The sequence below is a fragment of the Oreochromis niloticus genome, linkage group LG1 (genome assembly GCF_001858045.2).
Source record: "Oreochromis niloticus isolate F11D_XX linkage group LG1, O_niloticus_UMD_NMBU, whole genome shotgun sequence".
NCBI lineage: Eukaryota > Metazoa > Chordata > Actinopteri > Cichliformes > Cichlidae > Oreochromis > Oreochromis niloticus.
Genome location: NC_031965.2, coordinates 5365822 through 5581375, shown reverse-complemented (window position 1 = coordinate 5581375; position 215554 = coordinate 5365822). Strand labels below are relative to the sequence as shown.

Here is a 215554-nt window from a genome sequence, read left to right as displayed (position 1 = left end):
AATATGAACCCTGTAAGGAATATTACTGATAAAATAATGCTGTAAACCATGTTATTAATACATTCATCATAAGGCAGATTATATCGTAGCAATAAAAGAATCTCTGAATCCTAACATTCCCTCTTTTGACATTCCAACAAGGAATGTCACCACACTTCATGTTGTATCACTCCCTGCCCCACTCTATGGGTTCTAGGTTCATCTGGTAGATACCCTCAACCCAGCCAGGGTTCGCGACCCTCGCCATTATCTTTACCAACAATCCTCTGACACAAGGAATGATACAACAACCACCAATGACCAGCATTCCCAAAAGTACACCCAAGGAAAACATCACTGACATAACCACGCCTTTCCATTGTCCAAACACAGATGTCCTCCAGGATTCCAGCGGGTTTTCGATACCTGAGTGCTCATGCATGGTTTTAGACAAAGTTTTCAGGCCCTCCAGAGCTCGGGTTACTGAGCCATCTGGGGCAGTATTATCGGGAATAAAGGTGCAGCACGTCTCCGAACATGGCGCACACACCTCCCTTTTCTGCCAACAACATGTCAAGGGCCATTCGATTTTGCACGCCCATCGGCGAACTCAGACCCAATTGTTCTGCGAGCCCCATCATGGCGTCCCTGGTTAGGTTAGAGAGTCTCAGCAGGTTGCAATGAACATAGTTAATGCGATCAACATTCTTATTAGGTGTTACCCAAAGAAATATACTCTCAAATCCTACAGCTATCGGATTTACCAGCTTGTACTCGTCTGGAACTCCCCTGGGCACTCCTATGGAGTCTATCCAGGTCGGAGAGTTTAACCTAGGGTCATATGCATGTGTACCCTGGGTCCCTCTTTTGGCCAAAATATGTCTCTTACGTCTGGCGGCTAAGGTACGTGTGTTGTGTTGTGGAATAGCCTTTACCTGGTTCCCAATAAGCATGAGTGGAGCTCCCAATCGCACCATCGCACATGTCCCTACGCTTCCCATAGGAACATGAACTAACAGAGTGTTTTCCCCACAATAATAATAGAGCCCACTTCTTACCCATGTTCCAATTACCGTGTTTGGGTCGCTTACATTATTGGTGGTTTGTCCCTGGAGTGTGACAGCACACCAAGTTGGGTCGATCTCTCCCACCTTGTACTTTTCATTATCTGTAGAGAACTTGAAACATGTATAGTTATCTTGTTTTGACATAAATGGTCCCACTGTCGTCTGCTTTGAAACGGGAGGGAAAAGTCTGGACAACAAAGTACAGTTGCCAGTAGTCACTGCATTTCTTGTTAGCTGCAACATACAATCATAGCCCCACTCATCCTCTAAATGCAATGGTGCGGGCTCTGTAAACAAACGTGGCCTAGCTGAAGCACAGGCAACACAGTCAGATACATGTTGTTCTCTAGCATTTTGAGCCACCCAATCAAGCCAAAGATTACTGTCCTTGAAACCGGTGGCACGCTCGATCAAATCCTGCGGCTTCACTCTAAAGTAATCTGTTGTCAGAAGTAATCTCTCTTTTGGTTCCTGTTCCTGTTCCTCAGAAGTTACCGTCTGATCAGTCAGAATGGTGATTAAGCTTTCTGCGAGCGGCTTAGACTTTTATCAACTAGATTTACCCTGAGCATATCATGGGGTGATTGCAGACCTGTACATCATACGCTCTCCAGCTACTACTAGCTCCTGTACACTTAATGACGTCACACAAATCAAACGTGAATGAGCTGGTAGACCCTTTAACATAGTTCAACTCTATGCCATTATTCATGCTGAGACACTCATCACCTTTACCTGACACCTCGTGCTTTTGTCTTTTTACCGATCCCGTTTTAGCAACTACAGTCTCAGGAAGTGCTGGGCTGGACTAGGCCTCCGTGTTCAGACAAGGGGTCCGGAGTGCCCTGCAAAATATAGACAATAAACAACACAGCCATAGTTAATATCATTGCATACAATGAACATGTAGTTGTAAGGAACATTTTAATAAGTTTCTTCTCATTACGTGTCTCTGATTCGTGTGTTTGCATCATGTTATATAAACTTCGTATCCTGGAATGAAACTCCCCTGCTTTTGTGGAGTCCTCAACTTGTCACCGCTCCTTTCTGCTGGCGTGGCGACCTTCTGAGCTGCTGCTCTTCTTTCTTCGACCTTCCAGGTAGACTACTGGTTGGCCCGTTGCACAGGTGAGAGGATTTATTCTGCCTCTGCTCGTTACCACCTGTGTTGGGTGTAGAGGAGTTTTCCTCTACCAAACTCTCATGTGCTGGCGCACACTGCGACCAATGATACCAGGTATCGCCTTTCCCTTTTAGTTGAACTGCTGTAGTTGTTCTGGCAATGACCTCGTAAGGACCCGTCCAGCGTGGCTCCTTCCACTGCTGGAGTTCCACGTGGGCTCAAATTCAGTTCCTTGTTTGAAGACTATAGCATAGCCTGCTTTCGATCCTTCTTCATCACGATGACAGCAGCCATCTATGAACCAATCCTCAGCTCCAGGAATAGGTTCTGCTTTTAAATCTTCCCTGACTTTCCCTTCAACTTCTGCTTCTTAGTACAATCATGAGGTTCTCCTGATCCCATTAAATCTGCCATATTGATTCCTTCATGTGTAAATGTCAGATTTGGAGCATCTAAAACTTTACTCAGTCTCTGTTGTGCTAATGATGTCATAGTGAACGCTTGCGAGTTCACATATGCCACCACACTGTGTGTAGTCAAAACTTTTAGTGGGTGTTCTCTCATTACCTGTGCTGTTTTCTACATTATTCTATCTACCCCTGCTGCATGCTGGGTGCCTTGCTTCTGTTGGGCTCAACCTTATGCTGACATACATAAGTACCTGTCTTTCTTTATTCAATGATCTTCCAGAAGAGAGAGACCTCTGCACAGCTCAGATGCCAGTTGCAAGAGCTCTCTAACATTAGAATCATCAGCTGTAACTTATATGGTGTTATTTCGGTACTTTACACGTCACACAGTCTCGAACATTGCTTATATGGAAAATTCCTCTTTTCTGTGTCTTGATTTATTAATATGCCTTGTGCACTAAAACTTCCTGTTTTTCAGTCCGGCTGAGCACTTGTTTGTGAGTCAAAGGTGGCCTTGCTCTACAAGCCTTCATTATTAAAGTACATAAAACAAGATAATGAGCAGATACACATTAAAAATATTTCTTTTATTCCTAACACCAGTCCCCCTTTTTCATTTCTCACTTGAGAAATGAACTAATTCCTAATTTATCACATTTAAGTTTACTTCAATCCAATCCAATTGAATTTTATTTATATAGCGCCAAATCACAACAAAAGTTGCCTCAAGGCGCTTCATAGATACAGAGAAAAACCCAACCATCATGTGACCCCCTATTGAGCAAGCACTTTGGCAACAGTGGGAAGGAAAAACTCCCTTTTTAACAGGAAGAAACCTCCGGCAGATAACTTAAGCTGTGTGACAGCACCTTGCGTTTACGCCAGGCTGTGAGCTGCCCTAAATCTACTTGCTACACCCCCTTTTCACCTAGTTTAATTTTTTCAATCCTAATTTAAACTATTCCTGACTTCCCTCAGTGCACACTGTAAAGTGTAAAAGATACAATTAGCTTTCTCCTGGTGAAAGGTCCTACATTATTTTCTCAACCTTTGGAAACATCCTCTATAGAGTTAATCCATTTCATCTTTAAAACTTAGGCCTGATTTCTTCGCCCCCTTTAACGGGTAGCGCATATCCGGTCTGAACTCTGTGTTTGTACGATTTACGAATTGTTGCAGGATTTTTATGTTATGTAAAGTCCCTCTCATCACTTTTATGCTCCCATTATAACCTATGTCTAACACGCTTTTGATCTTCTTTGCAATGTAAACAACTAGGTGTCTTTGTGCTCTATTCTTCTCCTTTCTCTGGTTGGTTCCGTTCGGTCTGGAAATAGACCCTAGAAATAAATCTATGTAATATCTTGACAGGGGATTTCTTCAAATCACACCGTAGCTGAGGTTCCCCTTTTCTAAGTCTGTATGTTCTAGAAAAGAGGAAGCTGCTAGTCGGTAAACAAGTTTATCATCACAAAAACTTTTTTGTCACATAGACATTTGCTTAGTGATCCTAAAAGAGCACATTTCATGTAGCTGATCACATATACACGATTTTCCTTTGACATATCTGTATGTGCAAGCCTAAAGTATAACCTCTTATTCTAGAAATCAAAAAGAACCTGAAAATAACAATTTCTGCCTCAGTTTTACCATATCTAAATTATCAAAAACCCCAAACGTCATCAAGTAATCCTAAAACCCATTTCAAATTAAACCTTAAATCCTGTAACCCCCCCCTTTTGTGACACATCTTATGTGTTACAAACTCAAAATCCTTCACTCGAGCTTAGGAAATTAAAAGAAAAAGGTTAGTCATATCATATTAGGTATACATGCTCCGGCCCTTCAAACCTGTGTTTAAGGAATGAAATCAAACTAATCATCATGTCAAATCTTTTCTTGGCTCCATCCACAGCCTGCATCCTTGGAACTTCCTAGAAACAAAAACCTGTATGTTAACCTCAACTTCACATTTCATACTCTGTTTTTCCTCACTTATGATCCAACCTGTGTTATAAGAAAGGAAACTTAAAACAGAACAGTTATCAGTCATGTGTCCAACCTTAGTCCAGTCTTTATCTCAGTGTCCAGTCGGTCCAACCTATGGTCTGCCTCGTCCGTCCATTCACCGTCCATTTACACACATTCACTCACATGCATTAACATCAGGTATTGCTAATAGTGGAGACTCCCGCACAAAAAATCAGATTCTCCACTCTCAGCAAAATCAACTCATTTATTTTCTTTTTACTTTTTCTAGGAAAATAGTTCTTTCTGCTTTTGGACTGGATTGGCTCGCGGCAATCCTTTTAGACAGAAACTTAGCCTTCTCCTCCGCCCATTGTAATCTGGAGAAGGTCGCCTTATGTTTGTTCTCCCGAGACTTTTGTCAGCGCTGTTATTCACTCTTTTGCAGGCCTGCTTAGAACAAAACTGAGAAGAAGAGAGCTGATTATTAGCTCATCAAAACACAAAACAAAATCACCTGACAGGTTTTTTTCTAAGTGCACTCTTACAAAAATAATGGGCCCAATTCTAGACATGTCCATGTTCAATAAAACTCCCTCTATTAAAATAAGAAAACAACACAAATCTAACCGATAGAAGTAACCCATCACTACAACAACAACCTCAACAATCTTAAACACAGAACATTTTGCCACAAGTTCTTCAGGGTCCTGACACTCTCAGGTCAACTAACATCATCTCACCTGCTCAAAACACAGAAAATCTCGTTAAACGCCACACAACTTGCACACCATCAACACTAAATTCTAAATTTTCTCTTCTAAAAACTACTACACACTAAGCGAGTTGGACAAGATGATAAACAGACTCCTATGCTAAACCTGCTATCTGATCTTCATGAACTCTTTTGTATTTTAAGGTTAATGCATTTTCTATTTGTGTGTGTGATTGTGTGTATGTTTCTTTTTGTGGTTTTTTCAGACTCCTTTACAATTTTCCACTTAAACAGTCAGTTTTCTCTTTCCCAAATTTGCTAACCCCAATTTTGATTTCCCACCTTAAATAACAGCATTCTTTGTCCTCAGGCAGAAGTTAGGGCCCACTTGTCAGGTTTATGCAGACATGGCGCTGTGAACAATTCAACCAGAAAGAGAGGGAGTGTTTTCTCTCTTTGGCTCATCACTGGTCATTGTTAATGACATTTCCCCCTCCGCCTCAGCCCAGCGGCTTTACCCTTAAAGTCCCGTCTCCACCAGTGACTCCGAGCTCACAGGGACTTAGGTTCGAGCAATCGTGACTGTGCCTGCCTTAGGTTGTCCCAGGGTTTCGAGGTGGGATCTTACCCATCATGGGCTATCCAGCCTTCCATACTCGCCTGATACGGGGGCCAAGTGGGCAGGGGTGCTATGAGGGGAGGCTCTGGAAATTTTCTTTGTTTCATCCAAAATTTGTCGAGATGAAAATGGCTTGCCCACTCTCCAACAGAGAGTCTACACTTTTATCGTACTGCTCAAAATCTCATTGTGGATCCCTGTTTTTGAAATAAATCAGATGTAAAATGCTCACTTTTTACTTTTTGTTGTTGTTTTGTTTTTTGTTTTTTAAAATAGCATGCTTCTTATCATCTGCAGTGTGACAATTTTTTATTTTTTATTTATTTTTTACAGGCTAATCAACCTCTTATTTTCTGTATTTACAATCTACAAACCCTCTTTAGTTCTACTAAATCTTGATCTAAAAACAATACACCCTTATTCCACGCACACACTTTTCTCTCAGACTTCCTCTGTTCACACACTCTCCTATGTGTTATTATTACTTGTTTATTATTTTGTACAAATCACACAGAATCATTCAAATCAAGTACTCACAACATTCACACACTTAGAATCACTCGAAATACGCTTTCCTAAGAGTATTTTATCAGACATACTTTTGAGACTCAGAAAGAGGAAGTAGACAGCACTCAGTAACTGCGTCTGTCCTCTTAAAAGAGAAGAGAAATAAACACATATGGGACAATTCTCCCCATCTTAGACAAAATGTGACCTTAAATGTCCTTTTCTAAGTCATGTTCTTCTCTACACATGACTCTTGGCCTCCAGGGTATAAAACTTTGAACAAAATCTTTTACTTTACCAGAACTAGTACTTTACCAGAACCCTCATACTAAGACTAAGAATGTGCAATTCTTTCTTTGACAAAGTTGTATTTTGTATTTTCTTACTCGGATGTATATAGTGTTGGTATTCTATTTTTATTCTATTGTATATATCATTCTATTCTACTTTTTTATTTTATTGCATTCCAGTGTTTTCTAATTTTTGCTGCATAACTTTGCACTTTTGCTGTAACCAAAACAAATTTCCCACCTGTGGGACTAATAAAGGTCATCTTTATCTATAACTAGCCCTAATCTAAATCCTGTCTCATCCACTGCTGAAATTCTAGTTCAATGAACACATGTGTTGCAGTTTAAAATTAAAAGAGGAAGTAACTCACACCTAAGAACTTTGTGTGTGTGTTAATGTCTGTGTCCCTTTAAATGAAAAAAGGTGAACATATATGGTGAGTCCCCCTCAATTTACACAAAATATGACATTAAATATCCTTTTCTAATTCCTGTTCTTCTTTAAACACAATGAATGACCTCCAGGTCATAACCTTTGGACTTGTAACTCTGATATAAGTCCACACAGCGCACCAAGCAGAGAGAAAATTCAACTTCAGTTCTTCAGAATTTTCCTCAAAATTCAGAAACTGTTTCTGTCATTTATCTGCCCAAGAACTTCATCATATGGACCTCGCCGGGTCCAGTAATCTTCAGCACATGTACCTCACTGGGGCCAGTGCTGATTTGAAAACAGTTTCTTGTCTCAGTTTACCCAGTATTAACTTATCAGATCGACCGCAGCCGATCCATCAATCTCAGCACAATTGTGTGTCCACATGTACACAACTTAACTCAAGGCCACAGCTGACTCGATTCTCTGAAATCCTGAGTCAGTTAAACACCTTGCTCAACTCAAGGTGTCCTTTTCTCGGACTCCCTCGTCCGAGCTCACTCTTTTTACCCCGTCATCTCCACCGGAATGTTACGAGATCTTCATAGACCCAAAAGTAAGCATATTATTTCCCTAGTCAAAAGTCAAGCTGTTCCTCACACAGTAATTCTTAATCCAACAGCCTTTGTGTTTTGAAACTAAAAAGAGGAAGGAAAAGCGCCCAATTTTAACTGTGCATGTTGTCACTGAACAACACACACACACAGACACAGACCCAGGGCAATTCTTCCTGGATCATTTATCAACATTCAAACCAACACAGTCCGCATTGATTATTCTACTGGACCTCAGCGGATCCACCAAAATTCATGTATATATATCAACCATTCACCGATTTATTTCTTTTCCTCAGACCACCGGATCTGTTAGTTCAGCACAATAAACACTGATTTTCCTTCAAAATCAGTTTACCAAGAGCCACAAAACCATTTCTGACTCTATTTCCTGAAATTCTGAGTCACTTAAACATCCTGACAGCACCAGGTGTTTTCTGTCGGACTTCCTCGTCCGAAATTACACATTTTATTCACAAATAAGTGTCTCCCAAAATGATCCTCTTGATCATAACCAATTTTAAAACCAAGGTCCCAAGTCTTGGTAGATGGTCAATCTCCAGTCCCGCATGCCGACGGACCCTAATAGACGTCTCTAATAGGGAGGGGGTCTGCACCCCTGAACTTGACACTTATTAAACCATAAACTGACCAATAAACTCTTATATTCTCTTATTCTTAAACATGCATTGGTCTCTTTTTCTCTCTTACCATGAAAATACCATGTAACCTTTTAACTCAGTACTGTCTGTTTCTCAAAGTTTCATTATCCTTGCTTCAAAGCTTCTCATTACTTCCAAGTTACTCATTCATTACTTCGACGTTTTACTTTATTCTTGAGAATTCAGTTTTACAGTTCAGATCATCTACTCAGCGAACAGATAATTTAAAATTCAGCCAATTTGCACAAATTTGCTTATTGAACAGGTTTGTGCTTACCTTTTTAATCTTTTTAGACCGGTCCTCTGTTCGCCTCATATCAGATCCAACCTTCGGCCACATTTGTTCTTCTCTAATCTAATCTAAAAACTTCACCGTAGTGAACTTTTATCATGGTGAGCACCTGTTCTAATGTTTCTGGTTTCTCTTCCTGTTGTTGGGGAGGTGAATTTACCTCTTGAGCTTGAGCTTGAGGCTCATCCTCTTTCATCCAAACTGAGATCCCTTTACATATTATGATCCATCTGCAAAGCTTTGCATGGTTTTCTTTTACAAGTTTTATTTCTGCTCTGGTATGTCTGTTTATTGCATGCGTTAATGTTTCCTGCTGCAATTGTTGTAATCTTTTTTCACAATTTTCCCTTTCTTGTTCAAAAATTAGATGAAGAGGTTTTCTGTCTTGTAAAGTTTTTTTTTTTTTTTAAACATGCACAATGTCAAGAAACAATTCTCTGCTCTTTCTGCTTAAAGTCAAAATCACACTGTTAAGCAAAATGAGATGTTTTAAATCAGTGCTTACTCTAACAGAGGCCTACAGTGCGTATTTTTCTACTTGTAAAAGAGGAAGTTGACCGCACCCAGTCGCTTTTTAGCTGTTTGACTCGCTCTCATAAAGGGCGACAAGACGTTTGACTAAATCTGAACAACCCCACAGAAACGGGGAAATCTGTGGGTCAGCTAGAGCTGCCTGTACACCCAACTGATGGTCTGTATCTTTCCAGGCACCTAAATGTAATGAAACAACGGCACAAAAAGCTATATAACTCTGGTTCTGGCCGTCTTATTTCTGCAGTGACTGTAAAACCATAACGGTTCTCTAGCGTTTCAGCACAACAAATGCATTTCATATAAATAGAATCCCCTGTACGTGAATATTCAATTTGACATGATCCAGAAATGAGCATGCCTTTTTATCTACCCCTCATTTAATCAATGTGTCTGTTCTTTGTTAAAATTAAAAGGGGAAGTGACCGCACCCAAATTTTAACTGCGCACTTTCCCCCCCCCAATAATACTGTAAACCATGTTATTAATGCATTCATCATAAGGCAGATTATATCGTAGCAATAAAAGAATCTCTGAATCCCAACACTGTCCACTGTCGTGACCACTATGCATGAAAGGGTTAATATTGTGCTAAACGCTAATTACTTCAGCTATCTTCACAACAGAAAAATGACACAGACAAGCCTCCTTTGTTAGTGGATGGGACTGGGGTCAAACTAAAACATTATCCATTATTTTGGTTTAATTAGTCTCCTTTCTCATAAGTTTACTACTAACTTAATACTTCAGTGGTCATTTCCATGGAATTTTAAAATCTCTAACCAGTAAAACAGGGATGTTACTGTATTGAATAAATACCAACATTTAATGGCCATAAGAAAACTAAACTGTCCCAGGTCAGGGATGAGTTCCTGCCCCAAGCCAAGGAGTTTAAGTATCTCTGGGTCTTGTTCATGAGTGACGGGAGAAGGGAGCATGAGATCAGCAGATGGATCGGTGCTGCGGCTGCAGTGATGCGGACGCTGTACCGGTCTATCGTGGTGAAGAGAGAGCTGAGTGTAAAAGCTAAGCTCTCAATTTACCGGTCGATCTACGTCACTACCCTCACCTATGGTCACAAGTTGTGGGTAGGGACCGAAAATATTAGTCTGTGGATACTAGCAGCGGAAATGGGCTTCCTCCGAAGGGTAGCTGGTGTCTCCCTTACAGATAGGGTGAGGAGTTTGGAGATCCGGGAGGAGCTCAGAGTAGAGCCGCTGCTCCTCCACATCAAAAGGAACCAGTTGAGGTGGTTCGGGCATCTGACAAGGATGCCTCCTGGGTGAGGTGTTCCGGGCATGTCTCACCAGGAGGCCCCGGGGCAGACCCAGGACACGATCACAGTATTCTGTTTGCATCTGGAAATAAATATTTTTATGTTCTGTATCTCTTTGTGCTTTGTCTGTGTCATTTTCTGTTGAGAAAATAGCCGATACTTGTTTGCGTCTCGCTGTACTTTCAATTTCATTTATAAATGCTTTAAAAAGCAAAAATAGTCCTCACTTTAGATGAGGTCACACAACATACTTAACAACTAGTAATCGTCTGAATTAAGCATGAATTAGACTTTGAAGTAAGCATTTATAAAAGCTCCATTAACATATACATAAATGTTCATCGAAGTACTTTGTTAATCGTATATTTAAACTTTATAACCCTTTATAACCCTTCTAGACATTCTAGACGGCTGTTTTACTGCCAAAACAACTGTGACCCATCAAGTCATGGAGTCCACTGGATCCTTGAAGATATGCTGTGGTATCTGGCACCAAGATGTTAGCAACAGATTCTTTAAGTCCTATAAGTTGTGAGGTAGGGCCTCCATGGATTGAACTTCCTTATCCAGCAAATCCAAAAGTTGCTTAACTGGATTGAATTTGAAATTGTTTTCAATTATTCTCAAGTCTTTTTTTTTTTCATAGCAAGATGCATTATCTTGCTGAAAGATGCCGAAGCCATGAAGAATCACACTGCCTCCGCCGGCTTCCCTTCTTCCCATAGTGCCATGTGTTCCCCAGGTGTGCGACACACAAGCACCTAGCCATTCATGTGAAGTAAAAGAAAATGTGATTCATCAGCCCAGGCCTCAATGCTCAGACCACGGTCCAGTCCTGATGCTCGTGTGCCCATTGTTGCCACTTTCTACAGTGGATATTTCGGCACAGGCACCCTGACTGGTCTGCGGCTCTACAGCCCCATAGACAACAAACTCCCGTGCACGGTGTGTTCTGACACCTTTTCATTAAAACCAGCATAACTTTTCTGCACTTTCAGTCAGAGCAGTTCATCGATTGAATTGGACCAGCCTTTGCTCCTCACATGCATAAAAAAGCTTTATGCCACCACTGTTCCTTTTTTGGACCACCTTTTAAAAAGCTACTGACTGGCAACACAAGAGCTGCAGGTTTGGAAGCCCAGTCATGTAGCTGATGACCTAGGCTCAAAGGTCACACAGACCTAACCATTACAATGTGGCCATCGTCAAACCCGCTCAAATTTTTTTGCTTGCCCATTTTTCCTGTTTCTAACGTATCTCTGAGGGCAAAATGTTCACTGCTCCCTAACATATCCTGCCCACTAACACTCCCTATGATGAAGAGATGATCAGTAGTATTCACGTCACCTGTCAGTGGCCATAATGTTATACCTGACTGCTGTAAGACGTCACAGTACAATAAAAAACTACAATAAATAAAGTAAAATCCAAAAAGGTTTTTGACTGGTGCGCTTTATTAAGATGAATCCATAACTTAAGATATAGACACAATTGTACAATTTATCAATCTGTACAAAACAAAACCGTTCATTTTGACCCGTTCTCATATTTAACGCTCCAAATTCATTGAAATGACATAATTTCTCACTTACGTGTTTACACTGAAATTACAGTCAGTTATAGAATTCAATAGTTAAAAAAAAGAAATCAAAACACATATTAAAAAAACAAAGAAACACACACACACACATACACACATACACACACAAGGGAAAAATGAAGACAACAAAGGTACATGAAACAAGAAATCATATTGTCAGAAGAAAGAAATTACTTTGTCCACAGATTTCCTGCTGTCAAGTCTGGAGAGGCCCAGTCGACAGTGCCGTCTGTTCGATAAAACGCCATTGGCACGGCCAGCTAAAGCTCACACATTCTGGAGTTACCCATTTACCCTCAGCTGCTAGACACATACACCAAGGTCGGGCTTTGTATATGTCTGCTATAACCTGAAATTTCAGCTTGAAGGCTTTTAGCAGGAGCCTGCCAGTTAGCAGATTAAACTGAGCTAACTCGTTAAGCATGTTGTATTAGTTAGCCAAGCCTAACCAACCATCAAGATTTCATAAACGGTAATGACAATGTTAGCTACATAAGGCGATACAATGTGGAGGTGCAGTCGTACACAAAGCCATGCATTGTGTTGAAGTCAGAGGCAGCTTGGTGTGCGTAGGCTTTATGTGACAGGGGCAACATGGCTGTCCTCCTCCTCGAGAGACACACAAAGCTTGGTTAATGAGGAGGCGGACACAACGGTGAGCTGTTAGTGAGTGTATGAGAAGCGGTCTCCACAGGTCGAGGAGGCATTCGTAAGTTGGCCAGAAGCTTAAGCCACTGATTTTTGTTGTTTGCCAGAGAAGCAACTTCACACATTAATTAGGTTTTTGAGATTCAGACTCCACGTCACTTTTTGGTTCTTAAACGGACCGGGTGTCCCAAACTGGCAAAAGAGGTCCAAATTTTGTATGTGCAGCAAAAGTCTAATCCTAAACAAGTAAGCATGTTTACTAGATCAGCTCTTATACTTAAGTGCATGATTTATTAAGCAAATCAAACCTTGAAAAACATCTTCCTACTTTCTCAGTGTGTCTTAACTACAGTACTGTGGTTACATGCAAAGCAGAATTGGCTAGACAACAGGAAACTTCACATTATAAGATTACTGACTATAATAGGAATGTCATACAAGACTGCTATCAGCTACTTTACTCATACTTCTTTTTCCTTCACTTGCTATAGAAGTCGCATTAGAGGAAAAAACCCAAACAGCCATGTGCTAGTTTCTGCATAGTGGTCAAATATGTTGGAAATTAATGCATGTTTTCTTAATGCTGAGCAAAAAAGCCTGATAGATTTATTGTGTATTCAGTCCCGTTCAACGTGAGCATGAGTAACTCGGTATGCAGCCACTTAAAATAGAACATGATAATTCAAATGCACAGGCTTCCTGTTCAGGGTTCCTAAAATGATGATAGTGTTCCACATTTAGTCCAGTTCAAGTCAACCACCTGGACGTCAGAGGTCCATCTTCAGCATGCTGTCACGGACCCGTCACCTGCTGCAAATGCAGCGACGATGCCGACAAAGTTTACCAGGCTGCGCGCCACATGCTAGCTACACCCCCCTGGCCTTCCGGCTAACTGAAGCTCAACAAATGTAAAAGAGTCCGGCGTCATATTCACAGAAATCACATCAAACAGCATGACACTACCAGAGCAAACGTCCGCACTGTGCTCGATACATCCACGTAGTTTCCAAAACAGTACATTGCACTAAAGAGGAGGTGAGGGGCGCTAAAATAACAGAGGCAAAGCTTGGATATAGGAATACACTTCAGCAACTTTGATGTGCTTTAAATTCAGATTTAGTAGCAGATATATGATACAAGACATTAAAAAAAGGTGGAGAAATCAACTGGAGCACTGAGCTTGAGAAGAAGAAAACAAATCACATTCATATATTAAGACATTTTTGTGACATGTCAGCGCATCTGCAGTAATGAAATCTAACGTGATATGAAATGCCTGCTGCTTGCTGTCCTGCAGTAGTCTAAAGACAACGGGGCTCTGCTTAGGGAGGGCCACCCCACATGGGTTCATCCTAAACTGGGATAATATTTACCTGGGGAAGGGGAAGAATAGGGTTAGCAGGAGGAGGTAGGTGCAGAGATCAGATCACAGCTTCGAAGCTGTGGCTCATTCCCCACACGCCAAACAGTATGTAGAGGCAGTCTATTATCCAAGGGCGGGGCTTAAGGATGATGGGGATCAAGGGAGGAAAGGAGGGGGAGAAATGGGGGAATCGGGGGGAGAGATAGTAGCGGATCTGAGGCTGGGCTAGATGTTCTGACAGCACTGCATCTTTGGTTTGTTCTCAGTGGGCTGCACCTGGATATTAACCACGTTGTTGCTGGGAGACATGTCGCTCTCCTGGCGCTCCGACATCTGCTTCTGGGAGACGATACGGTAAATCTCTGATGGGAGGACGAGGAGGAGAAGAGAAGTAATGCGTCAAGTTTATAGATGATAGACAAAACAAAATTATTCTTATGGAAGGAGTGTAATTCCTCCATGCAGGTGCCAGCTGACTAACAGGAAGCACGGCAGCCGAATGTAAAACAATGGCCGACTTTTCTCATCATGTCAGTCACTACTACAACTATCACCAAAAGAGACTTTTTTAAAACTTTCATAACATCCCCTAAGTGTCTAGCTCAGGGGTCTGCAACCTTTAACACCCAAAGAGCCACTTGGACCCGGTTTCCACGCAAAAGAAAACACTGGGAGCCGCAAATACTTTTTGACATCTAAAATGAAGATAACACTGTATATACTGTTTTTTTACCTTTATGCTTTGTGTGGACAACTAAAGTAAGTAAGTAAAGTTTATTTTTTAAGCGCTTTTCACAGACAGGCAGTCACAAAGCGCTGTACACAAATGTTAAAATAAACAAAACAATCAATAGATATTATACACAATGTAAAAGATCAAATGTAAATAATGTAAAGAATATAAAATACGTAGATCAACAAAAGGCTTGTTTGAACAGAAAAGTTTTTAACTGCTTTTTAAAAGAATCCACAGAGAAACTAAGGTGTGTTGCTTATGAAATCCATGAAGTGCTACAGAGAAAATTACATTTTATTTATGTAATTAACACATTTTGAACTCTTAAAGAAATATAACAAAAGCAAAGACACCCAGCTGAACTAAAATGATCCATGTAGCAAACAAAAACTGTTGTGAGCCGCCTCCCTTATATCGCCTTTGGGCTTTTGGAGCCTTGACCTGACTTTAAAAAAATAATTGGTAAAAAGCACTATGCTGCTGAAAAATGAAAAATAGATATTTGCAAAATTCTGCCTAAATATCTATTTTACCTTGTTAATGTGTGTGGCGGGGCGTGGTCTGCAGTGCCGCTGCAGGGGAGTCGGACGCACCTGAGCGGCACCCGCAATCACGCCTCGCCGCCTTAAAGTCTGTGCTCTCTCTGCTGTTGTGTTGTCGGGCTGTGAGCTGAAAAGCTACAGCCGGCTGTATGCGTACAGCAACCGTGTGTGAAAAGTGCTCAATAAAGAGATGCTGAAAAGCATGTCCATGTAAACATCAGCGGGTCTGCCGTGATATGTTTACAATGAGACTTCTGGTCCCAAACCTCTGCGCACAGCGTCTGCAAATCGGGGCTTTCATCTTTACGCAGGACTGTAGCTGTCATCTGTGAGGCGTGAGCGGTGTTTGTTTTTAACATAGTTCATGGTGGAGAACAGCTGCTGACATAATGTGGATCCGAAGATCAATAATTGGCCTACCTGGGGTTGAAAGTCTCGCTAAATGCACGGCGTTTCGGCGGGTATACCAGCTTCCACGAGTGTGACGCTTATTTTGAGCGATGAAAAATAATAAAATAATTGTATTTTTATATTTCAATATCACAATAATCTTCCAATTTAGAACTACAAATTAAAAAAAGAACTAAACACAAATAAAATACACTTCAGCTAAATACTTCTAATTATTTTCCCAAACCACCCGGAGCCGCAGTATAAGGACTAAAGAGCCGCATGCAGCTCCGGAGCCGCAGGTTGCCGACCCCTGGTCTAGCTGAACATCAATCAAGCTTTAAATCTTAGGTCTGCCTCTTCCAAGTACTATCGTCCTGTGACCAGGATGTAGATCACACCTACTTTCTGTCATCACACAGTGTTATCTAACAAATACCGTGCATGCATTTTATTCCCCAGTGTCACATGTTATTAAAAACACTGTGCAAATATGTTCCTGCAGAAAAGTAGTTAGCTGCAACCTGCAAATCTGGGGAGAATTAAAAGGCAAACATTAAACAGTAAGGCGAAACAGTATTTAATCAGAGTATGCATTTTTTTGTTGGCTTAAAGTAAAGTGTGATTGGATTCTAGCAGAGAGCACTGAGTGTCATTTTGCTCGGTAGTCTATGGAGAGAAAAAATCTAAAACCCAAGTATCACATTTGTTGTTTACTTTAAGTACAATTACACATTTAAAGTATAAACACAACCAAAGAGCAATCTCCAGTGGAAAACTGCAGTTACTCTAATGGCCACTTGAAACTGATGCCTAAAGAGAGTCAAATCTAAATTAAAGTGGTCAACTTTACAACAGAAATATGTTTAGAGTAGGGTTGGGCGATTGGACGAATATATCGATGATTGTTTTTACACAGGCGATTTATTTATTTATTTGCCCATGAATACGTTTGCTAATAATGATGGCGCTAATAGAAGCAGTCAACAGCAAAAAAAAATAGCGCTGTTTTAACAGCACCCTCTTTCATCTGCGAGCAAATGCCCCCTCCTCAGAGTGCGCCCAGATGCTTGTTGATGGAGCTGCAGAAGCTGGTGATAGCCTAGCATACTCAGCCGGATGGTGGACACGTGCATGCTCATGCAAGTTAGTGTGAGTACTTTGCTCACACTATACGTCTGCACAAGCAGCACAACGCTTTGGTTACATCCTTAGGCTTACCTCTTTCATCCCAAATTGGCGACTTTATATTTTTTTAGTGCTGTCAGCGTTAACGCGCCGTCACCACGACTAACGCGATTTACAATTAACCTATCTGCAGCGCAGACTGAGTCAAATGTCTCTGTCAACGCATTTCGGCAGCTTCTCCAAACTTTGTTCATTCTGCGCTCCAGATGCGTTGAGCTCGTTAAAAATTTTAATCTTGTTAATCGTGATGACCACGTTAATGCCGATAGGCCTAATTTTGGGGGGGAAATTAGTTTGTCCATGTTTGGAACTCTTCTGTGTTGTAAACGTGCAGTCTGTGCATGATTACATTGCTCCGCCCATCAAAAAGTTTGCGCATGCGTTAATATATCGCCCATCAGCGATTATTGGACTGACAATTGTCGGTTGGAAAATTTTTACATATCGCCCAACAAGGGCTGGGCGATATGACCCAAAATTCATATCTCGATATTTTGTAGCTGGATGGCGATATAAGACATATATATCTCGATATTTTTTTAAAGCCATAAAGTAAGAACAAAAAGAGAGTTCTTAGTCAAAGCTGTGTCCCAGATGTCACACAGGCACTTTTATTAACATACAGCGCAGATGTACCTGAAAAAAACCACTCAAAAATAAATTATGAGCATTTATTAAATAATAATACTCCATAAATAAAAGAAAACAATGATGTTCTTGTGCATAACAAAAAGCTCACAATTGTGCAGTCAAAATGTAAACTAACAGACGCTGAGCATAATAACAGACAGATTTCACAGCTGCTCTGTTCCCAACTTCTACTGCGTGACTGACAGCCTGGAGTTTGAAATCCGCTTCGTAACCATGTCTCTGAACAGGTGCCATTTATGGTCCTTATACACACACAATACTACCTTGTGTGTGTATTACCTTGGTAATATTACGCTGAAGCACAGTACGTATCACTCCGCGAGGCTCCTCGGTAGCCGTAATGCTCCAACAATCCATCAAGCGGTGCAGCTCCGTAGCTTACCAAAGTCGTATTAAAACATTTTTTGACGTATTGCTGAGCGCTGTGTATCACATAAAATCGGTTCGCGGTCATCAAGCACAACCAGAATTCATACATAAGGCGCGCTGTCAACTTTTGAGAGAATGAAAGGATTTTAGGCCGTGCAGTTAGCGTGGTTAGCTCGTTAGCGTGGTTAGCTCGTTAACACGTTGACGTCGTCCAGCCCCACGCACGGGGGGATGCGCAGTAACTCGTTAACGGAGATTTGCCGTGTCCATCTTGTTGCTGCCTGCAGGTGAAGCGATGGGGGAGGAGGGGGAGTTGTGTTCAGTGAAGGAGAGGCGAGGTCGAGTAACGTTGCATAGAGACAAAAGTGGACGAAAGAGAGGCAAACTTGCGGCTCCACAAGTATAATTATAACGTAACATAAACTATATCGATATAAAGGATATTGTCACATCTTATACCTCGTATAAAAATATATCGATATTTTTTAAAAACTCGATATATCGCCCAGCCCTACGCCCAACCCTAGTTTACAGTCTGACACACACACACAGACACTAAAACAAAATATTTGCCTGGATAATCCCCATAAAAACTGTAAACAACCCACTATGACATAATGTGACTCGAGAATGGCTGTGGGGTAAACTCTGTTTAGACGACTCCCAGCAGCAGAAGTTCACTTGGCACCTAACTTCCTCACACTGTAACCGGCCTCATAAAAGTGACAGCTCTTGATAACAAAGACACCTGTTCAACTGGGCAGCATTTCCTCAAATATCAGTGACCAACAGTGTGTTAGTTGATGGGTATTTTTTGCCTTATGGTGACCTGTGAAAGGTACAGGAGTCTAAAGGTGCACACACATCACAGACCTGTCAGAATGGTCTGGAAGGCCGTCTCTACATTGGTGGAGTCCAAAGCCGATGTCTCCAGAAAAGATAAGCCATTCTTCTCTGCAGGGCAAAGCGGAACAATCATTATTAACATATTATATATGTAGCATTTTCACAAACCATGTGTCAATCTGAGCCATTACACAGGTTTATCTGAATGTGTGCACCACACACAGCTACACAGAATTACTTCACTGTGTAGCACAGCAACTGAAAGATAGGTCTTATTATTAGTATCACTAATGCATTAATCCTCAGAGCATAGTTCTAATATTTAGAATTTGTATAAGATTTCAGGCTCTAGAATTGCCATTTAGGGTAATCTATCATGAGATTTCTGTGTAATTGTGATACTTAATAGACACTTTATTCCACAGGGTAACAGAAAAGGATGTCTCACCAGCAAAAGCCCGGGCCTCATCAGTGGGAACAGCCCTGAGGTGGCGCAGGTCACTCTTGTTGCCCACCAGCATGATAACAATGTTGCTGTCAGCGTGATCCCTCAGCTCCTTCAGCCAGCGCTCCACATTCTCATAAGTTAAATGCTTGGCAATGTCATAGACCAGGAGAGCACCAACGGCCCCACGGTAGTATCTGCATCAGAGCCACGTGCACATCGACACACTCGTTATCACACCGTCACATGAGAGCTGAAACATACCTAAACACTGTGTGTACAGGTGCTGAGGAGTATGTTGGAGGGCTGTGGCCTCAGGGTTGACCGGTTGATTATTTGGTCAATATTAGCTATGGTCATGATTTTCCAACAATTGAACAGTCAATGAACTACATTTAGCCCACAACACATAATCTTCTCAACAAACTGTAAGATTTTTACATCAGCTCAACTTATTGACTTTCTTTTTTTGAGTAAAAAATTATTAATATTCCAGGTAATGTACTTGGTTTTTGAGAGTGGAGAACTGTGGATGTTTTTTGGATAACAATTTTCCCATGAAATATCCACCTCATCTGATGAAATTATTACATAAGTAACACTGGTGATTATTAACCTAATAAAATAAATTCAATGACATATAACAAGAGATCTAGACGTGAAGCCTCCTCTGGCATTCGCTGCTATGATACTCACGCTGAGGTTATGGCTCGGTAACGCTCCTGACCCGCTGTGTCCCATATCTGGGCCTTCACCGTCTTGCCATCCACCTGGATACTCCGCGTGGCAAACTCGACTCCAATGGTGCTCTTGCTCTCCAGATTGAACTCATTGCGGGTGAAGCGGGACAACAGGTTACTCTTTCCCACACCCGAATCCCCAATAAGGACCACTGAATCACACAATGGAGAAAGTGCAATGTAACTGAATCTGGGCAGTAAAACTGTAAAACATGGTCAATATAAAGTCCACAGAACTTATTCCATCCATGTTTTGACTGATAACATGAAAGGCCAATGACAACGAGAACGGTGTAAATATACATTATAAAAAGCATGTTTTACACACACACACACACACAGTGGTCCCTCGCTATAACGCGGTTGGCTGTAGTCCATTGTCAATCAATCTCGTGCCGTGTCTCCTGTACAGTACAGAATATGTTCAGTTTGTCACATTTACATAAATCTTCGATCCCAGCAGTGTGACTCTGAAGGTCTGTACTGTATGTTTGTAAGTTTTCTCCCCAACAAACAACAATGTCGACTAAACGTCGTCACCTGCGGGAGCCTTTGGCTTAATCCTATAATACTGGACTTATTTTTCTACGAAGGTTTGAACTTTGAGAGTTTAAACAAGAGAGAAAAGTGTGAAAATGTTCACGCCTGTCTGAGAAAAGTGTATAAAGTGTGTAGTGAGGAGTTTTACTTAAAACATCTATAACAACTGATAATAACTAAAAATAAAGTTGGCTACTTCGCGGATTTCACCTATCGTGGGTTATTTTAAACAAGGGACCGCTGTATACACACACACAAAGGTATATAAACCAACAATATAATAACCAATCTAAATCTTATATACAGAAAATACGGGATTACAGAAATGAAATGAATACCACAAAATGTACATAAGGTGTAGCTGCAGTCTAGCAGTGTGAAAGTTCAACTGTTTAGGAGGGAGATGGTGAAGAAACTGTTATACTGTTAAAATGTACTTATTTAAAATAAACAATATATATAATTTTGCAGTACATGTTTGACTTCTGTCACAAAAGAAATAATATTTAAGTCAAAATGAACCTTATATTTTTCACATTAAAATGAAACCTTTCCCAGCAATAATTGCAATGCAGCCTCTAGATAAAATAACACAATCATCAGAAATATTCCTGGAGCTCATCTCATCAGCTAAATACAGCTCACAATGTAAACGTTTCTAAAATTCTTTAAATTGCTAGGCCTAACTTAGCATTACTACTCTTGTGTGATATTCTTTAATAATATCCACGCCTAACATCATATCCATTTTCTACAAACTAGTTAGTATCAGTGTTTTCTGGTGATGCAGGCAGGCTTAGAGCCTACTGCAGCAGAAATTTGACAATAAGCAAGTACACTACAGATAAAAGGCCTAACACAGACACACACAAATTCCAAAAAACCCATCTGCAGCCGTTTTTAAATTTGCAGCTATTCATTTTCAGTCTTTGGGAGCATGATAGGCCCACACTCTGCCCATAGATTAGAAAAACAACAATTTTCAAAAAGCCTAGCCATGTTTCTACTGTAAGAGAACAAAGCAGTTCGTGTTTTATGAAATTCTGGGATGTTATGAGGATGTTTTCCCACTGCAGGACCTTTATGGTGGCCTTCACCGTTAATCATGTTCCAACCACAGGAACATAAAAGAAAAATGCAACGACTGTTGGGTAGGTACTTTGGACTGATCCCAGACATGTGCGGATATATAACCTCACACAATATTTAAATATGTCCAGTTTAAAACGCTGTAATGTGCAGCCGTCACCTTAGAAGTCAACAGCACTGAGAGTGCACTCAGTGTTAAAGTTAACTTGATATGTTTATTTTACTACTCTGTGCGTTAAATCACACAGTTAGCTATTTTCTTTAGAATTATCCATCTTATTTGCACAAATGATGCATTTTACTGTTGTATTTTATATGTTCTTCATAGCTTTTTAATCACTATTTTATCATCATCTGATAATATTTTGAGTAGCATAGGCAGCAAACTCGGGGATCCTTTTCTACCCAAAAGAATCATATAACCTACAAAACACCCATTTTTATGTGAGCATGCACAGATCCTGAAGCAGAAAGCCCGGTCTAACAGAAAGCTGATAATCAACTCTGTGATTCCCGTCATCTTCAATGAGGGGAAGGCATGAGGTCACCCGCCTCAAAACTTCAATGAGGTTTTGTTGAACAAGCAAAGGCAGAGAAAGCCTGTCTGTCTTGAACTATGTTAGTAGTATATCTGTCAGTAGTCATCATATCAAAGTATCATACTTTGATACTGCAATGAATACAGAAAAAACAACTCATAAAGCGTGGTAATAATTTTGTGACAGCTTCAACTGGGGACTCAAAAGCACACAACAGAATAAGGCAAATTTTATAAAAAAGGAATGTGTGAGACCAAAATGAGGAGAGTGCTGGGATCCCAAATATTTAAAGTGAATTTTGCCATATGTGAAAGTCTCATAGGTTGTTGGTTGTTCAAAAAAGCCACTAAATCTCTTAAAAACAAAAAAAAGAAAGAACTGTCCAGTTTGCCTATCACAGAAACTAGTGTGGGTACAAATATATAACTTAGCACAGAAAGTAAGGAAATTAGTGTTCGGTTGATTATTTCTTTGTTGGAAGAATGTTGCCTGGCAATAAATCTTAAACCATTAAAGAACCTGTTTATTTCCGCTTAAACGCTGCCTGATGGTGAAAGAAAAATAGAGTTGTGGGTTAAGTAGCAAAGGTGAGTATGTGGGTTACACCAATAAAAACTTGCCAAAACTTCCAATGCCAAACACATTCTGCTACTGACTCGTTTGTCATTTATTGGATTGGATGGGAAGTGTGAAGAAACAAGACACACCGGCAATTTCACAATTTATTCATTTAACAGGGACTTCAGTAGCATGTGGAAGAACCAAACACAGCCACGACAGCCTCATCTCCTCCTCATGCTTGGCCACACACTGCTGTGGGACTGCATCCTATTCTTCAACCAATATTTATTACAAAGCAGCCAGTGTGGTTGTGTTGGTTACTCTGGCAGGACAACCCCCCTTCATGCTGATGCTACAAGCATTCAGCTGGGTTGACATCAGGACTGCTGGCAGATCATTCCATGCTCTCCACACCTATATTCTGGATTTAATCTCTGATAAACTCCACTCTGTGTGGGTTAAGCGTCTTGGAGGACAGAGATTGTTCCCAGACTGTGGAGATATGGATTGCCACTGGTTACAGAAACTCATCTTGATATCTAGCTCCACTGAGATTACCTCCAGTGATGAGAAGCTTTGTTTTTTCCATTGAGAGATGCTGCTCTTCACCGTCACACTGCCTCCACCAAAAGCTTTCACCGTATCGGTGCATCAATCAGCACAGGGTTCTCCACATCCTCTCCATACTCTGACACTTGACACTATGAGCCAACTGCAGTAAGCACAATCTGGACTCGTTGCTGAACGTAACATTCCTGTACACATTCAGGGTTCAATTGCACCCGTTATTAACACAAATGAACCTAACAGTGAAGGGCAGTCACAGCAGGCCTCCTGACACACTTTGTGCAGTCTGTTCCAGGTTGTCTGGGTACAAAACCATAAGAAATATTGTCCTCCAAACTTTGATTGCAAATCTGTAGAAGACTGAGCACTGCACTGACAGTGTGTTTGTGATGTCGTCTTGTTGGGACACCCACTTCACAGCCTGTCTCTGATATCCACCCTCATATGGGACCTGGCCTTCAATTTGGAGATGGCACTAGGACTCATTCAAAATAATGCTGAAACTTAGTCTTGCACATCACCAGCTTGAGGTTGCCCTATGACATGGATCTCATCCAGATTAGTCAAACATGTTGACTGATCAGGTTCATGCCCTGCTAATCAGACATCAGATTGTCCATACCCGGCGTACCAGAAGCTCAAAACAAGAGTAGATAGTTGTTTGACATTGGCATAGTTCTTCATTTGTGCAACCCAAACATGCGATACCATTTAAGGAGAAATAGAAAGGCATTCCAACAGTACAAGACTTATTACCAAGAAGCATTGTTATGACACAAAAATAGTAAAGCAGACACAATCTTCCTGACTTTTTAAGCAAAGTTTATACATTCACAGTAATAAAAATACTTTAAAAATAATATAATGGCGAAAAGAATGATTTGGGTCATTGTTTAAAATTGTGGTCACGTGTTCATGAAGCAGCTCTTAACGCATTCTTTCCAATCCTCACACAAGTTTCTGTAGCTTGTCAAGCTGGACCTAAGATAACGTGATAACGGTTAACGCTAGGCGTGTCCGCGCCCACTATCAACAAGCTAACAGAAGCTAATAGCTAGTGTTCTTTTCTTTTCAGACGCCCCACTTAAATACACCGTACGTAAAGAAAATAGCACTTTAACGCCAACCCTCAAGTGAAGGCCGTTTAGAGGTATACACCCTTATATCAACTTCCCTACAATTTCCTGAAAGCTCGGTGAAAATCAACCACAGCACAAAGGTTGACGATGGCTTAGTTAGCCTGACAGCTGACCAGCTGGCCTGTTTAGCTTATCGGCTAAAGCTACGACACTAACGAGAAATTCACATCTTTACCTTTGAATAAATAATCGTATTCATCGTCTCTAGTGCCCATCGTCTTATTGAGACTGAATATTTAGTCCAAGATATGCTTCGTTTCAAAGCAAATACGGCAATCTGCAGTATTTTACTCTTCCAACGGGAATGTGTTTGGGAGCCGTACTTCCGTATTTTCTTCTTCTCCTTCGCTGCCGCAGAAAACCGGCATAATTCTGACATCAGACATCTAGTGGTCAAAAAATATACTTCCCAACTATCAACTTTTCCGTTAGGGCCGATTTATGGAAGTAAATACGATGCAAAATGCGAGAGCTTGTCAAATAAAAAGAGATAATGTGTAGAAAGAATTTGAACTTGTATTTTCACTTGCGTTTTAAATGTATGGTTACAGAGAAAATATAAATAAATGTGTAAATTAATGTTTGTAATTCAACTTTTACTCATTTATTTATTTATTTACTTTTTTAACTGCTTACAACTACACCTCTGTGGTTACAACCTCTCAAATCAGTGAATACAAGTGCTCAACTGCACCCTCAGAAGTCCCAAATTCATGAATTCTGCGCTTCAGGGGCAGCAGCAAAAACCACTTTAGCTAATAGTAAATGTGCTCGCTAACTAGCTATCCGGCATGGTCATGGGTGATTGCATTTAACATTTTACATATTTAAAATCTATCAACACCAATTTATAAATGCCCCTCCCCCAACCTTCTGTTTAATGCCAGGAGACATGAACCCTCCATCAAAAATGGTGTGCTTACTGTGGTCAGTGAAGATGAAGATTAAAGTTTGAAATTAAAAAAATATATAAAATTTAAATTTTATCATATTTAAAAAATGTTTAAATAACAAGCTAAAGTAATGGAAATATGCTTGTTTATTATTCAGCAGAAAAGTGTCCAGCTGACATATTTTTTGGTATTTTTTTTGTATTTGAAAATAAATGTTGTGCTGATTTAACTGCATTTGTATTGAGTGTTTTTAATTAATATTTTTAAATCATATTTACATGGAGTATTTATATCGATTAAGTAATCCTTTCTGTTTTGGTTAGTCTAGCTTTCCCAGTGTCTTTATTTCTGTTCCACATTTGTTACTGCCCATTTTAGTTTGTAGAGCTAGATGTCTCCTCTGTTTTGCATTTAGTTTTGCTTCCTTGTCTCATTTTTAACTATGTTTTAGGTGTATCTTGTCACCCTCCTGCGTCCATTTCACTTGAGTCCATTGTGTAGAACTTGTAATTCAGGCTGAGGGGACAGTTACCTGTACAGCACTGCTACAGTCAACATGAGGAAGGGCATCAAACAGGCCAAGGAGGTTTACAGGAGGAGGATAGAGGGCTTCCTAACTGATAACAACCTCCACCAGGTGTGGAGAGGCATCCAAGCCCTCACCAACTACAAATGTGCTGACCAACTGGGGGGATCCTCACCAGGCTCTTCAACCTCTCCCTGACTCATGCCACTGTTCCCACCTGTCTGAAGGCCTCCACTACCGTTCTCATCCCCAAAATGTCTGGTATACACAGGCTCAATGACTACAGACCGATAGCCCTACCGTCTGTAGTCATGAAGTGCTTCGAGCGGATAGTGTCGAGCAGATAGTGTCTCACCACATCAGGGACTGTCTACCCTCATCCCTTGACCCATCTGTAGAGCGCTGACCCATCTTGAGAACAGGAAGAGCTACATAAGGATGCTCTTCATGGACTACAGCTCAGAATTCAGCACTATAATCTCAGACATCCTGAATCCAAATTGGACCACCTCCACATCCCCCCTGCCACCTGCTCCTCGATCAAAGAGTTCCTCACAGGACTACGCTCTCAGCGCCTACTGTGTGCCCTATACATCTATGACTGTACCCCAAGCCACCCAACCAACATCTCCGTCCACCCCCCTGGACCCACAACACCAACGTAAAGAAGGCCCAGCACTGGCTGTACTTCCTCCGTGTCTTGAGAAAGAATAACCTAGAAGCTGCTTTCTGCCTTCTACTGCTCCTCAGTGAAGATTGTGTTCTCCTGCTGCCTTGGTGTTTGGTACACGCTACTGAGAACAGCAATGCTGCGCATAGGGTAGCTAACAATGCCCCAACAAATCATTGGCTGCCCCTGCGTTCCTGGAAGCAATCACAGGTGACTCCTTGCACCCCACCCACCACATATTTGACCTGCTGCCCTCTGGTTGGTCAATCAGGTCCCACACCTCCAGAAGCACAAACAGCTTCTTCTCCTGGGCTATTCGGACAGTCAACAAACACTATCCCCCCCACACCCAACCCCTGCCCACCCACCTCACTGATCTGAGCCATGGTCTGAATGACATCCGTCACTCAGGACACTCACACACGGACTCCATTCAACTCTTTGCACTGCTTTAAGCACTTTGCAACTATTTTGTCCTCTGATTTTTGTATATATCTATCTTGTTTGCTATTTATTCCTGCTGACACCTATTTATATTTTATTTTAGCACAGTTGGTGTGGAGCACTCACAATTTTGTTGTACATGTACAATGAGAATAGAGCCCTATTCTGTTCTAAACATTTAAGCTCTGCCTTTTTGTTGTTGTTGTTGTTGCCCAGCGTCTGTTGTCATTCCTGTATATTCCTGCTCATTTCTGAGTGGATTTAATTACCCTTTTCTCTTCAGGGACCTTGAGAGTCTGAGATTATGTTAATTTTCTTTCTGAAACAGAAAACGAGGAGTTTCTTTCAACTCAGGGTTAACAAACTCAGATGTTCCTGGAATAGTGCCCAGGATGTATCAACATGCAGTTTGAAGGAGATCCACTTGTGAGGGTGTTGTTAGATACTTTGCCATGTATTCCAACTCAACAGTGGGTTAGAGAAACCTCACATCTGACTAACAAGAAAGCAAAGAGAACAAGAAAACACGTATGACATGTTCTCCAACTTATCCCATATCATCTCAGTTGAGTTCAGGTTGCCGTGATCAGATATAGCAGCCCATGACACTGCTTCTTGGTTATCATGTCGGATCTTCCAGTCAAAGCCTGTAATTGTGTCATTTGGTAAGAAGATGCTGAACAGACAGTCTCCCCATGCATCTATTAGCATGTAAATATGTGAGCTACTTATTCAGCTCTGTGGCTTGTTGGTCGCTAAGCATGCTGCATGACCATGACAAAAACAGATATGGCGACGTCTTTAAAATGCCAAATAGCATTTTTCCCTTTTTGGACTTGTCCTCAGACTCCCTGCCAAGACTTTAGAGAGCAGTTTTTTAGTGCTCTACACCATTTGAAAGGCGCTCCTCTCTAAACACCACAGGAGAACTTGATACAGACTTGAATTTGACAGTTTAATCAAACTACACAAATAATAATCAACAAAAAACAGGTTTCAGTGATCCACTGTAGAAAGATGTGAACTTTTATAACTACAGTGGAAAAAACCCATTCAATTCAGTTTTATTTTCTTCATATAGCACAATATTACAGTGATGACTGTCAAAAAGCAATTTATATTACACAGTGAAAGACCCAACATTAACCTATGAGCAAGCACTTGAAGCAGGTTAGAGAAAACTCACATCTGCCACAACTTTTTGAACTGATGAGAAAGAGAAAAATCAAAGTTATGACAAACAACAAATAAAATATGGAAAATATGGATATTATCAGTAATATATGAGATGAATGGTCATCTTACAAATTAAATAATTAGTAACTGGCATAAATCTAATTCCAGACAGCACAAAAAATGACCAAGAGATCAGTTCAGTGATTCCAACAAGTGAATGTAAGACAGAGTGTTAATCGGCTGCATTTTTCAGTATCATGGTGCCTGTAAACCATTTACATAAAAAACAATAATTAAAGATAGTTAAAGAATTGAGACCTGCAGATAGCTAGTAGCTATAGCTACCTGTGTTAGCACACTTTATTATTTATTTTTTACTGACTAACTAACTTCTTTTTAAAATCACCCACTGTAGGATTTGGAGTTTTGTTGATTTTGCACTGGCTTCACTTTTTACCCTGCTGTTTGTCAGTTTACTTTACCTAAAACCACAATCTTTTCCCTAAACCTATTATTGCTGGTGTGAGTGGGTCAAGACACTGATGCCAAAGGACACGTAGAAAAATAACAACAGGAGCATTTCTAAGCTCTTCAAAGTACTGGGTGTACTTAGGTATGGTTGTCTCATCTCGTACTGCAGCACAGTTGCCCTTAATGATCCAGGGCCGAGTACGTATCAGTTTGTTTCAGCATCTTGGCTCCTTTCTTGGAGCGGATACACTTTTGAAAAATGTTGTCTCTTCATTGGTTAGGAAGTGGCATACTGTTTTCACATATTTGTTATTTAAACTCAGATAGCCAAGTTTACTATGTCAATATGTCTATTTACTCTGGAGAAGGCTGTAAAACTGAGAAATCTGTCCAAGATGGGTGGATCTATCAGTAGAGCTCACTTCTATCCGATCACAATACTGAATTGAGTTGCTCAGGATATCCTGAATCTTTCTGTCAGTAAGCACTGCCGTTTTGTTGCTGTTAGCTGGCATTCATAAAACTTTGATCTAACATTGTTTGACTCCGACACCTAGAAAATTAATCCTGACATGATGTGACTAGTGATGTGGTTAGCCCATAACCAGCAGCCTCATTGTCAGTTGGTCTTTACTTTACTTTATTGATTTAAATAGCACTCTACACAGGATAAAAACCACAAAGTGCTTCACAATAATGGTCGGAGACAAAGGAGACCACTTGTCTAATCTGCTGACAATAACTCATTGTAATAAATTGTGAGTAAATAAGAATATTTATAAACGTTTTTGTGTGTTACAGCCCTGAGTTTGGTTTAAGAGATCAGGTTTGATTTGAGGATGAAGATTCAAAGGATCTGATGATGTGAGTTAAAACAGGGCTAAGATCAAGACCTAACGTAATGATTTCAAACCTTTTGCCCATTTGAATCCATGGCAGCAGTGCTGAGATTCTTGTCAACAATAAAATGCAAGTATTTAACAGAAGGTGCTACAGATGAGACTTTGTTCATATCCAAGGACCCAACCTCAGGCAAAACCAATCCATTTTGAAAACATTTGTGATTGGCCTTCAGTCCCAAAAAAGCTTCGTCTGTCCAGGTCAGGGTTTTTGTAGCTTTGATTTTCTTAATCTTACCTATGTGTAAAATAGGATTTTTTTAAGCCTCCTATCTTGACTTTATCGCTATCCCTAAGTCACTCACAGCACACAGTCATCTGCATATTAGAACAAATAACCGGAGGAGGCAATGTTCATCTCATTTATATTAAGTAAGGAGGTTCTCCACAACTGATTTTGCATTTATTTCTTCTTATAGTCGGGTAGGAATTTCTTCCACTTCATATTCTGCAGAACATAAGAAAAGTTCACATATGAATATATTGCTGCTTACAGTAAGAACTGAAATACATGCTATTCTTTCAGACTTACACTTTTACTCCAGGTGGACTTTGACTTCTTGGTCTTCATGTCATCCAGTGTCTCATAAGTGTTGCCTTGAACAGTGGCTGCCTCACCAGGGATCTGCTCGTAGGTGTCATCTCGCAGCCTAGCAGGAGTTGTCGCCGGAGGAACCTCAGCATACATGTCATCTCCTTGCTGGGTTGAATGGCTTTCAGACCCCTCAGAGGTCTGGTACAGAGGGTTGGATCTTGATATTTCCTGATCACCTTCCTCTGACCTGATCACGCTTTCATGGGGTGCATGGAGAGAATAGGTTTGGCAGGTAACCTTCTTTACTGGGACAGGCGATGTCAGAGATAGGCTGCTGAGCTGGTTGGAGTACTCCTCCTCTGTGGTGTTGTTGTCCAGTTGTGGTAGGGATTTGCTCCTGCTCTCTACCTGTGTCGACTGAGAGGTTGTGATGCCAGGAAAAAGATCACCAGGATACATTGTGTCAGTTGCATCAACTGAGTCTTTGTTAGACATTACTGCTGAATTTGTGTTTGCCATGATTCCGTCTGCTCTGTATGCGTCCATCTGGGATTTCATTGGATGTGAAGTTGTATCAGGCAAGGAACCACTCAGGGTAAATCCTAGAGGAATCCCTCTTTTTGGTCCTGGAGGCATACCCTTAATAAAAATGAGAGTGACAAAGCTGTCCAATTACACAATTCACTAGCATTTTTTTAAATTCAATAAATTTCATTACATTACATTTTTTTTTAGCACCAGTTCATGACAATATTTCCGTAATATTTGAGAGAAAAGCCCAAGAATCACATGATCTACTTTGACCAAGCACATGGCCACAGTGGGTAAGAAACTGACTGGACTTTGAGTAATTTTCACAGAAAATTTTGGCTTTAGTCTTTTGAATGAAAAGACCAACAACCAGTGTTGGGGAGTAACGGAATACATGTACCGCCGTTACGTATTTAAAATACAAAATATGAGTAACTGTATTCCGTTACAGTTACCGTTTAAAAAGGTGGTATTTAGAATACAGTTACTTTGTTGAAATAAATGGATTACACGGCGGTACTTTCCTGTTTCATACTGTGGCGGGTCAGGACTGTTTGGGTTTGTTTGACAGCTATGTTCTGTTGTTCCAGGCAGCAGCGTTACGGTTGCCATGGTTACAGGGTGACGCGCTCTCTCTGCGACTGTGTGTTTCCTGGGTGAGAGAGCGCCTTTTTGTTGTTGTTGTTGTGCAAAGCTAATAGGCAGAATGCTACAGGCATAGCTCTAAAGAATGTAGCACCATGGGCAGTGTAGTCCGTGCTGCAGGGAGAATGGACTGCCATACCCGTTATGTGTCTGTGAGCAAGAGGAGGGAGAAAAAGACAGTAGAAAAGTCCGAGCTGTCATCGAGCAGAAACGGCAGATGGAAGTATGTAAATATAATAATAACCACTGCAGCCAAGAAGAGTGCCTGACGAGCCCAGTTGTAAGTACGCTATTAAGACTCGACTGTACACTGTGTTCGTGTTTTCCTCCGAAACAATAAGTTCCGTTGGAGCAGCCTTTCAACGCCTCTCTCTGTCTCTCGCAAGCAAAGTTGACCCAAACAACAAAGTAAAGCTATTTTTCGGCTATGAGCCCGACACGGAACCCGACGCGTTAGCCAGAGGTCCCTTTACTACGGTTCGGAGCCGCGGACCTTCAGTAACAGTAATAAATCACACAGCAATAGTACATTCATGTAGTTGTAAAAAGCATGATAATATATTAAGTAATCCAAAGTATTCAGAATACATTACTCTCATTGAGTAACGTAACGGAATACGTTACAAAATACATTTTGGGGCATGTAATCTGTAATCTGTATTGGAATACATTTTAAAAGTAACCTTCCCAACACTGCCAACAACAATGAATTTTAGCCATAATGTAGGCAAAGCATATTATTTTCCATGAAATCAAATGTTCATCAAACGTTCAATTGTTGAGATTTTGTTGTATTTTTATTAGTGCTGTCAGTGTTAATCTCGTTAAAATGACGTTAACGCCATAACCGCATTAACGCGGCAAATCTCCGTTAGCGAGTTAGCGCCCAGTGCGTGGGGCTGCACGGCATCAACGCGTTAGCGCAGTTAATGCATTAGCGCGTTAGTATGGGCTCAAAATGTGGTCATAAATATTTTGTACTTGTAAATCAGTTTTGTACTTGTAAATCAGGATTTGTATGTGTAAAAAGAATTGTGCGTGCGTAAAAAAGATTTGTATGTGTAAAAAAGATTTGTGTGTGTGTAAAAAAGATTTGTATGTGTAAAAAGAATTTGTGCGTGCGTAAAAAAGATTTGTATGTGTAAAAAAGATTTGTGTGTGTGTAAAAAAGATTTGTATGTGTAAAAAGAATTTGTGCGTGCGTAAAAAAGATTTGTATGTGTAAAAAAGATTTGTGTGTGTGTAAAAAAGATTTGTATGTGTAAAAAGAATTGTGCGTGTGTAAAAAAGATTTGTATGTGTAAAAAAGATTTGTGTGTGGACTTAGCCAAAAACCCCCCTGCAAGTTACAAGTACGAATTTTGACCCTATTTTTCTTCCTGTCATCTGATTGGTCAATGTCATGTCAATCACAAATGTAACAATCCAATCAGAGAACAGATGAGTTTGGCTGTCGGAGGGGCACTTTTTTGAACTGCAGGTCCTTGAAGGGTAATACAGTTTGAAGCTGGAGGATCTCTATATAAATATCCGATAGCAGCTAGGTACCCTTACTTTCAACAGCTGCTGAAAGGATAAAGTTGTGGTATGTCAGTGGTTAGAAATACCATTATTACTTTAGGATTAGTTTAACACAAAGTCAGGGCTGACCCGGGACCATTGCTGTGAGTCACAGTGCGCAGCATAAAGGTCCTTTCACATCGGACGCAGGATGTGCTGCTAATGCTAACTGCTAACTAAAAGCAAAGGATCCAGAATTTGTTGTGCTGGCTGCTGAGCTCTGTGGGTTTTTGCAGCAGCTCTACCTGTACTAGATGCACCTGCTCCTTGTCGTTTCTATCTCTGACTTTATGTCCTCTACAACAGTTTCTGGTTTTTTTGCTAGTTCTTCAAATGTTCAATAAAAACATGTATGCTAATTCATAACGAAGAAAGCTTTGTAATGAAGACTGTCATTTCCAAAACACTGCCCCCCCGCGGTCCGCAGCGCTGTTGAAAAGGCTGTGGAAGTCCCTGTATAAAGCACGTAGACCTGTGACACAAAAATCACCAAACTCGGACGACCACAGACTGTTTTCCTTCGTGGTGATGAAGGAAAACGCTGAGTTGGCATGTAAAAGGGCATTTATTCCCTTCAAGGACCTGCAGTTCAAAAAAGTGCCCCTCCGACAGCCAAACCCATCTGTTCTCTGATTGGATTGTTACATTTGTGATTGACATGACATTGACCAATCAGATGACAGGAAGAAAAATAGGGTCAAAATTCGTACTTGTAACTTGCAGGGGGGGTTTTGGCTAAGTCCACACACAAATCTTTTTTACGCACGCACAAATTCTTTTTACACATACAAATCTTTTTTACGCACGCACAAATTCTTTTTACACATACAAATCCTGATTCACAAGTACAAAATATTTATGACCACATTTTGAGCCCATACGCTAGCACCGTGCAGCCTCACGCACAGGGCGCTAACTCGCTAACGGAGATTTGCCGCGTTAATGCGGTTATGGCGTTAACGTCATTTTAACGAGATTAACGCTGACAGCACATTGGGTAAATCAATGTGTGTGAAATTTTAGCAAACAAAGACATTACTTCTGATTGAATCACTTCCAAACTCGTGTCACGTTTATGCTCAGCTTACATTTTTATGATTCGGTCTCATCTCTCCAGAATATTTTCATCTAATTTTTATTCGCTTGAATACATCAGTCAGTGCATTTCACCATAGTTTTATCCTTCTGCATTAATTTTTATTTTAGTCATCATTTTGCTTTCATCAGAAAAAAATGGTCAACAAAATTAACAGTGGATCTGCCAGATGGCAGTACAGCATACTGGAACTATGGATATTACAGAACATATTTAATGTATCTTCTACACTTTAATTTCATTCCATCTATTGAGCTAGTATTATCTATAGGCGAAACTGAAACACTAAGTCTGAGATTTTATTCTCAATAAAATTGAGTAGATTTAAACACCACCTCAGAACAGGCAAGACTTTCTGATATAATTGTGATTTTAGCAAAAATGATATGCAGGTGCATTGTCCTGCTGAAAGTGGCCATCAAGTAATTCTATGGCCATGAAAGGCTGTTCAAGGGGTTCCAAAAAAATAGGTGCTTTCAGCTGGCAGCGATCAGACTGTAGCGCGCTCTTATTAGGCTGTATATCACATATGCAGGAAGCTGCAAAACACCGTTCTGTGTCATATATAAAATTGTGGTTGTTTTGCACGTGTGTGGAGTCGAGTAAGGAAACACATTTTCCACACATTAGTAAACCTTTGTACTTGTTTGTTGAAGTTAATTAAAGCACACCAAACCAGATTCTGTGTACTTCATACTAGAGCTGGGCGATATAAGATTTTTTCATATCACGATATGTTTTTTTTCATTTCAGGCGATAACGATATATATCACGATATAAGCCAAATAACTATATTTGAAATAATCAGCAGCTTGTTTTGATTTAAATATTTATTTCCCATAATAAGTTCAACGGGGTAGATGTACTTAAGGAACATGAGACTTTTTCAGATAAATAAAGGCAAATATTGCAAACTATACAAAAGGCAGCCGCTAAAACGTTTAAGTTTCAAAATAGAACAAACAAAACAGACTAAATTGTCAATTCCACTTAGAAACAAAATATTAATTCTAAAAATAAATCTTAGGTCGTTTTAGAGAAGAACAGACAAAACTGACTAACTTTTGTCAATATCAAATAAACTGAGAACTAAAAGGAAATTCTCAATCTCTCCTTGTTGTATAGTTTAGCTTTTCAAACAGTTTTAACAGTTACTTTAGTCTGACAAAAGCCGAATGACGAATCAGCGCTTTCAGTCAGAGATTGAGCATGCACCGCTTTATTGTATTTCCAGACTTGCTTTCGGCACAATTTACAGTGCGCGCTACTCTGTTTTTTGTCAGACTTGAAATAGCCGAAATACCTTCACACTACGAAACTTCTATGGCCCTTCTGTTCGACAGTCTCTCCGGTATTGGAACCATCATTGTTTTTTTCTTCAATAACCTTCGGTCACGCTCTCGGTTGATTTTTCTCTAGTCAGCACACTCATTTCCTTCATTACCTGGGCAGCCCGGCTGGCTGCTTCCCAAACAAATGCACACGTGCGGCTTGGCACTTGTGCTGTACATAACAAGTCACGTGACGTGACGCTGCGGCTGTGATTGGTTCGGCTCTGCGGTACTTAATTTGGATTGGCTGTTCTTTTTTTTTTTAAGAGCGCAAGAGAGATGAGGCCTATCGCAATAGTTTAATTTTTCTATCGAGAAAAAGTTATTTCTCAATACATATCGTTATCGTTCTATCGCCCAGCTCTACTTCATACACAGTGGCTAAACAGAAAATTCAAGACCACTGTTACCCTGGCCCAACAAAGATCTCTTCAACAGCAAGGCATGTAATAGAGTACATATATATATATATATATATACATATTTTTTTTAATATATTTTTTTTTACTTCTATAGCGCTTTTCTAGGCACCCAAAGCGCTTTACAATTCCACTATTCATTCACTCTCACATTCACACACTGGTGGAGGCAGCTACAGTTGTAGCCACAGCTGCCCTGGGGCAGACTGACAGAAGCGAGGCTGCCATATCGCGCCATCGGCCCCTCTGGCCAACACCAGTAGGCGGTAGGGTAAAGTGTCTTGCCCAAAGACACAACGACCAGGACAGAGAGAGCAGGGGGATCAAACCAGCAACCTTCCGGTTACAGATGAGCTTTCCAATCCCCTGAGTACGGTAACCTAAATACAGGCCTCTCTCATACTGGATGGCAAGACTGTAAGGTGAAAGCATAGCTCCCATCACTGACAAACCAATAAGTTCTAAATGTTATCAGAAAATTCTACAGTAAAATATCAGGCAAGTGGTTCATGCCATAAACGTGTAACAGCTCTCAGGTCCAGAGTTGACAAACAGCGCAGTAACTGTTTAGTTGCAGTTCTTGCTGCTCAAAAGGATCAGACCTGATACTGAAAGGTTCACAGTTTTCTCTTACAGAAATGTAACACTGGATCATTTTTCTCTCTTTTTGGATCAGTGCTTTATTTGTCTGCATTACGGGTTATGTCACATTTTAGGTCATATTTATGCAGGTTTCACAAATTTTCAGTATTACTGTATTTTTTTTTTGGTCCATAATGGTGCTTGTATTGCGGTTCTCATCATATACATATGAAATATAGCTCTCATATTATGTTACTTTGCAATCTTTGTTGTGTTGATGCACAAAATGAGCTTTAACTGTAAAGTTGGATTAAACTGATTTTGTTGTTGGATGCTGCCACTGAAAGCAAACATTTAATTATTGTGAAAACTGTGTGGCATACCTGCATACATTAGCATAATTTGTATATAAGTATGCACGTGCAGTGTTTTACACAAACTTTCTCCTACATGATTCTTGAGCTACTGAATAAAATTAAATATAAAATTGTAATTCCCTAAGAAGTATTTTGAATATAAAGCTTTGTATGAGGTGAGATGCACACTTTTAATTACATGTTATGTAATTACAGCACTTATAATTCTGTATTCTTCAAAAAGGACACTTCAAGCGTCCAGCTTACCTGGGAAAGAGACATTGCATCCACAGACACCGTCCCCGTCAGCTTTCTGGCTGTGGATTTGGGTGGTAGTATGGGTGGCTGCACTGCAGGAGGGTCATTTTGCTGCTGAATCCTTTGATTAGTACCCATATGGCTGTGATGATCACTTTTCTGATCCCACAGAGTCCGCAGTGCCTGCACGCTCACCCCAGACATCTGTTTGGTGTTATAGTTCACCACATCATACAGTTCATTTGTGTCCACCTGAAAATCATAAGCAACATTATTGTCTAATAATAGCTTCAACAAACAAAACCAGACAGATGTGGAACTGACATCAAATTCAGTCACATGTTAAGGTATGATTAGCTTGTGGAGACCAGACCGCTGTATTTAAGGTTTAGACATTAGACAAGATTAAGGTTTAAGAATGAATTTGCTATTATGGAACTAAACATGCAAAAAATTACAAGAACTTGACTGATGCAGTAGGAATGAACATCTGGACCTTTGCTAGCAACAAGAACTTTTGAACCAAGCTTTACATATCCAGGGATGGAGCCATGTGACCAGTGTTATGATTTTTCATAAACTTGGTGGAATAAAAAATAGCAAGCCATTCTGTTTATCAAACAGTGTTTGGAAGACTCTGTTGCACTAATATGGTCTCAGAAAAAAGAAGCATTTGGGAATGTGTTCCTGTCCAGTCAACAAAATAAACTGAGAAGCACCCGGTAGTTTTTATTAATGCTAACAATTTTCAGTGTTGTTGAAGATGTAACTAAAATGGCCAACTACTTCAGGGCATTAACACTGAATCACTGGAAGCCATTTACAAATACTGTTCTAAAAGTGTAACAGTTTTGTAATGTGTTATTTTCATATCCTACATTTTTTGTTCTCTTCCTGTAAAAACAGATGTCTTATTATTATTGAATGGAGCTTTATGCATTTAGTTGCTGAAAGGTAACAAAACATAGAGTTGTGAAACAGTAAAGGAAAAAGGGAGTAAACACCTAGTTTAGTTTCACCTAAAAATGGCAACTTGCAATTTTTATGTTGCTAATAGTTTTTAATGGACTTTTCTTTTATTGATTAAAGTTTCTTCAGCTCTTGTTCTGTGACAGTTATGAGTTAAACTTCTATACACAACAAAATCCGTCAGTTTAGGCTGAAGTGTTCTTTGGCTAGAAGCTGCTGTGAAAGTGTCTCAAAATGTCAAAGTGTACATTCATGATGGCTTGCAGGTGGCAGCAAGTGCTCTAAAAACTGAAGTGACGAAAGACTAGGCTACACAGAAAATGGACAACATACAAGCTTCATCAGTGAGTAATGAGGACAATAATGAACAAAGCTTGCTTCAAAATGCAAGTGAACAAAGAAGGAGGGTATAAAGCAAACAACTGATAACAAGTAAAAATGCTGACATATCTGCAGTCTAACATCCAAAGCACTACAGATGAATCTTGCTGCTCTGAACACAACAGAATGTCAACAGAAAAAATTCTTACTAACATCAAGGGAGAAGTTTTAAAAAACAAATCAAAAAAAGACGTATCACCTTATCACCAAGAGAAAAGCTGAAGTCAGACATAACCGAAACATACTCGTCATCACTTGCAGACAATTTAAAGGAAAAGAAAAGGGAAGGATGACACTGACATTATGAAACTCTATGCTGACATAAGAAGTTACGTGGATTTGAGACAGAAGCATTGATGCATGTAAGGCAGTAACTGTTTTTTCAAAATCATATATAAAAGGCTAACAGGTGCTGATGGAGATATCAGTGCAGATATCAATGGTTCCACTGCAGCACAATATCATGCTGCAGTGGATCCATATATTGCATCAAAACAAGTCAAACTGTGCAAAAGAAAAGAAAGCAAAGGGAAATATTACAAACTCTGGAAGAAGAGCATAAGAAAGAAGCTTATAACGGAGAAAGACTGCAGGTTGGTCGTATCCAGTCAGCTAAGAGCGCACCACACCCATGTGACAGATCCATGGGATCTCCATCTCCTGCTGTTGCTCTACTAGCACAAACTGTTCAGGACAGTATAACGCTGAGCAGACTACCCACACCGGAACCAACAGTGTTCAGTGGTGAGCCAATCCAATAGAAAACCTCCTTAATGTTACTGATAGACCAAAAGGGCATCTCTGCTGCTGATAAAATACATTTTAAAAAATCCATTGGTGCACTGTAAAAAAAAATCCTAATATAAAAGTATTTTACTGTGTATTTTACAGTTTTGTTCTGTTCTTCTAGAATATCATTAAATTTACATAAATAGACTGTGATTTCACATTTCAAATGTAAATTAACGTAAAATCACTGTAATGTAATAAAACATAATTTTCTTGTTTTTAAATGTATTTGTCTGTACATATGCATATTTAGATTGTTAAAATACATTCACAAATGTATCATGATTTCACAAATATGTGTCCGTTATTTGAAAGATTGAACTGTTAAATTCAAATGTAATGCTATGGAAAAATATATAAAATGATTCTCATAAACTGTTTTTACATCAAATAATTAGGGCCCGAGCACTGAGAGTGCGAAGGCCCTATTGTATCTGCTCTGTTTATTATTATTATTATCATTATTATTATTATTATTATTATTGTTATTATTTTATTTTATTTTATTTTATTTTCATTGAAATGAATTGCCTTTTTGAGGGCTTTAACATGCTCAAAAACTCATGAAATTTTGCACACATGCCAGGTCTGGTGAAAAATTTTGTATTTTAATGGTTTTACATATGAGCACTGGGAAATGGCTCTAGAGCGCCACCTAATGGGAACAGGAAATGTCATGTTTTACACTTTGGGGTACAGTATAGTGATGGGTGACATCTGCAGCCTCAAATTTCTCCAGGAAAGCCTTAAGGAGTTGGTCTTGGGTTACAGTGAAAACTGTGAGTTTTCACAAAAGGGTGTGACCTCAGCAGCATGGCGAACATTGATGTCTCGCCATGAAGAAACAAATTAGTATAACTCAATGAAATCCAGTCTGATCAGTACCAGACTTTACAGGCATGATGTCAGACCCTCCCTGAAAAGATTGATGTGCCCATTGTCAGGAATACGCAGAGCGCCACCTAGTGGCAACAGGAAATGTCATGTCTTTAATTTTGTTGTACTGATTTTCACAGGTTCATTGTGGCCACCTCAAAAGCGGTGAATATCACCATCAGTCCCTCATGATGCTTCAGTGTGAGAATTGTGACTTTAAACCGAACGGCGCACCCTGGTGGCAACACGGTTCACCATGAACAATTAAGTGGCTTTTGAGGAGCTTGGAAAGTTTAAAAAGTCTTGAAATTTGGCGCACACCTCCAATGTGATGAGGGCTATCTTATTATGTGATCATTTTCCTTGAATAGCGCAAAATGGCTCCACAGCGCCCCCTACAAAATTTCAAAACATCAGCCCCTGCTCTGTGTTTTATGTATGAGTCTGAAACCTGGTAAGCTTATAGAAGATATCAAGATGTACAAAAAAGTCTCTTGGAGCAATATCCCAAATACAACAGGAAGTCAGCCATTTTAAAATTAATGTGTAATGTTGGCGTCATTTTCCCCTCTTTTCAGGCACCGTACTTTGACGAACTCCTCCAAGGGATTTCATCAGATTGACACGATCTCCTGTGTGTGGAATCTAAAGACCTTTGTGATCTTAAATTGCGAAGCTTTTTACGTTCAGGGAAACGGGGTGGTCATGGCGGCACGTGGAGTTTAAATCACTCGCCAAAAAGCAGTAATCTGCTATCACTCAAAAACACAATGTCCAATCTCTCCCAAAGGTCGCAGGTATGATGAGACTCGAGCTCGGAAATGTTTGTTATGCCATTTGTCAGTAATGGTTAGAGCGCCACCTAGTGGGACGACTATAATCATGATTCAATGAGATGAAATGTTATCTGGTGGTTAAATGCATGAATTCCATCAATGTGACATCAGATTGGACGTGCTGGTTTTAGGTGTTGGGCGTGGCTCGATGCGGGGGGGATGCGAGGGCCCTCATAACGCTGCTTGCAGCTTTAATTATTATTATTACTGCTGTTTAGGGCGATCGTGGCTCAAGAGTTGGCAGTTCGCCTTGTAATCAGAAGGTTGCTGGTTCGAGCCCCGGCTCGGACACTCTTGGTCGTTGTGTCCTTGGTCGAGACTCTTCACCTACTGGTGATGGCCGGAGGGGCTGATCGTGTGATATGGCAGCCTCGCCTCTGTCAGTCTGTCCCAGGGCATGAAATCCATTATTATTTAAACCAACTGTTAACTCTATATTTCTGTACATTTAAGCATTATTATTCATATTGCCACATTCATTGACCTTGTTTATAGGTAATTTCATTGTTTAATCACATTAACATGTTCCTAATTTAATGTTTAAAAGCACTTGAAAAAGGCAAAATCCCATGTAAAATTAGAGCAACAAACTGTATTGTCATTACTGAAAATAACCGTATTTTTATGAGAAAGTAATTTTCTGTTATTTTCTGGTATTATTTTGGCGCCCCAGCTGCCAGAATATTACTGTTTTTCTAGGATTCTTTTTTTTTTAACAGTGTGGCCCCACTCGTAATGTCTACAAGGCATGTTCTGGAAAACCATAATCAACAATACGGTCAGGCATTTGTTTTTCAAAGAGCATTTAGAGAGAAGCTATCAAACCTGCCGAAAATGCAGACGAAAGATCCCAAAGGAACTTTACAGACTCCATAAATGTTAGCAATGCCTCGTGTAAAGGGCCTGGAAATATTGAATGACAGTGAGAAAATAACTGCCTGTTACAAAAGCTTTAATGGAAGTGGAGAGTTTCCCAGTTTCAGTGACGTAGTGTCATTCCTGTTGTTGAAAGCGTCTGGAACCCAATTACCTTCATCTCTGCTCTTTGCCCAAGTCACGCAGCGACAGTGAGAATCTAAAGGACATTAAAAGGACCAAGCACCAAAACAAATGTACACTGTGAGAAGACATCAACCAGATCACATGGGGAACACCAAACTCACATCAGCTTCACAACTGCCCAAACCTCATAAAAGGTCTCTAGAAGACAGAAGGACATATTTGAGGACTAATAAGCTGTGTTATGGTTTTTTGACCTCCTAAGACCCGAACTCTTTCATGGCATGCATTTTTAATTTCTCTTTGCTATTTGGGCTGATTTGGACCTGATGAATGTAAAAACAAAGAATTACTTGATTTTAATTTTTTTTACTACCTGATTTTCATTTCTGAGAAAAAATCCACATGAGGACATTCGTTTTAAATTTCGATAGAACAGTGGCAGTATAATATAAATGGTGGATATCAGGCCCTTGTACAGCAAAATTTTGTATCTTGGTCTAGACATCCCAAAACGTGATGTCCACATATGTGGACGCCAGGTCCTAGGAGGTTAAAGCAAGGTCAGGTGTGAAGGATTGTCAACACTGTGACATTTCTGTGAGAAAGCACAGTAAAACACTATCTGGTCTCCATGTGAGGGGTTACACCTCTGCAGCACACATCCACCTCCCTCCTGCCTATCACCAACCACAGATTAACCCCTCAATAGTGAAATAGGTCTCCTGATTGGCTACAACTGCCCCAGAGCACTAGCACCCAGACGAGTGATACTTTGCAAAGACGATGAGGGTTACACTATTCAAACATTTAGGGCGGAACATAGTTGTTGGTTTATCATCTTCCTTCAAGACAGACATGGTGAAGACCTTCTCCCATCATGTTGGTATATAAGAGATCCCTCAATGACCTGTAACACAGTGTGGAATACTGTCCACTATTGCATCCAAATACAACCCACTGGGATGTATTACCACCCATCTTCTCAGTAGAAAAAGAATCCTGCAAGAGATGTCAAAGCACAGGATGGGATGACCCATTGCCCGAACATCTGAAACTATGGTTGGAGCAATGGAGAGAGGACCTTGCCAATCTAGAGATAGAAGGATAGCCAGATGTTGAAAACTTTGGACAGGTGATGAAAAAGGAACTGCATCCTTTTTAGATGCAAGCACCATTAGGTACAGTCAGTGATTTTATCTGAATGTTAAGAATGAGGATGGAGATGTTCACCGTGCTTTCATCATGAGAAAATCTCATGTTTCTCCTACAAAGATGACCTCTATCCCAAGGTCAGAATTGGCAGCAGCAGCTGTCTCAGTCACATGGAGTAACATGCTCAGATAAGAGCTGTGTTACAGCAATGTGGAAGCACTGTTCTGGACAAGCTCTAAAGCTGTGCAGAGCTTCATTATACATAAATAATGAAGTACACCGTTTTCGCACATTGGTTGTAAATAGCACGCAGAAGATACACAATAGCACAACACTGCAACAGTGGTTTTATATGGTTTTATGTCCCCTCCAGTGATATACCATCAATGAAATCTGGCTACCGGCTCCCAAGATTAAGTCAACTGGTTTCATCCTACACCTGTCAGTGTGTGGTCTGTTGGAGACCAAGTAAACCTGTGGAAGATAAAAGAATGAGCAATCTCCCTACAGAACGAATGGAATCCTTCCCACCCGCCGCTCATTGTGGTGCCACCTTTGAGTTTTTGTGGTGTAGATTGATTGGCCCATTCATGACCAAACAGGGATGCAAGGAACACAAGAAATACGCCATGCTGTTTACATGCTTTAGCTCTTGTGCTGTTTATGTTGAACTGTTATGAAATCTGTCGACTATTGCTCTCGTCAGTGGTTTGCATTGCTTTTTTGCACTATGGCGCTCAGTCAAACAAATTAAGTGTGACCAAGGAATCAGTTTTATATGTGCCAGAATGAAATGAATGCAGCTCTGGTGACGTTCCTCATAGAAAACCAATGTAACTTTGCTTCTCTAGGAACTCTATTGTATGAACCCACGGTAATCATAAACAGCACACAATCTGAATCATCCAAATTGCTTGGAACACTCACTAACAGTGATGATACAGTGTTCTGTAAAAAACTGTTTCAAGTTACAATGTATGTACAATATTAAATGATATAGTTGGGAGTGTAAATTGCCTCCAATGCAGTGTGCTGTAAAGGTTTGTAAGTTTTGAAATGCGGTTATTTCTTATTTAAATGTTTAGAGCCTTCCTATAATAACAAATGTCTTATTTTGAATGGAGCTTTACACTCATAAATGCAGAAAGGTAATAAAAAAGTCTAAAACAGCAAAGGAAGCTAAAGGTTACTGAGAGAGAACAATGAAATAAGGAGAAACAGGGAGAGTAAACAAGGAGTTCAGCTTCATCTAACATGGCAGCAAGGTTAAATATGTCTGCTACATGTGTTTAATAATTTTGGTTTTTTGTATCTAGAGGACTTGCTAATTTTCTTTTGTTGTTGACATGTATGCTGGTCTGTGATAGTATGAAGCTAAGCTGCAGAAATAAACAGAGTTCAGGCTTAAGTTTTCTTCAGCTGGAGTCTATAGTATGAGACTGAACATGGTGACATAGGCTACCAGAAGTTGGTTCAGCCTGGCAGTGTGCTAAAAAGAATACGGGAACAGAGAACAGAATTTCATTTTTGAGGAGAAAGGCAACGACATTCCAGATATTTCAGATCTGCTCTCAGATGCAGAATGGAAGGCAGATCTCGCATTTGCTGGTGATTTGCTTTTCTACCTCAGACACTGAACTTGATTTCATACACTCATTTCTTTCTCACAGAACAGGAAAGCAAGAACTGAAAAGAATTTGTGTTTTTATTACGCATAATTGTAACCTCTTTTTAAGATTATAAAAAGACAAGACAAAAAGGCAACAATCCCAGTTTCTCATGTGGCCCCATGAGGAAATTAGTTGTGCAGCCCTGGTTTACATCTTAAAGAGGTTGTCTAAGGTCACAGTGAAGTACCCATTAATTTCAAGCTCCATATTACTTTGGGGAGGTGGGTGGTTCAGGTTAAATTCATCTTTTTACTGGGCCTCTCAGTTCATTGTGTGGTAGTGTAATAGATATCTCTTGGGTTATTTCCTGTGTCATATAGTTCATACTTCCCAGTGTTTTCCTAATTCTGAGATGACTGCTTTTGGGCTTCTTTTTTCTGCACCAGCCTAATCAAATGGTTTGCTGTTTGGTTCATTCAATCTGCCTTCTGTGTCTTGTGCTTGGGTTCCACTTCTATAAACCCTGACAGCCTCACCTCATTACAGCTGGAGGTCAGATATTCTCCAAAGGGCTGGATGGCGCTGACCTTGTAGTGTTGGATCAGCTCGGTGAGACTGCCGTATGTCTGAGAGTCTCCTGATATGATAAAATGTCCATCTTGATTTTGGGTGATAACAAAATGGCGGCACCGGTCATTACCCCTTGGGAGAAGGCAGAGAGAGGAATGAGGAAGAATACTGAAACAGTTTAACAAGGTTCAGTTGACATGATTTGCCTTACTTGTAGGACAGGATGTAGCCAAAGGCTTTATCACTGAGACGAATGAGAAAACATCCCATAGTTTTATCCCTCAGTAGATCCTCTGCTTCCCTGCAGCGGAGAACAAAACAGATCCAACTGAACAAACCGGCAGTCAAACTGGATTTGAAAATCTCGCTGCCACGTCATGAAACTATTCATTTCACTCTTACATCACCCAGAAAAGAAAGCTCTATTGATGCTGAATACAGAGGTAACATTTTTCACGCTCTAAGCAAAATCCCTTGGAACCAGGGACACTCATCTTCTGCTCTGTTCCTTTCATCAAGAACCTTTTGGTCATTAATGTCAACAGACTTGTAGCTAATGCACTATAACTTATAACTGAGTCACTTTGGATTCATAGCTCTCGACTCGTTTTTATGTTGAATGGCAGTTTTTAAGAAGGAGCTTTAATCTAAATAGTATGACATGAACAAAGACAATCCATATTTTACCTCATTTTTGGCTGTGATATTAATTAATATGGAACAGAATATTGGCTGTTTTTTATTTTCTGAATAAAACTAAAGCTAAACTTTTGCTTTGAAAAAGTCATTGAGGTAAAAATGTGGGTGCTTTCAGCAAAACATATTTAAGTATAAGAAAAAAAACCTCTTAGTGCATGTACTGCTGCTACATCACTATCTAAATCCCTATTTTTATCCCAATCATTACCAGTGAAAAGTAATTAAAAATGGATTCTATCAATCCTAAAATAAATCAGCGATACAAATACATAATATGTTCACCTATATGTTTTTCCCTCGTCTAACACCAAGTCAGCAGTCCTAATGTGAGGTATAAGGTAGCATGGAATGAAAATGATATTCAAACACTGCGTTTCCTCAGTAGCTAGCCATAAACACGGACAGTAAAACCACAATAGTGATGGGAGATATTTACAGTAGCCTTTAAATAAGTATTCAAATGAAATCCCAAGTAAGTACTACGTGATGAAGCCCCAGTAAAGCAGAAATTCTTAAACTTCCTATGAAAAAAGCGTAGTTTCTTTTCATGTGCTGATGCATGCTCAGTCATCTAGATAAGGAAACCCCAGAAAGTTGATTCTGTTTATCTGGACGTGGTGTTCTCAGTGGGAGAAATGTTTGGTCAGTCATCAAAGTGACTTCTTCACTACGTCCAGATGAACAGAATCAGCTTTCTGGGGTATCTTCTCTTCACTATTCTCTACATGTCCTGCAGCAAAGGTCTTTTGTATGTTGCTTACTTTCTTGTAGCAAGACCTTGAAACCAGTCAGGGAAGTTTCCATTGTGCTGGATGAGCGGTGCCTGTGTCTCAGTAAACCATCGAAGCACCAGCTCCTTCAGGCCCCCTCCTTCCTGTGGTTCCATATTCAGCTCAACACCCGACCTCTTCTCCATCCACATCCATATGTGAGCTGCTGACAGAGCACAGGTGATACAGTGTGCATACTCTCTGCTCTGATGTAATATTTCTAAAGGAAGGAGCGGTGCCTCATTTGACTACTTCTGTCTCTCATCTGAATCGGGGTATTGTTTCAGTTTATCTAGTTCATCTGCCACCAGCTTTTCTGCCTCACATTGCACAACCACTTTCATTTTACTATCTGTGTTCCTTGTTCCAGATTGAACTTTAACAGCTTGGCCCAAAGTAAATATTTCATTTGGTTTGTACCTTGGATTAACAGATCTATACAAAAACACATATAGCTTTACAAGACTTTTTTTCCCCATGTTCCTTTTTATGGTTTCCAAGTACACCCAGTCTCACTCTGTCCCACTCAGCCTATATAAAACTACTAATGTCACAACTTAAAGTACATTATGTGCACTGCATGCAAAGTATAGAAGTCAAATAGCTACACTGTGTGTGTGCTATGGTCAACAATGATAAAACTTTAAAGACTATTAGCGAAAAGCAAATGCAGCAAAGGGAGAAAATAAGAGAATCGGTAAAAAAAAAAAAAAAAAACATACAGGAGGATATTACTGAACATACAATACAATACAAGACCTACTGGAAAGCCTGACTATTAAGATTTCAAAAACATTTTCGCAAGGGGGAGCTTAATAACTACAGTTAGACTCTAATTGACTTGTCATTTTGGAGCAGACTGAAGGGTAAAAGGCTAGGAAAAACAAAAAGTAACACTGATAACAGGGATTACAAAATAAAACAGGAAAAGAAAGACTAACAACATACCTACCCAACGCCTCCTCCTTACCTCTGTTCTGTTTACCTATAACAGACTCAACAGTGTTTTTACTTTATAAAATTTATATATTCTACTGCTTATTGAAAACAGAACAGAAATATGAGATTAAAAAAAAAGCAAGTACTGATACTGCAGAAAGAGAGAATTAAAAATCTGGGTAGAATAACAATTATATCCCACAACTGATGCTGTAATTTCCTAACATTTATTATTTATTACCAATCTACCAACCCATCACATGTCAACCTGGCCCTAGCAGGTTATAGGTGACATGGTGAATGATGAAGGTAAAGATGTAGCTACAGCTTAATGAACAGTTCTTACTTTAACTACACCTATCTATCTACAGTATAACCATAACTACAGTATGGTTTGTGCCTTCTTTCTACACATAATATTTACACATATTTTTTCTCCTTTCCTTTAAAACTGCTTGATAGCTTACCTCTTGTTCTATTATTACCTGCATTGCATTGTAAGTATATATTTCAGAAGTATTATTAGTATTTGGAGGAAAATTACACGTGTTATTTAGAGAAGTTACTTGGGAAATTGCACCATACGTTACTAACTGCATTATGAAGAGCTATCAAATCTTGCTAAAACAGTCCACTCATAAACGTGAAATAGGACTACTGTGTATTTGTTTTCATATGTTACATGTGTGACAACATGTGTTAGAGATTCAGGCAGACCGAACAGGTAGTTCACTTAAGAGAAGACGATGGAATGAAAAAGCTCTTTGTCAGCCTGATATATTAGTTCGTGTCTGATTCAACAAACTGATTCAACAAATTCGATGTTAGCATCTCAGTTTTTACTGGTTCGTTTTTCTTTAACACGAGCTCACCATTTTTATCACGTTAATCTTACCCAACGCAAATATATCGTTCAGATGCTGTAACTGAGCACAGTGTTTCTCTGAATACAAGTTGTATCGATATATAACGACGACATTTATTTCCAACTATAGGAATTTTGTGACATAAGTTCCGAGACTTTTCTGTCTGACTTCGTGATCTGTGCAGACCGCTGCAGCCACAGACACAGGGACACGGGGACACAGACACAGGGACACGGGGACACAGACACAGGGCATGACGAGGAGGACGTGAAGTCCACGAGCACAGAGTTACGTATGTTTTAAAAACGCGGACACATTTTACATTATCGTTGTGTAGCGTCTGTCTAGCATGACACGCTGGAGTTTCTGTCATCTGTATTTCCAGATGACACAGGAAACTGCGTTGGTTATTTTCGGGGACAGGCTTGCTTCAAAATCTTTTTGCCCTTTATTATTTGTAGATGGTTTTTTAAACTTGGACCATGTTGTTTAAATAAAGCGCGCAATTTTTACGTGTTATTTAAATGTCATTTCAGGACAGACAGAAATACAAATATCAAACTCGGGACTGCAGCAGTAATGGATCTATTCAAGCAACAGAAAGTGGAAGATTTCTATGAAATTGGTGAAGAGCTTGGCAGGTACAGACGTGCACGGTTTTTGCATCTGTTTTAAATGTAGTTTAATGAGTAACTGCGGCTTGTTTAATGTAAATCAGAATGCAGATAGTGAGACTGATGGATTGAGAACAGCAGCATATTAACTACAAACTCAACCACCAACCAGAACACCAACTACTTCAACGTGTATTCTCGTGTTCATTTAACTGCTCAGCACTGGTAGTCCTGGTGTAGAAAATACAAGGCATGTTTGCAGAGTAGACACCTACACAAAGTACACTGGGATATTTTTCCAACTTGACTTACATTGCTGAACGGCATTAGCTAATTAGTTACTCTTCCACAGAGTTATGTCTGTGCTCTAACAGTATGGAAATGACACTGGGTCATTAACTGCACCAGTGAAAAGTCTTTTATTTGTCTTTGGCTGCACACAGCTTCCTTTTTAGCTGATGATGCTGACACACACTCTCTAAATATCAGGTGGTTTCTAAAAGTGATCAGCTCTATTTCTGAGAGAAGTGAGAAACAAAGTTGCATGTGTGGCTTTGCTTTTGTTGCTGTGTGTTGTGAGAGTGAGACAAATGTCATGCACATCAAACTGCTTTTTAAAGGACTTGTTTATATTTAGCAGAGGTTATATTTGCTCTTAGCCTGGCTGCGGAGCAGGAAGTGGAGTGTCAGCTTACAAACCATTGAAGTGAACCAGGAAAAAAATAGATGGAGCTGCACGGTCATATAAGTGAATTTGAATGTTAAATACTGTACATGACCTGTGGTGTAACTGTGCAGTTTGTTATAGAAAATGTTCGTCATTTTCAATATAGATGAGGAAATTTGTGGGGTGCATTTTAATTAGTAAGGAGTCAAACAAATAACTAAATTACTCATTGGTGTATTTTAACATAACTCTAATTTTGCGCAGTCAATAAAGAGACCTACAAATGTTGTAGTTTCCATAAACTTAGTAGTGCGCCAGTCTTTGCCAAATATTTATGACGGTTATATGCAGTCAATAGGACTGCACCCTTGTTTCCATCTAAACCTGCAGATATGTTCATGGTTCTGCATGGTAGTTAATAAGTGATTTTTTCAATGATCTTCATTTGATTGTGTGATTTCCTCTCTGTGTTTGAGTGGGCAGTTTGCCATTGTGAAGCAATGTCGAGAGAAAACTACAGGTTTGGAATTTGCTGCCAAGTTTATCAAAAAACGGCAGAGCATGGCCAGCTCTCGTGGAGTGCGGCGAGAGGAAATAGAGCGAGAGGTAAACATCCTCCAGCAGATTCAGCACCCCAACATCGTCATGCTGCACGACGTTTATGAGAACCGCACTGATGTGGTGCTTATCCTGGAGCTGTGAGTAGCTAATTATAACTACTATAATTACTCAAAGATTATTACGGAACTAGACTCACTTTAGGTTAAAAAAAAAGTGACAATTCATTTAGATTATCAGCTTCAAGAGACAGAAGAAAATAATTAGCTTCTCTAAAATACAGTGCGGTGGAAAGTCTTCATGTATATTCTATATTTTGCAAGACATGCATGTTATAGCAAACTCAGAGTTGGTGGTAACAAGTGTGAAAGTCAATATTTGATATGAGATTTCATGAATAGAATAGGAAGGTCATTTCAACACTATTTATTGGATATCGGCTTTCTTTTGTTCTGTTCTCTGTCAAGATCATCCCGCAGTGCTTCAGTAATGTTAAGCTACAGTTTCTGCAGAGCCCATTTCTTATGAGGCTGCAGAAGGATCACCTGCAGGACCATAAGACAGTTTTTTGCTGGATTTTTCTGAAGGACATGACTTTCAGATACTGCTCGTCTGCTGTATATAGTTTTTTAAGCCCATCATTTCTTCTTTTCTGCTCTACTTGTCCAGTTTTCTCAAATGTTTTTTTTAAAGAAAACACTGCATGCTAGGCTGAGATACAGTGTTGTGAAAAAGCATTTGACACCTTCTTGATTTCTTTTTATCATGTCTGCTAAAGTTGCATGTTTTAGATCAATATTAGACAAGGATAACTGGAGTCAATGTAAAACAGTTTTGAAATTATGTTTTCATTTATTAATGGAAAATAACTACCATTACCTAAGTACCTACCTAAAAATTAGTTGATTGTATTAATTTTGTCCCACCCTTGGGAACACGCAAGTCCAGACTTTAACTAACATCCACAAACGGACAATTAGACGTTCTCCTTCAGGATTTTTTGGTATAGAGTAGAATTCATGGCTCCATTACTGATAACAGGTTGTCTGGATCCGGAAGCATCAAAGCAGCCCCGGTACATCACACTACCACCACCATGTTTGCTGATAGTCTTTTATGACTTGCTGTTTTAGTTTTATGTGAGATGTAACAGGATGCAAACCTTACAAAAAGTAAAACATCTGTCTTTTTAGTCCATAGAATATGTTCCTCCAAAATTTTTAGGGTCATCAAGATGTTTCTTGGCAAATGAGATGAGCCCTTGTGTTCTTTTCCATCAGCAATGGTTTTCACCATTGCTGATGGAAATCTACCTTTTTTTTCCCCATTTCTTATTACTGAATCATGAACACTGATCATAGGTGAGACAAGTAAGGCCTGCCGTTCTTTAGATGTGGTTGTGATGTTGAAACATGTCCTTATAATATATGTTGCCTAGAGGTGACTACTGAAGTTAAATTGGTACTGTATAAGTGAACATCATGAAAGCAAGACTATCAAAATAAAACAGGAAGTAACACACACACTGAGACCCAGACTAAGACACGTTAACTTGATAAAGGGGCTGGAGAAAGACAGGGAGACATGACTGACTGGGAAGAAAAAAGGACGAAACACAGAGAGACTATTAACATGAAGAGAAACTCAGGGACCAGAACTAGAGACATTAACTAGCCATGCCAGGGAAACCAGGAACCTGCAGAGACAGGACATGGAGAAACCAGACAGACACAGGGACATGACCGGGGAGAAAAAAGGTTACAAAACATGGAGAAGAAAAAAATCTTTAAAAAGAAATCATTTGATATATGAAGCTATACACTATATTATATATTTTAGATATTAAGTATATTCACTACATTGCCAAAAATATTCACTCGCCCATCCATGCAATTGAATTCAGGTGTTTCTGTCACTTCCGTGGCCACAGATGTACAGAATCAAGCACCTCGGAATGCAGACTGCTTCTATAAGCATTTGTCAAAGAGCAAGTCGGTCTCAGGAGCTCAGTCAATTCCAGCGTCCGACTGTGATAGCATGGCACTTGCCCAGACATAACATTTTCTGGCTACCAAATATTCACAATTTTAACTGTGTGTGAAAAGTTTGGAGATGGTCCTCTGTGTTCCAATATGAACTCAGTGATTCCTGAGATTAGGGACAAAACAGGTTTTAATTTTCTAAAATATATTTTTTGATTTTTCAAAAACATATTTACATATAATTGTTACACAAAGTTTTGGCTGTCTGCCAGTCTCCCAGGTGTAACATTTTTTAATCATTTATGTTTTTGCTGGAGAAGTGCAAGGTTTTTGTCAACACCGTCAGACACAAAGAAACGCAAAAATATATATTTTAAATTAAGTTGTTTCGGCTATTTTGACTATTAGCAGCTTCTCTGTTCTACTGTTTATGCACATATGTTTTCAAACTAATTATACCACGTTTAAAAGTAAGATTGTTTTGACTTTTTATTATTAGAGTTACAGTCATACATGTTTTCAGAAGCTTGTATTTAATCTCTATAAGAAACAATCATATTTAGCAGCGTGCAAATTACACATTTATTGAGAAAATTATGTATTTTTATTGGAAGATCATGAGGGAGGAAAATATATGGTTCTCCAAAAGAGAAAAATAAACCAAAACTCCATATTATGGAGTTGACAAGGTGCTGACGGTGGTGACACACTAGTAGAAAACAAGATATTATTTCTTTCAAAATGACCATTAAACCTTAACAACTTACGTAATATCACAAGACACATCATAACAATTCTGTTTTTGCACATGTCAAGTTCTACATCTTAATAGTTCACCAGCAAGTAGCTGCCTGCTCCTCCTTGATTCCTAAAGTTCTCTGTGGTTGCGTGATCCTGCTGGACTTTCTCTCCTCATGTTTCTCTGTGCTTGTTTCCAAAACCTTCTCTTCTGCCTTTTTTCTCTTCCTTTCAGATCACTGATGTTCTTTATTTTTCCCTCTTTCACTCTGTTTCTCCATCTTTCCCTTTATGAGAAACTCTTTCTTCAACTCAGGCTGGCTGTTAATTTTTTTCTCCTTTTTTAATCCTCCCCATTCCTTCTCTTCCGTTCCTCTACTGACAGGTTCCCCTTTGCCATTCTAGCCTGAAATGTACCATCTTGTAATTACTATAATTTTTCTGAACCATATGCATTTATACAGATTAAGGATGAATATTCACAACACAATTATGTATTAAGCAATAGAAATGCTATCCGGTCTTTAAGTCTGCTGTCATTAGCCATTTCCAGGTCCAAACTCCGCTGCAGATCCGAAAGTCAAAGGAACTCTGCAGCATCACTGAGAGTTACAAACTGTCTAAATTATTTCATCTTTAATGAAATGATCAGTGTGGCTGAGTTAGAAGTTAGCTCGCTGGTTTCCACCTACATTCCAACATAAATGAAGACAGAAAACTAAACAGCAGTGACTTTTGTCGGGTTACTGAAGTTGGGCTAGCTGGTATATAATGATGTGCTAGGTGATCACTAGCGACACAGCTATGTTAGCATAACATAAACACGGTGAAGCTGAAGGATGAATGCTAACTTTTTTCCACCTGATAAAAGTTAATGCAAGAGTTTCTGATGCTTAGGCCAACAGTGATCACTGACTGTTTTTAGGGGCTTGTTCAGATTGAATAGAACAAGATAAAAACCATTAAAACATTTTAACAACACAACAGGCTTAATAAACACAGAGTAGTTTGGGCCTGGAAGCAGGATTCATACATCATCACTTAAAGACCAGCTCTCGGGGCACAGCTAGCTCAGTAGATGCCACATGATCGGAAGGTTGGGCATTCACATCCAACGAACAGCGGCTATCCTGGATTTGTAGCTGCCCACTGCATCACTGAGTGAATGGGTTAAATGCAGAGGACTCAGAGGATTCAAGATAAGGCAAATATTCGACACATCTGTAAAGCAGAAATATCAGTAAAATACACAGGAAGTAATATGACTGAAATATTAATAAAAATAACTTAATATAATTGATGAATAGCACACTTTTGTGGCATTTGTCAACACCATTAGAAAAAGGGTCAACACCGTCAGACAAAAATCCTGATGGTGCTGACATCTGATGGTGCTGACAAAATACCCTACTTTCTCTCATAACACATGTTTTTCTGACAGAAGCCATCTTGTTTTTCATCATTTGCTTATGGCTTCTACAATCTACCTAAATGAAGCTCTTTTTACAAAAAAAAATCATTAACTCTTGCATTACATCGACTTTGGTGTTGACGCAGTATGGTTGTGACACAGAGTTTTATCAGAAAGGTATGCAATAAATTAAATTTAAAATTTTTTTTTATCACAGCAGTGACCTCATGGCATGTGTATCACAGGAAGTGGTAAAGGGGTCCTCAGAGCGTAAGCTACCCACAATAATTCCTGATTTTTTTGTACTTTTAAAACAATCTGATGGTGTTGACAAAAACTCTGGACACGATTTTAATCACTTAAAAAATATGTAAAAATAAATTTTCAATTGCATATTTTGATATTATATAAGGTATTGACTTAAATACTTAGTGACAAGAGCCATGATGTTTAATTTTACATTACTTTTAATTTTTTTTCTGTATTTTAATTACACCTGCTTCTGGACAATGGATTTTTAAGGTACTGGTAATGTATTGTACTATTTAAAGTAAATATATATATGTATAAAAAATGCAAAATCATAGTTTTCTTGTATAAACATTGCCTTGGTTTGTCTTTTAGTCAGTTGGGTTAACATTTGTATGCATATTTTTAACCCCAAAATTGGGTTTTATCTGGCGGACATGTTTTGTCCGCCAGATAAAACCCAAGAATCACTGAACTGACAGAAGAGCGGCGACTGCAAGACAGGCCTACTTGTCCGGCATCAGTGGGCGAGTAGGCGTGCTCATTGAATGTGTGAAAGGTTGTCGGACAGTATGCTCCTGAAGCTATTCAGTGGGAAATGAAGGAGAAAAGTATAAAAAGAGATAAACCGGCATTTTTTACAGTGATTTTTTAACCCTTTCAGAGTCTCTGGTGGTGAGCTGTTTGATTTCCTGGCCCAGAAGGAGTCTCTGAGTGAGGAGGAGGCTACTCAGTTCATCAAGCAAATCCTTGAGGGGGTGAACTACCTTCACGCCAGAAAGATAGCCCACTTTGATCTTAAGGTTTGTCCAAACAAGATATGTCACAGTCTCTTTTTTTCACCACAGATAAGATGTTTGTGGTGGTGGGTTGTGTCTTGAGACTCAGCTGCCAGGGAGCAGCGGTGCAGTGGGTTCAGGGGGCAGCGCCAGGGGAGGCTCACTGGCACAGTTGGCAGTGGTAATCTTATTAGGTGTCTCCTATATGTAGTGATCCAAACCACCCAATAGCCGCCCAAAGGCCTCTATACTACTTGTACAAACTTTCAGACACAGAGCTCTTACAGGAACGAGCCCAAAATAAACAGGACAAAGGGATCAATATCAGCTAGGTGTCACGGGTTGCCAGGGCAAGCCGTGTGGGAATTATTTAGGACCAAAATGCGGCAGCTCTAGTGCAAGTGAGTTTATTAAACAGAAGTAGATACAAACAGAAATGGCAAGGGTGAGCATGGAGCTAAGAAAACCTAAACTGGGCGAAACTAACTAAACCAACCAGAAACGAAGATGCAGGGAGGCACAGGAAAACACACGGGAAAACGGACGGAGAGAGGCAGACGAACCAGCAACGAGGACGAGGTAACACACACCATAAATACACACACCAGGAATCAAGGGATGGGAAACAGGAGGGGAACACACCTGGAAGACATCACAGCTGACGAGGCAGGGGAAACGTAAACAGAACGCACTGACATCAGACAAAGACCTTCAAAGTAAACAGGAAACACATACATGTAATGACACAGACTCAGAAACGCAGACTCGACACAGGAATACACGGGCAGAAAAGAATAAACACTAAACTGAGGAAGAACAGAACCAAAATCACAATAATAGAAAACAAAACGCTGTGTCAAAAGGACCCAGGATCATGACACCAGGATACATTAAAGTTTATTATTTTAAAAGAAAAAAAACAAAAAGGGTTTGCAATAAAACCAAAACATCACAATAAAAGGTCACCAACGACCAACAGTGTACCTTTAATGGTGCAACCTGCCAGCAATGTAACGATCACCTGGTAGCTTGCTCTCACCAGAAGAAAACAGGTGCTTTAAAATAAAATAAAAAATATGACCCCACGGGAACACTTATCCCATGTACTAATAATTGGTATCACTGCAATCTATTTATCTTAAAACACAGCAAATCCATCCACCATGAGCCCTATGAAAGACCTGATTTTCATGAGATGCGAGCTCCAGCTCAGCAATTGCACATAGCCTGGCTAATCTTGCACCAGCCCAGTTAACATGAAAGCAAACCCAGAAAATTTAAAAAAAAATCAGTTTTAAAATGTGACGCTTGCCTTTCCAGATCACAATTGCTCACAGCCACTCATCAGGCAAGGAGCGAAGAGCACCTGCTACTACTTCCTCTTTTATACCCTCCCTGTGATCCCCTGGGTCCGAAAGCCTTCCCCACTACATATAGTTTATGAAGTAGTGCGCTTAAATGGGATGTGGAGAGCAAAGGCTGAACTGACGGCAGGCTAACTGGAGCTGTCCAGGAAAGAAGCCCAACAGTAATCAAAGTATGTACAATAAAGGATTTTGTTTTAGATTCTGAGCTGCAGGAATCAACTGACGTTTGACTATTTGGACTCGGAGCCCAAAGGAGGAGGGGGGCCTAATCTGAATAGTCACTTTGAAAGACAGTTCAGGTTATTGTGTTAAACAGAATTACACAGTGGCAGCAACACAAGGGCTGTTAAACAATATTTGTTTACAATTTGAAAAATCAATTATTAACTGTTTGCTGTGTACCAGTGGAAATACTGACAACTATCACTGGATTACTTTAATCGTGAAGAAATCCTTTAAACCAGTGGTCCCCAACCTTTTTTGCACCACGGACCAGTTTATGCCCGACAATATTTTCACGGATCGGCCTTTAAGGTGTCGCGGATAAATACAACAAAATAAAACTAGTACCGGTACCGAAAAAAAGAAGATTTATTCATAACACACGTGAAAAGACCCAGGAAAACCGAGTTAACGATAAAAACGATAACAAAATAACGTTGAAAATCGATAAAAAACCCTGAAAACCCATACATTTCACACCTGAGCCTCAACTCTCGCGGCCCGGTACCAAACGACTCACGGACCGGTACCGGTCCGAGGCCCGGGGGTTGGGGACCGCTGCTTTAAACCACATTCTAAGGCAGATTTTGAAACCTCTGCACTGCTGTCCCATTAGTCTGTTATACAATAATATAAACCTTTTTCATTCAAAAAAAATCATCATTTGAATTATAAAATATATTTCAAACTCTATATTATTGTTGAGGCATTTAACTGTACACCACAACTGGAGCTAATTCACTGTAGCTGAATCATACCATTATTTATTATTGGATTTTTTTATATTTATCTAATTCTACAAATAGGATTAGAGTTCATAATGAAATATTTGCCTTTGTATAATTATTTTTTATTTACTAAAAGAAAAAATCAGTAGGTGTCCTCAATGTCTTCAGTGTTGCTTTCTGGTAGTGCTATCCCCTGAGTTCTGACTAACTTCCCTCTCTGTTACCATCCAACTACACTTCTCCAGTTCAAATGACATTATAAAAGTACACGACACACATTATGATTGTGCTCACTATTATTGCATCTTATTTGTTGTGAAGTCAGGGAACACAGTCCGTTCCAGTCCAGCCCTCTCCATCCCCACTTGACTTGCCTTCACTATATAGAGAAATGGAAAGAGACACCATCATCAGTCAATCGCCACCACCTATGGGTCATGTGCCTCCTGGTACCGCCTCCTTGAGCTCACTGCACCACTCCTCCCCTGCAGCTGAGCCAGGGACCACACCTCCACCACACACACCCACTGCCAAACTGAGGTTGGGTAGCCGTCTGGCCTAATCTAAAGTCCACTGGACCAGATCTGGAGCACCCTTGCAGGTGAGATCCGTCAAGTGGCTGGTCAGCTCCTCAAACCCCTGCACGACATGGTGGTAGTAACCTGCCAGCCCTAGAAACCATCTCACCTCCTTCCACCTGTGGACGCACCTGCCCGCCCCCCCAAGTGGTACTACAGATACTGTACCTCCCTCCATCCAACCGCACAATTCTTCGGGTTGGCCGTGAGCCCCGCCTGCCTCAGGGACTCCAGGACCGCAGCCATCTGCTGCACATGCCCAGGTGTCACTATGGATGATCATGTCATCCAGGTAGGTGGCAGCATATGCAGGGTGCGGATGCAGCTCCCGGTCCATGAGGCGCTGAAAGGTGGCTGGGGCGCCGAACAAGCCGAACCGAAGGGTAACAAACTGGTACAAACCATACGGAGTGGAGAAGGACGTTTTTTCCTTGGACTCGGCAGACAAGGGAATCTGCCAGTAGCCCTTGGTTAAATCCGGTGTCATTAAAAAAACGGGACGTGCCCAACCTGTCCAGGAGCTCGTTGACCCGGGGCATGGGATAAGCATGAAAGTGTGACACTTCATTCACCTTGCGATAGTTGACACCGAACCGTATAGACCCATCTTTCTTCACCATGAGAACAATGAGGCTACACCAGGCTGTGTGACTCTTCTATTACTCCCATTTTCAGCATTTCGGCTAACTCCCTCTGAACAATTTGCCTTTTATGTTCAGGAACCCTGTAGGGCCGTGAACGCACCGTCACGCCAGACTGCGTTTCAAAATGATGCTCAATGAGAGATGTTCGGCCGGGCAGGGGGATGGTCATCACAATGGCGGGAGGCGGGAATGAGGGACTTTGGCTCCTCCGGCCCCAACTCATCTCTCTCCTTGACCAGGCTCACCAGAGCAGCAGTTTCAGCTTCAAGCTTTCAGGAGGTTGAGGTGATAAATCTGCGTGGCCCCTCCCCTGTCCGACCACGCAACCTCATAGTCAACGCCCCCCACTCGCCATGTGACCACGAGGGGTCCTTGCCACTTGGCAAGTAACTTTGAGGTAGAAGAAGGGAGTAATACAAGCACTTTGTTTCCCAGAGAAAATTGCCTGAGTCTTGCCCCTCTGTTATACAGGCGTTGCTGACACTGCTGGGCCTGGAGCAAATTCTCCCGTGATAACCTTCCCAAAGTGTGGAGTTTCGCTCTCAGGTCCAGGACGTATTGAATCTCATTCTCTGCGGGGCTTGGACCTTCCTCCCAGCTTTCTTTAATCAGGTCGAGCACCCCATGCGGCTTCCGGCCGAACAGCAGCTCAAAGGGTGAAAATCCCGTGGAGGCCTGGGGCACCTCTGCAACCTCAAATAACTGAGGGTCTAACCAGCGATCCCAATGGCATTCATCCTCGTGAATGAACTTACAAATCGTGGACTTCAAAGTCTTTCTCAGCCACTCCATCAGCCCGTCAGTTTGAGAGTGGTAGACGCTGATCCGAACAGATTTAATGCCCAACAATTTGGACAGTTCCCGCAGTGTGGGAGACAGTCTATTTTTTTTTCAGGATACCGACTCGGGAGATGACCTGAAACAGTGCCTGTGCCCCACACTTTGTAGAGATGTCGCGCAGTGGCACTGCTTCTGGGTATCCCATTGCATAATCCACCAGAACTAACGCAAAGCGATAGCCACATGCACTATGGTGAAATGGCCCTATGAGAACCATGCCAATGCGCTTAAACGGAACCTCCATTAGTGGGAGCGGGCGCAAAGGCGCTTTTCAAATGGCTGGCTGATTAACAAGCTGGCATTCTGGGCAGGATGCGCACCAGCAGCGAACATCCACCCAGATGCCCGGCCAATAAAACTGGGCCATTATTCGCTCCAGAGTTTTGTCATATCACATATGCCCTGCCATGGGGTTATAATTTCCCCACGGCCTTGTGGCACCAACAACTGGCTTTGTGTCTCCTCCGTGCCAGCGTCACATCTCACTCAATATAACCTGTCTTTTAATAACACGAACATGAAGCGCGGGTAGGTCCGCACAGCTTCAGGGCGCACCACGTGACCATCAATCTCAATCACTTGGTCAAAGGCTGAGCGCAGAGTGTCATCACGAGAATGCTCCAGTGGGAAATCTCCTGTGGGGGTAATTTCCAGGTGGCGGGGGGTGGCGCATCCTCCCTTGCTTTCGCAGTCAGGTGATCCTCCACCAGCGTGACCGCCACATCCACCTAGCTGATGATCTGAAGTGAATATCAAACAGTATTGGAATCAGCCGCGGGCCTACTCTGCTTGTGGCCACTGGCACGCCTCTGCTGTTGCACGGAATGCCTCCTAAAAAACCTGAAGATCATCATCGTCCCCCATCGTGTGCATCACTACTGACAGAGACAGGGGCTTTGACGGCGCAGGACCCCCAACTAGCTGTTCAAAGACCCTGGTCTGCTGGTCTGAGTGTTCCTGCAGCTTATTCAGATGCTCCCACTGGGCCACCGCCTGATCTTGACACATCGTTGCCAACTCCACCAGCATCTGTGCCAACAAGTGTGCAGGCTGGGAAGGTGGTGCATCGTGTGGGTCAGACATCCCACTCCTGGGTTTTGGCACCATTTGTAAAAGTACATGACACACACAATGATTGTGCTCACTATTATTGCGTTTTATTGACAGTTGTGAAGTCAGGGAACACAGTCGTTCCAGTCCAGCTCTCTCCGTCCCCGCTTGACTCTGCCTTCACTATATAGAGAAACGGAAAGAGACACTGTCATCAGTCAGTCACCACCACCTGTGGCTCAGCTGCCTCCCGGTACCACCCCCTTGAGCTCACTGCACCACTCCTCCCCTGCAGCTGAGCCAGGGACCACACCTCCGCCACCATATATCATTGCTGTAGATCCTAGTGGTGTGGATCAATGTTCACTCCTTGGTCAATCCCACACTTGATGGTGACTTGTGAGAGTTGACTTCTAGTGTGTTGCATTGGGTTCATGATGAAGGCTCTTAGGGGTCTGTTGAATTGTAGGCTTTCTTGTTGTCAATCCAGGTGGTGCACTGGTTTGTCAGTTTGAATTCAATTCAATTCAATTTTATTTATACAGCGCCAAATCACAACAAAAGTCGCCTCATGGCGCTTTATATTGTACAGTAGATCGCACAATAATAAATACAGAGAAAAACCCAACAATCATATGACCCCCTATGAGCAAGCACTTTGGCGACAGTGGGAAGGAAAAACTCCCTTTTAACAGGAAGAAACCTCCGGCAGAACCAGGCTCAGGGAGGGGCGGGGCCATCTGCTGCGACCGGTTGGGGTGAAAGAAGGAAAACAGGATGAAAGACATGCTGTGGAAGAGAGACAGAGATTAATAACAGATATGATTCGATGCAGAGAGGTCTATTAACACATAGTGAGTGAGAAAGGTGACTGGAAAGGAAAAACTCAATGCATCATGGGAATCCCCGGCAGCCTACGTCTATTGCAGCATAACTAAGGGAGGATTCAGGGTCACCTGGTCCAGCCCTAACTATATGCTTTAGCAAAAAGGAAAGTTTTAAGCCTAATCTTGAAAGTAGAGATAGTGTCTGTCTCCCGAATCCAAACTGGAAGCTGGTTCCACAGAAGAGGGGCCTGAAAACTGAAGGCTCTGCCTCCCATTCTACTTTTAAATACTCTAGGAACAACAAGTAAGCCTGCAGTGCGAGAGCGAAGTGCTCTAATAGGGTGATATGGTACTACAAGGTCATTAAGATAAGATGGGGCCTGATTATTTAAGACCTTGTATGTGAGGAGCAGGATTTTGAATTCAATTCTGGATTTAACAGGAAGCCAATGAAGGGAAGCCAAAAGAGGAGAAATCTGCTCTCTCTTTCTAGTCCCTGTCAGGACCCTTGCTGCAGCATTTTGGATCAGCTGAAGGCTTTTCAGCGAGTTTTTAGGACATCCTGATAATAAAGAATTACAGTAGTCCAGCCTGGAAGTAATAAATGCATGAACTAGTTTTTCAGCGTCACTCTGAGACAGGATATTTCTAATTTTAGAGATGTTGCGCAAATGGAAGAAAGCAGTCTTACATATTTGTTTAATATGTGCATTGAAGGACATGTCCTGGTCAAAAATGACTCCAAGGTTCCTCACAGCTTTACTGGAGGCCAAGGTAATGCCATCCAGAGTAAGAATCTGGTTAGATACCATATTTCTAAGATTTTCAGGGCCGAGTACAATAACCTCAGTTTTATCTGAATTAAGAAGCAGAAAGTTAGCGGCCATCCAGGTCTTTATGTCTTTAAGACATTCCTGCAGTTTAACTAATTGGTCTGTGATACCTGGCTTCATGGACAGATAGAGCTGCGTGTCATCTGCATAGCAGTGAAAATTTATGCTATGTCTTCTAATGATGCTGCCTAAGGGAAGCATGTATAATGTAAATAGAATTGGTCCTAGCACCGAACCCTGTGGAACACCATAATTGACCTTAGTGTGTGAAGAGGACTCTCCATTTACATGTACAAATTGGAGTCTATTAGATAGATATGATACAAACCACTGCAGTGCAGTACCTGTAATACCTACAGCATGTTCTAATCGCTCTAATAGGATATTATGATCAACAGTATCGAACGCAGCACTAAGGTCTAGCAGGACAAGCACAGAGATGAGTCCACTGTCAGAGGCCATAAGAAGATCATTTGTAACCTTCACTAAAGCTGTTTCTGTGCTGTGATGAGCTCTGAAACCTGACTGAAACTCTTCAAATAAGCCATTCCTCTGCAGATGATCTGTTAGCTGTTTGACAACTACTCTTTCAAGGATGTTTGATATGAAAGGAAGGTTGGAGATTGGCCTATAATTAGCTAAGACAGCTGGGTCTAGAGATGCTTTTTAAGTAAAGGTTTAACTACAGCCAGCTTGAAGGCCTGTGGTACATAGCCGATTATTAGAGATAGGTTGATCAGATTTAAGATTGAAGAATTAATTAATGGCAGGACTTCTTTGAGCAGTTTTGTAGGAATGGGGTCTAAAAGACACGTTGATGGTTTGGAGGAATTAATTATTGAAGTTAACTCAGAAAGATCAATTGGAGAAAAAGAGTCTAACTTAACATCAATGGTACTAAAAGTAGCTGTAGATAATATTACATCTGTGGGATGATTATTGGTAATTTTTTCTCTAATGATAAAAATTTTATTTGTGAAGAAGTTCATGAAGTCATTACTAGTTAACGTTAAAGGGATTGTTGGCTCAGTAGAGCTCTGACTGTTTGTCAGCCTGGCTACAGTGCTGAAGAGAAACCTGGGGTTGTTCTTATTTTCTTCAATCAGTGATGAATAGTAAGATGTTCTGGCTTTGCGGAGGGCTTTCTTATAAAGCAGCAAACTATTTCTCCAGGCTAAATGATGATCCTCTAAATTTGTGACACGCCATTTCCTCTCCAGCTTACGGGTTATCTGCTTTAGGCTACGTGTTTGAGAATTATACCACGGAGTCAGGGACTTTGGATTTGAGGCCTTAGTTTTCACAGGAGCTACAGTATCCAGAGTCGTACGTAGTGAGGAGGTAAAATTATTAACAAGATAATCGACCTCTGTTGGAGTAGCGTTCAGATAGCTGCTCTGCTCTATGTTGGTACAGGGCATTGAAGATGATAACAGTGGGTGGATTATATTCTTAAACTTAGTTACAGCACTTTCAGAAAGACATCTACTGTGATAAAGTCTACTCTCCACTGCTGTGTAATCAATTATTGTAAATGTAAATGTTATCAGGAAATGATCAGACAGCAGAGGGTTTTCAGGAAACACTGTTAAATGTTCAGTTTCTATGCCATACGTTAAAACAAGATGTAGAGTGTGATTAAAGTGGTGGGTGGGTTCTTTTACATTTTGAGAGAAGCCAATTGAGTCTAATAACAGATTAAATGCCATGTTGAGGCTGTCATTTTTAGCATCTACATGGATGTTAAAATCACCCACAATAATTATTTTATCTGAGCTGAGCACTAAATCAGATAAAAAGTCTGAGAAATCAGAGAGAAACTCTGTGTAAGGCCCAGGTGGACGATAGATGATAACAAGTAAGACTGGTTTCTGAGTTTTACAGCTGGGTTGGACAAGGCTAAGCATCAGGCTTTCAAATGAATTAAAAGTCTGTCTTGGTCTTTCGTTAATTGATAGACTGGTGTGAAAAATTGCTGCCACACCGCCCCCTCGGCCTGTGCTTCGAGGTTTCTGGTAGTTAGAATGACTCGGGGGTGTTGATTCATTTAAACTAACATACTCATCCTGCTGCAACCAGGTTTCTGTAAGGCAGAGTAAATCGATTTGTTGATCAATTATTAAGTCATGTACTAACAGAGACTTGGAGGAGAGAGACCTAATATTTAATAATCCACATTTCACTGTTTTACTCTTTGGTTCAGATGTGGATACTGTATTGTTCTTTCTTTGTGATTTTTTATGTTCAAGTTGTTTTTTGCTGGTTTTTAGTTTGTTTTTTGTCTGTTTGGGAGCTGACACAGTCTCAGTGGAGATGGGTTTTTGGGGGGTAGCAAGAGGAGAGAAGCTGCAGAGAGGCGTGTAAGACTGCAACTCTGCTTCCTGGTCCCAACTCTGGATAGTCATATTTTGGGGGGTTTAATAAATTGGTCCATATTTCTAGAAATGAGAGCTGCTCCATCCAAAGTGGGATGGATGCCGTCTCTCCTAACAAGACCAGGTTTCCTCCAGAAGGTTTGCCAATTATCTATGAAGCCCACATCGTTTCTGGGACACCACTCAGACAGCCAGCAATTTAAGGAGAACATGCGGCTAAACATGTCACTCCTGGTCTGATTGGGGAGGGGACCAGAGAAAACTACAGAGTCCCACATTGTTTTGGCAAACTTACACACCGATTCAATATTGATTTTAGTGACCTCCGATTGGCGTAACCGGGTGTCATTACTGCCGACGTGAATTATGATTTTACTGTATTTACGTTTACCCCTAGCCAGCAGTTTTAAATTTCCTTCAATGTCGCCTGCTCTGGCCTCTGGAAGACAATTGACTATGGTTGCCGGTGTCTCTAGCTTCACGTGTCTGAGAACAGAATCACCAATTACCAGAGTTTGACCCCCGGCGGGTGTGTCGCCGAGTGGGGAAAAACGGTTAGACACATGAACAGGTTGGTGGTGTACCTGGGGCTTCTGTTTAAGACTATGCTTCCTCCTCATCGTCACCCAGCCGCCCTCTTTCCCCAGCTGCTTGGGGTCTGCCGGGGAACAGCTAGCAGGGCCTACGCTATCTTCGGCTGCACCAGCTACAGGGGCCTGGCTAGCTACGGGTGAATGAAGGGTGCGAAGCCGAGTCTCCAATTCAGTAATCCTGGCCTCCAGAGCTGCAAATATGCTACATTTGTTACAGGTATCATTACTGCTAAAGGAGGCTGAGGTGTAGCTAAACATCTGACACAATGAGCAGGAAAGTGCAGGAGTTTGGTCTTATAGTCTCAAGTGACTGCTCTATCTGCCAGTAGTTAATGTTGTACCCATTCCCTTCAGGTTCCTCCTCATGTATTGATCAATGTGCCATCTTAGCTGCTGTGATACCTGACAGGAGCTTCCATGTTGTGCTGAGGCCAGTATTGACCAGTAGTTTGATGGAACAAGTCCCTTCTGAGGGGTTATGACGAACAGAGCCAACTTACAAAAACAGTTGCCTCAAGGCGCTTTATATTGTAAGGTAAATAATACTAAGAAAACTGAAAAACCCCAACAATCATATGACCCCCTATGAGCAAGTGCTTTGGCGACAGTGAGAAGGAAAAACTCCCTTTTAACAGAAAGAAACCTCCGGCAGAACCAGGCTCAGGGAGGGGCGGGGCCATCTGCTGCGACCAGTTGGGGTGAGGTGATCAAGACAGGACAAAGACACACTGTGGATGAGAACCATTGCATTTAAAAATAATTAAATGCAAAGCGGTGTATAAACAGATAATGAGTGAAAAAGTATGTTTGAAGAAGAAACACTCAATGCATCATGGGAATCCCCAGCAGTCTAGACCTATTGCATCATAGCTAAGGGAGGGATTCAAAGAGGTCACATGGTCCAGCATTAACTATATGCTGTACCAAAAAGGAAAGTGTTAAGCCTAATCTTAAATGTGGAATGGGTGTCTGTCTCCCAAATCCAAACTGGAAGCTGGTTCCACAGTTGAGGGGCCTGAAAGCTGAAGGCTCTGCCTCCCATTCTACTTTTAACTAGTCTAGAATCCAAAAGTAGGCCCAGAGTCTGAGAGCAAAGTGCTCTAATGGGGTGACTAGATCATTAAGATAAGATGGGGCCTGATTTTCAAGACATTGTATGTGGAAAATGACTCCAAGATTCCTCAGTATTATTGGAGGCCGAAGTAATGCCATCCAGATGCCATATTTCTTAGATTTTTAGTGCAACAACCTCAGTTTTATCAGAATTTAGAAGCAGAAAATTCGAGGTCACTCAGGACTTTATGTCTTTAAGACATTCCTGCAGTTACAAAGCTGCTTTTGTATTTCTAAACTGAATCTAACAATCTAACTCAAGAAAACAATCAATGTCTTATCTTATCTTATCTTAAAACTAATGCAGCGTTTCAGACATGCACCTGGTGCTCTCCTGGAAGAAACATCACTCCATATGGTTTGAACTAGGCTGGATGTGGGATAAGTTAGAGATCAAAGTAAAGAAAACGGAGAACAACTGAAGAAGTGAAAAGAATAAAGAGTGTGAAACAGTTAACACGTTAACACGTTAACATGTTCTTTGTTTCAAACATCAGTATGTGTTATTTCACACACTGTAAAAAAAAAAAAGAATAAGACCAGGTGTGTCCAAAATGATTGACTGGTGTTCATATGTAACAACACATCTGAATGTGCTAAGTGAAAAAAAACATTGTAACAACATTTTCCTGACATTTATAAACAATCACTTATCTGACAATGTATGTAGATGATGTTCAAAGTTGTAAAGTGTTCAAAGTTGCTTAGTACATGTTCTTGTCTTCTGCAGCCTGAAAACATAATGCTTTTGGATAAGAACACGCCCTTGCCAAGAATAAAACTGATTGATTTTGGTCTTGCCCATAAGATTGAAGCTGGAGCTGAGTTCAAGAACATCTTTGGAACTCCTGAGTTTGTAGGTAAGATTATTATTTATAAACTGGAGTAGCAAAGAGCTCATATTCTTTCACTGTTGGTAAATGGAGTGGTTCTTATATAGTGCTTTTCTGCTCTACCTGGGGACTCTCATTGCTTTATACAACATGCCTCATTCACACCAGCACTTTTTTCTTTTTCGATTAGTAGATGACCAAGCTCTATCTCCTGAGCTACCGTCACCCAATCTTTTTCATTCCATTTTTAAAATCGCTTGCCAATCTGTCTCAGATTTAATTTTTGAAGTCTTCTCAGGAAATTAAACTGATTCTCAAACCTCTCAGCTGTTATGAAGTCAAAACTAAGCAGCATAAAAAGACACCTTTCAATAACTGCATCCAAAAACTCTGGCAGCCTGAAGATTTAGGGAATGTAGATCTATCCACAAAATCACAACTCTCAGCTTTGCTTAACTGATCACAAAAAATAATCTGGACAAAGACTAAGGTAAACAAAAATAATGAAAAAATATCCACAAAATAATAGAAATAAGAATAGCTAGAAAAAAGCATTGTTTACTGCTAGCAGTTCTACAACGCATTGGACATTTTATAGGAGTTTGGTCCCAGTTATCCAGTTAGCAATCTGGTTTTGAACTGCCATGTCTTAAATAGAAACGCATTAAAGAGTTTGCAATATTAGGTCTAAGTACAAGGAAATGTTTACCTTTCTGTTTTATGTATATATTTATTTATTTTTTTATTGGCTGCCTATAAAGCTCCAGAGATTGTCAACTATGAGCCCCTTGGATTGGAAGCAGACATGTGGAGCATTGGTGTCATCACTTACATTCTGCAAGTGATCCTCGACCAATATTAATGTGGCATCTCCTACAATATCATATACATAATAATGCAGCAGTATAATAAACTGCACTTTGTTATTGTTTTATTCCAGGCTGAGTGGTGCCTCTCCTTTCCTGGGGGACACGAAACAGGACACACTGGGGAACATTTCAGCCATAAATTATGAGTTTGATGAAGAGTTCTTCTGTCACACCAGTAAGCTGGCCAAGAACTTCATCAGCCAGCTACTCGAGAAAGATAAGAAGTAAGAGCTCAGGGATAGCTTAGTGAAGGATACTTGTGCCACAGCAGGAGAGTAAAATGCACATTAATTCTGGAGAGCTCATTATAGTCACATCACCACTTTTACATAATGAAAGTTAGCAAGATTTTTTTTTGTCTCACAGGAAAAGATTAACAATTCAAGATGCCCTCAATCACCCATGGATCAAGGTAATGTTTCTATGAAAGCCATCTCAGTTCCCAGAGCAATGCATGGCTATCAGAGAGCTTTATAGAGAAATGATGCCTCAGAAACCACTTAGGGCTCTTCGCTTTTTAAAAACTTCACTGTGTTACAAATTCAGTTTCAAACTACAGAGAAATTTACAGAGCATGAAAAACTGAAGTCTCTTATTTAGGAATATATTCAGACTTAATGTAGAGTTGCTCTGAAATGACCTGATCAAGGAGACTTTACGCGATTCACACTGCACATTAGGACAAAAACTGAATTGTGAAGTCCAAGAGCTCTTTGTAGATAAAACAAAACATTATGACTTTGTCCACATTAGCCCAGATAAATTTGAAAATGTTGTTTTCGTATGAAAACGCTCCGCGTCCACACTATCGTTTTCAGTTGTTTTCACAGAGTTGTGCGTCCACATTGAAACGGCTGGAAACGCTTACGTTCCAGTCCTGCGCATGCGCGAAACGCAAGACGATTCGACCTGCCTCATTTCTGTCTGCCGCTTATTTACTTTCCAGCTCTTTGAAACGTCGTGGCAAAATGTTGAGGAAAAGCACCGAGTTTTTTAAATGGACTAACAATGAGGTGGAGTTGCTGCTGCGAGTAACACAAAAGTACAAAGTTGCCAAAGCGAGTCAGAATTAAAGAATTTGAAGAAAAGCTATCTGGAGCATGTACAGACTGATATTAATCTTTAATAGGCTGTCAAACCTGAGAGCAAACAAAACAACTGCTGTATAATGCACTCCACTATCTTAGTTTAATTGGTCACATGACTGTATCACATGACTAAAATGTGTCATCGTTTTTGAAAAAGGTTCCAGGTTCGCTGTCCACACTGCGACGCGAAAATGGTGTTTTCAAATGTATCCGCTTTGGAGAGAGCGTTTTCAAAACGCTGCGTTTTCCTTGACTGAAAACGCCGTCTCAGTGTGGACGGGAGGCCAAAACAGAGAGAAAAAGATGCGCTTTCAAACGAAAACGTATTAGTGTGGACATGGCCTGTAACTTCTGATTCGTGAAGGAGAGGAATGAGGAACAACACACATAGTGTGGGATATCACACCCCCACATGCCCTGGCTGAACACACCTTTGTTTTTAAGGCAGATGACCTTTGATGACATTTGACGCCTGCACATATGTAACCTCATCATCACAGTCATCCATCAGTTTATTCCACAAGCCAAGCTGAGTGGTGAGGCAATCTGGTGTTGTATCATATTCCTCTGTTTCAGGGAACAAAAGATATAGTCAAAATGTTTCGTGCCGTTTCAGTTAGTTCACTTGTTGCAATACAATATGGGAGATGTATACGTGCTGCAGAGTGACCGACTAACCAAAATTAGACCACCAGCATCCGAGTGGATGGTAGACCCAAGAGAAAGGACACAATGAACCACCAAAGGGCCTGTGTGTGAAGATGATAGCCTCTGTTAGACAAGGCTTTACCTCTGGCCATTTTTTTAAAAAGCATGGCAATAGGATGCACCTGGTGTCAGCCTGTCAAAGCCAATATGATGAGCCTCTTTCCCCCAGACAGAGGGACTGATCCCAAGTTCAGATGGCCAGGAACATGAGTGGCTCAAACTGACAGAAAACAGACACTGCACCATAACAGAGAGTTTGTTTTGTTTTGGTTGAGATGACATGATACAATCTAGTAAGAGTGGTTAGTTGCTGAACTCATGAAATTCACAAGATCACACGAGATTTCAAACTGCAGGAAAATCACTGGGGTTATGAGAGGCAGACAACTACACACACACCACATGTATGCTTTTGCTATTTATTGTGGTTTAACCTGTCAACGACAAAAATGTACAGAAAATTCTGCATCAAGCCTTGAAATCATAGCTTCCCTACTTTTGTCTAGCCTGGGTCGACAGCTCGGTGGCGTGGTGGTTAGTGCTGTTACCTCACAACAGGAAAGTCCTGGTTTCAAATCCACAATCTGGCTAGTTTGCAATGGGTTCTTTCTGGGTATTCTGGTTTCCTCCCCCAGTTATTAGAGTTGGGTTAATTGGTGATTCTAAATTACCCATAGGTGTGAATGTGAGTGCAAATGGTTGTTTGTCTCTATGTGATAGACTGGCGAGCTGTCCTGAGTGTACCCTGCCTCATACCCTATCACTTCTGGGTTATGGCCCAGCCCCTCTGCAATCCGGATAAAGATAGAAGGATGGAAGTCGTAGTAAAACCATTTGATTTTTATGTAAACCAGACTCTAGACTTTGTTGAGCATTATGTAATAGAAGACAACATGTAGTATTTAAGTGACCAAATAGTATTGGGGTAAAAGTTATTGAATAGTTTTGGAAGAAAGTGACAAAATTGTGAAGGATTAAAATATTCCAAGAGCTCAACTTACTTCATTTAAACATGTTTCAATCACATTTTATCAACATAAAATGCACAGGCTTATTGACTATGAATAAGTTGTGTTGATTTAACTCAGTTGTTTAAGTTTCTGCCAAAGCAAAACAATTGTGCGCAACCAATGTCCACTATTGAATTAAGTAAATCCAACATGTTCTTTTTTCAGTGTAGCAGTCCGAGTGGCAATAACAGAAGCCACCATGCCCAAAAACTGTAAAATCATCTCCAAACATGGTATCAAGCCCAACTAAACTGAGTTAGACAGGAATAAAACGGCCCCTGTGTGCTCCAACGAACGGGCACAGCTGGAAAGCAAGCATTGATACAACTGATACATTTGACACTGGAAGAAGACACATGTTATTTTGGTTATGTGATTTATGGCAGTTGGCGTGTTCATTTATTTGGAATGACAGGGAGAACTCTTATCCGAAAGAAAGCACAATTATTACCGGTGGACAGCTCAAAGCTGTCACTGCTCTGTCCTGTAACTGTTTACTCCGTCCTCGCACTGGATATTTAGATCCAGCCTCATTTTGTATTTATGCAACTGGCACAGTGACAATATTTTCTTTAACACAGAGATGGCACAGTATCAGACTGGGAATAATGTTTTGTGTTCTTCTACACATCGTACAGGTCAGCTGTTACATTCAGATTTCAGGGTTATATGGTGCAATACTGTAATAATGCAGCTTTCCTGCCCTGGAGATCAAATGGCAACATTCTGCTCTCATTGGCACATTTTTGCAAATGCAGCATCGTAGTAATTTGCCCCGAAGCTTTCAATCATAAAGCTGGCATTGCACTGTTTAATACCAGAAGAGGGTTATTGTGCTGACGCAGACCACTGGGTTTGTCTTAATTTCTTTCCTTGCATGAAATGTTTAAAGTGACAACTAGGTGTATATTATATTTGCTCTTATGGAAAAATTGGCAGTGTCACTCTGGTTTTCCATCAGGATTAAACATCTGCTCATACTAAAAGACACTGCAAAAAAACACTGCACAGAAGACAGTGGTGGTTAATAATAACAGAGGCTGTTAAACTAATTAGACCAGACCATTTTTAAAGACTTGGTTTGGATTTTTCTTTCTTACATTTTAAAAGTCATTTTGAGTCTCACATTTTAAAAATGTGAGACTCAAATCATCATCATAACGACCCAGCCCTAGCCCCAAAAATTCACGTATTTTATTTTCATTGTGCCTTGACTGCCGAGTCTGTGAAATACAAGTCATAAAAAACACAAAGGTACATATAAGGTACTGATAATATTAGTTAGGCTCATCACAGATATGCCATCTGTGAGGTTTTAATGACTGTTTGCTAAACACACAGCTGCACACTGAACATCACTGCTGTAATAAAAACTACTAGTTGAGTTGTTGCCTTGCATGAAAAACTTTATATATAGATTTATATAAACCAGGAGCTATATTAACTGATCAGAGTGTGATTATGCTTCTCTAAAATTTAGTTAGTAAGATTTGTTGTTGTATTGCAGGTTTTAGGATTATCTTAAATTCATTTTTACTCCAGGTCAGCAGAGATTATCAGGATACCGTGTGTGAAAATCCAACATGCAGAGGCAGGTGGGGGTAAAACAAAAGGCGAGCCCTTTATTGAGTTAAAATAAAAACCACATGAAGCAAAACAAAGAACAAATGCAAATTATAAAAGTCACTAGGGAGCTGAGACACTAGAGGATAAAGAATAACACCAGGAAATCAGGAATAATGAGGCAAGGGAAATTAAACTATACACAACACACATCACACAAGAGACTATCACAATAAAACAGGAAACGTAACTGAGACTTGACAAGGGGACTGAAGATATACACAGAGACCAGAGAAATGCAGGAACCTGACTGACCTGAACAAAGGGATCACAAAAGATAATAACTAAATATTACAAGACAAACAAGAAGAACCAGAATATAAACAGAGTCTACCGAGGATCTAAGACATGCTAAAGAAAAGTGTTACTTATATCAGTACATACAGAAAGACAAACAAAACATAAGTGTCAATGGAAAATTGTACTTAGTAGTCAGTATAATCTTTTAATGATATAAGTTTCCATATATGCTTAGAGGTGTATAATCGATTGTGTAGTGATAGGATGTGTGATCTTTAGTAGGCTTTGTGTGATTCCAGGGTGTTCTGGTATTCAAACCCACATCCTGGGAGCATGGGAGAGGTCGTACCTTGTTTTATTGTTTTACGGTAGGATAAACGTATCTATGTCTGTTTTAGGCTAAGTGCATTTTGTTTAGATGAACTGCTGGACTTCCAGACCAGCAGGTTTAGGGAAGTCGTTTATGGGGTCACACACACACACACACACATACACACACCCACACCTAAACATCCACATTCCAATGTAAGGAACAAACACCCACTGATGTATAAATAAAGGCCAGGGCAGTCTCAGAGCGCGTGTCACAGAGCCCTGCTCTGTGCTGCCCTTGTATACAAGTAAAACTGTGTTTCTCCTCTCTGATTCTCAACTGAAGAAGTGCTTTAGAATAAATCTCCTGACAATAAGAGATTCTCAGAAACTAAAGAATCACAAAACACAAAATTACTTCCCCAAAGCGCCGGGTCCAAACCCCAGGGATCCTAACAAGGATCCACAAGCAGCCACAGAAATCCTGAACAGGGAGGAGGAAAACCAAATCATTTCATTTTTTCACTTCCATGAAAAGCTATAAATTTTTGTTTTATCTACTTACTGTACTCCGTCTGGGAATAATTAGGTAACAGGATTCATCTGGCCATGAAACTGCTTGTCAGTCAGTTCTCCAGTTGTTTTTGAGCCTCTGAAATTTTTAATGCAATATTTTTATTTTAAAGAATCAAAATGACAAAAAAAACCCCAAAAACTATCATTGTCCAACATTTGCAGACCTAACCGTATGTTCCCAGTCCTTTTAGCTTCTTATATTTAAGCCAAAAAATATTTTATATAATAAATATAAAATATAATCTCTGAAGTTTTCTTAAAAACCTGAGCATACTATCCTTTCTTTTCACATTTTAATATGCTAGCTCTCAAACTTTTGATGTTGATTTAATGTTTAATTCTTTGAATAAAAAGCATGTTGACAGTGTTTTTGAAAGGTTCTTTAAAAATAAAGTTACTACTACTTATAATAATAATAAATTGGATTTGTAGAGCACCTTTCAAGAATCCCAAGATTATTCTTTAAAACATAGTTAATCTCTCTCTGTGTTTGAAATTCTTTAGTCCAATGAGAACAAGGAAGAAAATAAAGCCAGGGGGCCAAAGAAAAGTGAGCGGCGCCAGTTAAAGACCAAGCGCCTGAGGGAGTACACTATCAAGTCCCACTCAAGCATGCCACCCAACAACACCTACGTGAACTTTGAGCGCTTTGCCCAGGTTGTGGAGGACATTGACCAGATGGAGAGCTCGTTCATTAGCCTGACAGCAGCCCACGACTCTCTGCAGGAAAATATAGATGCCATGGTCTCTATTTATAATGAAAAGGAAGCCTGCTACAAGGAGGAGAATGAGGCCATGCGCCACGAGCTCTCACAAATCCGCTACGAGTTCCGTAAGGTGGAGGCCTTGAAAAGGAGCCTGCAGGATGACATCCAAGCCTTCAGCTGCAGCCTCGGCGCCATCAGCAACCGCTTCCAGGAGAGACAGAGCCGGTTTGATGCCCTGGCCCTGGAACTAAGCAACGAGGTGAAGTGGGTACAGGAGGTCATGGGGTCATTTCATACAGGTGAAGGTAGAAGATACCCCAACTGCAGCTTCTCCTCAGCTTTCAACAACGTGAATGAAACTCTGAAAGAGCTTTTAAACCGATCCTGTGAAGGAGAACTGCTCTCTGGGATCAACCTGGACTTTAGTGAAACTGGACAACAAAAATGATTTAAAATACTAAATCACATAGAAAACATTTAAAAGCAGCTAGCAGGATTGTACTGTAGCATGCCCAAATATTTATTACACAAAGATATAGACACACTAAACTGTTTGTTTTATATGTAAATAACAGATTGCATACTTCCATACTGAAACTTTTTTTCATATGAACAAAATCTTCTGTTCTAAAATACTATTAAATGTTAAGCAAAGGCCTCGCTGTAACAATCAACATTCATTTGTTGTGCTGTATGTTGGAAATAAGTACAGAGATTTTTTAAAAATGCCTTTTCTACTTGTTGTTTCTCATTAAGTCTAAAAGAAAGATTTGCTATTTTGTTATTCTGCCTTAACACACTGCCTGGCAAAAAAGTCGCCACCAAATTAAAAGGTCACACACTCTAATATTTCGTTGGTCCGCCTTCAGCTTTGGGGCATTCACTGTGGCATTGTTTCAGTAAGCTTCTGCAATGTCAGAGGATTTATTTCCATCCAGTGTTGCATTAATTTTTCACCAAGATCTTGAATTGATGATGGTAGAGTCTGACCACTGTGCAAAGCCTTCTCCAGCACAGCCCAAAGATTCTCAATGGGGTTAAGGTCTGGACTCTATGGTGGCCAATCCATGTGTGAAAATGATGTCTCATGCTTACAGAACCACTAATTCACAATTTGAGCCCGATGAATCCTGGCACTGTCATCTCGGAATAGGCCCATGCCATCAGGAGAGAAAAAACCCATTCATGGAATAACCTGGTCATTCAGTATAGTCAGGTTGATTCAAAGATTCAAAGTGTTTATTGTCATGTGTCAGGAGGGAAAAGGCATTTCTCTGTGCAATGAAATTCTTTCTTTGCTGTCCACCCACAGATACAGATTAATATATACAATAGAAATAGAACATATAGCTGGTCAGTGTGCTCTCCACACTGAGGTCAACTGCCCCCACATTCTTGGAGCACATACTGTTGCTGAACCTAGACCCAACCAACTGCAGCAACCCCAGATCATAGCACTGCCCCCACAGGCTTGTACAGTAGGCACTAGGCATGATGGGTGCATCACTTCATCTGCCTCTCTTCTTACCCTGATGCGCCCATCACTCTGCAACAGGGTAAATCTGGACTCATCAGACCACATAACCTTCTTCCATTGCTCCAGAGTCCAATCTTTATGCTCCCTAGCAAACTGAAGCCTTTTTTTTCCGGTTTGCCTCACTGCTTAGTGATTTTTTTTACGGCTACGCAGCTGTTCAGTCCCAATCCTTTCACTTCCCTTCATATTGTGTGTGTGGAAATGCTCTTACTTTCACTTCTTGATGCATTCTCAATCATCCAGGAAAGTAAATCTCCAAAAGTTGAATCTGTTCATCTGGACGTAGCGTTTTGTGGGAGAAACGTTTCGTCACTCATCCAAGTGACTTCTTCAGTCTCAGCTGACTGCAGGTTTCCCCAAACCTTATAAACAGTACATTTGCATAATGACTGAAACCAGCCCACTGAAGGAACAATGGGCTGTGAGGTCAGTTCCTTAATCATAATTATGCAAATTCCCATGACCATTGATCAACAATCACTGACCAAAACCCACTGATCAAAGAACACTGATCAATGGCCATGAGTACCATTCACAGAGAGTTGGGGAATGGCTGCAATCACAGCATTGTAAGATGGCGAAAGATGTACCCTTAGGCCCCCTCCTCGATTCAGAGATGGTCTTTCCTCCTGGCACTTAACAGCGTACACTATGTTACTCTGTTTGTGTCGGGGAAACCTGCAGTCAGCTGAGACTGAAGAAGTCACTTGGATGAGTGACGAAACGTTTCTCCCACAAAACGCTACGTCCAGATGAACAGATTCAACTTTTGGAGTCTCACTTTCACTATTAAACATAGCCCTGAGTCCTACTGTTGTTTTTCTTCAATTTGATTTCACCAAACATTTAAGTGATTGCCGATCATGATTATTCAGAATTTTGTTCCGGCCACATTTCTTCCTCCAAGACGATGAGTCCCCACTGTCCTTCCACTTTTTAATAATGCGCTGGCCAGTCCTTAACCCAATTTTAGTAGTTTCTGCAATCTCCTTACATGTCTTCTCTGCTTGATGGAGCCCAATGATTTGACCCTTCTCAAACACACCAACATCTTTTCCATGACCACAAGTTGTGTCTCTCGACATGGTTGTTTATGAAATGAGAAGCAACTCATTGCACCAGTTGGGGTTAAATAAGTTGTTGCCAGCTGAAAGGTAATTGCAATGCAGTAATTGTCCAACAGGTGGCGACTTTTTTTCGGCCAGGCAGTGTATAATGTTCAGGGTCATTTTTAAATGCATCAGATTGTGTTTGCTCGAAATGCTATTTGTTTCCATAAAGGTCCCAAAGAGATCTGTTCCCAAATTAGTACAGTATGTCAGTACTTGATCTGTCTTAAAATTGACACTTTGTGATGTGATGTCTGTGAGCAGCTCTCTGTGCAGTCTTCATCAGCAACATGCTGATCTCTCTCCATGCTGACCAACACCATGTGATCGGATCAAAAGCAGCATGTATTCCTATATTCTGACAGTAATCATTTGCGGTGAAAGCACACATAATAGCAGTATGCTAACAAAATGAAAAATGAAAAGTTATAATAGATCGTTTTTCCAAAGTTACTTTGAATTCACTCATTTTGTGAGACAAAATTTATATTTCTCTTTCATTCAGCTTGCAGCTTATATTCCACACACAGTCCACATTATCATTTGAAAGCTTTTTTTTTTTTTTTACCATCCTTTGACTCTGGTATCACTTTTAGAAGCTTTTTAGCTTTTGTTAATTTCAAGTAATTACAATCATTTGGGGGGTTTTGACCCCAGTATAAAGTAGCACACAACATACCAGTCCATAGATTTAATTTCTCCAACCTATCCTGGGTCCTTACCTCCTTCACCCAGGACATGGCCAAAACATATTGCATGTGAGGCACCCACAATACCAGGTGACAAGTCTGAGAAGTTCACCATCATTATAATGAAGGCTGCGATTACATCTAGACTTTCTTATTTAAAATGACTGACAGAGCCCTTACCCCCCACCCCGATTACTGTATGTTACTTTAATGTAGGACCCACCGTAAATGAATTGAACAAAAGCTCAATTTATTGAAAATGAATGGCATGGAAAGAACGAGGCAATAAAGTGTAAACTGCATCCAGGACACGAACAACTGCGTCATACTGTTAATGCAACTTCGAGTCTTTGCAAACGTTTGCGCAAACAGCATGCTAATGCTAAGCTAGCCAAGAACTAAGTGATGATAAAGCCCAGCAGCCACACCCTGAACTTCAACAGGTAACTAAAGCATTGATGAGCAATCAGGCTGTTCATGTTTCTAAAGTAGAATCACTGTGGTTTTCATCTTTGTTTTATGCTGTCAGCTGGCTCCGTTCCTCTTCACCATCTACACTGCAGACTTCTCCCACAACTGCACCCAGTGCTTCCTTCAGAAGTTCTCTGACCACTCTGCAATAGTCGACCTCATCACTGATGGGGATGACAGGGAGTACAGAGGACTGACCCAAGGCTTTGTGGACTGGTGCCAGCAGAAAAGATCAACACCAGAAAGACCAAGGAGCTGGTGGTAGACTTCCGCAGGCACAAACATCCCCCACTGCAACATCTAAACATTCACGTTATGGACATTGAGGCTGTGGATAGCTACAGGTACCTTGGTGTTCATCTGAACAATAAACTGGACTGGACTCATAATTCAGATGCCCTCTACAAGAAAGGGCAGAGCAGACTGTATCTGCTGCAGAGACTCAGGTCTTTTGGAGTGAAGGGCCAGCTCCTGAAGACCGTAAAAGTGGCCTCAGCCATCTTTTACGGTGTGGTCTGCTGGGGCAGCAGCGTCTCTTCTGGGGACAGGAAGACACTGAACAGGCTGATCAGAAGGGCCAGCTCTGTTCTAGGATGCCCTCTGGACCCAGTGGAGGTGGTGAGTGACAGGAGAATGGCGGCTAAGCTGTCATCCCTGTTGGACAACATCTCCCACCCCATGCAGGAGACTGACAGCACTGAGCAGCTCCTTCAGTGGCTGCGGCACCCACGGTGTGGGACGGAGAGATTTCGCAGGTCTTTCCTTCCTACTGCTGTCAGACTCCACAACAAAGACTTCGCAGCTGACCAAACACACAAACCCACACATGTGCAATAACACTAAGTGTAATTTTTTTTCTTCTGACAATGTAGTATTTTATTCTATTGTATATAGTATTTTATTCTATTCTATTGTGTACAGTATCTTATTCTTATTATCTTATCCTATTCCAGTGTTTTTTCTTAATTTTGCTACTGTACTCTGTATCTATTATTGTACGATCTACTGTGCAATATAAAACACCTTGAGGCGACTGTTGTTGCGATTTGGCGCTATATAAATAAAATTGAATTGAACTGAATTCAATTACTGTAACTTTGCACTGTCCACTTTCTGCTGTAACAAAAAAATTTCCCACATTTGGGACTAATAAAGGTTATCTTATCTTATCAACTAAGAGTAAGATGATGAGTGTGTTCCTTAGGATGGGGATATGTGTTGGTCTGTAGGAGTGTATCCTATAGATTATGCTGTTAATTATGTTGTTTTACAGAGAAACACGAAAGTAATGTAATACATAGGATAAAAAAATTCTCCTGGGAGTGATTAAGTAACATACTCCAAATACTCCAGACTGAAAAAGTCACTTGGATGAGTGATGATGTCACGTCTTCTATGACAAACGTGTGAAAAGCAGAAAGCAACAGAGGCTAAACTGACAAAACCCAAACTGGGAAGGAATTAGAAACGAGTACAAAGAAACTAAAAACCTGAGACGTGGTAAAGGCAGTGGATGATACAAACAGAGGAAAACAAAGAGCTTAAATACACAGAGGGATAATGAGGGAATGAAACACAGGAGGAGAGCACAGCTGGGAGAAATCACACACAACGAGACCGGGGGAAGCAAAACTGAAAACACTAACACAGCACACGAGACTATCAAAGTAAAACAGGAAACAGGCACAAAGACATGGACTGACACTGAAACAATGAGAAGCACAGACATGAAAACATAACTAGATCAGATGTGACACAAGGAACACAGAGGAAGCACAGAGACAGAAGCCAAGAGACCAAAAACTATACATAACAATGAAATCAAAGACTAATAACTCAAAAACCCAAAACGTTGGGTCACAGACACAGGACCGTGACAGGCGAAACGCTCCTCCCACTGAAAACGCTACGTCCAGATGAGCAGAATCAACTTTTTGGATTTCCTCACCTGGATCATTGAGTTACTGACTTTTAAGAAAAGTATGTTTTGTGTAATATGTGTAGTACATTAACTTTTTTGAGTAATGACCCAACACTGTTCACAACAAAGAGTGGTAATACCTCCAACATACACAAACATCTGCACAAACATTCAGTTCATTTGCAGGACTGTAGTGTCTTTGAAATGCTGCTTCGTGATGGTGGTGAGTCTCAAACTGGAGACAGTGAGAATCAATACAGAATCAAATCGATAAGTCATAATAATGGAATTGCATAATTTTGAAGTATCATCATTGTATAATTATAAAATGATAAAATTCCACTCTTGTGTGTGTTGGTGGGTTTTGTTTTGTTTTGTTTTTTGCAGAGGTGGGAGTTATCACAGGTGCCCACCCTTGGGCTTCACCCACCTGTGAGTGATTGCACACCTCTCTCTGTTAACCTTGTAAGCCCCTACTTAAGAAAGTGGCTGAACTTCAGTCTTTGTTGGATTACTGACCTACTACAGTCAGTGTTCAACACCACGTTCCTCCACTATAGTTGTCTTACTCTACTTTATCCCTTTAAACCCTAACCTAATTTACCCTTTAAACCAGGGTTAAGCAAGAACACTGCGGCACACCGGCCCTTGAGGCCTGGAGTTTCCCATCCCTGCTTTGAACCCTAATCCGTCACCGGCGATGGGTTAGGGTTTAATGGGTTATCCTGTTGAGAAAAGCTAACCTTTGTCTTCTTGTGTGCACATTCCTGTGGCAAGATTCCTCCGTGGTTAGCGGTGAGTTAATCAGTGTTTCTGGATCTGAATTGTTGTTTGAGTCCAAGTTGAAAATAAATTCATGGAATTTTATAGATGAGTCCTACGACTGACTCCTGTCTGCTGAGCGGACTAAGGGCCTGGAAGCCAGTACATGGCAGTGGACCCAAGCGCAAATACCAAACAGAAGACATCAGTGGAATATATGAGTTTTATTGCAAAAACAAGAATAACAATGACAAGGGGACATAGGATGGGACGTGAGCATGAGGCAGAGAATCACTGACGTGAGGCACTGCAACAGAGGGATAGTGTAGGTAGATATGGGGATGATGAGCGAGAACCAGAACGAGAGAGGGATAGTCGACTTGATGGCTTACTAGCAGGTGTAGGTTGTTAAGCTTAGAGGGGAGGCAGCTGAGGGAGCGTCCGACAGGTGAGTTAAAGAATGCGATTCCAACCTTAAGTCCAGATGATCCAGAGAAGACAGCAGACAGGTGGACAGGCAGGTGAAGGAGGTAATTAATTAGGTGCCAAGGGTGAGTCTGTGGAGAAGTTTGCAGAATCTTGCCAAGAAAACCGGTGTTCAGGTAATTGACTGCAGGTAAGCAAAGTGATGACTGGACGAGGAGAACAGGAGGTAGCTGACAGACTAGCAAAGAACAGATGGCAACGCTGGTCTTTAAGTACAGCCTCACTGGAGCCGTCGATGGAGGGCAGACCCAGGCAAGCACCAGCAAACAGGAAAAACACCAGACACTCACTCAGATCCTAAAACTCTCGGACCCTGAACGACGCACACTCTAGATGCAAGAAGCCCAGCTAAACGGACATAAAGTCTCCCCCCCTCCCCCTGTCCCCATATCCAGCACATAAACCAAAAATAGAGCAAAAACACCTTTAAGCCATTTATTGTAGACATAAGTGACTCCGGATGGGAGCAGTGTTTTTGAGGTAGATTATCTGAGTTTGTGTTGAAGCTTAGTTCTATTTTGTGTGCCATTTTGGCCTCGGCACAGCCTGACAATTTACCAATTTGCTGAATAATATATACAACAGTGGTTTTTAAAGAAAAGTTGTTTCTGTGGCTCCTTGGGGAAGTAAATGCCTCTCCCGTGTTTTGTACCAGCCCCCTGGATGGGAAACAACAGCCTCCTGCTAATGTAAGAAAGGCTTCCAAAAAGGGAGAAACAGCTATTTTTAATTTATGCCCTAGTTTAGGTTGTATGTATACCTTTTCTTTAATTTGTCAATACTGTACTTGTGTTTTATTTTTGGTTTTTTGCATTTACAAAAAAATAATTTGTTTAAAAATATTATTTTAATATGGCAACAAAATGGTTGGTTTTGTTTTTAAACAGATAGTATAATATAGATATATTGCAATTTAAGAATGGAAGCAAATGTGCAGTTTGTTTTCAAAGACTTTTTTTCTCTTTTGAATATGTATCATTGTAATTCATAAGACCAAAGTGTCCTAGCAAATTAATCAGTGGAATCATTGACAGAACACAGCTCAAATTTTATGGTAATTTTTAACTTGTTCTTTTTAGAGCTGATCTTATTTTCTGCAGTACATATTGTTATTCTATAACCAGAGTCTAAATTTTGTTTCAATTTAAAGTCCATGGCAAATATGTGGTCTGGTTTCCTGTGACATACATACATCTTAGGAAAAGTCAAAGTGTTTGCTGACGTGTTCCTTCTTCCTCAGGATTATGCGTCATGATTCAGTCTCTCCCGGTGGATTCCTAGAAATTAAACTGTGCAACCCAGCTTACACAGAGCAATATTATCACAAATTATACCTTGACTTTGATACATTTAGAGTTCTGTTTATGATCACCTGATGAATAATTTGAAATGTAATTTCAGAGCTGGGTTGTCATTCACTGTGCTTTCATTACCTTGAGCATCACTTTTCACGCTATATAAAGTCTTTGTCATTTCATCAAAATGATTATATAATGATATAATAAGCATATGATAGAGGTCATGTAGAAGTGGCAAAATCATTGAAACTGGAAAAGAGTATAAACCTCTTTTATTCTTAAATCCCTCACAAGTGAGTCTCCAGTTATGAGGTTTTTCAGAGATGCTGGAAGATGAAGGATGTGTTGAGTTACCTGAAGAAGGTCCCATTCCCTGAGACAAATGGGATGGACCTACTCACCTTCGGATGATTTGTAGAGCAGGTGGAAGAAGCCAGGAACCCGAGTTCACAGCTGAGTAATGGTGAAGAAGAGCATAGAAGGTCTGTCGCAAGTGGAGGGAATGCCTGCTCATCCAAGATGTTGAAAACAAGCTTTGTGGCAAAGCTCCAAGTGAACACAGCATTTATTTACAGTGAAAAAGTGAAACGGGGTTAAATTAGGTTGGAACAGTTGGAAGGTCCAGTAAATTTGATAAAAGTACTGTAACACAGAGCAAACAGCAGGCAGACAAAGTAAAAAATTAACTGCTGGAAAGTTGAACATTATCAGGTAAAGAACCTGATGTTTTTCTCAGCAGCTGACGGGAAGCAAATCAGAGCTAAACTTAGAGAATATTGGACTTTCAAAGTGCAAAGACCACTTCAAGTAAATGCCCATTTTTCTCCTCAGATGTTTGATGTGGGTAACACAAAACTGTTAGGGTCTAGTCAGAGTCATTTCAAGGAAGCAACACTGCATGAAAAAAATGTAAATTTTCCCTTATTATTTTTATCTGAAAAAGGGCTATTAGAAAAATAAATTGTTCAAGCTGAGGATCGAATGCTATAACATTGTTTTCCAAATTTTTCACATGTAACTGTCAAGGCGGATGGAACGGACTCAGGCGCAGACGCAGGCTTTTCGGAGTTAAAGGTCAAAGGTTTATTTACAGTCACCAATGTACAAGATATATACAAAGTGCAGGCAGGGGAATCCAGGACTCCAGGGAAAGGTTGGGAGGGGAATCCACACACGGATGTTTCTATCCCATCTGTTGGAATGCTATGTTGTGACACATTTGCGAGTTGCTATATTTATTATATTTGAGTGAGGGCAGAGTTAGACTGATGCAACTCTTTAGTAGGATTGCAGTAAGGGTGTCAGTCCAGTTACATTAACCTTTAGTCTTTGATATTGTAATGTTTTCCTTGTTCTTGTTCTTTTTCCTGTTCACAAAAACCAACCCACATCCTGATATACCTTCTTGTATCATTGTCAGCCTCCTACAGCAGATATCAGCATTAACCTGACCCACATCATTCTAAGCAAAATGGTCCTTTGACCAGTGAAGTTAACAAATGTGTGCAGAGACTAGAACAGATCAACTCTCCGGTGCCCAAGGGGGCTTTATCTGTACATAAACCAATCTTGCACACCTGAGTAAATCCAGGAGGTGAAGAGAATCCATGAGCCATCACAAATTATATTATCTCGTCCTGCCCTGACTCCACTGCTTACACAGTAAAAAAACCACTAACAGAGCTGAATTGAACACTTTTTGAGATAAGATTTGATCCCGACCTACAGAGGTCAGGCTCTGTGTTAACTTTTAGATTAGAGTTAAATGTGTTAGCGCTTTTAACAATGTAGTGTCAGTGTTAATCACAGTCACATTAAGTTAATCTTTACTCCATCTAGAGTTGAAAGATTCCATTTTTCAAAGTTAACCTTTAGTCAACATGATGTTAAAAGGTTACTTTTCCAGAGTTAATATAGTTTCAATCTAGTTTTTTAAAGTTCACATTTATCACTGTAATCCTGGAGCTGGATATTGTTGTGTTAAGACTACACACCTTTGGAGGGGGAGTTGCAAGTTTGATTCCCACCCTGTATCCAGTAAGGGTCCTGGCTAGACCCCCCATGCTAAAACCAATCCCTGGAATGGCGCGGCTAAGTCTGCAGCCTGTATGCAGCTTGGACACAAGCATTTCACTACATTTCACTATATGTTGTACTGTGTATGTGACAAATTAGAATTTTAGATTACACTGTGTTTTACACAGTAGATTACACTTAAGTGGCATTTATTTACTCTCCATTAACTACTCTTTTCTACTCTGTAATATTCTTGTCAATTTTCTTGATATTTATTTATAATCACCTCTGTTAATCCTTGATATTTATAACTGAGTGATCTGTATATATTACTGCTATTTCTTAAATGGGTAAAATCTGTAACATAATGTATTGTTTGGAGTTTAGTCTGTTACTGTTACTATTTTTACCATTTCTTCTTGGAGCAACTGTAACCCACATAATTTCCTTAGGGATTAATAAAGTATTCTGATTCTGATTGTTTCAGGATGACCTGCCATTATCCAATGACACATCTGCTTACATGTATCTTTTGCTCGTTTCTCCTCCTCTTCTTTTCTCTTTTTTCTAAACTGAGCACCTGATGGCTTTGAACTTTTCTTGTCCATCTTCCATTGGTTTTAATTTTGCACTCCAGTATGAACAGAAATCCCCCAACTCGAGGATCACCACAACATAACCTACACCTTAGTTCACAGATTCACTTTGTCTGGGGTTTATTTCTGGGATTTTGCACAACCCAGGATTCAAATCATGAATACATAATGGGTTTGGATTTACAACATCATGAATAAAATGTGCTCTATTTGGAAGCAGGTGCCCCCCTCCCCTTTCGACAGGTTGTGTATGAGACTTTAAATCATCAAACTGTAAATTATAAATTTTAAATTGGTCCTTATTTTCTTACTCTTCTTATATTTATTGTTTGTTTACTTGCACTGCTGTAACTGGAGCCTCGTCCTCTCGTCTCTCTATATACTGGACTGTATGTAGCGGAGATGACAATAAAGTTTACTTTGACTTCAGCAGCGCGCAGGCGCACCGAGGGCTCTAGCGCTCACTTTTCGCATATAGAATTTTGAAAAAACATCGGTGCAAATTATAAGTCTGTATCATAATCAAAGGAGTTTGCAAAGAAAAGCGTCTGGACTTCTTTGAGTTGCTTGAAGACGTTTCACCTCTCATCCGAGAAGCTTCTTCAGTTCTAAGGTCAAATGGCCGAGAGTCCCAGATTTAAACCCAGTGGGAGTGTCCCCCCAAGGAGGGACAAAGGACCCCCTGGTGATCCTCTAATCACATGCGCCAAGGTGTGAAAGCGGGTGTGGGACCTAATCAGCCAGGGTTTCGGGTGAGCTCATTGTGAAACCTGGCCCCACCTTGTCATGTGAATTCCTGAGGTCAGATGGCCCAGGATGTCTCATGTTTGTTGGTTTGTTTTTATTTTGTTTTATTTTGCGAGTTGGTTATTAGATGCTGCTCCAGCTAGCGTTGTGCCATTCTCTTACCCAGAGGTTGTTTGGTTTCCCCGATATATAAATATCTGGGAAGGAGCCTAAAGAAAGCACCAGCCGATCCAGGAGAGAAGGACAACTACTGCCTAAGTGAAAACCTTTAGTGATCCTGTAGTGTCTGGAGTATCGGCACAGTTTAGGTGCATTTTTTTCTAAACACAGCGCATCTGTGGCTTTTAAACCCCAAAACACACTGCACCAAAAATTGACCCACCCCAAGGATCGGGTCCCCTGACACAAACAGAGTAATATAGGGTATGAAGTGCCAGAAGGATTGCCAGGATTTATACATTGGGGAAACCAAACCAAACAACCTCTGGCTAAGCGGAGTTAATGTTCCTATATTGCCACAGTGGGTCCTCCTGCTGCATGACAATTTCCAGCCTCATGTGTCAAGACTATGCAGACATTTCCTGGAGAATGAAGGAATTGATACCATTGACTTACCCCCCTGCTTCCTCTGGAATATTGGGCGTTTATCAATATGCGTACTTGTGCGTACTTGCGTTCTCGTGTACTCGTGAAACGTCATCAGTCGGAGACCAAGTACTGTTCCAATTCGAAGTACGCATCACGCCGAGAACGCGAAAAAGTCCCGGATGTGTTCTCGATCCGCCCGTTTTATCGAGCATGCATCAGTGTAGACTTGGGACAGCTATATATCCCAGAATGCATTTCGTCCAAAACTCAACAGCGGACTCCCGGCACATCGTCCCCCCCCCCCCCGCTCGCGGACTTCTCACTACTCAGGTTAAAGAAACCCCAGCAGCTGTCTATAGTATAAAGTGTCCACTAAAATAAAAATAAAAGCGTTCTAACATCTCACCTGCTTGTTTTTATTAAGGTATGTACACGTATGTACATGTACACTATTTTTATTAATAGAGGTTTCACTACTGAGGTTAAAAATGATATATAAGTCACGTAGATCACTTCTAAATGTTAATGTTTGGTTTATTTCAGTGTTTTATTTGTTCCTGAGTAAACCGGTTTGGCTGTGATTAAAGTTAAGCTTTATAACATGTTACTCACAGTTAAATTAGGAGGGGACGGCAGTAAAACCTCCGGACCTGTGACATCATCACGTACGCAGGTGTTCCGACTGTACAAATCACAGGTCCGTGCTCGCGTACTTGAGAATTGAGAAACATCCCACGAGTCCGTGCTCGCGTTCTCGGCGGGTACGTACTCCCGTGCGTTCTCGGCGAGTACGTACTCACCGAGCACGCGAGTACGTACTCGCGTACTTGGGCATTGATAAACGGCCATTATCTTTCGGTCCATCTGATGGCGCCAGATTGCACTTTAGACTATCCAGGAAGTCAGTGATGCCCTGCTCGAAATCTGGAAGGAATCCCTGAAGATATCGTCCATTGTCTCATTAAGAGCATTACCAGACATTGGAAGGCATGCATACAAGTGTGTGGAAGCCATAGAGTTGCACTGAAATTTCTGCAAAATGATCTAGCCTGGAACATAATTTTTTTTGTTTCACTTTCATTTTTGGCATGTCTTTGTATTCAGCCCTTTGTAGGTTGAACATTTTCATCAAATGATACGGCATCCTTTTGTTCTCAACACATTACCCAATATCTACATAGGAATTATTTTTTTCCCTCACTGAAATTTGATGTGTTTTAAAGTATTCCTTTAGTTTGCTTGACCAGTGTACAATATCCGGGTAATCCGATCAGAAATAACAATAAATAAATACATACATAAACAAACAAATAAATAGAGAAAACAATTATACTTGAAATTTTGAAAGACGAGAGCTAAACATATTAAAAACGTGCTTCTTCATTTACTTGGGTTTGAGTTTTAAGTTATTCAAACACTCACAGTAAGGTTGAGTTTTAAGAGTATTTATGTGATAACAGCTTTGACCTGTAATGGTACAGAACAGAATGACGCTGTCAGGGTGAGGCCTATACCATAAATGATAATTAAAAGTGACATGGCAGCGAAATAAGCTGACCATGAAGACTATCATGAAGCCCTTTGTCTCTGTGGTCGTGAGCTACTGTGTGTTACTGCTGATGGTTTTGAGCACATGGACACTCAGAGATAATGAAGGGAACATACTGACCAGACAAACGAAAATCAGACAACTAGAGAAGCAGACAGGCAGATAGAGAGATAGACAGGTCTCAGCGTCATAGCCCGGGGCTGGGGCTCTGTACGGGGTTGACAGTGAACACACTGCCGCTTGCAGGATTCACTCGCTGCAGGACGAAGCGGGCGGAAGCATGGAAATCGTTCCATGCCACTGTCTCCTTTCACGTTAACGTTACCGCTACGGCATTGACCATACTGCCTTTGTTTGAAATGAAGCTCAGCTGGATTGTTGTGTAACCGCACAGAGAAAAGGAGGCCTTTCGCTATACTGGTGAGCGAGCTTTTTTCCCAGCTAGCGTTAGTCAGCTGTAGCTAGCAAGCTAACACACTCGGCGCTGATGATACAGCAGATAAGCCAGGCTAATACTGGCCAACATAGCTCACCTTTCACAAACCTGTGCTTTATGTACAGCTATGGATGCTCATAACTAGATTGTTCCCCTCCCGGTTACACCCGCACATGAAGATGTCACGTTTATGTTTAGGTATTTTAAGCTTTGGCTAACTGAGGGTCGTCCAGAAAGTTAGCTACAATCGCTGACAGTAGCAGCGGTCGATAGTTGTTTGTGTTGTTTTGTTTTGCCTCGTCTCAAAACTAACCACTTACATGTAGCTTGTGGTTTTGACGCAAGCGCTAGCAGTGCTGCTAAGCTCACTGCCATTTCTGTTACTTTGACAGCCCTCTGCAGTGCTGTCACTTTGTGAAACTATTAGCTGCTGGTGATTACCATTGCAGAAAAACAGTCTTTCCAATCTGACACAAGAAGCAAGTTACTAAACCGCTCGTCATTCAAGCCAGCTGTGTCACACCTAAGTATCATCCGGTGGGTAGCTGTTTGTTAACCTTAGTTAGAAGCTACAATAAAGCAGCGTTAACACGGGCCGTTGCTCTACGTTAATGGTATCTGAACATCTAAGTGCTGTCTGTAAGCGTTTCAGTTGACATGTTGACCACGATTACATGACCTGACACTTTGGTTGTCTACACTACAGCAGAAAACTTTATAAAATTCACGTAACCCTTCACGTGTGTCTTAGTTAGCACACATTTTGAAGTTTTTAAATCTTAAAAATGTAAAAAAATGACCATGTAAATCAAATATAATGAAAAAAATGCCATACTACAATGAAATGTACCATGACGACATTCCAGAATTGTAGTTATTTAGTTTCTGATTCATGTTTCTACACAGATCAGCTAAAGCCTTTAAACCACCGAGATTTGAAGCAAATATTGATTATCTTGCCACATTGCAATATTCTGCTGGGAAAGACTGGATCCTAGCCATTGTGGATGTTATGCTGACATGTACCAGGGCACTCCCTGACAAAGGTGGCCTCCCCCTGCAGACAACACAAACTGCCCAGGATGGGCTTGAGGAACATAATAACCAAAAGCTTTGACCCAGTCTTTAAACTGTCCAGATCCTCATCTGTTCTAAAGCAGTATAGGACACATTAGGCTGCCCAGTCCAAAAGACCAAGCCCCAACACACGGCCCAACATACAGTAAGATGGAACCATAATGCAATATAGTAGATGTTTGTATTGCTATTTCATTCTCGATTTCAGAATTATTACAGCCCCAATTATAACAGAACACCTTTATAGTGTTTCAAACATGTCAGGCTGACTTTATTCTCAAATGTACGACTAAACTTCACAAACAACAGTAGTGATGAATGTAATCATGGTACAATGGAGTATTTATTATTTTATAATGGGTCATATCAACACGACTGTTCTCTGACAGCTGTTCTATAAGAGGGTACATATATAAATTTAATCAAAACAAATTTAATATTAACGTTTTGCCCACTCCATGTTTTCAGGACTGATGGCTCCAGAGTAACATGCCATGGCTTTAATGATCCCCCCTGTGAAACTGAAATGGCTGGAGCACCTGAACAGCTCATGGATTACCGAGGACAGCGAGTCCATAGCCACACGGGAGGGAGTTTCTGTGCTCTACTCAAAGCTGCTGGCCAACAAAGAGGTTGTACTGCTGCCCCAGCAGGTGCTGTGTCTGAAGGGCCCCCAGCTCCCAGACTTTGAGCGTGAGTCCCTCTCTAGTGATGAGCAGGAGCACTACCTGGATGCTCTGCTCAGCAGCCAATTGGCATTGGCCAAGATGGTGTGCTCCGATTCCCCGTTTGCTGCCGCTCTGCGGAAACGTGTGCTGGTGCTTCAACGCGTCTTCTACGCACTTTCCAACAAGTATCATGACAAGGGCAAGGTTAAGCAGCACCAGCACTCATTGGAGAACAACTCGGGTTCGGCTGATCTGCACTCTGTCAGTGAGCGGCCACGGTCCAGCACTGACGCCCTCATCGAGATGGGTGTTCGCACTGGCCTGAGCCTTCTCTTTGCTCTGCTGCGCCAGAGCTGGATGATGCCTACTGCACCAAACCCAGGTGGAAGTCCTGGGAGCAACATAAACTTGTGTAATGATGTCATTCACACAGCCATTGATGTTGTTAGCTCCCTGCCTGCACTCTCTCTTGCCAATGAGAGCAAGATCCCACCAATGGGACTGGACTGCCTGTCCCAGGTTACCACCTTTCTGAAGGGAGTGACAATGCCAAATTCTGGGGCAGATATTTTAGGGCGGCGGCTGGCCTCAGAACTACTACTGGGGCTGGCTTCACAGAGGGGTTCTCTGCGCTACTTGCTGGAGTGGATTGAGATGGCTTTGGCTGCATCAGCTGTGGTCAGTACGATGGAGCAGAATAAGTTGCTACAGAACCAAGAAGGCCTCATTAGCTATGATTGTTTCATGAACATCCTCATGCAGATGAGGCGCTCTTTGGTAAGTAAATGTTAACAATATACCTATTACTTTTTAGTATTATAAATCCAGTCAGAACTGGTAATATATGCATTTCATTCCTAATCTCTACAAGAAATGGTATTCTGCAAGAGTATAAGTGTTATTAAGTGCAGTGTCCATGCTTTGTCTTCTTTCAGGGCTCCTCAGCAGATCGTAGCCAGTGGCGAGAACCCACACGGACCTCTGATGGCTTGTGTTCATTATACGAGGCGGCACTCTGTCTTTTTGAAGAAGTAAGCAAGCAGCATATTTTTTCTTTTAAGAAATTGTATTATTGGGCCACAAATAACACCTTATAATGGCAGTAAAAAAATTATTTACTTTAACTTTTGGTGTTGAGTTGGGTAGTTCTGTTGCACTCTGGCAAAAATATTCATATTCATATTTAATACTGAAATCCTGAGCTGAAAAGAAATCAACTGGACTTCAGGCTCCTCAGCCTTCACTCACATCTTGTGTCAGGTGACCTTAAGTAGGGATGGTAATCAAGAACCGCAGCAGTTTAGTTCCTTGGAATTGTTAGTTTTCCCATTGATTGTGCTTTTTGGTTCTACTTGCACTTGTGCTACAATCAGCTGATTTCAATTCGTGTGTCAGAGGAGGAAAATAGTGACACAGTCTACAGCTGGATATGGACATTACTTTAATTTTAATTGCACAAAAGGATGAGAGCACAAAAGTATAGTGGATACTGCACCCAGGACAGAGGCGACTGCATAACACAACTTTGGCTCTTTGCGAACATCTGCACAGACAGAATGCTAATGCTAATGCTAAGCTCGTCAGGAACCCAGAGTGGTGTTCAAGCTGAGTAAATGTCAACCCCAGCCCAGCAGTCAGACCCTGAACTTCAACAGGTAACAAAAGAAGTAATTGTCAGCCAGGCTCGGATCCTCAGTTTCTGTCTGCTTATTTTTCTGCAGTAGAATCACTGTGGCAGTCGCTTTGTGCTGTTTTCATCTTTACTTTGTGTTCATACCAAGAGAAAGATCATATGTGTGTCTTCATTAGAATGAGGATTTTTCTTGGTGTGCGGAACTGTAGCCTGTAGGTTTATGAATTACTTCCTCTGGTCAGTAATTAAGTAATGTACTGTATTACTTTTAAGAAAAGTAATGAGTAACGTATAATTCATTGTTTTGTTTTTTTGAGTAATGACTCGAATGGTGATCTCAGCAAAGAGGGGAACTATCTCAAAATATGCACAAACATTTAACCATACAGCGCGCATTTACTTTGAGCAAATGTAATATCTTTAAAATGTTGCTTAGAGATGGTGGGGACTCTCAAAGTGGTGCCAATGAGAACCTAACATGAATCGAATCAATAAGTGATATTAATAATGGAATCAGAAACTATAAATTAAATTCCCATTCCTACTCAACAGGTCACATGATAGGATGACTTTGGAAGCAGGGGTTCCATAGCGTAGTGTTAACAGCTTCACATAATATGAGAAGTTTCTAGACCGAGAGGAGACACAAACCCAGCCACAGGGTAGTGCAGCTGGTGCACTCCTGATGCCACTCCCACTCCTGGGTTAATGGGAGGGTTGTTCCAGGGAGTGCCTAAAATCTGTGCCAGATCTGATGTGGTGCCCCTCAAGCAGCTGAAAGTACTGCTAATGACTTTGGAAATTTTGTGGATTTATTGTAGTCAATATCATACAATGAACACAACATGGGAGTCCATGTTAAAATGCTTTATTGTACAGCAGAAATAAACATGTTTATAGCCTGGTGAAATAAAACAGCTTTGGTCTCTGTCACCTTTCTTCATAACAACTAACAACAATATACTCTGTTTATTAATTCATGAATCTGGATACCGGAGTGCTGACACAGGAAGCTGTAGTCGTTTTTGTAGCGCTGGTGCCTTTGGGAGTATTTTTAATGGAATTAAAATGCTCTTTGTGCTGTGAGCTGCAGCAAGACGTTTGCTGACTCAGTTTGAGGGATTGAAATTCATGTACTTTTGATTGAGTGAATTTCTTACAATTAACTAGCACAGGGCTGTGCGATATTACCAAAATCTCATATCCCGATATAAGTGGTTTCTTATCCCGATAACAATATATATTTAAAAAAAGCCTGTACATCGACTGATGGGTTCAGTCTCTCATGATTTGATACTCTTTCACATGATTCTTCTGCAGGTCGCAGAAGAGGTTTGTTGTACTGGTGTCTGTGTTGGGGACCAGTTTGTAGGATAATTTGCACATTACAGTTTTCTGGTCTGTGTTAGACCTTGTTGCAGAGGTAGCACCTCGTTTAGCAACGAGCGCCTCAACTTGTTTTGGCTGGTCCTTCTGGGATGCTGTGGTGACTACTGCAAGCTGTCAGGTAAAGCAACAAAAGAATATTGCGGTAAACGGTTACTTTGTGCATCATAAAATAAACAACCGAGCATAAGATGAAGACGATAGACGCTTTAATATCATCATCAGATATATTTTGTCATATCGCACAGCCCTAAACTAGCGGCTGTATGTCTGTGTTTATGGCTGCATCTTCCACTACAGCCGCTAGCACTCCACTTTATCAAAGATGATAACTTGTAGCTCCAAAACACTTAACATACCAATTATTGAAGTGCTAATGGTGATGTCACTGTGACTGAAAGCAGACTGCTGGTGCATTGGATTTGTAACTGAGAGTATTAACTGTAAAACAGAATGCACAACAATAATATTTTTTGACTGTATTGTTTTGATATAACCAAATTCTAACATGACTAATTGTGAAAGTTTACTTAGCGAAAGAAGTGAGTCATGCTCTTGATAGAAACAGAATGCCAAGAGGTCAAGTGACACAGAGCTCTGATGAACTACCAGGAAAACTAAATCTCTGATGGACCCTTACTTAAGGAGAAAACTCTGGTACTTAAGAGGACACAGTTCTGTGTTTGCAAGTTAGTTCAAAACTGCCTTTCATTTCTTCCTTTTGGTGCTGAGATGTCAACAGCAGACCAGTAACCACCATCACCGGGATGGTTGGTTGCAGCTAATAGACTTGCATTAGTTTATGTTAGCGAACTAGCAAAAGAACAGATAACTCACTGGAAAACAAGGGGACTAAAACTGTGTGGCTGTAGCTCGAGAGGTAGAGCAGTTCTTCTGTGGTTCAATCCCTGGGTGCTCTAGCTTTCATGGCAAAATTCTTTAGGCAACATGCTAACATGAGTTGTTTTCCATTCATCGTGAAAGTTAGAAAGCACTTGCACAGAAAAAAGTGCTTGTGTGAATCAGTGAAAGAGAAGCTGCGTAAAGCGATTTGATTGTTCAGATAGAGTAAAAAGTGCTTTATAAGAATTAGTCCATTTACCAGAACTGCTAATGGTGATGTCACTGTGACTGAAAGCCCCGCTGTGTGTACTTGTGGACGTACCTTCGCCTGACCAATAGAAATGAAGCGGGAGGGAACAGGAGAAAAATTCAAAGATCAAAATGAGTATAAAAAGCACAGACAGTGGTTGCAGAGGACAGTGTTTATTGTTTTCAACACTCGGTTTCACTTCAGGTCTTTGTATGTTATAACTTCGCTCTTCTCCACGGCTGGCTGATGGACCAGCAACAGCAAAAGATGAAGTGGTTCAGAGACCGATTATACCATGTACAACTGGGAGTTACACCCTGAGGCAGCAAAAGTACATTTTTGTGTCTCGGGGCTTTATGCCAGACTGTTAGAAGCAGTTGAGCTAGCTTAAAATTAGTGGACAAAAGTGCTAACTAGTAGTAGCTAGCTCAACTCAGCAGAGGTGTTCTTATTGAAGTGAACAGCATATGAACTTGGGTTGCAGGATGGACCTCAAATATGTCATTACAGATCATCTGCCTTAAAGCCATGGGGCATGGGGCTACAGTATCCCGTACTACATATGTTTTACCGACAGAATAAACTGAAAGGGGAAGTGGCACAAGTTATGAAGTTAATGTACGTACGAGGAATTCCTGTGAGCGTAAAGCTCGGGCTTTGCTCTCAACGTTTTTTTTTCTTACTAATGTTTAATCCTTCTGCTTGAAGGGAGAGTCCATGAGAAGAAAGGAGTATTATTGTTAACTGTAAATCATGTAAAGCTTACTCTAGAAGAGTTTCACCATAAAACTATGCAGCTGGAAAGAAGTATAATGGCTCCTCTTTTTGTTTTCTTCCAGGTATGTCGAATGGCATCGGACTACTCTCGGACTTGTGTTAGCCCAGACAGCATACAGACTGGCGAGACACCTGTGGTGTCTGAAACCTGTGAAGTGTATGTGTGGGGTAGCAACAGCAGCCACCAGCTAGTGGAGGGAACACAAGAGAAGATACTGCAGCCCAAGCTGGCTTCGAGTTTCGCAGATGCACAAACTGTAAGAGCAAACCTTTCTACTGTAAAACTTCATATGCTGAGCAAACACCAATTCTTCAACTCTGTTCTTTGTAGAAAGTTAAGAAACCTATCATCAGCTTCAAATGTCAAATTGGATGTTGTCTTTTAAAGAGGCGTGACTTTTACTCATCATAAAAATGGTTCAATGTAAGATTTCACTGGTTTTCTCACAGAGATTAAAACTGTGTTTGTTATTGAGACAGGGACTGTACTTTAGAGATGATGGAGTGAACATGATTCTGATTTTATTTCCAACTTAGTTTGTTTATGTTTTGGGAAACAAATGATTGTGAAACATGAGAAGCTTTTAGAACTCTGAGACCCAGTGTTCTAGTTTTTTGTTATTCTGATTATAGTTTTACTGAGTTTAATATTCTAATTAATTTCATATTGCAGTATTTCCCAACAAGACTTAACTTGGGCAGGCCGCCCAGTTACGTGACATTTAAATTATAATTTATTTTCATCTGTCTGAGAGAAAAACACAATTTATGAGTGTACAAGCTCTCGTTTTGGAAGTTCAGTTGCTGTTAGCCTGGTACTTCTGGTCCTCAGTGTGATTCAGCTGTCTCCAGCGTCTCACAGAGACTCCAGTGCCAACGTCTTGGACTGCAGCTTTTAGCAGCAGGCTGTGTTAGACTCTGCAGATCCACTGTGAGTCCAGTGGCCACGCAGCTCTGATGCAGCAGAGCAGGACTAGAAGTCCAAACACGAAACAACAGTTTGTTGCAGTTTCCCCGTCTCTCTAATCTAAGAATCTCTGAGATCCTGCAGTGGTATATCACAAGAACGGTGATAAAGACCAGTCAGTTGTTCGGCACTGCATGTGCCAAGTAACAAAAATCGAAAATGTGGTGTCAGTTTTGGCACGAGATGCTGTTTGCAAGGGGAGCAATGGCAGATTGAAACTGTTACTGTCTGTTTAGAGAAGGTTGGCGTGAACTAAAGCATGGCTAATAGGTAGTGCCTTGTCATATTTTCCAGCATCAAACCGTAGCACTCACTAACTCACTCAGTAACAGTTGCAGAATGGTGTTGAGTAAGCCTGCAGCCTTTCACCACAGAGACAAAACTTCTTCGCTATTCTCTTCAGATTGAGGCAGGCCAGTACTGCACCTTTGTGATTTCCTCGGATGGGTCTGTGCGGGCCTGCGGGAAAGGCAGTTATGGCCGCCTAGGCCTCGGAGACTCCAACAACCAGTCGACCCTCAAAAAGTTGACCTTTGAACCCCACCGTGCCATCAAAAAGGTGTCGTCATCCAAGGGATCAGACGGCCACACGCTGGCCTTCACCACAGAGGGTGAGGTGTTCAGCTGGGGAGACGGTGATTATGGCAAACTGGGCCATGGGAACAGCTCAACACAGAAATACCCAAAACTTATCCAGGGGCCGCTGCAGGGGAAGGTAGGATTTATACACTTTCACTCATGTAATACAGTAAAGCAGCAGTGAAATCTAGATGTTTTAAATATGATGTGTCTATTTTCTCCACTTCTAGAAACTGTAAAATTCAGTCCTGTGCTAGTAGATGACGATTTAACAGTTTCCGTGGTGAATTATCTTGTTGGTTGTCTCCTGTACCACATAGAAAACACACAGTCTTTTGTTTTCTATTTCCTGGCATTGGCAAACATTACAATGCGTTTGTATGCTTTGTGTCAGGTGGTGGTGTGTGTGTCTGCTGGCTACAGACACAGTGCTGCAGTCAGTGAAGATGGAGAGCTGTACACATGGGGAGAAGGAGACTTTGGAAGATTAGGTATGTTGTCGAGCTACAGTCCATTAATTTTCACGTTTGCTGTCAAGTAATGTGCAGATCCATCCATCCATTTTTGAGCATCAAAATATCCGCACAGATGATTACTCTCTATTCCAGTTGGTATATTTTCTAAATGACAGACGATGGGCGTCACGGGAGTGCAGGGTTATCTGCTGCTTTTCATTTGTGTTGCAGAATTTCCATTTGTAAATAGCCTGACCCTTTTCATTATGTGTGAATGCAGGTCACGGTGACAGCAACAGCCGCAACATTCCTACCCTGGTCAAAGACATCAGCAATGTTGGAGAGGTGTCATGTGGAAGCTCCCACACTATTGCTCTGTCAAAGGATGGACGCACTGTCTGGTCATTTGGGGGAGGGGACAATGGTGTGTACCCCTTCATTTGTCAAATAGACTTCAGAACTAAGGGTATAAATGTGGACATCTGCATTGGCACTTCTGTGGGACAAATAATGCCAAAGGTCAGAGAATGGCCAGTTGAATGGATGCTTTGAGCTGATGGGAATGCAATATTCATTCAAATAACCAGTCGGTACTACCAGGGTCTGCAGAAGAGCTTCTCTGACTGCACAGCTTGCTAAACATTGAGTCAGATTGTCTACAGCAACTGGACAATAGAAGATTGGTAGGTTCAGAATAACACAAAAGTATAGAGTGATCCTGCCTTGTACCAGTCATTTAAGCTGAAGGTGGTGGTTTAATTATGTGGGGGATATTTTTTGGCACACTTTGGGCCCTACAGTACCAACTGAGAATGCTACTGTTAGGTGTCCATCTCTTTATTACCACAGTGCACCCATCTTCTCATGGCTGCTACATGAAGGATGATGTACTACATCGCAAAGTGCAGGTCATCTCACCTTGGTTTCTCGAACACAACAGTGACTTCACTGATCTCAGATCTTAAACCAGTAGAGCAACTTTGGGATGTTGTGGAACAGGAGATTTGCATTAAGGATGTTTTGCTGACAAATCTGCAGTAATTCCATGATGTTTGATGTAACTAATGAAGTGGCAAGTATGTGTAAACTGCAAATAAGTTCATTTAAGAATGTTCATTCTGTGTCTTGCAGGGAAACTGGGTCATGGCGATACTAATCGAGTCTACAAACCAAAAGTAGTGGAGGCCCTGCAGGGCATGTTCATCAGAAAAGTGTGTGCAGGAAGCCAGTCATCTCTTGCATTAACTTCTACAGGCCAGGTAGGACATGATTTGTGTTTCTTCTAACCAAGAGTTATAAAAAGTCTGCAATACAGTAATCTTAGTTTTAAGCATTAAAATATCTGTAAAATTATTTTGATAGACCTTAAAATTATAAAGTCAATTGTTATAGAAGTGCTTAAACATGATCCCCGCCCCCTCTCAGAGGGGGAAATTTCTACTTCTCAGGGCCTTAACCAATATGAAATCAGAACTCACTAGTGTAATATATACAGTTTTGCCACAAACCGCAAAGCAAATACATTCATACTGTGCAGGTCCTTTGGCTCAACCTGTGAGATGAGTTTAGAAGAGAGTGCACCGTTTTGTTGAATGACTAATTCAACTTGTCTACACGAGAAACGAGCAAAGTTCAGAGGTCAGAAGAAGTTCAAACTGCTATCAATGGAAATAGAAAATGTCTGAAAAGTGCCACTCCAGGTCCTTATTTGGACAGTTATTCTTGAAGCATCAAATCATTTTCATTTCATTACACCTTCATGTTCAAGTTGTTGAATCTGAATTTTTCTTAATGCTTCATAAGTTTCCCCGACACAACGTTTCAAAAAGCTTTTTTCCTTCGCACCTTATACACTTGCCATGACACTATATTTTTGGTGTTTATAGCAACAAAGCCCTGCGTGGCTAATGCTGCACTAACATTCATCAAAAAGCTTGCAGGTATTTAACCTGCGAGTTCATGTCTACCACAGGACAGAGGTGCACATCACAGGCCTGCAGGCCTGACAGCAGGAGGTGTATCGCTGTTTTCCACTTGGTGACAGCATTTACATTGCAATCTGCCTATTTTCAACGTGTACTGTTGAAAAAATATTGTTGCCATTTTTTAAAAAATGCCTTAAAATGGATTCAAAAGGGTCTTAAAACATCTTGAAATTAACTTGTTTCAAGCTGCTTAGATCCTTGAAACTTGGACATTTATCCCAAAGAGGGAATTTCATGCAGCTGTTTATGTATTCCTGCTGAACAGACGGCTGGTTGGACACAGACAGTTCAATATTTTAAGGTCAAGATTTGTTACATAATATTGTTCTTCCAGTTATTTGTCTCTGAGGTGCCACTTCACTGCCCAGGACAGAAAGCTGTGCTGATGCTGAACCCGTTCTTGTTTTCAGGTGTACGCTTGGGGCTGTGGTGCTTGTCTAGGCTGTGGTTCCTCTGAGGCCACCGCACTCAGACCTAAACTTATTGAGGAGCTGGCTACCACCAGAGTAGTGGACATATCCATAGGGGACAGCCACTGCCTGGCCCTGTCACATGGTATTACTTTTCTCTTTTTGTGTGCTTGCTGCCTGAGATCACAGTTAAAATACATACTAAAATTGTCTCTGTCAGTCAATTTTTTTGCTGACACAGAAAATTTTTGTGTTTGTTGAGGGCTGTTGCAAGTAGCCTGATGTAATAGCAAATCTGCAGACCTTGTCAATTTAGGGTAATATGTAACTTCCAGCTTGAGATATGACATATCTGTTTTGATCGTGTTGTGCTTAATCCCGATGCAGACAATGAAGTATATGCATGGGGCAACAACTCTATGGGCCAGTGTGGGCAGGGGAACTCCACAGGGCCAATCACCAAACCCAAGAAGGTCATCGGCCTGGATGGAGTCGCCATTCAGCAGATCTCAGCAGGAACCTCTCACAGCCTGGCCTGGACTGCCCTGCCTAGAGACAGGTCAGCTACCGCAACAGTTACCACAAACTGATCCCATATGATGATTTTCTCTCTGGAAATATTCACGTGGGACTGGAGGCAAGAGCTGATGTTGCAAGACCACTAGAATTTGTTTTTCAGCTACTAGGAAGCACGAGTCAAAGTGCAGTAACTACACGTGAAAAGTACTGAAACTGCAAAACCAACATATTGATCTTGTGATTCAGAGTAAAGGTTACAGTAGTGGGTTTTACTGCAGTCACTCAACAATCAGTCTCTAAAAATGCACTGAAAAGCACAAATCAAAACAAATACCCTGATACTGTGAGTGTACTCATAGGTCCTACCTCTCAGCATGGGAGATGAGTTTAGAAGAGAAGCACTGTGATTCAGCCTTTTTGTTAAATATGTAATTTAAGGTCTTTAAGGATATACACTTCCAGGAACAGCTGAAAAAGGCCAACAGGCGTTAATGAGGGTGACGGCGTGAGAGAACTGGTGTTTAACAAACACATCTAGGTGTTAATTGATTAAAAGCATACATGTGAGATGCATACAAATGTGGTTATCACAGTTATTGTTTGGATTTTGGTTTCACAGGCCTTTATGTTTCTGACATCGACACAACACTTTACTGTAGATCAAAGTAATTTACTGTACCTTACATACTTTACTAATATTTACTTATTACTTCTTTCTAGGCAAGTGGTGGCTTGGCATCGGCCCTACTGCGTTGACCTAGAAGAAAGCACATTCTCTCATTTGCGCTCCTTCCTTGAGCGATACTGTGACGGCATCAACAGCGAGGTCCCTCCTCTCCCTTTCCCCTCATCCAGGTGAGCGTGTTAGCCACCAGCCGTCACTGGTGTTATAAACCCTTCTAGGCTTGCTGTATAGTCTTTCTTGCACTTAGTGAAATCATATATGATCAATCAGAATGTAACCTTGCCAAGTTCTGGATTTAAAAAAAAAAATGTATTTATTTGAAGGGAGCATCACAACTTCCTCAAGCTGTGCCTTCGGCTTCTGTCCAATCATCTGGCGCTGGCCCTGGCGGGGGGCGTAGCAACAAGTATTTTGGGCCGGCAGGCCAGGCCACTGAGGAACCTCCTTTTCAGACTGATGGACTCCTCTGTGCCAGACGAGATTCAGGAGGTAAAAGATGCTCTTTGGATAATTGTTATCACCAGAGTAATATCCAGACTGAACACAGGAATAAGTCATGAAGGATTATGGGAGGTGATCAGAATGAAACCTAAAACTGACTTTAAAATAATTTGTTCCTTCAGGCAGTGATTGAGACTCTGTCTGTGGGGGCAACCATGTTGCTCCCACCACTGAGGGAGAGGATGGAGCTTCTTCACTCTCTGCTACCTCAGGGTCCGGACAGATGGGAGAGTCTCTCCAAAGGACAGGTACCTGATGCTACATACTGCGTAGATGGAGCTGCGCAGATTTAGTTGCTTGATGCTTTAAAGCCTGTAAAGAACATTAAACCCCCCCCCCGTCAGTATTTGTGTCCCTGTATTTTCCGTTTTTGATAGCAATAGTAAATATTTGTACAGAAAAGATGTAGTATAATATAGTTTTTCAGACCCTGCTATCCATCATGTTACTATCAAACACCAGGTTTAAAGCCACCGGGAGGGCTCTGTTGTTGCTTGTAGACTTATTGAAAGGTATTATAGTTACTGTGTAGAGAACAGTTATAATCAGAGTACCAAATCCAGATTTTATTTATTTTTTTTGAAGCTAAAACTCAATTTGTTATTTTTTTCACCTGTTTTTTTTTATAAAATCTAATCATTATCAGGAACAAATCCATCAGTGCCATGTAGATACAGGCACAGCAGGCTGAGGAACAGACGTAGTTGTGGACAGGATTCAGGAAGAAATAACACACTAAACTCTGAAACGTGGGTAACTTATCTTAGTAATGTTGTTTTTTATGTTAAATAGCGTAATAATTTCAGAGGGGAGCCACAAAAGACCAAAAGTGAACTTAGTGGTGGGCAGCAATGGCATCGATTTACATTACCCTCATATATTCTCACTTACTCAGGTGTGAAAGATGAATTTGCTGATTGGTTCTGTCTCTGTTGCCTGTGTAGCTCTGTTTCCTCATGAATGTTTGTATTTTGTGTCACAGAGGATGCAGCTCGACATAATCCTGACCAGCCTCCAGGACCACACCCACGTGGCCTCACTCCTGGGTTACAGCTCTCCTGCTGATGGCCCAGAGGTACTTTCATCTGGCCCTGCCTTTACAGCTCTCCCAGAGCCTGCCTATGGCACCACCACAGGCCACCCTGACACTCACCTGGCCGAGATTCTCATGAAGACGCTGCTCAGGAACCTTGGCTTTTATACTGTAAGTTAATACAGAGAAATGAACACACTGAGCACAGAATGCTAGTTAGACTGCCTCTGGCTGTATTTTTCCTCTTGAGTCTTCTGACTCATTATCCACATCATTCTGTTTTCTGCTCTAGCAGAACTCTGACATCCAGACAAACAAAACAAAACTAGAAACTACTTGGATGAAATAACTTTTTTTCCAATTCAATTCATTTTTATTTATACAGCGCCAAATCACAACAACAGCCGCCTTGAGACTGTTGTGTATATGAGATTTTTATCAGACCGTGGGAGCACTGCGATTTCAGACTCCTGTGTATGATCTGTACATATGGTTTTGACAATAAAGATGACTTTGACTTTGACTGTTGTAGACTAGTGTTAAATAAATAGAACTGAACTGAACCCACAGATGTTTGTGCTGTACAGGATCAGGCTTTCGGTGAGCTGGAGAAGAACAGTGATAAGCTGCAGCAGGGCACATCCTCCTCTGACAGCAGCCAGCCGGCTCACCTCCACCAACTTCTCTGCTCTCTGCAGAAGCAACTTCTAGCATATTGCCACATCAACTCTGTTACTGAGGTACGGCTGCGCTCCTGTTTTTAAGAATAATTAGAGTGTGTAAACACATTTGTTTTGATTCTTGATGCTTAATAATTTAGAAAATAGTTTTCAAACTGCCAAAACATGGCAGGATGATGGGATGTGGGATTACAACACAATTTTGTAGGCTCACAATGTTTTATTTGAAGAAGTTATTTATTTCCGATTGCACTCTAATTTCAGATCATACATGGTTGTTTTAATGAGGATTAAAATGGCTTTAAACTCTCAGTCGCATTGGTTTTGTTTGTCTGAGAGCAAACTGAATTTGCAAAGCCATTTTTCTCTATCAGTGATTGTGTGTTGTGACAAAAAGAACAGGAGAGGTGTAAAATGTGCTTGGTACCCTGCATCTTTCTTTCGTTCTTTCTGCATTGCATGCTGGGAGTGTGGCGGTGGAGCGTGTGGTGAGTCTGACTGAGAGATTGAGGACTTGTTTCTGAACTTTGAACTTTGAACTGTACTTTTCTGAATTGATTAAATTAAGCATTACTGATTTTTTTTTTTTTTTTTTTTTTTTTTTGAGTGTGCAAAATCGCCAAAACAGACTTCACTAAACTTACGAGACAACTGGTTTTAAGATCATACCATAGTTGTCCTTATCATAGTTGTCCTTGCTCAGTAGAGGAGTGTAGTCTGGCAGTGGGTGAAATCAGCGCTGTGGTCATCTTTGTTGACAGTGTGGAGAACGCAAATAAAGCAAATAAATAGGAAAGATGATTTTATGTCTTTAAGTCAGTGGTGGGTTTGTTGCAAAACTGAAATCAAAGAATTGTGTCAGCAGTGTACTGTCATTGTCTCATCGGCCAAATCTCTGAGAGATCTGGAGACTGACATAGTGGAGCTGGAGGTGTCTGCAAATTTCACAGGAAACCGAGTTTGGTTTGAGATCCTCAAATCTAAAAAAGCCTTGATGGACTCTGGAGCACAGGGGGCTCAGGTTTGTTGCAGATTTGTCCACTTTCTCTGATGGACGCTCCTACAAAGGTTTTCTTTTCGCTGGAAAAAAAGAAAGGACAGAGCAAGGTCTGACCTTTGTGACAATGTCATGGAGGTTTTTGAGGAGAGCTTCACTGAAGGCTCAGAGACCTCAGAGCTGCAGGAGAGCAGTTTTAACAATGTTACCAAAGAAAGGTGATCTCCAGGATATTAAGAACGGGCGGCCTGTCTCTTTATTGTGCACTGATTATAAAATACTGTCAAAAGTGCTGCCAAGCAGACTGAAGAAGGTGATGAATCAGGTTGTCCACCAAACACAAACATACTGCGTGCCAGACAGGTCTATTGTTGATAATATGTCACTAGTCAGTCTCCCAGTTCACTGGGATGTGATACTGGTCTGATTTCTCTGGACCAAGAAAAGGCTTTTGACAGGGTTGAGCACCGTTACCTCTGGAGTGTGTTGGAAACGTTCGGTCTCGACATTGACTTAATTGCCAAGATTATGGTGTACGAAGACGTTGAAAGTGTACTGAAGATAAACGGTTGTTTGTTCAAACCTTTCAAAGTAAGTAGAGGTATTAGGCAAAGTTGTTCAATGTCTGGTATGTTATATGCTCTGTCTATTGAATCAATGCTAAATACTGTTAGGTCTTTTATTGATGGGATGTCTTTATCAGGTTTTAACGTGTCTTTTAACTTATCTGCATATGCTGATGGTATTGTTAAAAGTCAGCAAGATGTAAATAATTTAGGAACGATCGTTGAAACATTTTGCAGATTTTCAGATGCACAAGTGAATTGGGCGAAGAGTGAGGCTCTGGCAGTAGGAGATTGGCTTGCTGGGCTCCCGCAACTTCCAGGTGGTTTGAAGTGGAAAAGAGAAGGTTTGCAGTATCTGGATGTGTACTTGGGAGATGAGGACACAGTAAACAAAAACTGGGAAGGGGTGTTGGAGAAAGTTGAGGGGAAATTAGGGAGGTGGAGGTGGTTGTTACCCCATATAGAGGGAGGGTGCTGATTATAAACAACTTAGCTGGTTCTGCATTGTGGCATAGATTAGCTTCTTTGGAGCCACCTCCTGGTTTATTACATAAACTTCAATCTTTGATGATCAAGGTTTTTTGGTTGTTTTTTTTTTTTAATCGACATTGGATACCCCAGGCTGTGCTTTTTTTGCCCAAAGAAGAAGGTGGACAGGACTAGCTAACCTAGAGAGCAGAGCTGCAGCTTTCAGACTGCAGTTTATTTAGAAACACTTGATGGGAAGGGAAGAAGATGTTTTCTGGAAACCAGTAACTAGCGTTATTTTAAGAGGAAAAGGAGAGTTGGGAATGGATGCTTCCGTGTTTTTACTAAACTGTAATTTAATATTTTGCTATGGAATTCCTATGTTTTATAAAGGCCTTTTAAAGCTTGGACCCTTTTCTGTTGGAAAAGACTGGAACCAGCTTCCTCATTGTTTTGGCTTCTAGAGGAACCGTTGTTTTTTGGGGCTTGGCCGGATGTACATGATGGAACTGGACTTGCTTTTTTGAAAAGACTGCTTGAGACAAAGGCTCTCAAACTGAGACAAATTATGGACCAGACCTTCAGAACACAGAAGCAGCAACATCTTTCATTGGTTTGAAATCAAGCCACATTATGAGGAGTATTCTAGACTTTTGGCTGAAATGTTTAACTTTAGTTGAAAAGGAGATGCTGTTAGATTATAGTCGTGGATTAGAGATTTCCGATGAAAGAGATCCTTTTTGAGGAATGGAATTGAATGTTGATTTTACATCCTTGACAGGACCCTCGCTTATGAATCGGAGGGATTCAGATTTTCATATGCTGAGTGGAAAACTGTTATATAAAATGTCAGTTCAAGGGTTAAATAAAAGGCACTTGAGTGGAAGGACCGATGCTGTGTGGAGAGACAAGTTAAAAGTTGAGGAATGTCAGAAACCTATATGGAGAGTCTTTTATAAACACCCACTCAGTACGAGGTCAGGCGATCTACAGTGGAGGATTTTGCACGGTGCCATTGCTGTCAGTAGTTTTGTGTCCAAGGTTAAAAAAGATGCAAGTGAATTATGTCCCTTTTGTCAAGAAATAAAAACTAGTTTTCATATGTTTCTTGAAGGTAACCACCTTGAACCACTGTTTATTATGTCTTTGAAAACTGTGGAGTGGCTTGGTCTCCAATGGCAATGGGTTGATACAACTTTAATTTTGCTGGTTAAATATAGAGTTAAAGCTAAAATTCTGTTTTATTTACTGATGAATAATTTCACTGAATTTTCTTTTCAGTGGTGTTTTTAATAATGTGGTGTGTTCTGTTGTAGATGGTAGATTATATTTCAGCCCAGTGATGTTGTTAAAAATCAAAAATCTGTCTGTCTGTCACTTTTTTAGCGAATAAAAGAAATCAAATAAAAGAAAATGAACATAGTATAGAAAAACCTTTTGTCACCCTGTTTATTTGCAGAACTCCAGCAGTGTGTCATTGCTCCACAAACATCTGCAGCTGCTCTTGCCACATGCCACAGATATCTACTCCCGCTCTGCAGCGCTGATAAAGGAGAGCTCCTGGAATGGCAGCATACGGGAGAAGCTACAAGGTGAATGGAATCAAGTGACCTGTGTTGTAATCTGGCTAAAAAGACCTGTTCTCACTTCCTTGTTATCTCATTCTGCTCAGATAGTTCAAGTTCTTTTCATTTAGCATTGAAGATACTTTCTTTTGTTTTATATCATTGTCATAAAACTATGATCATGTCATCTGCAGATGTGATCTACGTGTCAGCAGCAGGCAGCATGCTGTGTCAGATAATCAACGCCTTACTGCTGCTTCCGGTGTCGGTGGCAAGGCCGCTGTTGAGCCAACTGCTGGAACTGCTGCCTCCTCTGGATTGTTTGAACAGACTGTTGCCTGCTGCCTCTCCTCTGGAGGACCAAGAGTTGCAGTGGCCTCTTCAGGGTGAGCTCAGAACAAGGTTAACTTGGTCAAGTTTTGAAAAAAAAATGCCTAAAAAAGTTACAAAATATCCTGGGATGTGGTAAATGCATGTACAGACACATGATGTCATCATTTCTGATGGAGATGTTAATTTATGAGCCCTTGTCAGCTAAGCCAGCAGTGTAATTACAAAAAGCCATGTGTGCAGGCATTATGTGTACACATATTCTGTAGTTACGTTTCACCTTTTCTATTTAGGAGCTTGATGATTTTTTTATTTATTTTTTTTTAATTTGGCATAAGAAGACACTAGAATTGGAGGATTAATTTGCCGGCTCAGGTGTCGGCAACTTTCAACATCAAAAGAGTCATAGCTGCTCCTACCAAACAGTGGGAGAAGAAGAGCAGCACATGCAGGTGAAAGGGACAGAGGTACATATAGTATAATAGGGTTAGGGGTAACCCTAATCCTAACCCCTGGCTTGCAAGCTGCACGTCGCCGACCTCTAGACTAGATGTTCGTGTGAGGTGCTGAATAGATGCGACTTCGCAAGACTCATTTTTGGCCTTAACATTTATATGTAACACTGATGTCTGATATGAGAAAATGAAAATCATATAGTGTTATTTATAATGAAAAGTGATATGTTTCAACACCATGCAGTTGGGACCATCTTGACATCTGGTGGAATGCTAAATTGGAGAATGTATTTGTCTTTTTCCAGGTACCTCAGACTTTGCTGAGCCAGCCTCAGGAATGACCCTGCCGCAGCCCGCACTTTCTTGGGTGTGGCTTGTGGACCTGGAGAGGACAGTCGCCCTGCTAGTTGGGCGCTGCCTTGGTGGGATGCTGCAGGGAGCTCCCACCTCACTGGAGGAACAAGATACTGTTTACTGGCTCAAAACACCGCTATTTAGCAATGGCTTGGAGATGGACATCCCCCAGCTAGGTACAGGATGTACGCAAACATACACAACCAGTAGCAACATGAGTAGATGAGCGAGATCCCTTCTGCTGTGAATGTAACTTACAGCAGGACATTACTTTGTTCGACTGCCTGATCAGAATCCTAGGGCTCTTGTCCAGTTGAGTTCATTTATCGCTTCTTCTGTGACTTGTGTAGATAATTGTTTGCTTGTCCTTCAGACACCTGCATCAGCTCATTATTGGAGGCTGCACTGTCTGGTAATGAGGAGCAGAAACCCTTCGACTGCACACTGCATCCTGACTTGAGTGTCTTGGTGGATTTGGCTCTGGGTTCCTCTAAAGAACCTGCCAACAGCCTTTGGATCAACATGCACGAGTACGCAATTGGCAAAGGTTTGCATCTGCTTTGAGTATATACAGAATCCTACCATTTCTTTAATGCAATTAGCTTTATAGGTATATACATTCACTGACTGCACTGTGGATTTTGTTGCAGACTGGGACAATGCATCTCTCAGTAATGAGACCCTGTTAGACACTGTGTCCAGGTTTGTGTTGGCAGCCTTACTGAAGCACACAGGGCTGCTGGGCCAAGCCTGTGGAGAGGGCAGGTAGTACAAGAAAATACACCTTTTAATATATGGCGTGAACCATTTCCATACTGTCCCATAGAACCTGTCTAAAGGAAATATTTTCCTATCAGGTATCAACCATCTAAGTCTCTGGCAGAAGTCTATCGCAGTGTTTTTAAGGTACGAAACCGCTTACTAGCCTGTAAGAACATGGACTTCATCCAGACACGATCTTCTTCTCGTGAGAGGAGGGTAAGTAAACAAAGCTCTTTCTTTTTTTTTAGTTTTGCCTCTGCACACCACTATTTAAATAAATCAATGTGTGATTCAACAATAGACTTTCACCTTTAATTTAAGGGGTTAAAAAATGTAGCACAAACTGTTTAAGAACAAACCAACATAATTTCAAATATAAGAGTTTTAATACATAGGGCAGAGAGACCCATCACCCAACTTTTGTCTTTAGTAACTGAAAAGTATCTTTTGTTGGATTGAGATCAAGTGTGTGATCGATCAAAGATCCCATACACACAGCGTTGCAAAATGAACAACTGTTTTTTAGCACAGTCAGCTTTATAGCTTCCTCCTTTTGTGCTTTATGAGATTGGTACGACTGGGAAGGGGGGAGAACACATCTGCAAAACGCTGTTCCAATGCAGGACGTCTACTCTCTGCGCCTGTGTGAGATGGTTATTACAATGGAAGGAGGCTGGAATGTTGGAATTTGGTACCTCTGGGCCGAACTCATCTCTCTCTTGTGATGCCCTGGTCAGTCAGTATCTGCAGACTTGTGCCTGCACCACACTCATTGCAGAAATGGTGCGCAGAGGCACTGCTTCAGGATATCGTATTGCATAAGCCACCAGAACTAATACAAAGTGATATCCCTGTGTACTCCGGTGAAATGGCCCGATGAGGTCCGTGCCAATGTGAGCTCAAACAGGACCTCCATTAATGGTAATGGCGACTCCGAGCAGGACGCACACCATCGGCGTACATTTTGGGAGGAACACCCTTCACTTGTTGCGGGTGTATGAAGAGGAATCAAGGAAACTAGCGGATTATAGGATCCATCTTCATTTTAACCTAAGATGCAGACAAAGCAAGGTTGTTCCTAAGAGTTTTCGCCTTGGATCCACTGTCAGGGGATACAGAGCAGAGTTGATTCTACGGAGAGCACAAAATCAGCTTCTAAGTGAAAGGATAACACAGGTCCATTTCACTATAGATGGCCTCCAGAGCAAGATTAGCCAGAATCGCAGGAACGAAACTCACTTCTATTAAAAGTTTACTTTGGCCTCCGAGCAAACCTTCTACCTCTATCTTAGAAGAGGTTTACAAGTTTGTGGACAAGGCTCAGCGGACCCAACACTCTAAAGGAAAAGAAACAATGCAGGAAATTCCACACCTTGTTTTCAAAAACACTCACTCCTCAGTCTGAACCTACACAACTCAGAGAAGAACACACACCTGAGGACAGTCAGGAGAAATGGGTGAAGAACTTTTCAGACCGGAACCTGAAAAGAAAGTGTTAGCCAAAGGACTCAATTTTGCCATTTCTCTGCAACAGTTGCCCATAGTGGACCTCATCACAGCCACAGAAACCGCCATACGGATTAATAAATTATCACAGACAGAAGCAGAACAAATCAGGATGAAAGTTTCAGCCAACCTCTCCAGTGCCAAAGTCCCTCTGTCTAACCTCACGATACAAGAAAAGAAGGCCGTCGCTTCCCTGAGCAGAGACCACAACATCACTATATTACCAGCTGACAAGGGAAGGTGCAGTGTGGTTCTAAACACAACGGATTACCACACAAAGATCACTACTCTCCTCAGTGACAACAATGCCTACAAAGCCTTAAAGCGAGACCCCACAAGCAGCTACAACAAGAAAGTTATCGCTTGCCTTCAAGACCTTGAAAAGGACAAAACCATTGACCGCCCTACATATCACCACCTTTACCCAGGGGATGCCCAACCCTGTATTTATGGACTTCCTAAGATCCACAAAGAAGGTGTCCCACTCAGACCCATTGTCAGTAGCATAAACTCAGCCACTTACAACATTTCGAAACACCTGGACTTCCGGTCGCTAGGGGGATGTAGTATGTAGAGGAGAAGACTGCTCCGCTAACTTTTCTACCTTTTCCACTCCTAAACCAGCCAATTCACAACAAAACTATTGAACTGCGTAGGTTTTATTTTACGGGTTCCGAAATTGGTTTTTGCTCGTTCTAACATGGCCTCAAAACGCACTAAAGCGGCAGAAAAGGAGGACAACACACCTAAGCTGAACATGGCGGCCATCTCCTCCCTTCTGGAGCAGCATAGGGAGGCATTGGCCAGCGACTTCAAAACATCTTTTAGCCTACTGGAGTCGAAGTTTGACGAAGTCCGCTCTCCGGTGGAAGATCATGGCCAGCGGCTCGGATCTTTAGAGCTAGCAGCGGACGACTTAAGCCAGCGGGTTAGAGAATTCGAGAACGTTTGTTCCAATCTCAGCGAATCTAACACTAAACTTCTGGCTAAAGTTACGGACTTAGAAAGCCGAAGTAGGCGCCAAAACCTGTGTATCCTGGGACTCGAGGAGGGCGTTGAAGGTGGGCGTCCCACAGAATTCTTTGCAGATTTGCTCTGCGAGGTTTTCGGGAAGGAGAGGCTCCCGACCCGCCTGGAGATCGACAGAGCCCACCGTATACCTGCCGCTAAGCCAGCCCCAGGACAGAGATCGTGCCCCGTAATTATACGCCTTCATCGGTACCAGGTAAAGGACCTTCTTATCCGAGAGGCCCGGCGAGGAGGGAAACTAAAATACCATGGTCGGCAGATTCGCGTGGTGGAGGACTACTGCCCGGAAGTTTTGAGCAAGCGAGCGGAGTACCGTGAAGTGATGTCCGAGCTGTATAAACGAGGTCTCAAGCCAGCTCTGCTGTATCCTGCACGACTTCGCATCACGTCTCCTGACGGCGCAAGACGTTGGCTTCATTCGGCTGATGAAGCGATGAGATACTTGGACGACCTGCCCGCTACAGCCGAATCACCCTGAGAGCCTGCTTATCTGGTCTTGACGTTTGTCCGCGGGACAGCCCTGTGAGTAGATTGTCCTGACTATCTTCCTCTCCTGGGATATGCAAGGACTTTGGTTCATATTCAGGCATTACGGACGTCTCTTCTTCTTTTTTTTCTTTTTTTTCTTCTCCTCTGCTATTTACAAGCAGGGAGGCTATTCATATCTCATTGCTTCTATTGTCCCCAAAGTTGGTCATTGGTTGTGTTGTGGTTCTATGCTGACTGCTTTAACAAAATTCTACTGCTTATCCACGAGTGTTGTGTTTACTGAAATCATCGTTATGGGAGCTAAAGTCAGTTCTTAGTGTTAGACAGGAAGAGTTTATTGTTCTGGAGGGTACACAATGTGTGTTTTGGAGAGCTTGCTGTTTTTTTCCTTAGCAGCTGTCTTGTGGGTGGGGGGGTGGATGGGGAATGGGGGAGGGGGGAGACATCCTTCAGAGCCGGGGTAGTTGTATGTTGTTTTGTCAAGTTGGGGGATCCGGGAACTATTCTACTCTCTGTTTTAGTCTCTTATTTGTCATCTTTCTCGTACTCTGTTTTCAGCTGCACTTGTTTTCTTACATTTTCAGTGCAGGACTATGGGTAGTCGCTTAAACTTTGTAAGCTGGAATGTCAAAGGCTTAAACCACCCTGTGTAAAGAAGGAAGGTGCTCTCACACATATAAAACAGTTTAAAGCAGCTGTTGTCTTTCTACAAGAAACACATTTCTGTGATTCGGATAACTCTCGTCTTATGTCCCGATGGGCAGGGCAGCATTTTCATTCCACCTTTCAGGCTAAGGCAAGAGGCGTTTCTATTCTAATTGACCAAAATATTTCCTTTGAGAAACATAATGTAATTTCTGATACGAGTGGCCGGTACATTTTTGTTTCGGGTAAACTTTATAATACGAAAGTAGTGTTGGCCAACATATATGCCCCCAATATTGATGATGTAGATTTCTTCCAGCGTGCTTTCTCATTGTTGCCTGATCTGAGCTCATATTCTCTTATACTTGGTGGTGACCTCAACTGCTGGCTGGACCCTATGTTAGACCGATCCTCCCCGAATCGCTGCACTGTCAGTAAATCTGCTCTTTTCATCCAATCCTTTTTATCTAACTGTGGTGTCTCTGATGTTTGGCAGCTTACACCCCCACAGAAGAGGGTACTCTTTTTTTTTTTTTTTTTTCTTTTTTTTTCACAGGTACACCACACTTATTCTAGAATCGATTATTTTCTTATTCATAAGCAGCTGACTCCATGGGTCCAATCCTGTGAATACCAGACCATAGTAATATCAGACCATACCCCTGTTGTGCTATCAATGAGTTACCCAGACATCCCTCAATCCAGACGACACTGGCGTTTTAATTCGACTCTCCTGGCAGATGTAAACTTCCTGGAATTCATGAAAGAACAAATAACCTTGTTTCTTCAAACAAATGCCACAGGAGAAACTTCTAGCTTAATAATTTGGGATACACTAAAAGCCTTTCTCAGGGGACAAGTTATTTCCTATACTGCTAATATGAAGAAAAAGGCCCGTATAGAACGACTCGATTTAGTGAACCGAATCAAAGAAGTAGACCTGCTCTATGCTAAGGTAAAAAGCGTTTAGGGCTTTTTACTCCCAACTTTACACCTCTGAATTCCCGCAGGAAAGCACTCTAATGGATAACTTTCTAAAGACTTTGAATGTACCTATGCTTTCCTTGGATAGTAAGGGTTAGGGTTTTCAGTTATTTATTTGTAAAAAATGTTTGGAATCATGTATGATTTTCGTTCCACTTCTCACGTGTACACCACTTTGTGTTGGTCTTTCACCTGGAATTCCAATAAAATTGATTCATGTTTGTGGCTGTAATGTGACAAAATGTGGAAAAGTTCAAGGGGGCCGAATACTTTTGCAAGCCACTGTATACAAATACAACTACTAGAGCTGGGCGATATATCGAGTTTTTTAAAAATATTGATATATTTTTATACGAGATATAAGATGTGACAATATCCTTTATATCGATATAGTCTGTGTTACGTTATAATTATAGTTGCGGAGCCGCAAGTTTGCCTCTCTTTCGTCCACTTTTGTCTCTATGCAACGTTACTCGACCTCGCCTCTCCTTCACTGAACACAACTCCCCCTCCTCCCCCATCGCTTCCTGCAGGCAGCAACAAGATGGACACGGCAAATCTCCGTTAATGAGTTACTGCGCATCGCCCCGTGCGTGGGGCTGGACGGCGTCAACGTGTTAACGAGCTAACCACGCTAACGCCATGCACGGCCTAAAATCCTTTCATTCTCTCAAAAGTTGACTGCGCGCCTTTTGTATGAATTCTGGTTGTGCTTGATGACCGCCAACCGATTTTATGTGATACACAGCGCTCAGCAATCTGTCAAAAAATGTTTTAATACGACTTTGCTAAGCTACGGAGCTGCACCGCTTGATGGATTGTCGGAGCATTACGGCTACCGAGGAGCCTCGCGGAGTGATACGTACTGTGCTTCAACGTAATATTACCGTATTGTGTGTGTATAAGGACCATAAATGGCTCCTGTTCAGAGACGTGGTTACGAAGCGGATTTCAAACTCCAGGCTGTCAGTCACGCAGTAGAAGTTGGGAACAGAGCAGCTGTGAAATCTGTCTGTTATTATGCTCAGCGTCTGTTAGTTTACATTTTGACTGCACAATTGTGAGCTCTTTGTTATGCACAAAACAACATAGTTTTCTTTTATTTATGGAGCATCATTATTTAATAAATGCTCATAATTTATTTTTGAGTAGTTTTTTTTCAGGTACATCTACGCTGTATGTTAATAAAAGTGCCCGTGTGACATCTGGGACACAGCTTTGACTAAGAACTCTCTTTTTGTTCTTACTTTATGGCTTTAAAAAAATATCGAGATATATATCTTATATCGCCATCCAGCTACAAAATATCGAGATATGAATTTTGGGTCATATCGCCCAGATCTAGTTTCTACAGATAAAAACATGGCTGTGCCATGGGTTCCCCGGTGTCACCTATTGTAGCCAACCTTTACATGGAGGAAGTGGAAAGAAAGGCTCTTGGCTCTTTTAAAGGGAGAGTAGCCAGCCACTGGTACAGATATGTAGACGACACCTGGGTCAAAATCAAAACACAAGAAGTGGAATCCTTCACTGCGCACATCAACGCCGTGGATAAAAACATAAAGTTTACCAGGGAAGACACAAACTGTTTGCCTTTCCTGGACTGCGCCGTGCACATTGAAGAGAATGGGAACCTCAACATTGAAGTTTACCGGAAGCCCACACACACGGACCAGTACCTCCTCTTTGACTCCCACCACCCTCTGGAACACAAACTTGGAGTCATTAGGACCCTACACCACCGGGCAGAGAATGTTCCCTCTAAGCCTGAAGGGAAAAAGAAGGAACACACACATGTAAAGGAAGCACTGAAAACATGCGGTTATCCTAATTGGGTGTTTATAAAGTCAGCAAAGAGGCACAGAAAAGAAGATCAGACACCAGCGAGGGAGGATAAGAAAGACAGACGCAACAACGTTGTCATCCCCTATGTAGCTGGTGTATCAGAGAAACTCAGGAGAGTTTTCTCCAAGCACGACATCCCAGTGTACTTCAGACCCAGCAACACACTCAGACACAAACTGGTTCACCCGAAAGACAAAACTCCAAAACACAAACTTAACAATGTAGTGTGTGCTGTACAGGTTTCACAATGAGCTCACCCGAAACCTTGGCTGATTGTGACCTACACCCATTTTCACACCTTGGCTCATGTGATTAGGTAGAGGATCATCAGGGGGGTCCTTTGTCCCTCTTTGAGGGGACACTCTGGCTACGTCCACACTAATGTGTTTTCATTTGAAAACGTTTTGGCCCCCCGTCCACACTGAGACGGCCCTTTCCTCAAGGAAAAACGCAGCGTTTCGAAAACGCATACATTTCAAAATGCAGCTGTCCCGTCGCTGTGTGGACACAGGAAAACGCACACTTTCTAAAACAATGATGTATTTTAGTCATGTGATGCAGTCATGTGACCAAATAACAAAGATAGCGGAGTGCATTATACAGCGGTTGTTTTGATTGCTCTCAATTTTGACAGCCCTAAAAAAGAATTTTATCAGTTTGTACATGCTCCAGATAGCTTTTCTTCAAATTCTTTAATTCTCACTCGCTTTTGCGCATGCGCAGGACTGGAACGTAAGCATTTTCATCCGTTTCAATGTGGACGCACAACTCTGTGAAAACGACTGAAAATGCTAGTGTGGACGCGGAGAGTTTTCAGATGAAAACGCCATTTTCAAATCTATCCGGGCTAGTGTGGATGTAGCCTCTCACAGGTTTAAATCTGGGACTCTCCACCATTTGACCCTAGAACTGAAGAAGCTTCTTGGATGAGAGGTGAAACATCTTCAAGCAACTTAAAGAAGTTCAGACGCTTTTCTTTCCAAGTTCCTTAGACCACACCATCGGCGCACATTTGCCTGGATGGCCGGCCAATAAAATTGGGCCATAATTTGCTCCGGAGCTTTATCATATCCCATATAACCTTGGTGTTATAATGAGCCACCTGGAAAATAATTTCCCAACGGCTTTTTGGGTCCAACAAATGGGTGTGTTCCTCTTCCATCCAAGTATCATGACTCACTCAATACAGCTTGTCATCATCTCTTATGATAACCATAGCATGGCGTATACCTCCGGCACTTTACCGGCATGTGGTACATCCCTCTCAGACCTAGGGAGGGTGTTGGAAGGCTGGCAACATCCATCACCTGTCCCACCTTCATCCATTGGCGTTCCCATTGGAAGTGTTTCGGTCGCCTGCACCTCCATCATTCCTGCCCCAGCGCTTATGCATCGCCTGGTGAGTGAGGTGCAGTGTTTATAGCCAGTAGATGTATAAGCTGGCTATTACTTATGAAAATAATTGCCTTGTTGTCAATATAGATATTTAGCTCTTTAGGTGATTCTGTAAGCTTTTTATTTAATGCTACGATGACCTGGATGACTGAGAACCTTCACAGACTTTTTATTTAATGTTATGCCTAGTAATCTTTTTTCTTATTTCAAATCAGCTGATTCACTATTGTACTGACCAATGGCCACATGAAGTCTGTGACCAAAACACTGCATCCTCAACCACCAAGGTATTCGCCCTGTTGTCAGTCGTTATAGCAACCAGTCCGTCAGGTTGAACTTCCAGCTTGTGAGGGCATCCTGCAGGGCTTCAGCTATATGCTCTCCGGTGTGGTCTTGGGCTGTAGCTGGTCTGGAGATGGTCACTTTTCAGTTTCCAGTCTTCCATGAAATGCATAGTCACATTCATGTATGGCTCACAGGTCCTGCTGGTCAATGGGAAGTGAGACATTTTGGTGAGCATATACTTTTGGCCGTACTTCTCTTGCAAAGTACTTTTGACTAGTATCTGGTATCTTCGGTCAGGGCTTTTAGCAGCTGTATAAAGTCCTCTTGTTCCACAGTTGAGATGGGGACCATGTCTTTAGCGATATGATAGGCCGCTGCTTTAGTACTGTCACTCCACTTCTCATAAGGCACAGCATGGGTATGGGAGTTTTGTAATGTGGTTTGTTTCGGTACAGGAGGCTTTATGATCTGGGATACAGCAAAGTTTCACACTCTTCATACTGCACTTTATGGCGCTGTTGTAAATGGTGGAAAAGATTAGTAGTGCTCGAAACTTTTGTCCGAACATTTTTTAGGGATTCTCTACAGAACACATTATTCTGCTGATCATCTGACATTTGGAATCCGAACCATCTCCATGTAATTGAGCCATTGTTTTTCTTTTCTTCAATTTTTGACAACTCAAAGAGCTTTCTACTACAGGTCTCATTCAGCCAATCACACACATTTAATTTATGTAAGCACCTTTATATAACAGTCACACACCCACTTGCACTCCAATGGGTGCATCTTGGGCAACTCAGGGTTCAGTATCTTGCCCAAGGATACTTGGACACATGGACTGTAGTAGCCAGGGACTGATTGATCGACAGCCTGCTTCGCCACATGAGCCACAACCACCTCTGGAATTCCCAAACAGTTAATGCAAAGTTTTTGCTAAACCTATTGATTGTGAAGTTAAAGTGTGTACTTTAAGCACATGTTGATTATTTGATTTAAAACCCACTATGGTGGTGTACACAGGCAAAGTTGTGTATATATTCTGTATTTGTCCAAGAAACTATGGTCATAACTGCATACACACATTTCCACTGACCTTAATAGTCATATCAATGGTATCCAAAATCAGGCCATTATTGTCATTTGACCAGATTTCCGACAATCAGGACTCTCTGGACATGGACCCCCAGGAGCACTCTTTCACACGCACCATTGACGAGGAGGCAGAACTTGAAGAGAGGGTTGACCGTGAGAGAGAAGAAGGCCATCAAGAGCAAGACGATGAAGAGGATGACAGGGAGCATGAAGTAATGACAGCTGGAAGTAAGTACTTGTGCCTGTAGTTGCATGTGTGTGTGTTTAGTGTGCAAAGCAGTAGCCAGTTGGAGAACATAACTGAATAAATGTTAACTTTTTAAAATCCTGTCTGTATTATTCATCTGTGTTTTTATTGAATTTGCTTGTCACTGTAGCCTGTAGTGTTGGTAAAAGGGTTCTAGTATGAATACAGATGTATTATTAATAAATGGTTATTATTCAGGTTGTAACAGTTTCACTACTTAGTATAATGTATTTGAAAGCGCAGCTGTAATCTGCAACATTGTAACTGATTTATGCATATTTCTCATGCTGTGAAGTTCTAAGTTGAACAGTTTATGAGCTAGCTTTCTCAGTAGGAAGGTGTTTCTATGAGCATGTGTAATCTGGCAGTTTTAAAGGTGTAAACTTCTGACATACTGTTATGAACACCTTCACTTGATAATCATGTCCTCTAATATATGGACATTTATGTGCCGAACAAGGCTTTGCAGTGTGTTGCTTTAGCACGAGCTTTAGTATTGAATATTAGACTCCAGTAATTCTTTGTGGCTGCTGTTTTGTCCTCTAACACTGCATCTTATTTGTGTGTCTTTTTGTGTGTGCGTGCATGCGTGTGTGTGTGTGTGTGTGTATGATTGTGGCACAACACAGAAATCTTTCAATGTTTTCTCTCAGCGCGGGAGGTGGCTCGCAGTCGGGAGAGAGAGCGGGCCAGCAGCAGCACAGGACTGGGTTCTAGCTCCAGGAATGGAGGAGGAGGAGGTGGAGAGGAAGACACCATTCTGGCTCAAGAGGGCAGAAGGGGCAGTACGGGTCTTCCAGAAGGCCAAGACCTTTACACAGCAGCCTGTAACTCTGTGATCCACCGCTGTGCTCTGCTGATACTGGGAGTCAGCCCTGTACTGGGCGAGCTGACCAAGCAGAACCAGGAAGAAGCTCAGACTCAGTTAGCTACAGGGACACAGGAGTGCCTCAGCTTCATGACCAGGTCAGAGAGAAATAGGATGCTACTGTTGACATCCCTGAAAAATGAAATTGCTTTATTATTGGGCACAGTCACATGTGTTACCAAGAAATTTAGTCATTAATTGTGCATTTCTCTTTTACTGAAACAATATATACTTAAAAACCCCCAACTTATTTTAATTATTTCATATACTGTTATAATGTAACATTTCAGTTATATTTAATATAGCTCAGTTTATCATTAGATTGATATTCTATAGTTACTTTAAATCTGCTTATTTAAAGGTCGTAGTTTGATGAAAGTGCTTTGAAAAAGGGTCTCAAAGTGTTTTTGAGTCGTCACTTGGGTGGAAAAACACTGAATTCCTGCATCAAGCTCTTGTTAACTTTTACAGTGAAGCATTGGAAAGAATCTTAACTGAGCACATTACATAGTTATACTAGAACTGTACTGACCACAACTGTAAGGCTCTACATCGAGAGCTGTCTTCAGTTAGTCATGATCTGACTAGTCTTAAGTGCCCAATATCAGTGAGGTAAGGTGACTGCACAGGACTAAAAGATAACACACAAGCTACTTTTGTTGTCTACACGACTCCATAAGTCTTTGGACAGTAATTCATTTTGTTTGTTTGCTTTTTCAGCCTTTCTCACTTGTTGTGCCTCGTATTGAGTGTGCAAGTGATCAGTTAACGAATTCAGCATCAGATGTGCTGAATTTATCATGGTGTAATATCATTCCTAAGCATAAACAAAAATAAACTTTTTAATAAAATGTTTGTTAAACCTACTGAATTAAAGTAATAGTCTGCACACAAAAAAACTGTGTTAATGTAACTCTATAGCTCACATTTCAAACCATAGTGGTTTGGGGCCTGTGGTATGCACCTCAGAACCTCTCGTAGTGAACATAATTCTGCTTTACCCTTTTAATTTCAAAGTATTCCAGTGTTTTGTATTTCGAGCACTGTGTTGTACTTTGTGTCCTTTTTATAAAAAGGGAGACAATGGATGTGGCTGTATGTGCCACCATTCAGGTGAAAATCATGGTGTTTAACTGTTGTTGTTTAGCTGTCTTGTTCTCATTGATTTAACAGTGCTGTGATATGTTTGTGTACAGAAGTGAGAGTCTGAGCGCAGAGAGCCGTTTAGTGCAGAGCAGCCCAAGTTACAGACTGATGAAGTCCAGGAGTGAGTCTGACCTGTCCCAGCCAGAGTCAGATGAAGAAGGTTACACTTTGGTAAATCAAATGCATGTACACACTCTTTGTTACATCAGCAGAACAGTTGACAAACAACTTAGACAACTAGTTGGTCTCCTTTGACCCACCACACTAATTTGACAAAATAATGTCATTTTAATCTCACAGAGAACACAGTAATGATGGTAGTAAACACATTAACCCTGTGCCAGTGTTAATAAGCAAATCATGTTCACTGTAATGTGTCACTTGCTTCTGACATGTGGAACATTATACACACACACACACACACACACACACGGCACAAGGCAGATTAATTTACACATTGTGGCTGCAGTACTGCCATCTGTTAGTCCAATAATCACAAAGTTGACATTAGAATTCCACCTTTAATGGTTGCCTTCCTTCACACAACAACTGTAAAGCCCACACACATAACTTGTCCTTGAGTCTGTTTGTCCTCCACCTCAGCCGCCTGAATCTCCAGTTTAGAATCACAGGGTAACATAATGTGCATATCTTTGAACTGTTGGGTTCTGTTTTTTCCTTTCAGAATGGAAGGAGAAATGTTGACCTAGACTTGGCATTCTCCCACAAAAAAAGAGGTAACGACCAAGCGCTAATTTGCTCCGCTAATGTTTGGAGAGAGGACAATGCAGGTTTTCGGTTGTTATCGTTCATTTGTTACTCTTGTCTCTCTGTCTTTTGATTCCTGTACGGATAGTTTATTTGCTTCTTTTGGGGCAGTTGAGCCCCAAACACAAGAGGAACTTCAAGCAAGTAAACGATGGCATGTTTCTTCCTCTTGTTAACTCATAACTCCATGACTGTAATGCCATACCCACACCCTGCCCTCTTTGAGCCTCAACTTTTCATTTTGTAAAGAAAAAAGAAAGATAAAGAAATCAGGATCACATAAATGTCTCCATTAAGGCCATTCTTCTGCTTGCACTGTTACTTTGCACTATGATGGCTCATTCCTCGTGAAGAGTGTAATCTGTTACTTTGAAGAATTTTCATGGAAATTTCTGGGTTGCACTTTTGAAGAAGTCATCAGTGCTGATACTTTGACTGAGTTGTTTTGTGGACGCGCTAGCCTGTTTCCCATTCCACTTCTCAGCCGCAGAATTCTTCCTCAGTGTGTGTTGGATACTCGGTGCAGCCATCACAGGCAAACTCATAATGGAGGCTTGCGCCTGCATGTAGATTCGGCATTTGGCCATTTGATGAACTCCAGTCGAGTAATAATGCGCTCCTTTTAAGTGCTTCAAAGCTACTCGGCACATCTCTCAATAGATCCCCTGTGTGCACAAATACAACAAACAGGATCTTCTTCTCCTTCTCAGGCCTCCTTCACAGCTCACCAGACTCCCTGGCTGAGTCCTGGTTTCGGGCCAAGCTGAGCCGTCAGCAGAGTTACAGTTCAACGTACGAAGAGTCAGACCTGGACTTGAGCCGATCGCTGGGCATCCACGCTCTCATCGACAACATGGTCAGCTTCATCAGTGGTGACGTGGGCTTGGCTCCAGCTTTTAAGGAGCCAGAAGAAAGTATGTCCACCAGCCCACAGGCCATTATCCTGGCTATGGAACAGCAGCAGAGCAGAGCAGAGGTGAGTGATTCCTCAGCACTGACGAGAAGTCAAACCAAATGATGGTTAATCAAAGTCAGCGTAGTCGATTTTGTTCTTTCCTTCTATGAAACGTTTTTAATTCATTTGTGGAGGATTTTTGTTTTTTATACGGTTATACCTTTTCAGAACAGACCTGGCAGTATTTTATACGTTTTCTTTGTCTTCTCAACAAATCTGTTGAAGACCGAAATCTGTAATGCCTGTCTCTCATTTCACTCAGTCTAAAATTGACTGATTCCTACTGATGATATAAAGACTTCATCAGAAGTTTGGGTATTTATTTTCCAAAGAAGAACATGTTATCATGAAATTCAAAAACAATTCAAATTAGTCAGATGATATTTTAAAAATGTCTCTACAGTTTTGCTTAGAGGCCTATCATCAACAGCTGTCAGTCCTCTGGATCAGTTTCCTGGAATAGCTGCTAATCCAAATGAATAAATTTATAAGGCTAATAAATTAGTAGAAAACCCTTTTGCAGTTGTGCTGCACAGCTGGAAACCATGGCACAGCATTATTTAGGTTAGTTTAGTGTCCGAAGCATCAGGCATTTTATTGTTCTCCAGTCATCAATTGTTCTCCTGAGAAAGGAAGGCTATTCTGAGTAATTGTGCGGAAACTTAAAATCTCTTATCCATATCCCTTTAGCGAGCAGCAAAAACTGGCTCTAAAATAGACAGAAAAAGGAGTGGGAGGCCCCGATCCACAACTGTGCAAGAAGACAAACATCTGAGAATGTGTAGTTTAAAACAGAGATACCTCACGGGTTGTAAACTGGCAGCTGCATTAAATAACACCTGTCAAACACCAGTGTCAGCATCACAGTGAAGAGGTGACTTCATGGTCTGAGACTGGCCAACAAAAAGAAAAGACTGAGCTGGGCAAAACAGAGTACATACACTGGATACTGGAAAACATGGCTGTCTCCAGCAGAGTGAAAACAGTTTACCCAGTAAACATTCAAACTGCAGCTTGAAGGAAGACTCCATCCATGTACCTTGAAAAACAGCTACAATACCATGATTTTTACATTTGAACATTAGGAAATATTGAAACTATAGCAGGGCTCTAGAGTGCGACCAATTTGGTCGCAAATGCGACCAAATTTTTCAATGGTGCGACTAAAAAAAATATTTGGTCGCACCGGTGCGACCAACTGTTCGGGTAACAAAAAAAAAAACAAAAAAAATCTCTGCAACTCTCCGTGTGGTCAACAACAGACACACATTATGCCCCTATCGTGGACTAAACCAATCAGAGATAGTCAGGGGCGGGACCTCTCTGATTGGCCGTGGTCCAGTTGAAAGTGCAGGTGGATAGAGGGAGGTGAGTAGCTTGAATAAAGCGATATCGATTCATTAAATCCTGAATCGACTTTTAAATATAAATGTGTTTTGCCAGAAACGCCAGATTCTCAGATTAAAGCTCACAAAACTATTTCAACAACCACCAAACAGCAAATGAGAGCAGGCACACGGATTCCACACAAAGACGTAAACACAGACCCGACACATCAGAATCAGCTTTCTGTTTCTCGGGTTTCTCACCCGATGGCCCGAACACGGACACGCTGTCGGAGCTCAGTGATTCTGATGCGTCGGGTCCGCTCTGTTTCCGTCTTTTTGCGCTGATTCTGAGCTGCAGGTTTTGTCTCTCCAGCCAAAATTCGTGGAGCCAGCAGCAAAAGAAGCAGCAAACTACGCTTCACATTTGATCAATGTCCATGAATTCACTCTGAGTTTTGCTGTTTTGCTTCCACCACGATAAAAATCACACGTCATGCACAGCTCTCCCTCTCTCCCTCTCTCTCTCTCTCTCTGTACTTCAAGAACAGTTTCCCGTCTCAAATCTCTGTTTTCTGCATTATTCATTCGCTTATTACCCACCAGTCTACCGTTGTTTACAGCGCTGTCGGCCGCTGTCTTTTTCTTTTCTTTTTCTTTTTTCACTTAAATGACCTCGGACAAGAAAGCCTAATTTCTGCTGTTCAATACTGAAGAAATTTAAACTTTTTAAAATTATGCAAAATTGCAGAATATTGCAGAATATTTTTAAGGTTATCTGCTATAAAACGCCAGACCAGGAAAATCTCCTTCATGTTTTTCTGTGTTTTATTCTCAGTTACTTTGACACAAAGGCATCTGCTGTGATGTTCACAATTCTGATGCAGTCTCATGTGTATCAGTACTGATAAATGATCAGAATTATAATATTTCTGACTGTCTGAGGCTAAATTGAATCGAATCAGGACTTTGAGAACCGGAATCGAATGGATTATAGAAATCAGTGATGATACCCAGCCCTAGTGAGCAGCCTAGGCCTGACAGAAGTGGATGTAGCTGTGGGTAATAAGAAAAGATGAAAAGAACTATTGATAACTTTTGTGTTAAGGCCTGATCCGTCTGAAATTCATAGGCAATAAATGCACTGCCCAAGTGTCCCCTCTCCCCACTGCCTTTCAGCAGCATGCAACAGCAAACAGGTCGTCAGAGGAGCCAAGATGATGATTAAGTTTAACATTTTCTACAATATTGACAAAGCACTTTAAGCACAAGATTGTTAGTTAATCATTTAGAAATGAATATTGTCTGTATGGACTGCAACTTCCCCCCCAAAAAAGTGCACATGTAAAACTGCGGTGTTAAGCGATGCGGTTGAAAAATTTGGTGCGCCCATGGCAAAAAGTTAGTCTAGAGCCCTGTATAGTTCTGCACCACACGTTAGAGCAGGGCGATATGACCAAAAATATTTATCACGATATACATTTGAAAATTTGCGATAACGATATAACTGACGATATAATTGACACTAGACAAAATACTTTACAACTCCACAACTTTATTAGTGCAAAAAACCCCATCAATGTATTTTCACTTAAACAAGCAGCTGTTTTTATGTGCATTAAAGTTATATAAAAATGTAACAGTGCAAATTCCTCGCTGACAGTTTAACCAAAAGGCATTTCCAGTGGAAATTGGCCGACATATCCTCAACATAACCATGTATAATATCCACAAAACTTAAAAAGAGGTTATACACACACAATAAGGTAATATTATGTTGAAGCAAAGTACGTATCACTCTGCGAGGCTCCTGCCTACGATAGCCGTAATGCTCCGACAATCCATCAAGCGGTGCGGGTTCGTAGCTTAGCAAAGTCGTACTAAAACATTTGACAGATTTTCGTGTACCACATAAAATCGTTTCGAGGTCAGTAAACACAACCAGAATTCATACACAAGGCACACGGGATTATAAGGGGCACTGTCGATTTTCAGAAAAATCAAAGGATTGATTCTAAGTGTGCCGTATTTTCCAAACAACATGGTAATAACGACGCCCGCTAGCATGCTCTACCAAAAATAGTGCTTTGTTGTGTATCTGACAGACGAAAGCTAAACCAGTTCCACACCACTGAAGTTGCAGCATTTTTACAAACCAATTCTGGTTCATCCGTTTCATTCAACGATCGGCTTTTGCTCTTCTCATTCTGCGTCGCTGCCATGTGCGTATGTAAACATAGGCACTGCGCATGCGCGTTTTGCCCATATTCTATCGCGATATTTCATTTTCCTATTGTTGCCCAAAATTACACCGGTATTACCGTGAACGGTATGATATGGCCCAGCCCTACCACACGTCTCAGGAGTTGGTCTTCAGACATTGTTTGGACAAATCTGTGTTTCTCACAAATTTGGAATCTATTTGTTGCAAGTCATATAGAGTATAAACAATACTTGTTGGTAGCTTCCAGGTTTGAAAAGTGGTTTGCGTGTTTTAATAGCCACCAGGGGATAAAACGTATGGTTTTGAAAGGACTTATGGGCTTATAGAATTCTACAGCCCTTGGCCATGACCTCAGTAAACACTATTCTATAAACAAGCACGTTGTTTAACATTTGTGCTCAATGGATCCATTCTGGATTCAGTATCTTGCCTAACACACTCTATAGCAGTGTTTCCCAACCATTTGGAGCCACAGCACATATTTCACATTAAAAAAATCACACAGCACACCATTAAACAAAAATGTCACAAAAAGCATATTGATCATTTCCCCCCCGAGCACCAGGTGTAGCGAAACTGGCTCAGTTTGTCACCAGTAGACCTTTGTGCTTTCTTCTGACCACTGCTCATGCTAGGGCCTTCTTCTGGGTCTGCATTTTCTCGAGGACCCAGATCAGGCTGATTACTTTTTCTTTTCACATATTTATCTATTGCCGTTATGTGCTGTGTTGTCTCACTCACAGCATGACTATTATGTAATTTCTTCTTCGTCGTCTTCTGTTTTACTGGCATTTGGCAACCCATTTAATTAGAGCAGGTAGTTGTACTGCCCTCTAGTGGAAGAGATGTAATTGTTCTGGCCGTTACTCACACCGATCACTTAGAGTACTAATCAGGTGGAACGGCACGGCACACCTATGTGCCGCAGCACAGTGGTTGGGAAACGCTGCTCTAGAGTAGCCGGGAATCAATCCACTGACCTCCCAGTTGCTCTACCTCCTGGCTTGCCGTACCCACTCAAACACAGCTTCCTTGTAAAGACTTATTTAGGCTATACTTATTGGCTAAAAACATCTACAGCTCGAGGCCTAGTAACAGGGCTTCACAAACCAATGTTACTGATGCTAATTACGTCTATCTTATCAGTCAATATTCAGAATATTCATTTGAGTGTTCCATGTGTTCTGTCTCCAGCTGCGTTTGGAAGCACTCCACCAGATTGTGGTGTTGATCTCAGGCATGGAGGAGAAGGGCAGCCAACTGAACAATGCAGATCGATCCAGTGCAGTCTTCCAGTCATCTTCACTGCTCACCTCTGTCAGGTTGCAGTTCCTGGCTGGCTGTTTTGGCCTTGGCACTGTGGGAACTGGAGTGCTGAAGAGAGAGAACGTGCAGCTGCATCATTACCAGGTATGGCTCTCATCACAGGATAAGGAATACCTCGAATTGTGAGTGTCTGGACAATTTGTGACAATGATAGGCATTATCTGTTTTCTCATAGATTTGCATCTTAATGTCTTTACAGGATATTTAGCATGTTAAAAAATTCAAGTACGTAATAGGTGTCACAGTAGTAACGTAGTGGGCCAGCCAATGAAATGATTCAACTTTGCTGTCCTTTCTTGATGGCAACATAGATCCAAGTTTGCAAAAGTAATTACTGTTAATAACGATCATCATCAAAATACATCACTGGTTCATTTGGGTGTTGTAACCACCAGGAAATCTGTTCTGGGTTTGAGTCTGAATGTTGTCCCTTTGTTTGCACTGGGTTTCTCCAGGCACAATGTTGATTTTTGGTGTTTTAAAAATACAATGTATCAGCTGACATCATTTTCTTTCAGACACACAAAACAAACTGATTTCACTAAAATTTGTTATATGAAGCTATTTATGAGTTCTTACTAAAACAAACGTGACAATGCAGTTTTTTTTTAATCTTGTTTTCTGTTTATAACAAGTTGTTGATGACTCATTTACCCTCTGCCAGTCTGCTTGGATCAGCTGGTTCTCATGTTTGTGACATTCCAAACAGCAAAGTTCTGTAGTGCCCTCTAGTGGACACGCTATTCATCATAAACTTTGATAACATGGTGAAAGGGTGTCTCTGTCGTGTGTCTTATTTACGTTTTTACATTTTCATTTATTGGCCAGTATAAATGTAGATACCAATGTATTGACAAAAACCTAATATTGACCAATATGTCAGTCAATATTATACTAATATATTAATTATTATAATATTATTAATGAAGCCCAAAAGAATTGACTCTTCTGGAGTTGATAGTAATTATCTCTAGAGCAATGCAACTCCAAGAGTGACCAGACAAAATCTAGCATTCAGTTGTGGCACATAAACACATAAACTGAAGGAAGTGGAGAAATAGCAGCTTGAGCATTTCTATAGCACCATATCTAAGGACTGATTTAGGGTTACCTGATCCAGCCCTAACTACAAGTTTGATCAAAAATAAGCCTAATCTCAGAAGTAGAGCGGGTGTCTGGCTCAAGAGACCAGCCACATACTTTTCATTTAAAGATCACTAATAGCACTTTTAAACTATACATGACCATTTAATATTTGTACATGGATACTTTCATCATCTGCTGAGCTGAGGTCACGGCTCTAACACATGAAACACACTCGCACAACATTGTTGCAGTTGCTCTTTGTCTGCTGATTAGACATGTAACCCTCTTGCCTCCGGACAGCTGACAATTAGCATGCTTATACGCTAACATTACGTAAGCTAACGTTAGGCTCGAGGCCTAAAAGTCGCATTTTGTTTCTGATGAAGAGTCTGATTGTATTCTCACATTGTATGAGGATTTATTTACCGAGCGTTCGAGTCCAACAGTGCTAAATCGCCTTCAAATGCAGTTTCAATAATATCAGTTAACAGCAGCTAACAGTGGTAAAAACAGCAGCGGTTACCAACAGAAAAGTTTAGGATATCCTAAACTCACTTTAGTAATGCTGTCATTGGATAGAAGTGAATTCATTGACTCATCCACTCATATCAGACACATACTGACAGATGAGGGTGAGTGGTAGTGGTGAGATTTCCTTCTGTTCTTATTTTTTTTTTTATAAGATAATTCAGGGATTAAGTTCTGTACACTGGCACATAAACTCAGAGTGGGCTGCCTGAAGTACGAAAGGAGTTTACCAGTTCATTGTGGTACCTTGCAGTGCGCTGTATCCTCAATATAGGATCTCTGCATTTGTTTGATAGGAAGAGGTGCGTCAGTATTTTCGCCTTCGGCATATGTCTATAGGACTGACTGATTTGTTTTTTTAACTCTCTGTCTTTGTGTGGCTGTGTGTGTGTTTTTGACAGGATGGTGTAAAAGCAGCTAAGAGGAGCCTCCAAATGGAAATCCAGACGGCTGTCCATAAGATTTACCAGCAACTGTCTGTCACACTGGAAAGAGCACTTCAGGCAAACAAGCACCACATAGGTAATCCAAAGTGATGCTGTATAGAATTGATAGCTTCACCTGCAGGTAGATGTGAAGTTATGTTTCCACTCGCGTGTTTGAAAAGAGAACTTAACAGCCTTACTCTAAACCTCTAAAACACAAGGCCCAGCCTGTGAGCTTCAGCATCTCTTTGACCCCTTTCTTTGATCTTTTCATTTGTCATCGTAGAAGCTCAGCAGCGCCTCCTGCTGGTGACTGTGTTTGCATTGAGCGTTCGCTACCAGCCAGTGGACGTGTCTCTGGCCATCTCCAGTGGGCTGCTGAATGTGCTGTCCCAGCTCTGCGGGACAGAGACCATGCTGGGGCAGCCTCTCCAGCTCCTGCAAAAACCTGGCGTGTCTCAGCTCAGCACTGCCCTGAAGGTGGCCTCCACACGGCTGCTGCAAATACTCGCCATCAGCACGGGGTAAGAGCTCAACAAGGTGCAGTAGAGGAATTTGTAAATCAGAAGCAGTGCAACACCAGTGTCTTTCCTTGTATTTGCAGAACATATGCAGACAAATTGAGTCCCAAGGTTGTCCAGTCACTGCTGGACCTGCTTTGCAGTCAGCTGAAAAACCTGTTATCTCAGGCAGGAGTGAGTCTTCTTCATGCTGGAAAAGAGCAGGAAGATGGCAAACATGAGGACAGCGCCGACTCTGAAAGGAAAGACTTCAGAGGTGAAACTCACGTTTGTTGTCATTACCAGGGCAGCTGTGGCTACAACTGTAGCTTGCCTCCACCAGTGTGTGAATGTGTGTGTGAATGACTGGATGTGTAAAGCGCTTTGGGGTCCCTAGGGGGGACTAGTAAAAGCGCTATACAAATACAGGCCATTTACCATTTACCATTACATCTCTGTGTTTGTTTAAAGCTTGTTTATTTTATTTAAATCTTGAGATATATAAACGATAAATCATCATAGGACTTAGCAACACTGACATGAGTGATGACCTTTTGTATGAGGTTTAGATGATGTGGTGTGAACAGTATTTGCTGCAAAGAAAGTCCGTTTTTGTGTTTGTGTAAGTGCAACCCGTTATTATACTTATATTGCAATTTTGTTGATTTTCAGCTTTGCTGCGCAAACAGCATACAGCTGAACTGCACCTTGGTGACTTCTTGGTCTTCCTAAGGAGGGTGGTGTCCTCCAAGGCCATCCAGTCCAAGATGGCGTCCCCCAAATGGACTGAGGTGCTGCTGAATATTGCAGCGCAGAAGTGCTGCTCAGGTATGCGAAACTACTATCATGTGTAGTGCTTTCTCAAATATAAACATAACTGAAAATGACGTTCCCTTTGGTTATTAAATGTAGGCGTTCCTCTGGTGGGAAACTTGAGAACTCGGCTCCTGGCTCTTCATGTTTTGGAGGCTGTCCTGCCTGCCTGTGAGGCTAGCATGGAAGACGACCAAATGACACAGGTGCTAATAGTTTCTCTGTACAAGTCCTCAGTGTGTGCTACGTGACTGTTGTCAGTCCACCAGCTTTAATATTTTCTTGTCCTCTAGGTCATTGAACGGCTCTTCTCCCTGCTGTCTGACTGCATGTGGGAAGGTCCCATTGCTCAAACCAAACACTCGATCCAGATTAAAGAAAAAGTTCAGGAGCTTAAACTACAGGTGTGCAGGATCACCTAGCAGTGGATGTATGTTTATCTTTATTTGTTTATGTAGCTGACAGCTGCTTGAATTCACAGGGAGATACAGAGGAGGAAGATGAGAACCTTCCCATTCAGGAAATTTCCTTTGACCCAGAAAAGGCTCAGTGTTGTGTAGTGGAAAACGGTCAGGGGCTGACACACGGCAGCGGGGGTAAAGGCTACGGCCTGGCCTCGACTGGCATCTCCTCTGGATGCTACCAGTGGAAGGTACAGTATTTTTGTCATTGGGACAACACTCAAAAAAGAAGATTAATATTGTTTTTAGTCAATTTTTCTGCTCGATTTCCTTATATAATAATATAGCGTAGTTTTGTTATATATCCCTAACACAGAGGTGGAAGAGGTAGCCTTTGTTTTTATTTTGCTCTCTACGTGTTTCAGAGTTTTGTATGTTGTCACCTGTAGTTCTACATTGTGAAGGAGAATCGAGGCAATGAGGGGACATGCGTGGGTGTGTCACGATGGCCCGTGCACGACTTCAACCATCGCACCACATCGGATATGTGGCTGTACCGAGCATATAGTGGAAACCTCTATCATAACGGGGAGCAAACGCTGACACTTAGCAGCTTTACTCAGGGAGATTTCATCACCTGCGTTCTGGATATGGAAGCAAGAACCGTCTCCTTTGGCAAGAACGGAGAGGTGAGGGGTGAAAAAGGAGAGAAGTCAGTTATTTGTGCAAGTGAAAAGACTTTAGTTAGACTCTTGTTAGAAAGAGAGAGTTCTTTCTCTAACTATCAACATTTGATTCTGAAGGAGCCCAAGTTGGCCTTTGAGGACGTGGATGCCACGGAGCTCTATCCCTGTGTGATGTTCTACAGCAGTAATCCAGGAGAGAAGGTAGGTGGCTGGACTGAGTCAGTCCTTTTAAACATTTACTCACTGAGGCCAGCTGTTTAATTAATTAATGGAAATGTTCATTTAAGATATCTGTGAAGTAATTTCACATGATGTAATGTCTGTTTTCACATATACACATAACAGTTCAACATATCTGCTAATCAGTCAAAACTGGGAAACGTGTATCTAAAATTAATTTGTAAATGTTCAAAAACCGTTGTAACTTATAGTGAAACTGGAAAATGCATCATCATCTTCACTATAAAAAGTAATTAAACAGTAAATAAACAGTTTTAAAGTCTTTAGATCTTCATCATACTATTTTTTTTATCATGCAGTGCAAAACTAATGTGACACATGACGCTGTTTTATGTGCCTGTATGTAGGCTAATATTGTCCACCAATCACAATTAATTAGCTAAGTAATTAGCACATGTCATCGAAATGAAATGTTTTATTGATTAGGTCTGTCAGCTTTGGAACATCTTTGTGATAGACCCAAAAAGAGAATTGTTGAATTGCGAATAGTCAAAATTACATTATGGATTTGTTCTCTTGGAATTCTGATGATTTTTTTTGACTAGTCAGACGCGTCTTTGTATCTACACTCATCTAACAACCGTTGATTAAACACTTAAAACACCTACCACAATCTGAAATCACCTCAAAGGATCTGTTTCTGAGTATATGTTAGTTACTGTATATGTTTTGTCATTATCTTTGGTCTCTAGGTTAAGATATGTGACATGCAGATGAGGGGAACACCGCGAGACCTCTTACCTGGGGATCCTGTCTGCAGCCCTGTGGCCACAGTGCTAGCTGAAGCCACCATACAGCTGATCCGCATCCTACATCGCACCGACCACTGGACTCATCGCATAAACAAGACTATGATTGAACGACTTCACAAAATCAAGCCGTGCTTTAGAGAGTCAGCTGGTGCTTCTGGCGGCGGCCTAGGACAGAGGCTGAAAAAGAGCCGCTCGGTGCAGAGCCGCGAGGAGCACGACACTCAGAGAGAAAGCCAGGAAACGCCCACACGGACAGACGAGGAGAAAGGTCGCCACGGACGGCAGCACGGCTTGGGGGAACTGTCGGAGCACCACTTGAGAACCCTCTGCACAGAGGTGTGGCCTGTCCTGGCAGTGATTGGGGGGGCGGACGCAGGACTTCGGGTCGGAGGCAGATGTGTGCACAAACAGACTGGGAGGCATGCTACTCTGCTGGGTGTGACAAAGGAAGGCAGTACCTCAGCTAAGGTGCAGTGGGATGAAGCCGAGGTCACTATCAGGTATTGAATGAAAAGTTTTCTGCTGTTTATTGGCTTATTCTTATTAAATGTACAGCATATATGTTTATGACATACTAAAGACGTAAGACAAAGTTCAGAGTGACTTTAACCTCCTAGGACCTGGCATCCACATATGTGGACATCACATTTTGGGTTGTCTAGACCACGATACTAACCTGATATGCAGTTAGAAGCACATTACACTGCCGCTGTTCTATCGAAATGTAAAACAAATGCCCTCATATGTGGATATCAGGCCCTTGTAGAGCAAGGTTTTTACATTCATCAGGTCCCGAACAGCTCAAATAGCAAAGAGAATTTAAAAATGCATGCCATGAAAGAGTTCGGGTCTTAGGAGGTTAAGGCTTAGACTGCAACAGTTGTTCTGTTTCTCTGGAATAATGACTTCAGGGCTTGAAAAGAGTAACATCACTTTGCATGGCATGTGAAACGAGCTGTCCTCTAGACACGTGTTCATCTTGCTGATGAACACGTGTTTACTGGAATGTGTTGACATCACAGATGGAGCTGAATGTGATTTCTGGATGTGTCTTCATGTTTTCTGCTGTGTCCTCCTTTTAAATCATCATTTCACCCTCTGTTTTCCCTTGCTCCATTTTACTCTTTCACATCTTGACTTGGGCTTTTGACTCATCGTTCGTACATTCTTCTGGGATGGTCATGTGTTATACCCACATAATGCACCTTTTTATTTGTCTCGCATGCTGTGCCTTTTCTCTCCTACCCTTTCCCTCACTTTGTGTTTCCTTCCCTTGTCTCTTTTCACTCTCCACTCCCTTCTATTAAAGCTTCCCAACTTTCTGGTCGCCTAGTGACACTCCATTGTACAACCTGGACCCGTGCGAGCCTTTGCCCTTTGATGTGGCCCGTTTCCGTGGCCTCACTGCCTCCTTGTTGTTGGACCTCACCTACCTTACCAGCATTCACGAGGATACTACTACAAAGCTCAGCGCCCGACGCCACGAGAAGAAGCACCGCAACACACCCTCTACTGGGCATGAGCCGACTGGCGGCGAGGAGAAGACAGACGGCGAAGGGCACAACCGTAACGACTCAAAAGATAACGCTGGAGCCCCTTCAGCTGCCACAACCTCTGACCTACGTGTGTCCCACAGCCTCGATGAGGTGAAAGCACACGTGGCGCCCAACTCAAAGTCAGAGAGTGAGATCTCCTCTGTGGCTGGAGGCGGGGTAGGTGGGAATGAGAGCCTTTTCACTTCATCTGCTCATGCTCCTGCTGATGGGAACAGGAAGAAAGGCCATGATCATGGCTGCCGCAGTCACGAGCCCTCTCCTTCCGCCATCACCACTCAGTCAGAGATCCATGCTGTGCAGCTGTCCTACCTCTACCTGGGAGCTATGAAGACCCTCAGTGCGCTGCTGAGCTGCAGCAAGTATGCTGAGCTGCTCCTCATACCAAAGGTAAAGAAGCCTGCCTAGTGCGTTTACTTAAACTGTAGCAGTCCATGCACTTGGCATGCTGTGCAGTTCATATGACTTCTTACAGGAAATCTTTGACTTCTACTTAACAAGACTGATTTGTTAAATTTGATGCTGGAGTGAACAGTTGCTTCCATCCAAAGTACTAGGAACTTAGTCTTCTAAAACCTTTATCAAGTTTTCTTCAGACTGGTTTTTTGCATTTCCATCTTTGTGTAAAGTATGTTAAGTACATATGTAAATACATTGTCTGAAGTTGGTGAAATCAAAAACAGATCTGAGTCAAATATTCCGAGATTTCTAACCACCAGTTCTGTCCTGACCTCCAGGTGTTACCAGAAGCAACCCCCAGTGGGCACAACGCTGATCTGAACACCTGCACCAGTGGAAACACAGCTGCCACCTCACCAGTATACCAGGATGAGGTGGAGATGCGGGCAGCTCTGCAGTTCCTCATGCGTCATATGGTGAAGCGGGCAGTAATGCGCTCCCCCATCAAGCGAGCCCTGGGACTGGCAGACCTGGAGAGGGCGCAGGCTATGATCTACAAGCTAGTTGTAAATGGGTTGTTGGAGGAGCCTAGTGGTGGGAAGGCGAAGCCTGGTGAGAACATGCAGATAGTTTCAGTTCAAAACCCCTAAAAGAGTCCAATTTATAATCAAGCCACATAGAATAAAGCTACAAATTAACATTTTTTTTAAAAATCTCTCTCGCAGGTGTGAGAAGTGAACCAGAAGGTGAGGGGGAAGTTACAGAGGGTGAACAGTTGGCACAAACCCCCGTCACCACCAGTCCCTCAGCTTCCAGCACCACCTCCTTTATGAGCTCCTCACTGGAGGACACTACCACAGCTACCACACCTGTGACTGATACAGAGACCGTCCCTGCCTCGGAGTCTCCAGGGGTCATGCCTCTCAGCCTCCTGAGGTCAGAACAGATGGCACATATTGTTATGTAGCTTGTGCTAACGAGTAGTCTTGTTTTCCGTGTGGGATTAAAGCGAGATGATTATTTTAATCCATCTGCAGGCAAATGTTCTCCAGTTACCCCACCACCACTCTTGTTCCAACACGTCGAGCCCAGACTCCTCCAGTGTCATCCCTACCGACCTCCCCGTCAGATGAGGTTGGCCGCAGGCAGAGCCTCACCTCTCCGGACTCCCAGCCCTCCAGACCACAAAACAGAACAGGTACCTGTAAGTATGCCAAACTGCAATGAGTATTCTTTGTTTGCCCTATGGAAAGCTTGGACCTTATCCATTATGGAAAAGTTGAAAAAACAGAAAACACAAACAGATATTTTAATATAATTCTGGTTTACTTTTTGCATTTTTTGTCAACTTTGACATTTTGCATCTCTTGATACTGTATTCAACCACCTGACCCCGATGATGGTGATGTCATTGTTGTTTCCTTCAGCCCTGTCAGACCCCAGCAGCAGACTGTCCACGTCTCCCCCTCCACCTGCGATTGCTGTGCCTCTGTTGGAGATGGGCTTCTCCCTGCGCCAGATCACTAAAGCTCTGGAAGCCACTGGTCAGTTTATCTGCAGTAACCGGCCCATCTTTGTCCATTTTTCGAAGAATCATAAAACAGTGATGACAAAGAGCAAGTGCCTTTTTAAAATACTTGAAGTCGGGGTAAAAAGATTATATTCCAGGAATAATAAAAATGTTGACTTATTTTTTCTACCTAAAATCTTGAATATTCGAACGTTCCCTACCTTTTCCTCCTGTATAACAAAGTTTCTGTGCATCATTATGTGTCTGTGATAACAAGATTTCCCCTACAAATAGTCGACCTGTTATGATATGTTTTTATCCCAGGTGCTCGAGGAGAGGTAGATGCTCAGAACATCACCGTGCTAGCCATGTGGATGATCGAGCATCCAGGAACGGAGGACGAGCACGATGAGCCTCACGCCAGAGGCGGCGGGGTCAATGGTGAAGCCTCCGACTCGTCCTGTCCTGGTGCCACAGCAATCACTGGAGCCAAATCTCTGGATAAAAATTCCTATCTGTGCTCTCCCGGGGTCATAGCCAGCGCAGACACTTCCGAAGTGGAGGAAGGTTTCAGCGAAAGGTACAGCAGCGTGTTCATAGCTCGCAGCGTGTTGCATTTTAATTACAACCGTAATTAAGTAGAGCAGTAGTAGGATAAGTAAAGTTTAAAAGTTGTGGTTAGAAGTTTACATACACTCATCATGGACATGTATGTCACAGTAACTGTTCTTTTTCCAGGCGTACGTCCTTAATGAATTAAAAAAAAAAACTGGGTGCACAAATTCGAATTTATTTGGGATTTTCTCCAATCCACACAGGATCAAACATACATTCAACAAAATCTTTTAACAAGTATTGCTGAAGGTTCTACAATGATAAAGGCAAGGCCTATTAATTCCTTATTGTTGACCATGATTGCCAACTGATAGCTTCGCCCTGTCAATATAAAAATGGCAAAGTCCAAGGAACTGAAGATCTAAGAAATACATCTGTGAATTTACAGATGCTGGGAAAGTCTCTTGGAGCGATTTCTAAACAACTGTTTATTCAAAGATTGTCGGTAGAAATGTACGCAAGTGCAGGTTATTCAGACATGTCATCACTTTGCCAAAATCTTAATGAAGACACAAACTTTCAGATGAAAGAAAATTGGTTATGATGTACAGGAACAACCCTGGAACGACAACGGCTCAAGCATGCCACAAACTGAAAACTGCTGGAACACCAACGTCACTGTCTAAACCATTCTCTGTTGTCTACATGGACAAGCCAGAGAAGTTTATGGACAAATGAGACAAAGAGAATATGTATGCTTGGAGGAGTAAAACTCTGTTTTTTTTAAACTAATAGCACTGTACCAGCTGACAAGCATGGTGATGGCGGCACCATGCTCTGGGGCTACTGTCATTGGTGTGTTGCAGAAAGTGCGTGGAATAAGGAAGGACTACTTCCAAATTCTTCAGCTTTACATCGAATCAACATCTAAACTTGGACACATCAAAACTTCCTGAATTGGATAAAGCAGGTTAAAATTAGGTCAACATTAAGACTTCCCAAGTGACAACCTCAACCATGTTGAAAATTTGTGGACTATGTTTAGACGCATTCTCTGTGCCGGGAAATCAACTCATTTAAATGAACTCTTCTGTGAAGAACAGTGTCAAATATCCAATTATAACTAGGGCTCTGCGATATGACCAAAATCTCATATCCCGATAATAATACATTTATCGTCCCGAAAACGATATGTATCACAAAAATTTTACATTTATTGTAAATTCTGTGAATCTTGGGCAACTCGACTTGTGTGAAGTGTTTTCAGCTGGGCGTCGTGTAGCTGGAGTCCGAGTGTTACATAAGTTGAAACGGCCGCAATTTTCTTTGTGAGTATTTAATACATGGCGTGTTCTAAGGTTTATTTTTTTTAGCACCTGACGGCTCTTTTTAGCTTCTCGTCCATAAACACTATTTCACGTAATTCAGTTTATTTTGAAAAATCTCAACAGGATCTTCAGCTTTATTTTGAAAGGTTTATGTGGAAAATAATCAAACAGACGGCGGAGCCACGCAATGGTTTTACCGTCATTGTTGCTAACAACAACGCATAAAAACAGGTGCTTGTCCGTCCGAAGTGTGGTTATTTTAAATATAAGAGAAAGAGAGAACTTCTACAGTGACCATCAAAATGATGAAAAAATATTGCTGTAAACAGTTTATTTTGCGACATCACGAAACAAACGATAGCGAAACGATAGACGTTTTCATATCGTCATCAGATATATATCGTTATATCGAACAGCCCTAGTTATATTCATGTCTGAAAGTTGTTGGTGGTCACCAAAAGCATCTGGTCTTGCTCTGGCTCATTTAACCAAATAATAGTAATGTGTCTGTATATATTTGAGGCAGTATGTTTCCTTTTGAACCTGTGTAGATGAGAGAAAATCCAAAATAATTTCACATTTTTGCACCCAATTGTTGTGGTTGTTGTTTTTTTAATCATTAAAAATTACCATGATATTTATGGCCAAGCTGCTCTAAGTATTTAGAGCTTGCTCACATAGATGCATTTTCTCTTTTTTGCAACTTAAACTCACTGTTTAATTCAACTGGAGCCCAGACGACAAAAAAGATTATTTTCAAAGAAATTCTGCCGTGTCTGAAGAGAAAGAATGTACATCTGTGTAGGGCTGTTCGATATAACGATATATATTGGATGACGATATAAAAACGTCTATCGTTTCATTTTACGCTATCGTTTGTTTCGTGGTGTCGCAAAATAAACTGTTTACGGCAATATTTTTTCATTATTTTGATGGTCACTGTAGTGGCTATATTAATTTCCTAAAGTTCTCTCTTTCTCTTATTTTTAATATAACCACACTACAGACGGACAAGCGCTTGTTTTTATGCGTTGTCGTTAGCAACAACGATGGTAAAACCACCTCGTGTCCGCTTGTTTATTTTCCACATAAACCTTTCACAATAAAGCTCAAGATCCTGTTGAGACTTTTCAAAATAAACTAATCACGTGAAAGATGCAGAGTATTTATGGATGAGAAGCAAAAAAGAGCTGCCAGGTGCTAAAAAATAAACCTTAGACTCAAACGTTAGAACAGGCTTTTCCCCGCAGCACGCTGTGTAATAAATACTCACAAAGAAAACGGCAGCCGTTACAACCTATGTCTAAAAATGTATCGTTTCATGCATCAGTTAAAACACTCGACTCCAGGTACGCGACGCCCAGCTGGAAACACTTCACGCAAGTCGAGCTGCCCGACATTCACAGAATTTACAGAAAATGTTACATTTTTGTGATTTATATCGTTATCGGACGATAGATGTCTTAATATCGGGATATGAGATTTTGGTCATATCGCACAGCCCTACATCTGTGGTGCTTTTACAACCCTCTCACTGAGAAATGGAAAGTACTGAGAGTCACCCCAACACAGAACAGAGGTGCCCAGTCTACTTCCCTGACACAGGGATGACAAGGTTTATTGAGTGGGTTTCTTTTTCTGCAAAATGACAGCTAGTCTGCGACTATGAATACTCTAAAGTGTGTATATTTTGCCTTCTAGTCCTGAAGGTCTGGAGCAGGACAGTGCATCTGCATCCAGCAGTGCCCCACTCAGAGGCCGCTCTGCTGCTGGCAGGAAACACCGCTTTGACCTGGCTGCACGCACACTGTTGGCTCGTGCTGGTGAGAATATTCCACGAGTGTATATCCTACCTTTCTTTACAAGACAGTGAACATTTATCTTCCTCTCAGAAGCTCATGGGAAACTTTGATTCTTTTGTAGCTGGACTGTACCGCTCAGTGCAGGCCCACCACAGCCAGTCACGTCGGGAGGTCTCGTCCTTACAGCAGCAACAAGACCCAGGTGCACTTTATGACTTCAACCTGGATGAAGAGCTGGAGATGGACCTTGATGAGGAGACCATGGAGGCCATGTTTGGCCAAGACCTCGCTAGTGACACTGACATTCTGGGAATGTGGATCCCGGAGGTACTGGATTGGCCAACATGGGTGTGTGACTTCAGAGCTGCCATCATGATTCTGCGGTTTCGCTTAATCACTTATCTCTTTGAATAAACTTACATGCACGTTGAAATAAACACATTGTTTGGTTAAACGTTACCCCTGAAATCTTCTTGCATGCATGCATGCATTAGGACATTGCCCCTGAAAGCTTAAATCATGCAACTAATGAAACTCATGTTTTGGATAACTCGATCTTTATTCTCAGTACTGATAACTGGCTGCTCATTCATATTTGTCAGAGGTTCAGATTATATTGCATGAATGTTTGTTTCTCTAAAACATCTTTGTGTCTGTTGTACATCAACTCACAGCACGTGTGTGAGACAGACGATCGAGATGAAGTGGTAGTGTGCGAGCTGTGTGAGGCCAACGTGGCCAATTTCAATCAGCACATGAAGAAGAGCCACCCGGGCTGTGGGCGCAGCGCCAACCGGCAAGGCTACCGCAGCAACGGCTCCTACGTGGATGGCTGGTTCGGTGGGGAGTGTGGGAGTGGAAACCCCTACTATCTGCTGTGTGGCGGCTGCAGAGAGAAGTACTTGGCAATCAAAAGCAAAGCCAAAGTCCCCATTGTGGAAAGGTATGCACTCCAGTATGTGACAGCTGACAAAGCAACGGGAAGTTGATTAGATTTTTACACTTCTGCAATAAAATTATGTTTTAAATTAGGGGGAAAATCTGCTGAAAAGCACAATAATAAAAAATATTTCTGTACTTATTTATATCATATTAGAATCTTTGTGATTTTATTTTGTGGTGTGACTTCAGATACAAGGGACAGGCTCCTGACCTTCTGGGAAAGCAAGACAGTGTTTATGAAGGTAACGCATGGTGACTGTTCGGATGTGGATGTGATGCGTTGAACTGACACGACAAATTTTGAATTTTCCTTTGATTTTAAACTCGGGTGTCTTTCGGTCTTGCAGAGGATTGGGACATGCTTGACGTCGATGAAGATGAGAAGTTGACAGGGGAGGAGGAGTTTGAGCTTTTGGCTGGCCCTTTGGGTCTGAGCGAGCGCAGGATTGTCCCCGAGGCTGTCCAGTTTCCAGATAGTGACCCGTTGGGAGCCTCTATTGCCATGGTGACGGCAACCAACAGCATGGAGGAGACTTTACTACAGATAGGTTAGAAAACATCAATAATCACCGTGCAGGGGACCGTGTTCTTCTCCTGGGCAGCAAAGCAGTTCAGCTCAATGAACCAGCTAAAATAGAACCAACATGTCCTGATATAAGGCCAAACTCTTTCCTTAAAAACTGTGGCGTGACTATGTGGGTGACAGCTAGGGTGAAGTGCAGGATTTAACCCAAGTAGAATTTTATTACAGACAGGTCTGCCATTAAACACAGAACACTTTGCAGGGACCTAACCTGAGATACAAAGAAAAAAAAACATGAATTCACCATCAGATCAGATGTGAGGCCACAAAAATAACTGTGTCCACACCTTTTAATTTCAGTCTTCACATGAAAGTCATTTTAATGCCATTAGAGCGTTTCGCCCTGGAACAGTCTAGCAAACTTGGCCTCTTATCTTTAGAAGTTGGGTGTTTGTGACTGTAGTGGCAGTAAACCAAGTGTGTGTTTGTGTGTTCAGGCTGTCAGACCTCAGTGGACAAGAGTTCTTCTGGTAGGGTGACCCTCGGTGAGCAGGCAGCAGCCCTACAGAACCCCCATGATCGAGTGATGGCACTGAGGAGGGTGACAGCTGCAGCTCAGGTGCTGCTGGCCAGGACAATGGTGATGAGAGCCTTGTCCCTGCTGTCCGTCAGGTAGCCTTTTGTATCTGCGTGAAATACTTTTTTTAGCCTAAATAAAATACACAAGCTTTTTGTAGAATTCAGAAATTCATCATGTTCCGTGATGGGATTGTCAATAAATATGATATTGTGTGAACTCATGCCGTGAGAGTATTCATAATAATTACAGTACATCTATTTTAACCCTTTGGATAAGGTTGTGTGTTCATAAATAAAATATTAATTTAAATATTTATGAATGTGTTTCACAGGTAAACAGAAATCAGAACAATAAGTTAGTTTCTCTCTCTTCTCTCCTTCCACCCATTCAGCGGATCAAGCTGCAGCCTCGCAGCAGGTCTAGAGTCCCTTGGTTTGACTGACATTAGGACTCTGGTCAGGCTGATGTGCCTCGCGGCAGCGGGCCGAGCTGGTCTTTCCACCAGTCCGTCTGCAGGCCCAGGCCATGCTGAAAGGCCCCGTGGGGCCACCAAGACAAGCAAACCCATCTCCTGCCTGGCTTACCTCAGCACAGCAGTGGGCTGTCTTGCCTCCAACAGTCCCAATGCTGCCAAGCTGCTAGTTCAGTTGTGCACTCAGGTAAAGTATCATCATCCCAGTATCTCCCTGATGATTGATTTGATTTTCAGTTCAGATATTGAAAACCCAGTCACTGGGTGATGAGATTCCCCAAATTTGTTCAGTCCAAAAGGAAAAGATTCCTTCTCAAACATACCATTACATCGAAGTTTTATTCTCTCAAATACCGTATGTGCATATCTACACATGCAGTAACTGACAACTTGACATGAACCCCTTTTTATCTTTAGATACTTTGCTACCAGCAGCCTGTAGCACCTAATTTATTGTTATTTCTTTTATACGAGTCTGCAAAATATGCCAAAGATGACATAGTTTGACATGGATAAAAAAGTATTTTTCTACCAACAAAGTTATTGCCAAAGAACTACAACCCAAAACATACATATACATATATAGGATATGTGGTGTGCAGTCTGTCCTTAAAAAATTTGAGTAGACTGGACAAGTACAGGTCTGAAAAGCTGTTTACAACAGATGAACTGTACCGGAAAGTCACAGCCTTAAGAAATAGGAAAAGTCCAGTAAAGACCTACAAAGAAAGAGATGGTCTGGTGTTCAGTTGATCCATCTGCTGTTTGCCAGTGCCTCATCAGAAATGGTCTCAGTGGAAAGGTGGCTGTCAGGAAGTCATCCTTGATCGCCAAAGAAGGGAAACTGGGAGAAAAGGTGAAGGTTTGCTAATTCATATGAGAACTGGTCTGAAAATCTAGGGCAACAGGTCTTATGATGGTCCAAATCATCATCAGTGTATACAGAGGTGGTGTGATGAAGTCCACAGAAAGTAAAGCAATGTATGTTGGGTTGATTATTTATTTATTTTAACAATGCTTTTTGACAATGAATAAATCTGATACTATTGGAAAGCCTATTTCCCTTTAAAAGGTGCAACATTAGTAAGGAAAATGCATTTGTAGGTTGAGCAGCAGGTGTGGGGTGCAGCTGTGACATTTGCACAGTACTGTAAGTCATGTGGGATTTTAAGATTGACAGCTGGTGATTTAAGAATCCAATGCATTGGCCAATATTTGTTTTTCTTTCAGTCACACAAAGCAGTTTTTGTTCTGAGTTTTCCTTTTGCATGTAAATGTAACAGTACAATCATTATCTTTAATTTGTCTGCACTTTTTTTTGTTCAGTTAGTGTCAAACCAGACTGACTGATTCAGATTTCATCAGACAGATCATCCATGTCTCCCCTTTCAGCTTTCTTGCACTTTAAAAATGTTGATTAAGGTGATGCTTTTCCCCCCTTTTCTTTCCCAGAACCTGATCTCTGCGGCTACAGGCATGAATCTGACGACCGTGGACGACCCCATCCAGAGAAAGTTCTTGCCCAGCTTTCTGCGTGGCGTGGCTGAGGAAAACAAGCTGGTTACGTCGCCTAACTTTGTGGTGACTCAGGCCCTTGTGGCCCTCCTGGCAGATAAAGGGGCCAGACTGAGACCTGCTTATGACAAGGCTGATATGGAGAAAAGAGGTTTGTAGACTCTGAGGAAAAGTCATTTAGCTGTTCCATGTCATTTCGTCTGTCATTGTTTCTCTCTTACTTCATGGAATTGATCTTGATTACCTTGAAGTTGTATCTCATATTGGTATGTTATGATGTGTTACTTTTTCGTAATAATTAAAGAAAAGTCATTAAAATGTAGTTTTTGTTCACTCCAGTTATACTCAGAAGAACAGTGATTCTGTGATGCTGTTATGTTCTTCTGCTTATTCTAAAATGTTCTTCCTGGTGCTGATACCAGTCATACACGTATTTGTTTAATTCATGTAGTAGTGACATAACTCATCTGCTTGTGCCAGTTTCTTCTCTATATTCACATTTTCTGTACTTTTTGTGTCTTTTCATCGTTGCTCCTTCTATCACTCACCGGGCATTCTTGTCACTTTGTGTTCCGTGTCGAGCAGGTCTAATTGCGCATTTGTATGCCCATCCTTCCCATAATCCTTCCGCTGTAGGCCCTCTGGAGCTGGCCAACGCTCTGGCAGCTTGTTGCCTGTCCTCACGACTTTCCTCGCAGCATCGCCAGTGGGGTGCTCAGCAATTAGTTCGTACTCTGGCTGCCCACGACCGCGACAACAACCAGAACCGTCCGCAGACTTTTGCTGACATGGCAGGGGACCTGCGAAAGTGCTCCTTTATCAAACTAGAGGCTCACCAGAGCAGGGTCGGTAGTTTGCTCTTTGTCTGTATTATACAGTGAGGTTGTTTGCACCATTTCTGTTTGGTAGTTAAAATAATCCTCCTGTTGTTGCTTCAGGTCATCACCTGTGGTTGGTGCAGTAAGAAAGGCCTTTTGGCTACCAGTGGCAATGACGGGACGGTGAGAGTATGGAATGTAACCAAGAGCCAGTACACCCTCCAGCAGACCTGTGTCTTCAATAAGGAGTAAGGGTTTTTTTTAAGGATCCCATGCAGTTAAACAGAGGCAACTTGCTGTAATTGGTCCAGTTCGTATTTATTTTTCCCCAATAAATCTTTTTTCTCCATCAGAAACCCAGTTACCAGTTTGAGAATTAAGATGCCTTTTAACGATCCCTGTGGGACAAATGTTTTTGGTTTGTTATTCAAGGATCGAACCAACCTGACCTTTTACAGTTTGAGGTTGGTGTCCAAAGGAACAGAGATCCTAATGTGACTGGTTCACTTCAAAGTAGTGACACCACAGCCTGTGTGATGGGCATGTTCTGTTTACTGCAGTACACTGACTCACGCCGTGGCAGCAAACACTGTTTTAAACCATATTTGTTAACAATTTGGAAAAAGAGGTTTTCTCAACTGACGCTGCAGTTATTATCTGCTGTGTAACAGTTTAAATACTGAAAATAGTAACTGGGTTACTTTTTAATAAATCTTAAAAATTGGAGTATGCTAAGGCAGGTCCTGAAGGCTCCTGTCCCATGAGTCTCTTTTACAGAATCACACGTCATTCCTTTCAAAAGAAAAAAATAGTTTTCATCATTGTATAAAGTTCTTTTAGATGAGGCTTTAAATAAGTTTGAATACTCCCAAAGGTGTCAAATACTTCAGTACAGTTCTAACTTTGTTTTTTAATGTTATCTTACACTAGTGACGACTCTTTGGAGGAGGGAATGTCTGGTTTGGGGTCTCCCAGCGATCCTTGCCTGTCACCTCTTGCATGGAGTGTCACTGGAAAGTATCTCGCCTCTGCCATGGAGAAAATGGTCAACATCTGGCAAGTTAATGGTAAAGAGTTCATTTTGTCCAGTCTTCTCTGGGGGTTATTGAATATGTTAATGATGAGCTTCACTGAGTTTTGCAGGACTTGTTTCACTATAATCTGTGGCTCACCTCGTATTACTGGTGACTGAGGCCTGTAGAATATGAATGAGAGGTCTTCTATTAAAAATAAAACTGAATGGGCACCGGATGTGTTCCAGGCATCATTTTCTGCCCCTCACCATACACCTGGCTTTGTGAACCATCTGTCTGGAGCCATCACTGGGGTTAATAGAAGGTGTAATCACTTTCACCTGGTTTGGTGTTAATGAATTGACAGATGGATCTGCTTTCATTGTCTCCAAGGTGGTAAAGGGCTTTTGGATGTGCAGCCTCACTGGGTGTCTGCACTAACTTGGCCTGAAGAGGAAGCAGAGTCCTTGTGGTGTGGGGAGCCCAAAGACATGCTGCTGGTGGGTCGAATGGATGGATCACTGGGCCTCATCGAGGTGCTGGACTCTTCTGGTATGCACCGCACAGAGCTGGAACATTGCTACAGGAAAGACGGTATGAGATTTTTATTTCAGGTTCAACCACATCTTTGATATTTATTTGTGTAACTGAAAGAAAAACAGAAGTTTTTTTTCTCTTTTAGTGGCAATAATGCACATTGCCTGGTACAGTGAAGACAAGCCTTTTGCCGTTGGCTACGCAGATGGAAAGCTGCTGATTGGATCCAAAGAACCTTTGGATAAAGGAGCCATTGTTGTCATTGATGCACACAAGGTGGAGTAATTTTGTCATTCTGTTTTTGTTGTGATTCTTTCATTTAGATTTCAAAAAGAGAGAGCTGTTTTTCTGTCAGCTAGATGGATAATATGTACATTTATAGCTGACAGTGATTCCAAATCTTTTTGTCAGGAGTCGATCAGCAGCATGAAGTGGAGTCCAACGGGTCAGATCCTGCTGACGTGTGCTAAAGAGGAGACTGTGAAACTGTGGGCCAATCCAGACTCCTGCTCTGACACGGGCTCTGGCTGGCACTGCCTACAGAGCCTTAGACACCCCTCCTTGGTTAATGGTGTGGCCTGGTGCAGCTTGCCTGGATGCAGTCCGAAGCCCCTCAGCATGTTTGCCGTGTACGTTGACCATGAATGTGCTCTCTGTTTTGGGTTTTGTGATTTCACTTCTGCTGTTTTTGTTATTTCTCCACACTAAATGATTATTTTGAGGCAAAAAAGTTTTTATGGGTCATTATGCTTTTCAGATGCTGCCAGAATGGTCTAGTCTCTGTCTGGACTGTTCCTCAAGACATTTCAAACTTCACAGACTCCTGTTCCTCTGACTCAGAAGGATGGTGGGAGAATGAAGCCAAACCTAAGTTAATGGTATTTGTGTGTGTTTTAAGGATTCTACTGTAAAAGCACTTTAGCCAAATTCATCCAGTAGCAGCTGAGTTTCTTTTGCTTTACTTTTGAGCAATAAGTTAATGTATTGTTCCACCTCAATGTGCTATCATTGATGTGCAGCAGTCCTCCCGATGGTCAGAAGATGGAGCAGTTTGTGTGTTCCAGCTAAAGGGCCACATCACTCCAGTAAGAACACTGGCTTTCAGTCCTGATGGTCTGGCCCTGGCATCTGGAGGAGTGGGAGGCCTCATGAACATCTGGTCCCTGCGGGTAAGAAACATACATATACACACAGATGGAAATGAAGTCACATAGTTCATATGTAAATACTGTAAGTACACACACAGATGACTGGAAACATGTAGATGGAAAGAACACATGACACTTAATTACACTTGTGAATGAAGCTGCTGTTTATAGTGACACTGAATGGCTTTCCACTGAACACACTGTGTGTGTGTGCGTGTGTCCATTTCCAACAGGATGGCTCAGTACTCCAGACTGTAGTAGCTGGGTCAGGGGCTGTCCAGAACATTGTCTGGGTCTCAGATGTGGGCGTGGCTGTCTGCTCCAACAGGTCGAAGGCAAGTTGTCTCATTTGACTCCGATGTCTCCGTCATTTTGTATGATTGTATTTGTCCTCAGTTAAGTTTCATTTGCCTTTTGTATGGCTTGATTTCCAGGATGTGTTGGTTGTGAACTGCTCCAAAGAGTTCATGGCATCTAACCATGTGCTGGCCACCTGCCGCACGGCTTTGAAGAAGCAAGGTGTGGTCGGCCTCAACTTGGCACCCTGCATGAGAGCTTTCCTGGAGAGACTGCCTGTCATGTTGCAGGAGCAGTATGCCTATGAGAAGGTAGAGGGAGATACGATATAGCCCCTACTAGAAGTCAGAGGTTGTATTAGATGATTATATCAGCACATTTATTTCTTGGGCTGAAAAAACCTTCTTCATCAGCTCTATTTGGGTTGGAGAACTCTATGAGAAAAAAATAAAAGCCAATCCAAGCAAACTTGCACTATTCATGACAGATTAATAGTATGTAACACTAACAATGTCTCTCTTTGTTCTCTACTTCCAGCCCCATGTTGTATGCGGGGAGCAGCTTGTCCACAGCCCGTACATGCAGTGCCTTGCCTCTCTGGCTGTTGGTCTCCATCTGGACCAGCTTCTGTGCCGTCCCCCTGTGCCGCCCCACCTTCGACACTGTCCACCTGAGTCTGGCATCGCTGTGTGGAGCGCCAGTGAGTGGGCATGGTTGGACTGTTTCTCCACCACAGTAAAGGCGGCAGAGGCTCTTGCTCGTGGTGCAGCCTTCCCCGAGTCCTTCTCCGTTCCTGACCTGGAACCTGTGCCTAAAGATGAAATGGCTCTGCTCCTGGTGAGCAAAGCTGATTAAACTGTAATTTATAATGTAGTCAAAAACTGTAGAGCTCATAACAACAGCCTTTGCTTTTATTTCTACAGGACAACAGTAAATGGTCAGCTAGTATGGATGAACAGATCATGTCATGGGCCACCTCCAGGCCAGAGGTAATTTTGATAGTTTAGGTGAAATAAATGGCCCCCCTCTGGGGGGTACTGCTTTATACGCTTTATACTGCTGTTGCAGTATGTAGTAAAAGCAGAGACATTATTTCTTGAACAAGTTTAGCTGCTTATTTTCATATGATTTTTCTGATTTTAAATAAGATTTTTAGAAATGTTTAAGAGGAAGATTAAATCGTTTCATTGCAGAAGGTTAAAATACATATTAGAATACAATAATGAACAAATAGAACACAAAAGCTAACACATGTAAATGCTTTAATTAGTACAGAAGAAGAATATTATGAAAATGTATTTTGGATGATGTGTGTTTGGCTTCTCATCCAGTGTTTGCACTGCTCTGCTTCTCTTTAGCTTCACCTCGTTAACTCTGCTCCTTAGATTTGAACCAAATTCAATTCCCTCTCTATTGTCTCAGATTAGTTCTCCACACTCTGAACTCTCTGCTCAGTTCAGCTACGGTTCCCCCAATACAGAACAGCCAGCAGTCCACCCATTCACACACTGCCTCTGCCTTGTTGTACCAAAAAGTGATTTCAAATGTTTATGTCTTTACTTACACTGATAAATAACATGTAGTCAGCAGGAGTTACAGGGGGAGATAAAGTATAACATGTTTTGCAAGTATCTTTATGATTGCAATATTGTACCTACTCTATCTTCTGCATTATAATCAGTACTTATGGCTTTGTTTACAGCTAAAATATCTTTATAGAACTGTTATGTTATGTTTCTGCTGCTATAGGTTATATAAAAGTCACTTTGCCCAAAACCGATTGCAGAGTTTACCTTGCGATGGGGATATGATCAAAATGAGCTGATGGCAATCAAGAGATATATATTTAACAGATTTTAGACCACCAAGTCATTTACAATAGTCTGAATATTGGAAATCACTTTTTTGTGTGACCCGTTCAGCCCTTCCTATTTTATCCAACTGCAGTCCTCTATATATCTATTTATTTAGGTACAAGTGATCATAACCTTTTTTTTTTTTTTTAACCCCTCGGCGTAAAAGGCCGATGCAGTACTGCTGTCACCCTGCCGAGCAGGCAGGGAAGCAACGTGGAAGTAATGTAGGAGTTGGAAACTAAAACCATAGGTGTCTACTAAAAATCTTAGATGGATTAGAATTCCAGTGAATTTGACCTCAAGATCAAGGTCAGAGGTCAAGTTTTCTAAAATTCTGAAAACTTGACAACACGGCAACATAGGATGTTAAAATTAATACCGCAGGTTCATCTGGTACTAATACCTCTGACTGCAGAAAGAGAGCAAGAGGTCATTGTGAAAAGTGGTGTAAAAAGTGTCTCAATCAACCAAAATCACAACATTAACAACACTGAGATTAACTGAAGGCTGATGATAAGTAAGAGGGATGTCAGGCCAGATGGGAAGGTGGATATTTCCACACAACACACACTTTTCTTGATCTCAAAAATTGAAAACCAAATCCCTACCTCGTGATTTAATATTACATCTAGTTTTAACCCAATTCTTTTCTTCCATTTTTCATGTTTGGGTTCATGATCAGGACTGGCACCTCGGAGGGAAATGTGACGTGTTTCTGTGGGGCGCAGGCCGACACGGTCAGCTAGCAGAGGCTGGAAGAAATATCCTGGTTCCAACCATTGCCCCTTCCTTCTCTCAGGCACAGCAGGTGCATAGACATAAACTACTGGACATATTGTTTTTTGAACTTTGTTTCTATAATTAAAACAGCAGCGTGAGCTGTATTTTATTTTTACCTGTGAGAAACAGAAGAATTGCAATCAAGATACCCAGTTGAGACAGAACGTGCCCATAGAGCTCTTCATTCTGATTACTCGTTCACGTTCTCACTTCTTGTAGGTGGTGTGTGGGCAGAATTGCACCTTTGTGATCCAGCCCAACGGCACCGTATTGGCCTGTGGAGAGGGGAGCTATGGCCGCCTGGGACAAGGCAACTCAGATGACCTGCATGTCCTTACTGTCATCTCAGCTCTTCAAGGTGACATGACAACATCTGTATACAACCAAAAGTAACAAACAAACAGGCACAAAGCCAGTTGAATGTAGCGGAACGCTTAACGACTAAAAGGCAAATTATTTGTGGTAGTTGGTGTGCACGAAATATAGAGCTAAAAGAACATTTGGTAGCGGATTGGTGACATAAACCCTGTCATGTGCTTTTCGTTCTTACTAGGTTTTGTTGTGACCCAGTTGGTTACATCTTGCGGTAGTGATGGTCACTCCATGGCTCTGACAGAGAGCGGCGAGGTGTTCAGCTGGGGAGACGGTGACTACGGCAAGCTTGGACATGGAAACAGCGACCGCCAGCGACGACCCCGACAGATTGAGGCACTGCAAGGAGAGGAGGTGGTCCAGGTAAGTCTCCACCCTCCTTAAAAATATATTTCATTTAGTGCTGTCAACGTTAATCTTGTTAAAATGACATTAAAGCCATAACTGCATTAACGGTTATGGGGGGGGGATGCACGGCATCAACACGTTAGCGCAGTTAGCTAATCAATGCATTAGTGCCGTGCAGCCCCTCGCATGGGCCGATCCGTGTTAACTCGCTAACAGAGATTTGCCGTGTTAATGCGGTTATGGCATTAACGTCATTTTAACGAGATTAATGCTGACAGCACTAATTTCATTCAATTCCATAGTACCCAAAAAAATCATGTTGGATATATACAGAGGGCTGAATTCAGACAATGATGTGACAGGGTACAAATTTTATTGGTACTCAGTAGTTTGTAGGGTCTGCCTTATAAATATAAGTAAATATGTATATTGTATATATTACATGTATCTAAATGTATCAACAAAATGGAATTAAATTGAATAGTTTGTATATCCATGTGTTGTGGGATGTCCTCCAAGATCTGGACCAGGGTATGACTGAGCTCTTGGAGAGACAACCTGAGGTTCAGATAGACAAAACATAATATCTCAGAGGTGTAATACTGGATTTAGGTTATGCGAGCATGGGGGCCACTAAATGGCAATTCATCCTCTAGGAACAGCTTACTCTCTCATACTGTCTGCACATGAGACCTGACATCGTCATGCACCCAGGGGAACCAGGACCCACCACACTAAAAAGTTCCCTCTTCATCTGTCAGTGGCTTCCACCTGTAAAGCTGGGGTTTTCTCTTTGTTGCTCCTTAAAATGCACTGATTCTTATATAGCGCTTTTCTACTTTCCCGGAGTACTCAAAACGCTGTATACAACATGCCTCATTCACCTCATTCACACCCACTCATACAAGCACTTCTAAATTCAAGTGCAAACTAACCAACATTCACACACCAATGAACACATCGGAGGGCAACTTGGGGTTAGTATCTTGCCCAAGGATATTTGGCACGAATCACCAACCTTCCATTCAGTAGCTGATCTGCTCTACCGCCTGAGCCACACCCACCCTGTTGTTGATTTTATTAACACAAAAGCATCCATTAATCCTCTGTGCTACTTAACTGATCAGATTGGTATTCCAGATGTTATACTCTGGCTAGAGTCTCCTTAAGATGTGTTCTTTTAATCTTTTTTGAGCGGTGTACAGTGTAATTCTGTGGGAAACAATAAAACTCAACATGTTTGCCTACTTTGAGCCAAAAAACATTTTAAAAGTTTTTTCTCTTGAGGGTTAGACTTCCGACACTATCTTTGCTGTTGCAGAATTCTGTCATATATCTATTAAGGTTTCTTTGGGTCACACTTCTCCTCCATATTCTGCACACCTTTATTGGGTTTAACAAGAACATCATAGAGATAGGAGCCTTCTAAGGCAGTTTCAGTTACAATGCTCTTTGCTTTCTTCACTATTTAGATGTCTTGTGGGTTCAAACATTCGGCCGTAGTCACAGCTGATGGGAAGCTTTTCACTTTTGGTAATGGTGATTATGGAAGACTAGGGCTGGGAAACACTTCAAACAAGAAGCTGCCAGAGAAGGTCACTGCTCTGGAGGGCTACCATGTAGGACAGGTAAGACATTCATTACTGTTACAGTTGGTGTCTGTGAAATGCTTCGATATGCAGCACATTCAGAGGATTTCTGTACTGTTACACTGTTACTGTTCTCTATACTGGAGAACAATATGAAGACATCAGTCATCATCCACTGGTGCTATATGCTGATTGTGGACATCCAAAAAAACGACTGTGAAATAAATATTTCAGTGGTTCTTATATAGAGCTTTTCTACTCTACCTGAGCACTCAAAGGGCGTTTGTACAACTTGCCAAATTCACCCACTCATACGAGCACTTTTTATTCTATGCTTTTTCTACGTAATTGCTTTCTGTTTACCATTCACACGTTTACACACAGTGTTGTGCCCAAAGGATATTTGGCATACAGACTGGAGCCGATCAAGCTACCAACCTTCCAACCTTCCAACCCCATCAGCTACTCCCACCCTTGATAATATGAATTTTTAAAAGTTTTTACAGTAATATGGTTGTGCTCAAAGTGTTGTGACATTTTGGCAGATTATTTCTGGTTGGTGAAACTACTTTGGGGCAGTTTTGAGTTCTGATTGTTTTTGATTATTTTCAGTTGTCCAGCCTTATCATAGCTATTGATAGTTGGTGTTGTCGTGTGCTCCATCCTCAGGTTGCTTGTGGTTTGAACCACACTTTAGTTGTCTCTGCTGATGGAATGATGGTTTGGGCCTTTGGCGATGGAGACTATGGGAAACTGGGACTTGGGAATTCCACAGCCAAGTCCTCACCTCAGGTACCTGCTGCATTCTGATGCCTGAACAGTGAACTGAAGTTCATCTGTTGGCCTATCAAACAGTGAAACTGTTTGTGACCCTGATCTGTTTTGAAATCCTTAGAAAGTGGACGTGCTGTGTGGGATTGGTATTAAAAAAGTAGCCTGTGGAACTCAGTTTTCCGTGGCTTTAACCAAAGATGGCAAGGTTTTCACGTTTGGCCAAGGTAAGCTTTGCTTATTCCAGGTTTACAAACAAAGTTAATTTAGAAGTGCCTTAAATCTGCATTCTTGTTAAAGACCAGTCTGTAGGCAAATGTTCTTATAGCTCACTTGATCAACGACTTCATAAAACATTTTGCTGATGAGTTTGAGTTCTCAGTCTTTCTCTCACCCACGTTGGAGTCTTATTCACCCGTCGACGAAAGACAGACCTAGCTGCCATGTCGCCCATATTAGCCAATACCTGCGCTTTTATTTTGTTTAATTTTTATTTGAGACTCAGTTTCTCATTACAAGATCTGTTTCAGACAAGCATATTAAAATTACAAGAATAAAATGGTGAAAATTGTCCAAGATTTACAAAATCATATTTATAGATATACCAATCAGCCAGAGAAAATTGATGTGTTAAAGGTTTACAGCCAGTTAAATATCTTAAGGCCTCAGGATAAACTGAGAGTGAGCAGGAGGGCTGATGAGTGATGCCTTAAACCAGGAGGGTGGCAGCAGGGTACCCCAACTTCAGCCTCAGTTTCTTTAACAGGTGGTCAGTATGTGACTTAAATACTGTGATCAATGACAGTTTTAAGTATTTGCACAAGTCCACAGGTTCAATAGAAATGCCTTGACAAGACACAAGAGAGGGAAGTGCTGCTAGTACTGTATTTCTATTGTTTAGAACAACGTGACCGTGGTTTTTTTTTTTTTTCTGCATTTAAAATGCAGCATGATCTGCAGTGAGATGAAACAGCTGTGACTGCACAAAAGCTAAATGTAATTGTGCAAAAACCATGTTGATGGTATTAATGCAAAAATAATAATGTACGCCCTGAGATAGAAACCTCTGTTAGTGACATTATGATGGTGTATAAACTCTATAAGACATAACAGAAACCCACAAACCCGTCAGTCCCATTTTTTTCTTATTTTATATGGGATATTAATGCCACAATAATGTATAAGCATATTAATGAATGTTAGCGAAAACAGTAGTTTATTACATAACAAATTAAATTAAATTAAATTATTAAATTGATATTTAGATTTGGCCATTGGTGGTTTTAACACTGATTATGACAATTACACAATTGATTTTTCACCATGAAGTCAAAGTGAGATTTTTTCTGTGCCATGTTATTCAAATATATTTTTTACCTTTTCTGTTGAAGACCGCCTAATTGGCTTGCCAGAGGGTCGAGCCAGGAACCACAACCGGCCCCAACAGGTACCAGGTCTCTCAGGGATCCACATCCAGGATGTCGCTGTAGGAGCTGAACACACTCTGGTACTCTCCTCCACAGGAGATGTTTACACCTGGGGCAGCAACTCGGAGGGACAGGTGACATGCATACAATGCTTGTGCATGGGAACATAAGTGTCAGAGTCTCAATAATACTGTTTGCTGCTCATCTTATTTGAAGTAATTGGATTTACTAAAAATGTAGCCTTGTCATCTATCTTATATTACACACATAGAGAACCTTGTGGCACACAATAGCCAAGATAAAAGGACGAGGACTCAGAAGCAGCCAAAGAAAAGTATCATTCAGACAGATATGATGTGAACCACTCCAAAGCAGAACCAGATGCACTAACCCAATATTTCAGCCTATCAAGGAAAGTATGGTGGTGGACAGTATCAAACGTAGAGTTTAACGTCAGAATATTCTCCAGCGTCACTTTGCATTAAAATAACACTGGACACTCAAAGAACAGCAGTTTCAGTAAAATGAGCCCCAGATTGAAATTTCACAAGCACACTGTCTTTGTTTAAGACTGGAGTAATCTGCTTAGTCATAGCCTTTTCTAAACTCTTAGCAATAAATGGTAATTTTGAGATTGGTCTGTAAATGCTAAGAAAAAGAATGAGCAGGGACGCTCTCTCAGGTCAGTGTTTCAAAGCTCCTAAGAGAAGTCTCTGGCCCATCCTTGGCCTCTACACTGACTGGTAGATTCAATTCAGTTGATTTCAGTTTTATTTATATACAGCACCAAATCAGAACACAGTCGCCTCAAGGTGCTTTATGCAGTAAGGTAAAGACCCTACAATAATACAAACAGAGAAAACCTCAACAAAACTCTACAAGCAAGTGCTTTAGTGACAGTGGGAAGGGAAAACTCACTTTTAACAGGAAGAAACCTTCAGCAGAACCAGGCTGGTAAATGGACTAGTTCTTATATAACGCTTTATAGAACTTGAACTTTTTCTAGTGTATCTAAGTGCTTTCTGTCTTGGAGAGCATTGGAATTAGTATCTTGCCCACAGATATTTGGCATGCAAACTACAGCAGCCAGGGATCAAACGCAGCAGATGACCTGCTCTACCTCCTGAGCTACAGCCACCCCTTCAGTAGTAGCAGCGATTAGCTGCTCTGCTTCGCACAGGACCCTGACCCAGAATCAGGTCATTTGCAAGATATTTAGCACGAGGTTCTCCACAAATCTCAGTGTGCAACTGGAGAGGGACGTGCGTCGTTCAGCTGTCCTCCAGCACAGTCACAAAGGGCTCAGCCAGCTATCTTAGACTAACAAATGATCCACAGTGCTACGGTATCACTGAGTCTAAGCAGGATTCCTGCGGTGCCTCTCATACTGTGCAGGATTACTACTGCAACAACATACCATCAGTAGGGTAAAATTAACTTGTCTCACGACAGTCTAACGAGTTTGCATTGTTTGCATTCCTGGCAGTAAGTTTTTATTTATTTTCAGAATTGATCTTGAGCTGTTATACACACTTATTCTTAAATGTTCTGGTTGGACGTTATTAATGTATGTTGACTTATGACTGTGTTGTGCAGCTGGGTCTGGGACACACCAACCATGTTAGAGAACCTACACTGGTAACAACGCTGCAGGGCAAGAACATCCATCAGATCTCTGCTGGACGCTGTCATAGTGCAGCGTGGACGGCTCCCTCTGTGCCGCCTCGAGCACCAGGTTACACAGACACACAAAATTCACATAATGTCTCCTGATATTTTGATACTTTTTCCCAGATATCAGATTTCCTGCTGTGCTGCGGGGACATACAAAATACCAGAGGATAATTGTTTTATTTTTATGTATTATGCTTAGAAACCTGCCTTATTCCAGAGATGGAATAAGTTCTATTTCATGTCACATAGAAAATATGTCAAAGGAATTCACAGAACTAGAGACAGAGCTTTGGATGGCTGCCACAACAAGCAATAATTAGAATAACTATGACAGCAGAAAATCTCTTTAATGTAACTTTTGCCATGAGTGAAAAAGTCGATTTTTCTTTCCACACTTCTCAATGTTCAGGGTGATCATATCTCACTCTGTCTAATCTTCCTCAGGCTCATCTGTACCTCTTCAGCTTGGCCTGCCAGCAGCAGTGCCTCCTCAGTACAGTGGACTTAAAGAATTGAGCATCGAGGCAGTGAGGGCCCGTTTGCGGCTCCTCTACCACTTCTCTGACCTCATGTACTCGTCATGGAGACTACTCAACCTCAGCCCTAACAACCAGGTGGGCAACAACTACAATAAAAACAAAAGACACTTGTACAGAACATTTTTAGAAATTTGGTAAAAAATGTGTTGTTAGAATTTTTTGTAATGTGATATCAGTTATATTGTTCTGAATGATTCACATTTGCCCTTAAGAAGTTGCACACAGCCAATAGGCTTTAGCTTAATTTAGGCAAATTGCTATTTGCCTAAATTAAGCTAAAGCCTATTTGACCTGTCAGTGACACTTGTTAGTGATGCTAAGTGTTAGTTATGTCTTACTGTATATTTTATGTACTACAGAAACAGCTTCTGGAAAAATACTGTTAGTTTAGTGCCTCTAAAACATTGACTATAACAAGCTGAAAACACACCCATAGATGTGAACAGAATGAGAAGAAGAAAATGGCTAAACTTAGATTTGCATCTCCAGCCTCAGTAACTGAAGGCAGAATCCAAATTTTATGCAGTGAAAATGAGCAAGGCATGCTCTGAACACCTTCACTCTCATAACTGAAAGGCTGTAAAGGTGATTGAGTTCAGGGATAAACCCAGAAAAGGTGCATGTTGTACACACTTTTTGGTGTTTATTATGAAGTTCGGATTGGTCAAATGCATCTTGAAATCTGACATTTGTGTTGTCGCTTCTTGTTTCGACTGCACTAGAAGGAGCCAGTAACCTAAATATGCAGCTGAATTAGCACCCCCCTGTCTCAGTCTTCAGTCTCAGTCTGTGACTTCCTCAGTACACTGTATAAACACTGTGTTTCAGACACAAGCCAAAAGTCAGCACTCTGTCCTCGGGGCAGACCCTTAGTTGTTGAAATTGACCTCTCAGTAGGTAAGCATGCAGTCATCACAATGCTGGATGCAATTGAATCACCTATCCTTCAGCCTGAAAGTGGGGGTCCCTATAGAGAGCAGGCTGTCAGGGCCTCGCAGCCAGCAGACTGATAATCTCTGAATGCCAGACTTTAGTGGCCACCAAGGGGCCACTAGTGTCAGAGAGAGGTGCTGCTGATGTACGCTTTCCAAAGTCCTCCGATGGAAATGGTTGCATCGTGGTCAATTGCATAGAAGAATGAGGGCAAAAAGTCTACTTTTACCTCAACAAACAGATCCCACAACTGGCCACTAGTAAAGGGTGTAATATTAATTCCCTCCTCCCGGGTTCCTGCCTGGAGAGAAAGTCCAGCCCCAACATGTGTGGCTCTTGGAGACAGAAAATGAACACTAAATCATAAAAGCAGAGAGTGAGATAGGTTTAACAGTCAAGGATTACGTGCCCCTCCCTGGACGTTTATGTAAGAGACCACTGTTGAATTTTCTATCCTGACTAATACATGCTGGCCCAGAACTGGACAAAGAAAGTTGAGAGCTTGAAACCAGCCTGTGCTGCTCTGAAATTCAGACTCCTCTCACTGATGAGGGTGAGAAACGTGGGATTACCTGATGTGGTCACCTGAACATCTGACAAGTCCGAACTAGGAATTACAACCTGAAACAGCAAAAATATATTTTTGTGTGCAGGGGGGTTTGTGCTTGGGAGACTGTGTTAGCAAAGTGCAGTGCCTTGTGGGACTGACAACTTAAACAGAAGGGAAGCAGCATCTCCCTGCATTTCTTAACTCAATCCCATAGCTAGGAGGACTGAGACTTCTTTCTCCTGGGCGTTGGGGCCCTAAGGTGGACCTTAGCTCCAGGCTGTCTGGCGTGGAAGTTACCCCAGAGACTGGGCTCTCGCTGGTGGTACACCCACATTAGCAGCAGTCGGTCCACTCTTGCCGGTGGGAAGAGGAACAGCTAGCCTGCGAGACCAAACTGCGAACTTGGGATTTGTGTCATGTCTGGGGATGATATCACGCAAAGCTACCGTCTGCTTCTTCCTCAGTTCAGATTCAAATGACCTGACAACAGATACTGGTTCACCCAAGTAGATGGCACTGTCCCTATCTGAGACGTCAGAAAAGGTCAGATGTGCTACTATTATTGAAGCCATCTCTCTGTTAGGGAGCACACCACAAAGGGCACGGAGAATGTATTCCATTTTGACGTGGTTCTCATTAAGGTAGAAGTAGTTGTCTGGGGAAAACAATGGACCCAAGTTCCACCAGGTACATCGCCTGGTACGACTGTATCATAGTGACTGAGCTCATGGCATGGGCAGTGCCCGCCTCAGCATTATAAATCTTGTCGAGCTGAGATGCAGAGCATGTACAGTGCTTGGATGGAAGAGATGCGGGATCAGCTACACCATATATGTGGAATGGGGCCAGATAAGCTGCCAGGGATGTCTCCAGAAATGTAAATGGTAAATTTACCAGCTACAGCCATTCCGTAGGAGGCGGGTTGGCTAAGCCAGCCTTCTTTGTGCTGTCCAGCTCCAAATACTGTCCATAGCTGGGGATTCCCTAACCCAAGACGGTTAGCGGTGAAGCAGTTAGCTCGGAGACAAAGTCTGGGAATACTGGAAGGCAGTTATAGGCTGTTGTCGGATCCGCTGGAAGGAAAAACTCCACAAACTGCCAGAGATTTCTAAGATGGTGGAGGAGATGGTCAGTCCAGATATTTGCAGGGACATCGACCAGATACTCCTCATCTTCAGATTTGGAAAAGCTGGAACCCTAGCGAGGGTATTGCAGTGCAACAGCCGTTCTAGCACTTTCTCCGTCGAGCCCTGGAGCTGGCAACAACATACACAGGCTTACTTTTCCTAGCGTGTTAAGTCCCCAGGCAGACAGGGCAACCTCATGCTGGTCCTTGTCATGCAAACAGCACTCATTAGGACGGGAGAAACAGAAGATTTCTGCTTTGCTTGCTTCCGTTTGGTACTCATGCCAAAATGCAAAGCAACAGTGCTACACAAGGAGACTTAAAATTTCCACTCTGTGGGAAGCCCACACACCAACTGAGCAGTGGAGGCTAACACCAGCGAGGCAGTTAAACTGACTTCATGCCAGCAGACAACAGCACTAACTATCAGTAGCTAGCCCAACTTGGCATCCCCTCAGTTCTTACGCTGAGGTGAAGTGTAAAAACTGCAGGATCAATGTGATTACAGAAGTCTATATGTGTAGGGTTGTATATGTGTCATCACAGGGCATGAATAGAAGTGTCTTAAGCCACAACATGCAGGGGCGTGATATCCCAAACTATATGTGTTGTATGGATTGAAAGGGAACTACTATGTTATATCTTAATTGGAAAGATTTTTTTCTTCCCTGTAGTTTAGACGTTGCACAAATGTAGGCAAAAGATTTTGGGCTCCTCTTAATTAGTAAATACTAAATGTCATTTTAATTCTGCAGAGCTGTACCTCCCATTACAATGCCGGTACCTGGGGAATCGTCCAGGGCCAGTTAAGGCCCCTTTTGGCTCCCAGAGTGTATACGCTGCCTATGGTGCGATCGATAGGCAAGACCATGGTGCAGGGCAAGAACTACGGTCCCCAGATCACTGTCAAACGGATCTCCACACGGTCAGTACTGAGCACCGTTTGTTTGGTAACTATTTTTAGCCTGCAGTTTTGGTCAGAGGTTTCCATGCACTCATCACTGGTATGAATGTCAGTGTTTTAGAGGTTTTAATGGTTGCTTGAAACTGTTCCAGGGTGGAATTGTTGTACTGTGTAAAAAAAAAATAGATGCATAACTACTTCATCAGCTACTGATGTTATAAACATAATTTTGTGCTTAAAGGTAAACTTAAAACCCCCTTCTTCCTTTTCACTTTGGTTTTCCATCACATTTGAACTCTGCAGAGGTCGGAAGTGTAAACCAATCTTTGTACAGATTGCTCGGCAAGTTGTAAAGTTGAATGCTTCAGATCTCCGACTTCCCTCAAGAGCCTGGAAGGTCAAACTAGTTGGAGAAGGTGCTGACGATGCAGGAGGGGTCTTTGATGACACCATCACAGAGATGTGTCAGGTATGTTTACTAGCTGTCTGATGTACTAGTGCTACTACTTCTTCACTGTCATGTATATCTATCCATAGGAACTGGAGACAGGAGTTGTAGACCTGCTCATCCCATCTCCCAATGCCACAGCAGAGGTTGGCTACAACAGAGACAGGTGAGAAGACCTTAATGAAACATGTAGGTCAGTTAATGTGTTGGAAGTTTTAGGACTTTAAGAGAGTAACTAATCCTTTGTTTGAAATAAAAGAAAGACACTTCTTTGATGGCTTTGGTGCTTGCTTTGGAAAGCACGTACGCTAAATTGGATATGATACAGGGAAGATTAGCATGGCCTCTGCGCAAGGATGACACGTACGTTCGTGAAGGGTTCCACATTTTTCAGCAGAGGCTTCAAGAGAGAACGAGGTACAAACCGTGTCTGCCGTCTATTATATTGGGGAACGTTGCTAGCAAACGAGATGGACGAGCTAACAGTGCTGACATGGAGTCAAAGGGAATATCGTGAGTGTAGCTTGATGTGTTTCACCGAATCACGGATGCACCAGGGTATTCCCGATGACAGTGGACAGTGTGGCTTCCACACCATTCCGGCGGACAGGGACAGCGCCACGAGCGGTAAGCAGAAAGGAAGAGGGCTTGCTGTTCTTGTTAACAAACGGTGCTCACATAACAATCAAAAAACGGATTTGTTGCCCGAACAGTGCGCTGTTGGACTGATGCCGTATTATTTGCTCAGGGAATTTACCCTTGTAATGTTACGTTCCTCCCTCTGCTAACCCCACAGCTGCATGTGACATTATCCACTCTGCTATAGCCCAGTTACAGACTCAGCACCCGAGTGCTTCCATTGCTATCTCGGGTGACTTCAACCATGTCACCTTAGACACTACACTGTGTCTAAGGTGACATGGTTGAAGTCACCACTCCACACCTCTCACACATGTGAGAGGTGTGGAGTGGCAGCAAGACTCAGGCCGTCCAACAGCAGAGGAGCTGGGGGCAGTGAGGATGGAGCTAATGAGTTGAATGTGTTTTTCAGCAGCTTCGACACTGCAGTGAAAGCTCACCCACCTACAGCCTTACCTGTAGTCAGCCTGAAATCCAGAGCTACACCACTCCCTCAGGATTTTTTACGAGTCTGTTGTGGCCAGTGCCATCCTCTATGCTGTTGCATGCTGGGGCAGCAGGTTGAGGGTCACAGATGCCAGCAGACTCAATAAACTGCTCGGCAAGGCCAGTAATGTTATGGGGATGGAGCTGGACTCCCTTAGGGTGTTTCTGACAGGTGGATGTTGTCCAAGATAAGGACAATGCTGGACAGTACCTCCCACACACTCCATGACTTGCTGGCTAGTAACAGGAGCACGGACTGAGACACAGGACTGAACGACACAGGAAATCATTCCTGCCTGTGCAACTCCTCCATCTAATACGCTGTACACACTGCAACAATTACACCCTTTTGCACACACTCTACAATAAAATAACAAATGACAAAGTTTCACAGGTTAGAGTCAAATGTCAATTATCTACATTTCACCTCTATAATATTCTTGATATTTATAATTGAGTGATTTGTATGTGTGTATATTGTGCTATTTCTTAAATGTGTAAACTTTGTAATAGTTTAGTCTGTTACTGTTATTGCCTTGGAGCAACTGTAACCCACATAGTTTCCTTATGGATTATTAAAGTATTCTGATTCTGATTTTGATAGATTCCTCCTCAACCCATCAGCATGCCTGGATGAACACATGCTCCAGTTTAAATTCTTAGGTATTCTTATGGGGGTAGCCATCCGCACCAAGAAGCCCCTGGATCTGCACTTGGCTCCTTTGGTTTGGAAACAGTTGTGCTGCATTCCCTTGTTGCTGGAGGACCTGGAGGAAGTGGACCTCCTCTATGTGCAGACACTCAAAAGCATTCTTCACATTGAAGACAGCGGCATCACGGAGGATAATTTCCATGAGGTTAGAAAAGCATTTTGACTGTATGTTAGGCGGATCGTTTGAGGATTATACTTAGACATTTAAATTGAAACCACACTAAAGCAAGCCACCAGCCACAAACACATTCATTCATTCAGCAGTGTTACAGTGTTAACTGGGATTGTTTAATAGAACATTTAATTCAATGTTTGGTTCATTTTTAGTGCGACAGAGAAAACAAAGGAGATGTCTACATTTAAGAACAGTTGAAATATGAAAGAAAACCTGTGTAATGTTACTTTGCTTGAGATACGGTTACCTGGGTCCAACCTGGAATTAGGCCGGGGGGAGAGGCTACATTGGCAAAGCGGGCTGGGTATCGTCTAACGTTGAGCAATATCTAAAATTTTTCCAACCGACATTCGTCAGTCCGATAAATGATGACTTTTTGATGGGCAGAGCAATATATAGTTATGCACGGCTTGATTTGCGTTTTTAGGATTTATAAGGTGAAAGGTAAAGACCCTACAGTAATATAGAGAAAGCCCAACAATCGAAAGACCCCCTATGAGCAAGCTCTTGGCGAAAGTGGGAAGGAAAAATGCCCTTTCAACAGGAAGAAACCTCCAGCAGGCTCAGGGAGGAGGAGCCAGTTGGAGGTGAGGGGAGGAAGACTGAAAAAAAAGACACGCTGTAGATGAGAGCTAATTTCTGCCACATGAGCTGTCATACGTTGGATGAAATGAATAAATGAACAGAAAAATAAACGGTTGTTAGATTTAGTAGAAAGCTTTTATAGAAAACCTTACACAGTGGGCTTTATTTACCATGACTGCAGAAGTTATTGACTTGTATTTTATGCTTTGTTTGTCTTTCTGATGCATTCTCTTTGATAATATAATTGGCCATATTCTAGTACAAAGCCTCATTTTGATCCTCTTCTTTTAGGCCATGGATATAACTGGTTTTTAACTACGCATTCATATAGAAAAACAGCAGTTTTTCTTTTCAAACTCAGATCTGGGGACAAAGATTAATTGTCTTTTTTCCCCCGTTTATCACTGATCCACAGGGCCCAAGGTTTATTATTTAGGACTTAGAGATGTGGAGATTCTAGGTATATTTTTAAATCATTAATTTAATTCCATCAGAGGCCCTTTCTTTACAAAGTAAAGTTCTCTAACCTCAGTGAGCTCTTTGCCAGTACTCATAGTTTTTGTGTTTGTTTTGCAGATGATTCCTCTGGATTCCTTTGTCGGGCAGAGTGCAGATGGTAAAATGGTCCCCATTATCCCAGGAGGGAACAGCATCCCTCTCACTTTCTCCAACAGGAAGGAATATGTGGAAAGAGCTATTGAGTACAGACTGCATGAAATCGACCGTCAGGTACAGAAAAGGCTTTTACACACCGGACACGTCAAATTCGTGCAAATATTTTGTGTATTAAAAATATTTTTCGGACTCACCTATTCAGTACAACACCATAAACTAAATTTTTCCAATTTTCTGGATCTGAATAAACAGATCTGACCAATCAGATCACTGCCTTGGGCAACAAATGCAATTGTAACTCAAATCATGCAATGATATGGAAATAGTAAAATGTTACTATTTCCCCTCAGATTGGATGGACTCAGAGTCTCAGTGTTTTATGTTTCCTGTTTAGAAACATCAGGACGAGCTCATCTTGGCTTGATGTTGACTCTTTTCACAGTGTGGTTTTTTTGAGGATAATTTTTACTTTCGGTGTGTGTATACATTACACCGCAAGTTTCTGTTTGGAAAATTTGCAAAGAAAAAGGATGACTAGCACAACATTGTATATATTGTACTGTAATCTCTTTTTCTTTTTTTAAAAAAACAAACAAATATGTGTTTATTAAAAACATGGTTGTAACTTCAAAGTCATAAAAATTAGGTCCGTGTGGAAGTGTCTTAAACCTGTGTTGGGTCAAAGACCCGCTTATTGGCCATAGCTGTGGTTGTAAAAAAAGACTTCGGATAGACGTCTGAGAAGCATTTTGACTTGACTTTCCTTTGGAGTTTATTTGGGTCATATTAAATTGAACGAAAAAAAGTCTGTCTTGTACGTCTTGGTCATACTGTTTCAAAACTTCGTTGGCTAATGACTTCTCAGTCACAAGTTGTTAGCCACTGAGCATTCACAGGGGAATGTATAGATGATCCAGATACAGACACAGTGTTTGTCTGCTGTTTCAACATGGCAAACCTAATAAAAACAAGCTGTGTGCAGGACTGGAAACAAACAAGAACATCTCTATTATTTAGCCGTTCTGACAATTAGATAAAACATGTGACTTTGGCCTTAACACAGACATAAGTCTTCTCCTATGGGCTCATCTCTTCCAGGTGGCAGCAGTGCGTGAGGGCATGTCGTGGATCGTGCCGGTGCCGCTACTGTCCCTGCTCACTGCCAAGCAGCTGGAGCAGATGGTTTGTGGCATGCCGGAGATCTGCTGCGATGTGCTCAAGAAGGTGGTGCGCTACAGAGAGGTGGATGAACAGCACTCCTTGGTGCAATGGTTTTGGCAGACCCTGGAGGAGTTCTCCAACGAGGAGCGTGTCCTATTCATGCGCTTTGTCTCAGGTCGCTCCAGGCTCCCTGCTAACACAGCTGATATCTCCCAGAGGTTTCAGATCATGAAGGTGGACAGGGTGAGTAAAGCAGTGCATTGTCATCACGAATAAATGCACAATTATTTTCCTTAAATTCCTGGGGAATCTAAGTGATATTTAGATATCTAAGTATTGGCAATGAGCTGAGCAGGTAAAATAACTTTTCTCTGGATAAGGCAATTCAGAGACAGAGGACCTCAGTCTAAGTTAATCTGGGGGCATTTTGGTTCTTTTGGTACTCCATCTTCAATGGACCGCTGCGTAACTCAGGACAATACTAGAAAACTATCGTTATGAGTGTACAATAACATATTTTTGCATTTCCTAGCAAAAATGCAATGTGAATGCTGGAAATTGAAAGATTTTGCCTGAAATGTTTAAAAATATTTGAAATAGTCAAAGCTGAACTTCCTGAATAAGCTTAATTTAATTAGATTACCAAATTATCAGCAAACTTAAGTGTAAAAAGTAGAAGTACAAAATTGAAAAATGGGCTAAATAAAACCAAAAAACCCATCATTTTACTCTAAAATAATAACCACTGGTATCCTCTTTCATCCCCTGTTATTGTTATTGTGATAGATATTATGGTTCTCTCATAAATGTCCCCAAAGCGCTGCCTCCTCCATCCAACTCTTCCACTGGGAACAATGTTAAAACAGTTCTAAATGCCGTCTGAAAATCACAGGCTGTTTTACACTGTCACGACATCCACATACTAAACTCGACAGATGTGAAAATTTAAGAATTGGTAGACTAGAAGTTGTTGGCGCTCACGGTGAAAGACTTTTTCTGATACAACAGTTTTCTCTTAGGAAGCATTTGTTTCAGGACAAATTTCTGTCTATTTCAACCTGAAGCTGACAGAAGTCTGGGTCACCTGACAAGAGTCACTATAGCAACCAGTCCTCACACCTGCATCCTGATGGGCTCTCTCTCACCCAGCCAAGATTCATCTCAAATTATATCTTTCAACTGCTGCTGTGTCCACAGTTTTTACTCTACAGCCATTATCTTAATCTTAAAATGTAGGACAGTTTGTCTTCAACCTCAGCAAACCGACTCTGCCTTTAGGCTCGGGCTTATAGTAGCCCTGGCCTGCATCTTAATTAGTGAATTAATTAAGTAGGTGCAGGTGTCAAAAAACAACACAGTGCTTCAGAAACACTGTGCCGAGGCTTAGTTCATCAGCACATCACTCCTGATCACATCACCTGATTCAGTGGTTTATAAGGAAGTGAATCATTGGCAGGATTTGTGGTGTGTTTTTGTGGAGCTTTTGTGCGAGACATAGTGAACCACTGCGCGACATTGAGATATGGAGTCAGCAACAAAAAGAAGATGTTCTGCCTATTCCTAAATAAAAACCACTTTAATAAGGAGTTCTACCCGCAGGTCTAAAATGTACATAAGAAACACACCTTACATTTATAGTGACAGAATTATAACCATCACTAGTCTGGGAGCCTCCATTAATTAAATGGAGGCAGATCTTAAACTTGGTCAGAGTTTTTTTTCATTTGAGGCAATCAGCCAAAATAAAGCCCATCTTATCAAAGCAGCTTTTTGAGACAGTAATCTATGCCTTTGTTACATCTAGGCTGGATTATTGTAACACACTTTATTGTGGGTCTGCAGGTTGTGCAAAATGATGCAGTGCGTCTTTTAACTGGAACAAAAAAGTCTGAGCACATTACCCCCATTCTAATTTCACTCCACTGGCTACCTGTACATTTTAGGATCGTTTTTAAAAGTTCTTTTATTTGTTTTTAAATCTCTAAATGGACCTTACCTCTCAGAGCTACTACAGCCATATACACCGACCCGCTCCCTTAGGTTCGCCACTTAGCAGCTCCTTAAGGTACCAAAAACTAAGTAAAAATTTAGAGGTCCTTTTGAGGTGGCTGCTCCAAACGGGCAGCTACAGCCCCTTTGGAGCAATTTTATTAAATTAAATTAAATTTTATTTTATTTGTTTATGCTATTTCTATATGTACAGCACTTTGTGAACCCTGGTTTTATGTTGGTGTGGTCTTATATAAGCTTTGGTCACTGGTGAAATACATAATCAAGCTAGGCAGGGACCTCACAGCACAAGCGTACTCCCAGCCTATTAAAAGATTGCGTTGCACATTATAATATATAGTCCTTTTTTTTATGAATAAAAAATATCAAGAAGTCACAGGCAAAGGGAGAACACAGCATGGCACACGTTTAAACAAGAAAGGTTTAGTCATCAAAATGATTTCATAATCAGAATACTTTAATAATCCCAAAGGAAATTATTTTGGATTTGTTCATAAAATAGACAGAATATTTTATGTTTATTTTGTCACCCCAAAAATTAATTAAAGCACTATATCAGCCCGATATCAGACAAAACTGTCACATGATATTAAACAGAAACCGTCAACTCAGCTCTGTAGAGTTGACAATCTCAATAGAGCAATTCATTTAATTTGTAGTTTCATGCTGCTCTTCATATTTTTGGCCACCAGATGTCACCAAAGAGGACTGTGCTGAAAAGCTTCGAGTAATGAAGCTTCAGTGCTTCAGAAAGCTTCATTTCTCCATCACTCATCTTAATTATACAATTCACAGAGCAACAAACTGTCCATCATAAACATATTTCATCTAAGTTATCTTGAATCTGGCCATGTGCCATACCTGCACAGAGTCACAAAATATCTTGCTTGTCGTGTGGGCTACAGATAGAGCAGAGTCAGTGCAGTCAAACACACCTGGCTTCAGTTAATCCAACCCCATCAAGCCACTCTCAAACTAGTGCCCATTTCCCACAGCAAACATGGAGAAGAGCTAATCTAGGCAATACTATGTTACACCAGGATATTTAAAGTACAGCAGAATGGGAGGCAGAGCCTTCAGCTTTCACGTCCGTCTTCTGTGTAATCACCGCCCAGTTTGGATGTGGTAGACAGAAACTCTGTATTTTTCCAACTTTCATTTTTGATAAAGCTTATAGCTAGGATGACCGTGAACCCTTCCTTCGTTATGCTGCAATAGGCCTGACCTGCTGGGGCTTCTCATGATGCATCACCGCTTGCATGTTTCTTCTTCACTCACATTCACTCACTTTCCATTAAATCTTTAGTGTATTGTTGTTTGTTCTTTACCTTATAATATAAAGTGGCTTGAGGCCACTGTTGTTGTGATTTGGTGCCAATTGAATTGAATTTAGAAGAAGAGAGCAGAGTTTAGCCTGCTGTAATTTGGAATTTGTTGTGTGTCCTCCACAGCCCTATGACAGCTTGCCCACCTCTCAGACGTGTTTCTTCCAGCTGCGCTTGCCTCCGTACTCAAGCCAGGCTGTCATGGCTGAGAGGCTGCGCTACGCCATCAATAACTGCCGCTCCATCGACATGGACAACTACATGCTCTCCCGGAACGTGGACAATGCCGAGGGCTCTGACACTGACTACTGATCCAAGCAGTTCCACACATACACACAAATAAACTCGGCAGAAATGAGCAGGAACAGGCAGTATTATCCAAACTGCACCATCATAGGAAACTCTTAAGCAGATGGGCCATTTTTTAATCTATTTTATGTCGATTAAACAGCACAACTTTTCATTTCTCTTTGTGGTTTATTAGCAGTTTTTATTGACACAAATTCATTACAAGAAATGCATTTAGTGTTTTATTATCTTTTTTTGTGCACATCCCATTTTCAGGGTTTTTGCATGGAGATATGTTTATTTGTTTGGAAATGTGTATAGAACATTATCAAGCAAGCTGTGGAGAAAGAAACACATATTGTACATTGTGTAAAATGCTACATTAGGGAAAATGTCATATTTATTGTTTTCATTGCCTATGCCAAGTTTCCCAAACCATATAAAAGACCTGACAATAAATGCTGCATAATTGATTGGATGTTCTGTTGCTAGAGTTGGCTATTTCTATGGTAAAAAGAAAAACCCTTCATCATAAATAGGTTAATTTATGTGAGAAGTACAAAATATCACAAATGCCACAGTTTGACAGGAGGAAATAAACTGGAAAAAAATAATAATAATCGGGGGAAAAACAATCAACCGAGCAGGTGAAACAGATTCTCATGACACAGAGCTTTGTGAAGTTCCCCCTTCCTGTTTCCTTATTTTTTTTGCATATTTGTCATATTTTCATGTTGTTAACGTTCGACATAGATGTCCCCAGTAAATACAACATGCAGTTTTTAACTTAATCCATTTATTACGGGAAACAGCCGGAACAAATGGTTAACTTACTCAATCTAAAGTGAAATCTTCATTTTAAAAATGCAAAGTTTTTACTGGAGTTATCTAATAGTAAAATGTTTTGATGATTTGAAACAAAGTGAAAAATATGCTAGAACTCAGAAAGGTCTTACTCACTCTTCCAGGTAAGTAAATCCCAAACGGTTGATTCTGTTCATCTGGACGCAGCGTTTTCAGTGGGAGAAATGTTTCGTCACTCATCCAAGTGACTTCCTTGGTCTCAGCTGACTGCAGGTTTCCCCGAAATTGAATTGAAATCAGACCTAGTTTTATTCTTGAGATCATCTTATGCCGGTCTAACAGCACAGGTATACACAGAGCTAGTCTTTCTCTAGTTTAACAACCAAATCTATGTCAGATTATCCTTTATACATGTTTACACTGGAATATCATCATGCAACATTATGCCTTTGGAACACTTTTCTAAGGGTAATCATCGTACTGTAAAGTTTTTATGTATGTGTGTTCCTTACTTCCTCCTGGATGAGAAGACCGATCTTGATGAAACTTTGCGTAAAGAAAATTAAATGCATAAACATATAAAATGCACATATAAAAATATTTTATACAAATTCCACAATATATGCGAGAGGCTCATTGGCTATTGTAGGGTCTACCTTACAATATAAAGCGCCTTGAGGAGACTGTTGTTGTGATTTGGCGCTGTATAAATAAAATTGAATTGAATAACTTATAATTAGAATCACATATTTGTGTTTTATTTTTTACACAGTCTTGTGTCTGTTTGTATCAGAGTAACAGTCTACTTCCAAAACTTCTCTACAATACACTTAGACCCTTCACAGCAATGGGGCCTCCGTCATAAAACTGCTCTTATGGAAAGCACCCCAGCTCCGTCTTTATGCAGGTCTGATGGAGGATAAGAGGTGGTTGCTATGGTGATGGGCGAAGTGGCCAGAAAGCTGCAGAAGAAGAAACCTGAGCCGACACCAGACCTAAACTGTTTTGACCAATCACCTTAGTGTCCGGCTGATCACACATAATAAAAAGCATTTACTGTCTGGGTGTGGTGCTCTGTTGGTGTGGGTCTCCTGAGCGAGCAGAAAGACGTCTCTTTAATAAATTTTGAGCATATTTGTCTTTTCTCTCTCATAAAATGAACCCAACACATTTTACAGTCACTTTTTACAGCAGAACATTACAAAAACAAATGCTCATATTCTCCAGAATTTTGTTGTGCATGTTAGGCATGTTAATCATGAACATCACACACACAGTGCCAGGTCCTTCCACAGTGGTGCCAAAGGCACTTTATACAAAGCGCCCTGAGGCAACTGTTGTTGTGATTTGGCGCTATATAAATAAAATTGAATTGAATTGAAAACCTGGCCGTTATGCCGGAGCCCCAACCTGGGCATCCAGTTTAGGCACTGCCTCAGATGGTGGCGCAGCTGATTGCTCAGCTGGTGGCGATGCATCACAAACAACTGGAGACACTGCAGGAACAGGTGGAGTGACAGACAGAGGTCTTGGAAAACCTTGTCGCTCGCTCTGGTTCCTCGGAGGCACAGCCCCTGGGATAAAGGCATGATTAGATGATGGCGTGCATCATCTAATCATGATGTGCTAATCATTCAGAGCTAATCACAGCACAGAAACAGCTTTAGTGAAGGTTACAAATGATCTTCTTATGGCCTATAACCCTAACCCTTTTTCAAGGTCCCGGCGGGACTGGAGCCTATCCCAGCTGTCTTGGGGCAAGAGGCAGGGTACACCCTGGACAGGTTGCCAGTCTGTTGCAGGACTTAGTAACTAGTATGGACTCTAACAGGGTTCAGTGCTAGGACCAATTCTGTTTACATTATACATGCTTCCCTTAGGCAGCATCATTAGAAGACATAGCATAAATTTTCACTGCTATGCAGATGACACGCAGCTCTATCTATCCATGAAGCCAGGTAACACACACCAATTAGTTAAACTGCAGGAATGCCTTAAAGACATAAAGACCTGGATGGCCGCTAACTTTCTGCTTCTTAATTCAGATCAAACTGAGGTTATTGTACTCGGCCCTGAAAATCTTAGAAATATGGTATCTAACCAGATTCTTACTCTGGATGGCATTACCTTGGCCTCCAGTAATGCTGTGAGGAACCTTGGAGTCATTTTTGACCAGGACATGTCCTTCAACGCACATATTAAACAAATATGTAAGACTGCTTTCTCCCATTTGTGCAACATCTCTAAAATTAGAAATATCCTGTCTCAGAGTGACGCTGAAAAACTAGTTCATGCATTTATTACTTCCAGGCTGGACTACTGGACATTTGCCGAATAAAGTTCCACTTTATACAGTACACTGTTGAAATTCTGTTCTGTCCCAGTTAATTCTACTCTGCAGTAATTAGTCCGTTAATGGATGTCACTGGTAAATGACTGGTGAATTTTACTGCAAGTGTTTATAATGAACTGTTTCTTGTTTTTGTAGAATTCATCAGCGGCTGTGGAGAGATGTATTTAGTTATCTTTTGTTCCGCTTTTCCTTACCTGAAGCTGAGGATGGCTTCATCCTAACAAAGAGACAAACCTCAGCACTTTACATAGGCATCACATCCTCCTCATAATCTTCATCAGTTAGACAGATTGTAAATACAGAGCCTGAATGCCCTTTGTACAAGCACACACACTTATTAGCACTGACATCCAATTCTCATGAGAAAGCAGCAGCAGGGAGAACATTATGGTTTGATCTTGGAGTTGATCATACATGTCAAAGAATGTCAGTGGAGCCGTTTGAGCTCTTGTTAGCAGAGTTGGGACCAGATCTGAGGCAAGGAAATCGTTTCAGGGAGCTGACTGGCCCAGAGCAGCGTCTAGCTGTGTGTGTGAGGCTGTATGCAGTATTTTCCGCACTATAAGGCGCACTTAAAATCCTGTGCCTTATGTATGAATTCTGGTTGTGCTTACTGATCTCGAACTGATTCTATGTGGTGCACGGCGCTCAAAAATCTGTCAAAAACTGTTTTAGTACGACTTTGGTAAGCTACGAAGCCGCACCGCTTGATGGATTGTTGGAGCATTACGGCTACCGTAGTCAGGAGCCTCGCGGAGTAATCTGGGTCCTAAACATCACTGAGAGTTAAAAACTGTCTAAATTCTTTCATCTTTAATAAAATGATCAGCGTTGCTGCTTTACCAGGTGTAACAATTAAGTTTAACATCCAGGCATCCATGAAAACAGAATTTATTAAATTTAACAGAGTTAGAAGTTAGCAGGAAGTTAGCTCGCTAGCTTCCACCTAAACATGATATAGCATGTTCTGACTGAGAGATTTCTGAAACATTCAAACGTACAGCTCTGCTATCACTTCCAACATAAATGAAGACAGAAAACTAAACAGCAGTGACGTTTGTCACAGCTTTGGCTAGCTGGTATATAATGATGTGCTAAGTGATCGCTAGTGACACAGCTATGTTAGCACAGGCTGGAGGATGAATGCTAACTTTTTTCCTCTCAATAAAAGTTAACGTGAGGTTTAAACGGACCAAACTTCAGTTAGGAGAACAACTGCGCCTTATAATCAGAAAAATACTGTATTCACAGGGCTCTAGACTAACTTTTTGCCATGGGCGCACCGGTGAGGCGCACCGGCACCAAAGTCAGGAGCACTCAAATTTTTCAACCGCATCGCTTAACACCGCAGTTTTACATGTGCACTTTTTTGGGGGGGAAATTGCAGTCCATACAGATAATATTCATTTCTAAATGATTAACTAACAATCTTGTGCTTAAATTGCTTTGTCAATATTGTAGAAAATGTTAAACTTAATCATCATCTTGGCTCCTCTGACGACCTGTTTGCTGTTGCATGCTGCTGAAAGGCAGTGGGGAGAGGGGACACTTGGGCAGTGGATTTATTGCAGCATATAATGTGTTTTCTGGATACACTGCTGCTTTTTCAGCATTCAAAGATTGATGGCACCGTGTCAGAGCTGGCTATGAATTTCATACGGATCAGGCCTTAACTTAACACAAAAGTTATCAATAGTTCTTTTCATCTTTTCTCATTACCCACAGCTACATCCACTTCTGTCAGGCCTAGGCTAATTTCTATAATCCTGATTCGATTCGAATTTAGTCTCAGACAGTCAGAAATATTATAATTCTGATCATTTATCAGTACTGATACACATGAGACTGCATCAGAATTGTGAACATCACAGCAGATGCCTTTGTGTCAAAGTAACTGAGAATAAAACACAGAAAAACATGAAGGAGATTTTCCTGGTCTGGCGTTTTATAGCAGATAACCTTAAAAATATTCTGCAATATTCTGCAATTTTGCATAATTTTAAAAAGTTTAAATTTCTTCAGTATTGAACAGCAGAAATTAGGCTTTCTTGTCCGAGGTCATTTAAGTGAAAAAAGAAAAAGAAAAGAAAAAGACAGCGGCCGACAGCGCTGTAAACAACGGTAGACTGGTGGGTAATAAGCTAATGAAAAATGCAGAAAACAGAGATTTGAGACGGGAAACTGTTCTTGAAGTACAGAGAGAGAGAGAGAGAGAGGGAGAGCTGTGCATGACGTGTGATTTTTATCGTGGTGGAAGCAAAACAGCAAAACTCAGAGTGAATTCATGGACATTGATCAAATGTGAAGCGTAGTTTGCTGCTTCTTTTGCTGCTGGCTCCACGAATTTTGGTTGGAGAGACAAAACCTGCAGCTCAGAATCAGCGCAAAAAGACGGAAACAGAGCGGACCCGACGCATCAGAATCGCTGAGCTCCGACAGCGTGTCCGTGTTCGGGCCATCGGGTGAGAAACCCGAGAAACAGAAAGCTGATTCTGATGTGTCGGGTCTGTGTTTACGTCTTTGTGTGGAATCCGTGTGCCTGCTCTCATTTGCTGTTTGGTGGTTGTTGAAATAGTTTTGTGAGCTTTAATCTAAGAATTTGGCGTTTCTGGCAAAACACATTTATATTTAAAAGTCGATTCAGGATTTAATGAATCGATATCGCTTTATTCAAGCTACTCACCTCCCTCTATCCACCTTTCAACTGGACCACGGCCAATCAGAGAGGTCCCGCCCCTGACTATCTCTGATTGGTTTAGTCCACGATAGGGGCATAATGTGTGTCTGTTGTTGACCACACGGAGAGTTGCAGAGATTTTTTTTTTTTTTTTGTTACCATTGAAAAATTTGGTCGCATTTGCGACCAAATTGGTCGCACTCTAGAGCCCTGATTCAGATCTGAAAAAACAAGCTTGGTTCGAACAAAAAATTGCGCAAATTCGTCCAGTGAAAATACGTGGTCGGTGTGAACAGCTGCATGAAGAACAGGTGAGTCCGAAAAACAGTTTAAACGCACGACATATTCACATGGATTTTACACAACCGGTGTGTAAAGACCTTTAGAATAAACATTTATGGGTCTCTAAACTAAAAAAATGAAAAAGACGAATCTATAATTTCTTCCACCAAAGTGTTGTCATTGCTTTACGAAACAAAAACGTCCTCGATTCATTCATTCATATATTATGCACTCATAGTCCATTACAGTTTGCACATCTGTCTCTGGTACTTGAACAGTATAGGTGTAGTTGGTTTAACTCAAACACAATCTCTAATTTTCAGGGTAGTTTAGAACACGATATTTCACATGAGCTGGACTTACTCTCATCATCATATGTGAAATGGAAACTTCCAAATATTTAGGAAAATCAAGTAAGAATTAACTCTAACATCCTGCTACCTAAAGGGCCACAAAAGCAAAGACAATCCAGGGCTAACAAAGTACAACCAAAAAGTCAAAGTCAAAGTCATTGGAATGACATAAAGAACAGAGGGATGGCCACAGGGAACAAACACAAAGAAACTGAGGGGAACTACACAGGGGGGAAAAAAACAAAAAAAATCCAAAACAAGCAAGTTTAACCCAACATCTATGATTTGATTTCTTTGCACGTGTGGATTGGATGGATTGTTACCGAAATCTGGTGAGAATTTCATGTCAATAGCGCCTTTAGAAATATATTTACTAAGAAAACTGGTGACGTGTTCAATACTTTTACTTAGTTTTACCTGCTGTATGAATAGATACACTGTGTTTAGTTGTGGTTGTCTGTAAAAACCAAACAAAGGTCTCCACTACCTTTCCAATGTATCAACCTAATTCAAAGGAATGACAGTTACATCTCACATCCTCTGGAAAAAGATTGAGCACACACGTATCCTTTGGCAAAGTTTTTATTTAGGTCTCTGCTGGACAGGTGGGATTTAGATTCTATGTAAATTTACAGGTTTGTGTCTGTTAATGTATATAAATATATAAATTTCCTCTTCTATGTGCAAACCAACAAGCACGCCAAAGCATGAAGAATAATTAGTCTCCAGGTCAGGCCTGAAAAGACAAGGAAACATTAAACATCATGCGTTCACACTATTTATATCCCATGAAAAGTAAAGCTGATATATAATGTGTTTAAACATGGATCTGGAAATTTTGCTATGTCCAACTGTTTTTATTCACTTACCAGATACTTTATTAGATAAGCTTGCTCAACTGCACATGAATTCAAATATCTAATCAGCCAGTGATATGGCAGCAACTCAGTAGCATGTAGACATGTCAAAAAACCCTGCTCAAGTTCAAACTGAGGATAATTTAAGTGATTTTGATAGTGGCATGGCTTTTAGTGCCATATAGGTCTGAGTATTTCACAAAATGTTAATCTACTGGAATTTCCCCACATGACCACCTCAGGGGTTTACAGAGAAATAGCTGCAGTTCACTTTTTTCTTGATGTCAGACTGGTTAGACTTCTCTGACTTTCAAAGTGATAAGAAGAGAACAGTACCTGAGAAAAACACTGAAAATGTAATGTTTCTTACCTGACTGATTCATTCCACCCGTTGGTGCTGAAGTAACAGACTCTAAAGGAAAACAAATGTGCCTTGTTAGCATTAGAGCTGTTAACACACAGTTGACTCCCTTTCTTTCAGGCCTCAGTTTGTGCCATGATCCCAAAAAGAAATGACTAATTCTCAGGTATAAATAAAAAAATAAACAAGACTCAAGTTTTCCTTCACAATAAACAGGATGGAAATTAAAATGAATACCCTGCGGTGCGCATATACATACTACCCTAATACTTAATACTTAAAATATTATATAGTTTATATACCCATTTAAAGAAAATGTATTTTAATGTAAAAATTAAATGAAAATAAAAACCAGTGTAACATTTTTCTAATGAACATCAGGGAGTGCCTCCCTTGTGTCAACCCCCCCCAAAAAACAAACAAAAAAAACATTGTTGCAATTATATAAATGAGAATAGTTACTGTGATGATCATGACGTCCTGTTTGAGATTAAGAAAAAGGACGAGTGGGTCTGACTGTGAAACACTGCTTGCTCATTTGCTAATGAGGTGCCAGTCACAAGTAATTAGTCAGTGAGGATAGCATAGAAAAATAAAATGACAGATTTTCAAATTACACATGATTCATTTCATTCAACATGACCCTAAACTAGCGATGGGCAAATGAAGCTTACTGAAGCTTGTATTTAAAAAAGGTTCATCACTTAAAGCTTTTCAATAGCTTTTGGTGCCACCTGGTGGGCAAACATATGAAGAGCAGCTTGAATCTACAAATTAAATGAACTGCTTCATTATGATTGCCCACTCTACAGAGCTGACAGCTAATAGCAGTCTAATATTGGGCTGCCATTGTGGTGCTTTGAATGTGTATTTTGGGGGATGACGAAATAATGTTATGTCTATGTGAATAATAAATCGTTTTGATAAATAAACTTTACTTGTTTAAACCATGTGCTGTGGTGTGCTCTCACTTTGCTTGTGACTTCTTGACGTTTGTAAACATAACAGATGTGCTGTGAGGTCCCTGCCTCCATGTGGTTATGGAACTAGCCACTGGACAGGTACTATTATAGATATCATGACTTATATGTACAGTGTTTATTTAAAGAGCTTGGAAAGAAAAGCAAATTGGCTTCTTTAAGTTTCTTCAAGTTGTTTCACTCATCCAAGAAGCTTCTTGAGTTCTAAGACCAAATAGTGGAAAGTCACAGATTTTAAACCCTAGTGGGAGTGTCCCTAAGAGGGTCATTGATCCACTATTGATTATGTGTATCAGCACATTAACTAAGCTGTGAAAAGTGTGTGGGTCATTATCAGCAGAGGTTTCAGGTGAGGTCATTGTAAAACCTTGCCCCATCCTATCATATTACTTACTGAGGTCAAATGGCCTCTGGTCGCTATGGTATTTCTTTCAAAATAAGACACACAACTACAAGACGGGAAAAGACCTAGGGAAACCGAGTTATCGATAAAAACCCTGAAAAACCTAAATTTCACAACTCTCGCGGCCCGGTACCAAATGACTCTGGTCCGTGATTGGGGACTGCTGTCGTAAACCACCGCCTCTGTTCAAAGGTGGTCGTTTACAGTGGACATAAATGGCTTCTTTCACTCCTCTTTCAAACCATCTATCTTCTCTGTCCAAAATGTTAACATTGTTATCCTCAAAGAGTGACCTTTGACCTTTAGATGCAGATGGACAGCTGAGTCTTGTCCCGTGGAGGTGACTCTTCTATGCTGTGCCATGCGTTTATGAAGTGGCTGTTTGGTCTCTCTAATGTAGAGGTCTGAGCATTCCTTGCTGCACTGCACAACATACACTACGTTGTTTAGCTTGTCTTTGGGAGTTTTGTCTTTGGGATGAACCAGTTTTTGTCTAAGTGTGTGGCTGGGTCTGAAGTACACTGGGATGTTGTGCTTGGAGAAGACTCTCCTTTCTGATTCTTCCTAGCTGGTGTCTGAACTTCTTTACTGTGCAACTTTGCCATTTTGATGAAAGCCCAATTTTGATAACCCTTCCCTTCTAGAACATTTTCTACCCAGTGTTGTAGGGTCCTGATTACTCGAAGTCTTTGTTCCAGAGGGTGGTGGGAGTCCAAGAGTGTGTGGTCCATGTGTGTGGGCTTCCAGTAAACTTTAATGTTATTGTTTCCATTCTCCTCAGTGTGCACAGCACAGTCCAGAAACGGCAAACTATTATAAACAAGAAATAACAAAAGTGTGACTCCATGTGATCACTATTGTAAATAAATGGACACTTTTCCTGCAGTGCTGCCTGTATGTGCCTCAGGTCCTTGTTTCAAACTGTAACAAGGGATTTGGGGTTTTGATCAGATGGACAAGTGTCATAATGCTAGATGAGCTCATTAACCATTACAACTAAGTAAGATGCAATACAATAACTACAACTTGAAAAAATACTTTAAAACTAATAATAATACATTCAATTAACTTCAGAAAGTGTCAGGATTCATCTTTTATGTAACACATGATGCTCAGTGTCTGAGGTCACATCTGAAATCCAGCAAAGAAGCCGGCGGTCATTGAACAGCATGTTGGTGTTGGTCCTATCACCACATTTTGGAGGTGACTGGGAGAGGGAAATAAGGTCAGTTAAGTCCACACTCCAGGTTATCCTAAAGGATCAAATCAAATAGTGCCTGAAGAAGTCCTCTTCACGACACTCAGTAAAATGGAAGGGATCCTTAATGCTAAACCCCTTGGCTAAATATCGTCTGATATTGCTGATCCTGACCCAATCGTACCCATTCTCATGGCCATGGGGCACCAGGATGCCTCATTTCCACAGGTGGCATATGGACCAGGTTAACTTTATCGCCAGTCAAAGATGGAAACAAAGCCAGATCATTGCTGAACACTTCTAGAGCCATTTCATTTGGAGATGCCTCCATCGCCTTCAGCTCAGACAGAAGTGGCATAATGCCACCTGACCTTGCTGTAGATTAAGTTGTCGTGATAGTGGACTCAGCTGACCAGGGTCATATGGCTAGTTGGGGAAAATCTCAAAAGTGTTTCTTAGGGTGGATGGTATAGTGTGATCAGTGGAAGGGCAAGTAAAAGATCCCACTTACACACGACCAAGCTAGTTACCCTGCCTCAGATGCAGGATGGGAAAACCTCCTTATAGTACAACAGATGTTTTTGCTATGATGTCCATTTGCAGTGTAAATACAGGGGTGGCTGTATAAATGTCCCTGTTAGTATGGACTACATTACCCAGAACCCCTTGCCTTGCAGCCCTTGTAGCATTATAGGATTGATTCGCCCCTGTTTTAGCTGGTCTGACTTAGCTCCTGGGCTGACGATACAGCAGAGAGCTCTTGGGAACAAAGGCAATAACCCGTCCTTTGTTTGTTGTGACTGGTGTCTGTCGCATAAATGTGGTCATGTTTAGGATGCTTCTATTCTGACCTTTTCAAAATATTTGTTCTAGCTACCGTTGGGCCATGTGCTTCTGGCTCGAGTGAACGCTGGCACGTCTGGCTGCCGCTACTCGCCGGTACATTTTCGATTATTTGGATTATTTGGATTTCTATCCGAATTTAAATCCTGGGTTAGCTCTAATTTTCTAAAGCTCAATGAGGATAAAACTGAAATCCTCCTTATTGGCACAAAATCCAAAATTTTGAAGGCGAACCATTTCTCACTCACTATCGATAACTCCACAGTTCTTCCTTCTCCTCAGGTTAAGAGCCTTGGTGTCATAAATCTCACATCAATAATCTCACCTGTTTTGCCTATTTCCATCTACGCAACATTAACAGATTACATCCGTCTCTTTCCACCCAGTCTACGTCCATTCTTGTCCACAGTCTTGTTAGCTCCCACATTGACTACTGCAACTCTCTTTTGCATGGTCTCCCCCAAAAATCCCTCCATAAGCTTCAACTGGTTCAGAACTCTGCTGCTCGCATTATCACCAGAACCCCCTCCTACCAGCACATCACCCCTGTTCTTCAGGAACTTCATTGGCTCCCAGTGAAATTCCAGATAATATACAAACTTCTTCTGCTCACCTTCAAGGCCATTCATAACCTCGCACCTCCTTACCTTTCTGACCTGTTAAGCACTACCTTTTCTGCCCGCTCACTTTGATCGTCTTCTTCTATCCAGCTTTCTGTGCCTTCCTTCTGCCTCACCACCATGGGAAGCAGAGCTTTCAGCTGCTCTGCTCCCAGGCTGTGGAACTCTACCCCCAGATATGAGAAACATTGGTTCTTTCCCCCAGTTTAAATCTCAACTCAAAACCCATCTGTTCAAATCTGCATATTCACTGTGAACCCACTGTTTGTTCATTTTATCTTGTGCTTTTGTTTTATTGTCCTTCATTGTGTCATTGTTCTATTATGTTTTTTATCCTATTGTACAGTGTCCTTGGGTGTCTTGAAAGGCGCTTTATAAATAAATGTATTAGTATTATGTGCTAGTTAGAATTAGACTGATATAATTCCCCATATAAAACTGATAATTTCATCATATCAGGTGCAGGCTGGAGTCTTCCACGAACAGCATCAACATGCTGGTTCAGAAGTTTTGTTTTGAAGATTACTCCACTACATTCTGGGCTAAAAAATATTTAAATAGTGCAGTTGGTGACACACAAGCAGGTTATATTAAAACTTAGAGTTTAGAGTACCACAACCATTGCTGCTTGTGATTTGAAATGTTAGAGTCTGTTGACAAGCTGCAGTGTCAACATTAGCCCCATGAATTTGATGTGTGAGGTTGACATGTATTAATTAATTAGTTATTACATTAGGTTGTGTAATGTAATGTTAAAGTTACATTTAATGTTCCTCGCTAGAAAGGTTTGGTGTCAGCTGGCAAGCTTGGTGCAATGAAGAAGGTCCTAAAAAGTACAGCAGGCTGTCCAAAGAGCCAAGCAAAGACTCACAGCCTCGGCCAGCCGCTTGAAGAGGTGCACCAGAGAGATAGAAGGCAGGAGAATAAACCAGCTGTTCTCCACAAAACCAGCCACGGTTTACTCTCAGTGGCAGGGGAACAATATGAGAACAGCACCACCAAGGCTGGAGATGGAGCGATACTGAAAGAGCATATGGGAGAAGGACGCAACTCATAACAGCAATGCTCAGTTTGTAGTGGATCTAAGAGCAGACCACAGAAACCTCCCTGAACAGGATCCAATAACCTTCACAGTGGCAAACATCCAAGTATGAAGAGTTGGACAGCACCAGGACCCGACATGGTTCACGCCTACTGGCTAAAGAAGCTGACTGCACTATGACGTCACAATGATGCCAAAACAGGCTGAGATCAGCATTTTCTAATAAAAATATCCTAAAACAAAGTTTCATATCTCAGCATGGTGTGCAATGTTTCCTTTAAAAAATGAGGAACCTGGACAAGTAGAGGACAAAAAGGGAAAGACCTGGCAGGCCTAAAAAATCTAACTACAGTTGATAAACAATATCTGAAAGTTAAGAAATAGGAAAAAGAAGACCAAAGATAGGACCAGCGAGATACTCTTTTGCCCATGTTTACTGCAATTCAGTTCAATTCAGTTTTATTTATAAAACCAAATCACAACATCATTCCCCCAAGGTGCTTTTTATTGTAAGGTAAAGACCCTACAATAATATGTGAAAACTTCAACAATCATTTGAGCAATCACTTTGTGACAATGGGAAAAAAAACCCTCCCTTTTAATAGGAAGAAACCTCCGGCAGAACCAGGCTCACGGAGGGGCGGACATCTGCCACAACCAGTTGGGGTTGAAATGCAGATATGGTCTCAATAGAAGGAAGGCCATCAAGAAGCTATTCTTAAGGAAGGGAAAGGTGGAAAATTACACAACTACTACACCTATTTCTTTTCCTGGGAGTTCTCTTAGCAAAAATTTAAGGAAAGAATATCACAAACACATTTTTATGTGTATAGTGAGAAGAATCTTTAATGATTCAGGTTGAGTGTTGGTCCCCTAGTAGCATGAAAACCAGATGGTATATTCCAGATATAAGGTCATGCATAAGAGGCACAAACAGAGGTTAATATCAAGCTACACACCTCACCTGTCAAACTCACCTGACATTCTGGCCAGCTCAATGCTGTAGTCAGAGAACTCATGCCGTTTGCTCACTGAACAAATGTGAGTCCCAAAGTCCTCCCGTCTGACCTGCAGGATGGTGAGCGTGATGTTGCCTGGGCTGTAGCTGATTGTGTAGCCAGCCGTGCAGTTCTGAAAGGCTTTGTGTTTGATATAGTGACACAGCAGCTCATTGAGAGGACTCCTCCATTGTATGGATAGCTGGAAAATATGCATCTGGTCCTCATAGTGGTATGAGCAAGGCAAAGTGGCACGCTGGCCCGGCAGGCAGAGCAGTTTTCCAGTGCTACCTTGAGACACAAGAACTCGGGGTTAATGTTTTTGAAGCTGCTCAAATCAGCATTTCTTAATTTTTAACTCTATATATGTACTGTGGTGGTTCATTTACAAACACAAGTCTAACTTATTAGAAATAATCAAATTGTTACATGCTTAAATTTACACAAAATGTCAGAAATCTGCACTGTCATGAACATGTTTTTCACCAAAAATTGAAACCTAATTTTTCATGCTTTATTGAGGTAACCCTTTGGGCTCCAGGATATAAGTGGCCATTTTTGTGTACTTTTGATTTTACCTTTGTATTTCACCTTCAATTTTTTTTTTGTACCTTGCCTTGTTTGGTATCATTCTTTTCAGCACAATCCCACATAGCAGAATTGGTATGGCCCAGATCTGGCCCACACAATGTGCTTACACATGGCCCACATACTGCAAAGAATGACGGGCCTTTGGTGGCCCAGATCTGGTTTGCCAGACGTGGCCCACACATGGGCCAGCACAAGGCCAGTTGCAGACACACTGGTGGTCCTGTGCTGGCCCAGAACAGTTTCAGCTCTGGCCCCAGATGCCAGCCTAATGTGTACCATAATCAAGCCATGTAATAACAACATGTGCCGTAACATAATAGTGCAAACTATTAGCTACAGCCACCCAGTGGTAAACATGAGTAAACCCTCACTAGGTTTTGGATAAAGTGCACACTCACAAACCTGTCAAACCTGCATTTGAAATGTTGGCAGTATAGTATTGCAACATGGCATTTGGTTCTTCTACCTAAAATAGTAAAATAGGAACATAAATAGTGCCATCATCTAGTTGACATACACCCTGCCATGACACCAGTCAGTCAAAGGTGCCAGCTTGATGCCAGATCCGGGCCAGACCTGTTGTCTATGAGCCTGGGCCACATAAACCAAACCACAATTGGGCCAGATATGGCATGCCATCACATAAACAGTGCCATCTATGCCAGGCCTGGCTCATATCTGGATGACATACCACATACCATGCCAGAAGTCAGCCAGTAGTGCTGGATTGACACCAGATCCACGCCAGACCTGTCTGCTATGTGGGATCTCACCTGTCTGAATTTAGTTATTTTTATCAATGACATACCTTGTTAAAACAATTTATCTCTAATCACACAGAAAACATAAAAACTCTAGTAGAAAAAGTTTGTTTTTTTTTACTGTAAAAATCACAGACAGTGAATGGTGTTTAGTGAATGATTTCACTAAACACCATAAGATGTCTCAATAAGATGCTGCACAAATTATTTGTGCCACTCACTAAGGTCAATTATGGTGTTCCACAGGGTTCAGTGCTAGGACCAATTCTGTTTACATTAAACATGCTTCCCTTAGGCATAGTATACATTTTCACTGCTATGCTGATGACACCCAGCTCTATCTATCCATGAAGCCAGGTAACACACACCAATTAGTTAAACTACAGGAATGTCTTAAAGACATAAAGACCTGGATGGCCGCTAACTTTCTGCTTCTTAATTCAGATAAAACTGAGGTTATTTTACTCGGCGCTGAAAATCTTAGAAATATGTTATCTAACCAGATTCTTACTCTGGATGGCATTACCTTGGCCTCTAGTAACACTGTGAGGAACCTTGGAGTCATTTTTGACCAAGACATGTCCTTCAACACACATATTAAACACTCCAAAAAGTAGTTTTTCTGCCACAAGACAGAGGAGAACACCACAGGAATGAAACCTGCGGCCTGACAACAGGAGGTGTATCGCTGCACCTGTTTTCCACCTGGAGACAGTGTTTACACTGTTATCTGCCTTTGGTGGCTTTTTGGGAGCAACTGTGACATTCAGCAGTGCCCTCAGTCTCACACAAAACAACACAATGACCACACTATACACTACCACACACTAACTGCACACTCCAAACACGCTAAAAGTCACAAATTTCTGCCTTTTACACCAGCCTCCCTCACAGATTGGTGAGCAAGCTGTTAACCCTAGGATTCCCATATTCCACCTGCTTTGGGTTAAGGACTTTCTGACAAACACAAAGGGTAAGGGTGGGCCCCCACATCTCCTCGGCCATCAGCATCAGCACTAGCTCTCCTGTGTGCTGAGCCCCCTGCTCTTCACGCTGTACACACATGACTGTGCTCCCGCCCACCAAAGTAACACCATAGTCAAATTTACAGACGACACCACTTTGGTGGGGCTCATCTCTGGGGAGCATGAGTTTGGCTACAGGGCTGAACTGGAGTCTGTCAACAACGTGGTGCAGGGACAACAACCTAATCCTGAACACATTTAAGACCAAGAAGATTGTTGTGGATTTCAGGAAAAAGAAAACGGACATTAAACCACTTTACATCAATGGGGATGGGGTGGAGATGGTGTCGGAGCTCCTCTTCCTGAGAGTTCACATCATGGAGGACCTGTACTGGGGTGTGAACACAACAGAGCTGGCAAAGAACTGAACAGCCCTTGCTGCCTTATGAAAAAGCAGGAAATATTATAAAAGACTCCTTACATTGCTCATAATCTGTTCCAACTGCCGCCATCAGGCAAAAGATACAGTGGCTTGCAAAAGTATTCGGCCCCCTTGAATTTTCGCACATTTTGTCACATTACAGCCACAAACGAATAGTTATGTCTATAACTTCTGTTCCCTGAAGGAGAGGAACGAGGTACAACACATAAGTATGGGATATCACGCCCTCGCGTGTCCTGGCTGAAGAAACCTTTATTCACGCCTTTAAGGCAGATGACGTGTGATGACACGCGCACGGCCCCGCCCACACATATAGCCGCTGTCATCACAGTCATCCCTCAGTTCGATAGCCGCTCTTCACCGAGCCAAACTGCTCAGTGGGGCCACCTTGTGTTGTACCTCGTTCCTCTCCTTCAGGGAACAGAAGTTATAAACATAACTATTCGTTCCCTTTCAGTCGATTCACTCGGTACAACACATAAGTATGGGACATATATACACGCTCCGCAGAGCAGCCACCGAACCGGAAGCGGACCACCACATCCTTAGTGAGTGGTAGACCCAGCAGAAAGGACAGCATGAGCCACCGAAGGGGCTGCAACGTCCAACCGATAAAACCGCACAAAGTGTGCGGTGATGCCCAACTAGCTGCCGCACAAATACCAGCTACAGGCACCCCTTTAAAAAGAGCCCATGAGGTTGCCATCCCCCTGGTGGAATGAGCTCTCACCCCGTGGGGCAAAGCAAGACCTCTGGTGCCGTATGCCAGTGAGATAGCTTCTATAATCCAGAGCTCTACCTCTATTTGGATTAGCGAAGCAGACAAACAGCTGGTCACATAAACACACATTCTGAGTGCGCTCAATGTAGGCGCGTAGCACACGCACTGGACAAAGAGAATGCATCCTCCTCTGCTCCTCAGATGCAAAAGGAGGGGAGCAAAAGCTCAGCAACTCAAACTCCATTGAGCTATAAGATGCAGGCATGACCTTGGGAAAATAGGCAGCATTTGGAAGCAATATGACCTTGTGGCCATCAGGAGAGAACTGTGTGCAGGAGGGATGCACAGACAGCGCATGAAGGTCACCCACTTGCTTTGCCGAAGCCAAAGTGAGAAGTAATGCAGTCTTATATGAAAGAAATTTCATATCCACAGACTCAATAGGTTCAAACGGGGGGCTAGAAAGGGCCTCCAGCACCAAAGACAAGTCCCAAGCAGGGACACTGGACTTAAGCACGGGCCTCAGCCAGCGAACTCCTTTCAGAAAACGTATGGCGAGGGGATGTGCACCTAGTGTCACCCCGTCAAAGCCAATATGACAAGCAGATATAGCTGCTAAATAAACCTTAATTGTCGAAAATGAAAGGCCCTTATCCAGCAGCTCCTGCAGGAATGTCAAAACATCCACAATAGAGCACTGAAATGGGAGAGTGTGGCGGTCCTGGCACCATTGCTCAAAGGCTTGCCATTTGTAAGCGTACAAGCCTCTAGTAGATGAGGCCCTAGCGCTCTGAATTGTTGCCATCACACTAGGTGGCAAACCCTTAGCATTCAAGTTTAACCTCTCAGCAGGTAAGCATGAAGGCGCCACAGATCTGGGCGCGGATGAAACACTTCTCCTCCCGCCTGAGAGAGGAGATCCCTGCGGAGAGGAAGCTGCCAAGGACTCGCTGCTAGCAGGCTGATTATCTCTGCATACCACAACCTTGTGGGCCACTAGAATCAGAGAGAGGGAATTTACCCTGGAAGCAAAAAGATCTATTTGTGCCTTGCCAAATAGATCCCAAATCTGAGCCACTATTAAAGGGTGTAACCTCCATTCTCTCACCAGAGGACCCCCCTGGAGAGAAGGTCCGGCCCCAGGTTCAGGTGGCCCGGGACATGGGTGGCTCTTAGAGACAGAAAATGAACACTGCACCATAACAGCAGGGGAAGAGAGCGTGTTCCTCCCTGCCTGTTTATGTAAAACACCACTGTTGAATTGTCCGTCCTGACTAAGACATGCTGGCCCTCCAGGACTGGACGGAAATGCTTTAGAGCTAAGAACACTGCTAACAGCTCTAAGTGGTTGATGTGCAGCTGGCGCTGGGCTGCGGACCAGATCCCTCTCACTGATGCACCGTCACAGGCTCCCTCCAAGGACGGAGAGCTAGCATGCAAGACGCGGTTACCGGCAGCCTCCTCCGGAGGTGACGCGATGCACACAAACGGTGAGAGAGAGTCCAGCGTTGAAACGCTCTCATTTTTAACAGTCCAAATGGCACTACGGCGATCATAGATGCCATCATGCCCAACAAGCTTAATATCGTCTGGAAACGCAGTCCCAGCTGAAACTGAGCGAGGCAGCGATGAAACGCGGCCACTCTGTGCTCCGACAAACGTGCGCGGCTGGAAAGCGAGCATATTTCCAAACCGAGGAAAGTAATCTGCTGACTCGGGATTAGTGAGCTCTTTTGAAAAGTGTCCGAATGTGTGACAGAACCAGCGACAGCTGTGTCTCCGCCTGCTCTCTGGAGCAAGCTACGAGAGCCCAGTCGTCTAGATAGGCTAAGATGCGGATGCCTCTCTCTCTGAGGGGCGCTAGCGCTGCCTCGGCACATTTCGTAAAGGTGCGAGGAGCGAGCGACAGCACGAACGGCAGCACTAGGTATTCGTAGGCTACGCCCTCGAATGCAAACCTCAGAAACTGCCTGTGTTTCGGGTGTATAGCCACATGAAAATAAGCATCTGTTAGATCGATTGTTGCAAACCAATCTCCCGGGCCGACTGCATTCAAGAGCTGTCTGAGTGTTAGCATCTTGAACCTGTACGTTCGTAGATACATGTTCAAGACTCGCAGGTCGAGGATGGGACGAAGCCCTCCCCCTCTTTTCGGAACAACAAAATAGCGGCTGTACCAACCTTTGTCTGTCTCCGAAGCGGGGACCACTCGTATTGCTCTTTTCTGCAATAGCGCCTTTATTTCCTCTCTGAGTATCATGGCCGCCTCGGTGTTGACAGTCGTGTTTACGACTCTTTGGCTGTGTCCAAATTCATGGGCTGCATCCTCCTGAGGCCGCATTTGTAGACCGATTACGTCACAGCGACGCGCTGAAGGCTGTCCAAATTCGTGGACTCCTCCGAATGCAGCCGACAAATGCGTCCTCCTTTTCCCCGAATTTGAAGGATGGGTCAGGTGTGTCCTTTGTGGCCCACCATATCCCAGAATTCATAGCGCGGCCCAGCCAAACTCCAATTTCCGGCAATGGCGGCCGCTACTAAGTTTTAAAATTACTTTTATTAATCTTTCTGGGTCACAAAATAAACTTTTAACATATTTTCAGGCGAGAATGTAGCTGTGTAAACTTCAAATATCTGCTCGGTTTATCAAGGTATTGCATATTTGCAAAAATGCTTCGACGTTTTCTGAGACGTCTGTTACCCGCCAGCTCGATAGCTAGCCGAGAGCTCGAGGGTCACTGAAGCCGCCGAGAACGGCACAACTCCCGGCACATCATTTTCAGATCACCGCGGACTTTCGGTACTCAGGTTAAACGTAATATATAAGTCACTTAGACAACCTAAAAATGATATTGTTTGGCTTTTTTCAGTGTTTTATTTGTTCGTGAGTAAATCGGTTTGGCTGAGATTAAAGTTATTAGATTAGATTAGATAAAATAAAACTTTATTAATCCCCCAGGTGGGTTCCTCCTTGGTTTTCACACAGCTGAATAAACGTCAAACAGAAAACCGATTAAACAGAAGTGTGAGATGGTCGAGAATTTACGCCAGTGTCCTGTGTTACGCCCCAGTCTAGGGGTACAGGAACGTAACATAAGTTTGAAAAGATGGCCCCGCCCTGGTCCCCAAAACCATACACAGAGAAAACCAATTTCTTAATGAATGGTGGTTTATTTATGCTACACTGGAAATAAAGAAGCTCAGGGGTGAACAAAGGCCAAAATAACAAACAAAACAAGCTAAGTCAGGAGGAGGTATGAGACACACATTTTTCAGCTTTTTCCACAGGCAGTTCAGCTTTCTCAGGAACAGCTTCAGAACATAGAAAAGAGTCAGACAAGTCAACATCACCGTATTTGCGCTTGTGGGCGCGCGTGACAACACAGGCAGGAAAAACAGAGGGCAGACTGTCAGCAGCAGGTTCAGAAACAAAAACAAAATCGTCGACGGGGTTTTCAATTACTTCAGGGATTGGGAAAACCTTTCCGTTGGCTAGATCATTCCCCAGAATCATAGTAACCCCCTGCACGGGCAAGCGAGCGCGCACCCCGACCGTTACCGGGCCTGAAACGAGAGGTGACTGTAGGAAAACTCTGTGCAGCGGAGCTCGTAACACACTCATTTTCACTCCCCACACCAGAGCATCAGCACCACAAAACGAGCTACGTGAAAAAGGCAACGCGCTTTCCAAAATGAGAGACTGGGCAGCCCCAGTGTCACGCAGAATTACAATTGGCATGCGATCCTCCTCTTTCCCAGTCAGTGAGACGAACCCTTGTGAAATGAAAGGTCGGTAACTGCTGTCAAGACTGTCATTTCCTGGTTCATCACTGACGGGGTTAGGAGTAGAGACTGACCGAACGAAACCAACACTTTTTGGCTTTTTCAATGTGTGAATTTGCTCTTTGCGACGAAGAGACGGGCAATTAGCAATGAGATGGCCAGTATCATGGCAATAAAAGCATTCTCGGACAGACATGGGAACCTGATCAGGGCGCGTTTGACGCTTAGGAGAAACCCTCAAACTCCTCGCAGGTTTAGACAATGGAGCACATTCACGGCGCACAGCTGAAAACGTAGCGCGATGGGTTAACACAAACTCATCTGCGAGAACAGCAGCTTTAGACAACGAATCCACCTTTTGCTCATTGAGATACACAACAACATTCTCTGGAAGACACGTTTTGAATTCTTCCAGCAGGACCAATTCTCTTAGCTGAGCGAAGTCCTTCACTTTACTTGCAGCTAACCACTTATCAAACAAGAGAGTCTTCTCCCTGGCAAACTCTACATGTGTTTGGTTGGCAGATTTTTCACATGACCGAAACTTTTGGCGATATGCCTCAGGGACTAGCTCATAAGCCCTTAAAATAGTGGATTTCACAATTTCATAATCCAGACTGTCATCAATGGATAAGCTCGCACACACTTCCTGTGCTTTCCCCACCAATTTACACTGCAGCAACAAGCTCCACACATCCTTGGGCCATTTCAAAGTGGTTGCGATGCGTTCAAAGGCATTAAAGTAAGAGTCAACCTCACTTTCTCTGAAAGGTGGCACTAAAGCAATTTGTTTGCTTGCATTAAATTGGTCAGGGGAGAATGGATCGGAAGATCTACTCACAATTTGGCTCACTGGGGTAGAGGTAACATTGCGTTGTCGGGAAGGATCCAGCTCCATAGCCCTTATGCGGAGATGCATAAGCTCAACTTCTTTGGTTTTAGCCTCAAGCTCCACCTCCTTCAGGCGCAGGGCGAGCCTAAGATCCTCCGTAACCAATCCTGGTAAGTGTCCGGCTGGGCTAATGTTTGGGATCTGAATGGCAGCAGGAGCCTCCGCCCCTGGCGTCATCCGTCCACTGGCAGCTTGTGGGATGGTTGCAGCAGCTTCTGCTCCCGCATCCACCACCAAACCTCCAGTCGCCTCAACCGGCCGAGGTTTCGACTTCACAATTACCCCTTTATCCAACAGCTGTGCTGTCAGACACTGCTTAATTTCTGCCTTTTTGGCATTCAAAGGCACACTAACGTTAAACAAATTTGCCACCAACAACAAATCTGCCTTTGTGCACCGATCCAACTTGTCCATGGTGGGTTGTTGTGCAAAATCATCCACGTCAAAAGTCATTGTGACTAGATTACCCCCAACACTACAAGAAAACTGCCAACCAAAAACCGTAGACAACCCACAAAACACAATGAGCAAAAAGAATGGCAAAAGAAAAGAGCGGACGAGCCCCCACTTTATGTTACGCCCCAGTCTAGGGGTACAGGAACGTAACATAAGTTTGAAAAGATGGCCCCGCCCTGGTCCCCAAAACCATACACAGAGAAAACCAATTTCTTAATGAATGGTGGTTTATTTTTGCTACACTGGAAATAAAGAAGCTCAGGGGTGAACAAAGGCCAAAATAACAAACAAAACAAGCTAAGTCAGGAGGAGGTGCTGTCTAAACCCTATGTGAAACCAAACCAAACAAAAGACAAGCGCTACACCTTACTCCCTGACCGTGATAAACAGGAGAAAACAACGCAAGGAAAAACAACAGGCAGCTCACCCCTTCGGTTCCAGTGCTATTTACAAAGTGCTATTTACAGTGAAAACGAATGTACACACTATATACAAAACTGAGAAAACCGCAAAAAGGCACAGGCACAAATGTCATGGGTTTTGGAGGCCAGGGTCAGGTCTGCTGCTGCTGCTGTCAGTGGCTGCCCCCGGGACAACTGCTGGTGAGGGATTTGAATGTAGCCACATGATCAGGGGACCAATCAGCCGCCAGCTCATCCACTCAGGGACCTGCAAAGACTTAAAGACACAGACACAAAGAAACCCAGCCACCAAATCAAAATATGGCCAGGGCCATAACACCTGTTATATTTTAGATAGCAAGGAGCAGACGGCTGAGTTTATTAAACTACACCGAGACAGCGGTGACGTTAATCTGAAGGCTAGACCGTCCAATTTCACAGCCGTTTACTTCCGGCCTACCCGACCTTCTGAGGACCCGGCCCACGTAGACCGCGAAGGCCGGGTCCTCAGGAGGATGCAGCCCATGAATTTGGACACAGCTTTTGAAAACGAGACGGCTTGACCCGGAACTGCAACCGGTAACCCATGGCAACGGTTCGCAGAACCCACGGAGAGGGGGCGCAAGCGCGCAGCCAGCCGGCTGACCTGCAGCACCGTCGGCGGAGCGGTGTCGCCCCCCAGTGTGTCTGCAGGGGACTGCATCACCTGACCTGGCTCATTCTGCCTGCAGGCTGAGCATTTGTGATTGTTTGAGAATAAACAACACTCTTTATTGATCGTAACATGGAAACATGTACATTCATACATTTTGTTGGAGGCACCTTTTCTGGGGCACAACAATGAAAAACAGCGGGAACACTCGATGTGGTCACCTGAACATTTAACACACCTGAACAGGGAGTTACCTGAGGCATTTTGTGTGCAGGGGTTTTGTGCTTGGGAGACAGTGTTAGGAAAGTGCAGCGCCTTCTGGGGCTGACAACCTGAACAGAACTTAAGCGGCACCTCTTGGGCGGCAACAGAGGGGTAAAAGCAGCGTCTCCCTGCTGCTGGACCCCTTCTCCACTTGAAACCACAGCTAGGAGGGCTGAGGCTTCTTCCTCCTGGGCGTCGGGTCCCGCCGGGGGCCCGAGGGTGGGCCTTTGCTCCAGGCCGACTGGCGTGGAGCTCGGGCCGGAGGATGTGCTCTCGCTGGCGGCACACCCACTTCAGCAGTGGGCGCCGGTCTCTTGCCAGTCGGCAGAGGAGCGGCGGGCCTGTGAGAGCTAGCTGCGGGCTTGGGCTTGGGCTGACGTCTGGGGATGATGTCGCGCAGAGCTTCCGTCTGCTTCTTCCTCAGATCGAATCTAGCCTGAATGGCTTCAAGTGAATGTCCGAATAACCCAGCCGCAGACACTGGTGCGTCCAGATATACAGCAGAGCGCTGCACAGCGAGACGCACGGAGGATGTGATCTGTGGCGACCCTGACCTCGTTAAGAAGAGGTGCCAGCGGGCTGTCATCAGGAACCAGCGATCCGAGCTCCGCCAGGCACATTGCCTGGTACGTCTGGAGCATGGTGACGGAGCTCATGGCGCGAGCAGTGCCGGCCTGAGCCCGATAAATCTTCTCCAGCTGCGAAGCAGAGAATCTGCAGTGTTTGGACGGCAGAGTTGCGGGGCCGCCGACACCATGGTTATGGGACGGGGCCAGATAAGCAGCCAGAGACGGCTCCATAGGGGGTGGATTAGCTAAGCCAGCCCCCTCGGCACCGTCCAATTCCATGTACTGTCCATAGCCGGGCACAGTGACGCGGGTAGACAGAGGTTTGTCCCATGATGCTGTTAGCTCGCAGAGAAAGTCTGGGAACATGGGAAGGCAGTTTTTGGCCGTTGCGGGCTCCGGTGGGAGGAAAAAACCCGCGAACTGCGATGGCCTCTGAGCTGGCGGAGGAGAGGGCCAGTCCACCTGCAGCTTCTCAGCAGCACGGCGAAACAGGGAGAAAAGAGAGGTGTCATCGTGGCCGACCGGCGCAGCAGCGGCGGCACATTGGGCCGACAATGAGCTCTCCTGCTCATCCTCCGACAAACCATGGATGTCCAGGCCGATGTCCAGCACGTCATCGTCTTCCTGGGGAGCGCTAGCGGGCTTCAACCCAGGCTGAAGCCCGTCAGCGCTCCTGCATGGTTCCGGCTCGTCATCGGCTAACCCGTCAACATATTCCATGTGGTCAGCCAAGCTAATTGCGGGGACATCGACCGGAAAACCCTCGTCTTCGGACTCGGACGAAGCCGGGGCTCCAGACTCGGAAAGGAGAGGGTCATGCTGTGAGACAGCCGAGCATCCCAGCACTTTTTCGACAAACGTCACCCGTCTTTCCAGGGTCAAGCGCCGGAGCTGGCGGCAAAACGCACAGGCTTCGGGCTCCGTCAACGCTCTCCTAGCATGGACGATCCCCAGGCAGACAGGGCAGGCATCGTGCTGGTCGCTGTCGTGCAAAGAGAAACCGCATCCCTGAGGACAGGGGCGAACAGAAGATTTCTGCTTTGCTCGCTTCGGTTTGGAGTACATTCCAAAACGCAAAGCGAAACGCTGCATAGGAAAAACTTGAAACTAGCGCTCCGCGGGCAGCCTACACACCAACTGCGCGTTGGAGGCTAACACCAACAGGGGCAGTTAAGCTAAGTTCAAGTCGGCAGACAATGGAGCTAACTAGCAGCAGCTAGCTAGCCCAACTCAGCAGAGGTGTTCTCAGCGAGGTGAAGAGCGTAAGAACTGAGGGATGACTGTGATGACAGCGGCTATATGTGCGGGCGGGGCCGTGCGCGTGTCATCACACGTCATCTGCCTTAAAGGCGTGAATAAAGGTTTCTTCAGCCAGGACACGCGAGGGCGTGATATCCCATACTTATGTGTTGTACCGAGTGAATCGACTGAAAGGGAACATGAATCAATGTTATTGGAATTCCACGTGAAAGACCAATACAAAGTGGTGTACACGTGAGAAGTGGAACGAAAATCATACATGATTCCAAACATTTTTTACAAATAAATAACTGCAAAGTGGGGTGTGCGTAATTATTCAGCCCCCTTTGGTCTGAGTGCAGTCAGTTGCCCATAGACATTGCCTGATGAGTGCTAATGACTAAATAGAGTGCACCTGTGTGTAATCTAATGTCAGTACAAAAACAGCTGCTCTGTGATGGCCTCAGAGGTTGTCTAAGAGAATATTGGGAGCAACAACACCATGAAGTCCAAAGAACACACCAGACAGGTCAGGGATAAAGTTATTGAGAAATTTAAAGCAGGCTTAGGCTACAAAAAGATTTCCCAAGCCTTGAACATCCCACGGAGCACTGTTCAAGCCATCATTCAGAAATGGAAGGAGTATGGCACAACTGTAAACCTACCAAGACAAGGCCGTCCACCTAAACTCACAGGCCGAACAAGGAGAGCGCCGATCAGAAATGCAGCCAAGAGGCCCATGGTGACTCTGGACGAGCTGCAGAGATCTACAGCTCAGGTGGGGGAATCTGTCCATAGGACAACTATTAGTCGTGCACTGCACAAAGTTGGCCTTTATGGAAGAGTGGCAAGAAGAAAGCCATTGTTAACAGAAAACCATAAGAAGTCCCGTTTGCAGTTTGCCACAAGCCATGTGGGGGACACAGCAAACATGTGGAAGAAGGTGCTCTGGTCAGATGAGACCAAAATGGAACTTTTTGGCCAAAATGCAAAACGCTATGTGTGGCGGAAAACTAACACTGCACATCACTCTGAACACACCATCCCCACTGTCACATATGGTGGTGGCAGCATCATGCTCTGGGGGTGCTTCTCTTCAGCAGGGACAGGGAAGCTGGTCAGAGTTGATGGGAAGATGGATGGAGCCAAATACAGGGCAATCTTGGAAGAAAACCTCTTGGAGTCTGCAAAAGACTTGAGACTGAGGCGGAGGTTCACCTTCCAGCAGGACAACGACCCTAAACATAAAGCCAGGGCAACAATGGAATGGTTTAAAACAAAACATATCCATATGTTAGAATGGCCCAGTCAAAGTCCAGATCTAAATCCAATCGAGAATCTGTGGCAAGATCTGAAAACTGCTGTTCACAAACGCTGTCCATCTAATCTGACCGAGCTGGAGCTGTTTTGCAAAGAAGAATGGGCAAGGATTTCAGTCTGTAGATGTGCAAAGCTGGTAGAGACATACCCTAAAAGACTGGCAGCTGGAATTGCAGCAAAAGGTGGTTCTACAAAGTATTGACTCAGGGGGCTGAATAATTACGCACACCCCACTTTGCAGTTATTTATTTGTAAAAAATGTTTGGAATCATGTATGATTTTCGTTCCACTTCTCACGTGTACACCACTTTGTATTGGTCTTTCACCTGGAATTCCAATAAAATTGATTCATGTTTGTGGCTGTAATGTGACAAAATGTGGAAAAGTTCAAGGGGGCTGAATACTTTTGCAAGCCACTGTATACTCGCATCAAAACAAAGACAAATAGTCTAAATAGCAGTTTCTACCCTGTAACATTAAATGACATGTAATCACCTCCTAGTCAACCTGACAAGTACAGTGCAATGGATCACATCCTATGCAATAGTGTTATAAATAAAACCTTATTGCACATATAATACTGAGTGCTTGTGTGCGCTACCTTTTCTTTCTTTCTTTTTTTTAAATATATATATATATATATTTTCCTTTTGTAATTGTATTTAAACTTTTACTTTGTGACACCACAGGGACTAAATTTTGTTGTACTTGTTACAATGACAATAAAGATTTTCTGATTCTGATGACTTCCTGTTACAATGCACAGTGGTGTTTTTGTGTAGCTTATCTGTGTTTAACTAAAACTTACTCTGTGAAATAAGACATTATGTATAATCTTCTTGTGTTTTATCCAACGTACACTCTCTGTTAGCTCTCCCCAGGCAGATCCAGGAAAACAGGATGGCTGGGTGACAATGAGGAGGAAGTGTACTCTAAATATAAGACCACCGTTCACTACCAACCCATCCATGTCTCTATTAATTTTCCCCACTCGCCAAGGAACAAACTCCGGTAACTGGTGATTCTGTTTTGAGACATGTGGAGCTAGAAACATCAGCAAACTTACTTTCTGGGAAAAAAACTGGTCTTGTTAGGAGACCATCCATCCCACTTTGGATGGAGCAGCTCTCATTTCTAGAAATCTGGCCAAATTTATTTAACCCACCAAAACTTCACCATTCAGAGTAAGAACCAGAAAGCTGAGTTGCTTTTCTTACATGCCTGTCTGCAGCTTCTCTCCTCCTGTTATGGCCCCAAACCCTGTGCCTCTGTCAGCTCCCAAACAAATAAATGGCAACAAATTATATAGAACATAAAAAATTACAAAGAAAGAATAATATAGTATCCATAACTGCACCTAAGAGTAAACCAGTGAAATATGGATTATTAAACATTAGGTCCCTGTTAGTACATGAATTAATAATTCATCAAAAATGTAACATTTAGCAGTATTTCCTGAAAACCCCCTTTTGTCTGATCAATTAAATTTCAGTTCAACATATTTATTTATACAGCACCAAATCACAACAACGCCTCAAAGTGCTTTAATAGCAATGAGACGGCACTTTTAAGGATTTTTAATGATATTCTTTTAACACTGGACTCTGGCAGCCCTGCTGCCCTTTTATTGTTGGACCTGTCAGCAGCTTTTGACACGGTCGACCACGACATCGTGTTATCACGGCTGGAATTTCATGCTGGCTTAAAAGGATCTGCCCTCCAGTGGTTTCGTTCCTACTTGTCAGGAAGGTCTTTTTATGTTAATATGGCCCCCATAGCTCCAAAATAGCCCCTCTTAAATTCAGTGTACCTCAAAGCTCTATTTTGGGTCCTACCCTGTTCGCACTGCTTGTTGCCATTGGGTTCCATCTTTGTGCAGTACAACATTTCATTCCACTGCTTTGCTGATAATTTGCAGATTTATCCGCCTTTAAAAGCAGGGTCAGACCGTCCCCAGCTCTTATTACGCTGCCTTGATGACATCAAACAGTGGATGTCCTTAAATTTTCTAAAGCTAAATGAAAATAAAACTGAAGTTGTCATTTTCGGCAACTTTATCAATAATCACTTCAATAGCACTCTGGGCCCCCTTTCCTCCTACTGTAAAACACATGTAAAAAACCTCAGTGTCTACCTTGATGCTCCTTTATATTGAATAAGCAGGTGAGTCCAATCCTGCTTCTTTCACTTAAGACAGCTGGCCAAGGTAAAGCCATACCTCCCGGCTAACGTCTTTGAATGTGTCATTCACCTTTTCCTTACTTGCAGGTTGCACTACTGCAATTTATTGTATTTTGGTCTCGACCAGGCCTCCATTCATCATCTTCAGATGGTCCAAAATGCTGCTGCTCGCCTGCTAACTGGTACCAAACGGAGAGAGCATATAACCCCAGTTTTAGCTTCTCTACACTGGCTTCCTGTCTCCTACAGGATCCAATTTAAACTTTTACTTTTTGTTTTTAAGTCACTTAATGCCCGAGCCCCTTCTTACCTGTCTGAGCTCCTTCCTGTTTATGCTCCTGGAAAAGTCATGAGGTCTGACTCAAAATTAATGCTGTCCATCCCACGGACTAATCTCAAATCTCGTGGCAATAGAGCCTTCTCTGTGGCAGGTCCCAGACTTTGGAATAGTCTTCCCCTAAATATTAGATCTGCATAAACACTTGATCAATTTAAATCACTACTAAAGACACATTTTTATGCCCTGGCTTTTAACACACTATGACCCAAGCATTTTGGTCTTATTAAATAGTCTTAGTTATTGTTTTAATTATTTTATTGTCTATCTTTTTTTTAAATTGTTATTATTGTTTTACATTGTTTCTTTTTAATGGCATTTTTATATTGTTAAGCACTTTGTGCAGCATCGTCTGTCTGGAAATGTGCTATATAAATAAATTTGACCTTGACCTTGACCTTAATCTTTGATCATTTCCTAATAACATTTAAATTTACAATAATGTAAATTATTGTAACATTACAATAACATAATGTTCCCTTACAGGGACCTTACAGGGAAGAGGTCAGCGCCCTGACACACTGGTGCCAAAAGAACCATCTCACCCTCAACGTCACAAAGACAAAGGAGTTGATAGTGGACTTCCGGACTTCCAGAGTTATAGAGAAGCACACACCCCCATTACCATCAACAGCGCTGCTGTGGAGAGAGTGAGCAGCTTCTGTTTCCTAGGTTTACATCTGGCGAACGATCTCACATGGTCTGTTCACATGAACAGAACAGTGAAGAAGGCGCAGCAGCACCTCTTCTTTCTCAGGAGACTGAAGAGATTCAGCATGAGCCCCCACGTCCTCAGGACCTTCTCCTGCTGTGCCATTGAGAGCATCCTCACTGGATGCATCACTACCTGGTATGGCAACAGCACTGCCTACAACTGCAAAGCTCTCCAGAGTGGTGCAGTGTGCTGATAAGATAATTGGAGCTGAGCTTCCCTCCCTCCAGGACATCTATAGGAAGTGGTGCCTGAGGAAAGCGGGAAGGACAATCGAAAGATTCCAGTGACCCCAGTCACAAACTGTTCAAACTACTTCCATCAGGCAGGAGGAACTGCAGTACCCGGTCCCAAACCAGCAGACTGAGGGGCAGCTTTTTCCATCAGGCCACCAGACTGCTGAACACTTCATAGACACCTCACTTTCACTTACTGGAACTTTGACACTTATGCACGCCATATTCATATTGTACATATATGCCATTTCTTTTGCACAATATTCATACTGCTGACCTCTGCATATTTTCTGCATACGCACACCCACATATATAAATATATATGTATTTACATATTTGGTATGCATATTTAGTAATGTGCATACATTCTTATATTTTTACATATATTTATTCTTATAATTCTCATATTCCTGTTCTTATATTTGGCTTGTATCTTATGTTTCTTGTATTTTGCACATCACTGTTGCTTGTGAAGCTTGCACATCACTGTTGCTTGTGAAGCTTGCACACAAGAATTTCACTCACATGTGCTGTACCAGTGTACCAGTAATGTGATGTGACAATAAAAGGGATTTGATTTGATTTAATGGATTACACAGCAGTCGTGAATAGATTTGAACAGATGTCTTTCTGAAAGTGCTATTACTGAGTTCGTTATCTTCTTCAATGCCATGTGCCAACACAGTGCAGAGCAGCTACCTGAATGCTACTCAGACAGAGGCTGATTATCTTGTTATTAATAATATAAATATTCATTAAAAAAAATTGAGCACTGTTGCCGCACAGCAAGAAGGTCTTGAGTTCAATTCCACCATCAGGCCGGGGTCTTTCTGTGTGGAGTTTGCATGTTCTCCCCGTGTTTGCGTGGGTTCCCTCCGGGTACTCCGGCTTCCTCCCACCGTCCAAAGACATGCAACTTGTGGGGATAGGTTAATTGGATGATTCAGATTGCCACTAGGTGTGAATGTGCGAGTGAATGTGAGTGCGAATGGTTGTCTGTCCCTGTGTGTTGGCCCTGTGACAGACTGGCGACCTGTCCAGGGTGTACCCCGCCTCTCGCCCTATGATAGCTGGGATAGGCTCCAGCGCCCCCCGCGACCCTGAAAAGGATAAGCGGAAGCGAATGGATGGATGGATGGAAAAATTGACATCTTCACTATGTATGACTTTGGATACTGTAGCTCCTCTGAAAAAGGGAGCCTCAAACTAGAATTGCTCATCTTAAAGCAGGTAACTTGTACGCTGGAGAGGAAATGGCGTCTCACTAAATTAGAAAATCATCATTTAGCCTGGAAAAATAGTTTGCTGCTTTATTAAAAACCCCTCTGTAAAACTAGAACGTCTTACTATTCAAAACTGATTGAGGAAAATAAGTTCAGCACTGTAGGCAGACTGACCAAAAGTCATAGCTTTGTTGAGCCAACCGTTCCTTTAAGCTTAACTAGTAATGACTTTATGAAATTCTTGAGAAATAAAATTTTAACAATTGGAGAAAACAATTACTCATAAAAGAGTAGAAAAGTCCTATATATGAACTAGTCCATTTACCATCAATGTGTCTTTTAGACCCCATTTCTATAAGTCTGCTCCTAACATTAATTAGCCCTATAATGCCCTTTGTATCATATTTGATACATGAGTTTCTGAGACCTCTATCTCATCAACATGATCAACACTTCCCATAATTTCAAAATGTTATTATTAACATTGTTGTTAACAAAAAGTTGCATTTTGTATCAAATGTGATACAAAGAATATATAATAAATATATAATTAAAAGATATCATACACAACGTGATATAGCAAAAAAAAACATGTGGATTTTGTTATGAAGGTTATTAAACATCTCAGTTCCAAAAAGTCTGAATTTTCTGGCTATTTTTTGATGGGTTGAGTCTTACAGGGTTAATGCACTAATCCTAAATATGATCAGCCTATCTCTATTAATTAGTCTTAGCTAATTATAGGCCAATCTCCAACTTTTCTTTTATCTCCTTTCATGTCTTTCAAGTTAAGTGATATTTGTTTAAGATTGTGTCTGTGTGGTTAAACCTACCTCCTCCACCCAAGTGTGACAGAATCAGTCCAAGGTACAGTGCAGCTGTCCTGCTCTGTTCGAGAGGTGTCCTCCACATTTGTTAACCGATTGACTTGACAAGTTCAAATACTTACAAGAGTCTAACACAAAGAACCCCGAGCCCGAAGATGAAAAGTGCTATCATTTTTGTTTTTGCTGTGGTGTCAGTTTACAAGCTTTGGCTGTAGGAGTACAGAATCTGAAGACTAAGTAGACTCAACGTAATCTGATTCTTCTGAATCACAGAAAAAAAATTGTTGTTGGTGTTTGTGAAAAAGGAAAAATGAACAGACTTGGATTTATACTGCATGTTTCAGTAGAATTCAAGAACAGTCTATATGGACTACAAGATGGCAGAAAAACATCCAAACTTCTAGTGAGAAGACCTTAAAGAAAAAAAGTTCAGCCACAAAAGATTTCAAACCACTACACAAACAACAGAAACAGTCGCGAAATCATACCACAGAAATAACATGAAAACTGCTACTAAACATTGCCCCAACAACTCTGCCACAGTTGAGGAATTATGTTTTGTCTTATGTCGATCCCTTTACTCTTTGGATCCCTTACTGTAGGTTTGCCAAGCTAAGAGAAAGGTCACCAGGCTTCTCCAGGCATTGCACTGTTGGGCGAGGGCTTAAGTTCCTCGGAGTATGGCTTTTTCCTGTCCCTGTGATCCCATGGCGTTTCCGTACCATTGGAGTTTTCCTCATAAGAGTTTTCAGAAGATCTTCAAATGAACCAACCTATTTGTTCAGTGCTTATGCTGACTTCATTGTTTGTAATGTGATCACTGTATGAGATGCCCAGGATCAGATGATATTTGATTTTCTTTTACAGTCCTGCTGCGAGGGTCCAGGATTTGCAGGAATATTAAAAAAATGGACTTCACTGAAATGTGAAATATGTCATCTTCAGCTGTACCAGTGTAGCTCACTCTGTCCTGTAGCATAGCCACCAGATGGTCCCGAATACCTGGGAAAACAGGCTGGCTGGGTGACGGTGAAGAGGAAGTGTAGTCCGAAACTGTTCATGTCTCTAATCGTTTTTCCCCACTCGGTGACACACCTGCCGAGGAACAAACTCTGGTATTTTCAATTCTGTTTTGAGGCATGTAAAGCTGGAAACACCAGCAACCATAGTGAAATGTCTTCCAATGGCCAGAGCAGGCGACACTGAGGGAACCCTGAAACCACTGACTAAAGATCGGTCAGATCGGTCATCAAGATGGCGCCATTGTGTACGGCCAGCCGTCTGTGGACTCCGCTTTTTGAGTACTGCTTACTCTTTGTCTTCCTAATTTTATTATGCTCTCCGGACACTACTGCACTAATTACCTACGACCGACAAACTCTTTTAAATCTTCGACCTTTTTATCACCTAAAATCGGACTCACATTGGAATTTAGGATTCTTTTCCCACACTCGAACGGACCCCTCCGCCTGTACACACCATTTGCCGTTCCTTCCATTACACAAAATACGGCATAGGAAGCGGGGCAGATGGAGTGGTGTTCGCGTTCGAATTAAAGCCCATTTAAAGGCACTTGGAGTGGTTAATTGCTGCTCCATTTCAGAAGCTCTTTGGCTTTCTCAGTATACCCTCAGACAGTGTCGCTATCGATGGATTCACTATACCGGTCAGCAAGCCCCAATGGTACAACCAGCAGAGTTTCCACTTGGTTGGAGTTTGAAGTGGGATATTGGAAGAGGAGTGGATTACACCAACTTCCGCCAGCTGGGACGTGCATCTAGGAGCGACACAATCGACGTCCTTCGGATGGCACTACTGAATACTAGGTCACTGGCGAACAAGTCCTTTATTGTAAATGACTTTTTTCTAGCGTCTAGGCTGGATGTTTTGTTCTTAACGGAGACCTGGATCCGCCCCGGTGAGTCCTCTCCCTTTTCGGAACTTCTTCCCCTAGATTGCGCATTCTTCAACACTCCTAGGACTGTGGGCCGGGGCGGAGGAGTAGCCTCGGTTTTAAGAACTAAATTCAGAGTACGACAATTGCCCTCTGCTTCATATACCAGCTTCGAGGTACAACTTCTGGAGCTGCTTGGTCCCTCTCGGATTCTCTGCGTGGTAGTGTACCGCCCTCCAAAATGTACCAAGGACTTTATCAGCGAATTCGCTGACCCTTTAGGATCTATCCTAATGCTTAATGATCGTGTTCTTATTTGTGGTGATTTTAATATTCATTTATGTTGTGAGGCTGACCACCTCGCCAAGGATTTTTTATCCCTCATTGACTCATTTAATATTACTCAGTGGGTTAGACAACCAACTCACACTAAAGGGCATATGCTGGATTTGGTTCTGTCGTACGGCCTGGATATTGCCATCACTGACATTAAAGATGCTGGGATCTCGGACCATTTCCCAGTTATGTTTAATGTCCAGTCATGTAACTTGGAACTGAACTTTGTGGGCCCACAGTGCCTAACACGCCTGATTAACTCGGAGTCTGTTGCGCTCTTCTCCGAGGCCTTTACCAACACTGTTTGCTATGATGACTTTAGTAATGCTTCCCTCTCGGTTGATGGTTTAGTTAACTTTATTACCTCTACATGCTCCTCCATTTTGGACACTGTAGCCCCAGTAAAGACCAAACGCCGTAAAATCTCTCATCAACCCTGGTTAGATGAATCTACCATTGCCCTCAGACGTGATTGTCGCCGAGCTGAGAGGAAATGGAAGAAAGATCAACTACAGGTGTTTAGACATCCTGTACATGACCCGGTCCAAATTTCAGAAGGCCGCTAAAATGGCTAAAACGTCTTTCTTGTCAAACATTATTGCAACTAACAGCCATAACCCTCGAGTTCTATTTAAAATTTTTAACTCAGTGGTTAATCCCTGCCCTGATGTCTTGATGGATGCCTCCCCGGCCCTTTGTGAGAAATTCTTGAACTATTTTGTAGATAAAATTTCACTGTTAAGGGCCTCACACCCCCTGATTGTAAATCATGCCCCAATCTCAGTATGTTCAGCTGCCTTCCATCGGTTTGAACTGGCTTCACTCACGACGTTAAAAGAATTAATTAATACCCAGAAAAATTCAAACTCTTTGCTTGACACCATCCCTTCGCGCATAATTAAGGAGGCGTTCGATACTATCGGGCCTTGTATCCTAATTTTAATGAACTTATCATTGTCATCTGGCTGTGTTCCGACTGCCTTTAAACATGCAGTCGTGCAACCAGTCATAAAGAGATCCAGCCTTGATCACAATACGCTAGTGAACTACAGACCGATTTCTAAACTTCCTTTTTTGTCAAAAATCCTAGAGAAAATAGTGCTTCAACAACTTCAGACTTATCTAGAGAGAAATGGTCTATATGAAAAATTTCAGTCTGGATTCAGACAGCGCCATAGTACTGAAACTGCTTTATTAAGGGTTTTCAATGACCTGCTCCTAATTACTGACACGGGGTGTCCCGCAATCTTAGTCTTACTGGATTTGACATCAGCATTTGACGCTGTTGACCATGATATTCTCTTGACAAGGCTTGAACAAGTAGTTGGCCTTAAAGGAACTGTCCTCACATGGTTTAAATCCTATTTCTCTAATAGGTCATTCTCAGTCATGATAGGAAAATATTCTTCCACACCTGCTCTCCTTCGTTGTGGTGTCCCCCAGGGCTCGGTGTTGGGTCCTGTGTTGTTTTCCTTGTACTTGTTGCCTTTGAGTTCCATATTTGCGAAACATAATGTCTCTTTCCATTGTTATGCTGACGATATTCAAATTTATCTTCATCTGACAGGACTTGCGTCCTCCTCATTACATCTTCTGCTTGATTGTTTAAGGGATGTTAAGGAATGGCTATCACAAAATTTTCTTACATTAAACGAGAAGAAGACAGAAATTATTGTCTTTGACAGAGATACATCCCCAGGACGGCTGAATGACATACTTGGTCCTGCTGCTAGTCATCTTACTGACGCTGTTAGGAACCTCGGAGTCATTATGGATAGCTCATTTAAACTAGATAAACAGGTATCCAGTGTGGTTAAATCTAGCTTTCATCAACTACGCCTAATTTCCAAGGCTAAATCTTATATTCCCTACAAGGATTTGGAGAAACTTATTCATGCCTTCATTACTACAAGGCTAGACTTGTCACGGCGAGTGAAATGAGCCGTGTGGGAATTAAAGGAGGATCCAAACGCAGGCACTTGTAAAGGTGTGAGGGTGGTTTATTAAACACAACAAAAGAGATGGACAAAATGGTAAACGGAGAACTAAACTATACTGGGATAACTAAACTACTGAACCTGAACCAGAACACAAACCTGAACACGAATAACAGCGAGCAGAAAACAGATGACGGTTGGCAGCAGGGAAACACACGGATGAGACATGGTGGATACGCAGACGGACCAGCAACTACAAACACAGAAGACGCGACTTAAATACACACAGAGAAACACAAGGAGATTACACACAGGTGGGGAACACAGCTGGGAATAATCAACAAGACGAGACAGGGGTAAAACTGAACACACTCACATGAGACGCGGACCTTCACAATAAAACAGGAAATGAGAACACTACACCAAGACGCAGACCTGACACTGAGAGACAGACAGAAAATGACACATGGAACTAAACCCACACAAAACATGAGAACACAAATCCTAAATACCAATAAACAGAAACATGGAACTCAATAACAATAATCATCATCACCACCATCACCACAAAATGAGAAAATCCAAAACACCAAGATAACTGAAACACAAAGTGCCAGAGAAACATAAGGAACAATCCATAATGCAAAAGTAAACCAAAATATAATAAACTCAAAATACTGGGTCCAAACTGACCCAGAACCGTGACAGTACCCCCTTCGGGGGTACCCTAACCCCCGAAACAAAAAACAAGGAGCACAAGAGTCCAAAGCAGTCCAAAAACACGAAAACAGTTCAAGAACACAGGAAAACAAATCAAAACCAAAACCAAACTAGAGCTCAACAAGAGTCCATGAACAGTTCAGGGGGTCGACCCGGAGGTCGGCCATACAGGAGCCAAAACAGGCCAGGGGGCCGGCCATGCACACAGCAACGGCGGCAACGGGCAAACACTTCTGGAGGCCGACCGTGCACACGGCAACGGCGGCGACGGGCAAACACTTCTGGAGGCCGACCGTGCACACGGCAACGGCGGCGACGGGCAAACACTTCTGGAGGCCGACCGTGCACACGGCAGCGGCGGCAGCGGGCAAACAGTTCCGGAGGCCGACCGTGCACACGGCAGCAGCGGCGACGGGCAAACACTTCTGGAGGCCGACCGTGCACACGGCAGCGGCGGCAGCGGGCAAACACTTCCGGAGGCCGACCGTGCACACGGCAACGGCGGCCCCTGCACAGGTCCGGAGGTCGGCCGCGATGCCAGCGGTGGAGACGAACTCTGTCCGGAGGCCGTCCTCGACGGCCATGATGCCAACTTAGAGGCCCGGAAAGCGGCCGGCAGAGACGAGGCGGAACAGGACGAGCTGGGTCCCATGGCGGTATGGCAACCGCAGGACCAGACGAGGCAGGACCAGACGTGGACGAGGCAGGACCAGGCAAAGGCAAAGCAGGGCCAGGCGTGGACGAAGACACCGAGGCTGGGCCAGGCGTGGACGAAGACACCGAGGCTGGGCCAGGCGAAGGCAGAGCAGAAGCCGGACCAGGCGAAGGCACGAATGAAGACACGGAGGCCGGACCAGGCGTGGATGAAGACACGGAGGCCGGGCGAGGCGTGGACGAGTCTGACGAGGCTGGACCAGGCGTGGACGAGTCTGACGAGGCCGGACCTGGCGTGGATGAAGACACGGGGGCCGGACCTGGCGTGGATGAAGACACGGGGGCCGGACCTGGCGTGGATGAAGACACGGGGGCCGGACCTGACGGCAGCGAGACGGCTGCGGAACCTGACGGCAGCGAGACGGCTGCGGAACCTGACGGCAGCAGGCGGAGGAGATGATGCAGCAGGAGATGATGCAGCAGGAGATGATGCAGCAGGAGATGATGCAGCAGTCGCGGGGAATAGTTCAGCAGGTGACGGCTGAACAGACTTCCCCGGACTGTCAGCTGACATGAGGATGTGCTGGACGGGCTCCTCGGGCCCTCCAGCAGACGTGGCTTGAGGCTGGACGGGCTCCTCGGGCCCTCCAGCAGACGTGGCTTGAGGCTGGACGGGCTCCTCGGGCCCTCCAGCAGACGTGGCTTGAGGCTGGACGGGCTCCTCCGGCCCTCCAGCAGACGTGGCTTGAGGCTGGACGGGCGACTCCGGCCCTCCAGCTGACGACACTTGAGGCTGGCTGGGTTCTCTTGAACCCCCAGCAGACGAGACCTGGGGCTGGATGGGCTCCTTGGGCCCTCCAGCTAACGAAACTTGAAGCTGGCTGGGTTCTCCCGAACCCCCAGCTGACGACACTTGAAGCTGGACGGGCGACTCGGGCCCTCCAGCTGAGACAGGCACTGAAGCAGCAGGTACGCAGACCTCTGCCAGTGTGGATACTGGCTGGAACTGAGCAGCACAGTGGCTGGACTCAGGCAGGAACAGTGGGATGTAGTCCTCAGAGGGCTGAAAGTGTTCCCCAATGCACTCAGCAGAGGACGGAGGCGGACGGGTGAACTCACTTGAACTCTCAGGGGGTGCTGAGAGCCGAGACTGTTCTGGTGAGTTCCCCGGAGAAACTGCTGGCGCTGGCGTCTTGACCTCCAGGGGTCCAGAGTCAGCTGGTGAGCGACACCCAGCCTCTGGGGAGGCCCTAGAGGGAGTAACTGTCTCTAAGGTGGCCAGCTTAAGAGAACCAGCAGATGTAATGGTGAAGTGTGTTCCCTGCTTAGAATGAGACAGTGAGGATGGTGGCTGAATGGGTGAGTGAGCTGACTGAACTGAGGCCAGCGTGGCTGCTGACTGAACTGAGGGCAGCGTTACAGGCCTGGCATTTGACTGGGATGGAAGTGAGGACGGGATAAAGGAGCGGACACGGTCATAAACTTGGAACGAGGATTCAGAACAGGCAGTCTTAGAAGCTCCGAGCATGGGTGAGACGGGGAAATCATGGTTATCCTCAGTAGAAACACAAAAAATAGCCCCAGAAACAACAGTCACAGAAGCAACAGAATCAACAAAAGCGTCCCTTTCACTCACCACAACCGGCTGCTCTGACATTCTGAATTCCGGCTGTGGGGTGCCGCGCCGACGGCGTGAACGTCGCTTCCTCCGTGGAGACGGCTCCGACGGGCCGCGTAACTCCTCATCCAGCGGTACGGACGGCACGTCCTCCGTTGAAGCGAGCGGGCGAGCAGTGACGGCGGGGGGGTGAAGGTGTAGTTCGTGGAGAATGAAGTTTTGAACAAGCGGGTGGAGTGAGTCCAATAGCCAGGGATAATCGGAGATAAGCTGTTGTAGCTTGTCCTCCACAGCATAGAGAAACGCTTCTCCCTCATGGTTTAGCCACAGGTTGATTAACTTGGTAGCTGAGTCCGTTATGAGCTTTCGAAGCTCCGTGGGTGGGGTGAATGCCGCTGGATCCATATCTGGCTGGTCCGTACTGTCATGGCGAGTGAAATGAGCCGTGTGGGAATTAAAGGAGGATCCAAACGCAGGCACTTGTAAAGGTGTGAGGGTGGTTTATTAAACACAACAAAAGAGATGGACAAAATGGTAAACGGAGAACTAAACTATACTGGGATAACTAAACTACTGAACCTGAACCAGAACACAAACCTGAACACGAATAACAGCGAGCAGAAAACAGATGACGGTTGGCAGCAGGGAAACACACGGATGAGACATGGTGGATACGCAGACGGACCAGCAACTACAAACACAGAAGACGCGACTTAAATACACACAGAGAAACACAAGGAGATTACACACAGGTGGGGAACACAGCTGGGAATAATCAACAAGACGAGACAGGGGTAAAACTGAACACACTCACATGAGACGCAGACCTTCACAATAAAACAGGAAATGAGAACACTACACCAAGACGCAGACCTGACACTGAGAGACAGACAGAAAATGACACATGGAACTAAACCCACACAAAACATGAGAACACAAATCCTAAATACCAATAAACAGAAACATGGAACTCAATAACAATAATCATCATCACCACCATCACCACAAAATGAGAAAATCCAAAACACCAAGATAACTGAAACACAAAGTGCCAGAGAAACATAAGGAACAATCCATAATGCAAAAGTAAACCAAAATATAATAAACTCAAAATACTGGGTCCAAACTGACCCAGAACCGTGACAGTACCCCCTTCCCGAAACAAAAAACAAGGAGCACAAGAGTCCAAAGCAGTCCAAAAACACGAAAACAGTTCAAGAACACAGGAAAACAAATCAAAACCAAAACCAAACTAGAGCTCAACAAGAGTCCATGAACAGTTCAGGGGGTCGACCCGGAGGTCGGCCATACAGGAGCCAAAACAGGCCAGGGGGCCGGCCATGCACATAGCAACGGCGGCAACGGGCAAACACTTCTGGAGGCCGACCGTGCACACGGCAACGGCGGCGACGGGCAAACACTTCTGGAGGCCGACCGTGCACACGGCAACGGCGGCGACGGGCAAACACTTCTGGAGGCCGACCGTGCACACGGCAGCGGCGGCAGCGGGCAAACAGTTCCGGAGGCCGACCGTGCACACGGCAACGGCGGCCCCTGCACAGGTCCGGAGGTCGGCCGCGATGCCAGCGGTGGAGACGAACTCTGTCCGGAGGCCGTCCTCGACGGCCATGATGCCAACTTAGAGGCCCGGAAAGCGGCCGGCAGAGACGAGGCGGAACAGGACGAGCTGGGTCCCATGGCGGTATGGCAACCGCAGGACCAGACGAGGCAGGACCAGACGTGGACGAGGCAGGACCAGGCAAAGGCGAAGCAGGGCCAGGCGTGGACGAAGACACCGAGGCTGGGCCAGGCGTGGACGAAGACACCGAGGCTGGGCCAGGCGAAGGCAGAGCAGAAGCCGGACCAGGCGAAGGCACGGATGAAGACACGGAGGCCGGACCAGGCGTGGATGAAGACACGGAGGCCGGGCGAGGCGTGGACGAGTCTGACGAGGCCGGACCAGGCGTGGACGAGTCTGACGAGGCCGGACCAGGCGTGGATGAAGACACGGGGGCCGGACCTGGCGTGGATGAAGACACGGGGGCCGGACCTGGCGTGGATGAAGACACGGGGGCCGGACCTGACGGCAGCGAGACGGCTGCGGAACCTGACGGCAGCGAGACGGCTGCGGAACCTGACGGCAGCGAGACGGCTGCGGAACCTGACGGCAGCGAGACGGCTGCGGAACCTGACGGCAGCAGGCGGAGGAGATGATGCAGCAGGAGATGATGCAGCAGGAGATGATGCAGCAGGAGATGATGCAGCAGGAGATGATGCAGCAGGAGATGATGCAGCAGGAGATGATGCAGCAGTCGCGGGGAATAGTTCAGCAGGTGACGGCTGAACAGACTTCCCCGGACTGTCAGCTGACATGAGGATGTGCTGGCTGGGTCCTCCAGGGCCCCCAGCAGACGTGGCATGAGGCTGGACGGGCTCCTCGGGCCCTCCAGCAGACGTGGCTTGAGGCTGGACGGGCTCCTCGGGCCCTCCAGCAGACGTGGCTTGAGGCTGGACGGGCTCCTCGGGCCCTCCAGCAGACGTGGCTTGAGGCTGGACGGGCGACTCCGGCCCTCCAGCTGACGACACTTGAGGCTGGCTGGGTTCTCTTGAACCCCCAGCAGACGAGACCTGGGGCTGGATGGGCTCCTTGGGCCCTCCAGCTAACGAAACTTGAAGCTGGCTGGGTTCTCCCGAACCCCCAGCTGACGACACTTGAAGCTGGACGGGCGACTCGGGCCCTCCAGCTGAGACAGGCACTGAAGCAGCAGGTACGCAGACCTCTGCCAGTGTGGATACTGGCTGGAACTGAGCAGCACAGTGGCTGGACTCAGGCAGGAACAGTGGGATGTAGTCCTCAGAGGGCTGAAAGTGTTCCCCAATGCACTCAGCAGAGGACGGAGGCGGACGGGTGAACTCACTTGAACTCTCAGGGGGTGCTGAGAGCCGAGACTGTTCTGGTGAGTTCCCCGGAGAAACTGCTGGCGCTGGCGTCTTGACCTCCAGGGGTCCAGAGTCAGCTGGTGAGCGACACCCAGCCTCTGGGGAGGCCCTAGAGGGAGTAACTGTCTCTAAGGTGGCCAGCTTAAGAGAACCAGCAGATGTAATGGTGAAGTGTGTTCCCTGCTTAGAATGAGACAGTGAGGATGGTGGCTGAATGGGTGAGTGAGCTGACTGAACTGAGGCCAGCGTGGCTGCTGACTGAACTGAGGGCAGCGTTACAGGCCTGGCATTTGACTGGGATGGAAGTGAGGACGGGATAAAGGAGCGGACACGGTCATAAACTTGGAACGAGGATTCAGAACAGGCAGTCTTAGAAGCTCCGAGCATGGGTGAGACGGGGAAATCATGGTTATCCTCAGTAGAAACACAAAAAATAGCCCCAGAAACAACAGTCACAGAAGCAACAGAATCAACAAAAGCGTCCCTTTCACTCACCACAACCGGCTGCTCTGACATTCTGAATTCCGGCTGTGGGGTGCCGCGCCGACGGCGTGAACGTCGCTTCCTCCGTGGAGACGGCTCCGACGGGCCGCGTAACTCCTCATCCAGCGGTACGGACGGCACGTCCTCCGTTGAAGCGAGCGGGCGAGCAGTGACGGCGGGGGGGTGAAGGTGTAGTTCGTGGAGAATGAAGTTTTGAACAAGCGGGTGGAGTGAGTCCAATAGCCAGGGATAATCGGAGATAAGCTGTTGTAGCTTGTCCTCCACAGCATAGAGAAACGCTTCTCCCTCATGGTTTAGCCACAGGTTGATTAACTTGGTAGCTGAGTCCGTTATGAGCTTTCGAAGCTCCGTGGGTGGGGTGAATGCCGCTGGATCCATATCTGGCTGGTCCGTACTGTCATGGCGAGTGAAATGAGCCGTGTGGGAATTAAAGGAGGATCCAAACGCAGGCACTTGTAAAGGTGTGAGGGTGGTTTATTAAACACAACAAAAGAGATGGACAAAATGGTAAACGGAGAACTAAACTATACTGGGATAACTAAACTACTGAGCCTGAACCAGAACACAAACCTGAACACGAATAACAGCGAGCAGAAAACAGATGACGGTTGGCAGCAGGGAAACACACGGATGAGACATGGTGGATACGCAGACGGACCAGCAACTACAAACACAGAAGACGCGACTTAAATACACACAGAGAAACACAAGGAGATTACACACAGGTGGGGAACACAGCTGGGAATAATCAACAAGACGAGACAGGGGTAAAACTGAACACACTCACATGAGACGCAGACCTTCACAATAAAACAGGAAACGAGAACACTACACCAAGACGCAGACCTGACACTGAGAGACAGACAGAAAATGACACATGGAACTAAACCCACACAAAACATGAGAACACAAATCCTAAATACCAATAAACAGAAACATGGAACTCAATAACAATAATCATCATCACCATCACCACAAAATGAGAAAATCCAAAACACCAAGATAACTGAAACACAAAGTGCCAGAGAAACATAAGGAACAATCCATAATGCAAAAGTAAACCAAAACATAATAAACTCGAAATACTGGGTCCAAACTGACCCAGAACTGTGACAAGACTACTGTAACTCCTTGTATATGGGTCTACAACTCTCCCTTCTTCAACGGCTGCAACTAGTTCAAAATGCCGCAGCTCGCCTTTTGACTGGCTCAAAAAAGTACGATTCTATTACCCCTGTTTTGGCAAACTTACACTGGCTTCCCATTAAATTTAGAATTGATTTTAAAGTTTTATTGCTTACTTACAAAATTCTAAATAATATGGCACCTGATTACCTAGCCGATCTTCTCTGCCCATATAGCCCCATAAGAGCACTAAAATCATCTGACCAACTGCTCTTAGTGCAACCCAGGTCTCGTTTGAAAACCAGAGGTGATCACGCCTTCGCCGTTGCAGCACCTAGGTTATGGAATACACTTCCCTTTCATATACGCGCATCGGACTCTATTCAGTCTTTTAAATCACGTTTAAAAACATATATGTTCAATATTGTATTTAAGGTCAATTAGGGTAATTTTGCATCCGGATTGCATTGGATTATGTAACCATTTTATTTTCATATTTATAATTTTTATTATATATTGATTTTATTTGTACTTTGATCTTATGGAAAGCACTTTGGTGTACTTCGGTCTTTGAAATGTGCTATATAAATAAACTTTGATTGATTAAACTTTGATTAAAGATACGTGTACATTTTGTAAAATTATCATTTTTGTCAGCATTATGCTTTACACCTGGTTACGTCAATTGGAGTTCATTAAAATTAATATTGAATCGGTGTGTAACTTTGTGAAAACAATGTCGTAGTTTTCTCTGGTCTCCTTCCCAATCGGACCAGGAGGGACATGTTTAGCCACATGCTCTCCTTAAATTGCTGGCTTTCTGAGTGGTGTCCAAAAAATGATGTAGGCTTTAAAGATAAAGACTACATCTGCTCCCAGACCACCAAAAAAACCAAACAAACCAAAAATGAGAAACAAATGATTTAAACATAAAAATTCACAAAGAAAAACACTATAATATCCTCAACTGCAGCAAAGAGACTTAAGTGTAAAACTTTTCTCTTTTCTTATCAGTAAATGATTTAATGATTGATCAAAAAATTGATTTACTCTGTGTTACAGAAACCTAGTTATGGCTCTCTACTGAGACAATTCAAACTGATCAACACAACCACATCAACTGACGGATGACAAATTCTAAAGAATTTGAATAGGATGCCATCCCACAATTCAATTCAATTTTATTTTATTTATACAGCGCCAAATCACAACAACAGTCACCTCAAGGTGAAGGTGTTTTATATTGTAAAGTAGACCCTACAATAACACATACAGAGAAAAACCAAACAATCATATGAGCCCCTATGCGCAAGCACTTTGGCGACTGTGGGAAGGAAAAACTCCCTTTTAACAGGAAGAAACCTCCGGCAGAACCAGGCTCAGGGAGGGGCGGGGCCATCTGCGGTGACCGGTTGGGGTGAGAGAAGGAAGACAGGATAAAGACATGCTGTGGAAGAGAGACAGAGATTAATAACAAGTATGTTTAAATGCAGAGAGGTCTATTAACACATAGTGAGTGAGAAAGGTGACTGAAGAAGAAATACTCAATGTGTCAAGCCTACACTTATTGCAGCATAACTAAGGGAGGATTCAGGGTCACGTGATTCAGCCCTAACTATATGCTTTAGCAAAAAGGAAAGTTTGAAGCCTAATCTTAAAAGCAGAGATAGTGTCTTTGACACACCACGGACCCACGCAGCGTTCAATTATAGTTACACAGTTTATTTTTACAGCATGTCAAAACACTAGATGCTTTTCTTCATGGCTGCTCAGCCACACAGCTTCCTGTTCGGTACTTTGACTGCTCTCGACAGCTTTCCAGCTGTCTCTGCAAACACCTACACCTCCTCTGCAGTCACAGGTAATCCCTATTAACCAAAAGCTCGGGTGTCAGATCTCTTGAAAGAGTCCTTCATACCCACCTTTCCTGTGTGCTCATACACCTTGTAGAATAGAATTTGGTGTGGATGATGTGTTTGATAAAGATGGAAAAACAAAACCAAAACAGTGGAGCTGAAAAGCTAAAAGAGAAAAAGAAAAAGAAAGTAGATGAAATAGAAATAGATGGAGCAAACTTTGTCAAATTAACCAACATATGTCCGGGTAGCTGCTGCCGAATCATTCCCTTCTGTACTCTCGTCCGCTCATCGAGTTGTGGGGGCACTGGAGCCTATCCCATCTACCATAGGGCGAGAGGCGGGGTACACCCTGGACAGTTCACCAATCTGATGCAAGAGTCATTCACACCGATGGGCAATTTAGAATCACCAAATAACCAATTTAGAAAGTACATAACCCCATGAATTACATGTTTTTATACTGTGGCGGGATGTAGGAGTACCCTGAGAAAACCCATGCCAACATGGACATGCAAAGAGAACTGAAAATAGATAGTGGAGTCAAACTCAGGACCTTATTGCTGTGAGGCAACAGTGAAAACCACTGCAGCAATAACAGCGGTATCAGCAATAATTGGTAACAAACCCTGGCAGTTCCAGGAGATTGCTGTTATATAGGTGAGGAGGGTGTACTTAATGTGGTAAGAAACTAGACAGAGCAACAAAAGTAGAAAGGAAGAGATTCAAGTGAAATAAATGTTTCCTTTGACCATGAGCCATTCCTCAAAGCTAAAATGTAGCTTGTTGCAAGTCCAATGAGAAGTGATAACTCAATAGGATTGTTAAGACTGCCAGGAGGATTGTTGGTGCCCCTCTGGAGGAGATCTACAAACAGCGCTGCATACGCAGAGCTATCTCCATCATCAGAGACTCCCACCACCCCTCTCACGGCCTGTTCTCCCTCTTGCCGTCTGGTAAGAGGTACGGGAGCATCAGCTGCAGAACCACCAGGATGCTGGAAGGGTTCTTACTATATGGCTGTACCTCAGGAGGTAGAGCAGGTCATCTACTGATCAAAATGTTAGTTGTTAAATCCCTGGCTACTCCAGCTAACCCCAAGTTTCTCTCCAGTGCATCCATTGTAGCGTAGATAGAAAGCACTTAAGGAGAGGAGAAATAAAAGGTTGCTTGAATGAGTGGGTGGATGAGGTATGATGTATAAAGCGCTTTGAGTTATTAAACTATAGATTATTTTAATTTTAC

At 42.3% G+C, this 215554-nt stretch overlaps 4 protein-coding genes, 1 long non-coding RNA gene and 1 other non-coding gene across 18 annotated transcripts; 3 read left to right on the top strand and 3 right to left on the bottom strand.

Moving 5' to 3' along the window:
- Positions 1-11860: 11860 nt before the first annotated feature.
- Positions 11861-24743, bottom strand: LOC100698633 (ras-related protein Rab-11A). Its single transcript, XM_003458470.5, has 5 exons — positions 24555-24743; positions 19901-20096; positions 19208-19401; positions 18787-18867; positions 11861-14399 (listed from the first exon to the last, which is right to left on the bottom strand). The coding sequence occupies exons 1-5, from the start codon at positions 24592-24594 to the stop codon at positions 14263-14265; spliced, it is 648 nt and encodes a 215-aa protein (XP_003458518.1). The 5' UTR covers positions 24595-24743; the 3' UTR covers positions 11861-14262.
- A 3105-nt stretch (positions 24744-27848) lies between these two features.
- Positions 27849-83296, bottom strand: sh2d7 (SH2 domain containing 7). 2 transcript variants are annotated; one of them, XM_005463546.2, is made up of 7 exons: positions 83039-83296; positions 46417-46591; positions 45168-45257; positions 44923-45088; positions 36781-37023; positions 29991-30632; positions 27849-29906 (listed from the first exon to the last, which is right to left on the bottom strand). In XM_005463546.2, the coding sequence occupies exons 2-7, from the start codon at positions 46575-46577 to the stop codon at positions 29862-29864; spliced, it is 1347 nt and encodes a 448-aa protein (XP_005463603.1). In that variant the 5' UTR covers positions 46578-46591; positions 83039-83296; the 3' UTR covers positions 27849-29861. The 2 variants fall into 2 exon arrangements, with proteins under 2 accessions (XP_005463603.1, XP_005463602.1); XM_005463545.2 differs by having other exon boundaries at positions 46417-46588.
- dapk2a (death-associated protein kinase 2a) lies at positions 47832-76178 on the top strand. 2 transcript variants are annotated; one of them, XM_013266338.2, is made up of 9 exons: positions 47832-48522; positions 48767-48871; positions 49988-50209; positions 55114-55252; positions 67129-67258; positions 67993-68068; positions 68172-68324; positions 68467-68512; positions 74162-76178. In XM_013266338.2, the coding sequence occupies exons 2-9, from the start codon at positions 48810-48812 to the stop codon at positions 74810-74812; spliced, it is 1479 nt and encodes a 492-aa protein (XP_013121792.1). In that variant the 5' UTR covers positions 47832-48522; positions 48767-48809; the 3' UTR covers positions 74813-76178. The 2 variants fall into 2 exon arrangements, with proteins under 2 accessions (XP_013121792.1, XP_005463601.1); XM_005463544.3 differs by lacking the exon at positions 47832-48522 and having other exon boundaries at positions 48782-48871; positions 49995-50209.
- Positions 83297-88315: 5019 nt separating the features above from the next.
- On the top strand, positions 88316-168860 carry herc1 (HECT and RLD domain containing E3 ubiquitin protein ligase family member 1). Of its 11 annotated transcripts, none has more exons than XM_025911297.1 (80): positions 88316-88553; positions 90115-91091; positions 91250-91345; positions 95266-95460; positions 96574-96885; positions 97144-97240; positions 97485-97628; positions 98336-98463; positions 99600-99744; positions 99987-100158; positions 100839-100973; positions 101127-101292; positions 101427-101552; positions 102287-102508; positions 102925-103077; positions 106508-106640; positions 106808-106999; positions 107704-107928; positions 108126-108299; positions 108403-108517; positions 108610-108730; positions 117859-118015; positions 118664-119000; positions 120099-120219; positions 120734-120785; positions 120905-120970; positions 121527-121792; positions 126515-126730; positions 128662-128782; positions 128972-129209; positions 129290-129462; positions 129858-130013; positions 130098-130204; positions 130292-130402; positions 130480-130650; positions 130849-131088; positions 131203-131286; positions 132018-132577; positions 133387-134020; positions 134368-134641; positions 134755-134965; positions 135067-135233; positions 135457-135573; positions 135864-136119; positions 139124-139245; positions 139346-139572; positions 139899-140167; positions 140356-140408; positions 140514-140714; positions 141187-141361; positions 141661-141928; positions 143194-143407; positions 143842-144101; positions 144195-144322; positions 145005-145141; positions 145481-145681; positions 145770-145900; positions 146036-146253; positions 146382-146502; positions 146644-146793; positions 147006-147107; positions 147207-147380; positions 147607-147906; positions 147993-148058; positions 149608-149733; positions 149925-150063; positions 150259-150440; positions 151898-152053; positions 152684-152806; positions 152910-153012; positions 154177-154346; positions 155809-155947; positions 156331-156500; positions 159790-159959; positions 160242-160407; positions 160476-160552; positions 162116-162368; positions 163560-163712; positions 164697-165002; positions 168221-168860. In XM_025911297.1, the coding sequence occupies exons 2-80, from the start codon at positions 90141-90143 to the stop codon at positions 168404-168406; spliced, it is 14973 nt and encodes a 4990-aa protein (XP_025767082.1). In that variant the 5' UTR covers positions 88316-88553; positions 90115-90140; the 3' UTR covers positions 168407-168860. The 11 variants fall into 11 exon arrangements, with proteins under 11 accessions (XP_025767082.1, XP_025767138.1, XP_025767126.1 ...); XM_025911353.1 differs by having other exon boundaries at positions 117844-118015; positions 118688-119000; XM_025911341.1 differs by having other exon boundaries at positions 117844-118015; positions 133411-134020.
- LOC112847420 (U6 spliceosomal RNA) lies at positions 160670-160777 on the top strand. Its single transcript, XR_003220961.1, has one exon. It is a non-coding gene; the product is annotated as a U6 spliceosomal RNA (small nuclear RNA).
- Positions 168861-175417: 6557 nt separating the features above from the next.
- LOC112848120 (uncharacterized) lies at positions 175418-182239 on the bottom strand. The gene is made up of 3 exons (XR_003222064.1): positions 182133-182239; positions 176079-176120; positions 175418-175587 (listed from the first exon to the last, which is right to left on the bottom strand). It is a non-coding gene; the product is annotated as an uncharacterized LOC112848120 (long non-coding RNA).
- Between the last annotated feature and the right edge of the window lie 33315 nt (positions 182240-215554).

Coding starts and splice junctions, on each gene's coding strand:
- herc1 (XM_025911207.1), top strand. CDS start 90,141: ATGGCTTTAATGATCCCCCCTGTGAAACTGAAATGGCTGGAGCACCTG. Junction 128,783..128,971: donor GGCAAACAAGCACCACATAG/GTAATCCAAAGT, acceptor TTGTCATCGTAG/AAGCTCAGCAGCGCCTCCTG. Junction 135,574..135,863: donor TAAAGCTCTGGAAGCCACTG/GTCAGTTTATCT, acceptor TTTTTATCCCAG/GTGCTCGAGGAGAGGTAGAT.
- LOC100698633 (XM_003458470.5), bottom strand. CDS start 24,594: ATGGGCACTAGAGACGATGAATACGATTATTTATTCAAAG. Junction 20,097..24,554: donor ATACGATTATTTATTCAAAG/GTAAAGATGTGA, acceptor TGTGTGATTCAG/TGGTCCTTATTGGGGATTCG. Junction 18,868..19,207: donor TGAGGCCCGGGCTTTTGCTG/GTGAGACATCCT, acceptor TTTGCCCTGCAG/AGAAGAATGGCTTATCTTTT.
- sh2d7 (XM_005463546.2), bottom strand. CDS start 46,577: ATGTGGATGGAGAAGAGGTCGGGTGTTGAGCTGAATATGGAACCACAG. Junction 37,024..44,922: donor TGACCTCCAGCTGTAATGAG/GTGAGGCTGTCA, acceptor TATGATTTTCAG/GTGGACACAAATGAACTGTA. Junction 30,633..36,780: donor ATGCAATGTCTCTTTCCCAG/GTAAGCTGGACG, acceptor ATTTTTATTAAG/GGTATGCCTCCAGGACCAAA.
- dapk2a (XM_013266338.2), top strand. CDS start 48,810: ATGGATCTATTCAAGCAACAGAAAGTGGAAGATTTCTATGAAATTGGT. Junction 55,253..67,128: donor TAGCCCACTTTGATCTTAAG/GTTTGTCCAAAC, acceptor TGTCTTCTGCAG/CCTGAAAACATAATGCTTTT. Junction 68,513..74,161: donor TCAATCACCCATGGATCAAG/GTAATGTTTCTA, acceptor GAAATTCTTTAG/TCCAATGAGAACAAGGAAGA.